General features: G+C 42.4%; 1 protein-coding gene across 2 annotated transcripts; it reads right to left on the bottom strand.

Moving 5' to 3' along the window:
- Positions 1 to 43,287: 43,287 nt before the first annotated feature.
- LOC126461477 (lysosomal alpha-mannosidase-like) lies at positions 43,288 to 191,740 on the bottom strand. 2 transcript variants are annotated; one of them, XM_050096000.1, is made up of 17 exons: positions 191,467 to 191,740; positions 140,038 to 140,140; positions 117,033 to 117,114; positions 113,784 to 113,969; positions 113,043 to 113,248; positions 104,288 to 104,424; positions 85,143 to 85,276; positions 84,440 to 84,659; positions 84,114 to 84,313; positions 76,337 to 76,545; positions 76,016 to 76,227; positions 75,620 to 75,836; positions 64,217 to 64,334; positions 57,443 to 57,713; positions 54,342 to 54,593; positions 50,860 to 51,009; positions 43,288 to 43,777 (listed from the first exon to the last, which is right to left on the bottom strand). In XM_050096000.1, the coding sequence occupies exons 1-17, from the start codon at positions 191,638 to 191,640 to the stop codon at positions 43,523 to 43,525; spliced, it is 3,126 nt and encodes a 1,041-aa protein (XP_049951957.1). In that variant the 5' UTR covers positions 191,641 to 191,740; the 3' UTR covers positions 43,288 to 43,522. The 2 variants fall into 2 exon arrangements, with proteins under 2 accessions (XP_049951957.1, XP_049951956.1); XM_050095999.1 differs by lacking the exon at positions 85,143 to 85,276 and adding an exon at positions 98,950 to 99,083 and having other exon boundaries at positions 191,467 to 191,739.
- Between the last annotated feature and the right edge of the window lie 94,553 nt (positions 191,741 to 286,293).

Here is a 286,293-nt window from a genome sequence, read left to right as displayed (position 1 = left end):
GGGAGCTGAGTATACCACCAGACTCTCCACTACCAAAGATATAAGTTGCATTCATTGGCTTCTGTGTTCATGAGGTATGAGACATTATCCATGGTTCAAATGGCTCTGAGCACTATGCGACTTAACTTCTGAGGTCATCAGTCGCCTAGAACTTAGAACTAATCAAACCTAACTAACCTAAGGACATCACACACATCCATGCCCGAGGCAGGATTCGAACCTGCGACCGTAGCGGTCGCTCGGTTCCAGACTGTAGCGCCCAGAACCGCACGGCCACTCCAGCCAGCTCATTGTCCACTGTTGAGGCATTTTATCAAATCTTACAGTCGACTGGTTTTAGATCTAGGGCAAGAATATTTCAATAAACACCTTTCCAGACCACAACGATTAACTGAATGTGCTTTTGGAATATTTATCGCTAAATGGAGCATATTTTGAAGCCAAATGAAACTTTACAACTATTTGCTGATTATATTGTGAAATGCACGTGTGTTCTTCCCAACAATTTCATAGACCTAGAAGGATCACTGAGTGCCGATTAGCAACGTATTGTAGAAATCGAGCTTTCTGTGCAAGGCACTTATCAGACAGGGAGAACTTTATAGAGCTTGCAAATTTTTTCTCACATAATAAAACGTGATTTTCATGTGTTTGTCAGTTACGGTGCTTCCGCTTTGTTATAGCCCCTCGTTTCAATAGAATGAATGAAATCAGATATTAAGGAAATGTTCTGTATGTCTTGTAGTCTGTAATTCTGCTGCACCTCATTACATATCTTGTCCATAACGAATCACTTGTGGTGATTGTTTTCTCGCATGTCCCATAAAGGACGCCGAGTAAAAACTGCTGCTGATGCCATTTTCTCAACATTAGGCCTACAACAAAAGAAATACATGCGCCGCTAACAGTACTGATTCTGTTAACCGTAGCAATAGCCGAACATTACTGGCGTTACCCGAAAGCAACCGGGAGTCGTTCTAAAGCTCTGGTCACCGTTCTCAGAAAAAAAGAGCAATTTGATTCGCTCAGCTCTGTCCTGTAGCCCGCTGCTACGAACCCCTGTTTGCAGCGGGTAGCATTCATCTCACTCTGGGTGAGGAGAACCCTACGTCATAGTGACGTAACTGTACGTCATCGTGACGTAAATAACCTAAATCGACTACATGAGTGCGTGTATCGATCTTTGCGGTTGTACCGATAACGTCAAAGCGTACAAACGAAGTGACAGGAGTTATCTGTTACGCTCATCCCAGTTGAATTAATTATTAAGCTGTAATCCCAACAATTTGGGATTATATTATATGTTTCAGGAACATAATGAATGTCTGAACGAAAGAACCATAACGAAAGTAAAAAAAAAGGTTTTAGTCTTTTTTTAAAAAAAAAATGTCCGGTGAATCGTGTGGATAGAAACGTGAAATAATTAATTATTAAGCTGCAATCCAAAGAATGTGGGATGTTATTGTGTGTTTCATGAACATAACGAATATCTGAATGAAGGAATCATAAGCATAACGAAAGTGTCTAAGCATTATTTGTCCGATTAATCGTGCATAAATCATGTGGATAAAAACGTGAAATAGGGAGAAATAAAATTGTTTCGTATTTTTATATAAGCCAATGAATTGTACATAGATCATGTGGACAGAAACGTTAAACTGAGAAACTGAAGTTCGAAGTAATTCCGAATGTTGCTGGAAATATTAAAGCATCTAGTATCATTTAATTTTGCCTTCATGTTGTAAATCAACTAAGAACAATGAACAGTACAGATTCAAGACGCACACAACACTCGATGTACACAGAATGCACACAACAGTCGATAGGAGAACTCGTGAAACTCATGACGACGCGTGCCTACGTCACGTTGACGTAGGGCTCTCCTCACCTAGCGTGAAATGAATGCTACCCGTTTGCAGCGCCGCCATCATCACTGGCACAGAACCACAGTGGTTTGTTTGCCAGCATGCTGTGCTCGGCGCGCCGCACAACTCTGATCGTGCAACGCCGCACCACTTCACTATAATCGCAGCTGATGGGTTGTATCTTGGTACCAAGACGATAATGCATTCCATAAAAACTGTGAGTGAATTTTGTCTTGCTAGAAGCTCTTTATGAACTTCATTACATGCCAATATTTTCTATCCAGTTTCACTGGTACGACATCTGTGGCTATTTGTAGGTCTGTATGCAGTTCACTTGCAAGCCTTTGGTCCTGAATGGGTACAGTTAAGTTTCGAATGTATACTACGAGAGGTCTCTGTGCCCTCCCCTTATTTCCACTCCACAATGATTTGACAGAACACAGCATGTTCTGTGAATACTTTATTCCGTATTGCTTTGCAAACTGCACAAGAGAATATTCGGTAATACAGGGTGAGCACAAAGTCTTGCCCTGATTATAAAAATTTATAACAGAATAACCGTTTGACATAATAATTTACATCTGATGCCGTTACGTAGGTTGGTGTTACTAATTTTTGAAGACCACTTAACGTTAGTACACCTCAACGTGTGCTCCCTTGGTAGCTTGGAGAATGTCGAGGCAGTATTCCAGTCCCCGCCAGGTGTTTCCTAACATGTGTTCTGTCACAGTACCCACAGCAGCTTGTATCCTAGCCTTCAGTTCGTCGACGTCCGCAACTGGAATGAAGAAGACTCTGTCCTTGATATAGCCCCAGAGAAAAACGTCAAGGGGTGTAATGTCTGGAGAGTGGGGTGCCCAAGGTGTTGGACCGTTCCTTCCAATCCACCGATCCAGAAATTACTCCTCTCTCCATACATTACGCCCCTTGACTTGTTTCTCTGGGGCTATATCAAGGACAGAGTCTTCGTCACACCGGTCGCTGACGTCGACGAACTGAAGGCTAGAATACAAGCTGCTGAGGGTACTGTGACAGAACACATATTACCTAACAACTGGCTGGAATTGGAATACTGCCTCCAAGCTACCAAGGGAGCACACGTTGAGGTTTACTAACGTAAGTGGTCTTTAAAAAAAGAAAAACTAGTAACACTAACCTATGTAACGGCATCAAATGTAAATTGTTATGTCAAACGGTTATTCTGTAATAAATTGTTATAATCAGAGCAAGACTTTGTGCTCACCCTGTATTTTACAAGTTGCTTCTGAGCTGCTGCTACCTACGTGCCCAAAGGACACGGAAAGCCCAATTCCCAACACATGAAGTTACAGTATTTCCTGACAGGGAGCAGATTATGCAGAACAGACTGATCTGTCCAGTTTGAAAAATGGCACTACAAGTGGCAAGTGAGTTACGGAAATCAGCAAGGCTAGTGCAGACTTTCTAATCATTTTGACTTCCGTCGTGGAGAATGGTCCCAATAGGTTTTGATTGGGTTGATTTGAGGGAGGAGACCAAACAGCGAGGTATTGGTCTCTTCAGATTAGGGAAGTCAGACGTGCCCTTTCAGAGGAACCATTCCGGCATTTACCTGAAACAGTTTAGGGAAATCACAGAAAGCCTAAATAAGGATGGCCAGAAGCAGGGTTGAACCGTCGTCCTCTTGAATGCAAGTCCAGTGTGCTAACCACAGCGCCACCTCGCTCAGTGATATATGTTTTGGTTTTGCTGTGACGAGATTGTGTTGTGCCCTTCTTGCACCTGTCGCCATTCATTTATTTTATCCTTTGCAATCTCAAATGAATAAGATATAGATTGACAGCGATAGAAAATTATTCTCGAATTTCTGCCTGTTCTTCCTGCAAGGATGTTATTACTTGATATTTCTGGCATGTGCATTCCCTTAGCACATGATTGTTTGAGACTGAATGCTGAAATTTGACCTGTGTCCTTTACACGCAAAATTTGTACCACTCAGACGAGCGACAATTGATGTTGATAATTTTTGCCTTACATCTTCCAATCGTTTGAGTTTCTTGGGAATTAAAAGTCCATTTCTAATTGTACCGAAAAAAGCATAGATACCACCTGGAGCCATAATACGTTCCATCAGTGGCATGAATGGCGATTTTGTGGACGTCTCACCATACTGCTGCTGTTCCTCGTTGTGGAATGATACTTTTGCTATCAGTGCTACATACTCTCAGCCGGCCTTTGTGGCCGAGCGGTTCTAGGCGCTTCAGTCTGGAACCGCGGGACCGCTATGGTCGCAGGTTCGAATCCTGCCTTGGTCATGGATGTGTGTGATGTCCTTAGGTTAGTTAGGTTTAAGTAGTTCTAAGTTCTAGGGGACTGATGACCTCAGATGTTAAGTCCCATAGTGCTCAGAGCCATTTGAACCATTTTTAGCTACATACTCTCACCAGTTCCATCAACGGAATGGTGTTCGTCAGGGTAGCGTTTTGAGAAGCTCTCCTTCTAGTACATCAATCAAGAGTATCACTTTTACAACAAGGATTCCAGTAAAACATACCTCACTTGGGAATGACTTTGCAGTATTCCGCTCTTCCTCCAGTTTCACGAATATGATAGGCTCACCCTTAAGAGGGTGGTGGATTAGACTGACAGAACCCATTTGAAATACTGTAGAGAAGAAACTGCTTGCGCGCGTTTTATTTGCTTGCGTTATCCGTTATCTTCCTAGAACTATTTTGGATTTTAAAACTTCTATGTAGTTCTTGGATCTTTTCTTTGATCAGAGGTTGATGTGGCTGTCGCACCTCCATTATTTAAAATGTAGGTATCTGAAGGCACTGACCTTCTTAAAAGGTTTAAGCTGTAAGAATTCGGGAGCAGATCGGTCTAGTCTGCTCACATGTCCACAAGCGACTTGACTATGGCAGCCTAGTGTATGGCTCAGCTAGAGTTCCCTATTTACAGAAACAGGATTCTGTGGACTGTGCAAGCATTAGACTGGGTGCAGGAGCCTACCGAAGTAATGCCATTTCTAGCTTCTGTCTGGGAACTCCTCATGGTGTGACATGTCTACAAAGTGACACCTATCTCAGCCGGCCGGAGTGGCCGCGCGGTTCTAGGCGCTACAGTCTGGAATCGCGCGACCACTTCGGTCGCAGGTTCGAATCCTGCCTCGGGCATGGATGTGTGTGATGTCCTTAGGTTAGTTAGGCTACAGTAGTTCTAAGTTCTAGGGGACTGATGACTTCACAAGTGCTCAGACCCATTTGAACCATTTGACACCTATCTCCAAAATCCTGTTGTCGGTATTAGGGCGGAACAATCCATCCAAGGAAGGTTTGTCGGTCGCTGGTCCAACAGGCCTTTTTCTATCTATGAGATGGGCTTACTTGGTGTAGCAGACATACCAGTTTCTAAACACGAATCGATCAAATAGTCTCCCTGGATCGTTCACAGGCCCACTCTTATCTCGGACATGACGGAGTACAACAAGATCAGCACTGTGTCTATAGTCTTAAAAAGGGTTTTTAACAGCATTTTATCGAAGTATCGTGAACCTGGCGGCTGTCAAATACGGCTCAAAGCAAGAGGAGAGTTTGAGTGCTCTGTTATCTTTAAAATCCGCCTGCCAGACGACTTCTCTGTGTAGTATGCAGAGCTGTGGGCGTTCAAGAAGGTGCCTAGTCACACGAGACTTCTTGATGGAGGGAAGTTTCTTATCTGCACAGACGCTCTTACTGCTATGCAGCTGATCAGCGTATTTCCCATCAGATAGGGCAGTCCAGGAGACTATACACTTTCTGCACAGGTAAAAGAAAGAGGTGGCTTTCGCTAGGTCCCTGAACACGAGGGACTGTAGGGGAAGCTGACAGAGCAGCAAAAGCAGTCTGACAGGAAAATATCATAGGTCGACTTAACATCCCCCAACAGGTTGTCGTGTCATGGGTGACGAAGAGAGTCGGCTGAGAGGGAAAGGCAGTGACTCAAAGTGGCCAACAACAAGTTGCAGTGGGTCAAACCAACTATTCGACCATAGAGCACTTCCTCTCGAACTCCAGGAAGGGACGAAATGGTTCCCACGTGGAGACACTGCCCAGTGACACCCTTTATGTCTTGCAGCATAAAGATCACCAGAATGCAATGTCTGCGGTTTCACACTCATGGTGCATCATGTTTTAACGTCCTGTGTTTTTTTATACCGATAGGAGGGATATCTTTGGTGTACCGAGAGACTCTCCCTTAATTTTAGGTGATGACAAAACAGTAATGTCGAAACTGTTTACAGTTTGTGTGGCGTCAGGAGCTCTGCCCCACTTTTTGGACTACTGTTTTAATATGTTTTTGGGTTTTTTTTTTTTTGGTAGGGTTTAAGGGCGCTCAACTGCTGAGGTCATTAGCGCCCAGTCACTGGTATTAGAGAACATGGAATCTGCTAAAACTCAAGGGGATGGGGGGACACCAGAAGGAGCTGACAAAGATGCAGAGTAAATAAGTAAAAAGGTTAAATGTCTTTGGTCAAGCCAGTTAAAGTTATAAAACGCAGAATACGAGCAGCTGCTCGAGCGTCATCAGCTAAAACATCCGGTAAAGTAGATGGCAGGGACAGGACAACACGAAATTGACTAAAACGGGGACACGACAATAAAACATGACGCACCGTTAATGCCTGACCACAAGGGCACTGCGGGGCTGGGTCACCGGAGAGCAGGTAGCGGTGGCTAAACCGGCAATGCCCAATCCGCAACCTGGTCAGAAGGACCTCCTCGCGCCAAGATGGTCGGGAGGAAGTTGTCCAAGCAGTTGGGAGTGGTTTTACTGCCCGGAGCTTGTTTCCTTGGAGGGAAGACCAAGCATCCCACCACAACGACACAAGCCTCTTACATACATCCCCACGAACGTCAGATGATGGGACACAATGGGAGGCTGGCCGAGGCAGGAGGACTGCAGCCTTGGCTGCAGCATCCGCATCCTCATTCCCAGGCACTCCTACATGTCCGGGAACCCACAGAAAGCTGACAGAACCGCCATTATCAGCGAAAGAATGGAGGGACTGCTGTATCCATTGAATCAAGGGATGGACCGGATAAGGAGCCCCAAGGCTCTGAAGAGCACTGAGTGAGTCAGTACAGAGTACATACGATGAATGGCGGTGGCGGCGGGCATACTGAACGGCCTGATGGAGAGCAAAAAACTCGGCCGTAAAGCTGGAACATTGGTCAAGGAGCCGGTATTTAAAGGTGGCGGCCCCGACGACAAAGGCACAGCCGACACCATCGTCAGTTTTGGAGCCATCGGTGTAAATAAAGGTGTGACCGGCAAGTCGAGCACGAAGTTCGACAAACCGTGAGCAATACACTGCAGCCGGAGTACCCTCCTTCGGGAGTGAGCTGAGGTCGAGATAAATACGAACCGGAGCCTGGAGCCAAGGTGGTGTCGGGCTCTCACCCTCTCTGAAGGTGGTAGGGAGGGCAAAATCCAATTGTCGAAGCAGGCGACGGAAGAGGACTTCTGAGGGCAGCAGGGCAGACACATACAACCCGTACTGACGGTCGAGAGAATCGGCGAAGAAGGACTTGTAAGAGGGGTGGTCGGGCATAGACAACAGCCGGCAGGCATACCGACACAGCAGTACGTCGCGCTGGTAGGTCAATGGTAACTCGGCAGCTTCAGCATAAAGACTCTCGACAGGACTAGTGTAGAAGGCTCCGGTCGCAAGACGTATCCCCCGATGGTGGATGGAGTTGAGCTGGCGTAAGAGGGATGGTCGAGCGGACGAGTAGACGAAGCTCCCATAATCCAGCTTCGATCAGACTATGGACCGATACAAGCGAAGCAGGACAGTGCGATTCGCTCCCCAAGATGAACCACGAAGAACTCTGAGGACATTAAGGGAGCGCGTACAACGGGCCGCCAAATAAGAGACATGTGGAGACCAACACAGTTTCCTGTCCAACGTGAGCCCTAGAAACTTAGTTGTGTCCACGAATGGGAGAACAATGGGACCGAGATGTAAGGATGGAGGAAGGAACGCTTTATATCGCCAAAAGTTGATACAAACCGTCTTCTCTTCAGAGAACCGGAAGCCATTTGCCACGCTCCATGAGTAGAGGCTGTCTAGACAACGCTGAAGGCAGCGCTCCAGGAGGCATGTTCGCTGGGCACTGCAGTAGATCGCGAAGTCATCGACAAAGAGAGAGCCGGAGACATGAGGTGGAATACAATCCATAATTGGATTGATCGCGATGGCAAAAAGGGCTACGCTCATGACGGAGCCCTGAGGCACTCCGTTCTCCTGGAGGAAGACGTCGGACAATACAGAACCCACACGTACCCTAAACTTTCGATCCGTTAAAAAGGAATCAATAAAAAGGGGCAGACGACCGCGTAGGCACCACCTGTGCATAGTGCGGAGGATACCTCCTCTCCAACAGGTATCATAAGCCTTCTCCAAGTCAAAGAACACGGCTACCGTTTGGCGTCTTCGCAAAAAGTTGTTCATGATGAATGTCGACAAGGTCACAAGGTGGTCAACAGCGGAGCGGCGGCGACAAAAGCCGCATTGGACATTAGTAAGAAGTCGTCGAGTTTCAAGAATCCAAACTAACCGAGCATTAACCATGCGCTCCATCACCTTACAGACACAGCTTGTAAGAGAAATGGGGCGGTAACTAGAAGGAAGGTGTCTATCCTTCCCGGGTTTGGGTATAGGAATAACAACGGCGTCACGCCAACGCATGGGGACTTGACCGTCGGTCCAGACGCGATTGTAGGTACGAAGAAAGAAGCGTTTGCCCGCCGGAGAAAGGTGTGCCAGCATCTGAACGTGAATGGCATCTGGCCCCGGAGCAGAGGACCGGGACAGTGCAAGCGCACGTTCGAGTTCCAGCATAGTAAAGGGGGCATTATAAGTTTCCAGATTCAGCGAGTGGAAGGAAGGTCGCCGAGCCTCGTCTGCCTCTTTCCTGGGAAGGAAGGCAGGATGGTAATGGGCGGAGCTTGAAACCTCCGCGAAAAAGCGGCCAAAGGCGTTGGAGACAGCCACAGGATCAACAAGGACCTCATTACCTGAGGTCAGGCCAGGTACCGAGGAGTGGGCCTTAATGCCCGACAGCCGGCGCAGCCTACCCCAAACGATGGAAGAGGGAGTAAAACTGTTAAAGGAGCTCGTGAAAGAGGCCCAACAAGCTTTTTTGCTGTCTTTGATGACTCTACGGCATTACGCTCGGAATCGTTTGTATTCAATACAATTCGCCAACGTAGGATGGCGGCGAAAGGTGCGTAAAGCACGTCGTCGAGCACGGACAGCGTCCCTACAAGCCTCGTTCCACCAGGGGACGGAAACGCGACGTGAAGAAGAAGTAGTACGAGGAATGGAACGTTCGGCAGCATTGATAATAACAGCCGTGAGGTATTCGACCTGACTGTCACAACTGGGAAAATCGTGGTCCGGAAAGGTCGCTAGGGAGGAGTAAAGTCCCCAGTCAGCTTTCAGTATGTTCCAGCTCGAAGGACGTGGGGATGGGGTGTGGTGCAGGAGATGAACGACACAGGGGAAGTGGTCGCTCGAATAGGTGTCAGAAAGGACATACCACTCGAACCGACGGGCAAGAATGGTAGAACAGATCGAGAGGTCCAAGTGGGAGTAGGTATGAGTAGAGTCCGAGAGGAAAGTCAGGGCGCCGGTATTGAGGCAGACAAGATTGAGATGGTTGAAGACATCCGCCAAGAGTGAGCCTCTTTGACAGGATGCAGGGGAGCCCCAAAGGGGATGATGGGCATTGAAGTCGCCAAACAATAAGAACGGCGGGGGAAGCTGAACGATCAGGTGCATCATGTCAGCCCGACTAACAGCAGATGACGGTGGAGTGTAGATGGTACAAACTGAAAAAGTAAAAGCAGAAAGAGTAATATGGACAGCTATTGCTTGGAGTGGGGTGGTCAATGGGATGGGATGGTGATAGACATCGTCCCGAACGAGCAACATGACCCCACCATGAGCTGGGATACCGTCCACAGGGGTGAGGTCATACCACTCCGAGGTATAGTGGGTAAAGGCAATACGGTCAGTCGGGCGCAACTAGGTTTCCTGGAGACCAAGGATGAGCGGACAGTGCAGGCGGAGGAGCAGTTGTAATTCCTCCCGATTAGATCGAATACCTCTTATGTTCCAATGAAACAACGCCATTGCCTGTCAAAAAGTTGGGGGAACGAGACGGGGGAAGAGCTGGTCACCTCGATGGCCGCGGAGGGCCAGTTTGCGAGGGAACAACGCTACAACCGACAGGAGGCGGATCCGGTTCCATCGACTCGTCGCCAGCTGCGGCCGCTGTCCCTGATTGTGTAGGAGGGACCGCATCATTTGCCGACGAAAGGCCGGCGGAGCGCCTGGCAGCAGAGCGTCCCGGCGAAACTGAGGATGGCCGGGAGCAGCGACTCATGGATGAAGCATCAGACGAAACGCGCCGGGGTGGAGAGGGGGTTAGAGACTTCTTCTTGGAGGCCTTCTTGGAAGGCCGAGGAGGCACTGGGATGGTGGGCTGGACACGAAGAAGGTCCTCACGTGTGGGGTCCATTTTGGAACGCCGGACCTCGGAAGCTGGGGTCCGGAACGTTTCCCCGATGGACGCCTGAGAAGAGGATCGCTTCTCAGGTGGCGTGGGGGGAGGAGGAGGAGGAAGGGTGGCCCCTGGGGCAGAGGGGGTGGGGGCCACGGGGGAGGAGGATTTGGAAGGGAGGGATTTGGGAGGAGGAGGCAGAGCCCCCTGATGGGCGGAGGAGGTGGGATGGGGACAGGATAGGGGTGAGGATACCGCGGAAGGAGTGGACACAACTGAGGCAAACGAAGTGGTCAGTGACACGGGATGAAGGCGGTCATACTTCTTCCTGGCTTCAGAATAAGAGAGCCGATCCAAAGTTTTGATTTCTTGTATCTTCTTCTCCTTTTGATAGGCGGGGCAGTCTGAGGATCTAGGCGAGTGGACGCCAGGACAATTAATGCACCAAGGTGGTGGGGTGCATGTATGTTCTTCACGAAGAGGACGTCCACAATCGCCACAAAGGGGCTCAGCCTCACACCGTGACGACATGTGCCCAAAGCGCAAACACCTAAAACAGCGCATAGGAGGCGGGGGACGTAAGGTCGCACGTCGCACCGGTAGCACATCACCTTTACCTTCTCCGGGAGAACGTCCCCCTCGAAGGCGAGGATAAAGGCCCCGGTGTCGATGCGACGGTCTTTGGGGCCGCGCTGGACTCGCCGGACGAAATGCACGCCGCAGCGCTCCAGGTTGGCCCTGAGCTCCTCATCAGATTGTAGCAGGAGGTCACGATGAAAGATAACCCCCTGCGTCCTATTTAGTGCCAGATGTGGGACAATGGATACTGGGATGTCCCCTAGGCGGTTGCACGCCTGGTGTGCCGCCGACTGTGTGGCAGAGGTGGTCTTGATAAGAACGGACCCTGATCGCATCTTGCTGAGAGCCTCGATTTCCCCGAAGACGTCCTCAATGTGCTGAACAAAGAACATGGGCTTGGAGGTGGTGAACGTCCCCCCATCGGTTCGAGAACAGACCAAATAGCGGGGGAAGTACTTCGCCCCAAGCCGGCGGGCCTGTCCCTCCTCCCATGGAGTGGCCAAGGGGGAAAGGGCAGGAGAACCAGAACTAGAAACGGTACCTTTTCTTTTGAAAGACTCGGTCGCAGAGTGACCTGATACATGTTGACGTTTCATCTGCGAAACGTCCGCCCCGATACCACCCACTCCGACCCCCAGGGGCTCTCCCCACGGGTGCCACCCAGCCGCAGCAAGGGCCACCTGGCAGGATGACCGTTGCCGGGAGTCCTGATGCCCCAAGGAGACGGGCATCTACTCCTTGGCCAACGTGGGGAGGGTGCAGCTCAGGTATCGGCAGTACGATCCCTGTGTTGTCAGGGGGCTACAACCTAGAGGGTACATGACGACCCCACCACAACAGGCTGGCTACCGTGCTGGATTTCTGGTGCCATGGAAAGTCCATCATGATCGCTGGTGCAGATGGATATGCACTATGGGCGTAACTTGGACAACCCATCAGGCGTTTAGGCCCAATTTGAGGAATAGTGGGTACGGTTACAACGCCGGTGCAATGCTGAGTGCCAAGGTCTTAGTGCACTTAGGACCAGTGGTACACCATGTAAGGTGTCCTTCCCCAAAAGGCTCTTACTTCTGTAGAATTTTGAAAAATGTAGGTCAAACCCCAAGGGGGACCATCACATAGAAGGCCGAAACGGTTGAAACTCCTTTTAGTCGCCTCTTACGACAGGCAGGAATACCTCGGGCCTATTCTTACCCCGGACCCGCAGGGGGGTGTTTTTGGGGGGTTAACCCATCCTGTCATTTCCTCTATCAACCAACCAGCCATCTGCTGTTTTATTAATACTGTGATCCAATGACGACGGTGTGGACCGATATACTGGATATCTGAATGGTGCGAAAAGTGACAGTTGACCCTAAATAACGAAAAGTATGAGGTTATCCACATGTGTGCTAAACGGAACTCGTTAAACTTCGCTTACACGATAAATCAGTCTAATCTAAGAGCCGTAAATTCAACTAAATACCTAGGTATTATAATTACAAACAACTTAAATTGGAAAGAACACAAAGAAAATGTGGGGAAGGCTAACCAAAGGCTGTGTTTTATTGGCAGGACACTTAGAAAATGTAACAGACCTACTAAGGAGACTGCCTACACTACGCTTTTAGAATACTGCTGCGCGGTGTGGGATTCTCACCAGATAGGACTGATGGAGTACATCGAAAAAGTTCAAAGAAAAGCAGCACGTTTTGTATTATCATGAAATATGGGAGAGAGTGTCACAGAAATGATACAGGATTTGGGCTGGAAATCATTAAAAGAAAGGCGTTTTTCGTTACGGCAGAATCTTCTCACGAAATTCCAATCACCAACTTTCTCCTCCGAATGCGTAAATATTTAGTTGACTCCGACCTACATAGGGAGGAACGATCACCACGATAAAATAAGGGAAACCAGAGCTCATACGGAAAGATATAGGTGTTCATTCTTTCTGCGCACTATACGAGATTGGAATAACAGAGAATTGTGAAGGTGGTTCGATGAACCCTCTGCCAGGCACTTGAATGTGGTTCGCAGAGTATCCACGTAGATGTAGATGTAGAAGCTGCGTGTGAAGTTTTTTTTATGACTATGGCTGTAGTTATATGGTATTCCTATTCGTTTTAACAAGCGTATCTGCCCGTACAACAGGATATATGCTTACCTGTGTTGATTCATTGTGCCTACCAGAATGGCGAGATCACACAGGGAATACTAAAAAAATATTCCCCAAATCATAACACTCCCTCCGTCGTTTTCGACTCTTCCGATGAGTGTTGCAGGGTGTTTTCTTACAGACGTTTCACTCCGTACTTGTTGACAATCATCTGTCCGATGGAGCATGAAATTGATTCACCTGAAAAGGCCACTTGTCACTGCTCAGTGGACATCCAGTTCCGGCACTGGTGTGCAGATTACAATCTTCGTTGCTGATGAAGGTTGGTATAAGTGCATGAATCAGGCGCCAGCTACGGAGCCCCAAAAACAGCAATATTTGCTGAATAGTCGTTGAGGAGACACTGTTGATAGCCCCTTGGTCCATCTCAATGCTCGGTTGCTCAGCAATTATATGTCTTTTCACCTGAACACATCTCTGCAGTCATCATTCACCCCTGTTATCTATGGCCCATGGTGCACCACAGTTGCGTCGGCACCTGTGTTGGATAGCGCAGTTTCGCCATGCTTGGTATACTTTAACCACGGAGCCACTTAGGAAATGCTTCCACCCTTGTCCTGAAGCCAATGATCTTGCCCTTTCGGACATCAGATAAATTGCTCTGTTTCTGCACTGTTACAATGATTGCACTGTTTTAGGCGTCCCACCCTTACTCACTACATGCTTCATATACCCTCCACTGCTAGTGCTGCCATCTGCTGTCTGTGAGTGGTTATTGCACTTTGACATCGAACATAGGCAGTGGTCATGTTAGTGCGACTGGACTTGGAAGCTATCGCAATTTAGATACCAAAGACCATGTCCCCCAGATATCTTTGTATTCAAGAGATAGTGAGGTAACTTTCGTTTTTACTATTTGTACACTGCCAGAAAAAAATGTGACATCCTCAAGGACTATATTCAGTGACATCAAGGTAATATACGAGGTGTGATTGCAAAGTTTTAAGAATGGGCTTGTAATTGTTCAATGGTGGTTCTTACATGCTACTGTGATGCATCTCCTTCAAAATAGTCCCCTTCTGACTGAACTCTTTTGGAAACATTCCAGGAAATTTATTTCCTGAAGTGTGTTAAGGACGTTCTCCATATTTGTCTGGATGTCTTCAATCGAGTCAAATCGCTTCCCGTTCAGTGAAAATTTCAGTTCAGGAAACAAGTAGAAGTCCACAGAGGCCAAATCAGGGGAATATGGCGGTTGTGGAAGCACAGGAATTTGGACAAAAATTCAACGATGCAGAAGACATGATAAGCCGGAGCATTGTCATGGTGTAGCACCCAAATCCTGTATTTCCACAATGCAGACCTTTTCTTCCACACCTTTTCGCGCAAACACTCAATGACACATTTGTAATACTCCTGGTTAATTTTCTGCCCTCCAGGGGTAAATTCATGATGCACAATACCGGCAGAATCGAAAAAAAATCACTAACATTGTCTTCATCTTCGATCGACTTTGTCGTGCTTTTTTCAGTTGTGGTGAACCTGGAGTCTTCCACTGCGAAGACTGCTCTTTAGTTTCAGGATCATATCCATATATCCACGATTCATCAGCTGTAATTACCCTATTTAACAAATCTGGGTCATTTTTAGTCCGAGTAATCAGTTCTTGGGCCACTTCAAGTCGGTATTGTCTCTGGTCACTTAACAACACTTTTGGAATTAATTTTGCGGACACTCGACGCATGTTCAGATCTTCAGTTAAAACTGACTGAACTGCATAGAAACTTAAATGAAGTTCACCGGCCGGAGTGGCCGAGCGGTTAAAGGCGCTACAGTCTGGAACCGCACGACCGCTACGGTCGCAGGTTCGAATTCTGCCTCGGGCATGGATGTGTGTGATGTCCTTAGGTTAGTTAGGTTTAAGTAGTTCTAAGTTCTAGGGGACTTATGACCACAGCAGTTGAGTCCCATAGTGTTCAGAGCCATTTAAATGAAGTTCACCAGCCATCTTCCTAATCAGATAGCTTAAGTAGCGAATTTTCACAACATTTTCATTCGTTTTCGAGGTGGAAGGACGACCGGACCGTGGTTCATTTTCACATGATTCGCGGCCATCTTTAAACTTTTGAACCAGACAAAAACATTTGACTGGCTCATACAATTATCTCCAAAATATGTTTTTAATAGTTCGTAAGTCTCAGAAGCTGATTTCAGGGTTTCAAAACAAAATTTCACACAAACTCGTTGCTCCGTTTTTATGTCCATTATCATGCAGACAGAATCCGGCAACTAGCCCTAACAGACCTGCACTCAACCAGCTGCACAACAAACTGAATAAAGGAAATGCAGTTTCCTGTCAGAGGGCGTTCAAGGACAAGGCAATTACTCACTCCCCAGCCTCCATGTACCCGTTCGCCCAACCAGTAAGCAGTAGCGGATTCATTCTTTAAACTTTCCAATCACACCTCGTATGTCCATCTTTAGTGTCGCATTGGAACAAATACCACACGCCAGTACACTGGTTGGTTCTCACCTTTTCTCTTTGTGGCACTGAGATGATACTGCAACACAGACAATATCAAAGCACTTTATTAGAACTTGAACAAGATGAAATACATAACTTTGTTACAATCCAAGTCTACAGGAATCTCACAAGTAATTTCTTAATGTCACAGAACGTTAGTGTATCCCTCGATACATACAAAATACTATTCTCTTCTCACAGATTACAACTGACTATCAACAGTCACGTAGAGTTCAGTCTAACAGAATCGTCGCACTTCTGCCTTGGTAGAGGAACGAAGCTGTCGTTTTTGGCAATGGTTGCTGACTGGACTGAGCAGCGCGGTGTTTAGATGTGTAAGTAAGTGAACTGATTTGGTGGGGTATGGAAACCCTTCTGCGTGCGTCTATGCCTCCATCACTCATTCTTCATTACCTCTGGCAATGACTACGTTTACTTGTGGTTCCATTGTGAATGAATGACACCACACTAAAGGTTTGTAGTGTTAGTGATTCATTTGCCACAGTCAGTCACGGGCGATCAGATGGTGCTCCGGAGGCCCGTCTGTCCTGTCTCTGGTTTCACTCTGCAGACAGTAACAGCGCTTCATTTAAGTCGTGAACAGGTTTGTAACATTCATTCCAGAGTGCAACCATGCCTCACCAAAGAATATGTAATGCTGTGAAATTTAAAAATTTCCCGGCGAACTAAATGTTCGAAGAGATTTTGGGATTGCAGCCGGTCATCGTAAACTTCATTCCACGTTATTTCAATTGGGCACCAGCCAGTCATCTTCAGATGAGCCATCGAAGACTGATGAAGACGTTCTCCTCCCCGCCTTATGTAGCACGCTGATAGTATTTCCACGCATGAGTCAGAGTCACAGTGACAGACGGACCACACCGCCCGGCGGCAGTGTCCTCACTGGTGCAACTGCAAGGACAGTCTCTGGTTTCACTCTGCAGACAGTAACAGCGCTTTGTTTAAGACGTGAACAGGTATGTAACACTCATTCCAGAGTGCAACCATGCCTCACCATGCGGCGTTGCCGCTCGCCACAGTCACAGAGAAACATATCTTTGTCTGTGCCACAGTTATCGAAGTATTCTGGCATCTTTGTCTGAAGCAAATCTCGGAGATGACGGGATTCCACGCATTATGCAACTGGTAGCCGCTGTCATGGTTCATTAGATTTTCCGCGATACGTATTTAAATGGGTTCTTTTATAATGGAGTCCCAAAAAGACGTTGCTGTGGCCAAAAATAATGTTTTGCATACTACATTGAACGTCAGTTGGAAATACAATGTTCCACAACTGCAGATTTGCTGGGTTGCAGAAGGCGAGTGCAAAGTTTATGTTCTGCGCAACGTTCTTCTGCTCTGTGTGTTGTTTATCCTGTGTGGGCCATACCACACTGGCAAGGTATTTTGTAAATTCCCGCCTTCCACAGTAACAAAATATCCTTCTCTGATTGCAGCAGATCCGAAATCTTAGATGGTGGGTGGAAAGTCATTTTCACCTGAAAATTATTAAGGATTCTTGCTATTTTCAAGGAAATATTTCCAAAGAAAGAAGAAAAGATAGGGTCTCTGCTGGAGTGTTCTCTTCATTATCCACATCCCGGTTATTGGTTGTAGCTGAGAATCTCTTGTTAATTTGCCAGGCCGTGTATCCATTGTCTCTGAACGCTGTCCTTAAATGTGCAAGCTCTTTAGGTAAACTATCTGCATCCGACACTGTATAGGCACTGTCTACAAGGGTTTTAAGCACACTCATTGTTTTGGATGGGTGATGGCAATTTGAAGAGTGCAACTACAAATCAGTGTGAGTAAGCTTACAGCAAACAGCATGTCCCACAGAGCCGTCACTCTTCCGTCTAACCAAAACATCCACCTTTCTCTAATTCCATACCAAATCGAATGTTCCCACGAATGGATTTAAGACGATGTAAAAACTCCATTAACTTAACTTCTCCCTGAGGTCACACTGCGAAAGTATCATCCACATATCTCCAAAAAGCAGTTGGTTTAGAAACTGCTGATTCAAGTCATCTTCGCTCAAAATCCTCCATAAAAAAGTTAGCCACTAGGGGGAGGCAAGGGACTACCCATGGTGACGCTGTCATTCTGTTCAAAATATTCTTGGTTAAATATAAAATAGGTTAAGGAAATACCGTGTCAAAACAAATCAGTGATGTCTGACTGAAACTGTTTACCAATTAGCGCCAAGGAATCAACAAGAGGTATCTGTGTGAAAAGAGATACCACATCAAAACTCACTAGAAGATCCAGACTACTTAGGTGGGAGCCCCTAGTCTGTTGATAAAAACGGCGGAGTTCCGTATATGACGTGGACATTTGCCAACCAATGGTCTCAGCAAGAAAGCAAGATTAATATGTGGGGCAGTCAGTATTACTTACTATAGGCCGTAAAGGAAGGCCTTCTATGTGCACTTTAGGAAGTCTCTGGAGGTAATGAGGAAGAATTCAGGAGTGTACACATCTTCCATTGCACACGTGCTGTAGGGTCGTGAACAGTCTTCCTGTACATAGTATCACTAAGTAGACCATATATCATCTCCAAATACAAACTAATAGGTAACAGAACAGTTGAGTTACCTTTATGAGCCCTCAGCACCACTAAATCCGGACCCTCTCGGAGATTTCGTAGTGCAGCTCTTTCTCCAGAGGTTATATTACTGCACTTAGGAGGAGCTTTCAAGAGAGCATGGAAAGTTTTCCTTCTCATTTCATCGGCGGCATCCATAGGAAGGCGTCGTACATCTTCTTCAACACCACTCACGAAACTTATCAGAGGTACTGCACTTGGTGTAGGAGCACAATTGAATCCTTCACAGCAAACGCATTTATGGGGGGGAGATGGCCTCACTTGTAAGAAGTTTCGAGAAGCTACATGGTAAGAGAGCAAAGCTTTTAAGTTCTTTAAGTTTTTTAATGAGATGTCGGAACTACGGCATTACACCAAAATTTGCCAGTCACACATTTAATAAGACGCCACTGCACGGAAGATAACGGAAGTTGCGAGTCACACTATTGTGAAGGAGAGAATTTGTTATATGAGACGAGGGTTGGATGACATTTCAGAACTATTCCACCTACATCTGAAGATTGCAGCACTTACTTCTCCTGTATTATGAGACTGGGTTGATGGAGTGACTTCAGGATGTTATAACCGGCGAGATTACCAGATCTCTCGCTTACTGAACACGTATCAGGAACTTACTCATTGTCCAGTGTCTACAAGAACCAATGCTGAATTGCAACAAAAGGTGGAGGACACTTAGGACAATCTGTCTAGGATGCCATTCGACACCTTTCCGAACGCTTCCATGAGAGTTACACGTCTGCATTGCCACCAGAGTGGGGTAGGATTTACGCAGTTAAGTGAAGCAACTATTAGGCACTATTTACTGTGACGTGTGTTTCATTTGGTCTGAATTCTTCTAGAAAGATTAACTACGTGTCGCATCATTTGACAATAAGATGATCTTGTCCTTGAGGGTGTTGCATTTTTTTCCATCAGTGTATGTAAAGAGTAATAGTCGCCGTCATTGTTTTCTACTTAATATAACATCAGTTGTCATAAGGTTGAAGAGGACTGCTCAACAAATACCTTTAAAATTTTAGACATTAATTTCACGGATGTATTTGGAGGAGCAGTGACCGAATTTGGAATTGCGTGGGAGAGGGATTAAATTCTTATGAGAGCCCTAACACACTTCACACAAATTGCAAAGGTGAAGAACCTCCAATCCCTTCCTCTCTTTCTCTCTCTCTCTCTCTCTCTCTCTCTCTCTCTCTCTCTCTCTCTCTCTCTCTCTCACACACACACACACACACTCTGTCGTATGAACGTTTTCCTGTACAGTCTCGGGTCTAAGGTGAGGTTCATGGGGTGGGGGTTACAATCTGATACTGCCCAGCCTCGCCTCCAGCCTAAATATAACATGCCGTCACTCTCATTTTTTAACGACCCACAGGTGCCTAAGACTTTAAAAACAATAGCAATATATCATTATTGTGTTAAAACATTTTGTTTACTGGTAGCTTGTTTACATCAGCTCTTTTTATATAGATCAGAAAATTTCCAAGGTATTACAATTCATATAAACAAAAATGTGGAAAGCATTTGTCCAAAAATTTGAGAAGTATACCTCTGTTACACAGTTGTTTTAAGAACTACAGTACCAGAAAACAATTAGTGCAACCCTTTAGAGGTTTCCAAATCACTGAAGATTTATTGTTGCGACTGTGCATATGGAGAGCACGCTGAGCTTTGGGGGCAACGGCTGGGCAAGCATTATCCTGTTGCAACAACACATCACTTTTCTGTTTTGAGGTACCAGGTTGAAACACCCATATTAGTATGTGGTGTAGCCTCCATGGGCGGCAGTATAGGTGCTCACATCCAGTCAATCATACAGGTGGCGAATACCGTCCTGAGATACGTTATGCCATACCTGTTCAAACTGTTCATGTAGTTCTGCTAGAGTTGTTGGTTGATGAGTCACATGAATCACTTTTCATCCAATAATATACCACACGTGCTCAATTGGAGACAAGTCTGAAGACTGTGCTGGCCAGGGTAGATGCTGGACGTTCTGCTGAGCATGTTGAGTTTTGTGGGCAGTGGGTGTGCAACCATTACCCTGTTGCAACAACACATCACTTTCCTGTTGCAAGAATGGCAAAAGAATGAGTTTAGCAACATTCTGTACCTACCGAGTGCTGGTTAATGTAGCCTCCAGAAACACCAAAGGTGAACGAGCGATGTAGCTTATAGCAAACCAGACTTGTAAGGACAGGTTGGCGACGTGTGTCTTCGATGAATGCACTCTACGACAGAGTGTTCACAAAGCCTATGTCGTACGTGCAAACTACCATCACCTGTGTGCAGGCAGTATTTGCTTTCATTGCTGAAGACCATTGTGGCACTCCACCTTCCAAGTGATCCTGTTGTGTCATCAGTCGAGCAGACCATGTAGATGCTGTGGCATGAGTGAGAGATGGGCTAGAAGTGAGCGTGACCTTAGTCCCATTGCTAACAACTGGTTCGCAACAGTTTGTATTGACATGTCTGGCCTCACAAGCACTCTTATATGTGGTGTGGTAGCTGTACGATATGCCAATGCTGCCTTTACAATATGACAATTCTGGCAGGTATCAGTGCTGTGTGGACATCCAGAATCTCATCTGCGGGTATGAGAATGATCACGTGACCACTGATACCAGCATCATTGCACAACTGGTGCAGCACGTCCAATGTGTGTGGCAACTCTGCCAAAGGACCATCCTGCGACTCAGAAGACTACAATTTCACCCCTTTCAAACTCGCTCATTTGACTGTAAGAAACACGAGGGCATCTCTGTGGCATGGTTGCCTGCTTGCTTCACACATCTGCACCACACTGAGCCTTCTGGTTGTGAGCATACCCTGTTAAAAGGTAAACACAGATGACACTCTGGTAGCTGTGCCATACACCATCTGTTGGCGGACGATGTTGAAACTGTTATCAGTACGTCTAGTATCCCCCAGGTGTCATATGCTGTCATTGGATCAAAATCGACATCGGCTTTCCAGAAGTACCAATTTCTTTTTCTGGCAGAGTATAAAGGCAACAGATTTTTGCATAACTGGCAATGCCATAATCTTTACAGTGCAAAATCAAAGTGTGCACTCATGGCATTATTTCACTTATTGTGAACACAGATCTACGGACTAAGGCTATGCGAGCACATAAAAGCGGCGAATACTGTGTTGTTCTGTCGCTTCCTCCTACGTTCGTGAAGGTCAGTCCTTCTGTTACATTTTCTTGGTGGTACATTTTCCCCTTCTGCTTTGCCTTCCCTCAGCTTCAGGTTGTTTGTGGAATCCATCCATGGACCATGGACTCCTGGCCCATGTCCGATTTGTTATCGGCAGCATATACGGTCAGCCTGTGAAGGGCCACCTGTTCTTGCTTGTTTTTTCTGCAGCCCCAGACCACAGACCAACAAACAAAAGCCAACCTTCAGCAGATCAAATGAGCACTGTCTTGCTATGAAACGAAACTTGTAGTTTTCTTTTTACAATTTCTTGTATTTTTCGAAATTCTTGGTTCTCACGATATTGACACTCTCCAAATGTCACTTGAAAAATGTACAACTTAAGGAATGCAAAAATTAATTTAAATTTCAGATTTGTGTGAACTCCTTAGTGACCAAACTGCTGAGGTCGTCGGTCCCTAGACTTACACACTACGTGAACTAGTTCAGGTGAAGAACATCACACACACCCATGCCCGAGGGAGGACTCGAACCTCCGGCGGGAGGGGCCGCGCAATCTATGACATGGCGCCTCAAACCACGCAGCCACTCCGCACAGCAAATTAATTTAAAACCAGTATTGTGGAATAGTAGAAAGGTAAAGGATGTATGCTCTGTTCATGAGTTCCTTTAGTAGACCTGTGTGACAGTTGACCTACACCATACACTGACAGGGAAAAAAATCATAAAACCAAAAAATAATTAACAAAGAGTAATGAAAAAGGTAGGAGGAAATTACTCAGAAAACAGAGGAAAAAAGAAGGGAAAGAATGGCTTCCTAAAGACAAATAGAGGGAATTAAAGGGACTTGAACCTAAGACCCCCTAGGAAAAACTGTCTCAGGTTGAAGAGAATACACAGACCCCCACTATGTTAAAGACAGGCAGCAAGAGGCTAAGGGAGGAATCTAAGACTCCCTCCTCCCTGGATAACTGAGCCCAGAAAAAACTAAGGCAAGAAATAGGGAAACAGACCTATAGTACTGCAGTCTCGGTTTTTAAGATGGCAGTTATCCGGGAAGGCTATCCACTGGTGGCCATCACCTTGTAGCAGGATTAATCTGTACAGATGACCCTCTTTGAAAAGATTGGGGGGAATGCTGGTCCACGACCCAACTTTAGAAGGTCCTGTCTAGATCATGGTGCCCTCATTTTTGTCTGTGAGGTGGTGCACATGGTGGAATGGTTTAAGAACGAGGTGCCCATGATATCCCCATGGGAGGATGCAAAGCTGCTGGTCAAGACGGCAGCAGAACTTCTTAAGACCGCAAAGGTATCAATATGGGTACCAAAGATCCTTAAGAATGTCTCTCCTAAGACTGTTCGAGAAAATAGGGGCTCAGAACCCAAAAGTCTCGACAGAAGACAGGAGAGTGATCAACCAGAAGGTTGTGCCAGAAGGACGAACCCCCATGGTGGAGGTCGGAGAGAAGTCCCTGAAGGCAATGTGATCGCAGGATCTGAAATTATTTTTAGGGTTCTCGCAGGTCACTGTTAGGGTTCTCAAAGACCTCAAAGGCAATGATGGCAGCAAGACTGAGACTGGAGGTGCTGCAGATTAATCTGCAGCACAGTAAAGGGGCCTGTGCTGCCCCGAGCCACTGCCTGGGGAGGTAGGAAGTGAACGTGGCTCTGATACAAGAACCCTATTTATATAAAGAGGGCGTATTGGGCCTTGGTGGCACTGGAGGTAAGCTGATTTATGATAGAAATCTAAGAAACTCCAGAACATGCATCTATGTAAGAAATGGAATTTCCTTCATGCCAATGATGGATTTCTGCTAAAGGGACCTAGTGACCATTAAAATTCAGCTTTGTGAGGGAGGTATCACGAGGGAAATTATTTTGGCCTCACCATACCTTCCTTATGACGACAGCTCTCCTCCTTCTTTGTAGGCGAGGAGATGCGACGCCAGTGCCCACAACCTAGTGTGGGGCAGCAAGGACATCAACAGAAGAGGTGAGTACCTTCTTAAATTTCGTTTAGCTAACAACTTGGTGTTCCTGAATAGGGGTAATGAACTTACATTCAGGAATAGGAGAAGGGAAGAAGTAATTGACATAACTTTTGGTTCCGTGATGATGGGCAGCTATGTCAAACAATGGCATGTGGTGTTAGAGCCAACCTCATCGGACCACATGTACATTAAATTCAAGGTTGAAATGGGAATCAGACAGACCATGACTTATAGGAATCCCAGGAAAACAGACTGGGAGACATATAGGAGGGAACTTAACTTAGGCTTATCAGAAATTAAAATCTCGATAAGGAATCCAGTAGAGTTTGAGGATGTAGCAGAGGGTGTTACCTCTGCCATAGTGACCTAATATCAGGACAACTGCACAATCACCAAGAAGTGCACAAGTAGAAATGTGCCTTGGTGGAATAATAACTTGGAAATTCAAAGAAAACAGGTACAAAGACTGTTTAACAATGTGAGAAGTAAAGGACAATGGGCTAAATATCATGAGGCCCTTGTCAACTACAACCTTGCAATCAGACAAGCAAAGAAGACATCCTGGAAGGCATTCTGTGAGGAAGTGGAGAGCATGTCTGCTCAAGCCAGACTTCACAGAATCCTTGCTAGAGTGCTAATCAATCCAGGAGGTACATTGAGGAAGGAGGATGGGGAATATACAAAGACAGCATATGAGATGCTGGAACTGCTCCTCAAAACTCACTTTCCTCAATATGCTCTGCCAGACAACACAGACCAGAATGTGATACCAATGGTTCTCAGGCACTCTAAGAGAGGACTGGGAATCGGCCAAGGAGTGTGTGGCCTTTAATAAAATCCAATGTGTGGTGGGAACATTCCAACTGCTCAAGTCACCTGGCTCAAATGGAATTTTTCCAGCTCTCCTGTAACAGGCAGAAGAGAATCTCGTAAGAGTCCTATGCAGGTTATTCAGGGTTAGTCTAGCAGTAGGAATCATTCCCAATGCTTGGAGGGCAGTGAAGGTTGTCTTCATTCCAAAGGCAGGGAGAACTGATCATACCAAGGATATGAGACCAATCAGTCTGTCATCCTTCATTCTCAAAACATTGGAAAAACTGGTTAATGTATACACTGGGGAGAGGAGGCTAATTCAAACCAACATGCATATCAACCAGGTAAATCATGTGAAGCAGCTCTACACTAACTATTTGGGAGGGTGGAAAAAGCACTTCACTTCCAAGAAATAGCCCTCTGCATCTTCCTGGATGTCGAGGTGACCTTCAATAACACAACCTTCGATTCCATGATAAGGGCAGCAGAGGTGCACGACCTAGAGACCACTATATGTAGGTGGACCAGGGTCATACTTAGTGGAAGGAAGATAGAGGCTACCATGATGAATGAAAAGATGGTAATTAACACCTCTAGAGGCTGCACAAAGGAGGAGTTCTGTCCCCTTTATTGTGGAACCTAGTGGTGAAGTAACTCATTGAGGAACTAAATTCCAGACAATGCTTCTGCCAAGGGTACACAGACAACCTTGTTATACTAATACTTGGAAAATTTGCTGGCACAGTTAGAAATGTGGCACAAGGAAGATTGGACATTGTGCAAAATTGGGGCATTAAACATCTGAGGATTAATGCTAAGAATACTGTTGTGGTGCCATTTATGAAGAAGCATATCCAACACTCAAGTTGTAATCTAAAGCTCTTCGATGAAACTCTACCTGTGAAAGGGATTGTGAAATACCTACGGGTAACCTTAGATGAGAAGCTAATGTGGACCCCTCATATTAAGAGTATCTGCTCCAAGGCAAAAAGTACTCTAGTAGGTACCAGAAGGGCTCGTGGTAAAAACTGGGGCCTCAGCTCCAGAGGTATGCACTGGATGTACATCACAGTGGTTAGACCTAGGTTTTCCTATGGGACCGTAGTGTGGTGGAAGAATGTAGAACAGCAGGTTGCAGCTAAGGAGGGTGCTAAAGTGCAGAGATTGTTCTGCTTAGCCATAACAGGCAGAATTAGCAGCACACCAATCGCTGGGATGAAAGCCATGCTGGACATGCCTCCACTACACCTTTGGGTCAAGATGGAGGCAGCAGCTGGGACATACAGTCTTAAAGCTGGCAAACTGGATCTCATCGAGATATCCAGAATCACACACTAACATAGTGAGTAAGGTAAACATAAGAATGGTTGGGGAAATGCCTGCTGACTATATAATAACTCACAACTGCTTCAACAAACCTTACAATATAATAATTGGAATGAGGGAGCAGTGGGAAAAAACAGTTCAACACTGTACAGGGGACACTGTTTGGTTCACCGATGGGTGAAGACCAAGGCACTGTGGCAGGCGTGTATGGGGTTCAGTCAGAAAAACTGGCCTCTGTATTCCAAGCTGAAATTACTGCAATCAGGACACATGTGGAGGAGATTGGGCATAGATGCTACAATGACCGTAGCACCTACATGTATTCAGACAGCCAGGCCGCCCTGAAATCACTGGCAGCTCTTGCAACAAGATCTAAGATTGTTGCAGAATGCCACAGGGCTCTGGTGGAGCTAGGGGAAAGCAATAGGGTAAACCTAGTGTGAGTCCCTGGCCACTCAGGTATCTGTGGCAATGAACAAGCTGACAAATTGGCCAGGATGGGGGCAATGACTCCATTTATTGGACTGGAACCTGTCCTGACAATCACAAAGGCTATGATCAAACTAGAGCTACAGAACTGGCTCAGGAAACCATGTAGAATATTGGACCAAGGTTCGTAAACAAAAACATGGTAAGGTAATGATGTCCAAGCCATGTTTTAAAAGAAGCTCTGTAATCCTCAGACTGAACAGGAAAGACATCAAACTCATGACTGGACTGATGATCAGCCATGGGAATTTCAAAAAACACCTACACACAGTGGGTATAATGGAAGAAGACCCTAAATGTGGGATCTGTGATGAAGGTGAAGAAACTGCATCACACCTAATCTTTGAATGCATAGCATTGGAAAGCAAAAGGCACAGAATCTTCGTGACAACTAAACCTGAAGAAATTATGTCTAACAAAAAACTGGTAAAGGGACTCATTGCACTATTTAAGGGTATTGGTTGGCTTTACTAGATATACAGGGAGCGATACCGCACAATAAACTCAGTTTCGGTGCGGGCAGTGGCGGGTTATACCTAAGCTGTTTTAGTTTCCCTGTCAAAATCAGATCAGATCAAATCAAATGAAATTTCAGGAATACCTTTGTCTAGGTAAAATATGTAAATGATTGACATTGCAAGAGCACAGACTACCGTAAGCAACTGCAATAGGGTATTTGACTATAATCTGGAAATTACCTTAAATGATTAATTGTGTCATTTTATGTTCTTAACATAATTTTTTCCCCTCTTTAATTTCCGTATTCTTTTATAAAAACAGAAATGAAATGTAAATAATTTGAAAGCCTGCTAAAACACTCCATTCAAGTCATGTGATGCCTGTGACGTGACTGGCTAGCTCGCTGCTCCTACTGTAATAATGCTAATTCACAGTGATCTCTTTTTTTCGTAATTTATGTTTCAGAATATGTGTCACAAATAGTGTGTAGAACTATGCTGTACAAATACATCTACAAAAACTCCAAAAATCTGTTTTTGAGTGCTCCAGACAATGAAAAGATGCGTAAACTATGGTTGCACTTTACTGACAAATTGCCGCCATGTCGACGCACAAGTTCACTAACTTGATTAAAAAAATGTTGCCCTGTGAAGTTAACATTAATTAACCTCCAAGATATGCTTTCCCACTATTACAATGAGGGATAGCATCATGCAACAAAATTAGACTCTTGATGAAAATTGTCGTTTTACCCACCTCTACATTAATCATGTAGTAGTACAGATGCTACAGTGGTAGAACGTCGTACTGAATAAGGTGATGACAATAGATCACTGGTTCGAATACAACCTGAAAGAGTGTTTTAAGTTACTTGGAAAAGGACTCGACAATCATCTCATATGAAAATCAAATCACATCCACAGAACTTCACCGCACTGATCAGAAACAGTATGTTACGGTATTGTGTTTTCCTTGCTGCTTACAAGCACTTACATTTGCAATCAGTGTTCACATACTGTACAATCAAACAGATATTTTCTAGTTAAAGTGACCCCGCACATTTTACTTTATTATAAACATTTCTTTCTTGTCTTCGTACTGTCCACCTAGGATCCTTATTGTTTAAACTTTTGAAGTTTCATCATCTTACACAGAGATGAAGTAAGTCTGCTTCAAACACTGATGCTAGTTTGCACCCATGAACATCAAGCCCTTACGTTTGTGTTACCCACTTGTTGTACTTGCTTTATATCTCTCCATATAGAAAATCTCATCATCCTACATCTCATTGTACAATGGGCATATGGTGATATCTTCACTCGTAGCAATGTTTTCCCCAAAAAGTGATTTGTTTGTTCATGCAGTAAATGTGTTTATCCTCTGGTGCCCATTTTTCAGACTAAGATTAATGTGGAGCTTTATGTAGAACATCCCACCATCAAAACAGCTGCTATAATCAATCTTTGCTAATGCTATTTTTGTGTTTCATATGAAACTTTAAAAAATATGACACATTCAAGATTCAAATATGTGTCTTCTGTGCCCACACTCAGATGCACTACCATTGCATCACTGAGCTCCTGCTTGTTGCAGAATATCTGCTGATTGTCTTCTAGAGAGGAACTCACCTCTAAGATTTGTCAAGAATAATCATATTGTACCTTGGGTCGTAGCTCATGACTGATAGTCGACAGTCTATTTAGAATATACTGAGCAGTTTGCAAAAGTTCTACATTACTAGAGTTTAATGATGTCCATATTGCCACTCTAAATGGGTGGAGCAATAAAGCATTAACTTTCGCAAGGTTTCCATTATCAGTGTTCGCAAAATTCCTTTCTATTGTTACTTAAAAGCTGTAATTGCGCTTTCTATCGGTAAACAGCTAAACTGTTTCCAGAGAAAGTACATAAAAACCCCATAACTTTGGCTAACACTTCTATAACACACGTATAGCATTGGCTTACTCCTAGCCTGTGAAGCCACCAGAACTTCAGCCAATAAGAGAGCGTTTTCGATCACGTGACCAAATCTTGATACAAATGATTTTCAAGCTTTAATTACATAAAGATAACAGATATTTTGTGAGAATATTGACCATAAATCCTATTTGAATATTATAATCAATCATAATAACAATAATCTGAACCATATTTTTAACAGAGGAAAGTAGCATATTGTAAATGCCGGTATGTTAGTAACTGGTGTAACCACCAGAATATTGAATGTAAGCATGGAAATGTGCATCCACTGAGTTTTACAGGAGCCAGATGTCGATTTGTGGGATGGAGTTACATGCCTGTTGCACTTGTTCCGTCAATGCAAGGACATGTCAATGCAAGGTCATTGTGGATGACTTTGACATTGTCGGCTGATGATGACCGTATGAGCTCGATTGGAGACAGAGCAAGCCAAGGCAAAATGTCGACATACCCAGAGGATGTGGGGTTGTATCACTGGTACGTGGCTGAGTGTTATCTTGTTGGAAAACACCTCCTGGAATGCTGTTCATGAATGGCGGCACAACAGTTCGAATCACCAGCCTGACATACAAATTTGCAGTCAGGATGTGTGGGGTAAATCAGGAGGACGCTCCTTTCTCATATGAATTTGCACCCCAGACCATAACTGTTGATGCATTTTTTCATCTTTGGGTTATTTAGGGCACAAGAAATGAAATTCTTTAGGGGTGTTAAATGTTGCACAAGAGAAGACAGGCTAAAAAATAAAGATATTAGAGAAGAACTGCAAATCTGTAGCCTCAATGATAAAATTCGAGATTACAGAAGAAAATGGAATGAACATCTACAAAGAATGGAGAGCGAGAGACTTCCCTTAAAGGGAAGAAATTATAAGTGCCTTGGGAGAAGAGACAGAGGAAGATCCCGACAAAGATGGGTACCGTAACAGGAAATTCCTGCCTAATACCTGAAGACAAGATGAAGATAAAGGTGATGATTACTTAGTACAGTACCATAACTGAACTCTGTATCTTCATATTCAGCAGTTGGCAGTACAATTGAGTAATTTTTTGCCTTTTGGTCATGTGCCTTTGTGTGGCATGTTCTTGAATAAAGCATGTGTCACTGAAATGTGTAAATGTTCATTTTCTTCATGTGTTATTTCAATTGTGTAAATGTTCATTTGTGGTACAGTAAATCTCAGCAGATTATGGGCCCTTGTGTGTGTTAGAAGTGCTCTAAAACGAAAATATAATGCCTTGCTACAAGTATTTTTAAAGTTATGTCCACAAAACTTGTTGTTTTATTTGTGAGGCTATTGATTGCAACCAATGATGGATCCTACAAGAATTGTCAATTGGCTCCAGGAAGAGGAGTTTGGAACTGGATGAGCTTATTCACAAAGACCTGTGTGGTCTGTTTCAGAATTCAGTGATGGGAAATCAGTATTTTGTACTTTTCAAAGATGATTATGCAAAGTTTAGGGCAGTATACTTCATCAAAGAAAATTCTGTAGCTGCAGATAAGTTATGTCAGTTCATAGCTGAAGCAAAAACTGCTAGACATATCATCATTGAACTTCTGAGTGACAATGGAACAGAATTTGACAATAAATAAGTTAAAGAAATTCTTCAGAAAGAAGGTATGAATCACAATCTCACAATGCTGTACACTCCAGAACAGAATAAATGCAGTGAAAGAGAGAACTATACAGTCATGGAAACTGCCAGAGCCATAATGCATGCACATTATGCCACAAGAGCATTGGGCAGAGTTGGTGAATACTAAAACCTACATCTTGAACTGAACAAGGCCTTCCAATGCTCCAGGAACATATTGATATGAAGTGTGGTGTAGCAAGAAGCCAAGACTGAAACATTTGTGGGTGATAGGCTCCACCTGCTATGCTCATATCCCAAAACATCAAAGAAGGAAGATGGATCAGGAAGCAGTGAAAGGAATTCTTATTGTATATGATCACAGTGAATGTTACAGAATGTATTGTGAAGAAGAAGTGCAAACTCATTAGATCACGAGATGTAATCTTTGAAGAGAGACCACTGAAATCTGAAAAAGTTTTAACTTCTCCAGCAACTACTTTTAATCTCTGCGAACCGACCCCTGAGACTGATGACAAGTCTGTTATTGATATGAGGGTGTTGAGGGTGATAGATCTGTGAATATAGATGAAGACCCATACAAGGAGGATTAAGAAGACATAAATTAAGAAGACTTACCTCATCTGCATAATCGATCAACTTTCAGAGCTCCCAAAAATGTTTAGGATTTATGTGATGCATCTCTCAACAATGTTCCATAAACCAAAAACATACAGAGAAGCCATTAGGTCTATTCACCAGGAAACATTCTCAACAAATGGGTGTACAAATTGAAAACAAATGCTAATGGATCAATCAATTAATTCAAGGGAAGATTGGTGATCAACGGTTACTCATAGCAGAGAGGAGTTGAAAATGATCAAATCTTAAGTCCTGTAGCTAGAATGTCTACCATTCAAGCACCACTCAGTGTTGCAGCAAGTAAGAGCATGAAACTTGCACAAATTGATATTTCAACAGGTTTTTTATGGTGGTTTGAAAGAAACCATGTAAAAACAGCAACCTGAAAGATACGATGATGGGTCTGGGAGAGTATGTCACTTGAAGAAAAGTCTGTATGGACTGAAGCAGGCACCTCATTACTGGAATGCAAAGTTCAGTAAACACCAGACTAAATTTGGTTTCCAGAGGTGTGAAACCGATTCTTGTCTTTTCATGAGACAGAAGGGCTTTAAGAAAGTATCCAATGTGCTTTATGTTGATGATGGTTTGATTTCAGCTCACAGTGAACAGGAACTTTGAGAATTTATTAGTGATTTAAGAGAAGAGTTCAAAATTACTTCAAAAGCTGCATTTCTTCTTAGATCTGGAAACTGATTAACAAAAGGATGGATCTGTTCATGTAAGTCAGTCTCGCTATGCAGGTAAGATATTAGAGTGCTTCCAAAAACTGTGATGCAGAAGAAAGTCCTCATAACTCTTAAGTTTCTGTACAGGCAAGCTGTTGGAGGACTAATGTTGTGTGGGCACATCCTAATATTGCCAAAGCTGTCTAATATTGCCTATTATGTCAGTGTGGTATCTAGAAATCAGGAAAAACCAACAGATCATGATGTGGGAGTGATGATGATTCTACATACCTGAGGGGTTCAACAAGTTTCGGGCTTTTTATAAAAACAGCTTAAAAAGGGTATTTTAAAATGCCATAGTGATGCTGATGGTGACATTGGCATGGGACACTGAACATCAGGTGATCTTTTTCTATATTCTGGGGTGCCTATCTCCTGGATTAGTCAAAGGCAATCTTCAGTTGCCATATCCACAACTGAAGATGAGATTGTAGCTCATAGCAAAGCTGCTCGAGAGATAGTCTGAATGAAGAAGCTTTTCACAGAATTGAGTCAGTTGAAAGCAACACCAAATTTACAGATTGAAAACAAAGCTGTTATCTAGCTTGCCCAGAATCCTGAATTTCATTGATAAACGAAGCATGTTCATATAAAACACTTCTTTGTTCATGAGTTAGTGAGTGCTAGTGAAGTTACATTCTTAAAAGTGGACACTGAAGGACAACTTGCAGATATGTTAATGAAAGCATTGTTTTCAATTAGATTTCAGTGTTTGCGTAATAATATTGGGTCTGCAAGTTATTAAATAATGGAGAGTGTTGTATTTTTCAGTTTTGGTTTATTTAATAACTGAACTCTGTATCTTTGTATTTAGCATTTGGCAGTACAGGTGTGTAATCTTTTGCATTTTGGTCTTGTGCCTTTTTGTGGGATATTTTTGAATGAAGGATGTGTTGTTCAAGTGTGTAAATGTTCATTCTTCTTCATATGCGTTTTCAAGTGTGTAAATGTTCGTTTGTGGTACAGAAAATCTCAGCAATAACCACAGGTTTAGGTCCAATGTGTGTAGCACATGGACGAGTTGGTTGCAGGTACTCAACTGACCTCCTTCCAACCAACACACAGCCATCACAAGCACTGTGGCAGAAGCAGCTTTCATCAGGAAACACAACAGATATCCAACTTGCCCTTCAATGAGCTCTCGCTTGCCACCACTGATATTTGCAAATGGTGGTGCTTTGGGGTCAGCGAAATGGACACCATAGGGTGTCTGGCTTGGAGCTGTCTTGAAGCAGCTGATTTGTAACAGTTCATTGTATCACTTTGGTGCCAACTATTGCTCAATTTGCTGCAGAGATGCAGTATGATGAGACACAGTCATAAACTGAACATAGTGGTCTTCTCTTTCAGTAGTGCTGCAAAGCTGTCCAGAGCACAGTCTTATTGCGATCGTACATTCTACCAGTAACCACATACAGTGACTACATTCCTGCCAAGTTTTTCTGCAGTATTGCAGAAGGGACATCCAGTTTCTCATAGCCATATTGCCTTTAAAAACTTTTTCTTGCTGACACTCTCCATTAAATGATGAAAGAAAGAAGTTTATTGCTTACTACATTTTTGCTGTTGATGCAGTAAAACTGCCATATCAGCCATAATACCAGAAATGTCTATCAGTAAGGAACGACCACAGCAATATGGAGACACACCCACATAATTCCCATTCATGCAGTTGATTTACAACATTATATCTCCAGGTGATATTGTACGCGCTAATGATAAGTAAACAAGATACTTTATTTTATAATCGTACTAGCCTGATCCTCAGGGCTTTGCCCCATACCTGTGTGTCACATGCAAGGCACACATCTCATCCTCCTCCTCTCTTCTGGTCATGTTTTCCTCCTCCTCCGCCCTCCTCCCCCTCTTTCTATCCATACCCTTCTGCCACCTCTCAGTGCATTTCCTCCTTACCTCCTGTACTGCTCACTTCCTCCTGTTTCTCCTGGCACCCTCTTTGCCTAGCTCCTGCTCCCCCTACCTGCCCATCTCTTCCTCCTCACTTTCTCTGCCCAACTCCACTTCCCCCATCTCTGCCCATCACCTGCCCCTCCTGCTTTCTGCCCATCCCCACCTCTCCAATCTCTCTATCCATCTATTTCCTAATCCATTCTCTTTGTGCCAATCTCCTATTCCCTGCCCTCTCTGCCCCTCTCCTCATCCATCTTTTTGTCCAGTTCCTTCTCCCCATTCTCTCTGTTCTACTCCCCTATCTCTCTGCCCATCTCCTACCCTCTTCTCTCTTTGTCCGTTGTCTCCAACCCCTCTCTTTCTGTCCGTCTCCTTCTCCTCCTTTCTCTGTCCATCTCCTCCTTCCCAGTATCTTTACCCATCTCTTCTTTCCCACTCTCTCTGTCCATCTCTCTCTCTACATTTCTCCAAGTTCATTTTCTCCTGCCCCCTTTCCCTATCCATCTCCTCTTCCCTCAATCTTCTCCTCCCCACCCTATACATCTCTTCCTCAGCAATCTCCCTATCTGTCTCACCCCCTGTTCCTTTTTCACCTGCCCACTACACCTCTGTACTTTCCACATACCTCCTGCTTCTCTCCCTCTCACTCTCTGACCATCTCCTCCTCCCCCCCTCTCTCTCCACCTCCCACTGCCCCACTCTTTGATCATCTGCTTCTACCCCTCTCTCTGTCCATTCTATCCTTCCCCACTCTCTTATTGTCTATCTCCTACTCCCCATCTCCCCTGTCCATCATCCCCTCCCCCTTTCTCCATATCCATTTCCCTTATTCCCCACTCTCTCTGTCCATCTCCTCCTGTCCCCTTCTCTCTTTCCATCTCTTCCAGCCCTCCTCTCCCTATCATCTCCTTCTGCCCCCTCTCTCCTCTCCCTGTTCAACTCCTCCTCTCTCTCTCTGTCTACCTCTCTCTCCATGTCCATACCCTCTGATCTGCCACTCTCTGCCCATCCTCAATCTTCTCCCAACCATGCCCAACCACCCCATCCACTGCCCCACCTGCAAAACAAGTCAATAAAGAAGACTGTCACTACTCTCATCTTGCATTCTACCAGGGGCTGGTGAAACGATTTTTGCCCCTGACATAAAGGGTGCCATGAAAAAGAAGATTGATAAAGCCAAGTGATACTACTCCAACACACCACATGTGTTGTGCAGGACAGCCTACGTGTGTGGGACTGTAAAACCGTTTGTTGCCCCTGACATATAGGCTACCCTGCAAAACAGATCGTTTGGGCAGACCAATAGTATTCCCACACAACATAGATGTCATGCTCGACAGCCTATATGGCAGGGACTGAAAAAAAACACGTTTTTACTTATATCTGCGCTCCTGTTGGAACTAGGAGGCTGCAAAAGTCACATTGCTGATACTTGTGAAGTTGCTGTTTGTGTTCCCAATTTAGCTTAAATCGATCCTGGGGTTTAGGAGATCCTGGATGTACACACACACATGCATACATACATACATATGGTCTGCTTTATATATCCTAACTGAATACCTGTGGCTTCAACCATAAATGTATATGTCACATGTCCCTCTCCTCCTGCTATGTGCCAATCTTCTCCACCCCCTCTCTTCCTTCCCCTCTCCCCATTCATAACCACCTTCTTACTTTCTCTGTCCACCACCTCCCTCTCTTGCCTTCTCCCCCTCATTTCCCACTCTGCCTATCTCCACCACCCCCTCCCTGACCATTTCCTCCTTCCCTATCTCTCAGTCCATCTCTTCCTACCTTCTTTCTCCTCTTCTTTTGCCTCTCTGTCCATGTGCACACCTTCTCCCTCCTTCTGCTTATCTCCTCCTCTCCCTAACTCTGTTCACCTTCTCCTTCCACTTTCTCTGTCCATATCCTCTTGCCCCCAACTGTCTTTCCATCTCCTCCAGTCCCCATCTCCCAATCATTCTCCTTCCACTCTCCACTCACTATCCACATCCTCCTCTCTGTCTCTCTCTCCTCATCTCCTCCTACCACCTTCTCTCAACTATGGTCTCCTGTCCCCAATACCTACCTCCTCCTTCTCGTCTCTCTCTCTCTATTCATCTCCACCTCGCCATCTCTCCGTGCCTCCCTCCCTCCACTTCTCTCTCTGTCCATTCACTCCTGCACCGCTCGCTCCATATTCATTCTGCCCTGCGGTCACTCTCTGACTATATCTTCCACTATCCATCTCAATCTTCCCAAAGCCCAGACCACTTGCAAAACTTGTTGGCAAATGAGGTCAATACTACTTCCACAGCCCACCTCTTGTGAAAGGCATTCTATATGCCAGTGTCGTGGAATTGTTGGCCTTATGAACAGCTGGTTTGAATCATACTTAATAAACAGGAAGCAAACGGTTGCACTAAATAATTCAAATGATGTTGCAAGGGTAAGAAATGTTAGTGAGGGGAAAAATCACAAAGAGAGTTGACCGTACCCCCATCACAGCTGTGGTGCCACTTAACCACCCTTGTGGACACAGACTTTCTACCAGACGTTGCACTTTGGACAATTTGTCTACTTAAACTTCCTTCTGAGCTACAACTTCAGCTACTGCCCCATGTCTCTGAGCCCCTCGAAGCATGCCTGTGCATCACCGACAGTGCCTATAGCATCATCCAACACCGGTACCTCCAGCATTCAAGTCCGGCATCTGCCGCCCCCACGCATTATGCAGTAACAGAAGCCACACCTACCCGTGGCCGTGGCATGACACGCGCCTCACTGTCAGTGCAAGCAACAGCCCTGCCACCCCGTGGTCACCCAACTGCACTACCTACTTCTACGTTGCCACCCCAAAGGTCACTGGAGAAAGCCGAGCGAGCACCTGAGTACACTCCGGCCACGCAGCTGGCTGCTCACTACCCAGCCATCTCCTGCACCACAAGCTGGCTTTCTTTATTGCTGGTTCCACGCTAACTTTGGCGATGCGGCTTGCAACTGCAAACACCCATGCGCTTTCCCAAACACTTATGGCGGGCACGTCTAGGCACCACATCCTGCCGCGCTGCCTCACGGCACCTACCGGCATCTCCTCCGACGCCTGCTACACTGTCATCTGCTTCGCGCCTCTTCGTCAAGGACATCAACTTCATTTTCTGGTGCACAATGGAGCTGACATTAGTATTATCCCACCCTCCCTCGCCCCTAACATAGATCCCTTATCTGCACTGCCACTGATAGCTGCTAACAATTCCCCAATTCCGGTGCTCGGTTACTCAAATCTCCTGCTCAAATTTGTCCCAGATCAGGTTCTCCCCTGGACATTTTACGTCACGGAAGTTGATGCACCTGTACTGGGCCTCTATTTCCTTCATCACTATGCCCTCTTCCCTAATCTGCAAGCCGGCTGTCTGACTCATGTCTCCGGTTTGAGTGTTCCTGGTGCGGCACACCATTCCCCCCTTCAGCTCGAAGTTTCTACTGACTTTTCACTCTCTGCCCTTTCAAAGTGTATGTCACTTGCTGCAAGCCTTTCCTCTGCTCTCTCAGCTTTCTTGCACGAGTGTTCAGATGTCATTGTGTTGCGCACTCAGAATGTTGACCTGCGTGTTTGCATTGACGAAGTCTATGCAAAACTGTTGCAGACACAACAGCAACTTCTGCAACTCTGCACACCCACTCTTGCAATCATGGACACACCTCCTCAGCCTGGACATTGTTCTGCAGCTGCGACCCCATTAACGGTTCGGCCGTCCTCTGCCCCTGCCCCCCTTGGCCCTACCCCTACAGCCCCACCCCCCCGCACCCAGCCCCCTGCCCCTAACCCCCTGCTTCTCCCACATTCTTGCATGCTATTGCCAATGGCACGTGCCACAGAATAAACACGACTGAAGGACCCCCTGTGCAGCATAAGGCACGCCGCCTAAGCGCAGAAACTTCGCCATGCTAAAGACATTGTTAAAGATTTTTTGGATTCCAACATTCTCCGTCAATCTGATAGTAACTGGTCATTGCCAATCCATCTCGTGCCAAAGAAGGACGGTACTTTCCACCTCTGTGGTGACTACTGTGCTCTTAATGCACGCACTACCATCAATGACTACCCCATCCCTCATATTCAAGACTTCACTCAGATGTTGCATGGTTCCCAGATCTTCTACGTTCTCGATTGTAGTAAAGCATATCATCAGATTCCCATGTTCCCCGACGATATCCACAAGACAGCCATAATCACTCCATTTGGTCTCTTCGAGTACTGTTCCATGCCATATGGTCTCAAAAATGCTGCACAGACATGGCAACACTTCATTGACTCACTGTTGTTCGACCTCCCTTTCACCTATGCCTACTTAGACGATATACTGATTTTCTCTCCCTCACCTGAGGAACACACTCTCCGTCTTTCCAGAGTGCTTGCGCTGCTCGCTGCTAGTGGAGTGGAGATCAACCACGAGAAGTCTCAGCTTAGCAGCCCTGAGGTCACCTTCTCAGGTCACACAGTCACGGCTGAGGGCATCCACCCTACTTCCTCTCAGGTTGAACTCATACTTAGCCTCCCTCCCCCAGAGGACTTCGTTGAACTTCACCATTTTCTAGGCATGGTGAACTTCTACAGGCGCCACCTGCCCCATGCTGCGTCGATCCAGATCCCTCTGACCGACGCTCTGGCGGGTAAGGATACTAAAGGCAAACGCAAACTCGTTTGGACACTGGAGATGGCCGATTCATTCAAAAATCTCAAAACCGCCCTCTCTAAAGCTGTCACACTCGCTCCTGATGCACCCATTTCTATTACAGCTGATGCAAGCGACACTGCAATTGGCGCGGTCCTTCAGCAACATGTATTGGATACCCCCCAACCCCTCCGTTTCTTCTCCAAGAAAATACCCAAATCCCAGTCCATGAACTCCTCGCCCTGTATGAGGCCGTCAAATATTTCAGAGCTGATGTCGAGGGTCGTCCGTTCACGATTTATACAGATCACAGACCCTTGGCAGATGCAATCCGTAACCCCTCACACGATCTCCTCCCACAATGCTTCCGCCATATGGATTTCATATCCCAATATTCCACTGATGCACAATATATCCAAGGCACTGACAATGTAGTCGCTGACTACCTGTCTCGTGTCAACATCATCCCTACCCCACTTAACCTTACCGACCTGGCCCGCCGGCAAACCGAAGACCCCGATATTCGTGCCTTGCAACAAGACACAACCTCTTCCCTCCAACTGGAACAACGTACATTCCCTGGCACCACAGAACCCATCTGGTGCGATGTTTTCACTGGTAGCCCCCGCCCTCTTGTACCCGCATATCTCTGCTGCTCTGTTTTTGATGCACTCCACAACCTAGCTCACCCAGGCATCAAAGCCTCCACCAGATTGGTCACAGAAAGGTACATCTGGCCCGGTGTTTGCAGGATGTGGGCTCGCGCCTGCGTACCATGTCAGAGAGCTAACTAAAGTGGGCCGCCATGCACTTCCTCCACCAGGCACCTTCGTCATACCTAAACGACGTTTACGACATGCCCATATTGATATCGTAGGTCCCCTTCCTCCCTCCAAGGGCTTTCGTTATATGCTGTCCGTTATTGATAGGGTCCCTAGATGGGTCGAGGCAGTCCCTTTGCAAGATATTTCGGCTGAGTCTGTGGCTCGGGCCTTTGTTGCCACTTGGATTTCCTGATTCGGAAGCCCTACCTCACTGACCACTGACCAAGGTAGGTAGTTTGAATCACAGCTGTTTGCCTCCCTCTGTTCATACTGTGGCGTCGTTAAGTTTCACACAACCGCTTATCACCCCCAGGCCAATGGACTTGTGGAGCGCTGGTACCGCATACTTAAAGCTGCACTTATGTGCCACGATGGCCAGTGGTCTGACGCTCTCCCCTGGGTTTTGCTACGCCTCCGCACCGCATACAAAGAGGACTTGCAAGCCTCCCCTCGCCGAGATCCTTTACGGGGAGCCCCTGGTTTTACCAGCCAAATTTGTCGAGGATACGCTGCACCAAGTTCTTCCGAGCTCCCAGCACTCGTCGAGAGCATCTGAGGGCACATCGCACTCATCAAACCTCCCTTTCCCTCTGCCCACTGTAGGCCTCGTGTGTGCATGCATAAGGAACTGGCCACATGTGAATTTATCATGTTATGTGATGACACAGTACAGACAACCCTGCAGCCTCCCTAGCCTGGTCCGTTTAAAGTCCTGTCCCGAGGCCCTTCCACGTTGTCGATACTTAACAACAGCAAACCAGTAACTGTTTCACTCCTCCGGGTGAAACCTGCGTGGACCTTGCAGGAGCACTCTGCAAGTGACCCCGACGTATGCAACACCTGCCCTCCTTCCCAGGAATCCTATCATGATTTGGATGGGCCCACCACCCCACCCCCCTTGCATCCTACATCACGGGCCGGACGACCGGTGGTTCCACCCCGTTGGCACAGTGGTTATGTACTAGCTACAGGCGAGCTTACTACACCTACTCCCAAGTGTTGTGCGTGTGATTTCACCATGGACAAGTGCTTTTGTGATCATCAAGTGTTCCACCTCCACCGGGCTGGCACAAGACTTGACGCACCACCGTGCTCCACACTGCAAGGGGAGGGGGGCACTTTGTGGTGACTATCGACTCTAGGAGTGATATATCTTTGCCATAGCAGGCTCTCTGACCCATGCAGACCTATTGTGCGCCGCCATATTGCTTTTCATTCTGTTTTGTGCCGCCGACTGTGTATGACTTTGTAAATATTCACGGATAATAAAGTTGTCTTCATGTATTTTGGTGTGTTATTTAATGGTCGCCGCCACTCCGTATATCAGGAATAGCCACAAACATCAGCTTGGTGCTATAATGTTTGACAAATCAATAGCCTTGTCCCTAGTCGCCCTCAAAGCACCATCACATCACAATTATGTCAGTTCCTGCAAAAAGTAGTGTGAAACTTATTTGACTCATCATTGTGCAACTGTGTTAGCAACACCAATCATGGATTACATTAGCATTTACTCTCTTACGTCTCCCTTCTCTGCAACGGCATAAAATATTCCTGTAACTCTGCCACCACTCACAGTGCAAACCGTCTCTATTTTGTGCCACTTATAACTCAGTCACATCAAATGTCAGTACGAAGAAAACGGGACAAAGTCAAGCGAGACATCAAATAAGAATGTAGAATCGAATAAACTTTTCCAGGGAGAAACATAAAATGAGCATTGACTTTCATAGGCGCTATGAGTTTATGGTACCTAACTGTGACAAACGTAAAATCGGAGAACTTGAAATCAAAGTTCCACTCTATTACTAATGCATCGGATTCAATGGAAATATTTAACTTAATGCTAATGAATTGCTTTAGTTTATTATGAATGACTAATTATAACCATTCTTATTTTTCCTTTAGTTACTGATCATAAATGAGATTATTTTGATGTCGCTAACTACAATAATTTTATTTTAATTAAGAATATATGAAATTTCTATCACTGGCACTGTGGAGATATTTATGAAATATTTGCATTAAAATCCTTCAGAATTTCACTAAAAACAACATAGAACATATGCTGTACAATATATTGACTAATGAAAAATTAGCATATGTAGAGATACTGTTAACTGCACAGTCCTCCAGAAGTATAAGGGGCGTTCAAAAAGAAAAGAGCAGGAGCTTGAAATGCGCAAACTGGTGACAGGATGGTAATATCGTGGCATGTGTAACAAGGTGTGGTTCCGACCAGAGCATGGAAGTTCACAGACCATTGCTAGACGACACGCGTGCACGTCATGTGACTACACAGAGTTAGCAGCAGTATGCATCAGTCAACCAATGCTCTCAGGCGCATTGCAGACAGTGACATGGGGTGTCAAAAGAAGAGCAAAGAGGTGTTGTTCGTTTTCTGACAGCGGAAGGAGTAGGAGGAACGAACAGTCATCAACGAATATCACTGGCGAACACTGCATGTCCCTTGCAAGGGTCCAGGCATGGCACAAGCACTTCAGGGAAGGACGGTTGTTGTTAGCCCATTATGCACGGTCTGGAGCACCACACTGCATTACCAGTGACATCATCCAGCTGGTGGATGCACTCATTACCCAGGACTGCCAAGTGTCAGCGAAAGCCATAGTCACCATGGTTGGATTGAGCGTTGGAAGTGTTCACACACTCATGAAGGAATGACTGCACATGTGCAAAGTGTGTGCCCAATGGGTGCCCCACAATCTTGAACCACACCAGGAAACATGTTGAATGACCCACTGTCTTGCTCATCTGCAGCACTATGTTCTGGAGGGGAATGAGTTCCTGGCATGAGTGGTAGCTGGAGATGAGTCATGGTGTCGTCACTTCAAACCAGAATCAAAACGACAAAGCCAAGGCCATCCAAACAAGTGCAGGAAAGGTTATGCTGGCATCCTTCTTTGACCAAGATGGCCCCATTCTGATTCACTTCCTGCAGCACGGGACAACAGTGAATGCCCAGCATTACTTGTGAACTTTGACCACCCTTCGCAAAGCGATCAAATCAAAATAACCAGGCAATCTCACCCATGGGCTCATTCTGCTCCATGACAATGCAAAGCCTCAAATGGCCAACACAGTCGTGACACTCCTGAAGAAATTCAAATGGGAGGTTCTCAGCCACCCTCCATACAGTCCAGACCTCTCTTCCTGTGATTGCGCCATTTCTGGTCCCCTTAAAAAGGCTTAGAGGGGCAAATGATTCACCTTGGATGACAATGTCCAACTGTACGTGTGGAACTTGTTAACATCCCAGCCCCAAGAATTTTATGAGACAGCCATTCACCGCCTTGTGTCACAGTGGGACAAGTGTCTCAACAAACAGGGTCAATACTTCTAACATACAGGTGGTTCCTGTAATGATACCTTTGGCACGTTTTTCTTTAACGCCCTTATATAAATCAAGCATGTTATCCTGGTGTGTATTTCCGCAGCAACAAATATTATTTTATTCATTGCTGTCATTTTCAGCAACTGTAGTATTTTTTTCACAATAAATTCTAGTCATCAGTAGCAAATAAACTTTATTAAGTTTCACCAGTTTTGACAATTAGTCATCTTTAGAAGCTTAGTTTAGCAGATGTCAATATCTTCCTCATAGAAGGATAATGCTATGGTATGATCAGAAATATACAATGTATGTGATAATTGTTAACACTGTTTGACAATTTAGAATAACTGAATCATATCACCATGGCATTTTTTTCCCATGAACCTGCTAAACTAGGCTTCTGAAGATGACAAATTAATTTGTCAAAACCAATAAAGCATAATAAAATTTATTTGCAATTGATATCTGAAACTGATACTGGAAAAAGATGTAAAAAATATGTTTTAAGAAAATGTTTTATAATATATATATATGATGTTTCCCCTCATCAGAAAGCAGCAAGTATCATCCAGAACTTTACACAGTCCAGGTGTCCACTGTTATGATATCATATGAATCCTTACCCCATTTTCAAATTTTCGAAATCAGCAATTTGAAGCATGTTGGAATTGGTATATGTTTCACAAAAATGTGAGATGATCAGGTAAAAGCATGATAAACTTGGTATCTATCACTTTGCAAACAACTTGCAATGCATATCAAATTGAAAGATTTTTATGTGATACCAGATGAATGGTATAAATCATGTCTAAGGCCTCTGAAGAATTGCTAGAGTTAAAATGATATCCTTAATAGTCTCTCTCTCTGTTTATATGTAATACAATGGGTGACAAGAAATCTCTTCTCTCTATAAAGGATATCTCTAATATACTAGACAACAGGAAATCTCTTTTGTATTAGTCACATGAGTATATGACAGCAATGTGCTTTTAAAATGTTACCATGCTGTCATTTATTATAGTCAATATAAAGTTATGAACTTTTACTTTCTTATCCTACAAAAGTGGGCCACTGACAGATTTATGAAGTTTTGCACTAAGCAGTATGAGCTGCATATAATTTACAATAATCAGAGTATGTACCACTTTCACACAAAACAGAAAACGAGATTACAAAAAGATAGAAAACACTTTATTTACAAAAATGTATAACAGAGAAACTTAAAACACTTTTTCAACTACACAAACATAACAGTTAGCTAAAACTTAATAATATCTCCTTATCTAAAAATGGAAACCACAAATAGCACAATAATTGAGCACTTCTTTTGTTGTAGACAAAAATTTTAAACACCAGTGGCATAAATAATATCTGCCTCCGTATTACACACTATTGTCCTTGTTGTTAACTTCTTGATTTGATACCATAAAATTTCCCTTTCACTTCAATAATGAAGGTACGAATTTGCATTGGATTGAGTGTAATGGTGAGATCATCATCATCATCATAATAATAAGAGGATGAATGACGAGAGTAAGTATCACGATGAATATCATTTGATTCTACTCTCCATTTCAGACGTTTTGAATCAGAAAGCCATTGATTTGCTCCAAGAGTTGTTTCACGAGCAGATTTAATCGAAAATGGAGCAAAGACATCCTGCAGAAAAACAAGCACATAGATTAGGCACAACAAATTATTGCTTCCATGTTTTATTAATTTACACAGTAAACTATAAAATGAGGAACACCCGCTACATATGTTTCAAAGCAGCAGTACATTAAGCTTAGTTTACACAAAAACATTTCCTTTACTATAAAAGTTCAGCTTGAGTGGGTGAGGATGAGAAACCACACATCAATCACTTAATTAGTTTAAGAATATTACAACAGGGGTAACATACATGGATCACCCATTTCATTTCGTGCATGGCATTTTAGTCATTCTGATGATTAACTTCTAATCATAACCAAATGCATAGGATGTGATAGTCTGAATCAAGAAGCTCAAATGTTAATGAATCCACTGGAATATCCTACAATGGTTATATAAGCATATTCAAATCAGCAACTAGTGCAAGAATGACAATAACTCACTGCATTTAGGACAAGTATATCAAAACACAAAAAGAACATATGAAGAGCAAACAAGCTGCAATGATTAGAAGTGTGAAAACATACAAATAAAATCACTCTTTCTGATGGATTTTACTCTTTACAAAGTGTTTCATTTCATTTTCATTTCACTTACTTTTCATTTCATTCGTACAGAAAAACGCTTGATGATATGGTAGCCAGAATATGTGATAAATAATTTTTTTTTTTTAACTGCACTGATGGACTCTTATAAGGTACACAATATCACATATCAAACAGTTGCTTGAGGAGAAAACAGATATTTCAGGAACAAAATATATAATTCAGGAATTTTGCAATAAAAGCTATCAAAAATTCAAATATGCATAAGAAATGGTAGTGATGTGTTCTTCTGGATAGCACTGAATTCTCCTGTTAAATGTTGTAGGCTGTGACACAGGCAATCTGTATGGGAACCATACTATCACCCTTACACATGTCTTTGTTCAAGTTTCAGACTTTGTACAAGTGAGATACCAAAATGTACAAGCAAAGAATTTAGCTCAATTGCTGTCAAAAATGAGTGAAAACCACATCCAAGTCGGTAATCATACCAGCAGCAATTTATAGTACATCTTGATGATATAGTCAGTGCTGTTGCTGTTGACAAAATCAATCTGAAGATGGAACTGATGCACCTCTCCATACTATCCTGTCAAACTCTTTTCACCTCTGTATAACTGTTGCACTTTACATTTATCTGGTTCTGTTTACTGTGTTCAATTACTCATCTCCTTCTGAAATCTTAGTGACAGTGAAACTGAAAAATTTCTCAATAAGAGTCATGAATCAAGCTATTATATAAGTGATTATCTGTGCAGAATTTGACAGTTGGTCAAGTGATGACGGTTTGTCCCAAAACTATAATTTGACTGGTGAATGCAGTGATGTGCACAATAGCAAATTGGGTCCTGATGTTTGGAGAAGTGTGCATTACCTAGTGTGAATAACATTACAGAAAAAAATAGTTAACTATTCAAAGCATCCAGTCACCAGAAACAGTGCAATTTTTCCTTCTATTTTAAGTGGTCAACTTCTACAGACCATTGCAGACAAAACATATCAACATATTGTATCAAAACTTGCTTTTTGCACATTAAACAAGAATTCTATAAGGAATGACTGAAGAAATGAGACTGTAAATGAATTGAAAATATTTTCAGGAGGTGCTGCCCCACAGCTTATAAATATTTGACAAATGTCATGTTAATTGACTGACTATCCTCAGGTTCATAAAAGTATTTGCAGTATCATATTATGTGAAATATAAAAATCATTTCTGTAAATTGATAAAACCATGGATTAGACACTATTAACTTATAATATAAATTATTTATTATAATATAAATAAATTGTGCTAGGTAGTGTACTTGTTAACGCTATAATTGCAATTGCCGTCAATGTTGTGATATGGATCTGTTCAAAACATTACCACCAATTACAGTTATAACACGAATGACTGCACTACCTAGCACAGTTTTACACACTGACTATTTAATTTATATTACAGTATGATTACAGGTTTTATCATCTGACATTGATGGTTTTATATTTTGCCAAACATGATGCAGCAGATTATTTTTTAGGAACCTGAGGATGGTTAGTCAACTGAAACTGGTTCTGTAATCATCAAAAACTTTTTCAGCAGCTCGGGGTGGTAACATGGCATTTTTCAAATTGAAAATACTTTTGAGACCAAGGCTGTTGATTCAAAGCCCCTAGACCAGAAAACTATTTATTGAGTTAATTACAATGTATTTTATTTGGATGTGTTTTCAGTTCATAGATTCATACAAATGTTTTGTAGTTATGTGTAAGCCCTCCATCAAAGACTCACATATTCCAAAGTTGCCCGAGTAAGGTACAAAATTCTTTACTGCACCTGAAGATAACATTCTTGTAATACTTTACTCGGAGCCACCACGTTACCACAGACAAAACCAGAGTATGTTCTCACAGATGCAACACCTTCAAAAAGTACAATCCATAAAAACCAGCAAAATGGGGCGTGTGTATTTATGTTCTACCTAAGCTGACTCAGGTAATACACTATTACAGCAGCCCTACCACCAGTGTGCTGATGAGACCAGACCTTTAATTGAAAACTCAAATAATTTTTAATTTGTCCAATGAATTATTGTAGAATTCATATGGCTCATGTTTCCACATGTTCATAGATAGGTTCTATACGTGTAATATTCTACATATTAGTGCAGCAAAATATGAGACCAGTGCTGACGCTGAGCACTTGCCACAATGTCGATAAACAAAAAGCAGATTACAAAGAGCAACTACTATGTAACATTAAGGTTTGGTCTAAAAATCACTGCAGCAGTAGAGAAAAGCATTCTTCTGATTCCTTGAGGTGCCTGTGGTAAACAATTTTAGACTGTCTTCACTTAAAACTTCCGGGCTGATACACCGTGGCCGAAGTATAAAACTCTCTCCTGACGTTTCGTCTCTGACTGCGGGAGACATCCTCGGAGGTACAGCGGCGGTTCGCCGCTTTACCTCCGAGGATGTCTCCCACAGTCAGAGACGAAACGTCAGGAGAGAGATTTATACTTCGGCCACGGCCTATCAGCCCGGAAGTTTTAAGTGAAGACAATACCGACTGTGAAAGCTTACATTGTATGATCAATTTTAGACTGTATAATAAATGACAAAAAAACAAGGTAGTTAAAATAGTGTTCACACCTTCAGCACAGGAATAAAATTAACTAAGATACTTGTTCCCAAAGTTCAAAGGAGCATGCCAGAACTAAGTGGTCATCTATCATTTACAGACACTGAAGAATGGCTAAGAAGCTGGAAACACATTGTTACTGTTTCCCTAACAAGAAGAGAGAAGACTGTGTTGAATGAAGTGATTGCATGGCACCAAGCGGATCAGGTGAAAAACTGTTTTACTGCAAGACACACACACACAAAATCCAGAACTTCATCCTAACAGTTTCTGAGATGTATCATACTTTGCAGGAACATACTAATGATGAATCTTGATCAATATTGTATTTTTTTTAAGTCATGAATCAAAAGAAACTTGTTAGTGTGCATATATGTATATGTGGATGGCTTTGTTTCATATGGACTGCTGGGTGCCACCGGGAGCAATACAACAGGTTAGTAAAGAATTAACGCACCTAAATTTGCACACACGACTGACTTTTCTTATAAATTTAATAAAGAGTCAGCTTCCTGCACCAAGTATTGTATCAATTCTACAATGATCTACAAAACTGATTTTGCAGGTAGTTAAGAATAAAACAACACACTAAATCATGTGACAAATGCTGCAGTATTTCTTTTTTCCCCCCGAGCTGTATTTATATGGTGTGAAAATATATAAATGCAATTAAGTTAAAATTAGTAACCATTTCCCAAACTTTATGTAATGATGATGCTTAAGAACAATACTAACAGTTTTTGTCGAAGTAGAGATCAGTCCCAAGTTAACAGTGACGTGATCAAATGCAGATACAGCTGAATCATTGCAAAATGAAACAATGAATGTTCATGACCAAAATAACGTAAATAGCAATGTATTCTCAAACTAAGACCTCGAAAAATCATTACATATCTATCTAAATGACATCAATCTTCTTGTTAACATTTGAACAGAAAGTTAGGAATGGACTGGATATGTTTTTTATACCAAGAAGCATGAGTAAACAATGCCATCAAGAATCGTAATAATATGCTATATTAAATAACGTATAAGAATAAAACAATTAAACTTGGCTGGGATATAACTGCAATTAGCATTAATTAAATCAACTGAAGTCACCACACTTTAAACTGCATGTAAGAAAAAAGTATATCCTACCAATATTAATTAATTTTAGATTAAAAATTTAGATTTCCTTACGTTAACTGCTTCAAAAAGCAATTCAAATAAATATTGATCAATATGGGCAAATTTAATAGTATGAAAAAAAGTTACGATAATTTTTATGGCCCCATTGCATTTTCAGTAATCTATGTAGTACTATCCTTTCAAACAATGGAAAATCCAGGATGGAATGTAACACCACCTCCAGTAACTCTCCACAGTTCCCGTTCCTTTACCACACGGTGCCCTGCTTGTCACTACTGATACCACCTCCCTGTACACTAACATTCCTAATGCCCATGGCCTTACCACTATTGAACACCAAATTTCCCAACGCCCAACGGATTCCAAACCAACAACCACCTTCCTAGTTGCCATGACCAACTACATCATCAACCACAATTATTTCTCCTTTAGAGGCATTACCTACAAACAAATCTGGGGTATGGCTATGGGCACCCACACAGCGCCATTCTATGCCAACCTATTCATGGGCCATCTAGAGGAATCCTTCCTAAAAACCCAGAATCCTAAACCCCTCACATGGTTCAGATTCACTGATGACATCTTTGTTTTATGGATTGAAGGTGAGAACACCCTATCCACATTCCTCCAGAACCTCAACAACTTCGCCCCCATTTGCTTCACTTGGTCCTACTCAACCCACCAAGCCACCTTCCAAGATGTTGACCTCCACCTCAAAGATGGCTACATCAATACCTCCATCCATATCAAATATACGAACCACTAGCACTACCTCACCTTCGACAGCTGCCAGACATTCCATACCAAAAAATACCTTCCGTACAGTCTAGCCATCCATGGTCACTGCATCTGCTGTGACGAGTACTCCCTCTCAAAATATACCGAAGGTCTCACTGAAGCCCTTCACTGACCATAATTACCCTCCCAACCCTTTACAGAAACAAATCTCCCTTGCCTCATCTTTCCAGTCTCCCACCACCTCCCAAAGCCACAGAGGAGCATCCTCCTCATAACTCAGAACCACCTAGGACTGGAGCAACTGAATTACAATTTTGGTAAACATTTTTGGAAACAGTGATCAATAGAGTATTATATTTTAACTAAAGTTCAGTCTTGATCACAACACTTATGTCTCAATAACATAGGTGACCGGTTTCGGTTATATTTATATAACCATCTTCAGACCCATGGCTTCCTTGGAGGATGGTAGGCGGAGTTGACTTCGTAGCAGCTGAGGAGAGCTCCACCTACCATCCTCCAAGGAAGCCACGGGTCTGAAGATGGTTATATAAATATAACCGAAACCAGTCACCTATGTTATTGAGACGTAAGTGTTGTGATCAAGACTGAACTTTAGTTAAAATATAACTGAATTACATTCTCTGCCAGCATTTTGATTACCTCTCATCGTGTCCTGAAATGAGAAATGTCCTGCTCACTATCCTTCCCACCCCTCCCACAGTGGTATTCTGCCGTCCACCAAACCTACACAATATACACATCCATCCTTACACAACCCTTGCTCCCAATCCCTTACCTCATGGCTCATACCCCTGTAATAGACCTAGATGTAAGACCTGTCCTATACATCCTTCCACCACCATCTACTCCAGTCAAGTCACTATAATCAACTATCCCAACAAAGGCAGGACTACCTGTGAAACCAGTCAAATAGTCTACTAGCTAGGCTGCAATCACAGTGCTGCATTCTATGTAGGCACGACAACCAACACGCTGTTTATCCACATGAATGGCCACCGATAAACTGTGGCCAAGAAACAAGTGGACCACTCTGTTTTTGAACACGCTGTCAAACAAAATATCCTTCATTTCAATGACGGCTTCACAACCTGTGCCATATGGATCCCTCCCACCACCACCAGCTTTTCTGAACTGTGCAGGTGGGTACTTTCCCTGTGATACATCCTACATTCCCATAACCCTCCTGGCCTCAACCTTTGTTAGTCACTGTCCTCACCCATCCAGCCCCTTCCCTGTTCCCATAGTCCGCAGCTCGTGGTCGTGCAGTAGCGTTGTCGCTTCCCGCGCCCGAGTTCCCGGGTTCGATTCCCGGCGGGGTCAGGGAGTTTCTCTGCCTTGTGATGACTGGGTGTTGTGTGTTGTCCTTAGTTTAGTTAGGTTTAAGTAGTTCTAAGTTCTAGGGGACTGATGACCATAGCTGTTAAGTCCCATAGTGCTCAGAGCCATTTGAACCTCTTCCCATTCCAGCACTACACAGTCACCATTCCATCACCATACCCAGTATTTTCATTTCTCTCTTTTATTTCTCTCCTTTTCCATTAATTCCTCCCCCTCCCCCCCCCCCTCCCTGCACACAGCTCTCGTATAACCTGCAGCCTGCAGCACTTCACTGTCCACCACCCCCACCATACTATCCCTCCCCCTCCCCGTCCCCGTCCCAGCCTCCTCCTTACCCCCATCCTGTCGCCACTCTCATCATGCACTCATGCTGCTGCTCGCAGTGTGTTTTCAGCTGCCTGAGACTGCAGTTGTGTGTGTGAGCTGCATTTGCATACGAGTGCGTGTGCGCGCATGTGTGAGTATATGTGTGGCTATTGTTGATGAAGGCCAATGGCCGAAAGCTTTAATTGTCAGAGTATTTTTGTTGTGCCTATCTGCGACTGAGCATCTCCACTAATATGTTAGTACTATCCTTTGCCATTCAAAGTGTGCACATAAAGAAATAATATTAGAAATACATCAGAAAACTGATTCCAGCAACAACACATCGAAAACTAACAGGTTGCATAATTTCCTCATAAAATTACCTTAAGATTGATGGTAACTGGTTTTGACAAATCAGGGTCATCAGTTTTTTCCAGAATGTGTTCAATACGCAAAAGCAATGCTGTACCCTTCCACTGTTCCAGTGTAAGTATTTGCACATTCGGTGGCAAGCTCTTCTTCAGTCCAGAATACTGAAACAGATTTAAAGATGATGACGATTAAAAATGTAAACATACATTAGCCTTATGCCACAGTTGTTTCCACAGTAACAGTCATTAAGGTGCGACCTCATTCAAAGGTACTCTAGGCCCCAGGCTCACTTTGGGCCAACTTGCATTTGGACAACATCATGACATTGTACAGTCATAGATTGTTCTGCTGTTGTTGCTATGCTAAAACCTAAAATATCTGATTTTTTAAGAAGTTAAATAAATTCAACACCTTAATGTAAAATCCTGTGTTATCTTATTTTTAGTTACTTCAACAGAAATTTAAAATCCCATATATACTTGTGCAACTTGAAAAGAGACCTTTGAAAAAATTAAACTCCGCTTATATCCACTTCAGCACTAACAGTCACTACAGAACATCTGGTACTACATTTGTATCCTGGCTGTCATGTTTTGGTTGAGGTGGTTGCCACCAGAAATTGTCTTTACTGTGTGCAGCTTTGGGCACTCGACAACAAAAAGCAGGCTTTCAGACACACTCCTACGTTGTTGTATAGGCAACACTATCAAAAACAGATAGCTATAGTGATTCTGAATTTGACACTGAATTTCACAGCTTAGAAAATTAAGAAGAATGTGCTATCATTTCATTAGAGACTGACATTGGTGACAGTTCATCAGTTGAGCAACAAATGCTCGTCAGTGTTACAAGATAAATACATCCACTGTGCTTGAACCAGCTCTCAAGGAGTTATGTTCACAGGAAATCTTTGTGAAATACATGGATAGGCTATGTAGAAACTAAAAAATAACTTCAAGTTTCATGATATTTTAGCCAAAGTCCAGTGTATGAGTATACTCGGGATTTTATTATTCGTGATCTTCAAAAATTTTTAATTCATTATTTTGAGCTTCAAGAGCCTTCTTTATATGTCCCAGAAGTAGACAACATTGCATCAGAACTACCAATAGCACTGGGATAGCCAGCCACAACAAAAATCTTCCGTCTGGTGAGCAAGATTTATGAGACATGCAAAGCAGCCTCAGATATCAAAAAGAATGTAATAACTGGGTAGTTACATGAGTAACTGAATGAGTCTCAGTGACTGTTTTTGCTCTTTAAGCATAGAAAAGACCAAGAATCATGCTAAAAGACAAAAAATTTAATACTGTATTTTCTACATAAGCAAAGGAACACAATTTATTTAATTTAATAGTTTAAGTTTCATTCATATAATGACACTTAATGCAACAAAAAACTTTTTGGTAACAGAATCATATAATTAAGACATTCATATTGTTCTCATTTATAATGCAACAACAATTCACCTCACCCATTCCCCACAAGAAACACCAAAATTTTATTGTGAAAAGGAAAACATGGGAAACAAGATGGTATAGAAGATAAATGCATTAAACTAATATTTTACTAACAAAAAAATTGCTGGTAACAGAATGACACTTAATAGTAATGGAATGACACTTTCACTTGAAAATTATCAGTTTTATTATGCACTGCTGATTGAGTAGGGAAAATGGTACTTAGTGCAGCTACTTTCTCTACAATTTGGTCTTTTTCTCTTCCTTTGAGGGAAATGTAAATATCTTTTCATTTGCATCATTCTTTCTAAGATATTAAATTTCGTAACTATCTTAAACATAAATCAGCAACCCCACAAAAAATCTTTATCTGTTTCTTCCAGCAGAGGAAACCAGAGCAAAATTCCCTTCATGCAAGGCCGTATGATTGATCAGATCCTGTGAATTTTCTTTAGCTGAAGATCGCTTTTGAAATTGTGCACAAACCTCTGGGGAGATAGCGAGTAACGCTGGTACTCAATAGTATATGGAGCGAAAGGTGTAACAGCACAGATGGTTTCGGTCTGCTCTATTGGAACTATTCCAATCCACATTTGATCCAATTCCTCCATATTCTCTGCAATTTGCAAGGCAGAGATATAAAAAATGTTTATGCCTTGACATCTTTCACATGCCATTTTTGCAAAGTCCTCAGCACCAGGTAGTATGCGTTTCCCAACTTTGCAGATATTCCCGACTGCACACTATCTCGACTGTCATGTTTTGGTTTAGGTGGTTGCCACCAGAAATTGTGTTTACTGTGTGCAGCTTTGGACACTCGACAACAAAAAGCAGACACCTTGCCGTGTCATGTGGCACAGAAGTCTCATAAAATATTTATTCCATAGCATTCTCTGAAAAATGTCAACTTGGCAAACAAGAAATGCTTCTTAAATTGACTGGCTGCACCATTATTCATGAATGTGACAGATTCTACCTCTGGGTTCGTGGATATAATGTGCTCAACAATCTTACTTAGGAAAGCATGCACTGCATATTTATTATGATCAAGTTCATCACTAACAATAGTATAAGAATATCCATTTTTTGTGAGTCCCAAACACATGCTGTAAACAAAATGATTTGTGGTTTTGGCCAATGGGTGCTCTGGACTTCATTCTGCAGTTGAACAGTATAATTTTCTGCGAAATCTACTTGCACCAGGATGCCCTTGTTTGCAGAATTCTTTTTGTTTTCAAAAATATTTTGATTGTTGTCTTTTAATAAATGTATGTTGTAAGAATTGGGGTAGCATGTTTCAAAGAGCATCAAGATTCTGACCTGCAGTACCATGAATCTCTTTCAGAGTGAATCACTGGTTCACTGTTACAAATCATAGAGGGAGACCAACAGATGAATACACTAACCAGATTCAGAGGGATGTAGGTTGCAGTAGTTATTTGAAGACGAAGAGGCTTGCACAGGATACAGTAGCATGGGGAGCTGCAGCAAATCAGTCTTTGAACTAAAGACCATAACAACATGCCAAATTTGGAAAAAAAGAAAAAAAAAGAAAAAAAAAAAAGAAGTTACGTTTAAGGGTTAAAAATCTAATTGCACCATTTCTGTTGTTGTCTCCAACAGAAAGAGAACAACTGTTGTACAGAAAATTATGGTAAAAACACAGTCTAATTTCCAAAACATGTCACTAAGGAATAAAAACAGTGACTACCTCAAACTGGTTATGATGTTCATGACAATGGTTTTTTTTTAAACAATATAAAGATCACGGTCCTGTCCCCTTATATCAATGAATGGCAGTGACACACATAGTATTGCAGTTATTTTTTACGCTTCCCCTTCCCATTTTTCCTCCTCATTATCAAAACTAACCATAATGTTAGGATGAGTATTAACTATAAAGAAAGTCAACAAGCTGAAGAAATGAAATTTAGATAGTAGAAAGTACTGTCCAATATTTATAATTGGTTATAAATCAGTCCTAATTTTTATATGTTAAAACAGATGTTCAAATGGAAAGAAGGTAGATGTACCTCCATCTTGTATGTCTCTTGCCACTGCTCAAAACAAATATCATCTGCTGGAGCAAGGAATATCCAGGGAGCTAACACTTTCTGTTGGATTAGCATTCGCTCTTGAGCAGCCAAAGAAATGTTCTTAAATGTCTTTATGGCACCTCCTACAATGTAGTGTTGTCCTCTTGCAATGAGGCCTTTGCCATATGCAGTTTCATTCAGTGCTTCACCCACACCAAATGCATCATCGTGGAGTAGTCGACGATGCACCTAATGGAAAGAAAAGTAACACAGTTATTTTTCCATGAATTGAAACCTATTGTATTACAGTCAGAATATGAAAATGGTTTACCACAACACTTTCAATATTATGTTTTTCTGCTGATATTATTATCAAGTTCAATTACACTTACAAAATTTTAGCTTTAACCTTTTAGAGATTATAATCTTACACACAAAAAAAAAATACATGAATAAAGAGAAAAAAATACTGCATTTTCCCTACACAAACATAAAAATCTTTACTATTTTCAATATTATGAATAGGATAGTAGTCAATGTCAGTAAAATGAAAATGCCTGTACACTGAAAGGACAGTCTGTATATGTGCGGATGTGTGTGTGTGTGTGTGTGTGTGTGTGTGTGTGTGTGTGTGTGTGTGTGTGTGTGTGTGTGTGTATATATATATATATATATATTATTATTATTATTATTATTATTCACGTTTGGGCCCTACTGGACCACGCGAAGTACAATCACGGGGCATTCAGTTATTTTCTTTTAGACTTTCTCTCTGCCCAAATTGTTTTCATTCTCTCAGAATGAGCTCTTTTCCTTTCATCAGACCATGTGGTTCCAGTTTTCTTTGGTTTTTCAGCTTGACCAACTACCCAGTCATGAATTTTTTGCCTAAATAATTTTCTGTCTTGAATTTCATCTTGTTTTATATCTGCCTCTTTCATGTCCTCTTTTATAGCAGCAATCCATTTTATTGTCTCAAATTTAGTTTTACTTCGATTTTCGTAGAATTCCACTACTTGTTTAGTTAGTCTGGTAGCATCCATTCTTTTAATATGCCCATAAAATTTTAATCTGCGTTTTTTCATATCCGAATATATGCTGGTGTATTGTTGAATTTCACTATTTGCTCTTAGCCTGTATGTTCCTTCTTCAGTATATTTTGGACCTAGAATTTTTCTGATTACTTTCCTTTCTCTTTTTTGGATTTCTTGAATGTCCTTTTTTCTGTTTAAAATTAGCGTTTCAGCCCCATAAAGGCACTCTGGTTTTATGACCGTGTTGTAATGTCTCAATTTAGAGTACCTCGAGAGACATTTTTTGTTGTAGATGTCTTTTGTAAGTCTAAAAGCTGTCTCCATCTTTTGACAACGAATTTCATTTCCAATTTTTTCTAGACCAGTCTCTGAGATTGTTTCACCTAAATATTTGAATTGCGAAACTCTTTTGATTTTTCCATACTTAGTTTCCAAAAGTTTGGGTGCCAGTTTGTTGCTAGTCATATACTGTGTTTTTTCAAATGAGATTTGGAGACCTACTCTTTCTGCTGTTTCTTTAAGAATTTCTATTTGTTTCTGAGCAATTTGGATGTCCTGCGATAGAATAACCAAGTCGTCTGCAAAGGCCAAACAGTCTATTCGAATATTTGTTCGTCCTAATTTCACTGGTTGGTCAATTTTGAACTTCAATTTTCGTTCGCGCCACTCTTGTATTACTTTTTCTAGAACGCAGTTAAATAGCAAATATATATATATATATATATATATATATATATATATATATATATATATATAATTTTTTTTTTTTTTCAAACGCGTCTCACACACATGACTTCAGTCTCGGGCAAGTGTAGTCACTCTGAGAGCAAGAGCACCAATGGTAGGAGTGGCAACTGGGTGGTGGTAAAGGGGAGGCTCGGGCATGGAGAAGGATAGTAGGGTAACGGTGGCAGACAGTGCAGTGCTGCTGGGGAGCACGCAGGGACGAGGTGGATAGAGGGTAGGGCAGCTATGTGCAGTCAGGAGGTTAGATTGTGGGCAGGGGAGAGGTGGGGAAGGGTGGGGTAGCAGAAAAGGAGAGAAGTAAAAATACTGGTGCAATGGTGGAATGCGGGCCAGATAGTGCTGGAATGGGAACAGAGATGCTGGATGGGTGAGGACAATGACTAATGAAGGTAGAGGCCAGTAGGGTTACGGGAACACAGGATATATTGCAGGGAAAATTCCCACCTGCGTAATTCAGAAAAGCTGGTGTAGTTGGGACCGAAACATATGGCACAGGCTGTGAAGCAGTCATTGAAATGAAGGATGACATGTTTGGCAGTATGCTCAGCAACAAGATGGTCCACTTATTTCTTGGCCACAGTTTGTCAGTGGCCATTTACGTGGTTGTCATGTCCACATAGAATGCAGCATAGTGGTTGTAGCTTAGCTTGCTGATTACATGCGTAGTTTCACTGGTAGCCCTGCCTTTGATGGGATAGGTGATGCTTGTGACCGGATTGGAGTAGGTGGTGGTGTGAGGATGTGTGGGGCTGGTCTTACATACAGGTCTATAGGTCTATATACTCATCCATCCCTACACAACTCCTGCTTCCAACCCCATACCTCATGGCTTATACACCTGTAATAGACCTAGATGTAAGACCTGCCCCATACATCCTCCCACACTATCTACTCCCGTCCAGTCACAAACATCACCTATCCCACAAAGGCAGGGCTACCTGTGCAACCAGTCATGTGATCTACAAGCTAAACTGCAACAACTGTGTTGCATTTTATGTGAGCATGACAACCAACAAGCTGTCTGTCCGTATGAATGGCCACTGACAAACTGTGGCCCAAGAAACAAGTGGACCACCCTGTTGCTGAGCACGCTGCCAAACAGGACATCCTTCAAAGTATTGTTACATTCAATCCTGGATTTTCCATTGTTTCATTTCTTGTGAGAAAGATATAACACTGGAGGTCATTTTAATTATTCAAAATATTTCTATACCAAAGCAGAGTAGTCTAATCATTCTTCAGCACATCTTAACTTTTATGGACATCAAGCTGTTATACTTTACACATTATTAACTTTTTAGGAATAAATCATATTACCATTAGTTCTATCTCTCCATCCTTTATACTAGATCCTCCTTGAGCTCTGTCAGGTATGACTGCCAACTCTGCATCCTTGTCCCGTATGAGAATTCTTGTTGTCACAGGGTAGTAATTTCCTGCAATTGGTTCAGCGTTGCTGAGATTCCAAGTGGGTCGGTAATTACGCTTACGCCATAGGAGTTCTCTGCCATTTGAGTCAGTATAAAATACGCCCCGATTTTGAATTGAGGAACTAAACTTGGTAATTACTTCCTTGCCAATATTATCCCTGAAATTAAGGTAAGTACTACTTAACATTTTATGCACAAGAGCAATTTTACTTCCTACAGGATATAAAAACGATTAAAGCATGGTAGGTACAAAAATTGAACTGAGTATCAAAAGAGTTTAACGATTTTCTATGCAGATTAAAGGTATACAGAGTGTCTCAGCTTGCACAGATATTCAAATAGTTTTCATTATTTAAAGAGAAAAACAACCACAGTCTAAACACACTAAGTAGGGCTACCAACAATTTTTGGATGTGGAAAAGGAGGTAAAAGTTACAAATTCGACAAAAAGTGACTAAAAGTGCCTAACTTTATTAAGGATGTGACAATATCTATTTCAAAAACAACATTATTGATTTAAACAAAATACTCTACCAAAAAGGACACTTAAAAACAAAATTAACTGTTTGCATATAAGAAAAAAATAATTTCTTTAACCTTTATTCTAATGTCTGTCAAAATTGACTTGCTTCAAATATGTTTTACCTTTTTATTCTTGTATAAAGAGAAAAAAATTCAATATACCACATAGATACTGATAGGAAATGAATGATTTTGGACATGATTTGGCCACTGATTCCTGTAATTAGGTAACTTGTCTACAGTTTACAAACTTTCTAACATTACTAATAAATATGATAATGCATGTATTGAAAGTAAGATAAGATTAAAAATTAGCATGTAACTGCACAGAAAATTACATTGGAGTAATTAACACTTAATTCTTAGATTTTTTGTTAAAAATGGTGTCACACAAACACTTTTACTTTCATCACTTTTACACTAGAGACCATCTTTAATCTTGTCTCCGATTCTGAACTACTTTCTCGACCTGCAGAGCACCTGTCAACATAGCCTGGGAAAGTCTTGCCTTTTAAAAGTCTTTCTTATGTACGGCAACCATAAATCTCATTAGTTTCATTGGCCAACTTATTAGGTGCCATAACTCTCTTCTATTAATGCCTTTCTTGTTTTCGTTTAAGTATTTCTTCCAGTGATGAAATCCCCTATTTCTTAGATGTAAGTTTTTGATGGCTTCTTGCTAACCAGCTCTTCGTTCCTCTTCATATTTTTGTTTTTTCTTTTCTTCCTTCTTTCTTCTTCTGGACAGTTGTGGCATTTCTTATAACAGTGCACCAAAGAAAGCAAGTATATCTGTAAGATATCTTGTTGATGCAGAAAACCTTTCAATCTCAGCATTCCTGGGAGACAGAGCCAAAGCTGCTTTCACCACATTACATGACTGTGGACATTTTGATTCTCCTGTCATACTTTTCCTACCAATTAACTGGTTCCAATAACTGTCAACTGCAGTTTGTGTTGTATTTGAATTTTTGCTGGTTTCCAACAGGAGAAGTTTCCATTCACCTACTGGCTGACCACAATCAATATCCAGCAGTAATGCTTTTGCAGTGCTTCCAAAATCATTGAAACTTTCTGGTCATGTTCTCTTACATGGTTGAAGACACTGGAACTGCTCCACATTCCTTGAACCTGCTGTGTTGTCTTTAAGATGAACATATTTACATGCATCAGTAAAATATTTCTTAACAAGCATCTAGGACTGAAGCCCATCCTTTTCAAATAGCTTATGGTGAACTGCTGTAACAAAATCATCACAAAACAGTCTTGTTAAGGCAGAAAATTGGAGTCTTGTGAAATATCATCTGACATTTCACAAGTCTTCAATGCTAATGATTCACAATGCCTTCCTAGCAACACTTTAACAAGTCTCTTTATTTCACTGTGAAGCAAATGTATCAATGGCTCCTATTTCCAAAATGCTCCAGTGAACTGGGTAAAAATGTGTGCATTGTATTTGAGGTGAATACTACAAGCCTACATCATTAAGTATATTTTTTCTTACAAGATAAACTTGTTCGTTAAGCAGTCTCATTACTTTAAACATTGGGGTTATCACTCCCAGATATTAAGAGTTTATACAATGAATGGTTTGCTGAAACTAATGTGCTTATAAGTTTACCAACAATATCCTCAGATGTTGTTTTACCAATGAAAAAGTCAGTAAATGATGGCTCATAATTTTATTCTGAGATGCTGACCAATAATGAACTACCATTTCTAACTTCTCTGTACCAGCATTCTTTGTTGTTTCACAAAAAAACAGTGATTAATACACATTATTAATGTCATTCAGCAGCTGCTCCTTAAAATACAATTCTAGGGCTTTAGTCAGAATGTGCTAGAATTTAGTTCTATTCAAACTGAGGCCTTGTGGAACAGCTTCAGGAAACAGACTCAAGAAGATCACAGATGCCTTGACAGGCAGCAGCTCAAAATTTGAACAAAAGCTTTTTAAACACATACAGTATTAGTACAGCAATACTGATTTTGTCTTTGACATTATGTAACTTTGCTGTTTCAAAAGACTGCGATGAACCGCCACTTTTCACAGAGGTTGCTGAGCTCCACGATGCAGATTTAATATGGAAGCTGTGGTGGTGCCATTTTTATACAAAATAACTGTTTGTGTCTCGATGTCATGTATCTGCATAAACAGGTCAAAAGGTGGTCAAATACAAGTTGTCTGTAGATAAGTATGAAGGATCTTGTTAATGACAATGAACCCCTTGAGTGTAAGGTTGCAAAAGACCAATGATGTTAAAGAAGGCATTCAATGGCCCACACATTGTCTGACTTGAAAACTACAATATTGGCTGCTAATGGCAACAGAGGGTGCGACTGGAGGTATCTAGTGGTGAGCACGGCATGAGGCTATAAAGCGTAGTTGAAATGCTTAGTCGACAAGTAACTGGCAACGGTACTACAGTGTAAGTGGTGTTGATACATAGCAGAGCAATGACAATGACAAATGTTGCATTATTTGTGCCACAACAGTTGTTGAAGTTGACATTTTGTCAGAATGAAACCCAAGGAATTTCGCACAGTGAGGAAGAAGTGGCATATAAGATATTAAGAGTTTCAACAGTGTGAGTCAGTGGAATGTGTGGTGTCATATGTTCAACCTTGCGGGCAATTGCTTGAGGAGTACAGTGATCGCCACCTGTGTTTAGCAAGCGAGTGATGCAGAAACATGTGTCAAGCCATGCAGTTCATTATCTTTCTTGGACAGGGAGCCACAAAGACCGTCTCTAGTTAAATGTAGTAAAGGACAATCACTGGCCACGGAGTGGGCACTAAGCATAATTATGTACATGGAAAATCATCCACAGTGTAGCAGAAAAACAATTATGAACAGATTTCAAATAAGTTTGCAGCATTACGAACATGTAGTGCATAAGAAAAATTGTGGATATTCAAGGGACATTAAAGGCACACTTATGAAAATTGGTGTTTGCATGTTTCAAGGATGCTTGATACAATTTATAGGATGTGCATGACAGTGACTTATGATGTTATGCACATCCAATTGCACACAACATAGATTACAGTGATTTCAAGGGAAGCAGTGGACAGCTGCAGAACTTCAAACAGTGCAACAGAATTGACGATGTAAGATAACAAAATTTTAAACAAAGCGTCAACTTGACGATGCACAATAAACTGGGGAATCAGACCAAAAATTTGGAGACAAGAGAAACAAACTTATCCCATCATTCAGTAATGAATTTGTTTTCAAATCCGATCAATTGAGATTTGAAGAGGGAATGCGTTTGAAAGTAATCCTGGAAATTCATGGCATTAAAAGAGTTGCATCAAGATCAACTAACATCAATGCCTTAATACATTTGTATACAGTTATGTTGGCTGTTAATCTGGATGGTAGACTTGCCGGAAAGTTATTTATTGCGCTGGGAGAAGTTGGACGTGCTCTGCCTCCTATGATTCTTTCTCACGTGCATGATATTGCAAGGGTAGTAGAAAATATTTATGTGAGTGGGAAAATGGGTGTAAGAGAACTACAATTATGGTATGAGCACTGCTTTTGGCCAACAGCTGTTCAAAATAACTTGCTTTTCCTTGATTCCTGGCCTGGATACAAAATCTTACTCCTTAAGAGCAAACTATCCCTCCTGAAAAGTGTGTGACATTGCAATTCGTGCCACCTGGAACCAATGGACAAATTCAGTCTCTGGCTGTTTGTTTTTTCCACAGCTAAAACACATTATTGTATTGTCTGCACCTGCACCTTAAAGGATAGGAGTTTCATGACGCACTCCATGACAAACTGCATTTGATTGCATGTCATCAAATTCCACCAGTTCTCATCATCCCATTACACCAATACAATTCTATATGCATTCTTTGAGACTGGATAACCTACCTGAACATCCTACAGAGTTTGTAACTCCCAAAGAGTAGGCCTTTGAACCAGCGAACTTGCACTCGAGGGGTTCCTTGCAAGATATATTGTGATGAATAAACAGTCAAGAAAATTTTAGAAAAATATTACAAGACAAAGAGGTGGTCTCAGAAGATTGCACTGCAATCACTGGCACAACTGTTGGAAAGTTGGCAATATTTTCTGTATGTTTTCTTTGGTTGGCAACCATAAAAAGAAGCAGAATGTGAGCTGTTAAGAGTGTGTGCTGTCTGCATCTGTGGTGTGCACATCTGAAGAAGACAATAAAAACTCGTGCAGTTTAATGAGTGTGTTTTGTAATATTCAGATAAAGTGAAAACAAAAGAGTAAAAATGCAACAACAATATCTTAAAAGTTACCCTGGCACATGTAGTTAAAATTATAAAGTCAATGGTGTGCTGTATTTAATGGCCCCTGTTGATATTAACTGGTGTTTCTAGTTTGATTTAAATGAAACCTGTTACAGTACTTAATAGCAAGGAATATCATTTTCAAGCCTAATGAAATTCAGTGAGCAACATTCATTTACAAAATCAATACATCACCATGACTTTAATTTGTTGAGGATTGAAGATTATAATTAACTGTCCCCCAGAACAGAAACAAGACCTGGAAACTAGAAAAAGTTTAGGTTGAACTCTCACTTTTCCAGAGCTTTAGCCTTAAGTGACTACAAAATTACTCCATGTCATTAGCAGGTTTCTATGTTGCCAATCTTTCCAGTTTCAAAATTGGTGCATTGCAAGTGCCTTAACACCAATAATATTTTGAAATAATTTATCACTTTTAAATTTTTTAAATATAACGCTCGTGCAGAAAAATAACTGATGTTGACTGAAGTAAGGAGGGTACAAATGAGAAAGAAAAGCCTTCCTGAAAAAGAGAAATATGTTAACATCAAACAGAAAATTTAAATGTTAGGAAGTTTTTTCTCAAAGTACTTGTCTGGAGTGTAAAACTACTGTGGCTACTAAACAGAACAAACAATAAGCGAAAAGAAGGTTCTGAAATGTGGTGTTAGAGAAGAACACTGAAGATTAGATACGGAGACTGAGTAACTGAAGGGGAGGTACTACATCAAATTGGAAACAAAATAACTCTATGACCCAAGTTCAACTGAAAAAACCATATATTGATAAGACACAGCCTGGGGCATAAATGAATACTTAATTTTTTTGTGTAATGAAGGGGACTTTGGACTTTGGGGGCAGGTTAAAAATTGTAGGTGGAATGTGTGAGATTTGGGGGGCAGGGGGTGCAGAGCATGAAAATTGTATGAAAAGCTCAACATCTGAGCACACTGAGCATGTTTAAGTGGATGTAGGACATGGCAGTTACGCAAATATGAGAAGATATGCTCAGGATAGATTAGTGATGAGAGTTGCTTCAAACGATTCTTCAACTGATGACTCCAACAGCATTGCTTATGTGTCTAGCGACTCCTTTCACTGTTGCTGACATGAACCCAAATCAACACAAACCCTCAAATTCTCAAACTTAACCCCCACCCCCATTTTTTCTGCCACATAGGCAGATTCAGCATTGTTATTAAAAAAATTTGGCATGGTTAATTTAAGGGTTGGCAAGGGCCGTTCTGTTATCACAGGGACAGAATGTATCTACCCCAACTGTCTGTGGTAGTGATAGTTGTGAAAGTGAGTGAAAGTTTCCTATAAATTGTGAAGCGTATAACTGAGGTAGGACTTGGGTACCAGCCCAGTAATCACTTAGTGGGATGTGGGAAACTGCCTAAAAACCACATCCAGGTTGGCTGGCACACCAATCCTTGTTGTTAATCCAACAGGCACACCAGAAGTGGTGCTTCAACATGCACAAGAATCCAGGAGTGTTTTGAATTCTAAAACCTCTGCAGCCTGGCTTCAGGGAAAATCTTATTACCCTTTTGAGTAAACCACCAGTTCTCTGTGAAACCTAATGGTAATGTATTTCACTTCAGATTAGAAAAATGCACATAATATAGAAATAAATAACAGTTTAAAATTTCTTCTGTGAATGTAAATCTATTACTTTACTTCATGCAATGTTACTGGTAAGTAAATCACGAAACATTGTTTAATATTATGTACAAGTAGTTAATTTTATATATAGCTGCAGTGTTAAGATATATCATATCACCAACAATTCAGTGGCAAACTTTTAACTTCTCAATTTTAATACTGCTAATTTTTAAATGTGATCTACGAATACTACACTTACTCAATTGGTATAGGTCCAACCACCCATTCTAGCTCTGCATGGTTCTCTCCTTTGTAAACTCGAACAACTTGGCTAATCCAATCTGAGAAGACTTGATGAACTTCATCAACAAGTGGACCTTAAGGAACACATACAACAATGACAAATAGATCCGTGCACATTTATATCTTTTTTGGAGTGTTACAATTTTACATATACAATTTGAATGATTAATATTAGATCACAAATGCAATCAGATTTATTTAAAACAAAAAAGAAAGGATTATTTTTTGAATACTGTATTTCTGGATCAGGCAAAGACAAAATGAATATGAAGTCAAACAATGGAAAATATAGCATGGAATAATAACAAAATTATGAAAAGGATAGTTGCTACTCGCCATTTAGTGAAGATGTCAACTCACAGATAGGCGCAACAAAAATACTGTCTAACAAAGCTTAATCTGGAGACTGTGGTCATGTATGAGTGAGTTGCATTTGTGTGTGTGTGTGTGTGTGTGTGTGTGTGTGTGTGTGTGTGTGTGTGTGTGTGTGTGTGTGTGTTTTCTGATGAAGGCCTGTTTGGCCGAAAGCTTTGTTTGACAGTCTTTTTGTTGTGTCTATCTGTGACTCGGCATCTCCACCATATGAGTAGCAACTATCATATCCATAAAATATTAAACATGAAGTCAATCAATTTAGGTATGTGTTACAATAAAGGACTTCCTAACAAATGGGAAAAAATGAAAGAGATGACTAGTTAAGACATAATTCACTCAGAACTGATTTGACTTAAAAAACACAGAACAGCCAGTGCATCATGGTTACAGTGGAGTACTAATTAACTGTGCTGTAGAGGCACTACACAAAATGTGCTATTTCAGTGCAAGTAGTAAACTACAAGGAAATTAAAATGAAGGTGTTTGCAACTACACAGTCGTGAGTAGAGGAAAAGCATGACATGTACTGCGGAAATCTACATCTATACTCGATAATCCACTTTACAGTGTGTAGTGGAGCTCACTTCAGTACCACCATCTTTCCCCCCATTTCCTGTTCCATTCGCAAATAGAAAGTGGGAAGACTGACTGTTAGTGAGGCTCTGTACAAGCTCTGACCTCCACATCATGGCCATTCGACAAGATATATGTGGGAAGAAATAATATGTTGTCCATAACATCTTGGAGTGCACATACTCAAATTTTCAACAGTAAACATCTCCTTGACACATAATGGCTTTCTTGTATTGTGTACCACTGGGGTTTGTTAAGGATCTCCATAACGCTCATGCAATTAGTTGTAATTCTGATTTAGGACAGTTTCAGTTGATATTCCTTAGTATTTTATGATAGTTACTGTTTCCAGTAATTCATCACCAATAGTGTTTTCAATGAGCAGAGGACCTGTTCACCTACTTATGTGTAATGTGTTCCATTAATTTACATTCAGGGTCACCTGAAAGACACTGCACCAATCAACAATCCCCTGCAGGTCCCCTTGCATTTCACTACAGTCTTCTGCAACCTCATAGAGCCTCCAACACTGTCCTCTACATTGTTAATGCAAAATGTAAACAATGATGGCCTTGTAACACTCTCTTGGGGTATTTCTGAAATTACCTTCACATCTACCAAAAAATTTTGTTGCATCATGAATGAAGAGTTTTCTCTGCAAGGGGTTTCAAAATCAAATCACAAATCTGGTAATGTACTAGGCCAGCAGGTGTTTGGCTCACTAAACAACAGAAGTTTTTTTTTTTTTTTTTTTAATTGTGTTTAGGGCGCTCAACTACTAAGGTCATTAGTGCCCAGTCACAAACGTTAGTACACTAATAGTGTAGAAAAACGCAAGGGAGCAACACCAGAAAGTACTTAAAAAGATGCAGATAAACAAAATAAAAGAGTTACATCTCTTTGGACAAGTCCGTCAATGTAATAAAATTAAGGACATGAGCAGCTGCTCGAGCATCATCAGCTAAAAGTTCCTGTAAGGTAGACGACAGACACAGGACAACACGAGAGTGAATAAAATGGGGACAGGACAATAAAACATGGCACACCATCAATGGATGACCACAGGGGCACTGCGGGGCGGGGTTACCAGACAACAGGTAGCAGTGGCTAAATCGGCACTGCCCAATCCGCAACCTGGCCACAATGACCTCCTCTCGCTGGGAAGGGCGGGAGGAGGTCATCCAAGCCATTGGGATCGGTTTGATGGCCCTAAGCTTATTTTCATGGAGAGAGGACCAAGCCTCATGCCACAATGATGAAACGCGCCGACAAAGAACCCCACTAACATCAGTTGATGGGACACAAAAGGAAGCTGTCCGAGGCAGGAGGACAGCAGCCTTGGCCGCAGCATCAGCAGCTTCATTCCCAGGCACACCAACGTGGCCAGGAATCCACCAAAAAAAAAGACACAAGTGCCAGTATCAGCTAGCTACTGAAGGGACCGTTGAATTCGTTGCACGAGAGGGTGGTCCGAATATGGGTCACGGAGACTCTGAATGGCGCTCAAAGCATCAGAGCAGATAGCATAGGGAGAATGATGATGGTGGCGGATATACTGAACAGCCTGATAGAGAGCAAAAAGCTCAGCTGTAAAGCTTGAACACTGGTCAAGGAGCCGGTATTGAAAGGTATCATCCCCAACGACGAAGGCACATCCGACGCCAGCAGTAGTCTTGGAGCCATCTGTGTAAATAAAGACATTATTAGCAAGCCTCGAACGAAGTTCGACAAGCCTCGAGTGGTATATCGAATCCGTGGTCCTCTCTTTTGGGAGTGAGCCGAGTTCAAGGTGAACGCGAACCAGAGCCTGGAGCCAAGGTGGCGTCAGGCTCTCACCCACTTGTAAAGTCGTAGGCAGGCAACGAAAGTGAACTCCAGGAGGTAACAGGGCAGATACATACAGCACGTATTGGTGGTCAAGAGAGTCGTCAAAGAAGGAGAAATATGACGGGTGGTCAGGCATTGACATCAGTCGGCAGGCGTACCGACAAAGCAACATATCGCACTGGTAGTTTAGCGGTAATGCGGCAGCTTCGGCATACAGACTCTCAACAGGGCTGGTGTAGAATGCTCCAGTCGCCAGATGTAACCCCCGATGGTGAATAGAGTTTAGACAGTGTAAGATGGATGGCTGGGCAGAAGAGTAGACAAAGCTCCCATAATCCAGCTTTGATCGGACAATAGACCGATATAAGCGAAGCAGGACCATTCAATCTGCTCCCCATGACGTACCGCTGAGAACACGGAGGACATTTACGGAACAGGTACAACGAGCAGCCAAGTACGACACATGTGGAGACCAGCAAAGTTCCCTGTCAAATGTAAGACCTAAAAATTTTGTTGTCTCCACGAATGGGAGAGCAACAGGACCGAGATGTAAGTATGGTGGAAGAAACTGTTTGTAATGCCAGAAGTTCATACAGACCGTTTTCTCACCAGAGAAACGAAACCGTTAACGACACTCCAGGAATATAATTGTTCTAGACAACGCTGAAGACAGTGCTCCAGGAGACATGTTCTCTGAGCGATGCAGTAGATCGTAAAGTTGTCCACAAAAAGGGAGCCTGAAACAACAGCTGGAAGGCATTCCATTATTGGATTGATAGCTGTGGCAAAAAGGGCCACGCTCAAAATGGAGCCCTGGGGCACCCCATTCTCCTAGCGAAAGGCATCTGACAAAACAGAACCCACACGTACCCTGAAAATACGACCCATTTAATAAATAGAGGGAGGCGACCGCGAAGGCCCCAAGTGTGCATGGTGCGGAGAATGCCCGCCCTCCAACAGATCTCGTAAGCCTTCTCCAAATCGAAGAACACAACCACCGTCTGGTGCTTACACAAAAAGTTGTTCATAATGAAGGTCGACAAGGTAACTAGGAGGTCAACAGCAGAGCGGCGCCTACAAAAGCTACATTGGACATTGGTAAGGAGTCGTCGAGATTCAAGGAGCCAAACCAATCGAGAATTTACCATGCACTCCATCACCTTGCAGACGCAACTGGTAAGGGAGATGGGGCGATAACTGGAAGGAAGGTGTTTGTCCTTTCCTGGTTTGGGTATGGGAAAAACAATTGTTTCATGCCAGTGTGTGGGAACATGACCTTCAGTCCAGATACGATTATAGGCATGAAGAAGAAAGCTTTTACCTGCAGGAGAAAGTTTCTTCATCATCTGAATATGGATACCATCGGGCTCCGGAGCAGAGGATCAGGACCGGACGAGTGCACTTTTGAGTTCCCGCACGATGAAGGTGGCACTGTAACTTTCACGATTCAAAGACTGGAAAGAAGGTGGCCGTGCCTCCTCTGCTTGTTTACGGGGGAGGAAGGCAGGGTGGTAATGGGCAGAGCTCGAGACCTATGCGAAAAAGTGGCCGAAGGCATTTGAGACATCCTCAGGATCCACAAGGACTTCATTCGCTACAGTCAGGCCAGAAATTGGGGAGTGGACCTTGGTGCCAGATAGCCGGCGCAGGGCACCCCAGACAATCTCCACTGCCATCCTTAGCCTGACGTTCCTCCCATAGTGTGGCCAGGAAGGGAACGATTGGGGTCGTACTTTTGTGCTTTGAATTGAGCTCGTGATCGCTTAGGGACCGCTGGTGTTTCACCACCTGCAAGAAATGATGGACTAGCTCATCGCGTGTCATCCGCCCTGATGCCACTCACTCTGACCAGGGGCTCTCCCCAGGGTGCCACCCAGCTGCAGCGAAGGCCACATGGCAGGATGGCCATTGCTGGGCGTCCCAATGCCCCAAGGGGATAGGCATCTATCCCTTGGCATACGTGGGGAGTTAATGATGCAGGCATCAGCAGAGCGATCCATGTGTGGTCATGCTGGATATCAGGTGCAAAGAAGTCCATGGTCATCGTCAATGCAGGAATCAACAATGCGTAGTGCATGTTGGAAAACGCACCCAAGAAGGTGTCCTTGCCCAAGAGATGGAGAATGGGCAGGACTGCAATGCGACGATGAGAAAGTGGGCTAAAAATCTCAATGCACGATGGACACAATGCACCTTGTAAGGCACCCTTCCCCAATTGGCTTGCTCTTCGGGAAAATTTTGAAGAATGTAGGTCAAACCCTACAGCGGACCATCACATAATGGCTGAAACATCTGAAACTCCTTTTAGTCACCTTGTACGACAGGCAGGAATACCTCGGGCCTATTCAAACCCCCGGACCCACAGAGGGGTACGATGAAGTGCTCGATACAGTATCATCGTAGTTTGAACAATTATGTGACATCTGACTCACATGGTGCTCGTGCATGGGATACACAAGAAACTATAAATCAACCAGTATAAAAGTCTATTGGTCTGCTTAAAATCTGACAGCTTTGTAAAACACAGCAGGAAATAGCACCAAATTTTATCATCTTACAAACTCTTCTTGTATCTGAACAGGTTTGCAATAAAGTTCTCATACATGAATGGATACCATACACAAACATTATGCTGTTTGCTGCCAATAAAACTCTTCTGGGCTGTTGACCATATTGTCAATATATAAAATTGTCCAAAATTTTGGTCACTACTGCAAATGGCCTTCCTCAGTTCTTTGTGCTGAGCTGACAGGTGAATGAGAGACTTTAGATCTTATATAGCAGCAGAGGAAGCTGTTTATGCAATTTGATTGGGTACTTGAAGATGGGAGGACAGAGGATTAGGCATTCTTTATTGGTCTTTATATTGTTCCTTGTCATTGGTGGATAAAGATGTGCTTGATCGGTGTTTACATTACATCTTACCATTGGTGGAAACAGATGAATTGGAAACAGGCGGCAGCTGTAACATAGCGCTGTTTGCTGGTTGCCAGATGTGGGCTGCAGCGTGGCTGTGCTCTGTCTACATACAACCACCATGGTCTCCCACATGCCTGAATGAGTTGCTTTGCACATTCTGTCCTCCCACAGTGTTGTCGCTGCTGGCAGCCTATACGTGTCCTCTCTATTCATGTAGGTGGGTTGCTCGACTATTTCTATCGCCTCTCTAATCTTTCTCCTCAAAGTAGATGGCTGTTCCGCCAGTATGCGGGCTTCACGGAATACCAGGATGAGTACGACAAAGGAATAATATTGCATGAAGCCCATGTTCAGGTGAAACAGCTACTTACATTGAGGAGGAATGTTAGAGAGTGATAGAAATAGCCAAGTGACCCGCCAACATGAATAGAGAGGATGGGTATAGGTTTCTGGTGTCGTGGCTGCTAGCAGAGCATCTAACACAGGCGCATGGGAGACAGCAGTGGTCACATGTACATAGAGTGCAGGCACGCCGAAGCCCACACCTGGTAACAAGTAAATGGCACTACCTCCCTTTTTTAATTCACGTTTTCACCAATGGCAAGCAATAATATAAACACCAGTCAAACCCTTTTTTATCCACCAATGACAAGGAATAATATAAAGACCAATAAAGAACACCTAACATTCCTCCTCCTATCCTCAAGTACCCTATCAAATTACATAAACAGTTTCCTCTGCTATTATATAAGATAAAAAGTCTCTCTCATTCAGCAGTCAACTCAGCACAGCCCTGAGGAAGGCCACTTGCGATGGTGGCCAAAATGTCGGACAATTTTATATACTGACAATCTGATCAACCGCCCAGAAGAATTTTATTGACAGTGACAATGGCTGCAGAAGCCTACACTCACGTTATGCTACTTTTTACTGAGGGTAGCATTCAACTGCAAAAATGTTCTTCAAAAAAACATTGCTTGTTTCTGAAACCAGATCAATATTTTATCTGATTATGGGAGACTGTAATGATTTACTAATGAGAAATTCAGTCACTGTTCATGTATTAGAATACTGGGTAAAAACATTACCAGCTTTTAATCAATTTTAGAACACGATTCAGATGAAACAAGGAGGAAAATTTATCAAGAATGAAATGTCTAAAAAACGAAATAAACTGATTGCAACTGTTGTCAGGAGAATAAATTATGGTGGTAAGACCTGTGGTCAGCTATAGTATGAACAGAAATCAGTGGATGGCAGGATGAGCACAAGTATGCTAATTGGACTGAATCGTAATGGCGATCTTTTATTTATGTATTAGTTGCTGTTGGTACATATGATTTGCACCCTAGAATATATTGTAGTCCGTGTTTCACAGCTACTCAAGCTTAGCACTACAGAAGAGTTGGAGGGGGAACAGTGATACCAGCTTGGGTGCGAAGTGAGAACTATGAAAGCAGGGAGGCAACTAGTGAGCAGACCACAAATTACATCATTTTGCCAACTATGGAAATGCATACTGCATACCTGGCTTTTCAAGAACATGTACCATGTTTAAACTACAGTTTGCCTGAATCCATTTGTACTCTAAATTGAACTGACCTTAAAATTGGACAAATACTCAACAAGAGTATTCATTTCTGCAGTTGATGGTAAAAGTCTAGATGGGGACCAATGCCATACACATGTATTTCGCACTGTAATGTTCTCGACGCTCAGCGTGACATATGACAGGAATAAAAGGGGGTATGTCAACTGCTGGTTCTATTCAGCCAATGCGAGCGGTGGGCAGGTGATATGTGTATAAGCAAGAGACATTGTAACATTTCACATCAGAATAGAAGTGAAACGCAATATCTATTTGGATAAAAACAAATGTGTTCTCAGGTCCCATATAATCACAACCTCAGAAATCACAACATATGCGAAAGAAACACAATGAAAATTCAAATTTCACAGCTGTGCAGTGAGTATGATGATTAAAAATAGTGATACCACAGATGACATGCGTCAGCAAGTGAAAAATGTGGAAAAGGAAATTATTGTAAAGCATTTCTTTTCATTAATTTTATTTCTCCTTGTATTATCAAATTGTAGACGATCAATAAATGGCATAAATTTAGAATAGGTATAATGTTATCTTTTTAGGCAGATACTTTACGTCAATATAACAGTTTGTAATTTTGACTAGTCAGAACACATTGAAAATAAGTTTTTCACAAGAGGTCTCTTGGGGGGAGGGGGGGCAGGGGGGGGGGGGGGGGGGGGGAGTGGTAAGGGGGGTTGTCTTATAATCAATGTCATCTTGTACTTGGATAAAATACAGTAGCTTCTTCTTATTCATATTCATCTCATTTTGGCCATCTGAGGACCATATAAATTCATGTCTGCTTTGTTTCTTCTGATGTTTCTCCTTGTCCAATATTCTTCCACTCTCATACTTTGCAACTTCCTTCACTCTTCTTCCTACGATGATTTTGTTCTGGGTCTAGTCCTGTTTTTGAAACCTGTGAAAGCCTAGTTTTCTATTTAAAGTTCACCTTGTTGTATATCTCTGGTTCCTGTATTCCAATTTCCTCCAGATCTCTCTGTACCTCTTGGATCTTAAGTACTTTTGTTTTCTCGTTCACCAGAAACTGTACGAAATGCACTAACCTCCCCTGGTTCATTCTAAGGATGTGTCCAAAAACAAGCTCCTCCTTTTCCTGATGATGTCTGAGAGTCTACCTGGTACACAGTTCTCGGTTTGCTCTTCTTCTAAATTCACCATCTTCTGTCCTTTTAGGTCCGAATATTGTCCTGAGAATCTTTTGTTTCACCACCTCTAGTCTCATAAGTACTCCTGCTCTTACTAGGTCAAGAGTTTCTGCTGCATATAAAGCTTCAGGGCAGATCACTGGCTGGTAATGTCTCAGTTTCTCATTAATTACAATATTATTCTTATTGTAGATGTTCATAGTTTGTATGCTAAATTCATTTTGTGTGTGTGTGTGTGTGTGTGTGTGTGTGTGTGTGTGTGTCTGTTCTCACTGCTTCCTTTCCTGTCAGGCCAGTTTATATCCTATCAATTCTCCCAGGAATTTAAATCTCTCCACATTCTGAATTTATACTGCCATCCATCTAGGAGCTGCCTTGATTTTTGTTATGAACTGCATCTTCTTGACAGAGATCTTAGGCTTGCTTTAGTTGCTTGTCCCTGTAGTTCTGTCATTTGGCTAACCATCTCTTCTAATGATTCCAACAATATCACAATATCATCTGTGAATGCTAGACCATCTACTTGTATTCTTTTTTTCTTGCACACCAGTCATATTTCACCCATTCCATTCCTTTCTAATTGCCACTCCCTGATCACCTTATCAAGAACACAGTTAAATGGCAAAGGGGACAGTCCATTTCTCTGTTTCACACCTGTTTTGATATTTATGGCCACAGAAAGCTTTCCTCTGACCTACGACTTGTTATTTCACTTAAAGCCTGTTTAATCAGTGCACTGGATTTTCTATCCAAACTCATCTACTCTAAAATTTGGAACAGTGCTCATCTATCTACTGAATCTTAAGATTTCTTGAAGGATGTAAATGTCAGCACAAACTTTTTGCTTCCTCTGTTTTTGATACATGATTACCAGTTTCAGATTCAAAATTTGCTCGGCACATGATATCCATTTTCTGAAGACTCGTTGGTTCTTAACAGTTTAAGCTTCTATTTTCTTCTTGTGAATACTGTTATTTGCCCAGATATGACTTCCTTATAAGGTTACACTCTAAACAAATTCTTCAGAGACTCCCTGACACTAATTTTTTATCAATGTAAAGCTATTGCTCTTTTTCCACAAAAGCTTTTCCTTCTATTGCCAGTCTACATTTTATATCTTTCCTTTTATTGTCATTAGTTCCTTTGCTCCCTAAATAGCAAAACCCACCTGCTATTCATGTCTCTGCTCTGGCTGGGCATCCTGATCTAGGTTTTCCTGACTGATTTCAGACAATCTATCTTGTCCACTCTTCATTAAACACATATGTATATTCAAACATGTATCTACATGACTTTTGTTTTCCCATTATTTAGTTGACAAATCATTGTATAGTGCTACTTTGACAGATAAATTGCTAATACAGACACATGCAAGTCTCTCTTATAGTATCATCTGCCTTACACTCTATTGCCCCTAGTTTTAATTTTATTAATGTTCACCTTACAACCTATTTTCTACACAATATCCATTCCTTGCAGCTCATTTGCGAAGTCCTCAACTACCCTTGACTCACTATGTTCTCAACAAACCTTCAAATTTTGATATCTTCACCATGAACTTTTACTCTCTTTCCAAGTTTCTTTTCAAGTTTCCTTCATGGCTTGCTCAGTGTGCAGATTGATTAACATGGGAGATAGCTACAATCCTGTCTCATTCACTTATCAACTTCTTCAAGCTACCGACTCCTTTCACACCCTTTGATTCTTAGAACTGCAGTTGGGCTTCTGTAGAAGTTGTGAATAGGCTTTTGCCCCCTGATTTTTATTTGTGATGATTCCAGAACCCGAAAGATGTATTCTAGTCAAGCGTCAATAGCTTTTTCTAGCTTTCAAAGGTGAACATTTTAGGTTAGGCCTGAATGTCGAATTTATTCATATCAACTGAAAATACAACTTACTTTAACCAGATATATTTATTATTCTTCCCACAATGAGTCTCTGTGGATTACAGCTTACTTGCCTCATGTATTTATGTCAATTACTTAGTCATGGGCAATTTGCTGTGTATGAATTTTAGATAACTTTTAGCACTGTCTTCTAGTAAGCAAAGGCTGATTTTCAATTCATATTTACATCACAAATGCTTTCTATAAACTGAGCTAAGCAATGATGCTGTATTGATAGTACTGCTATTGCTTTCTGTTACACATCTCTCTTCATCACAGAAATATTCCCTTCCATCATATACTTGGATCACAGTAAAAAGAGAATTGTTCAAAACAAAATATTCCCTAGTTACTGTAACTCCATCTTGTTCCATTATGATAACTTCATCTTGATCATGGCAGATATGGCTACGACTCCTATATCAACTCCCCAAGTAATCATGACAGCTGCAGAGATGGCAATAATATCGATGTCCAGCATTCAATTTTAATTACTTGGTATGTACTATAATAATAATAACAAAGTCATCATATTTTATAAAAATAAAAAGGGATAATTGTTGCACCATAACTTTTGTGTCCTTTTACAATGGAGAAAAAAAAAATTCATTATGATCTGCATCACATAATATGTGAAAAAATAATATGTAAAATACTACATACAGTATGTTAAATCTGCTCCATCATCAGGCCAGCACTTATAACAATTTATTTTCATAGATTTATTTAAATAAAATGACTGTATACCTAAGACCAGAAATTTTTTAAATGTTACGCATGAACTTCAATGGGTGAATCATACTGTACTAATGCCATGTAAGACAACATTGTGTTTCTTGAAGGCAGGCTGCCTGCTTATGCTGTTATCACTGGCCCATTGTATGTTTGTACATATAAATTTGATGATATACTGTGTGTGTGTGTGTGTGTGTGTGTGTGTGTGTGTGCGCGCGCGCGCGCGCGCGCGCGCGCGCATGCATGTAGGACATAACTACTTTCATTATAAATGAATGCTTCTTTACCTTTGATAATTTTCTGTTTTACAGATGAACTTACAAGCACTGCTTCAGAGCCATTAGGTCTAAAAATATATGCACCTGACGATCTGTTCTCAAATACTTCATTATTTCCAAGGAACCCTTTGTAGTAGTAGAAATCCTGCTTAGCTTTTATCTCATGTCCTTGGCTCACAATACTTTTTATTTTCCCAGTAACATCATCAAACTTCAGACTAAATTTCTACAAAAGAACACTTGTATTAATTAATTATAAAGTTAATGTTTAAATGGAAAATCAGTAAATTAATTAGACAAGTCTATATTTTTGTAAGATATGGCGGAAATTAATTTCAAGTGTAAAAAAGGAGCAAGAATTTAGAGTCTACAGTTGATAAACAGTGTTTTTAATATAGAGCTTACCTTATGACCTATTTCATGTGCTTCATCAAGTTTTTCACTTGTATGTTCTTTCTGTTGCTCTTTATTCAGTTTGGTAACATAATAGGCTCGGAACCCTAATGGCGGTAAGTCTGTGGCTTTGAATATCAGGTCACTTTTAGCGTCACTCATTCTACCAGGTGCGGTCAGGACAGGCTCAGGTATCGGGACCAGCTGAGTAATTTGTTCCTTCCCTTTTTGAACAAACATAAAAATGAGATGAACATATGTTCATTATTCTTTGGCATAATAACATACAGAATATCAATTCCCTACAACAATTTGCTGCACAAATATGCATACCATTTGGGTCTTTTACGCTGTATGAAGTTGAAGTCACTGGAAGTCTCACATAGTGAGATGTGGGATAGCTCAATGGATTGTATACAAAAACAACAAAAGAATTATTCACTTCTGATACCTGGCACTCACTCACATTGAGCTTCAAACATGGCTTGATTGGTATTTCTGAAAGTTCATCTTTCACCACTGACGACTTTGGTATAATTTTCCTGTAAACAGATTTTATTAATTATCAATCACAATCCATAACTATGGAAACCAATGTGAAAAAAAGGGTAGTGGAAAGATCACTAATAATCTCAAAATAACAACTGTTCAGCAATTACTTTGAACATATGCTATCAGATTATAAACTTTTAATGTCAGCTAACAGCTTTATTTCAATGCACCTATTGCATAGTTGCCATTAACATATGTATATGAAAGATGTAACTGCTGTTTTACATCTTTAGAGTGCAAAAATACTGCCTTCTGCCCTTTCTTTTTCCACAATTATCAGATATATTCTTCACCATTTACATTTTTTATACTAATTGTGACCTCAACAATCTACATGGCATTCTCCATCTGTTATCTTCCATAATAACTTTTGTTCAGTACAGCTCACCTAAGTTTTGATGCTAGTCGACCTCATTTAGTGAAAAATGTTCTCTTTGTCTGTGATAGTCCACTTCTTATTATCCTACATGATTTGTATGTAACATGTGATTTTGCTTCTGCAGTAGCAAAATCCCTTCACTTCGTATACTGCCTGGATTACAAATTTTTACGTTTAAATTTGTCACTTATCTCATTTCTGCTACTACTCATTGTTCTTACCTCCATTGGTTTCCTCTAAATCCAAATTCTTTGCTCATTAGCCTCTGCATTCCGTTCAACAGGTCAAGAAAATTTTCCTCACTTTCATTAAGCATAGTGTTGTCACTGCTAGTCTTATTGTTGATACCTTTTCACCTGAAGTTCCAGTTTCATTCCAGAATCTCTTTTTTATTTCTGTCATTGCATCTTCAATGTACAGGTTTAAATGTAGGGGAGAGTGATAGCACCTCTCTCTCAATATTTTTTTTTTTTTTTTTTTTTTTTTTTACCTGAATTTTTCTCTCTTGTGATCACATCTGTAGCTGAATGGTTAGTGTTGCTTGATGTAGGGAGGTTCGGAAGAGGATCAACTCAGCCTCATGAGTCCTAAAGAGGAGCTGTTCGAATGAAGAAACAGTGGCATTGTCAAGATTCATCTACTGGCAATAATAGCTGGAGGGATTGGTGATATCATAGATGGCTTCTCGTACTGCCTTTTAGGCAGCAGCCAGCCAGTCAGAGCAGGCCTAAGACCTAATCCATGAGTGCTATTTACGTTTACTCTTCTCTCTTGGTCTTCGATTCTACTTGCTCCCTCCTACTTCTTTTACATATTGTACTCATATATTATCTGTCTTTCCTGGCAGCTTATTTTTGTGTTTCTGAGATTTTTAAACATTTGCACCATTTTGCATTGCTGGATTTTTTTTTTAATTGGCGAATCCTATGAAAAGGTTTTTATTTTTCGAAGTCTATTTCCAGTAGCAAGCTCTCCACTAGAAAGCACAATGCCAGAATCTCTTCACTTGTGCCTTCACCTCTCCTAATGTCACACTGATTGTCATCTAACATCGCCTCAATTTTCTATTCCATCACCTTGTAAATTATTCTTGTCAGCAGCTTAGTTGCACAAGGAGTTAAATATTTATCTGCCTTTGAATCACTGAGATTGTGTGGACAATATTCTTCCAAAATTCTGATGTTATGTCTCCAGTCTCAGATTCTAAACACTTAGCTCGAATAATTGTTTAGTTGCTCTTCCCAAAATTATTTTAGAAATTCCAAGGCAATGTTACCAATTCCTTTTGATTTCTTTCATCATAAGTCTTCCAAAGCTCTGTTAAACAATCTCTACAACTAGGTCACCTATGTCTTTCACACAGACACTTTTCTTCTATTACATCAGCAAATAGTTCCTCCCTCTTGTAGAGACAATCAATGTAGTATTTCCGCTTATTTGCTCTCTCTTCTGCACTTAAAAGTGGAGCTACTTTTTGCACTTGAAATGTTGACAGCTTTGCTTTTTATTATGCACTATGTTATTTTGACCTTTCTATGTGCTTCATGTCTCCTTTGAATGGCTGTTTCCTTTTTTCTTTATTCACATTTTTTCTATAGCCAATTCAATTCAGCTTCTTTGCATTTCCTGTTGATTTTTCTCCTAAGTGACTTGTATTGCTGTATAACTTCCTTATTTTCCTGTGCATGTCTTTATTTCTTTCTTATGTTGACAAATTATTTTTTTTTCTTTTGTTATCCAATGTTTCTTTTCACAGTTCCCTTCCTTGTATCAACTCCTGTGAATGGCATTTTTAAGGATCTCCATTTGTCTTGACTGAATTGCTTAGTGTAGTATTGATCATCACAATACTTAGAGCCTAAGAGGACTTGAAATACCCAACATCATTGCTTAATATTTCAGTATTACACTTCTTTACACATTGCTTCTTTCTGATGATTTTCTTAAATTTTAAACTATTCTTCACCATTACTAAATTGTAGGACGAGTCTATTCTGCACCTGGGCATACCTTACAATCCAGCATCTGATTTCAGAATCTCTCTCACATCATGAAGTAATCGAGGTCTTTTTCCTGGTATATCTCCTCCTCTTGTGATTTCTGATCAGTATATTTGTTATTACTAGTGAAAATTTATTTCAGTACCCAAAAGAGTCTTTCACCTCTCTCATCCCTACTACTGAGTCCATATTCTCCAGTAACTCTGTCTTTATTAGGTTTCCCTATCATATCACCCATGAGTATTAGAGTAGAGTTATCCATTTAACACACTCCTGCACTTTCTCTACCCCTCTATCTTCTGCCTTTGACACTGGCATATATACCTGAACTATTGTAGTTGTCATTGGTTCATTATCAATTCTGAGACAGAAATTCAATCCCTGTACTTTTCATAGTAACTCACTCTTTGTTCTGCTTTCCTATTCATAACTACACCTACACCATTATGTCCATTTCTGTTGTCACTGATAAATTATGTAAATATGTCTGATCATAGAGTCTTATTTTCTTTCCTATTATTTTTAGATTAGAGCTTTCCATTTCTCTTTTCATATTTTGTAGCTTCCCTACCCCACTGAGATTTCTACACCGAGTGCTTCAACACAAGGAATGTTACCCTTTTATTGGTTTTACAATCATTGTCTCACAGCCATCTATCCCTTGGCTTCACTAAGTACTTTCTTTACTCGCCAAAAAATTTGCTTTAACTTCCTGAGGTCAAGAAATTTCTACAATATAACCCAGAATTCTCTTCTCCATTTATGATCATTGAACTTGAGACAGCCCTTAGCCATACAAAATGTAGAAAAGCTATAGGTACAGAAGGGCTACACCCTGAATTTTTTGTGTACAGTGGTCCTACAAAGTGAAAGCAGCTAGTTACCCTTTTCAATGAAATGCTTTGGATAGGAACATCACCAGTAAGTGATAAAATTATATAAACCAGGAGGAAGGAACAGCTGCAGAGCACTTTCACCCAATATCTTTACTTAGCTACCCCTTGAAAATTAGTGAAAACAATCTTCTCAGACCAAATAATAGGACAAACTAATTCTGTGGTACCACTTAAACTAGTTGGATTCAGGCCTCATAGAAGCTGCTGTGAGCAGGTACTCTGACTTCTCACATACGAACTGCATGCCAGAAGAAACTGAAGACCAGGAAAGTTTTTGTTGAACTGCCAACAACTTATGGCATGGTGTAGTGCAAGGCTCTAACACTGAAATTTCTGAAATCAGTACCTCGGAAGACTGTACGTAACCTCTTAAGCAATTTGAGCAATCAATGGTTTCAAGTGTGCTAAGGTAAAGAAGGAGAGTGAATGATGCGTACTCGGTGACAGCTTGGCTCAAGGATATGTTCTTGCTCTGGTGTAATTCAGCCTCTACACAACAGTTCTGTCAAACTCGACCAGCAAGAAATTTCAGTATGTAGTTTACCTTGCAATTTCATACTGGAGGGAAGATTTTTCTGAATGTGAAAAACACCTAACAAACAGCCTCACTAAATTTTATGACTATCTTAAGACATGGCAACTTAGACCTAACGTTCCTGAAATGGAAGTACTGTTTGCCCATGATAACTTGACGACTGTGGTACTGCTGCCAGAAGAGGAGAAAATCAGTGCCATTTTAAAGATATTCATTTGTCTCTGTGTGCTACCAACATCAAGCTGTCCCTGAAGTCAAAGTATTATGAAAGGCTTGTGTCCACTACCAAGTAATTTCTGTAAGCACTTGCTGCAAGCACTTTTTGCACAAGTGCCATAACTCTTAAAAATCAGAGCGATCTCCACTGTTGTTACATTATTATTAATGAATAAAAATTGTGAATAAGCACTAAAATAAAAAAAAAAAAATAAAAAAAAAAATAAAAAAAAAAAAAAAAAAAAAAACAGAAATGTTAAGAGGAGTACATATTGATGTTACCAAGAAATGTTATTCAACTAACTAAAATCGGAGGTCTTCACTCAGATTAAAGACTTCGAGGGCATCATATGTAAATTTCAAACATCTCTTGTATTTTGTATAATCAAATATTCGATAACAGGAAACAAAAATGTGGCACTGTGTCTCACCAAGAGACTGCCTTTTAATTACTCTCATTTTTGCACACAGTATTAATGGCTTTTATCACAAATGTATGCATTTATGTTTATAGTAACTTTAAAAACCAGCAAAAATTTAAAGACATCTGTACGGCCACTTTGCTTTCCCTTCTGGTGGAACACATTGATTGATAAACTCATTTCATACTTGTTTTTCTGATGGTGTCAATTATGTGTGTTTAGGGGTTCCTATGATACCTTTGTTTTGGCCCATTTGTTTTTGTGCCATTCTTCTTTTCAACACTGATATTTTCACACCAGTACTGAACACACACAGCTTTTGTAAGTTTGAGAAAAACTTACACAAAATGAGAAATTCAGCAAGTATTTGCAGCAAGATACAAGAAACTAGAACAAATCTTCAGCCTGCAGCAGGGTGTATGCTGATTTGAAACTTCCTGACAAATTAGAACTGTGTGTCAGACCGTGAGTCAAACCTGAGAATCCGGTTTGACACACAGTTACAAGTTGTCAGGAAGTTTCATGCAAGAAATTGTTTCCCCTTACTTGCAATATGATTTCATTATTATGATGTCAGAATGGTTGCGAGACAGGCAAATAAACTGCAATGTCTCCATGATGAAGGCTGAACTGTTATCCAAAATAAAGGAAAAAAACCAGCCATGAAATTGTACATCATGAACAAAATCGCTGAAAGTAGTGGCCACAAAGCAGACCATTTACCACCCTGCAACTGCAATCTACATCCAATAAAACTGGCAGGGGCCATGTAAAATACAATTTCAGGCAGAACAATGTCACTGGTGACATGTCAAAGAAAAGAGTGCAGAATTTTATTAATGTTGCTTTTCTTTCAGTAACCCACATGACTTGCAAGGTTACTGCGGGTATGTAGCAGCAGGAGTTAAGAGTATTGGGCACGAGATGCAATAATGGAAATAGCCATCGATGAAGTTATCGTCAATTCCACACCCTTGAGCAATGATTACCATGATCTTGAATCAAACACAAATGACTGATCACTTTCAGGCACAGTTAATTACACTTTGTGAACATTACTACATACTGTCTTGTGTTTAATAAATGCAATGTGCAAACATTTAAAAAATCAGTTTTTGACTTTTGACTTTCGACTTGATGTGTCGTAAGCTCTACATTCTTCTACTTTCATTTTTCACTATTTGTGATAAATAAAGAATACGTAAGTTGTAGGTAAAACTCTTGGGCTTGAATATGTCAACAAATTAAATGATTTCTGATCTGAGGAAAGTGCCACTTAAGCAGGCAATATTTCTACATGTGCCACCCCTGATTTCATGTTAAGCACAGAAAGCGGGTAGTGGTGCAGTGCAAGCAGCCAGCACTGCCTTCCCCTCACCGATCCTCTCCCCTCTGCAACCTTAACGTGGGGGCATAGCTGACAGCCACTGCAACAATTGCCAGCTTATCAAGGACAAACAATTTGTCTTTTCCACCTCTCTAACCATCTATAATCAGCAAAGATCAGTTCATGGTTTGGTCACCTTGACATAGTCAAGTACAATGGTAAGCTAAGATACCTTTGTGTCACATTAGACAGAATGTTGACATACATAAAAGCCTTTCCAACACAAGTAAGAAAGTATAAACATGGGTGCACCTAGTGAGAAACAGGCAGATAGTATATGGGGAGCAAATACATTAGTTCTCTGTGGAGCTTCCCATGTGTTATACTCTGCAGCAAAATACAGCAGATCAGTCTCACTACAAAGTGCTCACTAGACGAAAGCTGTCGTTTATTTGACCGAAGCTATGAGAAACATTAGCAGGAGAGTCAGATTTACTCCTGCATGCTGACTACCAGTACTACTGAACATCTGCCCAGTTCACCTTCATTGAAAGGCAGCTATTTGCAAACTCTGTCATCAAGATTGAAAAATTTAATCAATCCTTCTTCACAGACTGAATCTCACTGCCTGTTAGACCATCTCAAAGACAGAAGACTAATATGAGAAGAAATCCAAATGCTCTCCACTTGACTCAGCCAGGGTGCTAAATGGAAAAATGAGTGGAAGGTATGAAAAGCCAGCACCAGGAGCTTATTCAACTGTTAAAAAGTTCCAGGCTTTCATCGTCTTACAGTGGTGTGGGTACAGCTCAATAGATTCAAGACTGAAGAAGTTATGTGCAAATACGCACAAGTGGGGCTTTTGCACTGACAGTACATGTGACAAAGATTCAGGTAGTGAGCCACATTGCAAATGAGTGCCTGACAGAAATTTTCTTGGTGGTAACAAGAGCCTACATGAAACATTTGATAAAGTGCTCCACTGAATTGAGTCTTCTGACATTCATGTGTAGCACAAGCTGTTGAATGTTTATATTGCGTAAATAGTTAAACACATCTGTATATTTTGCTTAAGAATGTAAAACAGTTTGTGGATCACTAAAATCCCTTGACCATCCCCACCCAAACTGGAAGACACTTTAATAGAAAAGGAATATTACACTGTTAAGGATTACCTAATAAACTAAATCTGTAAGTAATGTTATATAAAACTAATAGTGTTATCAATACAAGTCAAAGTGTTGCTGCAAGTAAACATGTTTTATTGAATGTCTTAATATTCTTGACTTGCCCTGCATTAGATGTCTACTCAATGTATGCAATGTAACCATAAAACAAAAATAAAAAGCAAAATAATCACTACTGAAAACATCAAAATTTTGTTCCTCCGATATGCCTGTCAGTAAAGTGTTCTACCCTCACCTATATGTCCTTTAACCTCTCTGTATCCAACTTTGACTTTTATACTTAAGCACAATATCTTACTTTAATTGCTTCCGCATTTTCTCATACACATTTCCAGAGTACAGAGTGTTGTTAATATACTTCAAACATAACATATCCTTTAATTGTCATTGGTTTCCAAAAATAAATTATACTATTTATAGGATTACCACAAAGTCTACAATATTTATTGACGAGTACAGACATTTGACCTTAATTTCACCCAGAAAAAGATCATTGTTATGGAATATTACTTAAGACTGTACGTTAATCACAACATAAGTTATTTTACAAAGAATCCCCAACATAGAACGAGTGGCAATCATGTTTTCAAACTTACTTAAAAGCTGCCTCAATAGCTTCAAGGCATTCTGAAAAGCCATCTGACAATATCCGTGCATAATCCTTTGCTACATGCTCCTTCTCTGTACCTGTTATAGCATCATGGTGCTGCATGACACCCATTGCCTCTCTCATCCTGTTCAGATCTTTCCAGTCTTCTGGTCCCACACTAGCCAGGGCATAAAGTTGTTTGCAGACCTGTATACATTAAAGAAGTTTGTTCTAGATGAAACTCCACTTCAAATTGCATTACAGTTTCTGGTTCTAAAAGATACAGGATGAAAAGGGGGAAGGAAACAAATATCCATTTAAATATTCACTCACCTGCAAAAAATTATTCCCTAATCGTTCGAACCTTTTCATGGTTGGCCTTGATGTAAAATAACCAGTCCAGTAGGAATGTGGATCACTTGCATAAGGGAAAAAGTCATCATTTTTCACAGGCCACATCAAATCTTGATCATTAAGAGCCTTTAAATAGCATGCAGGTGTTGAGTAGAACACATTTAATTTGGTTCCATTTGATTTGTTTGCATTGACATACCTATCAACAAAAACAAAATCAAATAAAATAAATTGGAAACAAAGACTATTATGCAGTCCATCAAATAATCATTCAAACTAAACAAAAAATATTGCATCTCCTTTCAATTAAGAACATAATTGCTGCAAAAATGTACAGGTATTTCACCTTTTCCTACAAGAGCTATTTCTGCTATGTTGCTTCTTTGTATTCTCATTGTGCTATACAGAAAGGTCTTATAAATAGTGTTAGAAGTGACTAGCTGTTGATGAAGAAAAGCATTTTATTAATTCACTATAACTTATTTCTCACAAAATCAAATCACAGCATCATTATTACACTTCTAAGTCTCTAAAAGGAATAAATTCTTCTTATGAATTCTACAACAAGAGAGTGAAAATAATTCATGGGTGACTATGGCTACTATAAACTGAATGTATTCTGTGCATAGACTATGTCACTGCACTTCAAATTCAGGTTGGCATATAAAAGGGAACTCCTTACCAAATTAGTTTATCCAGATTCTTAAACCACATATGAGCATCCTGATAGTGAAAATCATCTCCCATTGTGATTAATATGTTGTTGGAAGCGTAAAATTCAGCTTGTTTTTCTGCATATTTAGTAAAAAGTTTCACCTGCAGATAAATACTTTTGTTTTACTTTATAGTTATGAAGCAACCAGCATCAGTTTCAATTACTGTTTGGAACACACACGCAATAAAAAATAACATAGGATTCTCTGGTAAAGCACAGTTCACAAATAATCCAAACACAATAGTTCTGCAGCTAATGATGCCATAGTCTGACATATGTCTCTCTGTCTACTAACAAGTACACTAAATATTGAGTCTGTAGTTTTAAGAACTTTTAAATTTTTTATTTATTGTGAAAAAGAGAAATGTAGGAATCAAGATGAAAAGAGCAAGATGTATCAGAGCTGGAGAGAAGGGCAGAGGCAGAGTCAGGAGATGAGTCTCAGAAGCACTAAAAAATCAATAGCTGAGAGTCAGATTGCAGAAAATTATTAATGGGTTTGTAGGGAAACAAGTCACCAGCATCAATTTTTCTATACAATTGGCTACACATGCATTCAGTTCCCAGCCCATGATATCTGGGCATTGTTAGTGATCTGGGTTTTGATGAGTTTAAGATCTTCCTCTGAAGCATGACGTGACACCACAGACCCAACACTGTACCGCTGATAAAACAGGGTAGCAGGTGCAGATGTGGTTACCAGCCACTGCCAGCTAACTTGGTGGATCTCTTGAAAAATCATCAAGGAAAAATGGGTGCTGCATACAACTCCATGTAGTGACTTCACAATATAATTGATATAATGAACTTACAGGAGGAGTGATACTCTTGTTACATAAGATTTCTTGGGTTGGTCAGACTAAAGAGCTCAATTTGTAAACATCTCATAATTTCTGTTATCTCTAACAAATATGATGTTCATGTTAACGGTGGGGAGGTTGATGAAATTTAATATCTTGTAGAATATTAAAAGTTTTTCAAATTAGTATAAGAAATAAGATAACTCAATAAAATATTTGTGCATGGTGTTGCTGATTTCAAAAATGGAAGATTGCTTTTTAAGACTTCCATGCAATGAGCCAGTAAATTGTAGTCCAAAGAACTAAATTTGAAAAAAATCAGTGTGTGCAAGTGGTGGTGGGGGAGGACAAGAAGAAATAAATGGTGAAGTAGGGATGAAAATGATAGTACAAGAAAACATTTTGTATACAAAAACGTGTGGCTGTTATACAAATGATACCAGTTCTTGCTTCTTGTATAAAAGTCAGCATGAACTGAGAAAGTGCCACATCTTGCCTTTTTCACACACAGTATTCTGTAAATCCTGCAGGTACAAAGCAGATTCTGCATTCTTAATTTCTCAACATCATTCAAGATCTTATCAAACTTTGGACCATTAAAGCATATGGAATGGGTTCTCAAATATGTGACTGGCCTGAAGGCATTTTAAATAATGTAATGCAGTATGTTGTCCTTGGCTGTGAGTGCTCCTCAGAGACAAAGATAACACCAGATAAGTGTGATTAACTGTTCAGGTTCCTTATGTACTGAGATGGTCAATTAGTGTGGGCAATAATCTAAGACTATTTATCAATAAGAGCTCAGATACTGAGCATTACATCCGATGGACAGGTGTGATAAAAGAGATCCATTGTGCTTCTTTAGGAGGAACCAAACATTCTTTTAAAATGAGTACGGTAGCAGCACAACCCTGGAACAAAACTGTAAACACTGTTAAGAACAAATTTAGAGTTTAATGCCTTATTACAGTAGCTCCATTCAAGAAGAACTGGAAAAGGGGGCAGTTAAAGCCCTAAATCCCTATATTCATTTACAGTGATGTAGGGAAACCACAGAGCATCCAAATCAAAATGCTCATTAGGATTTGAAATCTTTCCTCCCAAGTCCCAGTTGAGGTATTAATAATAACCAATGCGTCAACACACCACAGTTTTCTGCTGATGTCTAGTTTGCATTAATAAGCGTTACTATCACTGGCACTGCTTAACAGTTACTGTGGACTTACTGCTGTCGTGATTCGTAACAAGAGTCTATCTGCTTTAAAAGTGTAAGCCTATTTTCCAAATTTTTAGCTCTTACAGTCAGATACCTTTCACACTTAAATAATTCTTACAATTGACACACATAGCTGCCAACATTGAGAAGTGACTGTCAGTAATCACGTGGCAAATATGAAAGTTGGGGACTCCCATGGAAAATTTTGAGGAGGGGGGGGGGGGGGGGGGCAGCTTAGAGTTCAACAACCCATTGACATCGAGGTCATTTAGAGATGGAGCTGGTGCTCAGGTTGTGTCCAGAAATCGGCCGTACCCTTTCAAAGGAACCATCCTTTCATTTGCCTAGAGTGATTCGGTTGGAAAATTTTAAAAATTAGAGTTGTGTGTTAGGCCTTTAAACACTGTATTTCAGACACTTTCTAGCCCCAAATAATGAAGATCTTCCAGCAATTAAAACAATTGTAAACAATTTAAATATGGTTAAATGGAAAAAGCTAAAAATCAGTTTGATAAACAAAGATGCTTTAGAAACATTAATGATTTACAAACACTGCAAAATCAAAACATGTATATATCTCAAATTATTAATTAAAAAGAAAGAAAAACATGTAAACAAAATTCACTTACATAATGAGATGAGAGGCCTGTCTTCAGTGTTTTATACAAAAATCTTTACAAGTCTTCTCGTCTGCCTCTTCTTCCTGGATCTGCCTCTACTTTTATAATACAGAATCTTCACTGGTGACTGAAGACAATTTTCTCATGAGTGATAGTCTTGTTGCACTCTTCGCAGCCTGAATATGATCCTTTGAAAAATTATTTTGGTAACGTGCTCTTCCTGAAGATAAATGGTTCATTTTACTGATGCTCAAAGAACCCGAGGTTCCCGTATTCATACTAGACCAAAATTCAGCACTGTTTTCCCTATCAATTCTAAAAACTCTCTCACAGGCAGCATTACTATAAGGATTAAGCAGTAATGCAAACATAAGCTGGTTAAGTAATGGGTATTTTTTAATGCCTGATTCATCATACATAGCAGATATTTCGTACCAAGCAGTGCCAGCTCTTTCTTCTTCCACTATTACAAAGTCATCAAACTCTAATTTTTTTTCCCCACAATCACTCAGTATGTCAGGAAATTACTCATTTAGTTTTACAACAGATTAAGATTTTGTTTTCCTAGATCCAATATCCTATAACTATTTTTAATAAGTCATCATGTAGTGAAAATTTTTCTTTGATTACCTACAGAAGTTGATAAAAATTCTTCTGACATTTTCATAAAATTTTGTAACTACAGATTTTTCAAGCTTGATATAATGAATGTAGCTTATAGTGTCTACGCCAATGACAATAACTTCATCCCCTTTGTGATATTTATTTTTTTGAAATTTCAGTTTCAGCAGACTATCAGAAATATGTGCCACAGAAGAATTGATAAATCTTACAAGCAAATCTGTGAATAAGTTATTCAGGATGCTATGAAGTCTGAATTACTGGCTCTTCTTTCAGAAGGAATACATTTGCTTTGGTAAATAATGAAAGGTATTACACGAGAAAAGAAGATATAGCTTAGTTACTGTATCTTTTACAATAGGGCGCACTCTAGATAAGTGAGAGTTGTTTACAGTTTTTGAAGTTCCCTCCTGAAAAAATTTGCAAGAAGTTCCCATTGTTCAATTCTTCTTTTCTATTGACTGGAGCAGAGAGCTATCTTGAACAAGCATAATTCAGTGTTTTATGGGGTTTATTGCCATACATATTTTGACAAAGTTTAAAAGTAAACTGCCTTTTTTGGAGAAAGTAGAAAATGTCCATTACAATTTCTTCAGCATCAAAATATTGTAGGCTTTTCATGCCTTTTTCTGCAGCTAAATGAAACAGGTGCCAGGAACAAGACTAAATTCTTAAGTGTGGCTGAACTTTCTTAAAAAAAAGCAACATTGTATTTGCATTATCGCATGCAAATGAAATGCAATTTTTCCAGGGAATTCTTTTTCTTAGCAGCTCTCACTACTCAGGAGGTTAAAAATTCCTTCGGGAGTATTTAAATCTGATTCCAGCAAGGATAGTATTGTGGCACACATCTTTCCCTGTTTAACATAAAAGTAAGTAACAACAGTTGGATATAGTTTCACATCTGTAATGTCTGTGCTATCATCAGTTGCAATAGAAAAGCTGTTTTTTTTAAGTATTCTACTACATCATTCTATGTTCCAGATGTTGTTTTAGTTCTTCCACAACTGTATTTTTTAGCAATCTGATAATCAGGAAACATGTTTTTGAACAGCTGCAAATTATGATCTGCACAATAAATTGGCAGGTCTTGTTCAACAATAAATAAACTAAAAATCATTTCAGCACTGGTGACTGAGTCTTCATACAATCACGCATTTGAACAGTTAAGGTTTGTTAAGTCTGCATGTACTCTAGACAGAACACAACAACAGCAGTCATCACGACCAGTATGCTTTATAGAAATGTCTCGTGAACACATTGTACAAAACACAAGTCAGTCTGATTTATATGATTTTACTAAACAGGGCCATTCTTTATTACGCTGTTTCTGAAATTCCTGTCCAATTTTACATTTTTTCGTAACACTGCCATCCACTGTTCTGACACTTTGGTGTTCCACAATATGACTGCCTGAATTTGGTACAGTAGTTTTCTCACTTTCACTTGGGATATCTTTCGCTCTGTTTCATTTTGCATTATCATTTTTGTCAGGCTTTTCTTTACCAACACTATGAACAGTTGCTGAAGAAACAAAAAAGTCTAATTACTTACATTTTTAACAAATGACTAAAACTTTTCTTAATGGCTTACACAGTGTTTTTGAATTCTAAATGGATGAATATTACCACCAAACACAATGTAATGAAATGAAATGATTTATGGCACTGTTGGCCGGGAGGCCCCATCCGAGGAAGTATAGAACACATCCGCTGGTATCCTTTCTGTTAGTAGAACTGAAACTTGGCAACAATGCAGAATATGTTTGGCAACTCTGTGACCGATGAGTTACTTCCTTGATGGCACAGAACTATCCTGCTAAATTAACTTGATATTATCATGTCATTTCAATTGAATAATGTGTGTGATTTTCTCTTGAGATGTGATATAAGGATAACATTTAATACTTTTGAGTCAACAAAAATCATTCCACATGGGAATACAACTACTCACGTAACTTATGTTGTTATTAATCTGTCATAGTGGCTACTGGGCCAATAAGGAAGGCACATATGCTGCACCTCTTTGCTAGCTCCAAGGTAACATGCTTGCCTACCAGGTGCAAGCTGCTTTTGTTTACATTTCGAGACTTGCTGAAAGCCATATTTTTAATTTTTTTGTAGCAGAGCTACAAGCAGGCAGGCAGATAGAAACTCAAGAAGGAAATCCTAAGGGAATGCCCGAGCAAAATTTGTCTTGCTACTTTCAGTATGCCTTAGTGTAAGAGTGAAAACTTTATGGCACTGCACAATTCATAATGACACTTTTGTTTTCTGCCAACATATTTTTTGTTGTGAATACATAATTTTATCTATGAACTGCCGTATTTTCATAATACCCGAATGTGACACAGGACATGAAATAAATACAGACCTTTTCAAAGGCAAAAGTCGGTAATATCCTACTAATTCGTTTTAAAATAGGCACCATCCCCTTACAGACACTTAATGCTTTATTAACAAGGGGAGGCCACCAATTGTGAAATTCAGATTCGATTCATACTGCGCATAATAAAAGCTCATGGCCAGAGGTGTAATGTGGCAAAGCACCAAGATGCACTTCTCAGCCGTTGTCCAGAAAATCAACAGTTAAAAGAAACCGTTGTGGTGAAATACTCTCTATGATTAATAATTTTCTGCAGCGTTGTGGCGCAGCAGTAAGCGCTTGGAAAGTCATTTGTCGTGGAAAAACTGGTGACTTCGAATATCATTATGTTTTCCACAAACAAAGTTGTATTTCACAAATGTTATTAATTGTCTTCATAATGTTTATCACGTACTGTTAACGGAAGACGTAGAAATGATATTCCGAAACGAAAACGTATAGTGTAAGTCAAACGTTCGAATTAGAATAGAGACCCCACGAACACAAATTTGCTGTGGCAGGTATGAAATATAAGCTCTGTTACTCGCTCATTACACTTGAAGGACAGATGTTGAATGGGCCGAAACGAGCCACTGCATAACAGCATAGTTGCCTGCTAACTTCGAAAGAAGGTAGATGCGGTCCCTAGCGCAACTTATAACATCGTTGGAAATCAGTGCGTACGTGAGAGCTTTGGTCCACCCTGTTAAACAAACGGAAAAATGGAGGCGGTACAATTGGGCCCTTCGCATGAAAGTGATGTGATCGAAGAATATTCTATACACAGTGAAGTGGCGAAACAACAATTGAAAGATGCATTGGTGTATTTTGAAAGCCTCCTTCGTAACAGTAATCGCATCGCAGCAGAACCGTCATCATCAATCAACGAAGAAGCCACAGCAATTGGGGAAGAAATGTTCCAGAATACACTGCAAATGCTCACCAAAAAAACCCTCGTTCATGATGAGGAACTGATAGACTTTAATGAAATTGACAATAATAATGCCTATGAAGACGTTGAAACGAGTCCCATTGCCAACGAATCATCAGACGAATACGAGCCGTACGACAAGAAAAAAAAAAGGGTACGACTATATTTCTCTGGATTACAAAATTAGAGCTGTCAATCTGGCCAAAGAACATCCAGGCTGGAGTCTCAAAACTCTACAAAAAAGGGGTGCTCTCGTTTGACAAATATGGGCTATTTATCCAGGTGGGAAGAGCAAATCAAACGTGGTGGTAGCAAATTTGATAAATATTCTACCATCGATTCATGGATGCATGAAGCTCAACAAAACTTCCAGCAAGTTACTACCAGAAACCTGCAGCAGTGGGCCTTGGGCGCTGCAAGCCAGTTCCCAGATTTCAACTTCAAAGCTTCAAAAACATGGGTCACTGAATTTAAAAAGAAGCATGGGATTTGGCAACGGAAAATCACAAAATTTGTTTCCCAGAAAGAGACGGCTACCCAAGACGAAATTTTGGCCGCACTGGACACATTTCGGATCCAGACGCGAACATTAATAACTAACTTCGACAAAGATTTCATAATTAATACTCGTCAAACAGGTATGTAAAGAGCTGTTCACAAAGGTCGTATGACATGATGATAGAATACGATAATCTGATATATGACAGACAACACAGATTTCATATATTTCTTATATAAATGATATTTTTATATTTTGTTTGTCAGGGTGCCAGTACCGGTCCACGTTCAACAGAAATCTCGCTGAAAAAGGGTCAAAGGCTGTCCTGGTAACCCGACACGACATGAACAAGGTGACGCATTCGTATACGGCACAATTTTCAATCACGATGTCTGGACGAGTCTTGCCTCTTGTTTTCGTATGCCTCCAAGAGTCCACAGGTATGTATGGACCCAGAGTACAGAAGACAGTTGACGAGTACGCCAAGAAGTATACCAACGTTGTTATTACATCCTCCAAATCCGGTAAACTAACAACGGGTTTGGTCATGGACTTCTTGCGTAATGCTTTGCAACCATACGTACTAAAGAAAGAATTTCTCCTTCTGATCGACTCTTGGGGTGGGCAAATGAACACAGCGAGCAAGTTCCCATCTCCGGAGTTCGGATAGGTTGGTGTTAGTGGGAAGTATCCAGATAACCCGGACGGTGTAACACTGCGTCAAGATGTGCTGGCCGTGCACCAAGGCATGTTTAGCCACATGGTGATCCTCATTACCAACAAACACTGTCTGCCTGTGTCCATTCATGCGAATGGACAGTTTGTTGCTGGTCATTCCCACATAGAATGCGTCACAGTGTAGGCAGGTCAGTTGGTAAATCACGTGGGTGCTTTCACACATGGCTCTGCCTTTGATCATGTACACCTTCCGGGTTACATGACTGGAGTAGGTGGTGGTGGGAGGGTGCATTGGACAGGTTTTACACGGGGGGCGGTTACAAGGATAGGAGCCAGAGGGTAGGGAAGGTGGTTTGGGGATTTCATAGGGATGAACTAAGAGGTTACGAAGGTTAGATGGACAGTAGAAAGACACTCTTGGTGGAGTGGGGAGGATTTCATGAAGGATGGATCTCATTTCAGGGCAGGATTTGAGGAAGTCGTATCCCTGCTGGAGAGCCACATTCAGAGTCTGATCCAGTCCCGGAAAGTATCCTGTCACAAGTGGGGCACTTTTGTGTTTCTTTTGTAGGAGGTTCTGGGTTTGAGAGGATGAGGAAGTGGCTCTGGTTATTTGCTTCTGTACCAGGTCGGGAGGGTAGTTGCGGGATGTGAAAGCTGTTGTCAGGTTGTTGGTGTAATGGTTCAGGGATTCCGGACTGGAGCAGATTCGTTTGCCACGAAGACCTAGGCTGTAGGGAAGGGACCGTTTGATGTGGAATGGGTGGCAGCTGTCATAATGGAGGTACTGTTGCTTGTTGGTGGGTTTGATGTGGACGGATGTGTGAAGCTGGCCATTGGACAGGTGGAGGTCAACATCAAGGAAAGTGGCATGGGATTTGGAGTAGGACCAGGTGAATCTGATGGAACCAAAGGAGTTGAGGTTGGAGAGGAAAATCTGGAGTTCTTCTTCACTGTGAGTCCAGATAATGAAGATGTCATCAATAAATCTGTACCAAACTTTGGGTTGGCAGGCTTGGGTAACCAAGAAGGCATCCTCTAAGCGACCCATGAATAGGTTGGCGTATGAAGTTGTGGGTCAGGATGAAGGTAATGAGGAAAGAGGTTTTAGGTAGGGTGGCAGGTGATCGGCGTGAAAGGAAGTGCTCCATCGCAGCGAGGCCCTGGACGTGCGGGATATTTGTGTATAAGGAAGTGGCATCAATGGTTACAAGGATGGCTTCTGGGGGTAACGGATTGGGTAAGGATTCCAGGCGTTCGAGAAAGTGGTTGGTGTCTTTGATGAAGGATGGGAGACTGCATGTAATGGGTTGAAGGTGTTTATCTACGTAGGCAGAGATACGTTCTGTGGGGGCTTGGTAACCAGCTACAATGGGGCGGCCGGGATGATTGGGTTTGTGAATTTTAGGAAGTGGGCAGAAGGTAGGCATGCGGGGTGTCGGTGGGGTCAGGAGGTTGATGGAGTCATGTGAAAGGTTTTGTAGGGGGCTTAACATTCTGAGAATTCCTTGAAGCTCTGCCTGGACATCAGGAATGGGATTACCTTGGCAAACTTTGTATGTGGTGTTGTCTGAAAGCTGACGCAGTCCCTCAGCCACATACTCCCGACGATCAAGTACCACGGTCGTGGAACCCTTGTCCGCCGGAAGAATGACGATGGACCGGTCAGCCTTCAGATCAAGGATAGCCTGGGCTTCAGCAGTGGTGATGTTGGGAGTAGGATTAAGGTTTTTTAAGAAGGACTGAGAGGCAAGGCTGGAAGTCAGAAATTCCTGGAAGGTTTGGAGAGGGTGATTTTGAGGAAGAGGAGGTGGGTCCCGCTGTGACGGAGGACGGAACTGTTCCAGGCAGGGTTCAATTTGGATAGTGTCTTGGGGAGTTGGATCATTAGGGGTAGGATTAGGATCATTTTTCTTCGTGGTAAAGTGATACTTCCAGCAGAGAGTACGAGTGTAGGACAGTAAATCTTTGATGAGGGGTGTTTGGTTGAATCTGGGAGTGGGGCTGAAGGTGAGGCCTTTGGATAGGACAGAGGTTTCGGATTGGGAGAGAGGTTTGGAGGAAAGGTTAACTACTGAATTAGGGTGTTGTGGTACCAGATTGTGTTGATTGGAATTTTGAGGTTTTGGTGGGAGTGGAGCTGAAAGTGGGAGATTGAGTAGATGGGAGAGACTGGGTTTGTGTGCAATGAGAGGTGGTTGAGGTTTACTGGAAAGGTTGTGATAGGTGAGTGAGTTGCCTTTCCGGAGGTGGGAAACCAGGAGATTGGATAGTTTTTTGAGGTGAAGGGTGGCATGCTGTTCTAATTTGCGGTTGGCCTGTAGGAGGATGCTCTGAATAGCTGGTGTGGATGTGGGAGAGGAAAGATTGAAGACTTTTATTAAGGATAGTTGGCGGGTGTGTTCATTGGCTGAGTTGATGTGTAGGTGAAGGATTAGGTGGGTGAGGGCAATGGATTGTTCAGTTTGGAACTGGTATAGGGACTGATGGAAAGAAGGGTTGCAGCCAGAAATGGGAACTTTAAGTGTGAGGCCTTTGGGGGTTGTGCCAAATGTCAGACAAGCCTGAGAAAATAAAATATGCGAGCGTAATCTGGCTAGGGTGAAGGCATGTTTGCGGAGGGAATGTAAATAAAACTTAATGGGGTTGTTGTGGGGGTGTTGTGAGGGTGACATGGTATTAGAAGGTGGAAAGTTTAACATGAGGTTGAAATGAAAATGAAAGATAAAAATATATGGGGATAGATAAAGGTGAACTAGAAAGCAACTGGAGATCTGGTATGAAAAAAAGCGAAAAAGTGTTGGTTAAGTTGATCCTGTGGTGAACTTGGGTTGGTAGACAGTGATGTGCATAAAGGTTAGGTGGTTGTGTTGCCGCTAATGTGGCTCTCCAGCAGGGATACGACTTCCTCAAATCCTGCCCTGAAATGAGATCCATCCTTCATGAAATCCTCCCCACTCCACCAAGAGTGTCTTTCCGCCGTCCACCTAACCTTCGTAACCTTTTAGTTCATCTCTATGAAATCCCCAAACCACCTTCCCTACCCTCTGGCTCCTACCCTTGTAACCGCCCCCGGTGTAAAACCTGTCCCATGCACCCTCCCACCACCACCTTCTCCAGTCCTGTAACCCGGAAGGTGTACACAATCAAAGGCAGAGCCACGTGTGAAAGCACCCACGTGATCTACCAACTGACCTGCCTACACTGTGAGGCATTCTATGTGGGAATGACCAGCAACAAACTGTCCATTCGCATGAATAGACACAGGCAGACAGTGTTTGTTGGTAATGAGGATCACCCTGTGGCTAAACATGCCTTGGTGCATGGCCAGCACATCTTGGCGCAGTGTTACACCGTCCGGGTTATCTGGATACTTCCCACTAACACCAACCTATCCGAACTCCGGAGATGGGAACTTGCTCTTCAATATATCCTCTCTTCCTGTTATCCACCAGGCCTCAATCTCCGCTAATTTCAAGTTGCCGCCACTCATACCTCACCTGTCATTCAACAACATCTTTGCCTCTGCACTTCTGCCTCGACTGACATCTCTGCCCAAAGTCTTTGTCTTTAAATATGTCTGCTTGTGTCTGTATACGTGTGGATGGATATGTGTGTGTGTGCGCGCGAGTGTATACCCGTACATAACTGAATTACAAAAAACAAATAATAAAAAAAAGTTGCATGGCACGAGATTCGATCCGGCGACCTTCGGATTACGAAACCAAGCACTTACCGCTGCGCGACGACACTGTAGAAAATTATTAATCGTCATGATGTTTCTGTAGTAAGTTGAATTTAATTTGTATTAGGACAGTGAATATTTAAACTATGTATTCCAATAGGTTATTTGACAAAAAAGTTATCATCAAAGAGATGTTAATCAGCAACAGTATATTCTTTCACAATATCTAAAACAATCTGACAATGCTAAAGTAGTTTACAAATTCTATGGGTGCAGAAACCTGCTGGTTCTAACAATGTCATTAAACTAGTGTAGTTTGAAGAGCATTTTCATATAGAAATGAATTGCCTTGATGGTTGACTGATCAAGAGCGAGAAAGTCAAAAGTTTACGAGTATACGATCAGAGGGACAAATGCCTGAGAAATGACTTGCCTATCAATCTCCCGGATAATTTTGTTTCCCAAATTAACAGAGCGCATTATCATGCAGTAGCACACGTGATGTAGTTTTATTGGGCAATTTTCTTACACTGCAACTGAAATGTTGCAACAAATTATAGCTGTGATGGACACATTCTTGGGGAAATATTCATAATGCAAAACACACTTTCGGAGCTATCAGATTGAAAATATTATGTTCACACTACTCTTTGCTCCAGTTTACGTCTTTTGGTAGGGCTCCGCCTTTCAGTTCTTCTTAGGAAGTTAACGATAAAGGCATCATAATTCATCACCAGTAACAGTATTGCATAGGAATGTTCAATGAGTGACCTTATGATGTTCAACCAAAACTGCAATAATAGTCACTCCATTGATTTTTGTTGTTTCGAATTAGAGCATGAAGTACTCCTACTCCAGACTTCTGAACCTTGCCTGTTGAATGCAAATGTAGGATGGTGGTTAAATGATAACCCATCACTTATATCAGTAGTTGAGACTTCCTCAATTAGGAAAATTATTCATGCCAGAATGATCTTTGTTGAAACAGGAATATCTTTTTCTGGCACATTTTCCCCAAAAGCACGTGCTCCACACACAGTTAAAATCTTTAAGCTGCCTCATCTGCATTCACCCCTCTACTGTACCAAAAATAAATATTGTGTTGCAGGTGTAACACCTTTTTCCACCTGCGGCCCAATTTTGCGATGCCTAACTGTAGTTCATGTTTTTCAAGTGTGCAAAATCCAATGCTAAACTGCAAGATGACAGTTAATACATACACTGATAGCATCGTGCCATGTTCACCTGGGCAGTGCCCAATTTCAGGCGGTGGCAGAAGGTGGCGTCTGGCTGGTGGCCGGTAGCTGCTGCAGTGCGAGGAAACGCTTTGAGCATAAGCTGTTCTGATCGCGACGCAGCCATGAGATGTCCTGTGGAATTGTGTCTGGAAGTATTTGTTATTACTGGTGGGTTGAATGTGAAGTGAATTATTTTCAATGTTCAGTCAGACTCATAACTTTAGACAAGGGCCGAAATATGGTTTTAAAAGAAAGAGGTGATACAGTCGGACCGGAACACGTGACTATAAGTTTACAATGCACGCCTATTACCGCTAGACCACAGGCTCACGTAATACAACAACATATCGGTAGTAGACAACAGTTCCTCCTGATACTTCCACATCTTACAGTGTTGTCAGATTGTGCAGATTGCCAGACTTAGCATTGAATTGTCAGGGGCAATCGGTTTTATTGGCCATCTTAAGTGAACGACCTGGACTCAGTCTCTGTGGCGGCTGGTCGGTGGTCAATTTTTATGTCTAAGACTGTACATGTATGTACTGTTGAGTAAACAAAGGAATGTCACAGCAAGTTGCCTGATGAAGCAATTACTGAAACAATTCGAATTCCTGAGTCTTATATAGCTGCTGATTGAAAATACGGTGTTTGCAGGTGGTCTGCAATGTCAATCATTTTGATTTGTTACTGTACAAAAAACGTATTTTCAACAACGGAAAATCCAAGATGGAATGTAACAATGTTATGAAAAGAATAGTTGGTACTCACCATATAGCGTATTGCTGGATCGCAGACATGCACAACAAAAAGACTGTCAGCCAACAAGGCCTTCATCGGAGATGAAACACACACACACACACACACACACACACACACACACACACACACACACACACACACAAAATAAAGCAGTCTCTGGCTGCTGCAACTTTCTTTTATTTGATTGACTGGGGGTTTATCAAGGGACTGGACAACTATTTCAATTAACCAAGAAATTTGATTTCTAGAGGTTCACATTAGCAAGTGTTAATTGTGAAATTCAATTCAGTACAATTTGAAGACTTGCGTTTTGTTCCAAGCAGTAAATGAATAATGCTGGGCACTGATAAAAATTAAAATTACCTTATCATTTTGTCCATATTTTTATACCACATATGAGCATCTTGGTATGTGAAATCTCCTCCCATAGTCAACACTATATTGTTAGAACTGTAGTACTGAGATTGCAGCTCTGCATACTTAATAAAAGCTGATACCTGCTCACAAGAAGATGATTTATAATTACAGAACATATGTAAAATGTTTACTTTATGTATGGCATATCATATGCACTAAAACACTATATACTAAAAAATATATTATGTTTTTATCATTAGAAGAGACATAACTGACAACAAATCTGCAAAATTTAGCAGCAGTGCATAAAAAACAAGGTGAACCCTTCTGGGATTCAGTCATATAAAACGGCAAACTAAAGGATTTCTGAAAATAAGAACTTTTTAATTGTGTCTCTCCCTCCCCTGGGAACGTATTGATGGAAGAAAGAAGAAAAATAAAACATACACCAATATGAACAGCTCTGAGAGCTATGCAAAGGTCACTCACTCATAGGGTCTCATTAAGTAAGACTGGCAAAAAATTGAAGACATAAGAATAACGACCAAGAATAAAGGACATTGTGGAAATGGTGGATATGGTGTTATGGGCACTCAACAGTGTAGTCTTTAGCGGGTGGAAATGGTGAAGGCTCTAAAATTGGATTGGGAAGACATATCACACAAAGAAAGGATGGAAGATGGACAAAGTCAGTACTATGATGTAATCTCAGAGAAAGATTAAAATCACAAGGCAAATCACTATTAGGATAAAGAAATAGTAGAAAATAAAGGCTTTAACTGGCAGGGGGTGACAGGAGATGGAGAGGCATGGAAACTATTATTGAAATTGCATTCGTTAGAATAAGAATAAGGTGCTACATCTTGTAAAGGTTGAACTAGGTGAACAATAACTAAGTATGTGGCAAAAATATGATCAAATACAAGAAACTGAAGGCGTAGAATAAATTTAATACACCAAATGTAAGAAGCATATGAATTTTATGCTCAATGACAAATCATTGTATCTTTTCAGAATATATGTCAAAAATGTGTGCAACAAAGAATTAAGTAGAACTAATAATATCTTCTACATTTGTTGGTAAAACTTCACAGGTTGACAACAGTTCTGAAAACACAGACTACTGTACTTTCAGAATATGACCAGCATTATTTTTAGGCAGTGGAAATGAAACTACACATTAAATTTCCTTCTCACTCATTAAATGATTATTTTCTTTTACTTATTTATTTCCTTTCAGTATAGTACCTGTATTAAGATGATTTTATCTTCTGAGACAATTCTAAGTTCACCATGAAAACAAATTTTCCTTCACTATCTTTCATTCTCTATCTCTTCTGTTCTCTCTCGTCTACTTGAGAAAAAATGTACAAAGATGAGATTACTCACTTTATTTTCCATTTTTAGTACTTTTGATTCTATTTTTCTACCATTCCTACCTCCTTTTCCTCCAACTTTGATCAGTGTTCCAGCTGCTGCCCTTCCAGGGATGCAAATGAGACAAGGTATACATCAGAGCAAGCTCAGATCCAGGTGGGGGGAGGCAGGGCAAACTGGGGTATCTGCCCCGGGCAGCAATTTCAGGGGGCACCAAATTCACATTCTTGAACAAAAAACCCTTGTTTCACAAAGCACCTAGCATCCAGTGCACATTGGTCTATTGATTATTCATATGATTTCGAAATGCATCCCAATTGGTTTTTGAATATTTTTGAACACATTCTAAGTTCATTTCTGAACAAATCATAAGTTGATTTTTGAATACATGCATAGAGTTTGTTATGTCTCTGCCAAGGGATTCCCGTCACGTCTAGAAATAAAAAACTTTCCCACAGATAAAACAGGATGGGGCCACACGAGCTGAACCGAATAAACCCTAACGGGTGAACGCCAATCGCTGTTTGTTTATGTGGTTGATTGGGTGTGCAAATGATCAGGGTTGTTATAATTATTAGCAAAATCCATAGGTTCACATTACAGTAAAAAAATAAATGACTAATAAGAAAAACAGGTAAGAAAGATTACATACAATCTACTCTGTGTATCCAAGAAAATGAAATTTTGACATAATTTTTTTTTTTTTTTTTTGCTAGATTGCTACACTACCAGTTATACAGTCACTGGTTAGCAGCCCCTTCAAGGTCTATTCTCAAAAATAGTGCAGAAAATGCATTGTACGAACACATAATAATGTCCAACAAGAGAATAAATGCAGGATAACTAAACTGGTGATTCTGGCAGGGTTAGTGAAGTCAACTGGAGGATAAGTTTTGACACTGGCAGAAATAGTTACAGAATTAGTGATGACAACATTGTTTGTTAGAACGAAGAAGAAGAAACAGGGACATCAGAAATTATATGGAAGAATATGACAATTCCAAATTTATATAAAAATTTTGTACTGCTACTTTTCGATCTCATGCTTAAGAAACTGGAGCGTATAAATGAAATGTGAAACTATTTCCTAACATAAAACTTTTCGCTTGTAGCAGGCCAAATAGGAATCCGATACTGGTACTTCATGAATTATATTCTGTCTTATTATTTATGTAAATGAGGTACATAAAAATAACCATTTAAGACAAAACAGCCTAGCTCAATTGACATGTGTTACATTGCTGCAAAATTAGAAAGGCCTATTTCATTTTACCTAGCAGACAGTGACAAAATACACATAATCAAATCGAGAAACCACGTTTGTCTTGGGTACTATTTGTATTAACAGCTTTTTCAGTATTGGACAGCGAAATGTTTATTTTTCATGTGACAAAACATTTGACGAACTTTGATGAGGTAATAGATTCTTTCACAGAAAGGAAAGTACACAATGTAAAGCTGTAGCAAGATTAGAGAGAAAAAAATGCTGAGAGCTAAAGACTAAAACAATGTGTATGTCTTGCTTGACTTTTGTCTTCCTGGTTTTATGTTTCCTATATTTAATAAAATGTCACACAAGAGAGAAAGTATTTAGCTAAATGGCAACAAGAGTGCAAATTTATTGAAGAGTTCTTTTCCTCCCAGTCACAAACAATCCAACCCAGTATTAATTGGGAGTTTTTAAACGGGTGTAGGATGTCAAACTGACAAACTGGGAGCACAAGAGGCGCCACAAGACACTAATTTCCACAGTCCTGTATGCAGGTTTGATGGCTTCCATTACAAAATATAGATGTTGAAATTCCACAGACTGAATTACAGTGACGTGCTATATAAGAATGATGTGTGAAAAGGGGTGGCACTGCACTGTGGCACACTTAAGACTGAACACCACAACTTACCTTTCCTCAAACACATATATAACTCTCTCCAGAAAGATGTGCACTATAAAATGAACATATTTTTGAAAAATCGATTTTTTTTTAATTTTTGACATCCTATCTCAAACGCTGGAGGGGGTTGGGAGGGCAACACTATCAAGTTTTTGCCCCAGTTCAGAGATATTGAAGATCCAGGGTTACGTCAGCCACAAATTAATCCACATAGCTTAACTAACAATTAAATTCACTTGTTATATTCTATTTGTGATTATACACATGTTACAAATGAACAAAAAAATTAAGAGAGGATGCATTACTTCCAAGGAAGCTGTAGTCTCTGTTATGATAAATTAGTGCCTTTACCATCTGCCCCCATAGCTGTGTGGTCAGCATGTCTCAGTCCCATACAGTGGGCCTGGGTTCAATTCCCAGCCAGATCGGAGATTTTCTCTGCTTGGGGACTTGGTGGCGCGTCGTCGTCGTCGTCGTCGACACACAAGTTGCCCATTGGGGCATCAACTGAATAGACTTGCAACTTGGCAGCCAAACTTCCCTAGGTGGGGACTCACAGCCATCAAAACCATGTGATCATTTCATTTTCCATGTCTTTACCTACATATGGATTCATGGTGAGACTGACCTGCTAATTTACCTCTGAGGGGTAGATGTACAAACAATTATGGGCATGGGAACCAGGATGGCTACTTCCTACGCCAATCTTTTCATGGAATCTTCGTTGATCCATTATGGATCATGGGATGACAGCTGGCATGAACTTCTTGATGCAATAATTTACCAACAGCCGTAAGTATTGTAGAAATTTATTTTATTAACTGGTTGGAGGGGAGCTTTCCTGGGATTCATTCGTCTCCAACCCCTCGTTTGGTTTGGATACAATGACGACATCTTTGCCATATGGACCAACACCTTTACCCCATTTCTTCAGTCTCAGCATTACATCTCAATAGCTATTCCTTTCTTCATTTCCGTTTAGTTTTCTGTATGTTATTTTCTGATTCTTCTATTCCTCCCTCCCCCCCAATTCTATCACATGCACTTATCTTTTACTCTAATTAACTTGTGCACAATGTTTTGTTAATGATTTCTGTCTTGCAAATTACTATATTTTCAACTTTTAAGCTCTCAGGTTTTCTAATCTCATCCACCTCAGTCCCCAACAATCAATCTTTCCTTCCCACCTCACCTGTAAGTCTCCCCTTACCTAGGATTCTGGGTGACTTTTCCAAACTCTCCCCATTTCTTAAACCTCACCAGTCCATTTCCTTCACCCTCCCCTCCCCCCCCCCCCCCTGCTTCTGCTCCCCCTCCTTCCTTTCCCTTCAACTCTTCTGCCAGAGGAAGCCACTGAATCTGAAAGCTAGCAAATTTCAGTACCTTTATGTGAGTGTTCTTCTGCCACCACTTTGTGAGTAGATTTATTATCCATCAAATAACATTATATTTTCAAGTATTTATTATTTTCATTTAGGTCATATTTACATGACAATACTGATATCTGTCTGGCAAAGAACACAAGTTGTATGCAAGCTGCATGAATAAAAGGTTGTTTGGAATTGTTACTTCTCATGCTATTAACATGAGTTTTATATAGCTCTTTCACAATTGACTTGTAAAACTCGTAGATCAGAGTAGCATATAAGCATTCTGTAGCAACAGTACAACCTTCTACACTTAATTGTAACTGAAACCAGAACAATGAAAAGCATAAGAAGTAGCAATTTTTTTAATATTCTGCATTACATTTCGACAGTTGGGGAATAGCAGAAAGCAAAGCATAACAAAGGAATTCACAGTTAAATCACTGACTAGTTTTTAAACAGCAGTGAAGGATGCAAAAATGCAATTTTATGAACTAATGGTGATAGTGAAAAAAAAAATCAACAAATCATAAAATAAAGATAGAAAACCTAATTCATGAGAAAGTAAGTACAGCTTGAAGAGGATGGCGGGAAGGGGAGTGGGAGTATTCAATAGGAAAACATATGGAGCAGAATAAGATATGGAAATGGATGCACATGGTTCACCACCCATGAATGGAGATAAATGGCAACAAGTAATCACTTTACCCTTTCATCAACATTGTAGTCAGGACTTTCCTTGTCATCTATGATTGGTTCATCAGCACACAAAACATCAAAGCAGAATCCTGGAGGCGGACTATAAGTGTTGAACAAAACACTGGTAAACAGCTCGCTTGCCTTTCCTGTTGAAAAGAGTAGGATGACATTATTGTAATATTGCTGTATTAGTGATCTGAAGAAAGAAAACATTGCACTAAAATAATCAACTATGTGAGAAATTCTTTCCCAGTATTAATGTATCTCCTACATTTGTGGCAAAGAACTATTACATACTTTCTAGAAACAATTGTGATACTCTACAGTAACAAAAAAGCCTAGAATATTTATCATAATCTAAAAATTTTGTAATTATTATTAAGTCCACTATGTTTGCATGGATGTAACATAACTGTCTTAACTGAGGGGAGGGGGGGGGGGGGGGGAGGCAATAGTTTTGCTGTAGATTGTGCAATTTGCTGAATTATTGAGTATAGAATTTGTCTACGAACTCTGTTAAAGCAAACACCAACCTAGCATTCACAGACATATTGAATCACAGTCATTTTGGAATCAGAATTGCACTCGAGTCTGCCCAGGATGAGGTTCATTTGAATCATACTGTGACACATTGTGCAAAAGAAATAGCTTCACTACTATGCCCACAACTGTGTTTCATTCGTGTTGACACATAAGTGAAATACACAGATAGAATGGGTTCTGGTCCATAGAACTAAGAAAAATTAGATTAGATATCTTATGAACACTGCGACATTACTTTGAACTGGAATGAAAAACAGAATTTCAAAATGTTACAGCAAAATTCAGAGAAAAAAGCTCACTCAGAATGCTGTATCACAAGACTCCAGTAAGCTTTTTCTATCTGTGTATATTCTTAATGAACTTTCAAAATCTTCCATTCTTTCTTTCTATCAGTTTACTTCCAATTTCCAATGAAATTAGGGTATTTTCAAAGTAGTGATGCCACTCCAATACCCTGTGTTGTTGTTGGGCATGCCACTTGACAAACCTCTCTCTACTGCCATCTCAAAGAAATTTTTAATATTGATAAACAACTTGCTAGTTTAAATAAGACTTAAGAACGAAATTCTACGATACAAGCACGGAAATATACACAGTTTACTTGGTGACTGAATGGAAATTTAACATTGGGTTTCTGTCTGGTATCATCTTCATAATTGTTCAAAATATTTTCAAGTAAGCTGACAGGATGGCAATCCACAATACCATGTTTTAAACATTATTATTCCGATGATGTCGTCGGTTTCTACTTAACCCTACCATCTTTTACCCATGAAAATACTGGGACCCCTGAAAAGCTGTGATAAGCTAATCAGCAATTTCTTAAATACTGTAACATGTGTGGGACTCAGTATGTAAAACCTGACTATTTAAATTTCTTGCAGAAATTACGGGGAAGTATCAAGTCAACCCTCCATTACTGTAATTAATGTGAAAGCTCTGTGGTCTTCAGTATCTGAGCTTTGATTTAGTGACATCTGCCGGCCGGGATGGCCGAGCAGTTCTAGGCACTACAGTCTGGAACTGCGCGAGCGCTACAGTCGCAGGTTCAAATCCTGACTTGGACATGGATGTGTGTGGTGTCTTTAGGCTAGTTAGGTTCAAGTAGTTCTAAGTTCTAGGGGACTGATGACCTCAGAAGTTAAGTCCCATAGTGCTCAGAGCCACTTGAACCATTAATGACACCCGTTTAACAAAACATGTTGAGACTGGGAATGTTTTACATTTTTAAATACATGTTTATACAAACAGAACATTAATGTGTGAGATACATTCCACAACAGTTTAAAAATCTATTTATTTATTTACTTAGTTACTTTATTTGGCAAAAAAAGAAGAAACAAACTTTCATTTGTCTCATTTATTGTGCTGTAGCCTGCACGATATCAAAGTTCCCACTCTGTGCAATCATATAGTATGTTGTAGTGCAAATTTTATATTAAAGTTCTTAACCACACTTTTTTTCTTTGAGGAAATGTTATTTTTATTTTATGTTGGAACAAAAGCTGCATTTGCGTGTAGACGTAACAGCAGTGTTCACACAAATGACAACGCACCACATCAAATGCCAACAAGACTAGTTAAACTTTGTAGTCTGTCTTCTCTGCCCACAGAGACCACAAAAATGTTATAAGAATAAGTGGGGTAAGAATTGATCCAGCACACCTCATTGCAAGAAATTGAAAAAATTACTTGCTTTTTTAATTAGAAAGACAGTGTAAAGAATATTCAGAACGTATCTGCGTTCCAGCTAAAATTCTGGCAGCGCAGGAAACAGAAACAAAAAAAAAAAAAAAGAGACTGTCCCATTTTCTTTGCAAGATGAGTTCCAGCTGGCAGGTGTACTTCTACTGTTCACTGAGAGCAGAAAAATAGGCGACAATGAAATTAAATTATTCTGCATTGTTGTTCTTACATAGCACAGTTAGGTTGAGTAATCCAAGTTGGTCATTTCACCGCTCCATGTTTATAGGAATAATCTTCTTTGCGCCGGCCGGTGTGGCCAAGCGGTTAAAGGCGCTTCAGTCTGGAACCGCGCGACCGCTACGGTCCCAGGTTCGAATCCTGCCTCGGGCATGGATGTGTGTGATGTCCTTAGGTTAGTTAGGTTTAGGTAGTTCTCAGTTCTAGGGGACTGATGACCTCAGATGTTAAGTCCCATAGTGCTCAGAGCCAATCATCTTTGCTCGTGTGCTGTGTTTAAAGTAAAAGGCTTTGTGCTCATATGCAGTGTAGTACAATTGGAACTGGATACAGTCTTACAGTCTTTCTTTCTTTCCTTTTACATTTTTTTTTCTTTTGTTTTGACTGTTTGCTGACAATTTTGTAAGTGCCTTAATATGAATAACAGTGAAAAAAAGCAAACGTGCAAAATTAAGTGGGACAGCATTTTGGAAATTATCGAAGGAAAGCCAAGAACGAGAAGCCAATGTTCTAAAAAGTCTTGGCAGAGTAGATAAATTTTTCGCGAAAAATGTTGCTGGTTCGACTTTGAGATCAAGTAGTATGGATGACGTTTCTGGCACTGCAGCTGTTGTAAAAGAAGTAAATACAGACAGAACAAAAAGTTAAAAATGACGAAAAGCACACTGTTCCTGATTTTGATTTCTACGAAAAACTAAGTGTCGAGTCAGACATTACAAAAAGAAATACCCTCATTAGTGATGATCCTGCAGAATGGTGTGTCAATGAATCAACATTGTCTTACAACGTGGCATTAATCAAAATTGTAATGGTGATTTTTCTAATTCAAGAAGATCAATAGGCAATAAAACCAGATATTTGAATAAAAATGTATTTTACCATAAACTTTTAAATGGCGAATCAACTCTGCATGATTTTCTAGTATACTCCTGTAGCACCGGTGCTGTTTTTTGTGCACCATGTAAATTGTTCAGAGGTAAGGCCACGATTGCTACTAATGGTACTGCAGATTGAAAAAATATTTCTAATATTTTATCTCATCATGAGAATTCACTTGAACACAAAAATTCTGAGTTATCACTCTTAAAAAGAAAAAAGTCACTTGGAACAATACATAACCATTTCAAGTCATATGTTGAGACAGAAAAAATGTACTGGCGCATGGTGTTGAAAAGGGTGTTTGCAGTAGTGAAGAAGCTAGCAAGTCGTGGACTTCCCCAAAGTGGAAACGTTGAAAGATTCTATTCATTACATAATGGTCAATTTATAATGTCTCTTGAAATTATAGCCGAGTTTGATCCTTTTCTCACAGAGCACATTGAGCGATATGGAAATCCAGGGCAGGGACATACAAGTTATCTCTGTTCGACAATCTGTAATGCAATAATAGAGCTTCTTTCTGAACGAATAAAAAGAATTATCAAAAGTGAAATAAAACTGCCAAATATTTCTATATAATAGTAGATTCTACTGCGGACATTTCACATATTAATCAATTATCTTTCATATTAAGGTATGAGAACGAGAATGGTGAACCTCTTGAATCTTTCCTTCTGTTTTTACGAAAACTGGGACAAAAGTCCAAAAGCTTAGCTGAGGCCATACTAAAGTCCTGTCTACAAATTCCATTGATATTACTGACAGTAGAGGCCAGTCATATGACAACGCAAGCAATATGTTAGGAACCTACACTGGTATGCAGGCACGCATTAAAGAATGAAATCCGAAAGTGCATTAGGTGCCTGTGCAGCACATTCTTTGAATTTAGTCAGCACTAGTGCTGCAAGCTGTTGCCGGGAAGCATCTTCATTTTTCAATATAGTGCAAAACCTTAATAATTTTTCTCTGCTTCTACATAGCGCTGGGATAAACTTCTTTCTTTCATGAAACGAGGAAGCAAAACGGTAAAAAGTTTATCAAAAACATGTTGGTCAGCAAGAGAGGAAGCGTGTGTAAGTCTATATGGAAACTGGGAGGGCATTATCAATGCCCTCACACATATTGCCAAGAATACATCTGAAAAACCACTTGTGCAAAATGAGGCTTCAGCTTTACTGAATGAGCTCAGCAGACTAGAAACAGTATTCATGATGACAGTTTGGAAGGATATACTACAGAAGTTTAATAGTGTAAATCTGAAATTGCAAAGTATAAGTATCTATACTAAAATAGTGCATGAATTATATGAATCACTTGTATGATTTATTCCATCTATTCGTGGCATGTTCGACTATCATGAAAATAAATCCATGGATATTCTGACTGATGTAGATTATGAATGCACCTATAAAAGATCACGAAAACGAAAACTTCATGATGATAAAGAAGTTTACTCTGAAGAATTTCTTCTGACTGGAAGGGAAAAATTTAGAGTCGAAACATTTCTCCCAGTATTCAACAACTTGTACGCCAAATTAGTGAGGAGGAAGGAAAGCTACAGAACACTGTTGGACTGCTTCACAGTTTTCAGTAACCTTAAGAACAGTTCACCTGACGATATTGCTGAACGTGCAGCAATACTTCAAGCGTCACATGTCACAGATTTAGAGCCTTCCTTCCCTAGTGAATGTGTAAATTTCACAGAACTTTTGAAGTCTTCTGAGATTAGTGATACACCAGTAAAAATGAGTAAATTTTTATGAAACGAGAGGTTACAGCCGTGTTTCTGAGTGTTGACGTTGCTCTTAGAATATTTCTACATATGGCACTTACAAATTGTTTAGCAGAATGCTCGTTTTCAGCTCTTAACCCTTTTGCTACAGTGAACTTCTGCAGAAGTTGGGAGTGAATGTGCCACCCAGCCGGTGGACTGCTGTAGCAGTTCTGCCTCGTCGTATTTCTACACGTCACAAAGCTCGACTTGTGTGGAAGTCTGACCTATGCACTATCTTGCGGCTTTGTTCAAAGTCTGTAGTTAACAACAGAGTCACTGAAGTGACGTGTTGTTAACCTCAATTAGTTTCTACTAGAAGTGATATGCAGATAAGCGAAAGACTGTGGAAGAAGCTCTTTCTCTCATAATGGGTAGTGACTTTGAAGATGAAAGTGACTCATCGTCCGAGTCCGATGATGAACATGGAACACCTTTTGAAGCTGCTTCTATATCAGGTACAAGTGCTACTCCAGGTGTTCCATTGACATCCCCAGACTTTGATTTGTGCACAGACACGATACACAACATCAAAAACGTGTGTGATTTGTATAAATACTTTCGCAAATAAATACATAGTATAAAAAGTCCAATAATTGCGGTAACACTACAAGTGTGAAAGAAGGGACAGAGTAGCACCACGGGGAGCGTGAAAAATGTGCTGTACAGTGGGTGGGACTGGCACACATCCACAGCGCACGACACAACAATCACAGTGCCGGCGTGAAGACTGAAATCTTACCTACGTTCTACGTTGTCTGAGGAGAGATTGAACGCCTTGTCCATTCTTCACATCGAAGCTAACATCCTAACTGATAACCGTCTGAACTGTGAACATATGATCAATGAGTTTCCTGCCGTCAAAGCCAGATGCCAACTTTGCTGACTGGTGAGTTTGTTTGTTTATTCATATTAGTTTTAAAAATTTAAGATTATAATGTGATTTTTATTATAACAGAGCACATTCATCGTATTTACAAACTACGTATTACCTGTTTATTTTACAACTGCCGATGGCAGAATATGGAACTAAACCTCATTTACATGCAGACGTGACCGAAGGTGCCCGACAATACTAAACAATACCCGAATGACACAGGCCGCTCAGCGCTGTACAGTCAAGTCGTACTGATATTGTAGTATATTACAACTGATGCGTATTGTTGGCGTCTGCTGAAATGTACAGTTATCGCGGAAATATACGTTATCGGAGAGTACGCTCACATGAAAAAGTGTTAATACATAATGTAGTTCAGATCTGTCAATAAATATGTAAAAACTTTGCCATACTGCTAGAAAGAGCTATGGTGAGAGCAGTTGCTGCAGTACAAAACTGTTCTGCCCTCACATGGATTAAAGGTGTTGTGTACACTTATTATCCAGCATCTAGCTACATAGTACCTAATGCTTTACACGTTAACTACTAGATTATAAAACAAATTTGATTTTTCTGCATTAGTCTGTAAAATTATGGAATAGCAAATTCAGTTCTGCGTGTGTTCGCAGTTCGTGCACCGAAATCTCTATTTCATTTTCATTTCTTACACTTTCCTATAGATTCAATTATTAATGCCAAACTTTTTTTTTTTTTTTTTTTTTTTACTGCTAAACATTCAAGTTACTCATTTTAATTTTGAACGCACCTCTATAAAAGTAACTATTAATGTCTAATGTATGGCATGTACTCTTCAATTTTTAGATCGTAACACAACTTTTTTATTTTCATTTTCAACAGCTTCATATAAAAGAACATATTAAAAGTGAATGTATAACAAAAATCCGTTGTCTCCTACTCACTCTGCTAAATTTTTAGGCCATAAAAAAAAGTTATTTTCCTTGTGTTCATTTCTGTTGTCTTTTGACAGAAGAATTTGTTCACAAAAAGCAGTTTTAAGTTCATTTTATCCGCTGCTGCAATCAAGTACAGTTCAGGAACCATATTACATTTTGATTGAGCGCGACTACACCACTGACGTGTCCTTCAGAACAACGAATAGCAGAGTACGGAAACAGCTCACAGCACTCCCTTACAAAACGTCAACTGTCAAGTGATTGGGTAATAGTTATTATTTAAAACATGTTTTTTTAAATTCACCAATGGTCCTGACATCACAACCAATGTGAGCAGCACTATTGCCATACAATAAACCACAGTCCTGACAGGCTGTGGTCTTATGCTGTTGAATTCTGACACATGCTGGCAGACATCACTCCTTACAAAGGGCGAAGCATGATCTCACAAACCAGCAACATTTAAATGTGACTGCTGAATGAAAACTCACTGAATAATCTTCCCTTGGATACAGAATGTAGACAGCATTCCTCTTACCTTCTTTGTGCGACTGGCTGAAATGCTGATCATTTGCGTATCCAAGCATACAGTATTTTACACTGAGATGACAAAAGTCATGGGACATGATGTGCACATATACAGATAGTAGTAGTATCACAGACACAAAGTATAAAATGGCAGTGCATTGGCAGAACTGTCATCTAAACTTATATAATTCATGTAAAAAGATTCCGATGTGATTATTGCTGCACAATGGGAATCAACAAACTTCAAATGCGGAATGGTTGCTGGAGCTAGATGCATAGGACATTCCATTTCGAAAATAATTGGAAAACTCAATATTCCAAGATCCACAGTGTCAAGAGTGTGCCGAGGATACCATGTTTCAGGCATTAACTCTCATCACGGACAACACAGTGGTTGACGGCCTTCATTTAATAACTGAGAGCAATGACATTTGTGTAGAGTTGTCAGTGCAAACAGACAGGCAACACTGCAGGAAATAGAAAAAGAAATCAACATAGGATGTACACTGAAAGTATCCATTAAGACAGTGAGGCAAAATATGGTATTAATGGGCTATGGCAACAGATGATTGCCAAGAGTGCCTTTGCTAACAGCACAATGATTGCAGCACCTCTCCTAGGCTCATGACTATCGTTTGGAGCCTCTATGACTGGAAAACAGTGGCTGGGTCAGGTGAATCCTGATCCAAGTAGGTAAGAGCAGATGGTAAGGTCCAACTGTGGTGCAGACTCAATGAAGCCATAGACCCGAATTGTCAAAAAGGCTCTGTGCAAGCTGGTGGTGGCTCCATAATGGTGTGGGCTGTGTTTACATGGAGTGGACTGGGTGCTCTGGTGCAACTGAAATGACTAGATTGACAAGAAATGGTTAGGCATGGATACTTGGAGACCATTTTCAGTCATTAATGGGTATCATGTTCCCAAGGCAAAAGATGGCCTGACACCTCAGTGTACATGCCACTTGATTCTTGTTGCATCACACATTCATGTTGCTCTAAATTTTAATGGCTAGCAGTGTAGATTCTTAATGTCTTTATCACAGCATGGAGCATCTTTGATTGGGCTGTATATATCCAGTATTGGAATCACTTCTTATATGTATTCTATGATTCCAGGAAAGTGGAGTTAAATCATATTTCTTGTAATACCAGATCAACCCTACTAGTCTGTTTGTCTGAACTATTTCACATAATTTGCTTAAAAGGAAAGAGGAGGAATCAATAGACATTGCTCTCTCTTTTTGAGCGCAATTTATGACAAACTTCAATTCATCTGTGTAGATGCAAACTTAATTTCTCTTCCAACATTTGACTTTTCTTTCCCACTCACCTAAATTAGCACTAGCTTGCCAGATCATTTCTGCTGTCTTTGACTTAAGTCTTGTCGATTTATCTTGGTAATCTAATCGACCAAACAACAAACCATCATATCCCATCTGTGCGAACATAGAAGCCATTTCACGTGAGTGACCAAATGGATCTATCTGCCATCCAGCTCGAGGTCTTCCACATTCCCCGAAAGTGTCATTGAGCTTCCTGTAACAATGTGACAAACAGTGCTCAGTTTGTAATGACAAAAAATTCATGCCAAACATGAGGATACGAAATTACAAATAAAATTTATGTTGGAAATGCACAAATGTTATTTTATGGTTGTAATATTTGTAGCAGAATTAGATTCTTAAACAATAAGGAGCAGTCAAATAAAGCCAAACAACTAACACAAAAGGAACATGGAATGGTTCGTTTCAAAAGTATTCACCACACATGTTAACACACTTATGCCACCGGGAGATGATATGATCAATTACTGTTTTGTAGAATGTGGTAAGTCACTGAAGGATCCACGACTGCACCCACTCTTTCACTTCCTAGTCGGACTGAAACTGATGTCTGTGTACATCTTTCTTTAGGTCACCAAAATGTGAAAATTGCATAGTGTTTGGTTTTCATTTGATCATTTGACTGCCCCTCATATAATAGGATCCTACTGCTTATTTTTTTCCACTAGTGTTTACTGTGTAAGTTATGTGACACATATAAACATGTGAATACAGCATGTGGCATTTACCTCAATCCCCATGTAAACTGATCAATCGTGGACTGGTAATGTGTCCCAGCCTCATCATTCATGCTCCATGCACCTCCTGTGAACTCCAGTCTACCGGAACTAACAAGCCTTTTTACCTGGTGGCGAACAGAGTCATGTTGTTCTTTCCACCATTTCCAGAAAAAGGCTGTTTCAACATAAATAAACCTGCAAATATAAGGTAAGATGTATATTTTGATGGTTATTTTCTGTAATACACAATATAAATAGAAAATGAAAGCATTTAACAACAAAAAGCAGAATAATAGCATAAAATGTTCAAACAGAGAAAATGATGACAGAAGATCATATCTCCTTTCTGCAGTTAAAATTAGAAGCTGGTTATTACAAAGTATTATTCCAAGTGAAAACAGAATCAAATCTAGCAAAATGCAATGATGCACAACAAATGGAATGAAATAATAAGCCAGCCATTATATAATATTATTTCACATGGAAACAGAACAAAACCTAATTAAACAATGATGGCAGAAAAATGAAATGAACAGATATCTGCATATGTCTCTACAACATATTCCTTACCCATCATCAGACCCACCTCAGTTACCCAGTTTGCAAACATTTAGGAAACTTTCATCAACTTGAGATCAAACACAACCCTGATGAGGCAAGAAATCTGTGACATTTGTTCAAGATTGTTGCCATGAAAAATGATATTCTTAAATAACCTTCCAGTTGATAACAGCTATACTTTTTCACAAATTGCAAATAAGAGATTTATATGTACATCATCAACAATGTTGTTATTTTTGCAGAGTACATAACAGTTACAAAAAGGTAAAATGTTTATTCAAGGTAATGTATGTTACATTTATCACAATTTATAAAAATGGTAACTGCAACTGAAAACAAAGTTTCACTTTCAGAGGAACAAAAAAATATACAATTAGCACATTGCAACAGAGCTAATAAAATGAGTGTAAATTCAGTTTTAAGTGTGATAAATGTTAATTTATCAGTTTATTTATTTATCCACCAGTAGACAATCTGAACTGTGCAGATTGTTTCAGCACACTCTTGCCTCCGTAAAACCCTTTTTTTTATATGTGTGTTCTCCTGCCGCCACTTGGTGAATACATTTTTTTTATCTATCCAGTTAAATTACATACACATTATGTGCTTTACTATGTTTCATAGTTGTACGTCACAATTCTGTTGAATTTTATTGTAAAATGCCTCTTAATAACAGCAGTTACGATTAGCATAATTGTCAACATAATTTACATATCCTTTCAGGTAATCCTTGACAGGATAAAAACATTTTGGTAACAGATAATTTTAAAAAGAATTCCTAGAGGCATGATTTCACTTTTATCTTTGGCATGATTTCACTTTTATCTTTGATCTTGTGTACAATTTAATTAATTACACAGCACACTATTTTGGGTTTTGTACTGTTTTTCCTACTGAGACATAAATGGTATCTGCATCTGGTTCCACATTCACGTAGAGGACCTGTTCGAAGGGTGCTGGTCAGTGTCTCTTCATCTGGATCATTGTTTACGTAATTTATTCGCGTAGAACAGCCAAACCCCTTTTATATTTAAACAACTTAGTGCTGAGGCTTCTCTATTTACTTTTCATTATAAATCACACCAACCATTTTTTTAGCTTAAAGGTTGTTTGTATATTCTGCTCATTTGTTTTCCAGATTGTTATATCATAACTATTCATAAAAATAAACATAAGCAAAAAGTGTTGTTTTAGTGCATGAGCTACTATGCCCTCAATTTATTATTCTAAACACATAGCATGCTGAAGCTATTCACTTCCCAAAGGCAATAATATGCTTAGTCTATCTTCCTAGTGAATTTATGAGGGGTGTGAGAAAAGTAATGAGACTATTTTATCTATCAAAGTTATTTTTTTCAAACAACAATATTGTCCCCTTCAAAGACGTTTCTTTCACCAGCTATATACCTGAGGAGCTGTCGTTCTCAGTCCTGGTAGCAGCACTGAAAGGCTTCAATCTGGTAGGACCTTTAACATGTCAGTCACATTCTTCTGAATGTTCTCCTGAGGCTCAAAATGATGTTCCTTTTAAGTCATTTTTCAAATTCAAGAAAAGAAAAAAGTCCCAAGGGCTCAGATCAGTTGAATGGGGGCAGTGAAACAACAGCAATGGCTTTTGAGGTCAAAAGTTCTGTAATGGAAGTGGCCATATGGCATGCACTGTCATGATGCCACATCCACTTGTCCACAATGTCCGATCCCACTCGATTCCCCTTTTCCTGAATCTCTCAAGGGCATCTTTGTAAACCACTTGGTTAAATGTTACTCCTGGAGGAACAAATTCTTTATGCATGATACCCCTATTGTCAAAAAAGGGAATCAGCATCGTTTTTATCTTCAATTTGCTCATTCGAGCTTTTTTTCAGTCACGAAGATATCTCACTATAACACTCCTTACTATGAGGGTTTGTCTCATGATTGTACTAAAAAATCCATGATCCATCACCTGTGATCACATGACAAACATTCGTGGTCATTGGCAATCCTCTCATGATGATCAATGCACATTTCTTCAATTGTCCTTCTGATCAGTTGTGATATGTTTTGGCATCATTTTGGCACAAACCTTTCGCATGTGCAAAATTTCAGTCAAAATTTGATGTACTGTGCCTGTGTTGGGGCTTAACAGGTCACCCTACATCCTTATTGTTACATGTCAGTCTGATCTCACAAGAGTATGCACACATTTGATGCTTTCATCAGTTTTTGAAGTGAAGGTCTCCCTCAGTGAGGTTCATCTTCAACATGTTCTTGGCCTCGCAAGAAAAAAACTTGTGCTCTTGGAATGTTCCCCATAGGGCTGCTTGAACTTTTGAAAAGTCACTCTCACAGATTACCCAAGTTGAACATAATGCTACTCTAAACTCTGCTGTTCCGTTTTCGTAACACACAACAAAAACTAAACTTCACTGATGGAGCTTTCAAAAATCACGCGATGGCTTTACGAAGCTGAAAAACAGACTGAGCATCTGGAAGGGATGAACACACCGGTTTATACAAGTACAACAATACGGCATTGCCATATCATTCATACTGTTATTAGGTCTCATTATTCTTCACACTGCATACATGCAAACCTAGAAATTCTGTTCTTGATATGAGCTCACCTCTCACATTTTAAAACCTTGTTTGCCAAATTTTGTGATGTCTATATAACAAAATTAAATTTATTTGCACACAGAAATAATAATTACTTACTTTTTTGATGGATCACGGGCCAAAGCCTGAATCACAGAGTCTAATATATACTGAACACCAGCCTTCTGTGTCATAGAACGGCCTATGGAAGAAAACAGTCTATGTAAGACAAGAACTGCAAGGCCAATAACAAGGATGATAATCTTATACAACATACAATAAACAAACATTTTAAGGAGCCATCTTTAACACTTTTACATTCAACTACAAGGCTGTTTACGAGAAAACAGGCTGCAGATCAAATGTGCCCTTGCAGATTAAACAAAAAATAAAATTATTTTCAAAAATGATACACAAATGTGCAATAGGTAAAATAAGGGAAAAGCAACCATTTACCTCTAGCGGATCAATGAGTGGAGCACAGAAATACGTAATAGAAAGCGGCATTCACATTAGTTTTCAGCAATAGCTCTTTTTCTAGCAATAGTACACACATTGCCACAGGAGTGTGTGTTATGGTGTCTCTGTGTCTTGTATGGGAATGTGTATACTGTTGCCAGAAAAAAAAGCGAGTGCCTGGAAACTAGTGTGAATGCTGATTTCAGTTAAGTCTCTCTGTGCTCCATACATTATGCACTATAAGTGAGTGGCTACCTTCCTTTATTTTACCGATTGCTTCATCCGGGAAGTTTCATTATTGTTACACAATTATGTCATACACAGATAAATAAAAGTATTGTTATGTCCCATAAGTTTCATTAAAAATATTTACCTCAATAAAATTACACTAAGAAACAATTTTATTTATTTATAATCCATCTTTATATTCATCACACACACACACACACACACACACACAACTTAAGTACTTAAGACCATAGTTAGGAACCCCATTTATGGTGGAAATATATTGGATCTAATGGCAACAAATAGATCTGATCTCTTCAAGGATTCCCACATCGGAACTGGCATCACTGACCACGACGCGGTTGTTGCAACAATGATTACCAAAGTACGAAGGACAATTCAACAAGTAGAAAGATATATATACTCAGTAATCGAGATAAAAAATCAGTGGTGTCATATCTCAATGAAGAACTTGAAACTTTCACCACAGGGCAGGAGCATGTGGAGAAACTCTTGTTCAAGTTTAAAGGTAGTGTCAAATAAACTTTTAAGAGAATAGCTGACCATGCATTGGATAGGTGTGTACCCAGTAGAACAGTTCATAATAGGAGGGAACTTCCATGGTATACAGTCACTGTAAAAAAAAAAAAAAAAAAAAAAAAAAAAAAAAAAAAAAAAAAAAAAAAAAAAAAAAAAAAACAGAGATTACTGCACAAGAAGTTTAATATAAAGTGTAGGGCTTCAGATAGAAAGATGCTGAATGAAATGCATTTGGCTGTTGAGAGAGCAATGAGTGATGTATTCAGTGACTATCATAGCAGAATATTGTCAAATGACATTTCACAAAATCTAAAGAAATTCTGGTTATATGTAAAGGCTGTTAGTGGCACCAAAGTTAGTGCCCAGTTCCTAGTGAATGAGACAGGAACTGAAATTGAGGGTAGGAAAACAAAAGCTGAAATGCTTAACTCCATTTTCAGGTGAATGGAATAAGTATTAGTGTAAGTGGTGTTGAGAAGCAGCTGGTATCATTAAAATTAAAAAAGCTTCAGCATCTGATTGAATTCCTGTCAGATCCTATACAGCATTTGCGGCCGAGTTAGCCCTTCTTCTATTTATAATAGACCATAGATCCCTTGAAAAAAACTGCGTCCAGTCCTTGGATAAAAGGCACAGGTCACACCTGTCTACAAAAAAAGTAGTAGAAATTCTGGTTATATGTAAAGGCTGTTAGTGGCACCAAAGTTAGTGCCCAGTTCCTAGTGAATGAGACAGGAACTGAAATTGAGGGTAGGAAAACAAAAGCTGAAATGCTTAACTCCATTTTCAGGTGAATGGAATAAGTATTAGTGTAAGTGGTGTTGAGAAGCAGCTGGTATCATTAAAATTAAAAAAGCTTCAGCATCTGATTGAATTCCTGTCAGATCCTATACAGCATTTGCGGCCGAGTTAGCCCTTCTTCTATTTATAATAGACCATAGATCCCTTGAAAAAAACTGCGTCCAGTCCTTGGATAAAAGGCACAGGTCACACCTGTCTACAAAAAAAGTAGTAGAAATGATCCACAAAACTGCTGCCCAATATCCTTGACATACATCTGTTGCAAAATTAATTTCGAAAACATCGATCACGTGAAACCCAACTCACACTTTTCTGACATGACAGCAAGCTTTTACTCAAGGCAACCAAATAGATGCAATGTTTCTTGATTTCCGAAAAGCATTTGACTCAGTACCACACCTACACTTATTGTCAGAAGTACGATCACATAGGGGTATCAAGTGAAATTTGTGACTGGATTGAGGACTTTTTGGTAGGGAGGACACAGCATGTTATCTTGGATGGAGAGTCCTCATCAGGTCTGCCCCAGGGAAGTGTGTTGGGACCCTTGCTGTTCATGTTGTATATTAATGACTTTGCAGACAATATTAATAATAACATGAGGCTTTTTGCAGATTATGTAGTTATCTATAATGAAATACTATCTGAGAGAAGCTGCATAAATATTCAATCAGGTCTTGATAAGATTTCTACGTGGTACAAATATTGGCAACTTGCTCTATATGTTCAGAAATGTAAAATTTTGCACTTCACGAAATGAAATAATGTAGTATCCTATAATATCAATGAGTCACTACTGGAGTCTACAAATACCTGGCTGTAACACTTTGTACGGATATGAAATGAAATGATCATATAGTTTCAGTTGTGGTTAAACCAGGTGATAGACTTTGATTTATTGGTAGAATACTGGGGAAGTGCAATCAATGTACAAAAGAGATTGCTTACAAATCAGTCATGCAACCCAACCTAGAATATTGAAGTACCAAATTGGACTAACAGGGGATATTGCACATATAATGGTCACAAGTTTGTTTAATCCGTGGAAGGATGTCAGAGGGATGCTGAAGGAACTGAATTGGCAGACTCTTGAAAGCATACGTAAGCTATTCCGAGAGGGTCTATTAACATTCAAGAATTATCTTTAAATGAATACTCTATGTATATACTACAACCCCTACATATTGCTCACATAGGAATCTCAAGGATAAGATCAGAATAATTACTGCACACACAGAGGCATTCAAACAATCATTCTTCCCACACTCCTTATGTGAATGGACATAGCGAAACCCTAATAACAGGTACATTGGAATGTACCCTCTGCCATGCACCTCATGGTGTTTACAGAGTGTAGATATAGATCTTTAGGACACCTTCTGAATTTCTCTACTAAATACAATGCCTTTCCTCTGAGTCATTTTCAGTAGGTGCTGTTTCTGAATGTACTCATTTATACATCATGTGACTGAGCTGTCAAAATGTTAAATATGAGAGTTGGAACTTAAATAGTGGAAACTATTTATTCACAACCGATACAAAAAAGTTACATGTTTGCACCTGCTAATGTCCTACAAAGTAGTCACCAGCATTGTGTAGAACTAGTTACCAGCGATGTAGAAATGTGTATTATACTGTTAGCAGAGCCTGTTCTGTTGATAGTGCGAATGGAGCGGTCTACTGCCTGTAGAATCTCTGGAACAGTTCTGAAGCAAATGCCATAAAGTGGTTCCTTGATTTTCGGAATCAAATCAAAGCCACAAGGACTTAAGTCTGGGGAATATGGCGGGTGGTACAGTACTTCCCAGTCCCATCGACCGAACAGAGCAGCCACAGCTTGTGCTGTATGCGCTTGTGCATTGTCGTGCAAAATGATGGGTGGTTGCGCACAAAGTGTCGCCTTTTTTATCGCAAAGCTGGTCACAGGTGATGCTCCAAAAATGAACAGTAATACTGTGCACTGATGGTCTGCTGGGGAGGAACGTAATACGCTAGGATAACACCATCACAGTTGTACACGAGAATCGCCATAACTTTCACCATACCGGGGCTCTGACGCGCTTTCGACTTTTGCAGAGATCCATAATGACACCATTTGTTAGATTGGCGTTTCAGTTTTGGCTTGTACAATGTGGCCCATGTCTCATCCAGTGTTACGATACGGTGTAAGAAAGCCTCTCCTCCATGCTCATAGCACTCCAAGTGCGTCTGAGGAGCATCGTAACACATCCATTTCTGCATCTCCGTCAAGTCATGCGGAACACATCGTGATGCAATATTTCTCATGCCCAGGCGTTCCTTCAGGATGCAAAGCACAGTTGTATGCACTAATCTGGTTTCGTGGGTGATCTCACAAATTGTATGGTGCCAATCACAGTCCACTAATGCAGCAAAAGCATGCGCTTCTTCTTCAGAGACGCTAGGATGACCTGCCTGCTGCATTTCCACCACAGTTTGCCGACCTTCATTGAAGGCATTCACCCAATGTGCCACTTTTCTCTATGGCAATGCCGATTCCCCGCATGCCTCTTGAAGACCTTGACGACAGTGTTGTGTTGTACGACCTATGGCACATCCAATCTTGATCCAACTCTGTTGTTCCTGTTTCGAAAACATAGTGACACCATTATGTTAGACTGCTCACTCACAATTGACTGCGCTCCCCTCAATTGTGCACATGCTGGTGACGTGGGATGGGCGAGTCCATTTGTTCGGAGGTAAGGTAGGTAAATCCAATACCTGCGGTGTCAATAAGCTGTTTTTGGCATTTGTCATATTGATGAGTAGTCTGCTGCAGTTTATAGGTCTCATAGTTGTTTTCTGTAGAACATATTAAGCAATTTAGAATACAGAGGAATATAACTGTTGGAATTTTTAGGGTCCTGTGACTAATTCTGTAAAAATGGAACCGTTTTAGGATCACTTTGTTATCCGTCTATCTGATTGCTAAAAACCCTTTTTTCCAGGAAAAGGCACATGTATCAAGTTCAAATTTATGTCACTAAGCTCTACGGTCCCTTGGCTGTGCAAAAATTTTAAGCTTATATGCCTGTTCAGTCACAAGATACGGCCATATATGTTACATATTTTGATACTTGAAAACTCACTCAACCATTGGCCCAGAATCATAAAATTTGGCAAGAAGCAAGGCTTCGCAGTACAAGTGAAGCAAAAAATCTGAAAATTGTTAAACTGTAACTATATCACATAAAAAATATCTTTTTGCCATAAGAAAATTAATGCATTCATTCATCATTTGTCAGAAGCATAATGGACAAACATTACTGCATGCAAACATAAAATGTACATTACAGTCATGTTGCAGTAAGTAAAAAAAAATATTTAATCAAATATTTGATTAAATCTTCTACATCTACATATACAACTAAAGTCCCCCCCTTTTTTTTGTGTCCGGGCTAATCTGAGAAACTACAGTAGAGATTCTGATACAGTCTTGGATTTCCCCAGGACAGATATCTTGCCAATTACTGCACTGAAAACAGGTAAAACAGTTGAGATGTTGAGATTCTATATATAACCCATCCATACTGGGAATCTAGGTTCTCAATGACACATTCACAAAAATTAAGTTTGCACAGAACCCTCAGCGCGCAAATCCTACTCGCATGTAGCCAATTTTTAGTTTTTTGATATATGTGTGACAGTGCCTCTTTACTGCTTACTCTACAAATTCAGCTAATTTTTTATCTCAAATAATTCTATTTTCTGCAAAGGAATTGTGCATGATAGAATATTTTCTATGTCAACAAATCACATAGAATTTTATTTGTAAACATGTTCACAAATTTGGAACTGCAAGCAGTACTCTACTACTTTTCAAAGAATATGTACAAAAGACACTGGGCAGCACCTGTTACAATATGATATATTATCTTTTTTGTTTAAAGGCATAGCAATTCTAATTTTTAAGGCTGAAGGGAAACAATCACTTCTAACTATCCATATAATCAGTGGACACAGCGGATGTGTTATTATATTCACTCTTTTTAATCACAAAAGTGGAGAGAGAGACCATACAATTTCATGTCCTCTCGTTTTGAGTGATTTGTTTGATACGGCTATGATAATGACATTACCTCTTTCTATCAAAACGCAGAAAATGTGTATTCAAAACGACTCAGGAAACTGTTGGAATAATTTTAGTTTTGGGTATTGTCAAATTTATGGCCTTGTTCATTTTCTGCAGTCTTATTTGTGTTACTTGCATTAATGAAGTAAGAATTTAAATTAGATAAGATACCATACTTGTGATCCTTACTTCCATCCATGAACCTTGATAATATGTGGTGCAGATTTATGATTGTTTTGGGAGCTATTGATGAAAATATAAATTGCCTTGCTGTTGGATAGATAGTCTATTTCTTCTCTGTAGTTGTTTTTGAACCTTATGCAGCTCATTTTCTCTGGAACCCATATACTGGAGTTCTGAGCCTCTGTAGTTCAGGTGTGGAACATTTATGCACAGGAGTGAGATCATGTTTTCCAGCAGTTTTTTTTTTTTTAACAATACTTTTTAAGTATATCTGAGAGTGCATTGATAAATAATGTAAATGCATCCTCAAGAAGAGCATGTTCAATGACACTATTCCATACTAGCATCTTAAACTGACCTGTAATTATCAGTGTCATCATTTCATTACAATACAGATATTTTAGTTTTTCTTTTTTTAACCTCATACCCTTATACTCTGATTTAAAAAATTAACACACATCCTAAACAACCTTAGACCTTACTGATTTGCTGAATGTTGGTGACAATGCTATCAAGGCAGGAAGGTTGTCTACTAGAATTTTGATTAATACAAGTCATATGTCTTTCCATATGAGATAAATTAAGTTGTCTGCATGCCTTCAGCCAGGCGTCAATAGCGATGTCAAAAAAATCCTATAGTTAGAGATTTTTTTTTCAAAATGTAAGATCACTTTTATCTTGAGTTCAATGCAAATGCTTCATTACTGCCTTGGTGAACGGTATACAGGTATAATTATAAATCATAATGTGGGGAGTAATACCATAGCTGCTTGCAGTGCATTTTATATTTATTTATTTACCAGTTTCCTTGGGACTATGTGACCCAAAGCTATTTGTTGATTACAAAATTTATGAACAAAGAATTAATAAAACACAAGAATGAATGTATAGGAATAAAGAACACATTGCAGAGAAAATTCTCAACTAGTGAGAGGAATTTTTGTACAGTATACAAGTGTGCCAACAGGAAATCTTTCAACTTGGATCTGAATATTTGGGGTTTAGCACTCAGTATTTTCAGTTCTGCTGGAAGCCTGTTGAAAATGAAACCAGCTGAACAGCACAAACTTTTCCATACAGTGCTTAAGGAAGTGTGATTCAAGTGCATATTGTTTTTCCCCCTAGTGTTCAATGAATGAATGTTGGATTTCTTCCTCTGCTGTCCCCATGCATATATAATTGCAAGACACCAGAACAACAGCATACACAAAATTCATAAACTCACACCTCATATAAGACTGATTGCCCATTTCTGGGTTACGAATATTCTAGGTGAGAGCACAGAGTTGCCCAAAAATATAATGCTGCCTATGATAAAAGAGTGAAAGTGAGCAAAGTAGACAAGCCTCCATGTTAATTGTCAGAGACAGTTTCTGCATAAGAAACTGAACTTTAAAGCAAGTGGAGCTGTGTACACTAGAAAATGGGATGGAGGGGGAGAAATCTGAACATTTCTGACACATTCTTCAATTCGAGTTCAGTAAAGGGGTGACAGCAACGGAAGCAGTCAGAAACATTTGTGCCACGTATGGGGATAATGCCATTGGATGGAGCACAGCAAGAAAATGGTTTTCTTGTTTTAAGGAGGATCGTTTTGACATAGTGACTCTCTTCGTTCAGGAAGACCTTCGGGCTTTGATGGAGATATTTAAATGCATTAATCCACAATGATCCACATCAGCGTGCTCAAGGACTGGCAAATGTGGAACTGTGATCATTCTGCCATTGTGCGACACTTGCATGCAATCAGAAAGGTTCAAAAATCAGGTGCACAGGTACCACATGCTCTGAGCCAAAACCACAAATGTCAGCATGTGGTCACATCTGCATCTCTGCTTGTTTGTCATCAATTGACTTGTGAACAACAATGGCCGTTCCTATCTTGTATCATTACTGGTGACAAGAAATGGTGTCTTTATGCTAACATAAGGAAAACAAGGGAGTGGTTGAGACCAAACAAAGCAACAACTCCCCATACAGAGACCTGCATACACCCACAAAAAATAATGTTATGAATCTGATGGAACAGTGACAGTGTGGTGTACTATGAATTGCTTCCCCATGGTGTATGCATCACTGCTGATACTTACTGTTAACAACTGAGATGCCTTGCAGATGCAATCCAAGAACAATGACGAGGAGGACTGTGTGAAGTGATACTATTCCATGATAATGCCCACCCGCTTTCTGCTAAACCAACAAAAAACACTACACATGTATTGAGTTGGGAAGTCATTCCACACCCACCTTATTCACCTGACCATGCACCCACAGGTTTTCACCTTTCGAGATGAAAACACACTCTTAATATGGCTCGACGAGTTCCTTGCCTCAAAACCATGTGACTTCTACAGTCGCACAATCAGAAAGTTATCCCAAGCATCGGCAGATTGTTGTAAATAGTGAAGAAGAATATATTATTGATGAGTCTCTGTTATGTGCCTCTGTTGTGTTTATTAAACTTACGTAAAAATGCTACAAACATTTCAGGAAGCATATTATGTGTACTGAGGTGTGCTCCTATACATTGGCTTCTCAAAAGATTTTGAAAACACTGGTAGCAAATAAAAAAGACCAGTAATTCTCTACATTATCTCTTTCACCCTTTTTATAAGGTGGTTTTACTAATGAGTATTCCAATTCGTCAGAAAACTGAACGACATCTGAAAGACTTCTTGCACAGGTGAGCAGTACAGAACTAATGTATGTTACATAGTCTTCATAATCCTACCTGAAGTTTTATCATTCCCTTTGGGTTGAACTGAAATGTTGAAAGGACCAAACTACCAGGTCTCAGCCTCTACGTCCTATATGCTTCAAGCTGGGAAAAGCTATTGCAGAGGAAAGATACAGAAGACAAATCCTGAGGAACCTGAATGTAACTAAGAATCAATTAAACCACAAGAGAGGAGCAAGTATAGAAGTGACAGAGGGGTGTAAGAAGGTGAAGGTGGGTAAGTTGCCATTCAGAAAGCAGCTTAAAGCCATCAGGACATGTTAATGCAATGGTAGATGCACCCTCTGCATCCTGCCAGCTTCCCACACCCTCTAATACCACAAGAAAAACTTGAAACACAGACAAGCTGATAAAACCTCAGGAAAGAGAACAATGACAATGAGTCAGTAAACCAAAGACAAAATAAAAAAATAAGAATAATTTAAAAAGTTGAAAGGGTAGGAGCCATGTCAGACCATCAAGCAAGGGCAGCCAATGGTACTGTGTTTTGGAGCTGGCTACGGACCCTTTCAATCCCTGAAATGGTTGGCAAGGCCAATGTGATCTATCCCTCAAAGAGGAGCAGAAAGCAACTTCAAATATAAAACATTAAACCAGATTAGCTGCATTGGTGTAGTCCAGTAGTCCACTAGCACCAGAGGCAGTGTGTCAGCAAGTTTAAGGTTTCGCTGAGAGGTGGCCAAATTAGGGCTGTCCTGTAGGATGTGGGCCACTGTTAGATAGTCGCCACACTGACAGTGGGATGGATCCTCACATCATAACATATCACTATGGTATTTGTTTCATTTTGCTTTAGGGCACCAAAAAACAACTGGGGTCATACGCGCCCTAGTCAAAACTAGAGAACACGAACACAGAGAGGAGTTAAACGACTATACGTCAGTCCCAATGGACAGAATAGGAGACAGCTAAAAACTGGCACGTTGAAAAAGGGTAAAGAAACACCTTACAGAAATGGAGGTCCAAAACTAAAAATTAAATGGCCTTCGCCATATTGCTTCCGTGGATAAAAAGTAAAACACGGTTGACAGCCCGCGTGTCATTCACTAAAACGGCTGATCAATCATATGGCAAACCCAAGCTGGAACTTAAATTGTTGGAAAAGGGCATTCCAGCAGGAAGTGGTGGACAGTTAAAATTCGGGCACAGTGTGTACAAAGACGTGGGGTAGTGCCATTTAGCAAATATGGCTAAAAAGACAGTGCCCAATACACAGCCGAGTTAAAATAATCTCCTCCTGGTGGGAGGGCCAAGAGGAGGTCGTCCAAGGCACTGCGAGAGGCTAATAAGTCGAAGCTTATTCCCGTGAAGGGAGGACCATTGGCAATGCCAAAGGGACAACACCTCCTGACAGACGGCAACACAGATCATTGGAGGGAATATAGGTACTCCCGGGCTGAGGTACGAGGACTGCAACTTTGGCAGCAGCCTCGTTTACTGCTGGGCCAACATGGCCAGGGACCCACAGAAACAGGACACTGACTCCACGAAGCAAGTGACAGTTTTATTGGACCCGCTGCAATAACGGATGAGCAGCGTACAGCGCACATAGACTCTGGTGGGCAGTGAGTGAGTCTGAGCAGAGGGCACAGCTGGAAAGACTGTATCGCCGGATGTACTCCAGGGCCTGATACAAGGCGAACAGCTCAGGTGTAAACACTGATGAGTGTGCCAGAAGCTGATATCGAAAGACACGGGTGCCAATGACGAAGCCACATCTGACCTCACAGTCATTCCAAGAGCCATCAGTGTAGACAAAGGTACTATCGCGAAGTTTCATGGGATGGTCGTGAAACTGGAGGCGATACACCAAGGGTGGTGTAGTGTCTTTAGGATGTGAATGAAGGCCAAGGTTAACATGGGCTACTTCACGAAGCCAAGGTGGTGAAGGGTTCACACTCACCGGGAGTGTTGCAGGTAGTGTGAATTTAACCCACTGTAGCATGTGGCGAAATCAGACTCCAGGTGGTAACAGAAGAGGGACGAGCCCATACTGACAACCAAAGAAATCATCAAAGAAGGAGGCATAGGAGGGGTCGCCATGCATGGCAGACAAACGCCATGCATACCTGCAGAGGAGAAAGTCACGGTGGTAGGACAGTGGTAGTTCAGCAGCTTCAGCATACAGACTCTCAACCAGGCTGGTGTAAAAGGCGCCCGTGACCAAACAGATGCCATGATGGTGGATAGTGTTGAGACACCGTAAGAGGGATGGGCGTGCAGACGTATAAACAAAGCATCCATAGTCAAGTTTCGAACAGTCAAGGGACCAGTACAAACAGAGGAGGGTGGTTCGATCGGCACGCCAGGAAGTACCATTGAGAACACGCAGGAGATTGAGGGACCACATACAGCAGGCTGCCAGGTAAGACACATGGGAGGACCAAGAGAGTTTCCTATTGAGCAGGAGCACCAGAAATTTCATAGTTTCAACGAACAGAAGGGCAACAAGTCCAAGATGTAGACATGCTGGGTGAAACCTTTTGCACCACCAGAAATTCAGACAGACAGTTTTGTCAGGGGAAAAGCGAAAGTCATTGTCGATGATCCAGGAGTAAAGATGATCAAGACAGCATTGAAGACGCTGCGCAGTAAGACAGGTCCATGGAGAACTGCAATAGATGGCAAAATAATCTACATAAAGAGAGCCGGAGATGCCCAGCGGGAGACAGGCCATTATAGGGTTAATGGCGATAGCAAACAAGATGACACTCAGGACAGAACCCTGAGGCACACCATTTTCCTGGATAAAGGTGTCTGACAAAGCAGGACCCACACGCACCTTGAAAACTTGATCTTGTAAAACTGCCCGACCAAAACAGGGCAGGTGCCCACAGAAGCCCCACGTGTAAAAAGTACAGAGGATACCAGTTCTCCAGCAGGTGTTGTAGGCCTTCTCCAAGTCAAAAATCACAGCCACAGTCTGGGATTTCCGCAGAAAACCATTCATAACGTGGGTGGACAAAGTAATGACATGGTCGATTACAGAACACTGCACTTGAAATCCACACTATGCATCCGTTAGTAAATGTCAAGACTTGAGCCACCACACCAGCCGGGCATGAATCGTACATTCCATCACCTTGCAAACACTGCTGTTAAGAGAGATGGGGTGGTAGCTAGAAGGAAGGTTTTTGTCCTTATCGCGCTTAGGTATGGGTATGACGGTGGCTTCATGCCAGCATCCAGGAAATGTGCCCACTGCTCAGGTGCAGTTACACGAGTTCAGCAGAAAGTGCTTGCCCGCACGCTGCAACATCTGAATGCGGATGGCGTCTTGCCCTGGGGCGGAGGATCGGGATGAACTGAGAGCACGATCTAGCTCCCTCATAGTGAAGGTGGCAATGTAGCCCTAACGATTTGGAGAACAGAAGGGTATCGCCCGAGCCTCCTCTGCTCATTTCCGATGGATGAAGGCAGGGTGATAGTGGGAAGAGATCAAAACTTCTGCAAAATGGCAGCCCAAAGTGTTGCAGATAGCAATAGGGTCCATGGTGACATTGTCAGTGACTGTCAGGCCGGAAACTGGGGAATGGATCTTGGTTCCAGAGGTTGGCCCATAAGGCAGAGGAAGGTGTGGAACAGTTAAAATAACTACTGAATGAAATCCAGCTAGCTCTTTTGCTACCCCAAAGAACGTGACGACACTTTGCACACATCTGTTTATAATGAATGCAATTTGCCAGCATAGGGTGGCAGTTAAAAAGGCAGAGAGCACATCTACGTGAGCAAATTGCATCGTGGCATGCCTCAGTCCACCAAGGGACCAGGACACGACGTGGTAGAGAGGAAGTGTGGGGGATGGAACGTTCTGCAGCAGTAAGGATAACTTTCGTGAGATAATCATCCCAGTCATCACAACTGGGGAGATCTGGTTCTTCAAAGGTCGCCAGGGAGGTGTAAAGCTGCCAGTCAGAACTACGAAACTGCCATTTAGGCATGCACGTGGATGGGGTAGGGGGTCAGCAAACGGATAGCACACGAGAAATGGTTGCTCAAGTAGGTGTCAGAAAGAACAAACCACTCAAGATGATGGGTAAGCTGGGCAGTGCAGAAGGACAGGTCCAAATGGGAATAGGTGTGTGAGGAGTTGAGAAGGAAAGTGGGTGCTCTGGTGTTAAGGCAGAAGAGGTTAAATTGGTTAAGATGGTCAACCAAGAGGACACCTGTCTGACAGGCCCTGGGAGAACCCAGAAGGGAATGGTGTGCATTTAAGTCACCAAGTAGCAAAAATGGGGGAGGTAGCTGCCAAATAAGTTGAAGGAAGCCTGGCCTAGTGACAGCGAATGATGGAGGGACATATATAGTACACAGGGTAAAAGTCAGGTGAGGAAGGAAAAGGTGAACTGCCACAGCTTTAAGATTGGTAGTCAGCGAGATGTGTTGACTATGAATGTTATCCCATATGAGCAGCATGATGCCCCCATGAGAGGGAATGCCGACCTCAGGGGAATGGGCAAAACGAATCGGTAAGAAATGTACGTGTGCTTGAGAATCAGAAGTGGTCTTCGAAAGCAAAGTGCCATTCCATAAATGAGAGCAGGATTTCACAGGGCCAGCAATTGCATCTACACCTTTCTGAATAACGAACGGATTTACAATGGCGAAGGACTGACCATCTTCAGTATGCGAGACCACTAGGAATCGTGGTGCAGTGGGGAGGTTCTTTGAATCATTAGCCTCGTTGCATTCACATTTTGTAGAAGATGAGTGGGAAGAAGATTGCCAGTGTCTCCGATGGCACGCTACTTCCAACTGGAAGCCCCCTTCACAAGGGGCACACTTGCCTTAGGTGACTGTTCACCTCTCAGGTCGCACCTTGCGAACGCCTGACAAAGGGACCAATCAGCAATTTGGGAAGGTTACAGCTCAGGCAATCACCCCTCCCTGGGCCTGGCCTGTACCAAGGAGTACGTGCGAACACTACCTGTCGACCCAGGGCTGGGAATTACGCATTACTCAGTCACCTGTTATGCATCAGATGCGTGGGCCGGCCTTCAGTAGCGCACTGGGAGGAAGAAGAGATAAGAAGATCCTCAAATGGCAAAGCAGAGGGGTGAGAGGAGAGGGGAAACAAAGAAAGGAGAAGGGAAACAAAGAAAGGAGAAGGGAAACAAAGAAAGGAGAAGGGAAACAAAGAAAGGAGAAGGGAAACAAAGAAAGGAGAAGGGAAACAAAGAAAGGAGAAGGGAAACAAAGAAAGGAAAAGGAAAACAAAGAAAGGAAAAGGAAAACAAAGAAAGGAAAAGGAAAACAAAGAAAGGAAAAGGAAAACAAAGAAAGAAAAAGGCAAATAAAGAAAGGAAAAGGGAGTGAAAAACAAAGGTGAGACTGTCCGCATGTCAGTTACAGAATGCAGAATATTCTCAAGAATACCCCAGACATGTTCCCCAAGGGAGGGGAAAAAGAATAGCAAGAGCATAGACATACAGCCCAGAAGGGAAATGCTGCAAAGGCTAGGATCCCATGGTAGCCAAGCACGAACCTGCCAAAGAGTGGCAGGGGTCAGCCAAGTGTGGCCACTGTGAAGCTGACAGAATGGTAGATTCCCTGTGAGAGCCATGAAGGAAAGACTGCCACATGGCCATGGTCCCCTTTACTGCTCACAGTTTGTTTGGAGAGAGCAGGGCACAGCAATCCATGTTCCAAGCCACCAACAACTGACAGTGCAGAGTCAATCCAGGGTTGAGTTTTGGTAACCCCATATCCAAAGTCAGCATCCTGGCAGCCAATTTCGCCAACATGTCAGCATGTTCATTCCTTGGGATCCCATAGTGACCTGGGGTCCAGATAAAGACAACTGACCATCCAGCTCGATGGACGTCAGAAAGGAGATCCTGGATAGTCATGAGCAACAGGTGAACAGGTGTCAAGGATGTTGTTGTTGTTGTTGTTGTTGTTGTTGTTGTGGTCTTCAGTCCTGAGACTGGTTTGATGCAGCTCTCCATGCTACTCTATCGTGTGCAAGCTTCTTCATCTCCCAGTACCTACTGCAACCTACATCCTTCTGAATCTGCTTAGTGTATTCATCTCTTGGTCTCCCTCTACGATTTTTACCCTCCACGGTGCCCTCCGATGCTAAATTTGTGATCCCTTGATGCCTCAAAACATGTCCTACCAACCGATCCCTTTTTCTAGTCAAGTTGTGCCACAAACTCCTCTTCTCCCCAATTCTATTCAATACCTCCTCATTAGTTACGTGATCTACCCACCTAATCTTCAGCATTCTTCTGTAGCACCACATTTCAAAAGCTTCTATTCTCTTCTTGTCCAAACTAGTTATCGTCCATGTTTCACTTCCATACATGGCTACACTCCATACAAATACTTTCAGAAACGACTTCCTGACACTTAAATCTATACTCGATGTTAACAAATTTCTCTTCTTGAGAAACGCTTTCCTTGCCATTGCCAGTCTACATTTTATATCCTCTCTACTTCGACCATCATCAGTTATTTTACTCCCTAAATAGCAAAACTCCTTTACTACTTTAAGTGTCTCATTTCCTAATCTAATTCCCTCAGCATCACCCGACTTAATTTGACTACATTCCATTATCCCCATTTTGCTTTTGTTGATGTTCATCTGATATCCTCCTTTCAAGACACTGTCCATTCCGTTCAACTGCTCTTCCAAGTCCTTTGCTGTCTCTGCCAAGGATAGCACTGACCAATTGCCTGAAGATTACTCAGGGAGTCACTGACGATTGAGAACATCTCTTGATGCAAGAACCAACATGACTGAGGGCTTGAGTGATGGCCATCATTTCTGCGGTGAATACACTGCATTCCTTCATTTCTGAACTAGGAAATGCATCAAGGATGGCCAGGAACAGGTGGCAAAAACAATGGGGTCAACAGAGAGTTTCAGTAAAAGATAGGTCATGACAGATTTGAGGAAGGGGTGCACATTGTGGGGGTATATGTGATTGCTCCCTGACTAGAGCCAACGGTGGAGAAAGTTAGAATTCAGATCAGAGAGACTGTATGTGAACTGCAGTCCTGAGCCTGTGTTGTGAGAGATGGATCTCCCTATCAAGAAAGAGGACATTGTGTTTTGGATGCTCAAGGCAACAGAAAGTGTGTATCACATAGTTGGGCAGTGGTTGCCACCTAATCTGTTGTCAAGGGACTCCAGCCTCTGGAAGAAGACTGTTCACAGCACTGGTTCATAAGGCAACCATCACACACTGGACACCATAATGGTGTGTCGGGTACAGCATTTGCAATTCTGAAGGTGATGCCAGGCCATATACCAGACACCCATAATCAAGATGGAACAGGATAAGAGTCTTGTAAAGTTGCAAATGTGTTGAGTGGTCTATGCCACAAGTGGTGTTACTGAGACAGCTTAAACTGACAAAAATGGGGAAGGTTTGTCAACCAAACATTGAAGACCAGTCCCAAAAAGTGATAACACTCCACCACACTGGGCAACTGGTTGCTGAGGTAGAGTTCTGGTAGTGGATGGACAGTGTGAATGTGGTGAAGTGCATGATGCACAACTTGGCAGCTGAAAATCAGAAGCCATGGTGAGAGCCCAGGATTGCACCTTTGTATGACATCCTGCAGCATGTGTTCAGCAACACCCACAGTGGAAAAACAGTTAGTTAGTTAATGTTTAACGTCTCGTCGACAACGAGGTCATTGGAAAAACAGAATTTAATGCAAAAATTGTCAGCGTACAGAGAAGATAACACTGTATATCCCACACCTACAGATGTATCGTCGGTAGCCACTAGAAAAAGAACACTCAATAAATAGCCTTGCAGGGCTCTATTCTCTTGTATATGGCATATACTGTAGGAATCACTAATTTGAACCCAAAGAGGATAGTGCAACAAGACGTTACAGACAAAAACATCGTGTGGGACCTGGAGACTCCATTAACGTGATGACGCCATGCGGTGAGTATGTGACAACATCATGTAGTGTCATAGAAGACAGTGATAAGATGTTGACACCAGGCAAAAGCTGCCTGCATGGCAGACTCTAGACAGACCAAACTGTCTGCAGTAGAATAGTCTTGGAAAAAACTGTCTTGGGACAGAGTCAAAAGACCCCAGGTCTCGAGGTATCAACATAGCTGCTGGCTCACCATACATTTGAGCAACTTGCAGTGAACATTAGTAAGACAATGGGTGATAGATGTTTACCAGTGTGGTGTTTGCCCATTTTCGGTATTGGGGCAAACACACGATGGCAACTCACTCTCACTTCAGATACAGTCAAAAGTGTCTAGGATGTGGCATTGGCGATGGACTGATAGCTGTTTGAGCATTTGGCTGTGGATGTGGTCTGGCTCTAGTGGCACATCAGGGCAAAGGGCTAGAGCACTGTAGAATTCCCATTCAGTGAAGATGGTTCTAGGTGACGTGTAGTTAAAGGTAAGTCAGTTTACTCCATCCACTGTTTGAGAACATGAAACACAGGCTGATAATTCTCAGACAAAGAGGCTCAAGCAAAACAATGAAAAAATTTTCAGTAACATCATCTGTGTCAGAGTAGGAAACACTATTCTGTTATACACCAAGTACACCAGTGGGAGACTGGTATCCACAGAGGTGTTGAACCTTTGCCCTAACATGCAAAGGAGGAGTGCAAGGTCTAGTGGTACCATACTGTTCCCAGCATTCTTGTTTCTGTCATTTTAGATACTAGGTGCAGGCATGGAGCTGTTTATGGGCAATGAGGTTCTCTGTCGATAGATGTCACTTATGGCATCTCCAGTCTAACAGTCATGGCAATTTCTGAAGTCCACCGAGGACTGTCTTCCGACAGGATGATCCCAAGGAATAGGTAATTGCTAAGTCCATTGCCAATAGAATAACTGTGGTTGCGCTCTGGACAGCCCCACACTGATACTTCCATGTAGTATTATGCTAAGGGTAATGGCAGAGGCAAAGGCATCTCAGTCAGCATTGTTGAGAGCCCATCTGGATGGACACCCAAGTAAGTGATGCAGAGGGAGGGAGAGGATGACCAGAAAATAATCACTGTCACACAGATCATCATGGACTCTCCCATGGATGGAGGGGAGAAAACCAGGCAAGGATCAATGGCCAAATAAGAGCCATATGCCTGTGCCCCCGCCCCCTCCCACAAGAGGATGGCTACCATGTTGGGTTTTGGTGTATTACTTTTGCTAGAAAGGAAGGTTTCGAAAATAGGAAGGCACAAAAGATGGAATGTAGACCACATTCTGCAACCTTTAATGCATGATCCTCACCACTGTAATACTTAGAAGAGGAATTGTAGGCCAAACACAACAAAGGTGACTATATAGTACAGGGTGAAAAGCTGTGGAAAGTGCTGGAAGAGAGAAAAATGAGTGTCCAAAATAATAAATCAAATTGAAGCATGACTGGCATCAAGAACCCAATGGAAAGGCAGAGGGGAAAAAGAAGAATAGTAGAAGGATAGACTTGCAGCATGGAAAGATAAGTAGCACTGCAAGGGCCGGTGTGCCATGGTAGCCAAGCATATACTCAGAAAAAAGATCTGTGACCCCTGGGGGTAAACCCTTGGGAGTTTTTACTCTTTAATGGTGCAGTGACTAATTCAGTTTTGTCTTTCTTTGTTTCCTGTAGCTCTATGTGATTTAGTTGTGTCAGAATACCAGCTTTCAAAAGTTCTACATATTTACTTGTACAAATAAAAGTTTCATTTTACTTACCAATTATTGACTTGAAGCAAATGTTAAATATTTTGCACAATTCTGGTGGATCACTAATAATTTCATTCTCACACAAAGAAGGTGAGCACCTGCATTCATAAATGACCATATAGTTTTAATACCAGCCCGTGAGCTTCCTATTTCTCTTGGCGTAATATATTGTTTTAGCCTGACTGATTACATTACTCAGCACCTTTCAGTATCATTTGTACTGAAATTCTGTTACCGATCTCCGAATGTTCTTCATATTACGATAAATCTTTTATTTCTTCCTATTATTTTAATGCCATTAGTTATCCAAAGAGGTTGCTTATTAGCACTGCATATGTGCCTGCATTTTTTAAAAGAGGAACTACTATTAAAACAAGTGATAAGGATCTGAATAAATTTATTATATTCATCATTCAGGTCTTCTGCAGTGCAGACTTCTTGCCAACTTAGCCCCACAAGACTGACTAAGTGTCCGCATTACAGTCTTTTGTTTACTACTTTGGGATATGACTTGCCTTGATTCTTTCCTGTATTACCATCTGTGCATCATGATTTGACTGTTACTAATTTTTCTCACATTGTGCCCATCAAATAGGTAATAATATGATCATGTTGCTGTTCCCATGAACTCCAGCTGGGAAGTATACTATCTGTATCAGGTTGTAAGATTCAAATAAATCCATTAACATTAATTTTTCTGGAGAATTAGTCAGAAAGTTTATATTGCAATCCCCACAGAAAATCAGTCTCATGTTCTTCTAAAGAATCCAGCCTAGCACAGTCTGGAGAGGACAACCCTATAGTCTAAACTAGAGATCTGAGAGGCCTCTAAGGAAAAGTTTTTTCAAGAAAATTTAAACACTCCTGGACTCACTTCAAATACACTCCTGGAAATGGAAAAAAGAACACATTGACACCGGTGTGTCAGACCCACCATACTTGCTCCGGACACTGCGAGAGGGCTGTACAAGCAATGATCACACGCACGGCACAGCGGACACACCAGGAACCGCGGTGTTGGCCGTCGAATGGCGCTAGCTGCGCAGCATTTGTGCACCACCGCCGTCAGTGTCAGCCGGTTTGCCGTGGCATACGGAGCTCCATCGCAGTCTTTAACACTGGTAGCATGTCGCGACAGCGTGGACGTGAACCGTATGTGCAGTTGACGGACTTTGAGCGAGGGCGTATAGCGGGCATGCGGGAGGCCGGGTGGACGTACCGCCGAATTGCTCAATACGTGGGGCGTGAGGTCTCCACAGTACATCGATGTTGTCGCCAGTGGTCGGCGGAAGGTGCACGTGCCCGTCGACCTGGGACCGGACCGCAGCGACGCACGGATGCACGCCAAGACCGTAGGATCCTACGCAGTGCCGTAGGGGACCGCACCGCCACTTCCCAGGGACACTGTTGCTCCTGGGGTATCGGCGAGGACCATTCGCAACCGTCTCCATGAAGCTGGGCTACGGTCACGCACACCGTTAGGCCGTCTTCCGCTCACGCCCCAACATCGTGCAGCCCGCCTCCAGTGGTGTCGCAACAGGCGTGAATGGAGGGACGAATGGAGACGTGTCGTCTTCAGCGATGAGAGTCGCTTCTGCCTTGGTGCCAATGATGGTCGTATGCGTGTTTGGCGCCGTGCAGGTGAGCGCCACAATCAGGACTGCATACGACCGAGGCACACAGGGCCAACACCCGGCATCATGGTGTGGGGAGCGATCTCCTACACTGGCCGTACACCACTGGTGATCGTCGAGGGGACACTGAATAGTGCACGGTACATCCAAACCGTCATCGAACCCATCGTTCTACCATTCCTAGACCGGCAAGGGAACTTGCTGTTCCAACAGGACAATGCACGTCCGCATGTATCCCATGCCACCCAACGTGCTCTAGAAGGTGTAAGTCAACTACCCTGGCCAGCAAGATCTCCGGATCTGTCCCCCATTGAGCATGTTTGGGACTGGATGAAGCGTCGTCTCACGCGGTCTGCACGTCCAGTACGAACGCTGGTCCAACTGAGGCGCCAGGTGGAAATGGCATGGCAAGCCGTTCCACAGGACTACATCCAGCATCTCTACGATCGTCTCCATGGGAGAATAGCAGCCTGCATTGCTGCGAAAGGTGGATATACACTGTACTAGTGCCAACATTTTGTATGCTCTGTTGCCTGTGTCTATGTGCCTGTGGTTCTGTCAGTGTGATCATGTGATGTATCTGACCCCAGGAGTGTGTCAATAAAGTTTCCCCTTCCTGGGACAATGAATTCACGGTGTTCTTATTTCAATTTCCAGGAGTGTATTTTGTCAGTGCAATGTTTTATATATAAGTTCTTTTGAATGAGTCAGTACATTTGACATAAATGATTCCTCTTCTCTTCTACAACAAACCTTCTGTATAGAAATCATAAGATGTATCCCTCCAAAGAAAGCCTTTGTATTTCTTCACCCAGTAAATAATGCTCCGAGATACTAGAAATGTCAGTGTCAAGATTTATTAGCAATTCACTGATTTTTCCTTTAATTCCATTAATATTTTGCTGAAATAATATTGCTGTACCTTCTGATCTGCAGTCCCCATTTACTGAAATCTATTCCAGTGTGAAAGGAACTTTCCTCAGGAGAGACACCTTCTACTCGATTTCATTTTTAAAAAAGGTCTAGCTCTTCTACACATTATCCCAGAATTTGGCCTCAAGAGAGCCCAGGTCCACCAACACTACAATCACTTACAGGCTTCACCAACCATTTCTTCTCAATCCTATTTAGGTGTAGGCCTGTCTAGCTGGAGCTAAGGATACATTCAACTGGTACCATCAAAGTGTGTGCCTTGTCAGTAGTCATCAGCACACTCTTAAGTCCAACACATGCTGCAAAGCACTGTTAATGTAAGGTTGACCATAATGTTGGAGCACCTGTATAAAATTAACATTAATGGTCTGAGTGAGTAGCAATCCTATCCAAGTCACTGTCCTACCATAAGCCTAGTCCCTAACAAGACTATTCCCAACCATGATCCTCTTTAGTAAAATCCTTACTAAGTCCTCCCTCACCTTACTGAGCCCAACAATTGTTTTAAAAATGATCATGAGCTGGTACTCCTTACCTAAAGTATAAGCCGTGGCTGCTACCTCACTGCAGAATCCTCTCCTCCTCAATTTTCCTCTCGGACTTCTGCTTCCTAAAACTCTGAGTGTCTACTGCAAATTGCTTGCTGCTATAGTTATTTGAGGCTTGTCTCCATATGACTGACAGCTAGATAACCCTGTTATCAACATTCAAAATGAAATTATCAGAGCACATTCTCTTCCTAATGGCATCATCCTCCATGTGTACCTAGCAGAGGCAGCAAAACTCCTGCATAGTTTGAGTTTCCATTTTTTATTAAGTTAAAGACCCTGTTCTGTGAATTCTCTTGCAGTAGCAAATTGTAGTACATCACAAGTGCAACGAAGTTGGCACACACATCTACTAACTCTATTACAGTGCAATTCATATTCTGTATGAAGTTAGATTTGTAAAAACATTATGCTATGGTAGAAGAATGGAAATAAAAGAGCACTCATTCAAGAATTAAAAGAAGAAACAAGAGTGCCAACATCATTAATACTTAATAGTTTGAATCAGAAACACACAAAATAAAATGACTGGATAGAAAATACTGAAATAAAACGCTCTGCTGATCGGAAAAAACAAGCATTTTGCCTGAAAAAAATTGTGAACAACAACATACTTTATGAAAAAATATGCTAGTATATGCAGAGTACTCAGTTTTTCATATAATGAAGAACACACACTTTTTCATCAGTACCATTAGTACTGAAATGACAAAAAGGATATAAAATGTAAACAGGAAAATTTCAAAACTGCTGGTACAGATTAACTGAAAAATGACACAAAGCAAGTTCTTAAGACATTTCATTTGTGAATCATAATCTCATGAACAATCATTGCATATCAATGTAACTGTGGAACAGCCTAGCAGACTGTGGTGCATATTGTCTAACTGTGATCCAAGAGATGATACTCTGGGAAATTGAGTGATTTCCCAGAAATTACGGGTGAAGCCATTAATTGGATATTGAATACTGATAAATATCTTTAAATTACAATACTATGTCAAAGCCATATTTTTCATAAAATCTGTGACCTGAACTTCTCTTGTAAAATTCGTGGCTTGGTACTTTAATATCTTACTTTAATTAATTCATTTTTATTGACAAACTGACTGTTATTACAAGGTGGCAAATATGAGTATATAAAAAACAACCATAGTTTATGTAAAATGATAAATACTCTATTTTTTCCTTACTTTTCCCTAAAAATGAGATGGGGAATAGAAAGTAGGGTAGGGGGATGGAGCAAAGGGTGAAAATTGAATCATATATAGTCAGATGTTCAACGCATTTTAAAATTTTACTCACTTCCATAGTAATACTGGTCCACTGTTTTCAGCCAACCAACATCATCATGTGTGTGTGCCACCAAGTGCACATTCAGATATCCAGGTTTCGGCTTTGGACATGCCTGTAACAAAACAGTAATACATCACTTAGCAGTTCCACATTTACTTTCCCATAAAACAATTTTTTACAATTTAAATTATTTATTTTTCCCAATACCACAATATAATTCAATACATAATTACTTTCTTTTACAACATGACACCTGTCCAAGTCATCTTTGTCTCAAAAAAGAACTTTAAGGGCAATGCAACTTGCTCGACATACAAATTCTTGCAGGCTCTTTTTTGAAAGTCTTCTATTCAACAGTATTTGCAGGACGTTTATAGTTACGCTTTCACTACATAAGAGAATGTTGGAGGAAAGCTATTTATCATGTGGGTAACCAACTTTATAGGGATGTTGTTGAGGCTGTGCTGTAGATTTGTATTGTTAGTGGTGACAGTAACATGACATGCTGTTAGGTGCCAGTACAGGTATGTCAAAATAGGGTTGAAACAAGCTTTCGTGTGCATTACAGTTGTAGACAGTCAACATAAGCCTCAACAAAGTGAACAGGACTTTACTTGTAAACCAGTTTTATCAAAATATGTAGCATAGTGCTGCTGCTCTTCATTAGTACTGACAAATTAAATAAATGAAGAGTGTTCAAATTAACTGGAGATTTGGGAATTGCTTCTGAAACAGGCTAACAGCTATTTTTGCCACAAACTGTTGAAGTTACTGGCCCCGTGGATGAGAATGCTGGACACAATGTGACATCTTCAAGCAATACATGAGCAGGGTCAGGACAGCTGAATATTCCATGGCCCACCATTCTTAAAGTGCAGTGAACAGTTGTGAAATGGAACATCTAGTGTGATTTCAGGCTATCTTGGATGCAGATGGTTGTCACACTGACCAACATTAGTAGCCTGCAACATGAACTTGGCATGCAATTAACAAATGTTACCTTCTAATTTGTAAACTAAAATGTATTTCATTCCATGGTTTATTCATTTCTAGCTTAGTGTGTGTGGTTTCACGTTTGGTTCATACAGTTCTCTCTCTCTCTCTCTCTCTCTCTCTCTCTCTCTCTCTCTCTCTCTCTCTCTCTCTCTCTCTTTCAGATTTATATGTTGTTCACAAACTGCAACATCTTTTAAGCTTGTCACTCCAATTAAGGCCACAGAAGCAGTTGTGGCAACAATGATAACCAAAGTACAAAAGCTAAATAAAACAAGTATACAGATACACTATGTGATCAAAAGTATCCGTAAACCCCCAAAAATATACGTTTTTCATATTAGGTACATTGTGCTGGCATCTACTGCCATGTACTCCATATCAGCAACCTTAGTAGTCATTAGACATTGTGAGAGAGCAGAATGTGGCACTCCACGGGACTCACGGACTACGAATGTGGTCAGGTGATTGGGTGTCACTTGAGCCGGCCGAAGTGGCCAAGCGGTTCTAGGCGCTACAGTCTGGAACCGCACGGCCGCTACAGTCGCAGGTTCGAATCCTGCCTCGAGCAAGGATGTGTGTGATGTCCTAAGGTTAGTTTGGTTTAAGTAGTTCTAAGTTCTAGGGGACTAATGACCTCAGAAGTTAAGTCCCATAGTGCTCAGAGCCATTTGAACCATATTTTGGGTGCCACTTGTTTATACGTCTTTACTCGAGATTTCCACACTCCTAAACATCTCTATGTCCACTATTTCAGATGTGATAGTGAAGTGGAAACATGAAGGGGCATGTACAGCACAAAAGCGTACAGGCCGACCTCATCTGTTGACTGACAGAGACTGCTGACAGTTGAAGAGGCACCTAATGTGTAATAGGCAGACACCTATTCAGACCATCACACAAGAATTCCAAACTGTATCAGGATCCACTGCAAGTACTATGACAGTTAGGCGGAAGATGAGAAAGCTTTGATTTCATGTTCGAGCGGCTGCTCATAAGCTACACATCACACCGATAAATGCCAAATGATGCCTCGCTTGGTGTAAGTAGCGTAAACAATGGACGATTGAACAGTGGAAAACGTTGTTTGGAGTGCTGAATCATGGTACACAACGTGGCGATCCGATGGCATGGTGTGGGTATGGCGAATGCCCAGTGAACATCATCTGACAGCGTGTGTAGGGCCAACAGTAGTGGTGGTGGTGGTGGTGGTGGTGGTGGTGGTGATGGTATGGTGTGGGCGTGTTTTTCATGAAGGCTTGCACGCCTTGCTGTCTTGCGTGGCACTATCACAGCACAGGCTTACATTGATGTTTTAAGCACCTTCTTGCTTCACACTGTTGAAGAGCAATTACGGGATGCCGATTGCATCTTTCAATACAATTGAGTGCCTGTTCATAATGCACAGCATGTGGCAGAGTGGTTACATGACAATAACATCCCTGTAATGGACTGGCCTGCACAAAGTCCTGACCTGATCCTATATAACACCTTTGGGATGTTTTGAACGCCGAATTCATGCCAGACCTCACCGACCAACATCGATATCTCGCCTCAGTGCAGCACTCCATGAAGAATGGGCTGCCATTCCCCAAAAAAACTTCCAGCACCTGATTGAACGTATGCCTGTGAGAGTGGAAGCTGTCATCAGGGCTAAGGGTGGGCCAACACCATATTGAATTGCAGCATTACCGATGAAGGGCACCACGAACTTTTAAGTCTTTTCAGCCAAGTGTCTGGATACTTCTGATCACATAGTGTATGTAATCAGTAGAAAGTTCCTAATGGGAGGTAACCTCCATGGTATACTGTCGCTGTAAAGAAACTGCTAAATAAACACAGAGACTGCTGCATAATAGTTGGAAAACAAAGAGTAGGGCTACAAATAGAGAGATGCTGAATGAACACTTGGCTGTCAAGAGGGCAATGCATGATTACTTCAGTGACTGCCATAGCAGAATATTGTCAAGTGATCTTTCACAGAACCCAAAGAAATTCTGGTCGTATGTTAAAGTTGTTAGTGGAAGCAAAGTTGGTGTCCAGTCACTAATGAGACAGGAACTGAAATTGAGGGTAGTAAAGCATTTGTCGAAATGCTTAATTCCATTTTCATGTTCCTTTACAAAGGAAAACACAAGAGACTTGCGCCATACCACTGCAAAGAAGAATGGAATAAGTATTAATAACAGTGTTAAGTACGCTTCATGGCCCGATGGAAGTCGCTGTTGCATTCTATACTGAATTTGCGGCTGAGTTAATCCCCCTTCAAACTATAATCTATCATAGATCCCTCGAACACAAAACCGTGCCCAGTCCAAGGAAAATGGTACAGGCCACACCAGTCTACAAAAAACTAGTAGAAGTGATCCACAAAACTAATGTCCAATACCTCTGACATCGTTTTGTTGTAAAGTCTTAGAACATATTCTGAGTTCAAACATAATTATGTCGACCATCACGGATTTAGAAAATATCTATCATGCGGAACCCAACTTTCACTTTTCTCACATGGTATACTGAAAGCTTTGGCCTGAGGCAACCGAATAGATGCAATGTTTCTTGATGTCTGAAAAGAATTTGACTCAGTACCACATTTACGCTTATTGCAGAAAGTACGATCATAGGGGGTAGCAAGTGATTTTTGTGACTGGATTGAGGAATTTTTGGTAGGGAGGACGCAACATGTTATCTTGGAGAGTCATTGACAGATATAGAAGTAACTTTATGTGTGCCTCAAGGAAGTGTCGGGATCCTTCCTGTTCATGTTGTATATTAATGACCTTGCAGACAATATTAATACTAAAATCAGGCTTTTTACAGATGATGCAGTTATCTACAATCAAGTACTATCTGAGAGAAGCTGCATAAATATTCAGTCAGATTTTGACAAGATTTCAAAGTGGTGCAGAGCTTGGAAAATTTCTTTAAAAGTTAAGAACTAAGATTTTGCATTTCACAAAACGAAAAAACGTAGTATCCTATGACTAACATCAACTGAGTCACAACTGGAATCGGCCAACTCATACAAATAGCTGGGTGTAACACTTTGCAGGGATATGAAATGCAATGATCACATAGGTTCAGTCATGGGTAAAGCAGATATGGTAGGCTTCTGTTTATTGGTAGAATACTGGAGAAGTGCAATCACTCTACAAAGGAGATTGCTTACAAATTCTAGAATATTGCTCATGTGTGTGGGACCCGTACCATATACGCCTGACAAGGATACTGCATGTAAACTGAGAAGGGCAGCACAAATGGTCTCAGGTTTGTTTAATGCATGGGAGAGTGTCACAGAGATAATGAAGGAACTGGGAGACTCTTTGACGACTGATATAAACTATCTCGAGAAAGTCTGTTAATAAAGTTTCAGGAACAGCCTTTAGATGATTGCTCTAGAAATATACTACAATCTCCTACGTATCGCTCACTTAGGGTTCGTGAAGATAAGATTAGAATCATTACTGCACGCACAGAGGCATTCAATCTATCATTCTTCCCGCACTCTATACATGAATCGAACAGGAAGAAACCTTTATAACTCGTACAATGGGACATCTGCCATGCACCTCATGGTGGTTTGCAAGATATAGATGTAGATGTAAATGACACCATCATCAGCAAACAATCGAAGAGCTGCTCAAATAATCTCCTAAATCGTTTATGTAGAATAAGAGAAGCGGAGGACCTATAATACTTCCTTGAGGAACCCCAGATATCAGTTCGGTTTTACTAGATGACTTCCTGTCAATAACTACGAACTATGGCCTTTCCGGGGGAAATCACGAAGCCAGTCACACAACTGCGCTGATAGGTTCGCAATTTTATCAAAAGTCATTTGCAGGGAATGGCGTAAAAAGCTTCTGAAAATATAGAAATATGGAATAACTTGCGATCTTCTGTCGACAGCACTATTCCACCATGGATTGTGGAACACATATTTACAGTAATCATCGATAGAAGACAAAATCAGTTTGTGCTCACTGTTTCATAAAACCTTAATGGTATTGTTGTTAGCTCACAGCTTCTATTCAAGCAGCAGAATTTTTATAGCACGCAAAATAAATCTCCTGCAACTGTAAGGTCAAAATTAAGTTCTCTATTTCACTGTAGTAATAATTGTTAAATCTGTGTGTGTGTGTGTGTGTGTGTGTGTGTGTGTGAGAGAGAGAGAGAGAGAGAGAGAGAGAGAGAGAGAGAGAGAGAGAGAGAGAGAGAGAGAGAGAGAGAGAGAGAGAGAATCCCTGCCTAATAATTATAAGCAAATGATGTACGGTATGCCATTATAAGTGAAGTTTTCTGGATGATTTTTTTTTAAGATGATGGTTGGTTGGGGAGAGGAGACCAAACAGCGAGGTCATCGGCCATCGGTCTAGGGAAGGATGGAGAAAAAAGCCGGCTGTCCCCTTTCAAAGGAACCATCCCAGCATTTGCCAGAAGCGATTTAGGGAAATCACGGAAAACCTCAGTCAGAATGGCCGGACACAGTTTTGAACCGCCGTCCTCCCGAATGCGACTCCAGTCTGCTAAACACTGCGCCACCTAGCTCGTTGACGATGATACAAGCAAACTAGAAATGTAGCAAAATAACAAAGAGAAAATGGGGGTGTGACCCTCATTTGTGTATCAAAAAATACATAACACAAGCGTCAAAATCCAGGTTTATCATCTGCAACGGCACCCAAGTTATTACGTATCTCACCCAATTACGGGAGGATCTGGTCCACTGTTAACATTGACTGGAGTTACTGTGTCCAAAAATGTTCAAATGTGTTTTTTTTTTTTTTTTTTTGTTTTTTTGGTGGGGTTTAAGGGCGCTCAACTACTGAGGTCATTAGCGCCCAGTCACCGTTGTTAAAGCACATGGAATCTAGTAAAACTCAAGGGGAGGGGGAGGACACCAGAAAGACCTGACAAAGATGCAGATAAAATAAGTAAAAAGGTTAGATGTCTTTGGACAAGTCAGTCAAAATTATAAAACGCAGAACACGAGCAGCTGCTCGAGAGTCATCAGCTAAAATAACCGGTAAAGTAGATGGCAGGGACAGGACAACACGAGATTGACTAAAGCGGGGACACGACAATAAAACATGGCGCACTGTTAATGCCTGACCACAAGGGCACTGCAGGGCTGGGTCACCGGAGAGCAGGTAGCGGTGGCTAAACCGGCAATGCCCAATCCGTAACCTGGTCAGAAGGACCTCCTCTCGCCGAGATGGTAGGGAGGAGGTTGTCCAAGCAGTTGGGAGCGGTTTTACTGCCCGGAGCTTGTTTCCTTGGAGGGATGACCAAGCATCCCACCACAACGACACAAGCCTCTTACAAACATCCCCACGAACGTCAGATGACGGGACACAATGGGAGGCTAGCCAAGGCAGGAGGACTGCAGCCTTGGCTGCAGCATCCGCAGCCTCATTCCCAGGCACTCCTACATGTCCGGGAACCCACAGAAAGCTGACAGGAGAACCATTATCAGTGAAAGAATGGAGGGACTGCTGTATCTGCTGAATCAAGGGATGGACCGGATAGGGAGCTCCAAGGCTCTGAAGAGCACTGAGTGAGTCAGAGCAGAGTACATACGATGAATGGCAGTGGCGGCGGGCATACTGAATGGCCTGATGGAGAGCAAAAAGCTCGGCCGTAAAGCTCGAACATTGGTCGAGGAGCCGGTATTTAAAGGTGGCGGCCCCGACGACAAAGGCACAGCCGACACCGTCGTCAGTTTTGGAGCCATCGGTGTAAATAAAGGTGTGACCGGCAAGTCGAGCACGAAGTTCGATAAACCGTGAGCAATACACTGCAGCCGGAGTACCCTCCTTCGGGAGTGAGCTGAGGTCGAGACAAATATGAACCGGAACTTGGAGCCAAGGTGGTGTCGGGCTCTCACCCTCTCTGAAGGTGGTAGGGAGGGCAAAATCCAATTGTCGAAGCAGGCGACGGAAGCGGACTCCGGGGGGCAGCAGGGCAGACACATACAACCCGTACTGATGGTCGAGAGAATCGGCGAAGAAGGACTGGTAAGAGGGGTGGTCGGACATAGACAACAGCCGGCAGGCATATCGACACAGCAATACATCGCGCCGGTAGGTCAATGGTAATTCAGCAGCTTCAGCATAAAGACTCTCGACAAGACTAGTGTAGAAGGCTCCGGTTGCAAGACGTAACCCCCGATGGTGGATGGAGTTGAGACGGTGTAAGAGGGACGGCCCAGCAGACGAGTAGACGAAGCTCCCATAATCCAGCTTCGATCCGACTATGGACCGATACAAGTGAAGCAGGACAGTGCAATCCGCTCCCCAAGATGAACCACTAAGAACTCTGAGGACATTAAGGGAACGTGTACAACGGGCCGCCAAATAAGAGACATACGGAGACCAACACAGTTTCCTGTCCAACGTGAGCCCTAGAAACTTAGTTGTTTACACGAATGGGATAGCAACGGGATCGAGATGTAAGGATGGCGGAAGGAACGCTTTATATCACCAAAAGTTGATACAAACCGTCTTCTCTTCAGAGAACTGGAAGCCATTTGCCACGCTCCACGAGTATAGGCTGTCTAGACAACGCGGAAGGCAGCACTCCAGAAGGCATGTTCTCTGGGCACTGCAGTAGATCGCGAAGTCATCGACAAAGAGAGAGCCTGAGACATTAGGTGGAATGCAATCCATAATTGGATCGATCGCGATGGCAAAAAGGGCTACGCTCAAGACGGAGCCCTGAGGCACTTCGTTCTCCTGGAGGAAGACGTCGGACAATACGGAACCCACACGTACCCTAAACTTTCGATCCATTAAAAAGGAATCAATAAAAAGGGGCAGGCAACCGCGCAGGCCCCACCTGTGCATAGTGCGGAGGACACCTCCTCTCCAACAGGTATCATAAGCCTTCTCCAAATCGAAGAACACGGCTACCGTTGGGCGCCTTTGCAAAAAGTTGTTCATGATGAATGTCGACAAGGTCACAAGGTGGTCAACAGCGGAGCGGCGGCGACGAAAGCCGCATTGGACATTGGTAAGTAGCCGTCGAGATTCAAGAATCCAAACTAACCGAGCATGAACCATGCGCTCCATCACCTTACAGACACAGCTTGTAAGAGAAATGGGGCAGTAACTAGAAGGAAGGTGTCTATCCTTCCCGGGTTTGGGTATAGGAACAACGACGATGTCACGCCAACGTATGGGGACCTGACCTTCGGTCCAGACGTGATTGTAGGTACGAAGAAGGAAGCTTTTGCCCGCCAGAGAAAGGTGTGCCAGCATCTGAACATGAATGGCATCTGGCCCCGGAGCAGAGGACCGGGACAGTGCAAGCGCACGTTCGAGTTCCCGCATAGTAAAGGAGGCATTATAAGTTTCCAGATACAGCGAGTGGAAGGAAGGTCGCCGAGCCTCTTCTGCCTCTTTCCTGGGAAGGAAGGCAGGGTGGTAATGGGCGGAGCTTGAAACCTCCGCGAAAAACCGGCCGAAGGCGTTGGAGACAGCCACAGGATCAACGAGGACCTCATTACCTGAGGTCAGGCCAGGTACCGAGGAGTGGGCCTTGATGCCCGACAGCTGGCGCAGGCCACTCCATAAGACAGAAGAGGGAGTAAAACTGTTAAAGGAGCTGGTGAAAGAGGCCCAACAAGCTTTTTTGCTGTCTTTGATGACTCTACGGCATTGCGCTCGGAGTCGTTTGTATCCAATACAATTCGCCAACGTAGGATGGCGGCGAAAGGTGCGTAAAGCACGTCGTTGAGCACAGATAGCTTCTCTACAAGCCTCGTTCCACCAGGGGACGGAAACGCGACGTGAAGAAGAGGTAGTACGAGGAATGGAACGTTCAGCAGCATTGATGATAACAGCCGTGAGGTATGTGACCTGACTGTCACAACTGAGAAAATCGTGGTCCGGAAAGGTCGCCAGGGAGGAGTAAAGTCCCCAGTCAGCTTTCGGTATGTTCCAGCTCGAAGGACGTGAGGTTGCAGTGTGGTGCAGGAGACGAACGACACAGGGGAAGTGGTTGCTCGAATAGGTGTCAGAAAAGACATACCACTCGAACCGACGGGCAAGAGTGGTAGAAGAGATAGAGAGGTCCAAGTGGAAGTAGGTATGAGTAGAGTCCGAGAGGAAAGTCAGGGCGCCAGTATTAAGGCAGACAAGATTGAGATGGTTGAAGACATCCGCCAAGAGTGAGCCTCTTTGACAGGATGCAGGAGAGCCTCAAAGGGGATGATGGGCATTGAAGTCGCCAAACAATAAAAACGGCGGGGGAAGCTGAACGATCAGGTGCATCATGTCAGCCCGACTAACAGCGGATGACGATGAAGTGTAGATGGTACAAACTGAAAAAGTAAAAGCAGAAAGAGTAATACCGACAGCTATAGCTTGGAGTGGGGTGGTCAATGGGATGGGTTGGTATTAGACATCGTCCCTTACGAGCAACAGGACCCCACCAAGATCTGGGATACCGTCCACAGGGGTGAGGTCATACCGCTCCGAGGTATAGTGGGTAAATGCAATACGGTCAGTCGGGCCCAACTTGGTTTCCCGGAGACCGAGGACGAGCGGACAGTGCAGGCGGAGGAGCAGTTGTAATTCCTCCCGATTAGATCAAATACCTCTTATGTTCCAAAGTAACAAGGCCATCGCTAGTCAAAAAGGAGGGGGAACAAGACGGGGGAAGAGCTGGTCACCTTGACGGCCGCGGAGGGCCAGATTTCGAGGGAACAATGCTACAACTGGCGGGAGGCGGATCCTGTTCCATCAAGTCGTCGCCAGCTGCGGCCACTGTCCCTGGTTGTGTAGGAGGGGCAGCATCATTTGCCGACGAGAGGCCAGCTGAGCGCCTGGCAGCAGAGCGTCCCGGCGAAACTGAGGACGGCCGGGAGCAGCGACTCACGGATGGAGCGTCAGACGAAACGCGCCGGGGTGGAGAGGGGGATAGAGACTACTTCTTGGAGGCCTTCTTGGAAGTCCGAGGAGGCACAGGGACGGTGGGCTGGACCCGAAGAAGGTCATCACGCGCGGGGTCCATTTTGGAACGCCGGACCTCGGAAGCTGGGGTCCGGAACGTTTCCCCGATGGACGCCTGAGAAGAGGATCGCTTCTCAGGCGGCGCGGCGGGGGGGGGGGGGGAGGAGGAGGAGGAAGGGTGGCCCCTGGGGCAGAGGGGGCGGGGGCCACGGGGGAGGAGGATTTGGAAGGGAGGGATTTGGGAGGCGGAGGCAGAGACCCCGGATGGGGGGAGGAGGCGGAGGGGGGACAGGATAGGGGTGAGGATACCGCGGAAGGAGTGGACACAACTGAGGCAAACGAAGTGGTCAACGGCACGGGATGGAGGCGGTCATACTTCTTCCTGGCCTCAGAATAAGAGAGCCGAACCAAAGTTTTGAGTTCTTGTATCTTCTTCTCCTTCTGATATGCGGGGCAGTCTGAGGATCTAGGCGAGTGGATGCCAGGACAATTAACGCACCGAGGTGGTGGGGTGCATGTATGTTCCTCATGAAGAGGACGTCCACAATCGCCACATAGGGGTTCAGCCTCACACCGTGACGACATGTGCCCAAAGCGCAAACACCGAAAACAGCGCATAGGTGCGCGGGACGTAAGGTCGCACGTCGCACCGGTAGCACATCACCTTTACCTTCTCCAGGAGAACATCCCCCTCGAAGGCGAGGATAAAGGCCCCGGTGTCAATGCGACGGTCTTTGGGGCCGCGCTGGACTCGCCAGACGAAATGCACACCTCGGCGCTCCAGGTTGGCCCTGAGCTCTTCATCAGATTGCAGCAGAAGATCCCGATGAAAAATAACCCCCTGCGTCCTATTTAGTGCCAGATGCAGGACAATGGACACTGGGATGTCCCCTAGGTGGTCGCACACCTGGAGCGCCGCCGACTGTGTGGCGGAGGTGGTCTTTATAAGAACGGACCCCGAACGCATCTTACTGAGAGCCTCGATTTCCCCGAAGATGTCCTCACTGTGCTGAACAAAGAACATGGGCTTGGAGGTGGCGAACGTCCCCCCATCGGTTCGAGAACAGACCAAATAGCGAGGGAAGTACTTCGCCCCAAGCTGGCGGGCCTGTCCCTCCTCCCAGGGAGTGGCCAAGGGGGAAAGGGCAGGAGAACCAGAACTACAAACAGTACCTTTCCTTTTGAAAGACTCAGCCGCAGAGTGACCTGATACGTGTTGACGTTTCATCTGCGAAACGTCCGCCCCGATACCACCCACTCCGACCAGGGGCTCTCCCCACGGGTGCCACCCAGCCTCAGCAAGGGCCACCTGGCAGGATGACCGTTGCCGGGAGTCCTGATGCCCCAAGGAGACGGGCATCTACTCCTTGGCCGACGTGGGGAGGGTGCAGCTCAGGTATTGGCAGTACGATCCCTGTGTTGTCAGGGGGCTACAACCTAGAGGGTACATGACGACCCCACCACAATGGGCTGGCTACCGTGCTGGATTTCTGGTGCCATGGAAAGTCCATCATGATCGTAGGTGCAGATGGGGACGCACTATGGGCGTAACTTGTACAACCCATCAGGCGTTTAGGCCCAATTTGAGGAATAGTGGGTATGGTTACATCGCCGGTACAATGCTGAGTGCCAAGGTCTTAGTGCACTGAGGACCAGTGGTACACCACGTAAGGCGTCCTTCCCCAAAAGGCTCGTACTTCTGTAGAATTTTGAAAAATGGAGGTCAAACCCCAAGGGGGACCATCACATGGAAGGCCGAAACGGTTGAAACTCCTTTTAGTCGCCTCTTACGACAGGCAGGAATACCTCGGGCCTATTCTTACCCCGGACCCACAGGGGGGTTTCAAATGTGTGTGAATTCCTAAGAGACCAAACTGTTGAGGTCATAATTCACTGGACTTACTAATTTAAACTAACTTAGTCTAACTTATGCTAAGAACAACACACACACCCATGTCCGAGGGAGGACTCGAACCTCCGCTGGGACCAGTCGCACAGTCAATGACTGCAGCGCCCTAGACTGCTCGGCTAATCCCGTGCGGCTTTAAGGGAGGTAGGACGTCAAACGGGCCGACTTGGAGCAGGAGAGACACCCCAGGACATTTTATTTTCTACTGTCTATACTTTTACAAATAAATTCATAAAACTTTGTCAGCATGACCAGGAAGGATTCAGGATTCACACTCGTAGCAGTGGAAGTGCAAAAACATAACAAAATAATCTTTTTTAGATATGAAGTAAGAGAGATTCTTTGATGAATTTTGCACAGCATACAAACCGAACAGTCTCTCTTACTTATGAAGAAAAGTGTACCTATAGCAACAAATGCAGCAAGTGAAAATGATGAAATTTCACATGTAAAAAAAATTATTTTGCTATGTTTTTGAACTTTCGCTGCTACGAGTGTGAATCCTGAATCCTTCCTGGTAATGTTGACATAGTTTTATGAATTTACTTGTAAAAGTATAGACAGTGGAAATTAAAATGTCCTGTGGTGCCTCTCCTGCTCCAAGTCGGCCTGTTTAACATCCTACCCCCCTTAAGACAGTTATTTACACTTAATGTGATCAGTCTTTTATTGGATAGTGCACGTCATTCTTTTGCCCATACTCATTCTCTCTTCGTCTGGATATATATGGTGATCAGAAACGGTCTGAAATGCTTGCAAGGATGTCGCGGAGTAGGTTGTGCTGATTATAATTGTTAAGAGAAAAATCGATACTTTGCGCCGTTTCCGAGTTTATTAGCATTGAAGTTAGCCAGTCAGGACGTTGGCGTTGCGCGCAAATTCAGGCGGCCCGCCAGATAAAATATGTCAGTTGTTCTCATAGCGTAGATGATAGCGAACGAGACTACTAAGTCTTTGGCTCGGATTCGGTCCTAACTACCACCCCATGTCCAATTTTTGTATCGCTCTCTTGTTCGGTTTTTGAAAACTAATTAAGAACACACCTTCGGGAACGCCGGAAATCACTTCTGTTTTACTCTATGGCTTTCCATCTGTTACTACGAACTGTGGCCCCTCTGACAGGAAATCACAAATCCAATCACATAACTGAGACGATATTCCATAAGCACGCAATTTCACTACAAATGGCTTGTGTGGTACAGTGTCAAAAGCCTTCCGGAAATCCAGAAATACGGGAACGATCTGAAATCCCTTGTCAATAGCACTCAACACTTCATGCGAATAAAGAGCTAGTTGTGTTTCACAAGAACGATGTTTTCTATACCCATATTGACTGTGTGTCAATAGATCGTTTTCTTCGAGGTAGTTCATAATGTTCGAACAGAATATATGTTCCAAAATCCTGCTGCATATCGACGTTAATGATATGGGCCTGTAATTTAGTGGATTACTCTTACTACCTTTCTTGAATATTCGTGTGACCTGTGCAACTTTGCAGTATTTGGGTACGGATCTTTCGTCGAGCGAACGGTTGTATATGATTGTTAAGTATGGAGGTATGAAAGCATACTCTGAGAGAAATCTAACTGGTACACAGCCTTTACCAGAAGACTTGCTTTTATTAAGTGATTTAAGTTGCTTCACTAATCCGAGGATATTTACTTCTACGTTACTCATGTTGGCGGCTGTTCTCGATTCGAATTCTGAAATATTTACTTCGTCTTCTTTTGTGAAGGTATTTCGGAAGGCTGTGTTTAGTAACGCTGCTTTGGCAGCACTGTCTTCGATAGTATCTCCATTGATATCGCGCAGAATATCAAACGACCACATCTACTGGTGACTATTAGCTTCGTGTCATTTTTCCATTTGCAGCGCTGCGGCAGATTCTTCAGAAAAATAGTGATACAGTCCGCTATTCCAGTAGCTTCATCCTTCAGAGAAAACTCAAGGGGAGTGGAATAGCTGGAAGTGCGGGAAAAATCTACGGTTGGTGAAGCCAAGTACCTGGATATGACTAAACTTCCGTCTAGTTACTAAGTCGAGGTATTGTTTTCCTTGTGTGCCTCCACATGGGATACTGTTCTTCAGCATACACATTTTTTTCTGTAGAGACGCGTCACTTTTGTGAAGTTGTTAAAAACTTCTGTACCGTGGTGTCTGCAAGAAGGAGTTCACTCTGCACGTAGTTAGTATGACAGCACAGAGTTCACGCGGAACGTTGTCTCTCTCAGGATAATGACTTTAAAACTGTCGAAAAGTTACTAAATTTTTCTCTGTCTTCCCAGCTCCCAACAGAAGTGACAGAATGGTATTCTTTATGCATTATACACTTACTTACCAGTCAGCCACCAACTGTTTCATTTTGGATCTTTCTATACATCACTTTTAGCATATTATTATTATTGGTTAATGAAATTGGTCTCGTGCGAGGATGTGCTGAAAAGTAATGCTCCGAATCTTTTATGTGAAAATTCTTACAACTTTTTGAATAAAGAAACGCTAAGATTCTACATCGTTATCCTTCATGTCTCTATATTTGTTGCCCTTTGCCGCTAGAGCGCCCCGAATTGCAGTGTCTAATATGGTAGTGTGTAATGTAACTATATCGGTGAGTGAGAAATAGCTTACTGTAATCGAGTTTCTAATCGAAGAAGACATGCCTCCTACTGAAATTCATTTCTTTCAACTTGACAATCCCAGACCACATTCGAGCGCTGCGACATCTGATCGATGCTCCTCCATACAGCCTCGATTTGGCCCCATCCAAGTGTCATCTGTTTCCAAAGTTTAAAGAACATCTACAAGGACTTCACTTTGACAGTGATAAAGCGGTAGAAGCAGAGGTGTGGTTGTAGCCCTGTCAAAAAACTCAAAGATTCTACAGTGGCGTTATCAATAAAGTGGTCTCTCGCTGAGAGAATTTTAACAAAGTTTGCATTATTTAAAAGCTTTAAAAGTTTCATATAAAAAATTCGGAGGCATTACTTTTCAGCACGCCCTCTTAGTTTACTTTCTGATATGGTTTGTTGACCAGTGCTTGGACATGAATGACGCCGCTCCCACGCTCAACGACAATAAGGCCAACTTCGAATAGCATTAACTCATCGCGTCAGAAGCTGTCGCCAATTAAAAGAAGCTGTCACAGCTGCTAGAAAACATGAATTTTGTCAAACTATTGAATTGATCTGCAGCAATCAATCTGCTCGGAATGCTTTCGCTAACGTTTCGCATGCTGTCAGAACTGGTGCTAACACGTTTCCTGCAGATGGAAGATTCGTACATTACTTCGTTGTTTGCGCCTTCGCGCGAGGCTACTCAGCACTAATATTGCTCGACGGAGTGAACTTTGTGTTACCGGATGCATACGTTCATACTCAGCAAAGACGCTGATTACATCGTTGTTAAGCGCTTGGAATCCTCTACCAAGACCTTCTTCATTCTCCCTGCCTTTTCCCGTCCTCTACGGGGTAGGCAATTGTTATATGGTTGATGCAATGTTAGTAACAGTTGGCGATGAATACCCTTCCTGACGAAGGCATCCCTCTCCCCCCCCCCCCCCCCCCCCCCTCCGTCACAATGCACCACCTGGGAAAGAATCTATCCAATCTGTATGCGTCCAGCGCAAATCTCATGTTCAGGTGACAGAGTCTTCTTCATGTTTGCGGACGTGAGAAACCACCGAAAGACCACGTCCAACAGCTCTCCTCGTTAATAGTGACGCGGCCGGCCGGTGTGGCCGAGCGGTTCTATGCGCTTCAGTCTGGAACCGCGCGACCGCTACGATCGCAGGTTCGAATCCTGCCTCGGGCATGGATGTGTGTAATGTTTTTAGGTTAGTTAGGTTTTGTAGTTCTAAGTTCTAGGGGACTGATGACCACAGATGTTAAGTCCCATAGTGCTCAGAGCCTAATCGTGACGCGCTAACCTGCTCATCCGGGTGTGGCCCCAAGGAGTAGAGACATTACCTGTGTTTCTCCGACATCTGAACTCGCTCCATCCCAATATACAGTTCACTACGGAAGTGGAAAAGGATGGCATCTTACCATTCCTGGACGAGCTGGTGGTACGCTGGGACACAGCGACTATCGCAAATCAACTCATACAGAGCTATATTTGCAGGCCACAAGTTGCCATCATCCTGAGCAACGCGGTAGTGTCCTATGCTCTTTGGTGCATAGAGCACATGTAGTCTCAGATGCCGACAGTCTGCCTGGTGAGCTACAACACCTGAGAACGGTATTACAACAGAGTGGCTATTCCGATAGGCAGATACGCCATGCATTCCGTTCCATGCAAACTCGAAGCAGGGATGGAATGAAGAGGCGGAGGCACCCACTGCAACAGCGTTTTTGACCTATTTTGGCGGCATGTCTTCGAGAATAGAAAGAATCCTCAAAACGCACGATGTCAAGAGTGTGTTTTCGGCCACCAGCAAAATTGAGGAATTTATTGTGCTCGGTCAAAGACGACCTTGGCCTTAGGAAACGTAGCGTGTATAAAATCCCATGCCAATGTGGAAAATATTAATTTGGACAGACATGCCGAACCGTGCAAGAACGTTGCGTCGAACACCATCCTCATACACGCCTGGAACAACATGATAAATCAGCAGTGGCGGAGCATTGCGTATGCGTTACGAACTGACGGAAATTTTATCCCCAGCGTCATCTTTCTAGGACTGTGTAGTTAAGGAGGCCATACACATCCGCAGGGTGGACAATCTTATCAACAGGGATGCAGGTTTTCAACTAAGCGCCGCCTGGAATCCAGCACTGGCTGCCATTAAATCAAAAACAGGGAAAACAAGAACTTCCGATTCATCAAGTGACCCAACGCGTAACTGAGATTTAGTTCAAACTTTAACCGGAGCACACTCATTGTCCATGGCGCACGCACGGATGGCCTTTCTGCGGCTTCCAGCAGGGGGCACCAGGTGCGCCGCTTTCCTCCAACTACGAACGTCTTCCCGCGCACGCGTATTGCCTGCTCCCGTAATGATAAATTCCGACGCAGACGCGCGATTACAATCAATCGCGCCTTGTAGCAGTGACAGCAGCAGCTATCACCATCTACATCTACATATATACTCCGCTAGCCACCAAGCGGTGTGTGGCGGAGGGCACAAATCGCGCCAAAGTCATATTCCCCCCCCCCCCCCCCCCCCCCCCCCCCACTGTTCCACTCGCAGATCGCGCGAGGGAAAAACGACTGTCTGAACGCCTCAGTACGAGCTCTAATTTCCCTTATCTTTGAATGGTGATTATTGCGCTATTTGAAAGTCGGTGGTAATAGTATATGCCCCACATTCTAGGCGAAGATCGGATTTTGGAATTTAGTGAGCAGCCCCTTCTGTTTAGCGCGTCGTCTATCTGCAAGTGTGTCCCACTTCAAACTTTCTATGAGATTTGTAACGCTCTCGCGATGACTAAATGTAGCAGTCACGAATCTTGCAGCTCTTCTTTGGACCTTCTCAATCTCTTGAATCAGACCCAACTGATAACGGTCCCATGCAGACGAACAATACTCTAAGATTGGACGAACTAACGTATTGTAAGCTATTTCCTTTGTTGAAGGACTGCATCGCTTCAGGGTTCCACTAATAAACCGCAATCTAGAGTTCGCTTTGCCCGTTACTTGTGTAATCTGATCATTCCATTTGAGATCATTTCGAATAGTCACACCCAGATACTTGACTGATGTTACCGCTTCCAAAGACTGATCATGTATTTTGTACTCATAGATTAATGGGGATTTTCTCCTTTTTATACGAAGTAGGTTACACTTACTAATATTGAGATAACTGCCAGTCATTACAACACGCATTTATTTTCTGCAAATCCTCATTGATTTGTTCACAACTTTCGTGTGATACTACTTTCCTGTAGACTACAGCATCATCGGCAAACAGTCTAAGGCCGCTGTCAATACCATCAACCAGATCGTTTATGTAAATAGTAAAAAGCAGAGGACCTATTACGCTGCCCTGGGGCACACCTGAAGTTACTCTTGTTTCTGTTGAAGTTACCCCGTTCAGGACGACATACTGCTCCCTGTCTGTTAGAAAACTTTCTATCCAACCGCATATGTCATTGGATTGACCGTAAGCGCGCACTTTTTGTAGCAAGCGACAGTGCGGAACTGAGTCGAACGCTTTCGAAAGTCGAGAAATATGGCATCAACCTGGGAGCCTGTATCTAGAGCCTGTTGTATATCATGCACAAAGAGGACCAGCTGTGTCTCGCATGACCGCTGTTTCCTAAAACCGTGCTGGTTTCTGCAGATGAGCTTCTCAGAGTCTAGAAAGGTCATTATGTCTGAACACAAAATATGTTCCATGATTCTACAACAAATCGAAGTCAGTGAAATTGGCCGGTAATTACGTGCATCCGATTTTCTACCCTTTTTTATAGATTGCTATGATCTGGGCCTTCTTCCAGTCCTATGGAACTTTCCGCCGTTCCAATGATCTCTGATAGATGACGGATAAGAATGGTGCTATATTTATAGCATAGTCAACATAAAATCTTACGGGGATACCGTCTGGGCCAGATGCCTTTCTGGCGTCTAAGGATCTTAACTGTTTTACAATCCCAGATAAACTAAACACTATATCAGCCATCCTTTCGTTTGTTCGATAACTGAAAGGGGGAATGGTGCTGCAGTCCTCTATCGTAAACGTGGTTTTGAAAGCTAGATTTAGAATTTCGGCCTTCTGTTTATCATCATCAGTTACATTACCCGCACTGTCAGCAAGAGGAGGTATTGAATTATTTGTAGCGTTCATAGATTTCACGTACGACCAAAATTTCTGGGGGTTATTTTTAGAATCTGCAGATAAAATATTGCTTTCAAATTCTTTAAAAGAGTCTCTCATTGTCCTTATGACAACTGCTTTCATTTCGCATAAATTCTGTTTGTCAGCGGGGCTGTGACTACGTTTAAAGCGACTGTGCAAAATTCTCTGCTTTCTCAGCAACTTCCTAATATGTTTGTTGTACCAAGGTGGATCCTTTCTCTTCCCTATACTTTTGCTAGGCACATACTTCTCTAGCACATGGTGGACAATACCTTTAAATTCCGATGATGTCGAGCAGTTGCATCGAGAAAATATTGTGCGAGTTACACAAGACGAACCGGCGGCAAACCCGAGAAGCGTATTTGCAACAGATCCGTCGGGAAAGCATTAAATGTCACAACCGCAATTATTGTTGCTCAACACGTATCCTGGACAGGACACGGAGTTGGATTGTGTCCCCTCCTTGCAGCGGTTTCACATCAAAAATTTTGCCAATAACACGCACAGTAACTTGAGAGCAAGGAAAAATATTCCTTGGACAGGGAACAGACAAAAGTGTGAAAGGTGAAAACTAAACCACGATTAGAAACTAAATGAGGTTTGTTCGGCAGATAGCTGTAACGAAAGGAGTTTTGCTAGGCGTGAAGGCTCTTCCGAGAACAATTCGCCGCCTAATTCCAGCCACGAACTTCGTCGGTCCCTGCATCAGCACTGTAGTTCGAAGGCCCGTTGAACGTAAAGTCGTGGTACAATATGTTTCTCCAAGCACGCACAATCCACTGCTCAAACGTCTGATATTTGCCGGGTAATAATCTATCTATTCACTGTATCCGCATTACGGAGTGTGACCAGTACATGCAGCGGGCAGCTATCTGGCCACGTGCTTGTTGCAACGCAAACAGCTCGTGCAGCTAATTCAAGGTTGCTAGCTACACGACCGCAAACGCCTGTCCTACGAGCTGTTCTACTAACAACTGGTTTAAGATCGCTCGGGATACACAGTTCCGCGGCCCCTATTTACAATATGTTCTAATTTTTTAAAAATATTTTACTTCCGTATAATATCTGAATTAAATTTCGTAAATTTAAGTGCTAACAGATGCTGTGCACGTTCACTTTTGAACCATAATTATCTGGAAAACGTAACCAACGTTACTCAAGACATCTTCAGTTAAAACTTCCTGGCGAGATGCTTGTTCCCTAACGTTTCGTCTTCGACAAGGGTCGTACCAAGGGGATGGCGACATAGGCTCCAGCCGTGGGCGCAAACAGGAGGCGCAATAAAAAAAAAAAAAAAAAAATGGTTCAAATGGCTCCGAGCACTATGGGACTCAACTGCTGAGGTCATTAGTCCCCTAGAACTTAGAACTAGTTAAACCTAACTAACCTAAGGACATCACACACATCCATGCCCGAGGCAGGATTCGAACCTGCGACCGTAGCGGTCTCGCGGTTCCAGACTGCAGCGCCAGAACCGCGCGGCCACTTCGGCTGGCCGAGGCGCAAGACATGGTGGAAAGAAAGAGACAGCAAGGTTTAAGAACCAACCAGGAGAAGTATGTGAGTCACACTATCTCTGGTTTCTATCTTCCGTCTATGGTAAGAAGCCTTCCCTTCGACACACGCTGTTGTCACAATGTCATTTCTTCTAAGTAGCGTAATATAGACAACGACTACTACTACTGAAGAGACGACTATCGCTAACGCTGGATTTGTGTACAGTGCGTATCACAGTTAGTAGCGAAAACTGACAGGGGTGGAGGTGTACGAGGGAAATGGGGGGGTTGGCGGCGCCAAATTATGTGTAGAAAAATGTTCTCAAACCGACCCTAGTTTGCACGGTATGCATTGTCAATAAAAAAGTTCAAGATGAGCCCTTCTATGACAGCTTAACCCTAGAAACACCAAGGTATTTTAGGTTACACGGAGCACCAACCAAGGGCCAATTTTGCCCGTGTTACAGTAAGTTGTAAATCTTGTAATTTGTTGTAATATGTATTTATTTTATGTAATTCTGTTTCCATTGAGATATTAGTTTAACAGGAAATAGTGACAACATAATTGAATGCTTAATTTTTTTGCACTCGTAGGGCGAATATAGCAACCAAGAATGGTCAAATCTTGGTCAATGAAAGTTTGCGTAAACAAGATAAGAAGATTTGTAATTGAATACAAAGGCTGTCTAAAGTTTCTATGCACTCTTTGATCTATTAACTGAATAATACAGCTTTATCATTGAGAGAAAGTTTCAAAAACAGAAATGCCAACACTTGCTAAAATACATGTTATTGTACATTGAAAACTCTCGGAAAACACTTTTCACATGGAGAGAATATTTTCACTTACAGATGACATTTACCTCCTGCACACAAAATGGTTGATTCTGAATGAGTCTTACACAGATGGCGCCCACAGCTTCCACATGTTAACTTGGTTTTTGTGATGTTGTCTCCTGCTCCCTGGTTACTTGCATTCTTCAAGCAAAAGTAGCACCTTGCTTTCCTAGTTGGCTCTTCATTTGCAGCAATTTTGTTTACCTCTAGTTTCTTTCCTAGGATCTCTCCCATCGCGCAAACAAAAAGCAACTGGAGTCCTTTCAAATCCATGGCTCACTCTTCTACGTATGGTTTCAAAAGATTGTGGCCTAATTCATGGAGATACAGTTTTCTGGCATTTGGTTTCCCTTCATTCCATTTAGGCGCATTATCTTGAACGGTATGTATGAGTTAACTGCAGCTATATCAAGTACGCTGTAGAACATTGACAGTGGCCATCTTCTCGTACCCCTTTTTGTAGAGTTATGTCCTACCCATTTGATCTACGGCATCCACTCCTCCCTTAGTGGAATTGTAGTACAGGTTCATGTGTGTTTTCTTTTTTGGTGTATCAACTTCTACTCCTGCATTACGCCGTTGTGTAGACAACATCAACAGATTTTTCTTTTGTTTTTCCTTTGTGATTTAAGAGACAATTGTTACTGGCGGCTACTTAGAAGATGGATCTGTGAATGCGAATTTGGAGGAATACAGCTCTCTGCCTGCTGTCGTCTTAAGTTCCTGCGGTACATGTTTTCTGTTTGATTTGAGTGTCCCAACCAATGTAAGTTTGTAGTCTTGATAGAGAATGTCCGCCAACTCCACAGAAGTGTAGAAGCGGTCAGCTGTGACATTGTAGCCTGTATTCTTTATTGGCTCCACCAGCCTCTTCACAATCTCAAGAGGACCTCGTTCACTGGCAGGTCTACTGTCTTTTCCAGCATACACTTTCATTTTTATTATATATCGTTCAGTTCAAAAAAAATGGTTCAAATGGCTCTGAGCACTATGGGACTTAACATCTTAGGTCATCAGTCCCCTAGAACTTAGAACTACTTAAACCTAACTAACCTAAAGACATCACACAACACCCAGCCATCACGGGGCAGAGAAAATCCCTGACCCCGCTGGGAATCGAACCCGGGAACCCAGGCGTGGGAAGCGAGAACGCTTCCGCACGACCACGAGATGCGGGCTATCGTTCAGTTGCACTACAAAGCATTCTGGCTATATTCCATATTTTCCAGGTTTGTCTTTGAGGAAAACTTTCAAAGGACAACGACCTCTGAAAAGACACAACATTTCATCAATCGTATTGTCAAGTCCACTTTTGAAGTATCTTGGGAATATTCCATTCAATACTTCAAATACTTCACGCAGCGGCGCAAATTTGTCTCGTACACGTCTTTCTGATTTGGTGCCTTTATCATCAAAGCGAAGAATTTTAAATAGCTGATATGCTATTGTCTTACCCATAGCTCCTCTGACCGAGCGAGGTGGCGCAGTGGTTAGCACACTGGACTCGCATTCGGGAGGACGACGGTTCAATCCCGTCTCCGGCCATCCTGATTTAGGTTTTCCGTGATTTCCCTAAATCGTTTCAGGCAAATGCCGGGATGGTTCCTTTGAAAGGGCACGGCCGATTTCCTTCCCAATCCTTCCCTAACCCGAGCTTGCGCTCCGTCTCAAATGACCTCGTTGTCGACGGGACGTTAAACACTAACCACCACCACCACCATAGCTCCTTTATAAATCGCTCTTCCCAATAAATTAGACCATCAATCAGATAAAGAAATATTGGTGTCCTGGTAAACTCCCATTAGAATTAAAATTCCCATCAATGCATATATTTCAGAATCGCTAACGGGAGATACGTTTTCTCTTTCAGCTTCTTCATTTGTATGGTCAAGTATTTTCCGTACTAATTCAGGAGTGAAATTTTTTTTTTGAAATGATTCACATATGCTTGTTACTTTCCCAGCATTGGTTATTCCTTGACGTTCACGGACTGTCACCAAAATCCCTTTTACTATGTCTCGGAGCTTCTGCAAGATACACTCTGCCAGAACTTTTAACGTATTTATTTGGAGCGTTACCTGCAAGGTTTGTTTCTTCTTCATTGTCCTCCGCTTCTTTACTGGAATCCTTTTCTGCTTCTGTATGATCTGACTCAATCACTTAAATCTGATAATTCGTCGTCGTGTAAGAGTTCTGCAAGAACTTCTGCGTCGTCCAAGCCTCTATAACTCATCTTACAAAACCTACTTCACAATAAAGGCGTCGCTCCACTGTGAAAACCTGCTAATAGTAATAATGGCAAGTCTAAAATCAACAATGAACTTGAAACTCAACAATTAGATGCTCAACAAACCACTGTAAAACTCATGTTCGAGGTTGCCAACTGAATAAAAGAAAGAACAACGTACGGGCAAATTCTGCCCGTGCTTGGTGGTTGTAGGGAAGATAATAAGAATTATGGTCTTGTGGAGTACCAACCCCGAACAAAATATACCCTTTGGTGCAAAATTCCTATTTCGTACTTGCAATTATAAAAATTTAACCATAGAAACGTACAGAATAGTATATTATAAGGTAACAGACAAATAGAAAAAGACCCAAAAACATAGGATACTTGCCATGACATTTTTAAAAAATAAAAATGTATGGTCAATTTTTACCCGTGCTTGGTGTTTCTATGCCCGCATCTCGTGGTCGTGCGGTAGCGTTCTCGCTTCCCACGCCCGGGTTCCCGGGTTCGATTCCCGGCGGGGTCAGGGATTTTCTATGCCTCGTGATGGCTGGGTGTTGTGTGCTGTCCTTAGGTTAGTTAGGTATAAGTAGTTCTAAGTTCTAGGGGACTTATGACCACAGCAGTTGAGTCCCATAGTGCTCAGAGCCTTTTGTTTTTTTTGTGTTTCTAGGGTTAATAATATTACATCAGTTTTCAGACCGTCTCTGTAGCCGAATGGACCATGCTTTGTCATCAGTCAACGGCTTGCTAAAGCTCGTTATGTCTTTTAAGACCACTCTGACTAGGCCTTACTTGTGTATCAGGTAATTTGTTGTTTTCCAACGCGAATGAAAGCTTCACTTACGCTAACGCGCTGTAAGTCTTAAATTTCTTTGTTAATCACTGTGCTAAACGTTTAATCCACGTATCATATCTCAGTGAATAGTTATATTTTCAATTATGCTTCATTTTTATTACACCTATCTACAAGATTGTAAACTCTGATACATTCACGTAGAAATAAGTCAAAAAAGTAGTTTTACCGCTGTGAGACGGGAGGGGGGACACTACTTTGTTAGTTCTCCCTTGGCCGCAGGATCACTTCAGTACGCGTCTTCTTTCAGACTGCGAGACATCTTTGGTGGAATAGCGGCAACCGCATAAGGGGTACGAGGTACTCCGAATTTATTGACTTGTATATCTACACTCCTGGAAATTGAAATAAGAACACTGTGAATTCATTGTCCCAGGAAGGGGAAACTTTATTGACACATTCCTGGGGTCAGATACATCACATGATCACACTGACAGAACCACAGGCACATAGACACAGGCAACAGAGCATGCACAATGTCGGCACTAGTACAGTGTATATCCACCTTTCGCAGCAATGCAGGCTGCTATCCTCCCATGGAGACGATCGTAGAGATGCTGGATGTAGTCCTGTGGAACGGCTTGCCATGCCATTTCCACCTGGCGCCTCAGTTGGACCAGCGTTCGTGCTGGACGTGCAGACCGCGTGAGACGACGCTTCATCCAGTCCCAAACATGCTCAATGGGGGACAGATCCGGAGATCTTGCTGGCCAGGGTAGTTGACTTACACCTTCTAGAGCACGTTGGGTGGCACGGGATACATGCGGACGTGCATTGTCCTGTTGGAACAGCAAGTTCCCTTGCCGGTCTAGGAATGGTAGAACGATGGGTTCGATGACGGTTTGGATGTACCGTGCACTATTCAGTGTCCCCTCGACGATCACCAGTGGTGTACGGCCAGTGTAGGAGATCGCTCCCCACACCATGATGCCGGGTGTTGGCCCTGTGTGCCTCGTTCGTATGCAGTCCTGATTGTGGCGCTCACCTGCACGGCGCCAAACACGCATACGACCATCATTGGCACCAAGGCAGAAGCGACTCTCATCGCTGAAGACGACACGTCTCCATTCGTCCCTCCATTCACGCCTGTCGCGACACCACTGGAGGCGGGCTGCACGATGTTGGGGCGTGAGCGGAAGACGGCCTAACGGTGTGCGGGACCGTAGCCCAGCTTCATGGAGACGGTTGCGAATGGTCCTCGCCGATACCCCAGGAGCAACTGTGTCCCTAATTTGCTGGGAAGTGGCGGTGCGATCCCCTACGGCACTGCGTAGGATCCTACGGTCTTGGCGTGCATCCGTGCGTCGCTGCGGTCCGGTCCCTGGTCGACGGGCACGTGTACCTTCCGCCGACCACTGGCGACAACATCGATGTACTGTGGAGACCTCACGCCCCATGTGTTGAGCAATTCGGCGGTATGTCCACCCAGCCTCCCGCATGCCCACTATACACCCTCGCTCAAAGTCCGTCAACTGCACATACGGTTCACGTCCACGCTGTCGCGGCATGCTACCAGTGTTAAAGACTGCGATGGAGCTCCGTATGCTACGGCAAACTGGCTGACACTGACGGCGGCGGTGCACAAATGCTGCGCAGCTAGCGCCATTCGACGGCCAACACCGCGGTTCCTGGTGTGTCCGCTGTGCCGTGCGTGTGATCATTGCTTGTACAGCCCTCTCGCAGTGTCCGGAGCAAGTATGGTGGGTCTGACACACCGGTGTCAATGTGTTCTTTTTTCCATTTCCAGGAGTGTATATCCGAACTCTGGAAACCAAGGTGAAGTTCATGGCGCAGTAGTAGTAGTAGTAGTAGTTGTTGTTGCTGTTGTCTTCAGTCCAAATACTGATTTGCCACAGCTTTTCATGCTACTCTATCCTGTGCAAGCCTCTTCATCTCCAAGTAACTGCTGCAACCTACACCTTAAATCTGCTTGGTCTCCCTCTGTCATTTTTAACCCCCATGCCTCCCTCCAGTACTAAACTGCTGATCCCTTGATGCTTCAGAATGTGTCCTACCAACCAAATAGTTCCTATTGTACGAGCTACTACGGCTTCTCCCCGTTCCATTCACGTATGGAGCGCAGGAAGAATGACGTTTGAACACCTTTGTGTGCGCTGCAATTAATCTAATATTGTCTTCACGATCCCCACGTGAGCGGTGCATTACATAGGGAACTGCAGTATATTCCTAGATTCATCATTTAACGCTGGTTCTTAGAACTTTCTAAGTAGGCTTTCTCGGGATAGTTTTGCAGACTGATTGCATTTCCCTAATAAATCGAAGCCTGCTTTACCTACGACTGAGTCTATTTGATCGTTCGATTTCTTAGCCCAATAAATTGTTACGCCCAAGTATTTGTAAGAGTTGACCGATTCCAACTATGACTTTTTGATTGCGTAGTCAGAGGGCACTACATATATTTCTGAATGTTTAAAGCAAATTGCCAATCTTTGCACCAATGTGAAATCTTATCAAAATCCGACTGCCTTTTTTTTCACTCAATACTTCACTATAGATAACTAAATCACCTGCAAAAAGTCTGCGGTTACTATTAATATTCTCTGCAGTGTCAAAAATTCACAACATTAACAGCACAGGTCCCAACACACTCGTTACTTCTACATCTGTGGATGACTCTCCACCCAAGACAACACGCTGTGTCCTCCCTACGGGGAAATTCTCAATCGAGTCACAAATTTCGCTTGCTACCCCAATACGACCGTACTTCGATAACAAGCACAAGTGTAGTACTGAGTGAACTTCTCGGACGTCAATAAATACTGCATCTACCCGACCGCCTTGATCCATGGGTTTCCTGACCGTCTTGATACATTGATTTCAGAATGTCATGTGAAATAAGTGCGAACTGGGTTTCACATGATCGGTACTGGTTGGTATGAAAGACGTATGATCTTAGAATATTTTCTAAGATTCCACAACAAATGTATATCAATGATATTGGACGGTAGTTTTATGGATCACTTCTGCTACTCCTGTAGACGGGTGTGACCTGTGTTCTCTTCGAACTACAGGCCACGGTTTTTTGTTCGGTAGATTTTGTTAAAAGACAGGCTAAATCAGTCGCAAATTTGGTACAGTATCTGATAACGACTCCATGAAGCTTTAGAGCTTTGTTCAATTTTCTCAACACCGCTGACACTAAATGTCGTCTTTGCAATGGTGTGATAATTAAATTGGGGCAATACTCCTGGATTTTCCTTTGTAAAGGAATATTAAGAAGACGTTCAGCAGTTCTGCTTTTCATTTGCTACCCTCAGTTTCAGTTCCTTAAGACAACTCCTTTACAAGTCTCTTTAGCTCACCCCTTTTGTGCCCATTCCAATCGAGCTTTCTACCGTTCGCAATTTCGTAATATATTTTGAGGTTTCCATTTTTCATGTCTTACAAGGGGAGGCAACGACGTCGGGATCACGGATTTACTTCAAGCTTTGTACATCTTCAGTGGGCCATTAAAACGACATAATGTGCAAGTAGTAAGATGCGCTATTCTGGCAATTCCGAGAAAACCGTAAGAGAAGTTTTACGCGTGTATTATGTTATCTGATCCGTTTCTGCGAAGGTGCTCGCCTAAGAAGTCATTGTGGTCAAGTCATTAGCGGCCGCGCTTTGCAGGAAGGTCGTGGATGAGACGCCGGTTCGAGTTCCGCTAACGCTCATTTTTTAATCTATACTGTTTTCATTCCTGGTCACAATGTTTTATATGACATTTCCTACAAGAAATGGTCCTATTCATTTTTCTTTCTAGAACACATGGTTTGTGCGAAGAGAGCGCGAGAATGTTGGAAAACTCGCTCGACGCGCATGCGCTGTAGTTTACGTAGTTTTTGTAGGCCAATTTGAGGTAGTTTCCCGACTTGATAGACCACAAGTGTCCCGTATCAAACTGTTAGTCTCAACTTGCTCTAAGCTACTCTGGTACACTGTAAATCTCAAACTGGCCTACAAAAACTACGTAAGCTACAGCGAATGCGCGTCGAACGATTTTTTCAACATTCTCGCGCTCTCTTCGGACAGACCATTAGGTCTAGAGAAAAAAAATTAATAGGACCTTTTCTGTAGGAAATTTAATATAATTCAATTTTGTACTGCGACACGTCTTCGCTGGAGAGTGCGGTTTTAGAGTTATTCAAGAAAAACTTACAAAAGTTATATTAAATGTATTCTACCTCGGAAACTATTCGGAGTAGGGCATACGTTCATATGCAGGTTTTTGTTCAGAATCACGAATACCATTACCCATCAAAGCGAGGACTCCGAGATGTTGGCAAGGAATTAGTGTAACATTCGTGTCTTTCCGATGTGCGTACGTTAATGCGGAAAAATGAACTAAGGCGACGTTATTACTAAATGCGTCCCAACAAGACCAACCTGCTATTAAACTTACTTGGATGGCAAAGGACATCCATCACAGAATGAAGAATGTGTATGGGTGAGCATGTCTGTCAAAACCACCATTGTGGAATGATGCGCTAAGGGGTGCTGCTGCTTCATGATAACTCATGTCTCCATATCTTAAATGTCGTAAAGCAGAAGTTACGCCAACTCAACACTCTAGCACTTAACTCTATAGTCCCACGCTCTCCACATGCGATTAGCACACTTTCGGTCCCTTAAGAAAGGCCTTGAAGGGTCAACGGTTCCTGTCTGACAAGGATATAATATACAGAAGGCAGTTGCGGAATTCTTCAAGCACCGGGACAGCAGGCTGTTTTACCAAACTGGTATCTTCAACCTGTTGCGTTTGAGGGATGATTGCTCCTATGCTCAACGCGGTTTTGCCTGATTGACATTCCGATTCTAGACTGTACGGCCTTCTAGCGGAAACTCTTTTGATCGCCCCTTATTTTTATTCACAATGGCGATTCCAGCCTATTGCCCATTGTCAAGTGACAGCACACTGAAGTACGTCAATGCGTAGTCGTTCATTTTAAAGAGTACACACCGGCCGGGGTGGCCGAGCGGTTCTAGGCGCTAGTCTGGAACCGCGCGACCGCTACGATCGCAGGTTCGAATTCTGCCTCGGGCATGGATGTGTGTGATGTCCTTAGGTTAGTTAGGATTAAGCTGTTCTAAGTTCTAGGGGACCGATGACCTCAGCACTTAAGCCCCATAGTATTCAGAGCCATTTGAAGAGCACACTTTCCTCATGTCAGCCATTTGTACATATGTTATCTGTGTAAAATGATAGAAGTCTTGGTCATTTATATTAAATGACGTAGTGAGCCATGTAATAATTCCTATAGAATTGACGCCATACTGGAAATTAAGAAAACCAAATAATGTAATACATTCCGCTCATAAACAAGGCACCGTTCAGCTGGTCTGTGGAAATTTCACACGCGTGGGACGTTTACAGGGGACGAAATGAGACTTTTTCATGTGCCTGCCGGTAATACTGCCAGAATCATGTGGATCCGTTTGTTGGTCAACTGCGGCCTATGTGTGACCTGTACTTTCAGTACGGCAATGCAACGGCCAATTGCTCTCGAATTGTTTCAGAGCAGTTTGAGGAAAATATGCCTAACGTTAAGGTATCTTGTCTCCTCACCACTTCATCCGATATCAGTCCTATTGAGCACATCTGGTACGCCACTGAACAAAATGATCGCACACGGCTCAGAGGTGTGTCTGTACGCTGCGGGAGACACCGAGGCAGGCAAAGATCAAGACGCTCCTCCATCGTTTTCAATGTCTCCTGATTTCCAGCTACCACGTGTCGTTGCAACCGTGATTGTTAAAGTTAGGTCTTTCTATAGCTATTGCTCTTAACTGTATTAAACAAAGCGGCTCCAGAATGACTGGCAATGTCCAGAACACGGCCACATCCGTTAAGATGTGCTGATTTCTGATGACTGGCCGCTGGATTGTTGAACACATGCGGTTTCAAGCTTGAGCTGAATCCAGACCAGAGGACCAGGATACCGTTTTCTTCGTTCCTTACTCCTCTTCCGAAAACTCCTTGCGTTTGTGCCCAACTCAAGTGCTCAAGGTGCAGTTCACTGATCGCGGGCGCTTTGCTCAGTTATATAAATCATATGCTTCCCCATTACCTACGTGTGTTGGACGCCACGCTTTTTATATACACAAACTGTTTAGGTTTCTACAATTGCCCCAATACATATTTAATCTGTAATGACGACATGAATCTGAACTTTGGTTCTGATATCAGAGGTCTTTCTAGATACGTTGCTACTGGAAGGAATAAGGTGCGCTCAACTTTACTGAAAGGCAAACTTAGGAATGATTAGAGACGGAGCTTTAACGAAGCTGGTGAATGGTGGGAAAAATAAGTCGGCGTGGTTTGTCGAAGGAACTACTCCAGCACTCGCCGAAAGTGATTCAGAGAAGCTACACAGGGAGCGAAAGGCTATTTACAATTTGTACAGAAACCAGATGGCAGTTATAAGAGTCGAGGGACATGAAAGGGAAGCAGTGGTTGGGAAGGGAGTAAGACAGGGTTGTAGCCTCTCCCCGATGTTGTTCAATCTGTATATTGAGCAAGCAGTAAAGGAAACAAAAGAAAAATTCGGAGTAGGTATTAAAATTCATGGAGAAGAAATAAAAACTTTGAGGTTCGCTGATGACATTGTAATTCTGTCAGAGACAGCAAAGGACTTGGAAGAGCAGTTGAATGGAATGGACAGTGTCTTGAAAGGAGGATATAAGATGAACATCAACAAAAGCAAAACAAGGATAATGGAATGTAGTCTAATTAAGTCGGGTGATGCTGAGGGAATTAGATTAGGAAATGAGGCACTTAAAGTAGTAAAGGAGTTTAGCTATTTGGGGAGCAAAATAACTGATGATGGTCGAAGTACAGAGGATATAAAATGTAGGCTGGCAATGGCAAGGAAAGCGTTTCTGAAGAAGAGAAATTTGTTAACATCCAGTATTGATTTAAGTGTCAGGAAGTCATTTCTGAAAGTATTCGTATGGAGTGTAGCCATGTATGGAAGTGAAACATGGACGATAAATAGTTTGGACAAGAAGAGAATAGAAGCTTTCGAAATGTGGTGCTACAGAAGAATGCTGAAGATTAGATGGGTAGATCACATAACTAATGAGGAAGTATTGAATAGGATTGGGGAGAAGAGAAGTTTGTGGCACAACTTGACCAGAAGAAGGGATCGGTTGGTAGGACATGTTCTGAGGCATCAAGGGATCACCAATTTAGTATTGGAGGGCAGCGTGGAGGGTAAAAATCGTAGAGGGAGACCAAGAGATGAATACACTAAGCAGATTCAGAAGGATGTAGGTTGCAGTAGGTACTGGGAGATGAAAAAGCTTGCACAGGATAGAGTAGCATGGAGAACTGCATCAAACCAGTCTCAGGACTGAAGACCACAACAACAACAACATAAAACTTATATCACAATGGCTGAACGCAAATTTGAAGGACGCGCGTCCGGAACACGAATACAGCGCTTTCAGGCAACGCTGTGTCACCTCAGTCGGTAAACTTGCTAGAGGTGCGACCTTGCCCCCCCCCCCCCTCCTCGCGCATCAGCATCCGGCTCATACAGCAAGTCTAGGGGGGGAAGGGGGGGCGGGAGACGACAGCAACTAGTGATAGCTTACAGACAGAAGGACCTGACACATTCACCTTAACGAAATATAGCCAAAGCTGAATGTCACTAAGCTGAAAAGGGTGCTAGAACGAGCAAAGTCTTGAACGATATCCTACTAGGGTTTTATTTTGCTCCACCCCTTCCATTCGTCAACTACGTCGTTTTCCGGTCAGCTTGAATCTTCGATATGCAGGATGATATTCTTCATACCCATCATCAGACCTTAACCGCAGATTAGAAACATTTGGATTTATTCCTGGAATGATTACGGTCCTTCAGGTGTGTGGTATCTGTAAGCAAGCCACCGTCCTCATCATCAATGGTGTAGCCCTTTCTTCTCAACTTCTTATTCGGCAAACGAGACAACGAACCATACTTTTTCCGCGTCGAAACTCTGTGACGGTTAAAAACAAAATAAACTAAAATAAAATCGCTGTCAGTTACTTTATATTTACTCCCAGTATGCCAACCAAGGCAGTCTGGCATATCAACATACGCTTCCGATGTTTACAAAGTTAAAATACACATTATGTGGTGTCACCGCCAGACACCACACTTGCTAGGTGGTAGCTTAAATCGGCCGCGGTCCATTTAGTACATGTCGGACCCGCGTGTCGCCACTGTGTGATCGCAGACCGAGCGCCACCACAAGGCAGGTCTCGAGATACGATAGAGCACTCGCCCAGTTGTACGGACGACATTGCTAGCGACAATACGGACGAAGCCTTCCTCTCATTTGCCGAGAGACAGTTAGAATAGCCTTCTGCTAAGTCCATGGCTACGACCTAGCAAGGCGCCATTAGCCTTACCTACTTTGAGAGTTATAGTATAAATGTCTCAAGAAGAACGCTGTATTCATCAAAGAATAAAAGTTAAGTATAAAGCAGCTACGTACTTTTCTTGCTACCATTCAATAGTTATCCTGTTCCAGACTTGACGCCAGTCGGCGTGTGTGTACGCGTGCCTTTCTTTCGGCTCCCTTCCCAGTGTGGCGTAGCAAGCTTGTTACGCCACAACACATTACATATAACTTTGCACTGTGGACAAAAGGAAATGCGTAAAAGCGCTGAGCGTTTGTGTATAGTCAACACATCACCAAATGCATTCAGCATGAACATACCTGTGTTTTATATGTATAGTTCATGCATTTATCATTTTTACACGCCTTCAATACCAGACATTATTCGCACCAGCTTGAGCCGGTAACAGGACACAAAACGTTAAATGACTAGGTGACGTTTTCTCTTAGCTTATATTACATGAAAGTCGCTGTTACATTCATACGCCACTTGATAAATTTTTTTAATCCCATTTCATACGTCAGAATTATAATTCAGCGCCGAAGCAATGATTCGAAAATCTGGACAAACTTGGCTGTGCAGCAATGTAGTTTTATGTGACACCCTAATTTCGTCAAACGCGAATCATTCGCCAACCGACTCCTTTTAATACAATAGAAGTTATGCAAACACCCGTTTCGGTAACGACTTGTAAACACACTGAACAGAAAGAAGAGTGATCCTTACTTATACGCAATGTTCACTTTTAAACAGATAAGCACAGAATGTTTCCTGAAAGAATTGGGGAAACATTTATGAAATAAGCTCACAAATACATTTTAGGCATAAATACCACGTGGTTTGTCACTCACGACACGTATCGAGTATGCACCACACAGAATCCTCCAGACATAGTTTAGAAGCAAACACCTTCAATCAAAGCAATATAGATTAACACAACGACCTATTTTAGTTATTACTCTGGCTTTTCAGTTGTCGTAATGTTCCCCGTATACGCTTAAACTTGCAAAGTAAGAAGTTATGCCCTAACATTTTTGCAAAAAAATTACCCTCTGAGAAAGTTTGCCTCTACTTAGTCTAGTTTCCATCTTCGGTTTATATTTAGACAATAGCATGTCATAAGACTGATTCTTCAGTTTTTCCTTGAAAGAGCATTATGGTTCTCCTTGTCTGATATCAAGGGAAAAAAATAGGTACAGCGAAGGTTTGCTCCGATGCTGAACAGTTATGACTACACCACATTATCGATAAGATCATCAGAAGTTTCGTATCCCCGTTGTAATATTATCTACAGGAAAAATCCCCTATAAAGTTATCTACAAATGGAAAAACCAGATAATATGGCGATAACTCCCACTGGAAATCAAAAGCAGCACTGCATTGGCGTTACGGAAGACGACCTTGGCGCAGCTTGGTTGTCCGGAAAACGGTCTTCCAGGTAGGACGGTGAAAAATGAACAAGGCACTGCTTTGATTCCGACACCCCTTTTCTTATAGACATCAGTCTGTTTCTTGAGAGTGGTAGACAATGGTAAATCCCTGTTATTGGCCTAGGAGAGGGGGCAGTTTGTTCCACAGCCTCAGACTGACGTTCAGAAATTCACTGCGGCCCTATTATGAGTATTTCTATTGCGAAGTTGCACGCCATTCTTTTTTTTTTTTTAATTTCTCTACAACATTTCTGGAGGAAGAAACGGAGTGGGATTTGAATAACATATTTGTTGTTACTCCCTACTACTGATCCACGGAATCAACTTCTGTACAGTTGCAGAGAATAACAGCCCATTGGCGCTAAAAGAATAGACAAATTTGCTCAACGAAGTCGTGCGAAACAGGCGCTGAAAGTTCATGGTGTTGCACTTTTATGTTAAGCTTACTTTAGTACTTCACTGCGCTCCCGTCGATGCTTTGTCTGCGTTGCACCATTCGTAAGAGTGAATGATATATTAGAGTATTACATTTCACCTTCCAAGTACAGCAACCAATTGGCCTCAGATTCTTCAAAGGCTTTGAGTGGCTTTTGGAGAGTCAAGTACGGAAGTCTTCACTGGCAGACCACCGAGGGGTTTTTTCAGCTGCATAAAGCCTAGTTTAATGGGAACGCGTTTCCTCAGCGCACAATGATACCATTACTTCGACAAGTGTGCCGGCCGGGGTAGCCGAGCGGTTCTAGGCGCTACAGTCTGGAACCGCGCGACCGCTACGGTCACAGGTTCGAATCCTGCCTCGGGCATGGATGTGTGTGATGTCATTAGGTTAGTTAGGTTTAAGTAGTTCTAAGTTCTAGGGGACTGATGACCTCAGAAGTTACGTCCCATAGTGCTCAGAACCATTTGAACTTCGAGAAGTGTGAGTGTTCTGTCTTCGGTGTATCTGTCCAGTACAGATAACTGTACCGAGTGTGCAGTCCTCGCATCGACTGCACACCAACCAGTGCAGCGCCGCAAAACAGCATCAAGAAGGCGCTGACTCTCGGGCCAATAGAAAGAGCGGGCAGCGCCACAGCTCCTGAAAGAGTTCAGCGTCCCCTGTCAAGGCTGACTTAACCGGCCGTCCATCGCTGGTCGGGCGAGTTCAGTCGCAGTCTTCGAGAGACAGCGGTAGAGAGACAGCTTGCAAGGTGCAGAATGAGATTTTCACCTGCAGCGGTGTGTGCGCTGATATGAAACTTCCTGGCAGATTAAAACTGTGTACCGGACCGAGACTCGAACTCGGGACCTGTGCCTTTCGCGGGCAAGTGCTCTACCAACTGTGCTACCCAAGCACAACTCACGCCCCGTCCTCACACCTTTACTTCTGCCAGTACCTCGTCTCCTACCTTCCTGCAGGAGAGCTTCTGTAAAGTTTGGAAGGTAGGAGACGAGGTACTGGCAGAAGTAAAGGTGTGAGGATGGGGCGTGAGTCGTGCTTCGGTAGCTCAGTCGGTAGAGCACTTGCCCGCGAAAGGCATAGGTCCCGAGTTCGAGTCTCGGTCCGGCACACAGTTTTAATCTGCCAGGAAGTTTCAGCTTAAAGGTGGTTCATTGAACCCTCTGCCGGGCACTATATTGTGAATAGCAATCACGTAGATGTAGATGAGAAATAAAGTGCTCTCTTAATCGGCACGTGATATGTACAGATAACTTTGGATTCCTGCCACTGGCCATCGCAACTTCTCTTCTTCCCTGTTTGTGACAGAGCTGATTCCCACAGTAGCTGACAACACTGAATGCGTGTAGATTTTAATGTCGCGTTTGTGTTGTTGATGACTATGAGAGGGGGAGGGGAGAGGGAGAGAGAGGGAGAGAGAGAGACTGCTTAACATCCCCACCTGATGGACGATCACCATCAACAGTGTAACAAGCCCTCACTTCACGAGACACGGTGGAGAGATTTGGATTTTAAGGAAGGACGTTGGTGCAAAATGTGGTGATCAAGAATACTGTACGCTACACCTCCCGTCCCATTGTTCGCCAAACACTAACGCTTTTCTTCCCCCGCCAGGATTGGAAGCGGCAGCACCTAAACCTATTACCGCAATACAAACTTGCATTAGCGACCTCGGCAAAGGAGGCAGGTTTGTCCGGTTTACATGATAGATATAAACACCAGCGGCTGTACTCCTACCATCCAACCGTTTCCGTGATAACGGATAAAGTTTGGATTGAAGCTTCTGCCAACACACCACGCCCTCCCCTGAAATCGTCAAACAATAGATTCGCACACAAAATGAAGCTACACTCCTTAAAGGTGCAGGAAGGGTGATTCGGCGTTTATGTTAGGTAAGCTGTCTGGTCACTGTGGACTAGTCACTAAACTGAACGAGTCAGTGCAATGTAATCTCGTTTGGGAGGACGCCGGTTCAGATCCCTGCCCGGTCATTCAGATTTTGGTTTTCTAGTTTTTCCCCAAATCGTTTGAGGCGAACGTCGGGAGAATTCTTTGAAAAGGACAAGGGCGATTTAATTCTAAATTCTGAGCTTGAGCTCAGTCTTTGAACACTTCGTCATCGGGCGTTCAGTACTCATTTTTCTTCCTCTCTTACATCGTCATTTGTTCCTTGCTTATTTACAGCATAAAACAAAAAAGCGAATAGGACGCAACTGTTAAGCTGTGCTGGTGTAGAAACACGCACTCAAATCGCAAATAACTGCTAGCGATTAAACATGTCACCGACCCATTATACGAAAGTATCCTACGCACGAAACATAACGTATAATGTACGCTTCTGTTTGCCCACCGTTTTATGGGCTTTTAACACAGTAAACTGCCATGAAAAGATAAAAATCAAAAATTGTGCTGCTTTAGAGATACCCGAAACACTTAACAGAATTTATTAGCACAACACTGGTATGATGCGAATTCGGGACATTCGGAATTAAGGGGTTAACGCAGCTTTTGACATCGTTGGACGTGTCAGAAAAGAAAGAGATAAAAAGCGCCGTGAATGCTTAATCAGAAATTTACGACACTTGGAAAATCAACTAAGCTCCAATACAGGCACTGTACGGACCGGAAAGAAGGAAATAGCAGAAGTTCGAACTGTCTATGTTATTCTCCCAGTTATTTGCTACTACAGTGTTACAGCCAGGATACTGCCAATGGAAAATGCTGTGCATGTGATAACTGCGGTCGTGGACAGTAGCGTCCGATAAGAAGGTCATCAGTTCTGTATGGCAGCCCACCCCCCGGGATCCTTTGCGATAAGAGACCTAGACGATGCACTAATGGAAGAGGCAAACAGAGATATAATGTCGCATTGGAGACGTCTGTGAGTAACAAAACTTTGTATTTTATTTGACTAACATAATAATTTTGTCGTTTTATAATTTTTCACTAATTTCGTCCACTCATTGGTTTTCAGAACTAAAAAGAAAGTAATAACGCATTATAGTAAAATCAAACACCGGATGTGTAATTTACACTAACACATCAGAGAACACGGTGCAGCAAGCTAAATCATCTTGTACATGTAGATGCCACGCATTGCCATTAAAGTCGTATTTACAAATAAAATATTACACAACGTCTCCTAGATACTTTTAACCGCGTACTAATTTTTGAAACTAGTAACACCATCACATAGTTTTCAAGATTTCAAGTACATCACATATATGTCAAAGTCACGACCCACAAAAGTAGTTTCAATATACATACCTAACAGCTCCACGGATGAATATTGAAATATATACCCTATGTTATTCAGTACGTTGAACGACAGAAAATTTAATTCTGATCGAGGACTGGAATTTGATTGTGAGAAGACAAGGAAAAACGGCAGAACACGGGATGGTTCAAATGGCTCTGAGCACTATGGGACTTAACATCTGAGGTCATCAGTCCCCTAGAACTTAGAACTACTTAAACCTAACTAACCTAAGGACATCACACACATCCATGCCCAAGGCAGGATTCGAGCCTGCGACCGTAGCGGTCGCGCGGTTCCAGACTGAAGCGCCTAGAACCGCTATGCCACTTGGTCGGCTAGGTAAAGTCACCTGATAGAATTTTGCTCAGAACATTTTAATCACTGCCAACATTTCGTATCTGCTTCATGAAAGAAGGTGCTACTTGCGAAAGACAAAATGAAGGTTTCAGGTAAATATGCTTCGAAACCAGGTTTTAAACTGCAAATCATTTCCAAGAGCAGATGCTGAGTTTCCCCCATAATTTATCGGGTACGAAATGCGGACTGGAGCTGAAGACACTGCAAAACTGGGAACTAAGAATGTGTAACCATGATAAGCTGTAACAACCTGAGTTCGCTGAGAGTTTCGAAAGTTGCTTTAAGCAACGGAAAACAAACAGGGAAGGAGAATACAATGGAAGATGAATGGGTAGCTCGCTTATAGAGATGAAGCAGAGGAAAAACTAGGCAAAAAGACGACGTACAGCAGAAATCCTTGGACAATATGCGAGACTTTCAGTTGATTAAAGAGGAAAATCTACTGGTATGCAAAACAAAGTTGAAAGCAACTTTCGCATGAAGTGCTACAGCCAAGTAAAATATCGATGAAACGTGAACCACATGTAGAAAGTGGTGCTACGGTATAGTACAGAAGTACGCAATGAGACGAAGTGAAATGACACTTTTATTTAAAGACAAGAATTACACTGAAGTCACCGCAATTAATGATGCTCCCTTGGACAATATGTCGCGTCTGTAGTTTCCTGTGAGCGGATCAGGACGGGAGCTAGGCGCTAAATCCAGCAATGAGGTGGCTCGTCCAACTCGAAGTCCTGGTGCTGGGAAACAAGCTGGAAATTCTTTGCAGATAAGGGAACTCGGTGGAATATAGAACGTATACTTCTGATGAAGTAACTGAGATGAAACACGAGGTAGGATAAGACCATTGTCGAACCCTAAGAGGCACCAACATATTGAATGTAAGTTGGGCAATCCCGCATGTACCCAGTGCACTAAGTGCCACGAGAAACTAAGTCCTGTTCCGAGGGCAGAGTAACTCAGGTCCAGCGTCTGAGCCGGTTAAAGGCGCTACAGTCTGGAACCGCGCGACCACTACGGTCGCAGGTTCGAATCCTGCCTCGGGCATGGATGTGTGTGATGTCCTTACGTTAGTTAGGTTTAAGTAGTTCTAAGTTCTAGGGGACTGATGACCTTAGAAGTTAAGTCCCATAGTGCTCAGAGCCATCTGAACCATTTGAACCAGCCTCTGAGGCAACTGTCGAAGGAAACTCCTTATCAGCAGCAGCGGCCCTGCTTATATAGGCTCGTCTGATGCAATGCCCCGCGAACACGCGTGTCTCCCATGTCCTGTCGTCCATCCAGAACATTCTGTCGTAGCTGGCCATGTAGCTCCAGCGTCCCTTGCCACAAAAACGCAACCTCTCCTGCTTCCCAGCGCCCTGGCTGACGTTAGGTTGCTTTCCTACATGTTCATCTTATGCAATCTTATGCATTTCTACTCACATCCGCGGCCCATTCGCGACAATTACAAACGGCAGGTCGTGGTGTGTGATCACAGTCGAAGGCACTGCAAGCTCTGCAATGTACCCCCACACTGGCTCCAAAGTTGGTAACATTGCTTGTTGTAGGGCGTTCCAGTCCACCAGCGAGACTCACCAGTGACCAGTTCAAAAATGGCTCTGAGCACTATGGGACTTAACATCTTAGGTCATCAGTCCCCTAGAACTTAGAACTACTTAAACCTAACTAACCTAAGGATATCAACACATCCATGCCCGAGGCAGGATTCGAACCTGCGACCGTAGCAGTCCCGCGGTTCCGGACTGCAGCGCCTAGAACCGCAGGGCCACCTCGGCCGGCCCCAGTGACCAGTTCTGGATGGTTGCTGATGCATGTGGCCATGCTACTACGTGTCTCCCCAACCCAACCCACACGTGCTCGATGGGATTTAAGTGCGAGGAACTGGCAGGCCCCGCCCATTCGCCGAATACCCTCTCCTTCTAGAGCTTCTCCACCTGCCCTGTTCAGCGCGTTCGTACATTGTCATCCACAAAAATGAAATCAGGGCCGAATGCACCTATGAAAAGACGCACATGGGGAAGGGGTACATGTCAAATAGCGTTGACTAGTGAATGTACTGTTCAAATATTTGGATGTTGGTATACCCACGCAACACACCATGACAACTGGACCACCTAAACAATCATGTACGCACAATATTCCTACTCTCGTATGGGGAGAGATGGGAAAACGCAATGCACCCAGGAACATCGTCGGTCATGATCGTTTGGCGGTCCTACTGTTATGGCGTAGGGAGGCATAATGTTGCGTGGGCGTACTGGCCTTCAGATCTGAACACGATGCACCCACCGATCAATGTTGTTGTGCTACTGTACTTCTTCCTTATGTGGGTCTTTTCAGGGGTGCATTCGGCCCTGACTGCATTTCTGTGGACGACAATGCATGAAAGCATCGCACAGCGCTGACTGAGGATATTGGCGAATGCACGGGCATTCCAGGTTGTCCCGCCATAAATCCCATACAGCATGTGTGGGCCGAGATGGAAAGACGCACTGTGACTTCAGCGTAATTATTGTCTTTGAATAAAAGTGTAATTTATCTTCTCCTCATTATGTATTTCTTTCAGTTACCGTCTGTACCATACTATAGCAGTTCTTTCTACGTATGGTCCCAGTTTCATCGAGCTACATTACTTGACAGTGACACTTCATTCGAAAGTTACTTTCTTCCTTACGTTTTGCACACCAGCGTACAAACATTCAACTGGTGAAGCAGGCAGACTTCTAAAAAATTAAACTGATGGGAAGTACAAGGTGGCAAAGAACGATTTGCAAGAGGATAAGTGCCAACCTTGTGTAGACAGGCATGGTTAAGTATAGTTGCTAATGTTACAGAAGCATCAGTTGAATAAGTCACTGTTGTAAAACACAAATACAGATTATTTTCGGAAGAATGGAAATACTGGTAGCAGGAGACTTGTGGGAAGGATCAGTTTGAGTTCCAGAGAAATGTAGGAACATGGGAGGCAATTCTGTACAGAAACAAGCCGACGAACATGCAAGAAGCAATGAGAAGGGAATGAAACAGGATTGTAACCAATCCCATATATTACTAAATTTTACAATGAGCAAACAGTAAAAAAACCAAGGAAAAATTTGAAAGGAGATTACTGTTCAAGGAGAAGAAAGAATAATGTATCGTTCCCCAATGGCACTATAATTCTGTCAGAGACAGCAAAACAACTTTTGAGATCAGTTGAAGGGAATGGATAATATCCTCAAAAGAGATTACATAATTAACACCAATAAAAATATAAAGAAAGCTAATAGATTGTAGTAGAATCAAGTCAGCTCGGCTGAAATGAAATGTTTTTAGTTAGATATGAGGTTGATTTTGCGTGAAAAAAAAAATAGCACTTGAAGAATCGATTCTTCGCTATACTGCTGGACAAAAGAGAAAATCTTTACATTACATTTTATGATAAAAATCACATACATGACAAAACGTAGCGCTTTAGCCTTTTCTTAAACGCAACAGGACATTGAATTGTGCGCAGAGTCCAGGATAGTTTCTTAACAGTGGCGGACCGCAGCAAGAGAAGATTTTTTTTTTTTCTTTTTACTTTGGATTCAGTACAAATAAGATATGAGGTGGACCTCCACAGGATCGACGGAGAAAGAAATATGTGGGAACCGCTGGCTACAAGTAGAGACATGATAGAACATATGTTAAGGCCTAAAGCTGGCCGCGGTGGCCATGCGGTTCTAGGCGCTGTAGTCCGGAACCGCGAGACTGCTACGGTCGCAGGTTCGAATCCTGCCTCGGGCATGGTTGTGTGTGATGTCCTTAGGTTAGTTAGGTTTAAGTAGTTTTAAGTTCTAGGGGACTGATGACCTCAGATGTTATGTCCCATAGTGCTCAGAGCCATTTGAACCATCTGAAGACCTAAAGCGTAGACACTGGCGAGCAGATTGATGCCGTATTCCTGGACTTCAGGAAGGCATTTGATACGGTTCCGCACTTACGTTTAGTGAAAAAAATACGAGCTTACGGAATATCGGACCAGGTTTGTGATTGGATTCAGGATTTCCTAGAAGAAAGAACACAACATGTCATTCTTAACGGTTCAAAATCTGCAGCTGTAGAGGTAATTTCGGGAGTACCGCAGGGAAGCGTGATAGGACCTTTATTGTTTACAATATACATAAATGACTTAGTTGACAACATCGGTAGCTCCGTGAGGCTATTTGCAGATGACACGGTTGTCTACAAGAAAGTAGCAACATCAGAAGACTCGTACGTACTCCAGGAGGACCTGCAGAGGATTAATGCATGGTGCGACAGCTGGCAGCTTTCCCTAAACGTAGATAAATGTAATATAATGCGCATACATAGGGGCAGAAATCCATTCCAGTACGATTATGCCATAGGTGGTAAATCATTGGAAGCGGTAACGACCGTAAAATACTTAGGAGTTACTATCCGGAGCGATCTGAAGTGGAATGATCACATAAAACAAATAGTGGGAAAAGCAGGCGCCAGGTTGAGATTCATAGGAAGAATTCTAAGAAAGTGTGACTCATCGACGAAAGAAGTAGCTTACAAAACGCTTGTTCGTCCGATTCTTGAGTATTGCTCATCAGTGTGGGACCCTTACCAGGTTGGATTAATAGAAGAGATAGACATGATCCAGCGAAAAGCAGCGCGATTCGTCATGGGGACATTTAGTCAGCGCGAGAGCGTTACGGAGATGCTGAACAAGCTCCAGTGGCGGACACTTCAAGAAAGGCGTTACGCAATACGGAGAGGTTTATTATCGAAATTACGAGAGAGCACATTCCGGGAAGAGATGGGCAACATATTACTACCGCCCACATATATCTCGCGTAATGATCACAACGAAAAGATCCGAGAAATTAGAGCAAATACGGAGACTTACAAGCAGTCGTTCTTCCCACGCACAATTCGTGAATGGAACAGGGAAGGGGGGGATCAGATAGTGGTACAATAAGTACCCTCCGCCACACACCGTAAGGTGGCTCGCGGAGTATAGATGTAGATGTTTTGGGGGAAGAGACCAAACTGCGAGGTCATCGGTCTCATCGGATTAGGGAAGGGCGGGGTGGGAAGTCGGCCGTGCCCCTTCAAAGGAACCATCCCGGCATTTGCCTGAAGCGATTTAGGGAAATCACGGAAAACCTAAACCAGGATGGCCGGACGCGGGATAGAACCGTCGTCCTCTCGAATGCGAGTCCAGTGTGCTAGCCACTGCGCCACCTCGCTCGGTCAAGACAAAAAGGAATAACTTGGCATTACAGGGAGACATGAAGAGATCGTTTCATAGCTTCTGTTATTGCTAGTAACTAGACTCCAGTACCTACGAGCTTTAATTTTTACGCTAAAGGTACGTTCTTAACAAAAATGGCTCTGAGCACTATGCGACTTAACTTCTGAGGTCATCAGTCGCCTACAACTTAAAACTAATTAAACCTAACTAACCTAAGGACATCACACACATCCATGCCCGAGGCAGGATTCGAACCTGCGACCGTAGCGGTCGCTCGGCTACAGACTGCAGCGCCTAGAACCGCACGGCCACTCCGGCCGGCGTATGTTCTTAACAACAGTTGGTTTATACTCAGGTGTATTTGTGGTATTTTGTTCCTTATTCACTGAGCGCTTTGTGAAATGTTTAACTTCCAGCACTGTAGATGATGATTATGTGATCGAAAATCGATTTTGCTGTTAATAAAGCATCAAAATTACGGCCCATGCTGACTTTCCTTCTAATTTTAAAAACTGTACGGATATACAGAGATTGGAATAAATCCAACAAACAGGAGGACACCGAGTGTAAATGCAACGGTGAGATGGCGATAAAGTTGGCAGGAGGAGGAGGGGGCGGGGGGGGGGGGGGGTTAATTCGTGGGGTGCCGCATCAGACCAGTCAAAAGGCTGATGATGGTAAAATAAACCATCATTAATGTGATCACCTGTCAGATGCTTGAATAACCGCCTTTTGAAGCATGGACCGATACGAGACGCGCAGAAAGAGAGCCAATGGTCAATGAGATTCTGGAAGGTACTGACAGGGATGTGGAGCCATGACGACTCCATCTGCGCTACGATTCTCGGTTGAGGATCCATGGCAAGAAAACACCGATCGAAGTGGTTGCACAGATCCTCAATTAGGTTAAAAACAGGGGGTTTTGATGGCCCGGGAGTGCGATAACTCCATCCTAGTGCGTTTCGAACCACGCACGTACGCCGCAAGCTGTGCGACACGTTGCAGTGTCCTGGTACGTGCCGTCGTGAAGAGGAAACACAAACGTGTAGGAGTGGACATGGCCCCATCGATAGACGCTTACCTGCATTGACCCATCGTGCCTTCCAGTATGACGAGATCTCTCAAGGAATGCCTCGAAAACATTCCCCAGGCCATAACGCTCTCTCCACCAGCCTGGACCCTTCCGACGATTGTTTCAGTATGACGCCGATGGTACATAAAACGTGATTCGTCAGAAAGTGCCACCTACCACCGCTCATTGGACGTCCAGTAGCGGAACCAGCGTACAAATTCCAGCATTCGTCACCGATGCACAGCAGTCGGCATGGATACACGAACCAGTCGCCTGCTGTGGAGGCCCCTCATTGAGGAAACACTGTTTAGTATACCCTTGGGTCACCTGGGCGATCGGTTGCTCAACAGTTGCACGTCTATTTGTCCGTACACATCTCCACATTCACCAATCACCCCTGTCAGCTATAGCCCGTGGTGCACCGCAGTTGCCTCTGTGCTGATTTTGGATGGCGTCATTTTGCCATGCATGGAACACTTCAATCACAGCGGGAGGCGAACTGTTCACAAACTGAGCCATTTCGCAAATACACTACTGGCCATTAAAATTGCTACACCACGAAGATGACGTGCAACAGACGCGAAATTTAACAGACAGGAAGAAGATGCTATGATATGCAAATGATTAGCATTTCAGAGCGTTCACACAAGGTTGGCGCCGGTGGCGACATCTACAACGTGCTGACATGAGGAAACTTTCCAACCGATTTCTCATACACAAACAGCAGTTGACCGGCGTTGCCTGGTGAAACGTTGTTGTGATGCCTCGTGTAAGGAGGAGAAATGCGTACCATCACGTTTCCGATTTTGATAAAGGTCGGATTGTAGGCTACCGCGATTGCGGTTTATCATATCGCGACACTGCTGCTGGCGTTGATCGAGATCCAATGACTGCTAGCAGAATATGGAATCAGTGGGTTCAGGATGGTAATAGGGAACGCAGTGCTAGATCTCAACGGCCTCGTATCACTAGCTCGACTGCTAGGGATACGAGGCCGTTGGGACAGGCATCTTATCCGCATGGCTGTAACGGATCGTACAGCCACGTCTCGATCCATGAGTCAACAGATGGGGACGTTTGCAAGACAACAACCATCTGCACGACCAGTTCGACGACGTTTGCAGCAGCATGGACTATCAGCTCGGAGACCACGGCTGCGGTTACCCTTGACGCTGCATCACAAACAGGGGCGCCGTGATGGTGTACTCAACGACGAACTTGGGTGCACGAATGGCAAAACCTCATTTTTTCGGGTGAATCCAGGTTCTGTTTACAGAGTCATGGTGGTCGCATCCGTTTTTGGCGACATCGCGGTGAACGTACATTGGAAGCGAGTATTCGTCATCGCCATACTGGCGTATCACCCAGCGTGATGGTATGGGGTGCCATTGGTTACACGTCTCGGGCACATCTTGTTCGCATTGACGGCACTTTGAACCGTGGACGTTACATTTCAGATGTGTTACGACCCGTGGCTCTACCCTTCATTCGATCCCTGCGAAACTCTACATTTCAGCAGGATAATGCACGACCGTATGTTGCAGATACAGAAAATGTTCGACTGCTGCCCTGGCCAGCACATTCTCCAGATCTCTCACCAACTGAAAACGTCTGGTCTATGGTGGCCGAGCAACTGGCTCGTCACAATCCGCCAGTCACTGCTCTTGATGAACTGTGGCATCGTGTTGAACCTGCATGGGCAGCTGTACCTGTACACGCCATCCAAGCTCTCTTTGACTCAATGCCCAGGCGTACCAAGGCCGTTATTACGGCCAGAGGTGGTTGTTCTGGGTACTGATTTCTCAGGATCTATACAACCAAATTGCGTGAAAATGTAATCACATGTCAGTTCTAGTATAATGTGTTTGTCGAATGAATATCCGTTTATCATCTGCATTTCTTCTTCGTGTAGCAGTTTTAATGGACAGTAGTGTAGTTCCTTTTCCGCATTACGACGACGACTTCACTGTGTTTTCCGCGTCTCGCTGCCACGATTCCTATACTCTCCGCTGCTAGTACTGCCATCTGCCGTCTGCGGGTGGATAATGCACGTGCCGGCCGTTGTGGCCGAGCGGTTCTAGGCGCTTTAGTGCGGAAGCGCACTTCTGCTACGGTCGCAGGTTCGAATCCTGCCACGGCATGGATGCGTGTGATGCTCTGAGGTTAGTTAGGTTTAAGTAGTTCTAAGTCAAGGGAATGATGACCTCAGATGTTAAGTCTCATAGTGCGTAGAGCCATTTGAATCCATTTTGATAATGCACGTTGACGTCCAACGTACGCGGTGGTCGTATTAAATGCGACTGGACCGTATAAATATGCGAGATCTATGACAATATGTGTTTTAGCATGCACCAATTTTAAAGTCAAACATTACTTCAGAGCAGCATCATTCGAAGTGCTAAAATTATGTAACTTTAAACTGTTGTTTTCGGTAGACAACTGTAACAAATACTGTTATGGGTAAGTGCGAGACTACATATTCAAAGGTCCGTGGTTCTATCTCCGGTTGGACATAAGGGGTCTTTTTTGTCACTTATCGCCTATGTCCCCCCTTGGCTATGGCTTGTTAATGTGAAAAATGCCAAGTTGCACCGTTCGGAGATCACATCAAACTGTGGTCCCCATTCAGCTGACAGGGTAAGTCGGATCAAGGATCAGGAAAACAAGGGTGTAACAAATGGTTCAAATGGCTCTGAGCACTATGGGACTTAACATCTATGGTCATCAGTCCCCTAGAACTTAGAACTACTTAAACCTAACTAACCTAAGGACATCACACAACACCCAGCCATCACGAGGCAGAGAAAATTCCTGACCCCGCCGGGAATCGAACCCGGGAACCCGGGCGTGGGAAGCGAGAACGCTACCGTACGACCACGAGATGCGGGCAACAACAATTTGTAAAGTGTCTCTAAGAGTGTTGTGCCAAGATTAATTACAGTGCGCGCACTTGTCTTGGCTCCCTAGTACAGAATCTGAATGGGTCGGAGGACTTCGGGAAGCTGGCTATCATTTCCTCTCAGCAGGCTACACTCTTCACGACTATTCCTAGCCAATGGCAGATTTCGGGTTCAGGCTGTTTGTGTCAGAGCGAAAGACGAAGCAGTTCCTGGGCCTTAGTGGGTGCCGAATCGATAGTCCTCTGGCCTGTGGATAAGGCATTTCTCCGCATTCTAGTGCGTGTTCTATATCTTTTGCAATTCCTCTGCACTGTGGCACTTGCCTCATATACAAACAAGTCATCTCCGTATTGTAGCAGTTTGGCAAGGAAGCATGTTGTTCCATGTAGATCTGTCGCCAAGAGGGGTGGCAGAATTCACTCTCAGGGCAGATCGTTACTTGTTCTTCTGTGATCCGCATATGTGATGTAGAAAAAAAGGACTGAATGAGATTTTCACTCTGCAGCAGAGTGTGCGCTGATATGAAACTTCCTCGCACATTAAAACTGTGTGCCCGACCGAGACTCGATCTCGGGATCTTTGCCTTACGCCGGCGAGTGCTCTACCGAGTCTCGGTCGGGCACACAGTTTTAATCTTCCAGGAAGTTTCAAAAAAAAAAAGGACTGTTTGCCTTTAGGTATGAGTGCTTATTGATCTTCAACTGTGTTCTTTTACTAGTTTAATCAAATTTCATCAAAATTGATGCGCTCATAGGCCCCTTACTACTGATCGGTTCTTAAGCTCCGCTGGAAGGTGAAAACGGCTTTGCAGAAGCTGTCATTCAGAAACACTATGAGTAAAAACGTTTCCAGGCACGAATGGATTCAAACGTCTTCTGAACATATCTGGCGCGTACACAGTTTTGTAGGTGCTCTCGTATCAAAATTGATAAACGTCTGTAGTAAAAACTGTTTGACTACTGAAACTCAGTTCACTGGTTTTGGTGAAACTTGTCACAGCGTAAGGACAAAGTTAAAGCTCGAAACACGAAAGCGCAAGGGAAATAGTTCTTTGGTACTATGTTAAGTCTCATTTCTTTGTGTCAAGTAGAGGATGAGTAGCACCCCAAAATCTTTCAAGAAAAAGTACGCGAATAGCCAGACTTCGACGAGGAAGACGAAACTATATGAAGTGTGTACCCTTCTCAGATATTACGATGTTGCACTATGGACTTTTCCCTGGACTATCTCAGTCGTAATCCTGTAGCCCTGACCACGTATATGCAATTGGATGGCTTCCATAAATCGCTTCATGTAACTGTCAGGCTACTTTTCAAAGCTTGGTCGCAACCGTCTCTCTCAAGTAAATGTATATCGTTCTAGTAACCAGAAGATAGTTGAACAGTAACCAAATGTTAAGGGAGGAATAAGAACAATAGTGTCCTAATTAAAATCTCCTCAAAATCTACATTTGATCAATTGCATGCCTACGAACTTCCGAGAAAATGTCGAAGTATAAAGGGCACTCAAATTAAAACAAGCCAAACAGAAAAGTAAGCAGGTCTAAACTGTTTATTATTTCAAAAGTAATCGTCATAACTGTTAATAGAATTGTCCCATAGGGAGACAAGACGGTCAAAACCCCCATAGAAAAATGTTTGCGGTTGCCTACGGAACCACGATTGAACCCAGGCGTACATCTCTTCGTCCGAAGCTAATTGACAGCCACCAATATCTTTCTTAAGATCTCCAAAAATATGGAAATCGCGTGGAGAGAGATGTTAAAGAGCATCCCAGCGAAGCTTCTGCAACGTACACTTGGACGTTCTCGCATGTTGTCTGCTATGCTGCAGAAATTTGATCGGAAGTCCCGATCCCTCCCCGTACGGTTTCTTCGTTTTCGGAGTTCTGGAGAAGACGTTCGCGATCGTCGATTTGCTTCGCACGAAGAGCTGCACGTCTGGATACAACCATAGTTCTGTAGGCAACCGCAAATTCTTTTCCATGAAGGCATTGGCGTCTTGTCTCACGGTGGGATAAATGTAAGAGTATTAGCGGTTATGGTGATAACTTCTGAAACAGCTTGCTTACTTCCTTCCATCTGTCTCGTTGTCATTTAACAGTTCCTTGTACGTGAATACCGATGGCTAAAATTGTAACAAACTAGAAAAAAAATTTTTTTTCAAATCTATAACTTTAATTTTCGACTTGGCAACCTACCATTATCGCACACTTCGGCGCGTTTTCTTCGAACCATTTCGAAAAAAAAGTCGCTGAATTCCGCCAAATAAGAGTTCACATTTACAATGAACCTCAATTAGAAAATAATTTCTGTTCCCAAGACGGAGAAACAGATTAAAGTCAATTGTGTCAGTTGGCGATTTACAATAATCGAAAGGAGAAACTGCACGTTATCCTATTAAAAGCTCATTTTTTTTGCAGACTATTCTTGGACGTTTCGCTTGGTGTGAATTGGCTTTGATTACTGAACAAACCTGGTAAATAAAATAAATGTTAACCACTCTCCGCGGCGGAGAGGCTTTGGAGTTGTTTTCGTGGGAGCACACGGCGTACGTTTGGAACAAAGCTTGTAGTCAAACAGCTGATCTCAAACCAAGCTTTTATCACCTACCCCAGCCTACACTATACGATTCTGCAATGAACCGATTGAACAGTCAAAACCGATGCACTAAAGGGCCTCATCATCGCAGAATTAGCCGGCCATTGTGACCGAGAGGTTCTAGGCGCTACAGTCTGGAACCGCGCGACCGCTACGGTCGCAGGTTCGAATCCTGCCTCGGGCATGGATGTGTGTGATGCCCTTGGTTAGTTAGGTTTAATTAGTTCTAAGTTCTAGGGGACTGATGACCTCAGAAGTTAAGTCCCATAGTGCTCAGAGCCATCGCAGAATTGGTTGGGTTTCTACAGCAACTTCATGTCTTTCGTAATTCAAGTTTCTGAGGTTTCAGTTCCTGTGAAACGGGCACGATCGATTTCCTTTCTGATCGTTCCCAATCCGAGCTTACGTTCCGTCACTTCACGCTAAGCAATAACTTCATTTGTAATTCAAGGCCCTTCATGCATTCGCTGTCTCAAAATCATTAAAATTCTTAATCCTGTCTTGACAACACTAAACTTTATTTAGAAAGTTCAACATGTTTTGCTGACGATTCATCCGGTATTCGCAAACTCAGAGTTAATCTGATGGTCTCAAACAGAAAAATAAACTACGTATGTCGTGTCTTAGTGTCCAGTATTTGCGCATAACTAATTAATGTACGCCTACGGCAAATTGCGGTCGAGGCAGTACCTATTTGTAGAAACCCCATCTCATCAACTCGAGCATACACTCAAAACATTAAGCTTCGTGGCTATATTCACGTAAGATCGACAATAAAATTTAAATCTATCAGTTTATTACAGCGATGTAGCAGTGTTTAAAAAGTAAATTACATCGTTTACACTGCAATAACTGTGTCTTAATAAATCATGAAAAAAATTAGGCAGAATCAGAATTTGCAACACACAAATCACAGCAGTAAACACAACTTAAGAAAGAAACTATATAAGCAATTTGTTACAGTGTACATTTGCGAGGTAAAATAATGACTCTTTGTCTTAAAACAAAAAAAAACTCCTAGATTGTTTAAGATTCAATAAACAATCTGTTAAGCGCAAAGCAAAATAATTGTTTCTTCCTGGATTTTTTTGTGTCTGAAGGACCTTTAAAGCAACGGAGTGGTTTCTTAAGCAAAGTTCCTGAAGTAATTATACAGACCATAATTTTAAAAAAATTATCACTATCTTGAAGTTCGATCCTTCAATCATTCATCGCACGTGTGGCAATCTTTAAACAATTTCCACTAGCAATTATGTGACCACTCCTAGCACACGCTACTTCCCGTCAGCCCCAGCAACGCAACTATCAGTATTCAAAACAAACAATTTTTACAAACCGCATCTTCCTTTAATGTGTCACAGACTGCAGTAACAAATATTGTTGCAGTAGTTTATCTGACATAAGTCTAGCCACCACAGTGTACCGGTACATTAAACACGTTAGAAAGATATTATAATTGATTTGAAGTACTCGACTGGTACCTCCGTAGAACAATATTGGATGATAATAATGATGAATACTGTCGGCTGCTATGTGCGTAAAGCGTGGTAACGCGAACCTTTTTAGTAGAAGTACAACCTCCATACACAGTGTTAAGAAAAGGCAACAAGCATGCATTACAATACTAGTACAAAGTCATAAGCAGTCTTCCAATTAGTGAATGTTAAACGTGATATTGATGTAATGCCTTACCTTGTATCCACAAACGTTTTCATCCACGGTGTCCAAATACCTTAACGAAGCAGAACCCTTCGAATTATATAGGGGTTTTGGAGGCATTCGTGGTACACATGATATTCCATTAGTAACAAACAAGATCACACCTATAACAAACAACATAATGTTTGCAGCAGTCATGTCCAACATTCATACGTCTTACAGCAATGCCGACGCACTACTGCCGCGGAAACTAGCAGACTTCGCTATTTTTAACTCCACAGCTCCGTATCTTATGTACCCCCAACGCTGAACTGTCGCTAGCGTCAGCTGTTTTCTGTCCGTTGACCAGGTTAGGTAACCGTCTGCCGTTGGCAACACTGCTTACGCCAATCGACTCTCGCTGGCCGCTTCTCGCCACTAATATCAGACTTAAATATCTGTCACGATTTTCGCGCCAAATACGACGGAATACGTAATCTATCAAATGTTTCATGAGAGCCGGCAACGAAAAAATGAGAGTCTAAACTCTCAGAGCATATACCAAGACCGTTATTAAAGAAGCAGAATCGGCTCTACTGCATAGACGATACGCGGAAATTTACAGGCCACCAAATCGTCGATGTGAATCGAGAAAACAGTTCAAATTATATATTCTCTCTGTTTGGACCGTTTGGTTTTGGCTCCAGAACAACATAATACAAGGCGTTACTCTTGTAGCCATGCAAGCACCATTCACGTGCTACCAAATTCGTTAATATATTCAACAGAACGTTAGAAAACACCAGGTGAATATTAAAAGTGTTGTACTACTGTTAAAATTATCATTTATTGTCCTTATTTCTAGCAATGAACATCTGAAAATCGGTTAAGTATCTATAACCTGTCGATAGAACTCGTTTGCTTCATTAAAAAAATCTTCCAGTGTCTTTTACTGCACCTCTGGTAACAGACGATTTCCTGTTCCGGTTTCACATTTCATCTTCAAATTTACTTCGTCAGAATTTAAGACTGTGGTTTTCTCAGCCAAAACTGTCATTGGTGTATGAAAAAAAAAAATAAATAAACAAATAAATAAAAACTCTGTGGGAACAATTTGCAGTGGTCCTGATGTTCTTATCTTGTAGATTTTTATACTTTTTTATTAAGGATTATAATCACTGTATTGTTCATTTCAAGCACGTAATATTACAATACAGCTAAGCTGTAATAAATTGTGGCGTGAGAGAGAGTGGGTTGTGAGGGGGTGGGGAGGGGAACACACACAGCTCGCCTAGTGCGCCAAAAAACTTGCAGTCGGCACTGATTAGGCGTTCATTTGATGTTGTCCCAGGACACGTTCGATAAGTACGTTCGTGCTGAAACCGTCGTCGTCTACGTCCGAATGTAAGCGTCCTTTGCGAGCCACTATAAGTGAAGGCGTGTATTTGCAAGGTACCTTGGGTTTTCCCGCCACAGTCACAGATGAACGATGTAAGAATTACTTATACTTTGCCGGCAAGCGAAATTCCGAATCCAACTGGTTACTTTTATCCATGCATTCTGGATTTCAGAGTAGATCATTACGTTTGAACTCAGAATGTGCTCGTGAATTTTTCAACTACTAGAGGTGAAGGCTATTGGGCGGTAGTTCAATGAAACCATTAGTGTCCGTATTACTTGAATGGAGAACTAGGGGTGGCGAACATCAACCAAGAGTAAGTGAAACTAAAGTAGTAAGTTACTAATGAGAGAAGGAAATCGGCAACGTCTAGTCGAGAGTACTGAATTAAAGGAATAAATTACTACACGAGCAAATTTTTCATTTACTCCCCAAACTAAATTTATTTACTTTATAACTGGAAGAGGGCACCATCAATGAGTACGATTATACGTTATTAACTTAAGAAGAAATAAGGCAAAACTACTTATCAGATCGCAACAGGGGATCTCGTTAACATCCACCGTACGACTGCTGGAAATGCTTTCAACAGTTTACTTACCTTAAAGCCACTGTATGTGTCCATGCCACAGAACCAAGGAAATACATCAAGGAACAAAGGGGAATACTAGCCAACTGGTGGATTCCCGAAAAGTCATGCACAAGCAGAGCCATACAAAAATCACAAGAATTTATTTTCTGTCCATACAAAAATCATTTGCGATGCCTATGTGAAGACTTTGGTAATCCGTTCGTCGGGCTCCAAACATGATGCGCGCCTTAGGTACAACAGCAGAGTTACTGCAGAATTTAAAATGACAGTATGATGGGTTGCTTGTTGGACGTCGTGGATGTGTTCTCTTCAGACATCTTATGACTCCTGTGTTTCGATCTCACACAAGAGCCAAAAGGCGCTACGATAGCGCTACGATAGCGCCCATATTGCTGTCTCGTGTTTGGAAGAAACACTTCCAAATTATAACTGAAACCATGCGATATAAGAAACAAGTGTGGGAATTATATTGTGGTTGTAATTCTGCACAGCCTTGGAATATAAGTTGGAACATGTTTTTTGCTCGCGCATCATGTCATTTCTGGAAACCCAGAATCTACTCTGTACGTATCAACATGGATTCCGGAAACAGCGATTGTGTGAGACCCAACTCGCTTTATTTGTTCATGAGACCCAGAAAATATTAGGTACAGGCTCCCAGGTAGATGCCATTTTCATTGACTTCCTGAAGGCATTCGATACAGTTCCGCACTGTCGCCTGATAAACAAAGTAAAAGCCTACGGAATATCAGACCAGCAGTAGGGCTGGATTGAAGAGTTTTTAGCAAACAGAACACAGCATGTTGTTCTCCATGGAGAGACGTCTACAGCCGTTAAAGTAACCTCTGGCGTGCCACAGGGGAGTGTTATGGGACCATTGCTTTTCACAATATATATAAATGACCTAGTAGATAGTGTCCGAAGTTCCGTGCTGCTTTTCGCGGATGATGTTGTAGTATACAGAGAAGCTGTAGCATTAGAAAATTGCAGCGAAATGCAGGAAGATCTGCAGGGGATAGGCACCTGGTGCAGGGAGCGGCTACTGACCGTTACCATCGACAAATGTAATGTATTGCGAATACATAGAAAGAAGGATCCTTTATTGTATGATTATATGATAGCGGAACAAACACTGGTAGCAGTTACTTCTGTAAAATATCTGGGAGTATGCGTACGGAACGATTTGAAGTGGAATGATCATATAAAATTAATTGTTGGTAAGGCGGGTGCCAGGTTGAGATTCATTGGGAGAGTCCTTAGAAAATGTAGTCCATCAACAAAGGAGGTGGCTTACAAAACACTCGTTCAACCTATACTTGAGTATTGCTCATCAGTGTGGGATGTGTACCAGGTCGGGTTGACAGAGGAGACAGAGAAGATCCAAAGGAGAGCGGCGCGTTTCGTCACAGGGTTATTTGGTGACCGTGATAGCGTTACGGAGATGTTTAGCAAACTCAAGTGGCAGACTCTGCGCAAGAGAGGCGCTCTGCATCGCGGTGTAGCTTGCTGTCCAGGTTTCGAGAGAGTGCGCTTCTGGATGAGGTATCGAATATATTTCTTCCCCCTACTTATACCTCCCGAGGAGATCACGAATGTAAAATTAGCGAGATTCGAGCGCGCACGGAGGCTTTCTGGCAGTCGTTCTTCCCGCGAACCATACGCTACTAGAACAGGAAAGGGAGGTAATGACAGTGGCACGTAAAGTGCCCTCCGCCACACACCGTTGGGTGGCTTGCGCAGTATAAATATAGATCTACATCTACATCTACATCTACACTCCGCGAGCCACCTCACGGTGTGTGGCGGAGGGCACTTATTGTACCACTATCTGATCCCCCCTTCCCTGTTCCATTCACGAATTGTGCGTGGGAAGAACGACTGCTTGTAAGTCTCCGTATTTGCTCTAATTTCTCGGATCTTCTCGTTGTGATCATTACGCGAGATATATGTGGGCGGTAGCAATATGTTGCCCATCTCTTCCCGGAATGTGCTCTCTCGTAATTTCGACAATAAACCTCTCCGTATTGCGTAACGCCTTTCTTGAAGTGTCCGCCACTGGAACTTGTCCAGCATCTCCGTAACGCTCCCGCGCTGACCAAATGTCCCCATGACGAATCGCGCCGCTCTTCGCTGGATCATGTCTATCTCTTCTATTAATCCAACCTGGTAAGGGTCCCACACTGATGAGCAATACTCAAGAATCGGACGAACAAGCGTTTTGTAAGCTACTTCTTTCGTCGATGAGTCACATTTTCTTAGAATTCTTCCGACGAATCTCAACCTGGCGCCTGCTTTTCCCACTATTTGTTTTATGTGATCATTCCACTTCAGATCGCTCCGGATAGTAACTCCTAAGTATTTTACGGTCGTTAACGCTTCCAATGATTTACCACCTATGGCATAATCGTACTGGAATGGATTTCTGCCCCTATGTATGCGCATTATATTACATTTATCTACGTTTAGGGAAAGCTGCCAGCTGTCGCACCATGCATTAATCCTCTGCAGGTCCTCCTGGAGTACGTACGAGTCTTCTGATGTTGCTACTTTCTTGTAGACAACCGTGTCATCTGCAAATAGCCTCACGGAGCTACCGATGTTGTCAACTAAGTCATTTATGTATATTGTAAACAATAAAGGTCCTATCACGCTTCCCTGCGGTACTCCCGAAATTACCTCTACATCTGCAGATTTTGAACCGTTAAGAATGACATGTTGTGTTCTTTCTTCTAGGAAATCCTGAATCCAATCACAAACCTGGTCCGATATTCCGTAAGCTCGTATTTTTTTCACTAAACGTAAGTGCGGAACCGTATCAAATGCCTTCCTGAAGTCCAGGAATACGGCATCAATCTGCTCGCCAGTGTCTACGGCACTGTGAATTTCTTGGGCAAATAGGGCGAGCTGAGTTTCACATGATCTCTGTTTGCGGAATCCATGTTGGTTATGATGAAGGAGATTTGTATTATCTAAGAACGTCATAATACGAGAACACAAAACATGTTCCATTATTCTACAACAGATTGACGTAAGCGAAATAGGCCTATAATTATTCGCATCTGATTTATGACCCTTCTTGAAAATGGGAACGACCTGCGCTTTCTTCCAGTCGCTAGGTACTTTACGTTCTTCCAGCGATCTACGATAAATTGCTGATAGAAAGGGGGCAAGTTCTTTAGCATAATCACTGTAGAATCTTAAGGGTATCACGTCTGGTCCGGATGCTTTTCCGCTACTAAGTGATAGCAGTTGTTTTTCAATTCCGATATCGTTTATTTCAATATTTTCCATTTTGGCGTCCGTGCGACGGCTGAAGTCACGGACCGTGTTACGATTTTCCGCAGTGAAACAGTTTCGGAACACTGAATTCAGTATTTCTGCCTTTCTTCGGTCGTCCTCTGTTTCGGTGCCATCGTGGTCAACGAGTGACTGAATAGGGGATTTAGATCCGCTTACCGATTTTACATATGACCATGTAGATGTAGATGTGTTTCACCCAGAAGCTGTTGAGGTGAATGACATCGACCAATTTGTATTTCACCCGGAAGCTGATGCTGCATTCCAAGCTGTCAGAAGGCCTATTATATTTCTTTATTTTAATTAAAATTGTACCTAATTACCTAGTAAAATAACGATAGTGTAAAGACTTTTACTTTCTTAAGTGGATAAATAAGGGACTAGGTCGTCACTTGAAATGTTCCTCTCTTGCTTTTTTCTCTTCTTTTTTTTTTTTTTTTTTGCAATTGAGGGATTAATATTTTCATTTTATGTCTTACTGCAGTACACAAAATTATACACAGAAGATGTTTTCTAAGAAAAACTGCATGTCTACTTTTATAATTTTGCAATACAAATATGTATTAGATTGTGTTAATTAGAAAAACTAAATTTGCCGATGCTGAAATAATAAACACAATGCGAAAACGTGACATGACATATTAAAATGACGTATCAACCAGTGGAAAAAATCTCATGCAAATAAAATATGTTTTCTTTGTACAAAACATACTGATATTCCACAATCCTGAATGTGACCGACGTTCGGCAACAGTAAAAACAGCCAACCAGCTCTGAAGCACGTTGTCTGAAGAACCGGAATGGATTTTTTCTCCATTTCGTAACTGAAATTCATTACTTTCATTTTAAGGTTATGGTCTTCTTCCCTGATTTCGCTTTGTCTTTCAATTGAACCTATTTTTGCATTATATTTCTCTCGTATTAAACGCAATTTTAACCAATGAAGGTCGTCTACTTATTGCAACAACTCCCCTGTCCTTCACTAAAACCGCAGATGACGCCTGTATATAAGAAGGGTAGAAGAACCGATCCTCAAAATTACAGACCAATATCCTTAACATCGGTTTGTTGCAGGATTCTCGAACATATTCTCAGTTCGAATATAATGGTTGGTTGGTTGGTTGGTTTGGGGAAGGGGACCAGACAGCGAGGTCATCGGTCTCATCGGGTTAGGGAAGGACGGGGAAGGAAGGCGGCCGTGCCCTTTTGAAAGGAACCATCCCGGCATTTGCCTGGAGCGATTTAGGGAAATCACGGAAAACCTAAATCAGGATGGCCGGACGCGGGATTGAACCGTCGTCCTCCCGAATGTGAGTCCAGTGTCTAACCACTGCGCCACCTCGCTCGGGGAACATAATGAATTTCCTTGAGACAGAGAAGTTGCTGCCCATGCATCAGCACGGCTTTAGAAAGCATGGCTCCTGCGAAACGCAACTCGCCCTGCGAGCCATGGATGAAGGTTATCAGACGGATGCCATATTCCTTGACTTTCGGAAAGCGTTTGTCTCGGTGCCCCACTGCAGACTCCTAACTAAGGTACAAGCATATGGGACTGGTTCCCAAATATGTGAGTTGCTTGAAGAACCCAGTACGTTGTCCTCGATGGTGAGTGTTCATCAGAGGTGAGGGTATCATCTGGAGTGCCCCAGGGAAGTGTGGTAGGTCCGCTGTTGCTTTCTATCTACACAAATGATCTTTTGGATAGGGTGGATAGCAATGTGCGGCTGTTTGCTGATGCTGCTGTGGTGTACGGGAAGGTGTCTTCGTTGAGTGACTGTAGCAGGATACAAGATGACTTGGACAGGATTTGTGATTGATGTAGAGAATGGCGGCTAACTCTAAATATAGATAAATGTATATTAATGCATATGAATAGCAAAAAGAATCCCGCAATGTTTGAATACTCCATTATTAGTGTAGCGCTTGACACAGTCACGTCGATTAAATATTTGGGCGTAACATTGCAGAGCGATATGAAGTGGGACAAGCATGTAATGGCAGTTGTGGGGAAGGCGGATAGTCGTCTTCGGTTCATTGGTAGAATTGTGGGAAGATGTGGTTCATCTGCAAAGGAGTCCGCTTATAGAACACTAATACGACCTATTCTTGAGTACTGCTCAAGCGTTTGGGATCCCTATCAGGTCGCATTGAGGGAGGACATAGAAGCAATTCAGAGGCGGGCTGCTAGATTTGTTACTGATAGGTTTGATCATCACGCGAGTGTTACGGAAATGCTTCAGGAACTCGGGTGGGAGTCTCCGGAGGAAAGGAGGCGTTCTTTTCGCGAATCGCTACTGAGGAAATTTAGAGAACCAGCATTTGAGGCTGACTGTAGTACAATTTTACTGCCGCCAACTTATATGTCGCGGAAAGACCACAAAGATAAGATAAGAGAGATTAGGGCTCGTACAGAGGCATATAGGCAGTCATTTTTCCCTCGTTCTGTTTGCGAGTGGAACAGGGAGAAGATGCTAGTATGGTGGATTGCGGAGTATGTATGTAGATGTAGAAGTAAGAGGTACTACAAGTGCAGTTTCTACTAGTTGGTGCTCCTGAGCTTGCGTACTTGCTGATCCATGTCAGCAGCACCGTCCACCATATTGCAGTTAGACAAAAAGGCTATGATCGGTCTGTACATGATTCAGGCTGTAATAGTGCCTGAAGCACAGAACTATACTGCCTGCAATGCTTCATTACACACTAAAGCGCCAAAGAAACTGATATACGCAAGCTTAGTCAAATACAGACATATATAAACAGGCAGAATGCGGCGCTGCGGTCTGCAACGACTGTATAAGTCAATAAGTGTTAGATCGGTTACCGCTACTACAATGGCACATTATCAAGATTTAAGTGAGTTTGAACGTGCTCTTATAGTCGGCTAAGAGCGATGGGACACAGCATCTCCAAGGTAGCGATGAAGTAGGGATTTTCCCGTACGACAATTTCACGAATGTATGGTGAATATCAGGTATCCGGTAAAACATCAAATCTCCGACATCGCTGCGGCTGGAAAAAGATTGTTCAAGAACGGGAACAAAGACGACTGAAGCGAATCGTTCAACATGACAGAAGTGCAGCTCTTCCGCAAACTGCCGCAGATTTCAGTGCCGGGCAATCAACAAGTGTCAGCGTGAGAACCATTCAACGAAACATCATCGATGTGGGCTTTCGGAACCGAAGGCCCAATCGTGTACCCTTGGTGACTGTACGACACAAAGCTTTACGCCTCGCCTGGGCCCGTCAACACCGACATTGGACCATTGATGACTGGAAACATGTTGCCTGGTCGGACGCGTCTTGTTTCAAATTTTATCGAGCGGATGGACGTCTAGGGGCATGGAGACAACCTCATGAATCCACGGACTCTGCATGTCAGCAGGGGACTGTTCTAGCTGGTAGAGACTGTAATGGTGCGGGGCGTTTTCATATGGAGTGATATGTGACTCCTGATACGTCTAGATACGATTCTGACAGGTGACACGTACGTAAGCATCCTGTCTGATCAACTGCATCCTTTCATGTCCATTGTGCATTCCGACGGACTTGGGCAATTCCAGCAGGACAATGCGACACTCCACACGTCCTGAATTGCTGCAGAGTGGCTTCAGGAACACTCTTCTGAGTTTAAACGCTACTGCTGGCCAACAAACTCCACAGACATGAACATTATTGAGCAAATCTGGAATGCCTTGCAACGGGCTGTTCAGAAGAGATCTCCACATCCTGGTATTATTACAGACATAGTCGAGTCCATGCCAGGTCAGGCACTTTTGCTTGCTCGCGGGGGCTCTACGCGATATTATGCAGGTGTACCAGTTTATTTGGCTCTTCGGTGTATTATTACACACACACACAAGAAAACGAGAAAAGTTCATCCAAAGAGGTATAAACTGCAGGCTGTATGTAGCATCCAAGGAGCTGTAACAGACAATAGAAATTCATAGCTTTTTATGGTATGACTAAGCAGTGCTTCAGTGATTTGGTGCAACTGACTTCTTCAGCTCTAACACATCGTTACTTTTATTTTGAAAACATAAATATCTTGAGATTTGTGTGCACGGAAATGTGGTGGTGGTGGTTTGTGTTCGTTAAGTAATTTGTATGTGAATACCATTGTATTTATATGGATCGGAGATTTCTGGCTTTTCACTGTTTGATTTCAATTGACACTGTAATTTCACAAAACAACAAAAGAATACTGTCAGTATGATTTACAGTTTTATACATTTGCTTCCATTGACTTAACGATAATTTTATTTTAAACAATAGATGCATAGTCCACTACACACCTCATACGAAATTTTATTCTCGCTTTACACCTGCTTTGTGCGTCACACTTCTCCTTCAATAGCACGAGAGCTTGTAGTTGTATAAATGAGATGTTCATCGACTTCTCGTACAAAGTTTATGTTCAGCTTCAAATTAAACGAACAGAAAGTTGTGTTCGAGGACACGACACAACTCACATCGCTTGGCAATGGGGGCGCCGGAACTGGTTGGCAACGTGGAGCAAGCAATTGACCGAGGAGTCACTTTGCAATCGCGCCGTCTACTGAGCGTTATTAACGTGGGTCGTTTCAACAGTAGCTGTACGTGTTTGGGGGAAGCCTTTTTTATTTTTAGACTTTTAAACTTATACACTTCGTCCAATGCTGTTTTATTCTGTTGATCCCTTCCAAATAATAGGAATTGTCCAAGTCTGCAAAACAGCTATTAGTTGCTGCAATCACCTCCTTGTTTGAATAAAATCTTTGTCCTGCCAGCCATTTCTTCAAATTGGGGAACAAATAGTAGTCTGAGGGATCCAAGTCTGGATAATAGGGGGGATGTGAAACGAGTTGGACTCTTATTTCCATTAATTTTGCGACCACAACTACTGAGGTGTGTGCTGGTGCAATGTCGTGATGGAAAAGGATTTTTTTGCAGTCCAATCACCGACGTTTTTCTTGCAGCTCGGTTTTCAAACGATCCAATAACGATGAATAATGTGCACTTGTAATAGTTTTACCCTTTTCCAGATAGTCGATGAGGATTATCCCTTGCGGATCACAAAAGACAGTTGTCATAACCTTTCCGGCCAAAGGAATGGTCTTCGCCTTTTTTGGAGCAGATTCTCCCTTGGTAACCCATTGTTCAGATTTTTCTTTCGTCTCAGGAGTATAGTAATGTATCCATATTTCATCCACAGTGACGAAACGACGCTTGAAGTCCTGTGGATTCTTCCTGAACAGCTGCAAAACTTCACACGATTCGTTTTTGGTCAAGCGTGAGCAATCACGGAACCCATCTTGCGAATAGCTTTCTCATGTCCAAATGTTTACGCAAAACATTATGTACCCATTCATTTGAGATGCCCACAGCACTAGCAATCTCACACACCTTAACTCTTCTGTCATCCGTCATCATATAAAGGATTTTATCAATGATTTCTGGAATCGCAACCTCCACAGGGCTTCCAGAACGTTGAGCAGCACTTGTGCCCATATGCAGGCAGGCAGGCACTCCGTCTTCAGGCCACAAGTGGCCCATCGGGACCATCCGACCGCCGTGTCATCCCCAGTTGAGGATGCGGGTAGGAGGGGCATGTGGTCAGCACACCACTCTCCCGGTCGTTGTGATTGTGCCCATATGGCCACTCCGAAAATTTTGAAACCACTTATCAACTGTTCTAATCAAAGGTGCAGAGTCACTGTAATGTTTATCAAGCTTCTCTTTAGTCTCCTGAGGCGTTTTGCCTTTCATAAAGTAATGTTAAACCACAACACGAAATTCTTTTTCGTCCATTTTTTGACAATCACTCGACTTCCTTGATTCACATGAATGCCAAACACCAAGAAATAGACCAATATGGCTGAAGCTTGGTGTGCGTTCTTTCCAAAGATGCTACTAACTAAACATGACATCGATGCGCGCCGGTGGTGTCATGTCTCGGACTTTGCACGGACTTTTCAAACGCCCCTCTTAAATACACGGGAGGTGATTCGCTGCCGACCCGTTACCAATTCACGTCGACAACGAGTTACTTGACAACCACTCCTTGTACGAAGGACCTTTACGTGTCAATAAAAATGAAGGAATGATTGATGAGAGTGGAGACGTAAGTAGTGAAGAATGTATCGGAGAAGACTGTCGTCGTGATCGCCTGCCGCGCTACTGCCTTGATTCACTGTGGTGTCACCACTCACAGACACCATAGCAGGTGATACCTAAGATTGGTTGGTTGGTTGATTTGTGGAGGAGACGAAACAGCGAGGTCATCTGTCCTACTACATGAAGGAAGGATGAGGAAGGAAGTCAGCCGTGTCCTTTCCAAGGAACCGCCCGTCCTTTACCTGAAACGATTTAGGGAACGATTTGTACCCAAAGATTGGAAAGTTGCACAGGTCACACCAATATTCAAGAAAGGTAGTAGGAGTAATCCACTAAATTAGAGGCCCATATCGTTAACGCAGGATTTTGGGACACATATTGTGTTCAAACATTATGAATTACCTCGAAGAAAACTGTCTATTGACACACAGTTAACATGAGTTTAGAAAACGTCATTCCTGTGAAACACAACTAGCTCTTTATTCACGTGAAGTGTTGAGTGCTATGGACAAGGTATTTCAGATCGATTCCGTATTTCTGAATTTCCCAGAGGCTTTTGACACTGTACCACAAAAGCGGCTTGTAGTGCAATTGCGTGCTTATAGAATATCGTCGCAGTTATGTGACTGGATTTGTGATTTCCTGTCAGAGAGGTCACAATTCATAGTAACTGATGGAAAGTCTTCGAGTAAAACAGAAGTGATTTCTGGCGTTCCCCAAGGTAGTGTTATGGTCCCTCTGCTGTTCCTTATCTATATAAACGATTTGAGAGACAATCTGAGCAGTCGTCTTAGGTTGTTTGCCGATGACGCTGTCGTTTATCGACTAGTAAAGTCATCAAAAGATCAAAACAAATTGCAATACGATTTAGAAAAGATATCTGAATGGTGCGAAAATTGGCAGTTGACCCTAAATAACGAAAAGTGTGAGGTCATCTACGAGGGCAGTTCAATAAGTAATGCAACACATTTTTTTTCTGAAACAGGGGTTGCTTTCCCCAATATTTTAGCTACATAACACTATTTTTCAACGTAATCTCCATTCAATGCTACGGCCTTACGCCACCTTGAAATGAGGACGTGTATGCCTGCACGGTACCATTCCACTGGTCGATGTCGGAGCCAACGTCGTACTGCATCAATAACTTCGTCATCATCCGCGTAGTGCCTCCCACGGATCGCGTCCTTCATTGGGCCAAACATATGGAAATCCGACGGTGCGAGATCAGGGCTGTAGGGTGCATGAGGAAGAACAGTCCACTGAAGTTTTGTGAGCTCCTGTCGGGTGCGAAGACTTGTGTGAGGTCTTGCGTTGTCATGAAGAAGGAGAAGTTCGTTCAGATTTTTGTGCCTACGAACACGCTGAAGTCGTTTCTTCAATTTCTGAAGAGTAGCACAATACACTTCAGAGTTGATCGTTTGACCATGGGGAAGGACATCGAACAGAATAACCCCTTCAGCGTCCCAGAAGACTGTAACCATGACTTTACCGGCTGAGGGTATGGCTTTAAACTTTTTCTTGGTAGGGGAGTGGGTGTGGCGCCACTCCATTGATTGCCGTTTTGTTTCAGGTTCGAAGTGATGAACCCATGTTTCACCGCCTGTAACAATCTTTGGCAAGAAAGTGTCACCCTCAGCCACATGACGAGCAAGCAATTCCACACAGATGGTTCTCCTTTGCTCTTTATGGTGTTCGGTTAGACAACGAGGGACCCAGCGGGAACAAACCTTTGAATATCCCAACTGGTGAACAATTGTGACAGCACTACCAACAGAGATGTCAAGTTGAGCACTGAGTTGTTTGATGGTGATCCGTCAATCATCTCGAACGAGTGTGTTCGCACGCTCCGCCATTGCAGGAGTCACAGCTGTGCACGGCCGGCCCGCACGCGGGAGATCAGACAGTCTTGCTTGACCTTGCGGCGATGATGACACACGCTTTGCCCAACGACTCACCGTGCTTTTGTCCACTGCCAGATCACCGTAGACATTCTGCAAGCGCCTATGAATATCTGAGATGCCCTGGTTTTCCGCCAAAAGAAACTCGATCACTGCCCGTTGTTTGCAACGCACATCCGTTACAGACGCCATTTTAACAGCTCCGTACAGCGCTGCCACCTGTCGGAAGTCAATGAAACTATACGAGACGAAGCGGGAATGTTTTAAAATATTCCAGAAGAAATTTCCGGTTTTTTCAACCAAAATTGGCCGAGAAAAAAAATGTGTTGCATTACTTATTGAACTGCCCTCGTACATGAGTGCTACAAGGAATTCGTTAAACTTCGGTTTCACGAGAAATCAGTCTATTCTAAAAGCCATAAATTCAACTAAATACCTAGATATTACAATTACGAACAACTTAAATTGGAAGGAACACACAGAAAATGTTGTGGGAAAGGCTAACCAAAGACCGAGTTTTATTGGCAGTCAACTTAGAAAATACACCAGATCTGACTGCCTATACTACGCTTGTCCGTCCTCTTTTAGAATACTGCTGCACGGTGTGGGATCCTTACTAGATAGGCCGGCCGAAGTGGCCGTGCGGTTAAAGGCGCTGCAGTCTGGAACCGCAAGACCGCTACGGTCGCAGGTTCGAATCCTGCCTCGGGCATGGATGTTTGTGATGTCCTTAGGTTAGTTAGGTTTAACTAGTTCTAAGTTCTAGGGGACTAATGACCTCAGCAGTTGAGCCCCATAGTGCTCAGAGCCATTTGAGCCTTACTAGATAGGACTGACGGAGTACACCGAAAAAGTTCAAAGAAGGGCAGCACGTTTTGTATTATCGCTAAATATGGGAGAGAGTGTCACAGAAATGATACAGGATTTGGGCTGGACATCATTAAAAGAAAGACGTTTTTCATTGCGACGGAATCTTCTCACGAAATTCCAATCACCAACTTTCTCCTCAGAATGGGAAAATATTTTGTTGACACCGACCTACATAGGGAGAAAAGATCACCACGATAAAATAAGGGAAATCAGAGCTCGTACGGAAAGATATAGGTGTTCGTTCTTTCCGCGCGGTATACGAGATTGGAGTAATAGAGAATTATGAAAGTGGTTCGATGAACCCTCTGCCAGGCACTTAAATATGATCTGCAAAGTATCCATGTAGATGTAGGGAAATCTCGCGAACAACTTAAATTGGAAGGAACACACAGAAAATACCTAGGTATTTAGTTGAATTTATGGCTTTTAGATTAGACTGATTTCTCGTGAAAGCGAAGTTTAACGAATTCCTTGTAGCACTCATGTACGAGGGCAGTTCAATAAGTAATGCAACACATTTTTTTTCTCGGCCAATTTTGGTTGAAAAAACCGGAAATTTCTTCTGGTTTGAACAGTCATCCTTCCGAATGCGAGTCCAGTGTGCTAACCACTGCGCCACCTCGCTCGTGATAACTAAACGTTCGCCTAAACCCTAATCAATGAAATGCTATGTATTATTTTTAATGGGTTGTAAGTGCATCATTTACTTTGAAAATACGAGTACCGCAAAGTGTGCGAGATTTAGAATCCTACTTTGCTATAGAGACAATGCGGACAATCCAACCGTGTCGTGGATACACCGGTGGCAGTAGACGTAGCACGAAATAAAAAATATATGTAGTAAAGTCTCTTAACACTGGGAGTGGGCCCCTGCTGGCATGAGAGCAGACCTGAAGTATTTCTCAGGACACACACACTTAACTTGTGGGCTGGTGGTGGGAATCGATAGGTTAGCTGTCTTTTTTTCTGTTCATAGGAGAGTTCATTTTGTATTATCGAGTTTACTTGTTAGTGTTTGGTTACTGATTTTGATTCGTATTTTCTTAGTGGTTTAGGTTTTTATAGTACTGTTGGCTGTGTGTTAATTGAAATTATGAAAAATTCCTCCAGTGCACATGTTTCAAACACGTTGCATAGAACAGACCCCATTTCGAACAACCGGGATAGTCAATACAGCGATATATAAATAACAACAGGCTGGTACAACTGTGAAGCTGAAGACTGCCCAAATTATTTCACAAGCCAAAGGGACATACCCTTCTTATTCAAGAAAGGGAATAACGTTACGTAACACTACTTCTTCCAAGGTGCTCTTGGATATTTTATGGGGATGGAACATATTTTGTGTTCAGACTCTAGACTCTGATAAGCCGATCTGAAGAAACCAGCACGGTTTTAGGAAACAGCGGTCATGCGAGACACAGCTGGCCCTCTTTGTGCATGGTATACACACAACCGGCTCCCAGGTTGATGCCATATTTCTCGACTTTCGAAAGGCGTTCGACTCAGTTCCGCACTGTTGCTTGCTCCAAAAAGTGCGCGCTTACGGTCTATCCGATGACATATGCGGTTGGATAGAAAGTTTTCTAACAGACAGAGAGCAGTATGTCGTCCTGAATGGAGAGACTTCAACAGAAACAAGTCTGACATCAGGTGTGCCCCAGGGCAGCGTAATAGGTCCGCTGCTTTTTACGATTTACGTAAACGATCTGGTTGATGGTATTGACAGCGGCCTTAGACTGTTTACCGATGATGCTGTAGTCTGCAGGTAAGTAGTATCACACGAAAGTTGTGAACAAATCAATCAGGATTTGCAGAAAATAAATGCGTGGTGTAATGACTGGCAGTTATCTCTCAGTATTAGTAAGTGTAACCCACTGCGTATAACAAGGTGAAAATCCGCATTCATGTAAGACTACAAAATAAATGCCCAGTCTTTGGAAGTGGTAACATCAGTCAGGTATCTGGGTGTGACTATTCGAAATGATTTCAAATGCCGGCCGCGGTGGTCTCGCGGTTAAGGCGCTCAGTCCGGAACCGCGCGACTGCTACGGTCGCAGGTTCGAATCCTGCCTCGGGCATGGATGTGTGTGATGTCCTTAGGTTAGTTAGGTTTAAGTAGTTCTAAGTTCTAGGGGACTGATGACCACAGTAGTTAAGTCCCATAGTGCTCAGAGCCATTTGAACCATTTTTTTGATCTCAAATGGAATGATCAGATTACACAAGTAACGGGTAAGGCGAACTCTAGTTGCGGTTTATTGGTAGAATCCTGATGCGATGCAGTCCTTCAACAAAGGACATTGTTTACAATACTTTAGTTCCTCCAGTCTTAGAGTATTGATCGTCTGTATGGGACCGTTACCAGTTGGGTGTGCTTCAAGAGACTGAGAAGGCCAAAGAAGAGCCGCAAGATTCGTGACTTGTACATTTAGCCATTGCGAGAGCGTTACAAACCTCATAGAAAGTTTGAAGTGGGACGCACTTGCAGATAGACGACGCGTTAAACGGATGGGGATGCTCACTAAATTCCAAAATCCAGTCTTCGCCGAGAATGTGGAGCATATACCATTACCACCGACTTTCAAATAGTGCAGAGGTCACCAATTAAAGATAAGGCAAATTAGAGCCCGTACTGAGGCGTTCAGACAGTCGTTTTTCCCTCGCTCGATCCGTGAGTGGAACAGAGGGGGGAGGGGGGGGGGGGGGCGGAATATGACTTTGATGTAAATCTTGCAGTGACAGAGCTAAGGGCAAAATGTTAGCTTAAAAAGTTTGACAATATGAAAATGGATAAAATAATAGGAGCCTGTGTTATGTACCTCTAAACCGTAAATAAATAACTGCAGTGAGGAAAACCTATTAGCTATTCCCAAATATACACTCCTGGAAATGGAAATAAGAACACATTGACACCGGTGTGTCAGACCCACCATACTTGCTCCGGACACTGCGAGAGGGCTGTACAAGCAATGATCACACGCACGGCACAGCGGACACACCAGGAACCGCGGTGGTGGCCGTCTAATGGCGCTAGCTGCGCAGCATTTGTGCACCGCTGCCGTCAGTGTCAGCCAGTTTGCCGTGGCATACGGAGCTCCATCGCAGTCTTTAACACTGGTAGCATGCCGCGACAGCGTGGACGTGAACCGTATGTGCAGTTGATGGACTTTGAGCGAGGGCGTATAGTGGGCATGCGGGAGGCCGGGTGGACGTACCGCCGAATTGCTCAACACGTGGGGCGTGAGGTCTCCACAGTACATCGATGTTGTCGCCAGTGGTCGGCGGAAGGTGCACGTGCCCGTCGACCTGGGACCGGACCGCAGCGACGTACGGATGCACGCCAAGACCGTAGGATCCTACGCAGTGCCGTAGGGGACCGCACCGCCACTTCCCAGCAAATTAGGGACACTGTTGCTCCTGGGGTATCGGCGAGGACCATTCGCAACCATCTCCATGAAGCTGGGCTACGGTCCCGCACACCGTTAGGCCGTCTTCCGCTCACGCCCCAACATCGTGCAGTCCGCCTCCAGTGGTGTCGCGACAGGCGTGAATGGAGGGACGAATGGAGACGTGTCGTCTTCAGCGATGAGAGTCACTTCTGCCTTGGTGCCAATGATGGTCGTATGCGTGTTTGGCGCCGTGCAGGTGAGCGCCACAATCAGGACTGCATACGACCGAGGCACACAGGGCCAACACCCGGCATCATGGTGTGGGGAGCGATGTCCTACACTGGCCGTACACCACTGGTGATCGTCGAGGGGACACTGAATAGTGCACGGTACATCCAAACCGTCATCGAACCCATCGTTCTACCATTCCTAGACCGGCAAGGGAACTTGCTGTTCCAACAGGACAATGCACGTCCGCATGTATCCCGTGCCACCCAACGTGCTCTAGAAGGTGTAAGTCAACTACCCTGGCCAGCAAGATCTCCGGATCTGTCCCCCATTACGCATGTTTGGGACTGGATGAAGCGTCATCTCACGCGGTCTGCACGTCCAGCACGAACGCTGGTCCAACTGAGGCGCCAGGTGGAAATGGCATGGCAAGCCGTTCCACAGGACTACATCCAGCATCTCTACGATCATCTCCATGGGAGAATAGCAGCCTGCATTGCTGCGAAAGGTGGATATACACTGTACTAGTGCCGACATTGTGCATGCTCTGTTGCCTGTGTCTATGTGCCTGTGGTTCTGTCAGTGTGATCATGTGATGTATCTGACCCCAGGAATGTGTCAATAAAGTTTCCCCTTCCTGGGACAATGAATTCACGGTGTTCTTATTTCAATTTCCAGGAGTGTAAAAAAGATTAAATGTGAGGTGTCTGATGTAAATGCCGTGTGACTAGGGCCTCCCGTCGTGTAGACCGTTCGCCGGGTGCAAGTTTTTTGATTTGACGCCACTTCGGCGACTTGTGTGTCGATGGGGATGAAATGATAATGATTAGGACAACACAACACCCTATTGTTCGTTGCGTTTGGTCTGGGCGGACGTCACAAGACATCCGATCAAGTTGATCGTTGATTCCCTGACTCAGTTACTTTTATTACAGAGAGCACGCAGTCCTTTAACCGAACACACCGAGCTACCATGCCGGCGTCACTCAACTACCGGGGGCGCACAGGTGTCTGATGTCAAACAAATATACACTGATAATCCAAAACATTCTGACCACTTCCCAACACGACGCTGGATGCCGCCTGGTGGCTTTGTGGGCACATGACGCGCTAACGAAAGTATGTAAGCGGAGCAGACGCGGATGGGGGATCACCCTAGCGAATGGGGAGATTCATCGAGAAAAGCGACTTTGACGAAGGGCAGATTATTATTACGCAAAGCCTGTGAACGCGTATCTCGAAAACGGCGAAGCTGGTCGAATGTAGTGTGCTACTGTCGTGGCCAATTACCAAAAGAGGTAGAAGGACAGCCAAACTACTGCTAGTCGCTAAATGGTTGGACGTCCACGACTCATCACAGAACGTGGGGTTCGGAGCCTTGTCTGCCCTGTCTGTAAATTATTGTTCTTTCTATTTTAAGACATGATGGAATAATAATATAAATTTTGGTAATAGGTTATCCAAAACTTGCTTTTTTCATTTATTCGCTCATGCTTTATTTAAGGCGTTGTTATTTATATGTGCAGGTTACGCCGCCATCGAGGTGAACGGCGGTTCGAGTCGTGCAGCGCACCAGCGACGCAGGCTGGTTGGAGCAGTACTGAGCTATGGGAGTTAATTCCCCTACGCTTGCATGCGACCTGCGGTAGTAAACAAAGACACGCTGACAGCTGCAAACGACCTGCATTCCATCATGCTTCATGTCTTCCCCGACGGCGATGTCATCTTTCAGCAGTAGCAGAACCGTGTTACAATGGTTGGAGTCGCGTTATAGCGAATTTGTCCGCAGCTCGTCGTCTTGCGGTAGCGTCCTCGCTTCCCGCGCACGTGGTCCCTGGTTCGATTCCCGGCGGGGTCAGGGATTTTTCTTGACTATAGATGACTGGGTGTTGTTGTGTCGTCAACAACATTCATCCCCATTGCGGTCGGAGGAAGGCAATGGCAAACCACCTCCACTATTACCTTGCCTAGTACAGCAGTGAGGGTCTCCCGCATCATCCCCTACGCTCCTCGGAGTACGGGATCTCATCATCATCATAACGAATTCACGTTGATGTCTCGGCGAGCAAATTCGCCTTATGCAAATCCTGTGGAACCTATCTGGGTCGCTATTGGGCGCCATAACCTCCTACGCAAATCAGCGGCCCGTCATTTATGCGAATTACGTGACCTGTGAGTAGATATCTAATGCCACATACCTCCACAAACCTACCAACAAACTGTCGAATCCCTGATACGCAGAATCAGTGATGAATTTCGTTTCAAAGACGGACAAACAAGCTATTAAGCAGGTGGTCACAAATTGGCTTTGGCTTGACGTGCAAGCGACTTGTCTCTAATCGTAATCAAAAAGAGTATGTTAACTTGGTGTGGACGACTGTGACTGGGGAAGGATTATAAATAAAAATAAATAAATTTCTGGACCGAGTCCACGATCATTATGAACTTTTCTAAGTGGAGGAATAATAAATAAGGAACATAAATTTCTAGAGTGAGTCCACAATCATTATGAAGTTTTGGGAGTACAATAATGATCTTTTTCATTTGCTGTAGCCGGCCGGAGTGGCCGTGCGGTTCTAGGCGCTACAGCCTGGAACCGAGCGACCGCTACGGTCGCAGGTTCGAATCCTGCCTCGGGCATGGATGTGTGTGATGTCATTATGCTAGTTAGGTTTAATTGGTTCTAAGTTCTAGGCGACTGATGACCTCAGAAGTTAAGTCGCATAGTGCTCAGAGCCATTTCAACCATTTTGAACCATTTGCTGTATTATTGGATGACATCGTCAGATCCTGCAATTAAGATTAAAAGAAATATGAGATGTGGTATATGTAAACTATCTTGCCAATAATCATAACAAATCGAGAATTTGTGAGGCATATCTTCACAATAAAACCTACGTCGTAGCGAGTCATCAACTGCCAACTCTTTCGAAAGTTTACACAAAGACAGCTGCTAGTTGAGAAGGTGTGCTAGTAGAGAATATGTTTCCATCGTTTTTCTGCTCTTATGCGAATGAAATGACAGAGGCCTCTATACCTGCAAACACTGCAAATCGTATTTTGTGACTCAACAGCGTTTTCACGTATGTATGATTTTGAGTGATTTTTGTGGTGTCACCGCCAGACACCACACTTGCTAGGTGGTAGCCTTTAAATCGGCCACAGTCCATTTAGTACATGTCGGAACCGCGTGTCGCCACTGTCAGTGATAGCAGACCGAGCGCCACCATACGGCAGGTCTAGAGAGACGTCCTGACACTCGCCCCAGTTGTACAGCCGACTTTGCAAGGAAAGGTTCACTGACAACTACGCTCTCATTTGCCGAGACGATAGTTAGCATAGCCTTCAGCTACGTCATTTGCTACGACCTAGCAAGGCGCCGTATTCAATTGATATTTATTATGTGAAGCATGTATCATCAAGAGAGATGTTCTACAATTGTGGATTAAAGTTAAGTATTACATCATCTACGTACTTTATTTGAAATTCTCAAGACATTGTCCTGTTCCAGACCTCACGCCAGTCAGCGTGTAATTAAACGCGTGCATTTCGGCCTCCTCTAGAAACACAGTGTTGGCTCTTCTGCCAACACTACAATTTTGACAGTTGGGATTGCAATGATTGAAGATAGCTTATGATACATGGTTATTACAGGACAGTAAATAGCAAATGGTTGCTGTTTCTGCCTGAATCATCCTCTATTTTGTGCATAATCAAAGAGTTCTGTAATGTCAATACTGGACGACATGCATATGCAATGAATTTTTTATTTTAGAAGAAAGTTATTGAAGTTGGACGACCATGCGATAAAACTAGCCAAAGAAATTCAGAGAAAGAAAAGTGATTTAAAAAAAAAAAGTGGTTCGTCATGTTATTTTTTCGCACATTGCTGCACCTAAATTCAGCCATACCGTTTGTATCATTATACATTGTACGGGATGTTATTATCCCTGACCACGAGAGAAAGAAAACCTTATGTGTGCGAACTTACACAGCAACACATGATCAGCTCGTGCTGATGCACGTGTTAACTAATTTGTGAACATTGTTGAACTGCATCATTTAAACATATATAACTTATCAAATTATATTCTTGTAAACTGACATACGGCCGAGAGAGCGGTGTGCTGATCACATGCCCCTCCATATCCGCATCCACTGACGCCTGTGGGTGAGGATGACATGGCGGCCAGTCGGTGCCGTTGGGCTTTCCAAGGCCTGTTCGGACGGAGTTTAGTACTAAGCACGAGAATCACAGTATTTTTATCAGTTATTTTATCCAACATTTTTTCCCTTGGAGAAAGGACATCCGCTACCGTCAGCACTAGTTTTATTGAATGGCAGCTCCAGCAGTATCAAAAAATATTGCGCGTCCAGTTTTGACCATTGCGCCATTCTCATGTGTTCAGTATGTGACTATAATATAAAGACAATAAGTATCTGAAAATAAAGGACTAGCAGCTATACATAATATTTGGACAATATTAAGTAACAGCTCATCATTAGTAAAATATATGTCACACTTCACTTATGACGACTTGTTCACAGCATTATTTATAGTTACACTATGTATAACTGCTTACCACTTGAAACTTCCTGGCAGATTAAAACTGTGTGCCCGACCGACACTCGAACTCGGGACCTTTGCCTTTCACGGGCAAGTGCTCTACTGACTGAGCTACCCAAGCACGACCCACAACCCCTCATCACAGCTTCAATTCCGCCAGTACCTCGTTTCCTACCTTCCAAACTTCACAGAAGCTCTCCTGCAAACCATGCAGAACTAGCACTCCCGGAAGAAAGGATACTGTGGAGACATGGCTTAGCCACAGCCTTGGGGATGTTTCCAGAATGATAGTCTCACTATGCAGCGGTGTGTGCGCTGATATGGAACTTCCGGGCAGATTAAAACTGTGTACCGGACCGAGACTCGAACTCGGGACCTTTGCCTTTCGCGGGCAAGTTTTAATCTGCCAGGAAGTTTCATATCAGCGTACACTCTGCTGCAGAGTGAAAATATCATTCTGCTAATCTCTTGTTTTGAGATACATAATATTGTCTGTCTTTAATGTCAGCTAATGGACACGTGAAGCCAACGGCCTTACCGCAGTGGTGACACCAGTTCTCGTTAGATCACGGAAGTATAGCACTGTCGGGCGTGGCTAGCACTTGGACCGTCCGGGGCTGCTGAGAGCGCTGTTGGCAAGAGGGGTGCACTCAGCCCTTGTGAGGCCAATTGAGGCTACTTGGATGAGAAGTGGCGGCTCCAGTCACGAAAACTGACAACGTCCAGGAGAGCAGTGTGCTGCATATCTGAATCCAGTGGCTCCTATCGTCTGAGGATGACACGGCGGTTGGTCAGTAACGTTGGATCTTCCGAGGCCTCTTCGGACAGAGTGAGAAAGAATTAACACATGAGAATGGTCCAACAGCTGAAATGGACGTGTAGTTTTTTATATACAACTGCCACTAAATAAAACTAGTTCTGACCATTACGGATGCCTTGTGTTCAAGGGAAAAAGAGTGGGATAAAACAACTGGTACAATTCAAATCCAATGTGTGTGAAACCTTATGGGACTTAACTGCGAAGGTCATCAGTCCCTAAGCTTACACACTACTTAACCTAAATTATCCTAAGGACAAACACACACACCCATGCCCGAGGGAGGACTCGAACCTCCGCCGGGACCAGCCGCACAGTCCACGACTGCAGCGCCTAAGACCGCTCGGCTAATCCCGCGCGGCCAACTGGTACAATTACTGTGATTGTCTTGCTTAGGAATGTTTATATTATAGGACAGGCTATGTCCTTTTAAATGATGCAATATCAAAACGTTCACAAATTAGATAACATGTGCAATTATTTTGGCGCACCAACGCTAAATGATCACGCACTTTGCCTGACGACAAAAATGAAGCACCCAGAGCATGTGGTGGGATTTCAGTGCAACTTGATACACACACAGACCATCAGCGGGTATGTAAATGATTAGAGTTGCAATTGTCTGTGACAGGTAGAACAGCCAACAGAATGCATAGGTGTTGCTCATGTTTCCTCTTGTTATTAGAACTGTTGATAAAATATCGATGTGTTGATAAATTTTCCAATTGATATACAGTGGCGATACATTACCCCCGATATATCGATATCAAAACTGCAATATCGAGTGCCATTATTCTTATTTTATATTACATTTTTCACAATTTTCGGAAAATATTTGAAGTTGTTCTACTGAAATTGTGGTAGGACATAAATTTACTTACATTGTGTGAAGGAGTCTTACCACTCTTTGAGCTTCCACCACGTCCAATTTTTCTCTCTGACTGTGTGAAGCAATTGCGTGTGGCACAAAAGAAGAACTCTAACTGCACTGGCGCATGTCGGTGTGAATAAACAGCACACTAGTCACGTTAAAAAACAAATTTTAACGCGCCTATTGTGCTATTTCTTCACATCGCCGTTCTTCAAAAACAGTTGCTGAAAATGATGAACAAGAGGCTAAACGACAAGATTGGTGTTCGTGGTGGCGGGGAAATGCTGACATTATCGGTGCTCGGCAATACCAAAAGAAACTGTTGCGTTTAGCTTCACCACGCAATTTTGGCACCATAACTGCTACGTCGCCGCCGTTTTCCAGAAATGAAAACAGGAAAGTCAACATGAAGTGTTCCGGACAGATCCGATATGTGACGAAACCGAACGATGGACCCTTCAGACACCTTTTATTGTGCCACTTATATGCAGTAACCATTGTTACCAAAGTGATTATCGCCAATCTTGAACGTGCATGGTTTTCCTTTCAATTCTTGCTCTAAGGGGGATAATGAGTCTGCTAGCTTGTTGATTTACAGAATATGTAATAATAAATCAGTATTTAAATGTAGAGCTCTAAAACCGGCAATATATTTACAATGTGGAGTGTATACTTTCATAGGCAGATATACCGAGAGCAGATAATGAAATTTTTTAAAATACCGATATATCGGATTCTCGATATTTTTAAAAATATCAACAGTCCTAGTTGTTACCAAACCTAGTAGGGTAGGGGCATAAGGAGCACGAACAGCGTAAGAAGCTGACTGATCACTGTGAGAACACGGAGATGCCGCGTACTCGTCCGAGAGAGCATTAATAGCACCAGACAGAGCTGGACAGGGGCGTCATTGGGGGTCCATTTGGTTGGCTGATCGACTCTTACAATATCCAGATTTGTCGGCCATCAGGATGTGCCAGTGGCTTGATGTTGGACTGTATGGGAACATGAGGGCAGACATACTGTCCTCTATGTCCTTGTCGACACCATCTGACCGTCGTCTTACGCAATAAGCACGTCGTTACTCTATCAGTGCCTGTCATCTCGGGAACATGCAAAGGACTTCCTGCAATCTTCTGTGTCATCCCACAGCACTGGACGGAGACTAGCAATAGCCAAACTAGGGAATTACCGTCCAATGCACAGATCGGTCCCAGGCGGAGGCAACACAAACGGCTGTGTTTAGTGTTCCCGTGGCCGCATTGTGGTATGGCTGAGACCGAGGGACGTCACCTCCTTCCAACGCTTTGGAGAAGCACAGTGGTGTTACTTCCAGCATCGTTATATGGGGAGCCATCAGGCCACTGCTGGTAGTGATTGAGAAATCCATATTATTTATTTTATTATATTTATTTTTTGTTTATTTAATTATTTACGCCACGGACATTCTACGTCCTCATGTGTTACCTCCCATGCGACAATGTCGTGGTGTCATTTTTCAACATGACAATGCTCGCCTACACATTACACGTGTGTCTATGAACTGAGTGCGCGTTTTGGATACCCCCTTTTTTTTCAGTCTTCAACGCCACGAATTCCCCTCCTGTTCTAACCTCTTCATCGAAAAGTAGCATTCGCAACCTACGTCCTCAGTTATTTGCTGGTTGTATTCCAGTATCTGTCTTCCTCTAGAGTTTTTGCCCTATACAACTCCCTCTAGTACCATGAAAGTCATTCTTCCCTCATGTCTTAACAGATGTCCTATCATCCATCATCCTGTCCCTCCTCCTTATCACTGTTTTCCACATGTTTCTTTCCTCTTCGATTCTCTTCATTCTTTACCTTATCAGTCCACCTAATTTCAACATTCGTCTGTAGCACCACATCTCAAATGCTTCGATTTTCTTCTGCTCCGGTTTTCCATGTTTCACTACCATACAATGTTGTACTCCAAACGTACATTCTCAGAAATTTCTTCCTCAAATTATGGCCGATATTTGATATTAGTAGACTTCTCTTGGCCAGGAATGCCTTTTTTTACCATAGCTAGTCTGGTTTTTATGTCCTCCTTACTCCATCTGCCATTGGTTATTTTACTGCCTAAGTAGCAGAATACCTTAACTTCATCTACTTCGTGACCATCAATGATGATGTTAAGTTTCTCGCTGTTCTCATATCTACTACTTCTCATTACCTTCGTCTTTCTTCGATTTACTCTCAGTACATACTGTGAACTCATTAGAATGTTCATTCCGTTCAGCAAATCATGTAATTCTTCTTCACTTTCACTCAGTGTAGCAACGTCATCAGCGAATCGTATCATTGATATCCTTTCACCTTGAATTTTGATTCCACTCCTGAACCTTTCTTTATTTCCATCATTGGCTCCTCGATGTATAGATTGAACAGTAGGGCCGAAAGGCTACGTCCCTGTCTTACACCTTTTTTAATCCGAGCACTTCGTTCCGGGTCGTCCACTCTTATTATTCTGTCTTGGCTCTTGTACATCAAGTATATGACCCGTCTCTCCCTACAGCTTGCCCCTACTTTTTTCAGAATTTCGAACATCTTGTATCATTTTACATTATCGAACGCTTTTTCGACAAATCCTATGAAAGTGTCTTGATTTTCTTTAGTCTTGCTTCCATTATCAACCGCAACGTCAAAATTGCCTCTCTCGTGCCTTTACCTTTGGGAGGCCCTCGTCACACGCCATACTACATATACCTTTTCTAAAGCCAAACTGATCGTCATCTAGCATATCCTCAATTTTCTTTTACATTCTTCTGTATATTATTCTTGTAAGCAACTTGGGTGCATGAGCTGTTAAGATGATTGTGCGATAATTATAATTCTCGCACTCGTCAGCTCTCTTAGTCTTCGGAATTGTGTGGATGGTATTTTTGCGAAAGTCATATGGTGTGACTCCAGGCTCATACATTCTACACAGGAACGTGAATAACCGTTCTGTTGCCACTTCCCCCAATGATTTTAGAAATTCTGATGGAATGTTATCTATCCCTTCTGCCTTATTTGACCTTAAGTCCTCCAAAGATCTTTTAAATTCTGATTCTAATACTGGAGCCCCTTTCTCTTCTAAATCGACTACTGTTTCTTCTTCCATCACATCAGACAAATCTTCCCCCTCACAGAGGCTTTCAATGTATTCTTTCCACCTATCCGCTCTCTCCTAAGCATTTAACAGTGGTATTCCAGTTGCATTCTTAATGTTACCACCCTCGATTTTAATGTCATCGAAGATTGTTTTGAATTTTCTGTATGCTGAGTATGTCCTTCCGACAATCATTTCTTTTTCGATGTCTTCGCATTTCTCCGGCAGTCATTTCATCTTAGCTTCCCTGCACTTCCAATTTATTTCATTCCTCAGCGACTTGTATTTCTGTATTCCTGAGGTTCCCGGAACATTTTTGTACTTCCTCCTTTCATCAATCAACTGAAGTGTTTCTTCTGTTACCCATGGTTTCTTCGCAGTTACCTTCTTTCTACCTATGTTTTCCTTCCCAACTTCTGCGATGGCCCTTTTTAGAGATGTCTATTCCTCTTCAACTGTACTGCATAATGAGCTATTCCTTATTGCTGTATCTATAGCCTTAGAGAACTTCAAGAGTATCTCGTCATTGCTTAGTACTTCAGTATCCCACTTCTTTGCGTATTGATTTTTCTTGACTAATGTCTTAAACTTCTGGGTTTATAGCTGCTGTTGGGTACGCCTTACAATCCAGTATCTGATTTCGGAATCTCTGTCTGAGCATGATGTAATTTAACTGAAATCTTCCCGTATCACCCGGCCTTTTCCAAGAGTACCTCCTCCTCTTGTGATTCTTGAACAGGGTATTCGTTATTACTGGCTAAAACTTGTTCCAGAACTCAATTAGTTTTTCTCCTCTCTCATTCCTGTCTCAAGCCCACATTCTGCTGCAACCTTTTCTTCTACTCCTTCCCCTACAACTGCATTCCAGTCCCCCATGACTATTAGAGGCCGGCCGGTGTGGCCGAGCGGTTCTAGACGCTTCAGTCTGGAACCGCGTGACCCCTCCGGTCGCAGGTTCGAATCCTGCCTCGGACATGGATGTGTGTGATGTCCTTAGGTAGTTAGGTTTAAGTAGTTCTAAGTTCTAGGGGACTGATGACCTCAGATGCTGAGTCCCATAGTGCTCAGAGCCATTTGAACCATTTTGACTATTAGATTTTCATCGCCCTTTACATACTGTATTACCCTTTCAATATTCTCATACACCTACTCTATCTCTTCATATTCAGCTTGCGACGTCGGAATGTATACCTCAATTATCGTTGTCGATGTTGGTTTGCTGTCGATTCTGATAAGAATGACCCTGTCACTGAACTGTTCACAGTTACACACTCTCCGCCCTACCTTCCTATTCATAACGAATCCTACTCCTGTTACATCATTTACTGCTGCCATTGATATTACCCTATACTCATCTGGCCAGAAATCCTTGTCTTTTTTCCACTTCACTTCACTGATCCCCTCTGTATCTAGATTGAGTATTTGCATCTCCCTTTTCAGATTTTCTAGTTTCCCTACCACGTTCAAGCTTCTGACATACTACGCCCCGACTCGTAGAACGGTGTCCTTCCGTCGATTTTTTCAATCTTTTTCTCATGGTAACCTCCCACTTGGCAATGCCATCCCGGAGATCTCAATGGGAGCCTATTCCGGAATCTTTTGCCAATGGAGAGATCATCATGACACTTCTTCAATTACAGTCCATATGTCCTGTGGATACACGCTACGTGTCTTTAATGCAGTGGTTTCCATTGCCTTCTGCATCCTCATGCCGTTGATCATTGCTGATTCGTCCGCCTTTAGGGGCAGTTTCCCACCCATAGGACCTCTGTCCGCTCCTCCGCCCTCTTTGATAAGGCCGTTGGCAGAATGAGGGAGACTTCTTATGCCGGAAGTCTTCGGCCGCCAATGCTGATTATTAATCAACATTTAAGGAGCGGCGGGATTCCAAACCGGGGTCGAAGACGTTTCGTTTATAAATCAAAGACCCCTCCCCCCCCCCCCCCCATAGCCAGTAAAATCCGCAGATTTGCCGCCGATACAGGATAACATGCACCAGGTACAAACGTTGTGGGTTAGTTTGTCTTCCTGAGAAGACAGAACTACTTTATTACACCATTAATAGTCGAATCAGTACATGCATCCAGACACACTTAAATATGTCATATTAATTAATGAGCTCATGCTACCAAGTTCTTCGTAAATATAACCAAATACTGTAATCACTGGAATAACAGCACGTACTCCCTCATCCAGCGAAGTTTCATTTTATGTCCTTCTCCCCTTTTGGGTGCTATGTTTCTTGTCTCACAGTGTAATTACAACTACAGCAAACGAAATTGCAATGTCTCTTGCAGGCCGACAGAAAGGACGTCAAGCAGCCCGCGCTGGTGCCCTAAACTTCGAAAGAAACAAACATAGACTTCCAAGTAAATGACATGGACACGTGAAATACGAGCGTTCTGGCGAAAACAAGGAGAACAAATTACCTGGTTCAATAGCGTTCCTCAGGGTAATTTGGTCGATAACTACACTACTGGCCATTAAATTTGCTACACCACGAAGATGACGTGCTACAGACGCGAAATTTAACCGACAGGAAGAAGATGCTGTCATATGCAAATGATTAGCTTTTCAGAGCATTCATACAAGGTTGGCGCCGGAGGCGGCACCTACAACTTGCTGGCATGAGGAAAGTTTCCAGCCGATTTCTCATACACAAACAGCAGTTGACCGGCGTTTCCTGGTGAAACGTTGTTGTGATGCCTCGTGTAAGGAGGAGAAATGCGTAACATCATGTTTCCGACTTTGATAAAGGTCGGATTGTAGCCTATAGCGATTGCGGTTTATCGTATCGCGACATTGCTGCTCACATTGGTCGAGATCCAATGACTGTTAGCAGAATATGGAATCGGTGGGTTCAGGAGGGTAATACAGAACGCCATGCTGGATCCCAACGGCCTCGTATCACTAGCAGTCGAGATGACAGGCATCTTATCCGCATGGCTGTAACGGATCGTGCAGCCACGTCTCGATCCCTGAGTCAACAGATGGGGACGTTTGCAAGACAACAACCATCTGCACGAACAGTTCGACGACGTTTGCAGCAGCATGGACTATCAGCTCGGAGACCGTGGCTGCGGTTACCCTTGACACTGCATCACAAACAGGAGCGCCTGCGATGGTGTACTCAACGACGAACCTGGGTGCACGAATGGCAAAACCTCATTTTTCGGATGAATCCAGGTTCAGTTTACAGCATCATGATGGTCGCATCCGTGTTTGGTGACATCGCGGTGAACGCACATTGGAAGCGTGTATTCGTCATCGCCATACTGGGGTATCACCCGGCGTGATGGTATGGGGTGCCATTGGTTACACGTCTCGGTCACCTCTGGTTCGCATTGACGGCACTTTGAACAGTGGACATTACATATCAGACATGTTACGACCCGTGGCTCTACCCTTATTCGATCCCTGCGAAACCCTACATTTCAGCAGGATAATGCACGACCGCATGTTGCAGTTCCCGGTTGGCTCTGAGCACCATGGGACTTAGCATCTGTGGTCATCAGCCCCCTAGAACTTAGAACTATTTAAACCTAACTAACCTAAGGACATCACACACATCCATGCCCGAGGCAGTATTCGAACCTGCGACCGTAGCGGTCACGCGGTTCCAGACTGAAGCGCCTAGAACCGCACGGCCACACCGGCCGGCTGTTGCAGTTCCCGTACGGGCCTTTCTGGATACAGAAAATGTTCGACTGCTGCCCTGACTAGCACATTCTCCAGATCTCTCACCAATTGAAAATGTCTGGTCAATGGTGGCCGATCAACTGGCTCGTCACAATACACCAGTCACTACTCTTGATGAACTGTGGTATCGTGTTGAAGGTGCATGGGCAGCTGTACCTTCACACGCCATCCAAGATCTGTTTGACTCAATGCCCAAGCTTATCAAGGCCGTTACTACGGCCTGAGGTGGTTGTTCTGGGTACTGATTTCTCAGGATCTATGCACCCAAACTACGTGAAAATGTAATCACATGTCAGTTCTAGTATAATATATCTGTCCAATGAATACCCGTTTATCATCTGCATATCTTCTTGGTGTAGCAATTTTAATGGCCAGTAGTGTAGATTGGACGTTATTGATCAGAGTGCGGCCGATTGTGATTTAACATAGACCTCACATGAGTAACGAGAAGAAAACTATATATTCTATAATTATTTTATTTTCTTTAATGTTTAGCAGGTGTGGTATAGTGAAGTCATTATGTTAGGAATATGTGAGAAGTTGGTGAGGATGACGCAACACTTCCTGAGAATCTTCTTTAGTGACTATCTAAACTGACTCCCACTTACGCATGAGAGGCAGATGGATTGTTAGTAACGAGGAGTGGTTCCATACGGAACTCCTTATCATCAGGCTGCTTCTCCGTCGAGCGACGTCTTCATTTACTTACCATGCAACAGTCACCTGTTTGTGGTGTTTATCGGTAGTTCACAGGCCGACATAAGGTTTCCAGTTCAGCCGCCAGCTATCACTTAAAGTTTTCCGTGCTTCTTCTAACAGACGCAGGCAATGTTCCGAAAATGTTTCTTATAAGCTCCTCAGTTTACCTGAACAGTAACGCACCGCCTTTATAATTACGAAAGGTACACCAGCACTAACGTTCAATCGTTTTTAAGCACATAACGAGTTTCTGTTGAAGCCTGGAAACCAGTACAAATTACGCATTGGACATACCTTGTCTTGGCCAGCTCCTTAACCATGTTTTTCTAGATGTTCTCGAAATTCTTTGTCTTGTCTTCATCTGCATTGTTTTTGTAAACTTCTCATTGGTTGCCCTGATCCATCTTTGGCAGAAAAAGTTCGATATTAAATTCAGTATTCAATATAGAATCGTAGGCGTCGTAATTCGCAGGCTAGCGTAAAATCGCCCTGAATAGTAATTTCTGCGAGTTCTGCGATGGATGAGCAACCGTCGATGAATTCTATTATTGAGTTTATGTGATTTCTAACTGACTACAACATGTTATGGATGAGTCTCACCATGCTTTCTATGTTGTCCATTCTGTCCACCGATGCCATCCCAGTCACAGTCAGTTTTGCTTCGATAAGAGTACGGATTTGTCTTTCGGTTATTCCCAAGCGTTTATCGGAAATATTTTGCACACTCAAATATTCTGCTCACCTTTCATGACGTAGAAAGCAGTATTCGGCTTTTTAGGCTCTCGGCCAGTAATGTGACAATATTTGAGCAAGAGTGTTCAGAAACTTCCATTGTCTGTGTACGATCGCAGTGCCCCAGTAATTCTTGAACAGCTTAAGTCTGTAGTGTACTAATAACTTCTTTTTACAAGAGAGGATACATTTATCAGTACACGCAGCACCCATTTTTTGAGCCTTGACTATTTTACCCGTTCTTGGTATGTAACTTTTCCCACTGTTTCTCAACATTTAAGCTTTTACTCTGTCCCAGTTGCTAACACTGCATTTTTCTTTATGCGTTAGTCATCTTTCACTTGAATTTGACGATTTATCGGCGACTCATGACTGATAATTGTTGTTTGAACAGAAGACAAATCTGAACTGCTTGCGGAACTGCTGAACGCCAAAGGGTATGGTACCGGCACTCAGAATTGACTTTCTTGCACTTGTCTTTTCAACCACATACACATTTGGAACTTCCGTCATTTGTTTCACGCCGAACTTTCGTTTTCATGGTGAACCTGTGTTTTCACCTTGCTCACTTGCTTTTTTTGTTATTTCACGGTGTGGGATTGATGGCTGTTCCTCTATACAGCTGCCCCGTGTTTGCGTTTTCTTTATCATGGATCAATTTACCTCCCTTGTCGTTTTGTTATCTTCCATTAGTCCTCAAGAGCAAGGCGCTTAATCTGCTTTACTGGGTCGCTCATTTTTGCGCTACAAAAGAGAAATAAAAGTGACTTAAATGTATTCAAGCTATTTTACTCACATCAACGATGACGCTAAGAACAGTTATGACACAAAAATTATTTAAACGTTGATAAAACAACGACGCTAAGAACGATTATGACGAAGAAGTTACTCAAATATCGGGAAAACAGTGACACAATATAGACCTACGTCGTTATCGCACCTAGGATTTCAGTTGAAATGATTCTCAATCCTCACTATTCAACTCTTGCGTCGCTGTATCACAGGATACGTTACTTCACTCATCATAGTGATAAACCCACCTGACAGTTATGACGACGTTATTCCCAGTCTGAGTCACACCAACTGATATATCAACAAAGACGCAATTACTCTCTAGTGGCACTATGTATAACAGATGCGTCATCTATTTCTGAGATGAGTGAAGCAATAAAGTCAATGCGTCGAATTTTGCATTTGCGTCATTGTCCTACCGGAGCAGCGATATCATCCATCACAGATCTTGGGCATAACGTTTTACACTACGTTTAACTGTAATAGTAGAATAACAAGGGTGTTTATTACAATTTTTTGTTAATTATTGGAGGAACGCAAAAAGAAAAAAAAGAAAACTAGTAACGTGTAAAGATCATTAAATAACACGAATAAATTGAAACTATTACCTATCAGTCCAGTTATCATCGATGTCAGAACCTCCCAAGACCGCAATTAAATCCACAACACCCGCTTTTCTTTTCAAAATAAATAAAAAAACCAAAATTTCTTTTTTTTAGTATAAATTTTGTCACCAATTTCTAAAAATTATTCAAAAACACGCAGATTTTCTGGGAGATTTCTTCTCTGCGCACTCTCATTTAAATAGGAGTGCAACTGTGATATTCGCCGCTTCCACCGCCCAATCATACTTTTCCTTCGCTACCCTTTCCCGTGCCCCAGATCCCTATATTGCTCAAGAGCCAATGCCATTGTGAGGCAGCACCTCGGGCTGCATGTGTTCCTATATTGTTATTAGTACTTTATGAGCGACCAATAGACTATGCAGATATAGTAAGGGCGCGGTAAGTTGGCAGCCAACCCCTAAGTACCGATTGTTGAAAATCGGCACCGTACGGAACATTTCGTGTCGACTGTTCTCTGTTTCTCATTGCTGCCACCCTCAGCAACCCCAACACCGTGACACAGTAACTGAATGACCGAGTGTTACTGTGTTGCCCTTATGAGCGGATGATTAATTAATTGATAACAGTACTTGTGTTTATAATTAAATGCGTTATGCAGTATGGGGCACGATCACAAATGTTCACTGAATGTTTTCAGTGTCATTTTTCCTCTGTTCATTACATTGTATTACAACAGTCTTAATTTAATTTCACATCCCTTACTACAAATAAGTACCGCATTTGAAGGTTGCCGTCACTGTAATGCGCTTTCACGAATCCATGTTACTTCCGTGTGAAAATTTATACCAGTAGCGGCTGACTGGTCCGAGTCGCGCACGCTCTTGAGTTGTCAGTATCGGAAACCAAACGACGAAACTTTCCCCTTCCTTCATCCTCTAACCACACAGTGGCCGCGCTATTTGCCCCTCACTCCCTGAGGCCAGCGAACAACTTCGCTTAGCTCACGGCCGAACTGACCACAATTAAAATTAAACACATCTTAAAATTTTACTGTCTCTGCAAGTATTTTTATTTATTAGTGAACAGGAAAACTGCACTATTAAGAAGCTCTTAACGTTAACCGACGTTTTTCAATTCGGCTGTTAGTTGCTAAATGCGTATTATTTGCTATATAATACAGTTGAGAACTACAAACCACACGAATATTTGATTCGCGCCGCAGTTTGACGAACGTTGCGTTATTGTATGTGTATATGTCACAGTGTCTTTGTTTCTAATTCCATAGAATGGTTCACCGCTAAATGTTTATTTAAAATGGTTCAAATGACTCTGAGCACTATGGGACTTAACATCAACCATAGCGGTCGCGCGGTTCCAGACTGAAGCGCCTAGAACCGCTCGGCCACAACGGCCGGCTATACCCAATTTCGTCTAACCCTTTATAACCGGCTGATCCACCTGACACTGTTGATTCAATGGTTATAAAATTTCTTATGAAGCATAACATAGCGATGGCTCTTCAAGTTCCCACCAACTTAAAAACCGTATCAAGCCTACTACTCCCTCAGAAACAACTGCTCCCACAGTTAAGGTCCAAAACACAATGCCCTTCCCCGCCCCCGCTCCCCTCTACTTCTTCCTAAACCGGGACTCACCAGCTTCAATGGTAGTGGCCTGTTGTGCTTTGAAAATTCCTCTACAGAATAAGAACCAGTCAACAGCCGCACATGATCTTTACTGCAACGGCACATCAATTAACTTCAGGTATGTTACTCGAAAACCTTCTCCAACTGCATATCGCCTGCCCCCTCCCCCCAAACACAAACACCGTATTCACAAGGATTTTCTGTGACTTTAAACTTTTTCGTTGGCTCCCTGATCTTCTCACCCAAATTCAGTACCTCGTAATCTTGTTGGGCAGTTTATTGGACAAATTTATTAAAAATTAAAATCTGTCATGAAAGCCCAACGGCACCGTCCGGCCACCGTGTCATCCTCAACCTACAGGCGTCACTGGATGCGGATATGGAGGGGCATGTAGTCAACACACGGCTCTCCCGGGAATATGGAGGGGTATTTGGTCAGCACACCGCTCTTCCGCCTGTTGTTAAGTTTCCCTGACTGTAGCTGCTTCTTCCGAATCAAGTAGTTCCTCTGCTGTTCCTGACTTACATAAATGATCTAGGTGATAATCTGAGCAGCCCCCTTAGACTGTTTGCAGATGATGCTGTAATTTACCGTCTAGTAAAATCATTAGACAATCAATTCCAATTAGAAAATGATCTAGAGAGAATTTCTGTATGGTGAGAAAAGTGGCAATTGGCAGTAAACAAAGAAAAGTGCGAGGTCATCCACATGGGTACTAAAAAAAAATCCGATAAATTTTGGGTATACGATAAATCGCACAAATCTAAGGGCTGTCAATCCGACTAAATACCTAGGAATTACAATTACGAGCAACTTAAATTGGAAAGACCACATAGATAATATTGTGAGCCGGCCGCGGTGGTCTCGCGGTTCTAGGCGCGCAGTCTGGAACCGCGAGACCGCTACGGTCGCAGGTTCGAATCCTGCCTCGGGCATGGATGTGTATGATGTCCTTAGGTTAGTTAGGTTTAAGTAGTTCTAAGTTCTAGGGGACTGATGACCACAGCTGTTAAGTCCCATAGTGCTCAGAGCCATTTGAACCATTTTTTAATATTGTGAGGAAGGCGAAACAAAGACTGCGCTTTGTTGGCAGAACACTTACAAGATGCGACAAACCCACTAAAGAGACAGCCTACATTACATTTGTCCGTCCTCTGCTGGAATATTGCTGCGCGGTTTGGGATCCTTACCAGGTAGGATTGACGGAGGACATCAAAAAAGTGCAAAGAAGGGCAGCTCGTTTCGTGTCACCGCGCAATAGGTGTGAGAGTGTCACTGATATGATACGCGAGTTGGGGTGGCAGTCACTGAAACAAAGGCGGTTTTCTTTGCGGCGAGATCTATTTACGAAATTTCAATCACCAATTTTCTCTTCCGAATGCGAAAATATTTTGATGACACTCACCTACGTAGGGAGAAATTACCATCATAATAAAATAAGAGAAATCAGAGCTCTAACGGAAAAATTTGTGTGTTCCTTTTCCCCACGCGCCATTCGAGAGTGGAATGGTAGAGAAGTAGTATGAAAATGGTTCGATGAACCCTCTGCCAGGCTCTTAAGTGTGAATTGCAGAGTAACCATGCAGATGTAGATGCTGTGGTTGAGTGGAAGATGGGCTATAGGTACGTGTACCCGTAGTCCCATTGCTAATAACCGGTTGGGAACAGTTCATGTTGACACGTCTCGGTTCACAAACCCTCTTCTCTGTGCTGTGGTCGCTGTACGATACGCTACTGCTGCCCTTACTATACGACGGTTCCAGCGGGCATCTGTGCTGTATGAACGTCCAGACTCTCGTGAGAATTTTCACGTGAGCGCTAATATCAGCATCGTTGCACAACTGAGGCAACGCATCCAACTTGTGTGGCAATTCCCCGAAAGAACAGTCCCACAACTCGAAAGGTCACAATTTGACCTCTTTCAAACTCGCCAAGTTAGCTGCAGAAAGCACGGGTCCATCTCCACGGCATGGTTGCTTGTGTTTCACACGTTTGCACCACACTGAACGTTTTGGTTGTTAGCATTCCCTATTGAAAGGTAGGCACAGGTGGCGTACTGGTAGCTACTCCACTACGCTATATGTTGGCGGACGATGTTGAAACCAGTATCAGTGCATCCACTCCCCCCCCCCCAGGTGGCATATGCAGTCATCGGATCAAAATCGACGACGTCTTTCAGGGTGTACTAATTTCTATTTCTAGCAGTGTATGTTGTCAGATTTAGTGATTGTGTTAGAAGTTTGTTATGCAGCAGAACGTAAATGGTCTGTGATGGAGGCCAGTATAAGACAGGAGCGCATTTGCTCATAATTTTACAAAACTTATTGTTCTCAAAGGTCAATTCTGTATCTCTTTTTTCAGTATTTACTATTAACACACGGTCTCTATTGGAGTCATAATTGCACTTTAGTAATGCTATCAGACCGCCATTATATCAACATCGATTGGGCTACATACGGTGCTGAAACGGTTCTAATTTTTGCTACTGTAACGATAACTTTTTTCTGCAACTTGAGGAAATACCGCCCACACATCCAAAGTTCTAAAAAGAGTAACACTTGAGCGGCCACTTATTCAATCTTTATTTACTCGATTAAGTAACTTTAAACACTACTATTATTAGCCAAGATATGGTAGATGTTAGAGAGGGCAATATTAAAATTTGTCTTGCTGCCTTCGTTACAGTAACTGTGGAAATACAATTCCTCTTAGCTTTCTGTTAGTATAGTAACTAGGACTGTTGATGTTTTCAAAAATATCGGGGATCCGATATATGGATATGTAACATAATACTTATAAAGCCTCGATATATCGTAAAAAGTATCGATGTATTGAACGGAGGAATAATATCGACTGCATATTGTAAATATACTGCATGTGTTAGAGCTGTATACTTAAGTAATGATTTATTATTAGATGTTCTGTACATCAACAAGCTAGCAACCTGCCTATCCCCTTTAAAGCAAAAACTGAAAGTAAACCGATACACGTTCACACTGGGCTATAACCACTTCTCTAACAGCACGGAAGTGGCACAATAATAGGTGTCCGATGGGTCAGTCGTTCGGGTTCGTCACATATCGCATTTGTCCGGAACGCGTCATGTTGACTTCTCTGCTTTTCCTTTTCTGCCGACTCCAACGACCTAGCAATTGTAGCGTCAAAATGGCTTAGTGAAGTTTAAAGTTGCAGTTTCCGTCTCCGCCCATCATAAAGACCAATCTTGTCATATAAAGTATTGTTCATCATTTTCAGCAACTGTTTTTGAAGAATGGCGATGCGAAGAAACAGCACAATAGTTGCGCTATTTTTTTTTTTAACGCAACTGGTGTGCTATTTCCTCACAACGGAAATCTTGTTACACCATTCACATTGCCACTCCCCCTCCCCAGCGCAATCGCACTTCTTGTATTGTGCCACATACACTTACTTCATACAGTCAAAGAGAAAGATTAGACGTGATAAAGGCTAAAAAAGAAGTAAGACTCCTTCTCACAGTGAAAGTAAAATTGTGCTCTACTATAATTTCAAAAGGACAATTTCAAATATTTACCGAAAGTTGCGAAAAACTATAATATAAAATAAAAATATTGGCACTGGATGTATCGGTATATTAGTGGGTAACGTATCGCTCATGTATTTCGAAATTTTTCGGTAAAGATATCGATATGTCGATATTTTGTCAACAGCCCTAATAGGAACGGTGTTATATCTGTCTATTGGATAAGGATACAAAATCTCTGAAAAACATATATGTCTCATTTGGGAATGTATCGTTCTTTCCGTTTCTGTCAAGGGACTGTTCACACTGAGACGATATGACATGCGTTACGACACGTTGCAATAAAGGTTTCGCGACGCAACATATATCGATGCAACACTCGTGATCCCACTTGGATGATGATGCCATAAGTGGTACTATACGTGAATCGGCCGGCGTTACAACGAGCAACAAGACAGGACGCATCACGTTTCTGGCTCACTTCTAATCATGAACTCTTCTGAAGAGGACGTTACCGTGACGTATCATTACTTAAAAGCTCAAAAAAGTAAATAGGAAATACTGGGTGCGCGCCTACAGCACTATTAATATCAAATGTATTTCGATTGCGGTCAGTTTTCTCAACATGAACGCAAATTCCATGAATTCTACAGAATTAGTTCAGACAGTTTCCATTTCTTGGAGCGACTAGTATCAGGTACGCTGACAAAACAGGTTTTAAATTTTTGACTCGTTATTCCTCTTGCTGAGAAGGTAAATTGAACAAAGTGTGAGAATGACGTTAAAATGCCACTATGAAAATTTCATTTTTAGTAAGACGATTTAGTGAGATACTTTATTCAGTGATGCGCGTATAAAAGTAGTGGTTTCAAAAAGCTGAAACTGTTCAATATCTCAAGAGAGGAAGTGATTCAGCTTCAGGTGTATTCACAGGAAATGTAGCTAGATTTGAAGTTAGGTCTGCACACTTACTCGCTGCACCGTACTCTGACATGCACCAACACACCTCTGGGTATGTGGACTGCTGCCAGCGCCACCGTGCGACGACCGCAGGTCAAATGCACCGCACGGTCATACCCCGAGGTGATTGAAACCAGCAAACCGGCCACCAGAGCGTTGTTTCGCCATGTATCAGCATTATCCTTCATTTATGAGCTTGAGTTTGGTTACTATTGTATTGCGCTGTCAGTTAGTTCGTTTATTATCGCGAAGTGAATAATGAAGTATTTCTGTTCTATTGTGGGAACTACCTAAAATTCTGGAAGACCTTTTCGTGAGATATTTACGTATATAGTCATGTATATGTCTCAGTTTTACTGTCATAGTTGCGTAATGCAAAGTATGGAGTATGTGAGGAAGGTGTTGTTCATACAATCATTTCATAAGCCCGACACACAGTATCACGCATTAACGCTTATATTTAAAAAAAAATATTTATTGGAAACGTATGTTCAAATGTGTGTGAATTCCTAAGGGAGCAAATTACTGAGGTTATCGGTGCCTAGACTTACACACTACTTAAACTAACTTACGCTAAGAACAACACACACACCCATACCGAGGGAGGACTCGAACCTCCGGTGGGAGGGGCGGCGCAATCCGTGAAATGGCGCCTCTAACCGCATCGCCACTCGGCGCAGCATTGGAAGCTTATGTAATCAGTATTACGGTCGTACGCAATGGTGATAATAGAATTGATCTTTCAAAAGTAATTTAGTTTCGTACAGAAATACAATTGAACCTTTTTGTTTTATCCCTAAAAAAATTATTTTTTACCCCTTGGGGAGTAACTACCTCCAAGTTGATGAAGAGAAAAATTCAGTCTCCTTCTCGGTTTCCTCCATCTGCTTATTCAAAAGTAACAGGAATTTTGCTTTTAGAGATCTTCTACATGTGTCACTAAGTTTCTGGAAATCAGGAAGTGATGTGTTGGTAAATGTGCCAACACCTTGTAGATAGACGGGGCCGAAATGCACGCTATCTAACGCAGACGGGCGTGAATTCTGGAACAGGATAAGTAGTGAATTCTCATAAGAAAAGTATGCAGCTCCTCGAATACTTATCTTTTATTCTTTGATGTGAATACAGCAGTCTTGATGAGACATTTCATACGATAACTATCCAACTATGTAAGGCTAATGGCGCCTTGCTAGGTCGTAGCCATGGACTTAGCTTAAGGCTATTCTAACTGTCTCTCGGCAAATGAGAGAAAGGCTTCGTCAGTGTAGTCGCTAGCAAAGTCGTCGTACAACTGGGGCGAGTGCTGGTCCGTCCTCGAGACCTGCCTTGTGGTGGCGCTCGGTCTGCGATCACACAGTGGCGACACGCTGGTCCGACATGTACTAAATGGACCGCAGCCGATTTAAGCTACCACCTAGCAAGTGTGGTGTCTGGCGGTGACACCACATTCCTCCCCCGCAAATCGGCGAACGGTCGTGTTATAAGGCTTCCGCCCGCCGTGGGGAGGACCACATGTTGACGTATACGATGAGGTGGGGAGCCTAACAACAGGCGAGGCTGTGCCACCCGCACCCGGCCATTCGGTCCGAGGGGAGCTAGGAAACGCCTGAAAACCTAGTCCAGGGTGCACGTCAACATGCGGTGTATGCGCCCGTAAAGAGACAGGAGGGGCCGAAGGGTCGACCTCCATTGCGTCGGGGTACCCGACGCGCGATGACGTCATGTGGTCCGGAGCGGGCAAGAGTTCCATGGCGGAGGACAGCTGGGCACGGGAAGCGATCGGCGGCGCGTGACCCAGGGAGGCGCTTGGCGGCTGCAGCGAAGCGTCGAATGCGGGCGGCGCCGGCGGGAGAACAGGCGGCGGCGGCGGCGGCATCGGCGGCGCGTCGCCATGGGGCAAAATGGAAGGCATCGTCGGTAACACCTGGGGATGAGGCGAGCCAGTAGATGGGTCCCCAGGGCGCTGACCGGACGGCACCGTCGCTGAAAGCAGACGGGGAGCGGCAGAACCCGTGCGACGACAGAGGCGCAGCTGATTGAGATGCCGACGCACCTCACCAGAGGCCTCCAAAACCAAATACATCGCGCGGCCGAGGCAGCGAAGAATGCGCCCTGCGAGCCAACGCCGTGAACCGCGAAAGTTGCGATAGAATACATCGTCGCCTGGAGCAAAAGCAGAAGTCTGCCGCTGCACAGGAACCTGATGCGGCGGGTGCACCAAAGACATCAAGGTTCGATGACGACGACCGTGGAGCAACTCAGCCGGCGAGCGACCATCTCGGGGCTGAGAGCGATACGAAGACAAAAAGAGCAACAATGCGTCCTCCCAAGAATGCGACTCTTTCAACTTCAACATCTGTAACTTGAAAGTCCGGACCAATCGTTCAGCGGCACCGTTTGACTGAGGCGAAAACGGCGCGGATGTCAGATGTTGAATACCATTGGCCTGGCAGAATGACTGAAATTCTGCAGACATGAATTGTGGGCCATTGTCGGAAACAATAGTCTGCGGAAGACCTTCAATGCAAAAGATAGCAGACAACGCTTGGATGGTGGCAGAGGACGTCGTGGAAGACATCCGGACAACAAAAGGAAAATTACTGAAGGCATCTACCAGAACCAACCATCGAGCATTCCAGAATGGACCAGCAAATCGATGTGCAAGAGTTGCCAAGGGGAAGTGGCTTTTGGCCAAGCAAAGACTTTCCGCGGCGGTGCGGATTGTTGTTCGGCACATGCCATGCAAGAAGAACACATATTCGTAATCGCAGCATCGATTCCGAACCAAGTACAGTGCTGACGAGCAAGTTGTTTCGTTCGCACTATACCCCAATGTCCTTGGTGAAGAAGCCGTAAAACAGAGGACTGTAACGAACGCGGGACCACGACTCTGGACTGATCATTATCAGAACGCAACAACAAAACACCACGTCGAACAAAAAGTCTCTCCTTGTGAGCAAAAAATCGGCGAACCAACAGATCCTCGATCCGAGACTTTGACAAAGGCCATTGCGTAGCAACAAAACGCAAAACGGTAGCAAGGACAGGGTCAGCAGCTGTGGCTGTAGCTACACGACGAAAATCAATCGGAAACGATTCTACCACTTCATCGGTTTCCGAATCAATGAACATGCAAGCAAGTTCGGAAGAATCGAATGCTTTATCCTCAGCAACAGGCAAACGGGACAACGCATCGGCGTTTCCGTGCTTAGCAGTGGACCGATACAAGATATCGTAGCGGTACTGCGAGAGGAAAATAGACCAGTGAATGAATTTCTGCGCTGTACGCGGAGGTACAGGCTTGTACGGATGAAAAAGCGACGTCAAAGTTTTGTGGTCTGTGATGATGGTAAAGTGACGACCATACAAGAAATTATGGAACTTTGTAACACCAAAGACGAGAGCCAAAGCTTCTTTCTCTACCTGTGAATAATTTCTTTGCGCAGATGAGAGCAATTTGGACGCAAAGGCAATAGGGCGATCATGCAAGCCAACTTTGTGCGCAAGCACAGCACCGATCCCGAAATCCGATGCATCTACCATCAACAAAAGGGGTTTCTGGGGATCGAACGGCGTAAGGCAAGTATTAGAAAGCAACGCCGATTTCAACTGGCGAAAGGCGCGTTCGCATTCCGTCGTCCAGACGAACGGAACACCCTTACGGCGTAAGCGATGAAGCGGAGCTGAAATGGAAGAGGCATTGCACAGAAAGCGATGATAATAGTTAATTTTACCCAACACACTCTGTAGCTGTTTCATATTTTGTGGCGAAGGCAAATCTTGTATGGCACGGAGGTGCTCTGGACTCGGATGTATGCCTTGGGCATTGATGACATGGCCCAGGTATGGTAAGTCACGAGCAAAAAACACACATTTGTCCTTCCGCAAGCGAAGACCATTTTGTTGCAATACCTGAAATAATGTTCGTAGGTGTGCTAAATGCTCGTCTGCCGTCTTTCCGGAGATCACAGTATCGTCCAGATAGTTCGCAGCAGTAGGGACCGACGCACAAATAGTTTGTAAATATTGCGGAAACAATGCAGGGGCGGATGCACACCCGAATGGCAGTCTTTTGAAGCGGTACAAACCAAGATGCGTGTTAACCACCAAGACGCGCCGGGATTCGGCGTCCACTGGGATTTGCAAGTACGCATCAGCTAGGTCCAACTTGGAAAAGTATTTACCCGGGCACAGTTTATCAAAAAGATCTTCCGGGCGGGGTAAGGGAAAAGATGCAATCACGAGTTGTGGATTCACTGTTGCCTTGAAGTCCACACAAAGTCTCAGTTTTCCGGAAGGTTTTGGCAAAATTACTAAGGGTGAGGCCCAGAGAGAAGCTTGCACACGTTCAATTACACCCTCTGATTCGAGATCGTTTAATGTTCTTGCGACCTCATCACGCAATGCGTGAGGAACATTGCGCGCTCGGAAAAATTTCGGTTGCGCGTTTACTTTCAGTTCCAAATGTGCTTCATAGTTCTTAGCGCAACCAAGGCCCGGTGCAAAAATGTCTGCAAATTCTTCACACAGACGAGAAACACTGTCTGAAGGCACAGTCTGATTCACTGATAGTACCTGATTTACAATAGACATGTTAAACAACTGAAATAAATCTAAACCAAACAAGTTCACTGCAGAAGAAGAACGAAGAACGTAAAATGACACAAGTTTTGTTTGTCCCTTGTATGTTGCAAGAAGACTGCACTGTCCTAACACAGGAATTTTCTGTCCTGAATAACTTTTTAACTGAACATTTGCAGCACGCAACAGAGGTTTGCCCAGTTGTTTGTACGTGTCGTGATTGAGCAATGAAACTGCAGCTCCGGTATCGAGCTGGAATGGGATCACTTCGTCATTAAAGTCCAAATCTACAAAAAGTTTATTGTCCTGCTGACGACAAGAGCGACTGTCTCGTGCAATTTGAACTGATACAGGTACAGCATCACTCGCTAATTGACGTGATTTCCAGCGACGGCGACGCACACTTTTTGTGGGACGAACACAGTCTATGTTAGAGAAAGTGGCACTGGACGAAGCGGAATTAACTACATGAATGTCCATGGGCGAAGGTCCACGAGCCTGAGTGTCCTTGGTTCGATTCCGGCGCGAAGCAAAAGGCCTGGAATGATTATGATTGTCTGATCTGAGCTTTTTCTGGCAAACACTTTGAACATGCCCTTTCTTATTACAGTAAAAACAAATAGCTTGGCGTGACGGGCAATTGTCACGCGAATGTCTAGTAGCACACCGCGGGCATGATTTCACTGCATTTGTGTGCTGGCGCGGCACACCTGGTTTAGAGCGCAGCGGCAGCTGCGTTGGTGTGCGCGAGGGCAATCTACCGGGCCGCGCAGCGCGCCCGACGGGCCGGTTAATGTTACACATTGCTGGCGAAGTTTCAAAAGATTCCTGAGCACAGTCAAGTGTGTCTTGTCTGTCCAATATGTCTATCACTTGCTGAAGGGAGGGATTAACTGGTTTCAAAATCTGTTCCCATATGCGAACATCAGAAACGTTCTGTTCAATTGCATCACGCACCATAGTATCAGAATAAGGAAGGCCACAGTCACATTCAAATGAACAATCCCTAGTAAGGCCTTGCAAAGTTGCAACCCACTCCCTATTAGTTTGACCGGCCGTACGTTTTGTATGAAAGAACGTATACCTCTTTGCAACTACATTAACTGTTTCTTTGAAATAGGCGTCCAATGCCGACAAAATTTCTTCGTAGGACAGAGTTGCTACGTCGCGTCGGGGAAACAATTTCACTATCACACGGTAGGTGAACACACCGACACAAGAAAGCAAAAACGGCTGCCACTCATTACCTGGAATTCTGTAGGCGGCAAGATGAAATCCAAATTGTCGGGACCACTTGGTCCAGGATTCGTGCGCCGGGTCGTAGTGCCTAAAAGGCGGTGCAACTGCGAGTTGTGGCTGCGGTAGCGGTGAAGCGGCGGCTGCCGCATCGTGTTGCAGTGCACGTTGACCCTGGACGAGCTGTCCAAGGGCATCCAATAACGCCTGCGTCTGCTGATTCTGCAAGCGATAAAATTCGGACAGTACATCTGGAGATTGTGGCGAAGCCATGACACAAGTAAATCAGAGCAAAGCAAGTAGAAAGAACACGATCCTTTAATCCTCGTCGCCAATGATGTGTTGGTAAATGTGCCAACACCTTGTAGATAGACGGGGCCGAAATGCACGCTATCTAATGCAGACGGGCGTGAATTCTGGAACAGGATAAGTAGTGAATTCTCATAAGAAAAGTATGCAGCTCCTCGAATACTTATCTTTTATTCTTTGATGTGAATACAGCAGTCTTGATGAGACATTTCATACGATAACTATCCAACTATGTAAGGCTAATGGCGCCTTGCTAGGTCGTAGCCATGGACTTAGCTTAAGGCTATTCTAACTGTCTCTCGGCAAATGAGAGAAAGGCTTCGTCAGTGTAGTCGCTAGCAAAGTCGTCGTACAACTGGGGCGAGTGCTGGTCCGTCCTCGAGACCTGCCTTGTGGTGGCGCTCGGTCTGCGATCACACAGTGGCGACACGCGGGTCCGACATGTACTAAATGGACCGCGGCCGATTTAAGCTACCACCTAGCAAGTGTGGTGTCTGGCGGTGACACAACAGGAAGCATGGACTGAAAAAACATCCAGTCAGCTTCATCAGCCGATGATTCCTAGCGCCTTTACATTTGTAAGTAGGCTGTTCAGGTTTTTTTTATTGGTAACGCCACGTAGTGCTCTGTATGAAAGTCACTGGCTGTGCTGTGTGCAGTCTGTGGCTTGTTTGCATTGTTGTTCGCTATTGTAGTGTTGGGCAGTTGGCTGTCAACAGCGCGTAGCGTTGCGCAGTTGGAGGTGAGCCGCCAGCAGTGGTGGATGTGGGGAGTGAGGTAGCGGAGTTTTGAGAGCGGGTGATCTGGACGAAGACAGTAAATTTGTAAGACTGGATGTCTTGAACTGATATATATATATATATATATATATATATATATATATATATATATATATATATATATATAATGACTTTTGAACACTATTAAGGTAAATACATTGTTTGTTCTCTATCAAAATCTTTCATTTGCTAACTATGCCTATCAGTAGTTAGTGCCTTCAGTAGTTAGAATCTTTTATTTAGCTGGCAGTAGTGGCACTCGCTGTGTTGCAGTAGTTAGAGTAACGAAGATTTTTGTGAGGTAAGTGATTCATGAAAGGTATAGATTATTGTTAGTCAGGGCCATTCTTTTGTAGGGATTATTAAAAGTAAGATTGTGTTGCGCTAAAAATATTGTGTGTCAGTTTAGTGTTGATCAGAATAAGTAAAGAGAGAAATGTCTGAGTACGTTCAGTTTTGCTCAGCTGTTTGAAAATCAAATAACGTAAGGGGTTTACCAGCACAGTCATTTATAATTTTTCTAAGAGGACGTTTCACATTTCATTAAGTTTTTTTTTGTTTCCAGCCTGTCCTGTCGGCAAATGCTTTATCGCATCACTCTTGTTGGCTTCATCTTTTCTTTTGGGGGGAGGTGGTTGTGCTATCACGTCACATTCAACGACATTACCTGTTTCTTCTGAAGTTTGATAGCTTTCCGCTGCCTGAGAGTTTCTGATGAACAGCGTTGCATTAAAACTGGGATGCGGTATTCATTTTTGTTCAAGTGGAAGTACATGCCCAGAAGAGGGTAACCCCTTTTTTTTTTTTTGGTCATCAGTCTACTGACTGGTTTGATGCGGCCAGCCACTAATTCCTTTCCTGTGCTAACCTCTTCATCTCAGAGTAGCACTTGCAACCTACGTCCTCACGTCCTCAATTATTTGCTTGACGTATTCCAATCTCTGTCTTCCTGTACAGTTTTTGCCCTCTACAGCTCCGTCTAGTACCATGAAAGTCATTCCTTCATGTCTTAGCAGATGTCCTATCATCCTGTCCCTTCTCCTTATCAGTGTTTTCCACATATTCCTTTCCTCTCCGATTCTGCGTAGAACCTCCTCATTCCTTACCTTATCAGTCCACCTAATTTTCAACATTCGTCTATAGCACCACACACCTCATCTCAAATTCTTCGATTCTCTTCTGTTCCGATTTTCCCACAGTCCATGTTTCACTACCATACAATGCTGTACTCCAGACGTACATCCTCAGAAATTCTTCCTCAAATTAAGGCCGGTATTTGATATTAGTAGACTTCTCTTGGCCAGAAAGGCCTTTTTTGCCATAACGAGTCTGCTTTTGATGTCCTCCTTGCTCCGTCCGTCATTGGTTATTTTACTGCCTAGGTAGCAGAATTCCTTAACTTCATTGACTTCGTGACCATCAATCCTGATGTTAAGTTTCTCGCTGTTCTCATTTCTACTACTTCTCATTACCTTCGTCTTTCTCCGATTTACTCTCAAACCATACCGTGTACTCATTAGACTGTTCATTCCGTTCAGCAGATCATTTAATTCTTCTATACTTTCACTCAGGATAGCAATGTCATCAGCGAATCGTATCATTGATATCCTTTCACCTTGTATTTTAATTCCATTCCTGAACCCTTTTTTTATTTCAATCATTGCTTCCTCGATGTACAGATCGAAGAGTAGGGGCGAAAGGCTACAGCCTTGTCTTATACCCTTCTTAATACGAGCACTTCGTTCTTGATCGTCCACTCTTATTACTCCCTCTTGGTTGTTGTACATATTGTATATGACCCGTCTCTCCCTATAGCTTACCCCTATTTTTTTCAGAATCTCGAACAGCTTGCACCATTTTATATTGTCGAACGCTTTTTCCAGGTCGACAAATCCTATGAAAGTGTCTTGATTTTTCTTTAGCCTTGCTTCCATTATTAGCCGTAACGTCAGAATTGCCTCTCTCGTCCCTTTACTTTTCCTAAAGCCAAACTGATCGTCACCTAGCGCATTCTCAATTTTCTTTTCCATTCTTCTGTATATTATTCTTGTAAGCAGCTTCGATGCATGAGCTGTTCAGCTGATTGTGCGATAATTCTCGCACTTGTCAGCTCTTGCCGTCTTCGGAATTGTGTGGATCATGCTTTTCCGAAAATCAGATGGTATATCGCCAGACTCATATATTCTACACACCAACGTGAATAGTCGTTTTGTTGCCACTTCCCCCAATGATTTTGGAATGTTATCTATCCCTTCTGCCTTATCTGACCGTAAGTCCTCCAAAGCTCTTTTAAATTCCGATTCTAATACTGGATCCCCTATCTCTTCTAAATCGACTCCTGTTTCTTCTTCTATCACATCAGACAAATCTTCACCCTCATAGAGGCTTTCAATGTATTCTTTCCACCTATCTGCTCTCTCCTCTGCATTTAACAGTAGAATTCCCGTTGCACTCTTAATGTTACCACCGTTGCTTTTAATGTCACCAAAGGTTTGTTTTGACTTTCCTGTATGCTGAGTCTGTCCTTCCGACAATCATATCTGTTTCGATGTCTTCACATTTTTCCTGCAGCCATTTCGTCTTAGCTTCCCTGCACTTCCTATTTATTTCATTCCTCAGCGACTTGTATTTCTGTATTCCTGATGTACGGGCGAAGAAATGAGAGATGGGTGGGGGAAATTCTAGAGAATTGATGGTTATGCTCTAAATATCTGTTATAGGTGATTGCCTCTAGAAGAATGTGAGAACTCTGTAATGAATAAACACTCTGTACACCAGACTCTAGAGGGGGGAGTGTCCGTTTTTGCTTCTCCACCCCCCCCCTCCTCCCCCTCTGTACGCCTCTTGCGGACGCCTACGGCTCCCGGAAATCTCCTAGCCGGACGCAGGCCGTTACGTGTGCTGGAACATGCGGTGCGCGTGGCGCACTGCCTCCCAGGATGTGCAGTTTGTGCACCGTTGTTACTTGACTGGTAGCGGCGATACAGTCGGACACGGACTTTTTGCCCTCACGCTTACTGCCAGGACTGCGCGTACGGTACGGCAAGGCTAGCGGGACCCGTGCCGGCCTGCACTCCGCTCCTGTAGATAGAGCAGGAAGGCGCCTCTACGAGTTTCCACAGCTTCAGCTTAACTGACGGGTGACATAATGTCTGAGCAACAAACTGCACGAATGCCGAAGCCAACTGTGCAGTTCACGCCTGCGCGAGAGCCTCGTCTTTTGCTGTGATAAACTGCGCAGCTCTCTCCGGTAATCGTGCATTTCGCACAGTTTCGTCGTTGTCAGTAACGTAGCCCTCATGCTGTTGGCATCCTGAGTCCTAGGAAAAAGGAAAGGCGCAATTTTGACTTTTATTGGTGACCTTCGGAATCTTCCTAAACTTTGGCACACATCGGTCGAAAAATTTAAAACGACATACCCTGGGAGGTTGCACGGGATACCGAAACAAACATCTTTCTCTACTGTCATAATTGCCTGCGCGCATTTTTTTTTACTTACGTAGGGGACGAAATCGTTCTCAGCAGTCGTGCAATTGCGCGTAACCTGGGGACAAATTAGAGATAAAGTAAGAAACGTCCTCCACAAGCAATTGTTAATCCATTTCTCATACAGCGTATGCTCAACTTGGAACCAGATGATTATCCACTCAGAGCACAGTTTTCGTAGCGGTAAGCCTACATGGAACAGTGTCAAATGCATTCTACATTTCCGCCCTCTGTGCTGTTTACAGACTAATGGAGTCTGCAGCATCCACAATTCGTATATTTTGAGTGAGGTTAATCCACATGCCACATTTACTCGCGGCCAGCAACAGCAATTCTACGTGAATGTGTGGGCAGATGTTGTTGCTGACTGTTTAATTGGGTCATATCTCCTATCTGGGCCAACCTCTTCATCTCAGAGTAGCACTTGCAACAAACGTCCTCGATTATTTGCTGCACGTATTCCAATCTCTGTCTTCCTTTACAGTTTTCACTCTCTGTAGCTCTCTCTTGTACCATAGAAGTCATTCGCTGATGTCTTAACACATGTTCTATTATTCTGTCCCTTCTCTTTGTCAGTGTTTTCCACTTATTCCTTTCGTCTTCGATTCTGCGGAGACCTCCTCATTCATCACCTTATCAGCCCACCTAATTTTCAACATTCGTCAGTAGCACTACATCTCAAATGCTTCCATTCTCTTCTGTTCCGATTTTCCCACAGTCTGTGTTTCACTAGTATGCAATGCAGTAAACCGTAAACGTTAAACTCTAATCTCTTTACATTATTACAATTTCCTCGCCAGAGCACTGAATGACGTGCCACTCACCACAAGACAGCGCATGTGGTTCCGGCACGACGGGGCGCCGGCGTATAAGTCGTCCTGTGCGTCGATTCTTGAACTGACAGTTTCCAGAAAAGTGGATTGCCAGTGTTCACCCTGTACCATGCCCTACTCGATTCCTTGATTTGACCCCTCTCGATATTTTTTGTGTGCCGAGAGATGCGCAACCTTGTCTTCAAAAACCCCCATTGAATCAGAAAAGCATAGTGTCAGCAGCATTAGAAATAAAGGAAACACCTGCGCCTTTGACCGTGTTAGAAGAACGTAACCCACCGGTGTAACCTAAGTAGCCGGCCGCTGTGGCCGAGCGGTTCTAGGTGCTTCTGTCCGGAAACACGCGGCTGCTGTGGTCGCAGGTTCGAATCCTGCCTCGGGCATGGATGTGTGTGATGTCCTTAGGTTAGTTAGTTTACTGATGACCTCAGATGTTACGTCCCATAGTGCTTAGAGCCATTTTTAACCTAGGTTACACGTTAATGGAGGCAAATTTGAACATCTACTGTAACTGAACTAACTGTGTTGTGTTAATATTGTTCTGTTTTGGTAATAAAGAATTAAAACTTGTTTGTGCTACTTTTTGTCCTCGTAGAGAAAATTGTTTTCATTGCCCCATGCAGCCTTCTAGAATTTGTTGGTATAATTAATTTTCATCCAGAGGAAACTCACTCTATCGGTTTAAAGAAATCCTCACAGGAAAATATAAGACTGGAGAAAAATATGTCTTTCGATGTTCTGTGCAGCCTACCAGAGTTTGTCGATTTAAATAATTTTCATCATGTAGAATCTGCCTCATATTCTAATCGCGTAAAAAATAAATAAATAACGGCGGTCGCATACCATGTATTAAGAGGAAACTGAAATTTATGGTGCCATGCTTGGCTTGCGATAGTGTAGTGAGGAAGATAAACAGCCTTCGAGCAGCTTTTCGTGAAGAATTAAAGAAGCAACGCAGCAGCTACTACACATCAAACTCCGGTCTCCTTTTTCTGTCAACAGTCATCACTCGGTCGTCTCGAACTGTGTTCAGAACGCCAGAACTAAGAACAGGACTGAGGGAGGAAACTAAATGTAGTCTACATACCTTCAGTTCAGGTGGCTGTACAGATTTTGATTTTGACGGATAACTGCACAGTTAAACTGAAGGTGTGCAGGGCCCTCTACCCCAAGAGCGCCTTGTATCAGCAGCCGACGTGAAAGCAGACGACAGCCTCAACTGAAATACGTGGAAGCGTTCAACCGGAAAGTCTTCAGGCAACTTGTTTGACGGAGCGCATATTCAGTAGGACGGTAACTGAAATAATGTTGCAAGGTATTACCCTGTTTACCAGTGCCATGAGGGCAGTTGTCTACCACGAACTTATTAGAAATCGTTTATACTAATTGATTACATGACGTTGCTCAGTTCTTTGTATATACTAGTCATCCCCACTCTCAAATCCGCCCTTATGAGACATGCGTTCGATACTAATACCTGCCATTTTTATTATTTTTACGTCAGCTCTTTCCCAGACTCTTCCAGAGATGTAAAGAAGAAAAGTTAGAGTTCCGCGTCCCGTCGACGTCAGTGTAAGGGGAGTTAGGCTAAAATTGGGTATGAGTGTAAGACCGGGAATCCTCATACTACAAAAAGCCGGTGTTTTTCGAACTAACCATCACCTCTACGAGTGCTTGCTGGCCTGGCAAGGTAACTTGTTATTTACACTTGCACGCCATATCGAGTGCTGCAGGGAGCCCCTGTAAAACTGGCAGTAATCATGGTGAACAAACTGTGCGCATAACGGAAACGCCTGGAATCCTACTACATTTAATCGTGGCCGTAATCGCTAGCTTACGGTGAAACAACCCGTTGCAATCAATGTAAAAAGGTTTCCATTACAACGACCAAACGAAATTCATAGATGTGGCAAGACATAAATTATTCAATCAGGCAATAAATGAAATTTATGATTTGACAGTGAAACAGAAATGAATTAATGTATACTAATACTGGGCCGCCACTAACGGAAGCCGCTGGACCATAGGCACGGCCAGGATATGATTTCGGGGGGGGGGGGGGGGGGGTTTCAACAAATGAACGTCGTAATAAAGTAGAGTTGTAATAGAACAATATATATATATAGTGGATCATTTAACTAATAAATATTATCATTATCAGAAATAGTAAAATTCTTTTGTCGATGGTATCTCCACGAAGATGTTTTTGTATGGCAGTAAACATTGCTTGGAGATGGCAGTGAACATCTGCGCAATCCACGTCCATCCAACAAGTGGTTTAAATTCATACAACGAGTTAGTGAGCTGGACAAGTAACACAATGACCATCACAAAGAGAGGAGAAGTGAAGAAAAGAATTTTCGTTTTGCCAAAATGTCAAAGAAAGTGTCGTTCGTTTGTAAATATCACCAGTTACCAATTTTATGGAAAACGCTTGGTTAGTGACAGTAAATTTTTGACTTTCCATTCATTGGCTTTTTGTTGTATTCATTCTTGTTGTTTCATTTATTTAGCAGAACACTGATTCTCTGGATTTTGTTGTTCCGCTGTCGAAAACGTGTTCTTTCTACCGGGTGTTTTTTTTTAAACTGCCTTGGGCGCTCAATCCACACGGTAAGCCAGTGCTTCTATTCAACCTATGCCACAATGACAGAAGAATGGATACAGACACAATATGAACTCCAGCATGTAGTAACACGATACGCAACACATGGTTTTCACGCAAGCCCTGCCAAAACAAGAGATTTTACCAGCCGAATGAACGCAGCATTTGTGAACTGTGCAATTAACATTGTGAAAGATATCATGCAGAAAACTGCAGGAAAATATGAATGTTAATAATAAAACTAGGACTGCAGCAATGTGACTCAGTTTTGTATTTGCGCACTGATTATTTTCATGAGTAATAAATCTGGCAAAAATTTTGGTGAATTGTACCGCTGTTGTTGTTGACAAATGCAGGAAACCTTCTTAAAAGGATCATTATGCAAAAACTGGTACAGGCAATGGGAAATAAGTCCTACATTTATGGATCGCCAGTTTGTTTTGTGCGAAAAATGTATCACAGGGTGACATGAAAAACGAAATGTAGATTCAAAAGAAATCGGGTTCGTGACGTTACAAAGACATTTCAAAATCGATAATGGAATTGGTGACAAAACGGAATAATGACTGGGGAACTCAAGTAAAACTTGAGGTAGGTCACATTGGAGATGATCTTGTTTTTGCGTAAAGAAATTTTAACGTTAGAAATGAACAGTAGGATCACCGAATATGAACAAAGAAGTTCTGAGTACAAATAACGGAAGGATATCTGAGAATGCAACGTATATATCTTCAGAGGATCATTATAATAACGATTAGGGGAGCCGGGCCAACTACTGAGGCATAAAAGCGGTCTTTTTTTCCGCGTAATGTCCGTGAATGGAAACGACGAGGAGGTGATGGGGTACTTTAGTATCACTGTCTCATTTACCATGTCATACCTTGCGGAGCACATTTATACAAATGTAAATGTAGAAAGAAAACATTAAAAAACAGATTATGATATTGCACACATTAGTTGTTTCTCTTATACATAACTTTACTTAAAATAAACATTTTTTTAAATTGGCACCACGTCAGTAACAATTTCTGCAGTTTCCGGGAAGCGGGATGCCGATGGTAGTAGTAAGCTGCTGCCGTGTGAATAAATGACTTCTCAGTGTGCCCAGCTTCGGAACTGTGACAACTAGGGTGGCCCTGATGCAGGGACTGCGCTACCTGGAATTTCCAGGGCTCCAGACAAACCGAATTTTTTTGAGGCTCAGTCCAGCCGTTGGTGGCAATATTGTCGCCAACGCTGGCTCCTCGTTGCCATATTCCCCTCGCGCACTACGCCACGCTGGCATAGCCGCAGTTTGAAAACACGGTAGAAACAATGGTTCAAATGGCTCTGAGCACTATGGGACTCAACTGCTGAGGTCATCAGTCCCCTAGAACTTAGAACTACTTAAACCTAACTAACCTAAGGACATCACACACAGCCATGCTCGAGGCAGGATTCGAACCTGCGACCGTAGCGGTCACGTGGTTCCAGACTGTACCGCACTACGGCCGGCGAAAACACGGTAGCTTTGAAATAAAGATTATATTACAATCGATTTTAAGGTCAGTTCCCCCTTTTCTCTTTTAGCTTCGTCAATTTTTCTGGATATCCAAATGGCGGTCATTAAACAAATGACACGACATTGAGGTTAATACACCGACAACTGAGTACAAAACAAAAGCAAAGGACAAAACCCACAATTGAGATGTACTTTAACATCAATAACTTCGCAACTACCTCTACCATTAATTAACAATATGGGCCCCAGACTCTTCGTGTCCCGCCTGGAGGTCGCATCCGAAAGGATGTTACGAAAGTCGTCCTGCGTCAGAACCCATGAGAAATGCGAGTTCGGAGGCCCCCACTCGTAGCTCCAGAAACTGTTGCCACTTGCAGAACTGTAGATAGAAGAAAGAATGTAGTACCGAAAACAGGGTAAAGAAGGTTGTAATCAAGATAAAACTAACTACACCACCCATCGAATGTCATAACCACTCCCCCGTGTTATTTCACATTTTTTATTTGACCTTCAGCAAGGCTACATCGCTGTCAGCCGTGCCTTGGTTAGGACTCCAACAACAGGAAGCAGTCCACCAGCACATACAAAAGCATTGTTAAAAAAACTGAAATGCAAGATTGAATTATTTACACACTGATGTAGTTCTACGTTGTTTAAAAATTGTAAGGAAAAGGGCAAAACGAGGCCGACATCTCACATTATTTTTCTTTACCAGTTGGTAACAATGGTTTTCCATTAGACCATGAAGAAAGCACGCAATTTCAGTACCGCCATGAGGTTTAGTAGTGTCATACTCGTTGTTGTTGAGCAAAATAATTTGTTAGATTTTTTGTGGTTGCGTATCTTACGTTGTGATACTTTGTGTTCAATAGATAACTTATAGTATTATAAGTTGAAACTAGTAATACAATAATAATACTTTTAACAGGACTTATGAACTTATGCCATGTTAAACGATTCTTCACTTTCCGTCTTATGCAGGAGGAATTTTACAGATAAGCTCTGCCGGCCGGGGTGGCCGAGCGGTTCTAGGCGCTACAGTCTGGAACCGCGCGACCGCTACGGTCACAGGTTCGAATCCTGCCTCGGGCATGGATGTGTGTGATGTCCTTAGGTTAGATAGGTTTAAGTAGTTCTAAGATCTTGGGGACTGATGACCTCAGAAGTTAAGTACCATAGTGCTTAGAGCCATTTGAACCATTTGAACAGATATACTGTAGTGGGGGTAAAACCGTGTAGAAACAATGGTGCAAAAGCGGAACTAATTGATATTATCCCATGACTTTGTTACATATAACTTACACGTGTGAGGTTAGGACTGTATGCTTTTAACGGTACACTACTTTTGCACATACCTTCAATAGCTGCAATTTAATGATTACATGTAAGATTTATAATTATTTTTCGTCAATTTATTTTTAGTTTTTTTGTCATTAATCATTTGATTAACTGTCTCTTATTGAAGAGGTATATTTTCATTTGAGATTGGATCATTAAGCGATTTACACGATCAGGAAATTAAGACATAGCTTAAGAGTTCTCTGGGAAGAGAGGAACCCTAGCACCAAATAATCAGTTGTTTGGCCTTGCATATACTAGAATAGGAAAAATGCGAAATGACCTATGCTTAACGCAAATGCATTTGGCGAAAAGGAATTTGCACCATCAGATACAACAGAAAGAATAGTGCCATATTCCCAGAACACCATAGATTCAGTTACTGCGTCTTATCCACATCCTGGTCCATCGATCGATGTGCAGACTCAATCTTCATTCACTGTATCACCGGAGAGTGCGAAGCTAGTTTGTCATCACGAGAGACTACCGTCAACCAGGTGAAGAAGGAAATGCGCAGTGATCACGAAGTCGCACTACAAAAATGAGCTCAGTGCAACAGAAGCATCTTCCCGAGAGGTTAAAAAAAATTTTGAAGGACTTCCGGTGTAGGCTATAAAATGTGTCAGAAGTGCCTGAAGTCATCTAAGAGAAACAGCTCTATTGAAGATGAGAATGAAATGCCTTGCCTTCTTTGGAAAGAGACCTAATCAAAATGGCTCTGAGCACTATGGGACTTAACTGCTGTGGTCATCAGTCCCCTAGAACTTAGAACTACTTACACCTAACTAACCTAGGGACATCACACACATCCATGCCCGAGGCAGGATTCGAACCTGCGACCGTAGCGGTCACGCGGTTCCAGACTGTAGCGCCTAGAACCGCATGGCCACTCCGGCCGACGAGACCTAATCGTCTACAAGAAAAGTCAGATGACTGCGTAAGGTATTTAAAAAACGAGAAGTGGGCCCATGAGGTTTGTGCAGGGTGGATTGAAGACGACTTGTATGAGTATCGGTGTGCCCCATGTCTCAGACGGAAAATGTAACATTGCCTCTTTGTTCCCCATAGAGTCCCTGTTTTTACCCCTAGGTATGGGGCATACTGCACAGTGCTGAGTTACATTAAATTAATTTAAACTATCAAAAATAAGTCCTCCTAGTTCATATATCTTGTTCGTGCCTTATTTCACTGCAATAGATTTGATATTCCAACAATGAAAATTGTCACTGTGTAAGTAGGCTGTTTATGTTTTCTCTATGTAAGTAGGCTGTTTAGGTTTTCTTATTGGCAACGTCACGTAGCGCTCTCTGTATGAAAATGAAATCACTGGCTGTGCTGTGTGCAGTCTGTGGCTGCTTTGCATTGTTGTAATACTCGCCATTGTAGTGTTAGGCAGCTGGCTGTGAACAGCGCGTAGCGTTGCGCAGTTGGAGGTGAGCCGCCAGCAGTGGTGGATGTGGGGAGAGAGATGGCGGAGTTTTGTAATTTGTCATGAACTGCTATATTTATACATGATGATATCAAGGTAAATACATTGTTTGTTCTCTGTTAATATCTTTCATTTGCTAACTATCCCTATCTGTAGTTAGTGCCTTCCATAGTTTGAATCTTTTATTTAGCTGGCAGTAGTGGCGCTCGCTGTATTGCAGTAGCTTGAGCAGCGAAGATTTTTGTGAGGTAAGTGATTTGTGAAAGGTATAGTTTAATGTTAGTCAGGGCCATTCTTTTGTAGAGAATTTTGAAAGTCAGATTGCGTTGCGCTAACAAAATATTGTGTGTCAGTTTAAGGACAGTCGTGTATAAATTGTTCAAAGGGGACGTTTCATATGTCGACCCTTAGCCGAGGATACCTCACTGGAATCTTCTGATTTTTTGTAGTAGTTTGTGTAATTAGTGTAGATTTTGTTTATTGCTAGCGCGTAATTGTAGAGAAAATCTCCTTTGTAGTTGCAGTCTTTCATTGTTGTACAGTAAAACAGTTGTGGCATGCATGTAGATTGGCACCAAGTATTTCGCAGCTGCAATTAACTAGATATTATTTTCAGTGCTATGTTAATGTGTTCTCTTATTTTTGATCTTCAAATTGTGCTTTTCTGTGTTGTCGTGTGAAATATTGTGACAATAATGGCGTGTGAAAAACGTAATACTAGGCTCCAAAGTAAACTGAGAAATGACAGTGAAGACGAAAGCAGTGTGTTAGCGCCGCAGAGTAATGAATTAACAGACATTCAAAGTAGTAATTTGGTAACTGTGCATAGGGAAATGGAGCGGGCGGCAAACAATGGCGTGGACAGTGAAACAATTAGTGAAGAGGGACGCATTATCGAACGATCGGTCGGCAACAGCTCGCCTCAGGAATCCGAAATGACAGGAAACAATCTCGCAAATACTGTAGATTCAGGTTTTGGTTCCTCACCGTTTTCTCAAATAAGTCAAGACACATTTTCTGCTTGTCAAAATGTGAATGTTGCCGGTGCAAATTCACTGCCGAAAAGCACTGAGGAACATGTTCCAGACACCAGTGCATTGTTATTACAATTAATACAGCAAATGGGACAAACACAGCAAAAGCTTCAAAAGTTAGACACAATGGAACAAAATCTTCGAAAGTTAGACACAGTGGAACAAAATCTTAAAAAGTTAGACACAATGGAACAACATCAGAGACAAACACAGCAACAGTTAGACACAATGGAACAAAATCTTCAAAAGTTAGACACCACACTTGAACAAACACGTGAAGATTTAACTACTGAGTTACATAACATTGAATCTAAATGTCAAAAAGTCTGTAATGACGTAAAAACACAAATTTGTGAGCATTTTCAACCTACTTTTTCGCGGCATGAAAATGTATTACAGAATCACGAAGCAGCCATAAAAGAACTGCAAACCATTGTTCATGAAAATCACGACACCTTGCAAGCTAAAATTGACTCAGTTGCATCTACCGATTCGGTTACGCAACTTGCAAAAACTCAGGAAAACTTAAAGGACACAGTAGATACTCTGAAACTTGGTTCAGAAAAACATACAGAGGAAATAATTTCACTATCGGATAAAGTAGCTGAACTTTCAGATCAGTTCACTAACTTATCTACAAAGGTAGATGATGATCTGAATAACACAACACCTGTAGCCTTCACTGACACAGAAGAGTACGAACAAATTAGGAAATTCAAACAGAATCAAAATCAAATCAATACACAGTACAAAAGAGAAATCCGGGAAGTACAAGATCAGCTGACACAAGTAATTCAAGAATTACGTATTTCAGAGGATACTCGCGCCCCAATACGGGAAGAGGGACATAGAAATACGGAACAACCACAAAATAATAACACAGGACACTTCGGAAATTATGAAAGAAATTGCCAAGGCGCATTGGATTTTGAGATGGAACCGCCGAAACGAAGTAACAATGACCGACATGCGACTCGCCGACATGACGATTTTGACTATAAGCTGTTCATTACTACACGTAAATTCAAAACATTTAAGAATTCTGGCAACGACATTCATCCATCAATTCTCTCATTGTTTTCCTCCCAACTGGTCGTTAGAACACAGATTAGAATTTATGTGTGGCTACTTAGAGAATGAACCAGCTGTAAGAATGCGATCGGTCATTCACGATTGCCACAGTGAAGGAGAATTTTACCATGCCTTCCTCTCAGCATATTGGTCTCAAGCCACACAAGACCGCGTAAAACATGGTATCATAATGATGAAACATTTCGAACAATCTGAATTCTCCAGTCTTGTGAAATATTTTGAAGACATGTTGCATAAGAATCAGTATCTTTCAAACCCATACAGCGCCTCAGAACTCATCCGCATTTGCTTAATCAAACTGCCTGAACATTTACGACATATTATTTTGGCAGGACGTTGCAAAGACGACATTGAAGCATTTCAGGGACTCTTACAAGAATTAGAAATTGACACTGACAGTCGCCGGATGCGAAAACAGGAAAACAATCACTACAGGTCACATATGTCACAATTCTGTGACGACAGAAACGATAACTGGACGCGACAAGGCTATTCTCACCACACAAATCGTGACCAAAATAGACACCACCCGTATGACAACCGTTGGCAGAGTAGTAATAATTACAGGGAAAGATCACCTCTCCGCAGTAATGACTATCACAGAGACAATCAGAGAAACAGACAATATGGGAACCAAAATAATTATTATCAAGGGAGGCAGAATAACTCCAGACGCAACGGTCCAGCGCGCAGTTACGATTCAGGGAGAAATTCTCCACCACTTAACCGACAAGAAAGACTCTACAGGAACTACCGACATGACGACAGACGATGTGATCGTAACGACAGACCTGAATTGCATCAGAACTGGCGGGATTCGAACAGAGCAGGGCACTTTCGACAACGTGAATTTGTAGAAGTTAGGTCTCCTAATCCCAATAACGACGCGCGCCAACAAAGAGACAGACAATGACTCGCACAGCAGGCAGCCGCGTGCGCCCGCTGGCTCCGAGAAAAATAACATAAGACGCTAGCCTTGAGAAAAATTTTAGCATTCTTTACCGATGTATACAACATGATAATTGCTTTGAAGTTGAAACTCTGCGTACTAGGAAGAGTAAAGGTTTACACCACATTTCACATGTAAAACCGTTTATTGAAAGATAATCTGCTTTTTAACTTTGTCATTGCCATAAAACTTTTCACTTTACATTACTAGTATGCTTAGTCAGACTTAGAATCTGTTAACATACAACAATGTTTGAAGTTAAATATCCAGTCTAGAACCAAGAGAAATTATTTAAACAGCAATTACGAATGCATTGTTATTGCGAACAGACGACACAGTGTAATTGTGTGTGTACATTCTTGCTTGTTAGTTGCACGATTAGAACATTTACCAGTACTGCTAATGAGATTTTAATGCAACATTTTGGTTTACTTGAAAATACATTCCGGATTTAAAGTACATTCTGTGAGATACCAGATGAGACAATAGTTAGTTTATGTGACAGCTACACGATTTTATCACGACGCTACTAATGAGTGACAATTTACAATGTTGATTTTGCGGTGTTTCTGTTTTATATCTGCACAGTTTTTCTGTATTATTCTGGAAAGTAAAACATGTTTTAGTAGTAACTTTTATGGTATAGCTACAAGGAGACTGCCTTTTCTGTAGCACAACAATACGTTACAGCACAGTACTTTCTTCATCACGGCAATAAGCGTAATAAGTATGATATCTATACACAAAGCATTTCACTTTGTTTATCATGAGGTCAGTACATTGACTTCTGCAGAACTTAGCTTTGGGGGACGATAACTACGACACTTCCACAGAGATTATCTTACAGCAAGACGCATGTTTAGCGCTACAGGACACGTATTTGAGTGATCAATTTTGTACTAAAAACATTTATTTTCAAAGATATTTGAAATACAATGATACAAAGTTTTTCCGTGATACATTTCATTCCATTGCAATAATCTGTAGCACCTGAGGGTATAATTACATTAATCCTCAGGGGGGTACACGCCTACTTTGTGTACCATGTGTTTGGCAAGCACAAGGAACCCTAGCTAATATGGTATTTGCTTATACAACTTTACACATCGGTACCATATTTCTCTAACACACAAATTACACAGCTATCTGATCATTTAACTGAGAGAGACAAACATTTATTTTACTATATCAGTGACAGATGTTTACGTAATTACACAGTTGGATAACTTCACACTTATGAAACTGTATTTTGTCTGTACTTTGTAAACTGTTTATATTTTTTCGGAATCATTGTGATACTATGAGAGCTTTGAATGATATATTTGGTATGGATTCATGATTTTTAAAGTACGTTTGAGGTAGATGACACTATTGAAATGAGCAGAGAATTTTTTTTAGGTTTTGAAATTATTGCAGAAAGCTACAACGTTTTTGAGATTTGACTGAGGTGTTATGATGTTATTTTTACGACGACGATGTGTATTATGCTGTTGAGGTATGTTTATGTCAATAAGATGATGCTATCATATATGAGGAATGTGATTACGTGTTTGTATGTATATGAATAATGGATAGAAGTTAGGGACTCTTGACTTGTGAAACAGGATGTTGGAAACCAAGAATCGTACTTTAAGAGTTATGAAATGTGCGTAAATGCGTGACTGTATCACAATGCTGACGAATATTTTATTTGGACACTTATATTTATAGGATTTTCTTTCTACAGATTTGCAACGCTAATTCTTGACCTGTGAAATATTTTTATATGAGACTGCCACAGTAGCAGAAACTGCTGTCGTAAATATTTCCGTACGAAAGTTTAGTGACCACCTGCACGTAATGCGTTGTGGGCACCCAGCTGTGTCAGACGCCTGGAGAAAAAGCCAATAGCGCGTGCCTTTCAGAGCACAGGAAAAAAAAAGGGAGGCCATTATCCTGGCCATTGTCATTCCTTTAGAGAAAGCATCGCAAATCCGACACGCTGATTACTTGGAAACATATCGTACTTTCTGATATTTACTGAAATGCCTAATGAAATGACAAGAAATAGTTTGTCTACACACCTGACTATGACTACTGTCTTTCTAGATGAGAGATTTTTTTACTACTTATGAAATGCCACATGACTACTGAACGATGTTCTTATGCTTTGCTTTGTATATAGTTGCTTATTTCATTTGATATCTAGTTAAATCAGACTAAGAACAGCCGACCAGTTGCAAAGGATAAAGTAATCTTTACCTAGGTTTCAATAGATATAAATCTATCTTCTTCAGAAGACGGCAGTATTATAACATGAAGTGATATGTCCTTATCGTTTAGGCAAACATCCGCATAGTTACATTAATCATATAAAATATAGCCCTGAAAACAGGGTTTGTCAAACAAATAAAATAGGTACATAGAAGTTGCAGAGCGCCTAAGCGACTGCAGTTTCTAGCTGCACTGCAGCATTGGTTAAAATAAAATCTTATAGATGTACTAATATAAATATTTTCTGTCTACAGATCGAGTAAATAATAATTTTTTTAAAAAAATGAGGGAGCACAAAATGACATTTACCTTCACAGGAATTGCATAAATAATTTTTTTACGATTTGGTAACTTATCTACTAGCGTAAGTTTTTGTGATGCATCACTCTAATGTTAAGAGGTGACATAGGTATTAGACATGGCCATTTTAGTGTAATATTTTTTCTGCTTGCGCTATGTCATGTTTAGGTATAAGTTGCTGCTGTTTGCCAGGCATAGTGTTATTGAATTTGACTTTTGCTCATTTATGCTGCTAGCTTTGCCAATTTGCATTTTTTGCATTGCTATTTGTGTTGATTTGTTATGTGATGCTGCATTGCCTCGTCCCTTAGTTTAGCATCTGAGCTCAGTAGATTTAAGTTAGCTTAAGAGGGGGTAGCCTCTAAGAGAATGAGTTGCCATGAATTGGAAGAAATGCATTGAGAAAACAGGTTTAGGTAGGATTTTCTTGGAAATAAATGTTGAGGTAAGAAATGTGTGAACATATAAATACAGAAAGCATGCTTAGATAGAATTTTTTTGGTGGAAACAAAGGATGAAATAAGAGGAAAGATATATGAAGTTTTGGGTTGGACTGCAGTACCAAATGTTACACTGAAAACGAACCCTGTCCTTTCCTATTGGTGTTATCCCACTATGTGTTTATGTACCCTTGTGTATTTGTTTTCTTCCTGTCTCTGTGTAGTTTCATAGAATTTTTTTTCTTTTAATATTAAGCTACATTCACTATGATGAGGAATACTGTTATCCTCTCGAATATAATTAGCATTAATAATATGTTATTTACTTTGTAAAGATGTTAGACATTATTAATTCCGTTCTGTTTAATACTCATGTGTAAAGTTGATGTTCCAAAAGTTATTCTGATCTTTTATGTTATGTACTCATGTCATAATTCCTGGAACACTGACGTATATGTTATTTCTATTCTTTTGTAAAGCTTGTACTACAAATGTTCTCTGTATTGTTATGTTCTTTAATGATGTATTTTGTACCTTTGTTATTGTATTTTTATGTTACCAAATTGTAATTGTTACCAGTTCTTCAAATTAAGTTACATTTCACTGCACACGTTTCTGTTGGTCATAGTATATGGACAATATGTGAGAAGTAGGGACTGTTAGTGTTTGCACGTGTGTTAATAATTCAGCAAGGGACTGGATAACAGCATTGCTGGTTCTAAGAACAATTTCAAAAACTTTGTGAGTGCACAAGTGGTGGTTTATGGACTTGCTATATTGTCCGCAAGACTCTTCAGTGGTGATTGTGCACCTGCACAGTCACAACAGATGGCTGCTGGCCATCTCTTCAAGGACTACAGTGGGTCTACATCTTTGATGATCCATCAATACCATTATTTCTACAAGGACTGCAGTGGGTCTGCACCTCTGGTGGCCCACCAATACCGTAATCTCTACCAGGACTACAGTGGGTCTGCTCTGTGATGACCTACCTACCAATATTCATCAAAACTTCGACTGACTCTGCAGTGGGTTTGCTCTGTTGTGGCCCATTACCTGTCTGCATGTCGAGTCAGCACTGTCTTTCCGTGGGAAGGACAACACTACTTCTTCAAGACTTCATGGAAATCCACTACTTCCGTGTGCATTTTCTTTTACTGCTCAGACTTTGAGAAAAACACTGCTATTCTACTGTTATGTATGATTAGGACTGTCTTTATGGACTGTGAGAAAATTTGAGCTTTTGACCAACATAATATCAATAAGTGTGTGCATTTGATTTCTTTGTTATTGTAATTATGAAAAATTTTATCAAATCATTATTGGCCACTGCCCAAAAAAAAATTTGTAAAATTTTTGTGGGGAGCATGGGGGCTATGTAAGTAGGCTGTTTATGTTTTCTCTATGTAAGTAGGCTGTTTAGGTTTTCTTATTGGCAACGTCACGTAGCGCTCTCTGTATGAAAATGAAATCACTGGCTGTGCTGTGTGCAGTCTGTGGCTGCTTTGCATTGTTGTAATACTCGCCATTGTAGTGTTAGGCAGCTGGCTGTGAACAGCGCGTAGCGTTGCGCAGTTGGAGGTGAGCCGCCAGCAGTGGTGGATGTGGGGAGAGAGATGGCGGAGATTTGTAATTTGTCATGAACTGCTATATTTATATATGATGATATCAAGGTAAATACATTGTTTGTTCTCTATTAATATCTTTCATTTGCTAACTATCCCTATCAGTAGTTAGTGCCTTCCATAGTTTGAATCTTTTATTTAGCTGGCAGTAGTGGCGCTCGCTGTATTGCAGTAGCTTGAGCAGCGAAGATTTTTGTGAGGTAAGTGATTTGTGAAAGGTATAGTTTAATGTTAGTCAGGGCCATTCTTTTGTAGGGAATTTTGAAAGTCAGATTGCGTTGCGCTAACAAAATATTGTGTGTCAGGTTAAGCACAGTCGTGTATAATTGTTCAAAGGGGAAGGGGAAGTTTCAACTGTTATCCAGCTTACCCCTTAGCTACCCGATCATATCCCAATTTCCCCTATACTCCTGTCGGAGAAGAGCATGCGACCCTACACCTCGTTGTCTAGCCTTTTCTCTGAGGAACATCGTAAACGGCGCGAGCATTGCGGGCGTGAATGGAACACAAGGTACTGACCGTCGGGCAAAAAGATTACTCGCATGCAGCCGTCGTGCCACGGTGCAGCGTGAGTCTGCATACCTTCAAGTCCTGTTAAATGAGCTTGTAACTGCACTGGCTGTTTGACGCCACGTGCTGCTGCAGTTGACAGTGATCGACCATCTCCTCTCCTTCAGGCAGCACTGCCTGTGATTCAGCAAGCAAGTGAAACACTGCTACAAGCAATACCAAACTCCTGGGTTACACACGTCACAATTTGTTCTTTGGCCAGTTCCCGATGATTCTTCCCCGTGTCAAGTCATCTAAATGTTGTCTTCTGCTAGTGTTATCATTAAAGACACCACCACAGTGCACCGTAGCTGCTCGCTGGTTGACATACATTGTATTTTCCCGTCCTTTCACAAAAGTTTAGTCTCAAGTACAGATAGTGTTGAGGATCAGTGGATAAAGTTCAAAACCATCGTACAGTATGCATTAGATGAGTATGTGTCAAGCAAGTTGGTAAGAGACGGAAAAGAGCTACCGTGGTACAACAACCGAGTCAGAAAACTGCTGCGGAAGCAAAGGGAACTTAAACAGCAAACATAAATATAGCCAAAGCCTTGCAGACAACAAAAATTACGCGAAGTGAAATGTAGTGTGAGGAGGGCTATGCGGGAGGCGTTCAATGAATTCGATAGTAAAGTTCTATGTACTGACTCGGCTGAAAATCCTAAGAAATTTTGGTCTTACGTCAAAGCGGTAGGTGGATCAAAACAAAATGTCCAGACACTCTGTGACCAAAATGGTACTGAAACAGAGGATGGCAGACTAAAGGCCGAAATACTAAATATCTTTTTCCAAGGTTGTTTCACAGAGGAAGACTGCACTGTAGTTCCTTCTCTAGACTGTCGCACAGATGACAAAATGGTAGATATCGACATAGACAACAGAGGGATAGAGAAACAATTAAAATCGCTCAAAAGAGGAAAGGCCGCTGGACCTGATGGGATACCAGTTCGATTTCACACAGAGTTCGCGAAGGAACTTGCTCCCCTTCTTGCTGCGGTGTACCGTAGGCCTCTAGAAGAGCGTAGCGTCCCAAAAGATTGGAAAAGGGCACAGGTCATCGCTGTTTTCAAGAAGGGACGTCGAACAGATGTGCAGAACTATAGACCTATATCTCTGACGTCGATCAGTTGTAGGATTTTGGAACACGTATTATGTTCGAGTATAATGACTTTTCTGGAGACTAGAAATCTACTCTGTAGGAATCAGCATGGGTTTCGAAAAAGACGATCGTGTGAAACCCAGCTAGTGCTATTCGTCCACGAGACTCAGAGGGCCATAGACACGGGTTACCAGGTAGATGCCGTGTTTCTTGACTTCCGAAAGGCGTTCGATACAGTTCCCCACAGTCGTTTAAGGAACAAAGTAAGGGCATATGGACCATCAGACCAACTGTGTGATTGGATTGAAGGGATGCTAGCTAACAGAACGCAGCATGTCATTCTCAATGGAGAGAAGTCTTACGAAGTAAGAGTAATTTCAGGTGTGCCGCAGGGGAGTGTCGTAGGACCGTTGCTATTCACAATATATATAAATGACCTTGTGGATAACATCGGAAGTTCACTAAGGCTTTTTGCGGATGGTGCTGTGGTATATCGAGAGGTTGTAACAATGGAAAATTGTACTGAAATACAGGAGGATCTGCAACGAATTGACTCATGGCGCAGGTAATGGCAATTGAATCTCAATGTAGACAAGTGTAATGTGCTGCGAATTCATAGAAAGAAAGATCCTTTGTCATTTAGCTACAATATAGCAGGTCAGCAACTGGAAGCAGTTAATTCCATAAATTATCTGGGAGTAGGCATTAGGAGTGATTTAAAATGGAATGATCATTTAAAGCTGATCGTCGGTAAAGCAGATGCCAGACTGAGATTCATTGGAAGAATCCTAAGGAAATGCAATGCGAAAACAAAGGAAGTAGGTTACAGTACATTTGTTCGCCCATTGCTTGAATATTACTCACCGGTGTCGGATCCGTACCAGATATGGTTGATCGAAGAGATAGAGAAGATCCAACGGAGAGCAGCGCACTTCATTACAGGATCATTTAGTAATCGCGAAAGCATTACGGAGATGATAGATAAACTCCAGAGGAAGAATCTGCAGGAGAGACGTTCAGTAGCTCGGTACGGGCTTTTGTTGAAGTTTCGAGAACATACCTTCACCGAGGAGTCAAATGTGTGTGAAATCTTATGGGACTTCACTGCTAAGGTCGTCAGTCCCTAAGCTTACACACTACTTAACCTAAATTATCCTAAGGACAAACACACACCCATGCCCGAGGGGGGACTCGAACCTCCGCCGGGATCAGCCGCACAGTACGTGACTGCAGCGCCTAAGACCGCTCGGCTAATACCGCGCGGCCACCGAGGAGTCAAGCAGTATATTGCTCCCTCCTACGTATATCTCGCGAAGAGACCATGAGGATAAAATCAGAGAGATTAGAGCCCACACAGAGGCATACCGACACTCTTTCTTTCCACGAACAATACGAGACTGGAATAGAAGGGAGAACCGATAGAGGTACTCAAAGTACCCGCCGCCACACAACGTCAGGTGGTTTGCGGAGTATGGTTGTAGATGTAGATGTATAGATGCCTTCTTTTGTGTGGCCAGTTGCCGTCCAACTGTCTGTACATGAAACCTATGACAACATGATTTCCACCGAGTTGTTTTACATCTACATTAACACCTATACTCTGCAAACCACCGTGAACTGAATGGCAGAGGGTGCGTCATATTGTACTAGTTATTAGGGTTTCTTCCCGTTGCAGTAACGTATGGGGTGCGGGAAGAATAATTGTTTAAATACCTCTGGGCGGCCTGTAATTAATCAAATTTTCTCCTCGTGATCACTATGTGAGCGATACGTAGAAAGCTGTAGTATATTTTTAGAGTCATCATTTAAAGCTGCTTCTTGGCATTTTGTAAGTTGGCTTTCATCTACATCTACATCCATACTCCGCAAGCCACCTGACGGTGTGTGGCGGAGGGTACCTTGAATACCTCTATCGGTTCTCCCTTCTATTCCAGTCTCGTATTGTTCGTGGAAAGAAGGATTGTCGGTATGCCTTTGTGTGGGCTCTAATCTCTCTGATTTTATCCTCATGGTCTCTTCGCGAGATATACGTAGGAGGGAGCAATATACTGCTTGACTCTTCGGTGAAGGTATGTTCTCGAAACTTTGACAACAGCCCGAACCGAGCTACTGAGCGTCTCTCCTGCAGAGTCTTCCACTGGAGTTTATCTATCATCTCCGTAACGCTTTCGCGATTACTAAATGATCCTGTAACGAAGCTCGCTGCTCTCCGTTGGATCTTCTCTATATCTTCTATCAACCCTATCTGGTACGGATCCCACACTGCTGAGCAGTATTCAAGCAGCGGGCGAACAAGCGTACTGTAACCTACTTCCTTTGTTTTCGGATTGCATTTCCTTAGGATTCTTCCAATGAATCTCAGTCTGGCATCTGCTTTACCGACGATCAACATTATATGATCATTCCATTTTAAATCACTCCTAATGCGTACTCCCAGATAATTTATGGTATTAACTGCTTCCAGTTGCTGACCTGCTATTTTGTAGCTAAATGATAAAGGATCTATCTTTCTGTGTATTCGCAGCACATTACACTTGTCTACATTGAGATTCAATTGCCATTCCCTGCACCATGCGTCAATTCGCTGCAGATCCTCCTGCATTTCAGTACAATTTTCCATTGTTACAACCTCTCGATACACCACAGCATCATCCGCAAAAAGCCTCGGTGAACTTCCGATGTCATCCACAAGGTCATTTATGTATATTGTGAATAGCAACGGTCCTATGACACTCCCCTGCGGCACACCTGAAATCACTCTTACTTCGGAAGACTTCTCTCCATTGAGAATGACATGCTGCGTCCTGTTATCTAGGAACTCCTCAATCCAATCACACAATTCGTCTGATAGTCCATATGCTCTTACTTTGTTCATTAAACGACTGTGGGGAACTTTCTCGGGATAGTTTACATCTAACGTCAAGAGCACGCCTGTTCAGTTTCTTCGCCATCTCTGTGACACTCTCACATGAGTCAAACAAGCCTGTGACCATGCGCATCGAGCGAGGTGGCTCAGTGACTAGCACACTGGACTCGCATTCGGGAGGACGACGGTTCAATCCCGCGTCCGGCCATCCTGATTTAGGTTTTCCATAATTTCCCTAAATCGCTCCAAGCAAATGCCGGGCTGGTTCCTTTGAAAGGGCACGGCCCACTTCCTTCCCCGTCCTTCCCTAATCCGATGAGACCGATGACCTCGCTGCCTGGCCTCCTCCCCCAAACAACCCCCAACCATTCGTGCTGCCCTTCTCAGTATACGTTCAATATCTCCTGACAGGACTGTTTGATGCGGTTGCACACAGTTGAGCAATACTTTAGAATGGGCCGCAGGTGTGATTTATAAGCAATATTATTTGTAGACTGACTGTTTTTCCCCATTATTCTACCAATAAACCAAAGTCTGCCAACTGCTTTACTCTCGACTGAACCTACGTAATCGTTCCATTTAAAGTTCCTACTAATCGTTACACTCAGGTATTTGTATCAGTTTACCGATTCCAGTTGTGAAGTTTGCAATTTGTGGTAAGGAGTATGGGACCAAACTGCTGAGGTCATCGGTCCCTAGGCTTACGCACTACTTAATCTAACTTAAACTAACTTACGCTAAGGACAACACACACACGCACATGCCCGTGGGAGGACTCGAAACTCCGTGAGGGGGGAGTCGCGCGAACCGTGACAAGACGCCCTAGACCGCACGGCTACCCCGCACGGCTATTCCAGTAGTGACACACTGTTGTTACAGACATACGATACTATGTTTCTTCCTTTTGTGAAGTGCACAATTTTACATTTTTGAACATTTGAAACAAGCTTCCAATCATTGCCCCACTTTGAAATCTTATCACGATCTGACTGAATATCTGTACAGCTTCGTTCAGACTGTATTTCGCTGTAGATAACTGCATCATCATCTGAAGCTTCTATTAATGTTGTCCGCAGGACCATTAATATACCACATGAACAGGAAGGAAGCCAACGCGCTTCCCTGGGGCACTCCTAAGTTACATTTACATCTGTCGAAGGCTCTCGATCCAAGATAACATGTTGGGTCCTTCCTACCAAGAAATCCTCAAATCAGTAACGTATTTCGTCTGATCATACTTTTGATAATAAGCGTAGGTGTGGTGCTGAGTCAAATGCTTTTCGGAAATCGAGAAATACTGCACCTACCTGACTGCCTTGATCCATTGCTTTGAGGATATCATGTGATAAAAGTGTGAGTTGGGTTTCGCATGAGCGATATTTTCGTAATCCATGTTGGGTGGCATGGAGAAGATCATTCTGATCGATATACGTCATAATGTTCGAGCTCAGAATATGTTCTAAGGTTCAACAACAAATCGGTGTTAAGGGTATTCGACGATAGTTTTGTGGATCACTTCTAATATCCTTCTTGTAAACGAATGTGACCTGTGCTTCCTTCCAACAACTCGGCACGGTTTTTTTTTTTTTCGAGGTATCTACGACAGATTACAGCTAGAAGAGGGGCTAACTTAGCTGTAAATTCAGTACAGAATCTGACAGAGATTTGATGGATCCTGGAGCTTTGTTCAGTTCTCACGATTTCAGCTGTTTCTCAACACCACTGTACTAACACTTATGTCACTCATGTTTTCAGCGGTACGAGGATAAAATTTGGACAATAGTCCTGGATTTTCCTTTGTAAAGGAATTTTTGAAAATGGTGTTAAGCATTTATTTCCTGATTTCCTGTCCTCAATTTCAGTTCCAGTCTCATTCGCAAGTGACGGGCCCTTACTTTGGTGCCACTAACAGCCTTTACATATGACCCGAATTTCTTCGAGTTTTGTGAAAGATCATTTGACAATGTTATGCTACGGTAGGCACTCAAGGCTTCACGCGTTGCTTCACAGCCAAACGAATTTCATTCAGCCTCTCTCTCTCTATAGTCCTATGCTTTGTTAATATGTATGTTACTTTTGCGGAGCAAAGATGTAAATACGTCGTTTGTCAAGTTAAAATTATATTTTATGACGGAAGAAGAAGTGTTTAAAAATTTATACATAGTTTATTTTTAAGTCTCAGTTTCACATTTTTACTGATTAGTCGCGACCTCCCTGGATCACCCTCAGATCTAGAAACAAAGTTAAACTATATACTCTTATAAAGCAAGTAAATTCATATGGCATGATTGGCTGACAGTCCCTCTAGAGTGGTGTTCAGCGCTTGTTTGCAAGCTCTCTCACTTGGACGCCACTTTGTTGACCTTTAACCTACCCCCAGTAATACTGTCGGGGAAAGTGACCCAAAGATTAACGTGGAATCCGAGCCACGTGTCGTTCCTGGCATACCTGTACATCATTGAGTGGGGAACACCAGCGTAAGCGCAGACTGAAAAATTTTGTTGCCTGACCGGGATTCTATCCCGCGACCTGTAGCACTAGATCACCAACCCGACTAAGTATTCTGATATGTATTTCCGGTGTAGACTAGACGGAATTATTTAGAGCTGAAGAAGTTCCTGTGAGACTGAAAAATGATCGGTCTACATATTTTTTAAAAGATATCAACACAGTAGCTTAATTCTCTCGCGGCGAATAAGTCGGCTTTAAAGAAATAACGTTTGTTTCAGGAAGGAAGAAAATGTGTAAGACGACTACTTGCGAAACGTAGGAAATCCGAGTTTGAGCCGCAGTCCCTCAGACACGATATTTCATTACGTAGAGGGTTGAGCATTTTTTATCAGGTTTCTCGTGAATGATTTCAGTTGACCCTAAATAACGAAAAGTGTGAGGTGATCCACATGAGTGCTAAAAGGAACTCGTTAAACTTCGGTTATACGTTAAATCAGTCTAATCTAAAAGCCGTAAATTCAACTAAATACCTAGGTATAACAATAACGAACAACTTAAATTGGAAGGAACACGTAGAAAATGTTGTGGGGAAGGCTAACCAAAGACTGCGTTGTATTGGCTGGACACTTAGGAAATGTGACAGACCTACTAAGGAGACTGCGTACATTACGCCTGTTCGTCCTCTTTTAGAATACTGCTGCGCGGTGTGGAATCCTTACCAGACAGGACTGACGGAGTACATCGGTTTCCTGATAAATCAGTCTGATTTAAAAGCCATAAATTCAACTAAATACCTAGGTATTAAAATTACGAACAGCTTAAATTGGAAGGAACACATAGAAAATGTTGTGGGAAAGGATAACCAAAGACTGCGTTTTATTGGAAGGACACTTAGAAAATGTAACAGATCTGCTAAGGAGACTGCCTACACTACGCTTGTCCGTCCTCTTTTAGAATACTGTTGCGCGGTGTGGGATCCTTACCAGACAGGACTGACGGAGTACATCGAAAAAGTTCAAAGAAAGGCAGCACGTTTTGTACTATCTAGAAATCTGGGAGAGAGTGTAATACAGGATTTGGACTGGACATCATTAAAAGAAAGGACTTTTTCGTTGCGACGGAATCTTCTCACGTAATTCCAATCACCAGCTTTCTCCTCCGAATGCGAAAATATTTTGTTGACACCGACTTACATAGGGAGGAACGATAACCAAGATAAAACAAGGGAAATCAGAGCTCGTACGGAAAGATACAGATGTTCATTCTTTCCGCGCGCTATACGAGATTGGAACAATAGAGAATTGTGAAGGTGTTTCGATTAACCGTCTGCCAGGCACTTAAATGTGATTTGCAGAGTATCCATGTAGATGTAACAACATCCTCATTCATTTCATCCCCAGCTCCATTTATTTCAATACAGCGAATTTAATTCAGTTTTACAATCAATACAAAAAAAATTAGTTAGGTGTGTGTAGGAAACGCGCTCTGAGGGATCCTTACAAATTTAATTATGCATATAGACTTCTCATCCATTTCGTAAATCGAGAATATCGGCGAGTTTTGCGTTATTGACGCTGATACTGGAAAAATATCGGTCCCGGAGATTCCAAGACTTTAGAAAACGTTATAGTTTCAAATCTGCAGACGGATAATAGATAACAACAGTAATTTTTTGTGTGATATAACCACAAATTAATAATCTTAGGATTTGTTTCTTTAGTTGCTTCCTGACAAATTTAATGTTTCTGGATCAACGGGAAGAACCCTACAGGTTTTAATAAGCGACTTTGCGAATATCAAAATGTATGACATAAATGGCCGTATCTTTCGATTGCATTGACTTAGAAGTTTAACTTTTTAACACCAGCAAGCGACTACAAACCACCGTATGTGACATAAATTTCAATCTGATACTTCTACCAGTTCCAGAGAAAAAGTGGTTTTAACAGACGACAGTCAAAACAAATGACAAACTAAATATTTTCCTTGTGTGACATAATTACAAATTGATACTGTTCGGATTTTTTCCTTCACTTGCACTGTGAAACTTTGCTTCCTGCCAAATGTCATGATTTTAGATCAACAGGAAGTAGCATAAAGGTTTTGATGAGTGAGTTGGCTAGTATCAAAATATGTGACATAAATGGCCGTATTTTTTTAATGCACTGACTTCGAAGCAAATGTTTATTACTTCGCCAAGATACCATACATCTCAGCATTTGAGATAAATTTTCTACTTCCTATGTCTACTCGTTTCCGAGAAAAAGGGGTTTTAACATACGGACAGACTGCTAGATGGAAAAATAATTTTTTTTCCTTGTGATATTATTATAAATTAACAATTTTCGGATATTTTCCTTTGGTTATACTGTGAAATATTGTTTCTTGCCAAATTTTATGATTCTGGGTCAACTAGAAGTGCGCTATAGGTTTTGATGAATGAGTTTGTGAGTATCAAAATGTGTGACATAAATGGACGTATATTTTTATTACTTTGACTTAGGAGCTTGAATTTTTTACACCGCCAAGGACCATAGACCTTAGTACGTGACATAAATTTCAAAATGACATGACTACCCGTTTCCGAGAAAAAAAGGTTTTTAACAGGTGAACTGACAGACAGATGGACAACAAAGTGATCCTGTAAGGGTTCCGTTTTACCTAACGGAATCCTAAAAAACGAAATACATAAAAGGCAAAAAATTGTTCTCCAAGGTGTGTAACTGTCCCAGTATTTACAACTGGAACTTATTTCATCTGATGCTTACTTATAGTGGGTTGTTAACAGAACCATAGGAAATACTCCCTGCTAGTAAGTGGCCGTGTATAAATGAGGGTCTGCGCCAGCCATTTTATCACCCAGGATATCAAATTAAATACGTTTCAGCCGTCAGTTTTCAGCCTTACTTTATTTGGCAATCAATTTCAGCGTTTTACCACGACATCTTCAGGCCTCTGACCGACGTGTAGGAAGAATCTACCTCGGTTGTGATCTTTGGTCGGCAGGTGATGGTTGAAGAGATTACTATAGCAAATATCTAATAATACCAGTATTGCTAGCCCCTGTTTTGATCACAACCGAGGTAGACTCTTCTTACACGTCGGTCAGGGGCCTGAAGATGGCATGGGAAAACGTTGTAACTGGTTGACAAATAAAATAAGGTTGAAAACTGACGGCTGAAAGGTATTTAATTTGACATCCTCTATCGAGCAGACGAATACCTCAACCATCTCCAAAAAGACGCACATACAGAGATGTTATAACCCTGTTGCTCGTTTGCTCGTCCGCCAAAACGAGTAGACGAGTTGCTGCTGACTGCATCAGGAAGCGACGACCGACACGTCTGCTCTACGGTGCCCCAGAAGACGTCAGCAGAAATGCAAGCTGTTGCTCGACACAGCACTGGGATGTAACACGTCGCTAACTTTTTGTAGCAGATAATCAATACACTAAGCAGCGGGCTGTCTTGCTATAGCAACGTCTACTCCTGTCTCCACACCAAGACAGTTAACAAAGAAATCAGACATCTTCAGCTTTTGTAGGTCTGTCGTCCTCAGCTGCGTGTAATATCACGGTATGTTGCCAAATATTACACTGTTGTTGTTGTTGTTGTGGTCTTCAGTCCTGACACTGGTTTGATGCAGCTCTCCATGCTACTCTATCCTTTACACTACTGGCCATTAAAATTGCCACACCACGCGGATGACGTGCTACAGACGCGAAATTTAACCGACAGAAAGAAGATGCTGTGATATGCGAATGATTAGCTTTTCAGAGCGTTCACACAAGGTTGGCGCCGGTGGCGACACCTACAACGTGCTGACATGAGGAAAGTTTCCAGCCGATTTATCATAAACAAACAGCAGTTGACGGGCGTTGCCTGGTGAAGCGTTGTTGTGATGCCTCGTGTAAGGAGGAGAAATGCGTACCATCACATTTCTGACTTTGATAAAGGTCGGATTGTAGCCTATCGCGATTGCGGTTTATCGTATCGCGACATTGCTGCTCGCGTTGGTCGAAATCCAATGACTGTTAACAGAATATGGAATCGGTGGGTTCAGGAGGGTAATACGGAACGCCGTGCTGGATCCCAACTGCCTCGTATCACTAGCAGTCGAGGAGACAGGCATCTTATCCGCATGGCTGTAACGGATCGTGCAGCCACGTCTCGATCGAACAGATGGGGACGTTTGCAAGACAACAACCATCTGCACGAACAGTTCGACGACGTTTGCAGCTGCATGGACTATCAGCTCGGAGACCATGGCTGCGGTTACTCTTGACGCTGCATCACAGACAGGAGCACCTGCGATGGTGTGCTCAACGACGAACCTGGGTGCACGAATGGCAAAACGTCATTTTTTTTATGAATCCAGGTTCTGTGTACAGCAGCATGATGGTCGCATCCGTGTTTGGCGATACTGCGGTGAATGCACATTGGAAGCGTGTGTTCGTCATCGCCATACTGGCGTATCACCCAGCATTATGGTATGGGGTGCCATTGGTTACACGTCTCGGTTACCTCTTGTTCACATTGACGGCACTTTGAACAGAGGACGTTACATTTGAGATGTGTTACGACCCGTGGCTCTACCCTTCATTCGATCCCTGCGAAACCCTACATTTCAGCAGGATAATGCACGATCGCATGTTGCAGGTCCTGTACGGGCCTTTCTGGATACAGAAAATGTTAGACTGCTGCCCTGGCCAGCACATTATCCAGATCTCTCACCAATTGAAAACGTCTGGTCAATGGTGGCCTAGCAACTGGCTCGTCACAATACGCCAGTCACTACTCTTGATGAACTGTGGTATCGTATTGAAGTTGCATGGGCAGCTGTACTTATATACGCCATCCAAGCTCTGTTTGACTCAATGTCAGGGCGTATCAAGGCCGTTATTACGGCCAGAGATGGTTGTTCTGGGTACTGATTTCTTACGATCTATGCACCCGAACTGCGTGAAACTGCAGTCACATGTAAGTTCTAGTATAATATATTTGTCCAATGAATACGCGTTTATCATCTACAGTTCTTCTTGGTGTAGCAATTTTAATGGCCAGTACTGTACTGTGACACTGTCTAATCACAACTGAATAAAACACAATTTGTTTGCCATACGTGTTCGGCCTTTATTCTTTGCAAGGCACCATCAGTGGCCTGGAATGTCTACATGTTTTCATTTATACTGTTTAGTTTACATTTAGGACATCGTATATATACGGTTCGAACAGTTACGCCACTTTTTGCTTTTCTGTGATACAGTATAAATTTAAAGTTCTACTTACAGATTTAGTGGATGTTGATCTACTTGTTGTGGAATGAGGAACAGGAACACAACATGCAGATTAAGATCCACAAAATCTGTAAGTAGAAATTTAAATTATTACTACATCGTAGAAAACAAAAAGTGACTGAGTTATTCATAACACTTATATGCAACGTCCTAAATGTACACTAAATAGTATAAACAAAAATATGTACATATTCCAGGCCACTGAAGATACTTTGCAAGGAAACAAAGGCGAAACGCATGTGCCACAAGAATTGTGTGTTCTGTTATGGGTAAATGGTTCCAAAGTAATAATTATCAACATGCTGTAAGAGCTCACACATCTACAGCTACATCTATATTTATACTATTTTACACACCGCCGTGTGGTATGTGGCGATGGGTACACTGTGTGCGCAGACAAAGACAACCCTCACCACCCCCTCCCCCAGTAGACACGTTTCATTCACGGATGATACGCGGGAAGATAGATTAGCTAATGTTTAAACTACACGTAACAGTCTATGATTATTTATTTATTTAGAGTATGGCAAAAAGACTACAGAGATACTAACAAGCATGAGTTGTATAATTTTTCAAAATGAGTATAATTGATATACTAAATCTAAAAATTAAAGTCTAATAGTTTAACCCATTCAAGGGCTGCCTTGGACATTTTAAAAAATCTTCTAGATTTAAAGATAAGCTTGTCCACTATAATTTGATAGACCGTGTTTGATGGTCTGATGTCCATTGCCACAGTCAAACTTAGAACATGAAGAACAGGCTACAATGTAATAGATTAATGTTGGTACTCCTCTTCACTGGCCGGAGTTTTAGCGTTGTGGTCATTACGCAACGATTGTGTTGCAGGAAGCAGTACAGGGTGTTATAAATTATCTTTACCGCTTTACGCTTAAATAGTTTTAAAGGTATACTAGATAATAAAAATCTGGTTGTCAACATGTGAGAAAATAACTCTTAAATTTTTTTGAGTACTTTGTCATATGTTGAAAACTGGTTGTAGAGTTTTAAAATTATTTAAGTCTAAAGTTAAAAAGATAATTTCCGGATATTCTTTATATTAATATGCAATATGTTATAAAAGCAGCTACCAACTATTAATTTAAAGAAGTTTTTGGTTAACACATTTCATTCTTCGACACCACTACTGGTTTCGAAAACTAGTTTATCTTGAAGCGGTTGCATTACAAAATGAACTGCTGATCAGGCATTGGTTGTTTTGCTTGCCGTAGTGCCATAGCATGAAAATGTATTAACTGATAAATATTAATGAAGGAAATACAGATAAATGAAATTTGGAAATTTCGTAATGGCTGTTTGGCACCAGTAGTTTCAGTGAATGTATCTTGATAGCTTCAAAGGCTTGTGTTTACCACGCAGTAATTTATTTTACAAAAATTAATACTACACCAGTGCATATACAACAGCGTTACTTGTTGACCATGTATTACAAATTCCTTGAGCTCTTCCGGTCGTGAGATCAGTTAATTTTTTTATGCTCAAGTTAAGCTGTTTGGTATTGGCAACCAGTTTACCTCCTGAATTAGGAAAAATTAACAGTGAAGATTGTCTATGTCACACTATGCCCATTGTAATTTTTTTTTAATTCAAGTTGGAAAAATGCCACACTCTACTCAGTGTGAATGTTTCTTAATTCAAGCCGTAAATTGATTCTTAACATTATTAAGCGACACTTCATTCCCGTCAGGTTAGCCAGAGCGCTAATGCGCTTCTTCCTGGACTCGGGTAGACGCGCCGGCCCCAGATCGAATCCGCCCGGCGTAGCCCGGTGTGCCGACCAGCCTGGATGTAGTTTTTAGGTGGTTTTCCACATCCCACTAGCTGAATATAGGGCTGGTACCCACGTTCCACCTCAGTTACATGACTCGCAGATATCTGAACACGTTTGCACTCTTCCATGGATTACACTAGATGCAGACAGCTGGAGTACATTAATTCCGTCCCAGGAGGAATGGGGTGGTGACAGGAAGGGCATCCGGCCACCCCTTAATACTAACCTTGCCAAATCCGATCCTAACCATGCTGACCCTGCGACGCTGCTGGACAAAGGCACAATCAAAAGAAAAATAAGATGACATTTAATGTGCATAAATTGAGCAATACCATTACGCAACTGTTTTGCATATGACTAATGGAGCTGTAAGTTTACGTAGTTTAACTTGAGCCTAAGAATATTAATTAATCTTACTGACAGAAGAGGTCAATGAATCTGTAGCAAATAGTCAAAGAATAATGCTATTGTATTGTACATGCAGTGGTGTAGTGTAATTTTTGGTAAAAAAAATTAATGTGAATAGGTGCACCTGAGGTTGGGGCTGGCAGTTCTGTAGCGATTGTCACTTTTTTTTTTTTTTTTTTTTTTTTTTTTTTTTTTCCCAGAGCCAGATTTGTTCCTAATCTCAACTTATTATACTGCTGCATTCCTTGACGTTCCTTGACGATGGAATGCTTATATCACGTATGGGCTACCGGCGGCTTCCAAGTTACGGGTGAGCAATTGCGGCCCGCGGTGCCGGATACGACGTGCAATTGGTTGCGGAAGAAATTCGTAGGAGGGCGAGCGAGGCGCTCGAATTATATTCCGCCGAGCAACTACGAGGGGAGTTCAATAAGTAACGCAAGACTCTTCGGTTGAAAAGATGCGGACATCGTGGAATACGAGGGGGGTTTGAAAAGTCTGTGCAAAGTCCAAGAGATGGCACAACCGGAGCGTATCGAGGTCATGTTTAGTTAGTAGCAGCTTTGGAAAGAACGCACACCAAGTGTCAGCCATATTGGTCTATTTCTTTGTGTTTGGAATTCGTGGGAATCAAGGAAGTCGAGTGATTGCCAAAAAATGGACGAAAAAGAATTTCGTGTGGTGATTAAACATTACTTTATGAGAGGCAAAACGCATCAGGAGACTAAAGAGAAGCTTGATAAACATTACTGCAACTTCGATTAGAAGAGTTTATAAATGGTTTCAAAATTTTCGGAGTGGCCATATGGGCACAAGTGATGCTGAACGTTCTGGACGCCCTGTGAAGGTTACGACTCCAGAAGTCATTGATAAAATCCATGATACGGTAATGGATGACAGAAGGTGCGTGAAATTGCTAGTGCTGTGGGCATCTCGAATGAACGGGTACATGATATTTTGCATAAGCATTTGGACATGAGAAAGCTATCCGCAAGATGGGTTCCGCCATTGCTCGCACTGAACCAAAACGGAATCGTGTGAAGTGTTTCAAGGATGGTTTGCAGCTGTTCAAGAAGAATCCGCAGGACTTTAAGCGTCGTTTTGTCACTGTGGATGAAACAAGAATACATTGCTAAACTCCTGAGGCCAAAGAGCAATCTAAACAATGCATTGCCAAGGGAGAATCTGCACCAAAAAAGGCGAGGACCATTCCTTCGGCCAGAAAGGATATGGCAACTGTCTTTTGGGATTCGCAAGGGATAATCCTCATGGACTATCTGGAAAAGGGTAAAACTATTACAGGTGCATATTATTCATCGCTATTGGACCGTCTGAAAACCAAGCTGCAAGAAAAAAGCCGGCGATTGGACTGCAAAAAAGTCCTTTTCCATCACGACAATGCACCAGCACACACCTCAGCAGTTGAGGTCGCAAAATTAATGGAAATAGGACTCCAACTCGTTTCACATCCCCCCTGTTCTCCAGACTTGGCTCCCTCGGACTACTATTTGTTCCCCAATTTGAAGAAATGGCTGGTGAGTCAAAGATTTTATTCAGACGAGGAGGTGATTACAGCAACTAATAGCTATTTTGCAGAGTTGGACAATTCCTATTATTCGGAAGGGATCACCAAATTAGAACAGAGTTGGACGAGGTGTATAAGTCTAAAAGGAGACTATGTCGAAAAATAAAAAAGGTTTGCCCCAAACACGTAAGTAGTTTTTATTTTTGCACGGAGTTTTCAAACGTCCCTCGTATTCCAGCTTCCATGAAGTTCCGATAGCTGGCAGCTTCATAGGTAGCCTTCAAAATGGTGTCTGAAACCGAGGTGCGTTCCAAGCAGAAAGCTGTCACTGAGTTACTTTTGTCGGAAAACCAGAGCATCGCAAACATTTATAGACGCTTGCATGATATCTACGGTCACCTGACAGTGAACGAAACCACTGTGAGTTGTTGGGTGAGACTTCTATTGTCATCGCAAAAATGTCGTGCAGACCACTCCGATATTCCGCGTGCCGAGCAGCCGCACACAGCTGTGACTTCCGCAATGTTGGAACTTGGGGACACTCTCATTCGAGGTTATGGACGGTTGGAAACGAACACCTCCTGCTCCATGTCAACGCAAGGCCTCACACAAGTCTGCGCACCCTAGAGGAACTCACAGAACTTCACTGGACTGTTCTGCCTTATCAACCCTACAGCCCGGACCTCGCACCTTCCGACCTCCATCAGTCTGACACAGTGAGTAGATTACGGGAAGTTTATTGCTACAGCATGACGTTCGCTCCAACGTCGACCAATGGAGTAGTATCGTGCGGGCACGCAGGGCCCCTCTGTAAGGCAGACTAAGGCCGAAGCATCAAACAGAGATACACATCTACATCTACATAGTTACTCTGCAATTCACACTTAAGTGCCTGGCAGAGGGTTCATCGAACCATTTTCATACTACTTCTCTACCATTCCACTCTCGAATGGCGCGTGGGACAAATGAACACCTAAATCTTTCCATTCGAGCTCTGATTCTCTTATTTTATAATGATGATCGTTTCTCCCTACGTAGGTGGGTCTCAACAAAATATTTTCGCATTCTGAAGAGAAAGTTGGTGATTGAAATCTCGTAAATAGATCTCGCCGCAAAGAAAACCGCCTTTGTTTCAGTGATTGCCACCCCAAATCGCGTATCATATCAGTGACACTCTCACCCCTATTGCGCGATAACACGAAACGGGCTGACCTTCTTTGCACTTTTTCGATGTCCTCCGTCAATCCTACCTGGCAAGGATCCCAAATCGCGCAGCAATATTCCAGCAGAGGACGGACAAGTGTAATGCAGGCTGTCTCTTTAGTGGGCTTGTCGCATCTTGTAAGTGTTCTGCCAACAAATCGCAGTCTTTGTTTCGCCTTCCCCACGATATTATCTATGTGGTCTTTCCAATTTAAGTTGCTCGTAATTGTAATACCTAGGTATTTAGTCGAATAGACAGCCCTCAGATTTGTGCAGTTTATCGTATACCCAAAATTTATCGGATTTCATTTAGTACCCATGTGGATGACCTCGCACTTTTGTTTCTTTAGTGCCAATTGCCACTTTTCGCACCATACATAAATTCTCTCTAAATCATTTTGTAATTGGAACTGATCGTCTGATGATTTTACTAGACGGTAAATTACAGCATCATCCGCAGACAGTCTAAGGGGGCTGCTCAGGTTATCTCCTAGATCATTTGTGTAAATTAGGAACAGCAGAGGGCCTATGACACTACCTTGCGGAACGCCAGATATCACTTCTGTTCTACTCGCTAATTTACCGTCTATCACTACGAACTGTGACCTCTCTGAGAGGAAATCACGAATCCAGTCACACAACTGAGACGATACTCCATATGCAAGCAATTCGAGTAATAGTCGCTTGTGAGGAACGGTATCAAAAGTCTTCTGGAAATCTAGGAATATGGAATCTATCTGAGATCCCTTGTCGACAGCACTCATTACTTCTTGGGAATAAAGAGCTAGATGTGTTGCAAGAGAACGATATTTTCTGAATCCGTGTTGGTTGTGTATTAATAAGTAATTTTCTTCAAGGTGATTCATAATGTTCGAGTACAGTGTATGCTCCAAAATCCTACTGCAAATTGAGGTCAGTGATATAGGTCTGTAATTCAATGAGTTACTCCTAATTCCCTTCTTGTTTACTTCGTCTTCGTCTTCGTGAAGGAATTACGGAAAACTGTATTTAGTAACTCCGCTTTAGAGGCACCATCATCGGTAACATTTCCATCGCTATCGAACTGTGACGGTATTGACTGTTTTTTGCCACTGGTGTACTATATTCGAAAATATGGTTTTGTAGCCAAAAGAGTGAGGAATGATATAGTGCATTGGACTCCTGAACAAAACCACGTTGTTTTCAAGAAAAAAATGTGTTGCATTACTCACTGAAGATTCCTCGTGTGTTAATAAGTCTACTTTTACATATTCTACACAGGGTGTTTCACAGTTGTTACAGTCTTTAAGGATTTTCGCCGATGACCTTTCTGTTTAGCGCCCTCCGCCATAAATCATCATCTTAAGGGGTCTGGAGGGGAGTTAGATAAAGTTTTCAAAAGGAACCCATGTCCGGAAATGCACCGTTTGGATGTTAAATTATAATTTAGAAGATCGAATCAGTTTCAGATCTCTCCATTCACGGTACGCACGCTATGCTCTACAGGACTCATGGCAAGTGAAATGTTTCATCGGTTCCTGTTCCTCGTGACGAACGACGTCCCCTTTAAAGTCGAGACTGCAGCGCACCACTGCCAAGCCCCCTACTTGCAAAGGTACCTGTTAGGCGGCTATTGTTGTAGCTCGACCAAAATGGTTGACAAAAGTGACCAAAACGGGACCCCGCATACTATTTATACTTTTAAAAGACAGAAAATATTTTTAAAAAAGTGTATCTTAAAAGCACATAATATTTACTTTATACTGTCTTACAACTTTCACGTTTAACTCTTAGAAAATGTAATGAAAAGTTCTTAAGAAAAAAAAATCAAAAATCTTCCACTTAGCGAGTTTTAAGAATAGTTGCCACATTCGGATCATCTGTAAAATTAATCAAAATAACGATAAACAAAATTAGAAAAAGTTATTTAATCAGGGCAAACAAAGTCTCGTTTCGAAGCACAGGTTGGAAATACCGCTTCAGTTGCAAGGTCCTTGTTATTTTTCAGCAGTTAAAACACGACCGGTTTCGGGCTCTTACATGCCCATCATCAGGTGTTATAACTTTTGTGCAGCACAGAGTGATAAGACCTGATGATGGGCATATAATAGCCCGAAACCGGTCGCGTTTCAACTACTTAACAATAAAAAAAGCCTTGCAACTGAGGCGGTATTTTCAACCTCTGCTACAATGCTCAGTTGTAGATGTTCCTCCGGAAGGATCTTCCACGAGGTTGTACAATTTCTCTGTGGTTTCCTTGCTCATCCCAAGAGCCTTGCTATAGGATGTTCGTGTAGGCTTTATTTCTGACAAATTGGTTTCGTGGCGTTTAAGAAAGGACTAATCCTTTTTTTTCCCAGCTATTTCGTCTTTGAAAGCGTGTTCACTGCTATGCCTCTCTGCTAATTGTACGTCCATTCTTCAGAAGTCATTACGAGTAAGCCAAAAGGAGGAAGTTTCCATAACAAGACAATATTAAACCAAATCTTTTACAAGATATTTACCCAGAATTGTAGGTCTGCCGCGTTTTATTTTTGTTGCTTCCTCTGGTGTTCCTTACTTCATGCTGTACAACGTCACAGGTGTGGTTTTTGTAATATCAAACTGTTTACTGGATTTCTTCCAACCCACCTCTCTGATCAATAGCTTTTGTCATTCTAGACGAACTCCACTTTATTTAAACAACCTCCCTCTTGTAGTCTGAAAGAGAATTCCAAGAAAATATGAGTCCATGCTAAGACTTTAAACACAAAAATAAGTAAGAGGTCCGGTTTAAGCAACTGGAGGGAATCCAGTTTACGCGACTAGAGCCTGCATTTTGTTATCAGAATTCATTTTAACCAAACATCTAGACGAAACGGTTCGATCATAAACATTAAGCATAAAGCTTACTATTCAAGAATATTTACATATTGAAAGACGTGTTAGAGGCCTAAACTGCTGTTTACACTGGGTCCGACTAGAGTCGTGGAGAACGCAGAGTCAATAAACCTGGAGGTCCCCTTTAGGAGGAGAGTCCGGTTGGGCCACTTTACTCTACATGATTTCACGATGACAACAGTGACTGATGTCTTCCTCTTCTCAGTTTGTGTGCGTAGCGAGAAGCGCGAGATTTGAAAGCGATCCAGTCTTCAAACTTATTTTGTATCCAAACGATACATTTCCGAATAAGGGATTCTTATCAAAACTTGGTCTACTAAATCCCCTCTACAACCCGTGGAAGTCTGTGATAGGACTTGTACAACACCCTATGTAAGAGATCATATATTAGGGCGCTGTCTACATTTAAAACTGTTATTTTTTCCTATTTGTAAGTGTGTTCTTGAGTGAATGTGCTCCACTAAATCAGTTTAAACGTATGGCAATGTGGTCGTTGCAAGATCGAAACTCAACTGTTTTCATTAATTTTCGTGGTTAGAATGCAGTACTTCGCTGACCATGAATGTCAATACCTTGTAGCCGGATAGGAAAAGAAAGAATGTTTAATCTACGTATTGTAGCTACACACGATACAAAAAACTTCACGGCCACTCCATCATGTAAAGTTTTTTGGATGATACACCGTAACATTGCAGCCTGACGGTATATTTGCATGGGCTCACTAATTTGGTTTTCCGTAAACGTTTCTCCACTACGCGTCTGGTTACGCATGTAAACACTCCAATATCGATTCCGGGAAATGCTAGTTTGGCTGTCGGATTTAGGCTCCCTCTGAAAGCTCAACTTTATTTGAGTCGTGGGCAAACTGTTGGTTAATGTGGATAAGTGACTTTCTATAAACTGTAGGAAGCAGTTTGTATTCGACAGGTCAGAATTTATTTACTTCCTTTACTTAATTGAACAGAAATACTTTTTACCTTTACATGTGTGGAAAGAGATTCGTAAATACTAACCTATCTGCTGAATTAACGAAATTGACTTTTGGCAACAGCAAAGCTATTCGCTTCCTTTATTTAACTGAAGAGAAGCACATTTTATCTTTACTAGATGGAAACACATACATAAATGCTTGTCTATCTGCAGAATGACCGAAATTGGACTGATTAGCAGCAACACTCTGCCATATTCACTCTCCCTTTTAGTGTGAGTGGCTCTCGTACACAGTTCTTTGGATGGCGACAAACATTCGCTAATTCTGTGTAAACGAATAGTTATGTTTTCTTACTGATTTGAAATTTTTCTATCCATTCCAACTCTCCATAATTTAAGGAGTAACGGTAATGTGCTATCAACGTTCACTTCACAGATTTTTCACAACGCGCGTAATTTAGGTGCGTGTAATAAAACAGTTTCGCACGCATTAACTGGCGTGAATAGGGCTTTTAAATACTTCTTCTTCAAAATCTCCCTCCTCCTCCTCTTTAACGAGATCGTTAATATCTCTAAGAAAATAATCCACGCTGTTTTTAAAAAATATTACGAATATCCTCGTCTCATCGTGCTGACGAAATCGGAACATCTGATTTACCGTTTGGTGTTCTGTGATTTATGGACACCGTCCGTCTTTAAGAGCTGCCGTTCGGAAACCCGATATTCAGTCAGACTAGCTAAATCGGTTCAAGTCTTCTAACATCAAAATACAGCATTGAAAATCGGTTTCCGACTAGGGACTGCTCTTCCAGCAAGATCAGCTTCCTGCTTTTACTTTGCGTCAGGTGAGAACACAATATCACAGCAATGTGCCTGCTAGCGCTGAGTGAGAAATTCTTTTTAAGTGGGTTACGTAGCACGGACGCAGTACTGTCGACGCCTCTTCGCCTTCAAAGACTTCTGTTCGCATGTATCTTGCGACCATTAATTATTCATTCTGTTGGTATTCGCCGATTTGCAGCAAAGATTCCAATCAGAGGGGATATGTTAGTGGGTTGAAATGCCTATTGTATTGATATTGAAATAGCGGGAAATTTTATTATGCGGCACAACTCAGTACTATACCAATGCTTATTAACAATGTACGATGATCTGCATTTATGTCTGTGCTCGGCAAGGCACCTTGAGATGTGTGGCGGAGGGTACTTCGTATACCAATATCATTTCCCCTTTCTCTGTCCCAATCGCGAGTGGTTCGGGGGATAAACGATCGCTGGTAAGCCTCTTTGTGGTCTCGATTCTCTTTAATGTTTTTTTCATTGTCTTTTCGCGAGATATACGTCAGAGGAAACAATATATTGGTTGACTGTTCTAGGAAAGTACCGGTACGCTCTCGGAACTTTGACACTAGACAGTATTGTGATTCAGAACACCACTCTTGCAGCGTCGAGTGCTCGATGGGCAAAGTCGCGAGGTTAGCGCGTTTTATCGCGGCCAGAGCGTAGGTACCGAACTCAGTATTATATTTATTTATTTATCTGCAGTCATTGACTTTTTACCTGCTGCCCAGGTACTATAACAAATCATGTTACACCTAATATGTGGAGCCAATACGATTCCAGAGCTGCGGACCGTTGCGGTAGGTTTCTCGGTGGGGAACACATGGTGTGTACAGCCCGATCGAGGTGGTGTAAGACCCAAAATATAGAGCCCATAATAACCACCCTTTCTGTTGCAAAAGAAATAGAAAAATTAGTCATTCTGACAGTGACGGCAGCTACTGACAACAAAATTTACACTCTTCTCAGTTTGATTAACAGGAATGTTATATAAATGCTAATGATTATCATAAAGAAATGACTGAATGAAAGAATAGCATGTGATACAAAACCGAAACTCTAAAGGAAGAATTCAAAAATTATTATTTACGAAGGTTAAAGCCCAGACCATAAATCGATCAAAGATAACATTTATCCTAGAAGAGAGTTGTAGCCGTATCGAGCTGTAAGTTCGCTGTGACTGCAATGTAACTCGCCAATGGAAATGTTAACTTCATTTCTCTCTTATATTCTGCAACAGTATTACGCATGTTAAGCGCTACTAGATTATTTTAAAACCGATCTGAAGTTTAAAGTTTTACGATATAGACTGGAAGTATCAGTCAGCAGTCGGACTAAAGTAGGATCTTCTTTACCGTCTCGACAAATAGCGGGATTTTGACGTATTTGACAGAAAAGAGAATCGTGTGATTACCGATTTGTGATGGAACTTAGCCTTCGTGAGACTAAATAGTCACGAACGTCAAAGGACACAGAAAGAGACTGATCGCCGACATAAACTCGATTATTAGACTTGAGTAGGCTACAACTAAACGCAATCACGAAGAAATTACAATTTCGTTGTGTTGTCAGAAGCTAAGGTCAAAATCACGAGCACTTTATGTTAACGGACATAATTCCCTGAATGTTAATGGACATTTAAAGTGTATTCGCGAAATTAACTGATTATTCCGATAACATAAGAGCGCTAAGTGATATAGTGACAATTCAACTGTGGACAGTAATAACTTTACAACAAAATGACGACGAATTCTGAACATTGCTCAAGGGTATGTTATTTCTGGAGTTACGTCGTGCAGATGTTGAATCGCGACTTAGCGACGCCTTGACGACGGAATAATAATTAACAACTTAATATCCTCGCAAAATTCATAATGTGGCCTCGGCTTGGGCGATGTAATGATGATTGACACTATTTGTTAACGTTTGAACAACCATTCTCAAACCGGGCATAAGAACTATACTCAGCAAGTTCGCGTAAACTGAAGGGTCTGCCGCGAACACGCAAGGGACTTGTGGTTATTTCAGGTCAATGGAGGCATCCCATTATTGAGTGATGCAGTCACTACATTTATAAGTGAAGAAGATGGACAGACAACCAACACAATCGCTTTCACACACTCCGGCGTGCTGCTCCATCGAGACAGTGATATCATTTTCGAGATACAGTATCTGAAAATAACCAAACCAGTTTCTTTTTCTAATAGTTACAGATTGGCGTTGTCGTGATCGACGGACGCCGTTCCACATCATCTCGACTGGGACACCCATCACCATCGAGCCGACAGAGAACAGTGCCACAGTGGTCTCACAGATTATAGACTGGGTTCAAATCTAGGGAGTCTGGTAGTTTGGGGAGTACGGTAAACCAATACTGGTGCTCTTCAAACCACGTACATACACTGCAGTCTGTGAGACATGTTGCATTGTTCTGCTGGTAGATGCCATCGTGCTGATGCAAGTAGGGGTGGATGTTGTCCCAAACGATAGATACATACTTTTGTTGATCCATGGTACATGCCATAATGAGAGATCACGCAGGGACCGCTACGAAAGCACTTCCCAGACCACAACGCTCCTTTCTTCGGTTTTTGTGTTTACTTTCACGTCGTACACGCCAACGGCTATCTGTCTAATGGAACAAATTTCAGCCTTTGTCGCCGACGAACAGCAGTCAACACGAACCAGGCACCTGCTGCGGAGACCCATACGCGGCAACATTCGCTAAACGGTCGTTGAACAGACGCTGTTGGTAACACCTTGGTTCATCAGTGCGGTCCGTTGCTCAGCAATTATACGTCTGTACACCCGTACACATCTCTGCAGCCGTCGTTCACCCCTGTCACCTATGGCCAGTGGTGCACCACAGTTGTTTCGGCATCGATTTTGCTATGCACGGTATGCTTCAATCACGGCGGCTCGCTACGAGTTTGCAAACTGTGGGGTTTCGGAAATGCTTCCACCCTTGGCCCGAAAGCCAATGATTATGCCCTTTCGGACGTCAGCTATATCGCTCCGTTTCCTCACTACGACTGTGCTTTTTTCTGCTTCTCCCCAATATGCTTTATATATCCTCCACTTTTAGTGCTGCCACCTGCTATCTGCGAGTGATTATTGCACGCTGGCGTCGAACATAGGCGGTGGTCACATTACTGTGACTGGACTGTGTACTAACAAGGGACACCTTTTGACTCCGGACGCTCGGTACCACACAAAACCTTGTTTACACTAACACTCGATCATAAAAACAACAGTGTTCTCTCATTTTCATGCAAAACTCCGAGCTTTTATGCTATAGTGCGCGTCATTTACGACGGCGGCCGAGTTTAGGTTCGTTCTGCGCATCTGTCGTCACAAAACACAGTCAGCCAATAAACAGAGAACGACGTTGCCAGAGCTCGACTGCAGCGCAGATCACGGACGAGTGTCTTCAGTTTTAGAAACGTTCAGTCATAAATAAAATAATTGAAAAAAAGCAATGTCTTGATAGCAGACTTTCTTTTATAGAAAGTTTGGAAAAATCGTTCTTTATACTAATTGCTCCATATTCTATTAATTAATTAAACCGAACAAGCAATAATAAGCCTCCTAATTCAGGTGACAGCAAGAAAATGTGTTTGTATCATTCTCACGAACCGCTTTTTTGCAAGAAAGAACAGCGGTAATTGTTTATTTCCTATTGTACTTCGACGAAATGTGAGTAATTCATAGTCCTACCAACAGTGTTTGTTGGTATTTTGCGTGATTTTTAGAGTCCTCCAGGAGTTCTGTTGAGTGATGGGCTACGTTAGGGTAACGAATAAGGTGTTGGGTTCAAACCTTGTTCGGTGCTTAATATTTTCTTTATTTAAAAACAATATCGAAGTGTCTTACTTAATGAATTTTATTCGTTTGAATGTAATTTTTTGAAATTTCTAGTGCTTTGTCTCTTCATTATAATCATAATAAGTTTCAGGTTTTTCTAATTTTGTTCCCCAATATTTCTTTTCACAGCAATTAAAAACAATGAAAAGGCACACATACAATATTCATGTTATCTGTTTTGTTCGTATATCTTCTCTTATGCAGTTGCTGTTTTACTATTCTTATTGAGACATATCCTTTTGCGACAGTATTAAAAGTATTATGTAGAGCAGAATTTCGGCTCGTATGTTGTCGAGCTACTTGATTGTCTGACGCAATTCTTTGATTCGCTGCTTTGGCAAAATCATCATATTCAATGTTTTCGTCGACTGATCTATGTTTTGGCAAGTATTTGCTGTCTGTTGTGACAAACACAAATTATTTGCGCACTGCGCCTCACAGACAATATATTTTAGTTTCTATGTTTTATTACGTCCACAATTCAGTTTTGTGTACTTCGCCAACTTTGTTTTAATCAGAACTTTTTTTAGAAAAAAGCGAAATGACTCTGGTATAAATAAAACTTTTATTACAGTCGCGAAAGACGGAATATTTCTCAATATTACATACGACACCTATCTGGTACTTCAATTAAATGAGATATTGTTATACAGTAAATTTTATATGAAGTTTAGGTATCTTGTCCACATTTCATTCTCAACATTGTGGCAACTAAAATCGACCATATGGAAAGTATACACTATGCAAACTCTTCAAAATTTTGTGCAATGGTTTACTACATTTAATGCTGCACAATAACTGCGTTGAACATCGAAACAAAATTAAGTCATTTATGGGAGGAAGGTATCAGTCAAGAAGATGTGTAAAAATCAAATATTTGGGCCAAATAGTTTTTGTGAAATCGAATGATGTGTCAAAGCAGTCGGAACAACATGTGTCAGCACAGGCGAGCAGTGCAGTGATGACAAAATCGCGCACAGCGCGGGATGCGGGGAGCATGTATCTGTAGCAGTGAAAGGGTTAATGCGGCCGTAGTGGCTTTACTTCATAAACTGCGCGCTCCCCCCTAAACGTAAGTTTGCGAACTATACTATACTATGGCGCTGCTTCTCTTAGCGCGTGCGTCATCTGCAACTGACAACGCAGCAATCTCCCGCGTCTGGGCGGGCATGCGCGAGCCGCCAAGATAAAAGAATTAACTATAGCTAGAGATGGGTCGTTCGCGAACTAACAGGTCCAATGGAACGGTTCACCAAGATGAACGGAACGAGTGAGGAACGAATTCTAAGGAACGGTCTTTCATAGTTCACTTCGGTCGCGGCTTTCTACTTATAGTTCCCGGCAACGGGAAACAGTCGGTCTCGTTCCCGCAACGGCACGTCGGCCGGTCTCGTTCCAGCCTCCGTCCCGTTCCCTTCTGTCTCGGTCTCGGTCTCGGTCTCGCTCGACCGGACTCGTTCTTCTTCGCATGGCCACTCGTCGCAGTTCCACTGCCGACTGCGCATAGTTCAGTATCGAATTGCTGTTGTTGTTCGTTTCCTTCGCTTCGCACGCCCATTCTAGATCTGTTCCAAACCTTTTTTGAACTCTGAGCTTCTGGTTCTTTTCGTATTCTATTCAACGTCCACGACCGGTAATTAAAATGTATTTTATAATTATGTAAATTGCATAAAAATTACGTAGTATGTAATACAAACATTTTTTCAGGTAACAAAACGGCGTATCATTTTACTTCACTATTTCGATAAACAGCAGAAGGAATACTTGTAAAAAGGCAAGATTTTTTGTTATTACACACGCAAAGGACGTCGACACGGCACACACGAGTGGCTATTTTCCGTCTTTTTATGATACAAGGTAAAATAGCGTGCTCACTGTTATGGAAGGCAGACCGACTTAACAACCGAATGAAGTCCGCGCTTCGTAATCGAGTGAATGGTGTCACATTTTGTAAAGAGAATACGATAACTCCTACAATATTATTTCAGTGACACAGGAAAAATCGGCCCCGAGTACTCGACTGTTCATTGTCGCTTACCAATCGTCATCTGTTGTTTCGAAGTTGTTTGCATTAGCTTATTTGTTATTTTTTCACTGCCTTATTATTACATGTTTATCTATTCTGCTCGTAGCGGTCAACAAATCGTGCATAATTGGCCGGTTTTTCGTGGCCACTTTATATTATTTCACTGCGATCAGCCACATAACGCTACAGTTGGCTAAAGGAGATGTTTTGCAGAATCACGAAAATTACAAGTGTGTGAGAATTCTGTTATGGATAAAAACTCTGTACTCCAGGGTAGAGGGGGCGGGGGGGGGGGGGTGGAGCAAATGCCCCCTCTTGGCGCCTTCATCTTCAGTCACCAATGCTACTAATTTTCAATTTTTCATAAGAACCATATACCAATCAGAATGAACGGTGAACGAGTAAAAATGAACGGTTCCCAAAAAAAAAGCGATCACCAGTGAACTAGTTCCTAAGGATGAACGACTTTGCCCATCTCTACTAAGTGCCACCGTCTGATGGCGCTAGCAGTAGGCTAGCGCCATCAGACGGTGGCACTTAGTAGCAGCACTAACAAGTGCTCGAATTGCGTGAGGGTCATGGCTGCAGTACGAATGTCTTTCTTGAAGTGTTCGCAAGCGGGTTACTGTGTAAACTACGACGGTAAGTCAATTATTATCCGGAATTTAGTTACATTTTTGTTTATTTTGGTAGTACTGTCGTTTTACGTTGATGATGCATGCTTTGTTTATTTGTTGTTATATCTTTGCAATTTTCAAGCTGCTAGGCTAGTTTCGTTATCGCTGCCGTGCTGTTAATCATGGCTGCTCCGCTGTCTATTTGCGCCAAAGAAGAGCAACGTTCAGTCATCCGTTTTTGTGGTCGGAAGGCGTATCAGGGGCTGAAATTCATCAAAGACTTTCGGTACAGTACGGGAACAGTGTTTTGCCACAACGGAGCGTCCACGAATGGATTGAAAAATTCCGAAATGGTCCCACAAGTGTTACTCACGATGAAGGAGCCGAACTACCGTTTACCGCCACAAATGAAGAAACCACTGAGCGTTCACATGAAATGATTCTCTTTGACAGACGATTAACTATTGACGAAGTGGCACATCGCATGCAAATTATTCATGGTTCTGCCTAAGAAATCATCCACAACAGAGTTGGGTTTCATGAAGTTTGTGTAAGATGGGTCCCAAAATAACTCACACAGTTGCATAATCAAACGCGCTTGGAATCTGGAAAAAAGAATTGGATCGCTGTAGTAACGAAGAGGACAACTTCTTAGGATCATTACTGGTGGCGAAACATGGATCTATCATTACATGCCGGAGAGTAAACGGTAGAGTATGGAATGGAAACATTCAAATTCGCCGTGCAAGAAAAAGTTCAAGACCCAACCGTCCGCAGGAAAACTGGTGCTTAAGGTTTTTTGGGATGCACAAGCTCTAGTATTGGATCATTATGGAGAAAGGGGCACAACAATAAACAGTGTACGTTACAGCGAGATACTTACTGCCAGGCTAAAGCCTACAATTCGAAGCAAACGCCGAGGATTGCTGTCAAAAAGTGTTGTGTTGTTGGGCCGGCCGGAGTGACCGAGCGGTTCTAGGAGCTTCAGCCTGGAACCGCGAGACCGCTACGGTCGCAGGTTCGAATCCTGCCT

Source organism: Schistocerca serialis, chromosome 1 (genome assembly GCF_023864345.2).
Source record: "Schistocerca serialis cubense isolate TAMUIC-IGC-003099 chromosome 1, iqSchSeri2.2, whole genome shotgun sequence".
Classification (NCBI taxonomy): Eukaryota; Metazoa; Arthropoda; class Insecta; order Orthoptera; family Acrididae; genus Schistocerca; species Schistocerca serialis.
The sequence above is the reverse complement of the archived record's forward strand: the minus strand, read 5'-3'. Positions and strand labels throughout refer to the sequence as shown.

Coding starts and splice junctions, on each gene's coding strand:
- LOC126461477 (XM_050096000.1), bottom strand. CDS start 191,640: ATGTTGGACATGACTGCTGCAAACATTATGTTGTTTGTTATAGGTGTG. Junction 104,425..113,042: donor GCAAGCTAGTGCTAATTTAG/GTGAGTGGGAAA, acceptor TCTTTTCAACAG/GAAAGGCAAGCGAGCTGTTT. Junction 43,778..50,859: donor CAGTTACCATCAATCTTAAG/GTAATTTTATGA, acceptor GTTTTTCTGCAG/GATGTCTTTGCTCCATTTTC.